The 288,358-nt window shown below is 37.7% G+C and overlaps 1 protein-coding gene and 2 non-coding genes across 15 annotated transcripts; all 3 read left to right on the top strand.

Moving 5' to 3' along the window:
* The first annotated feature begins 26,428 nt into the window (after positions 1 to 26,428).
* LOC111762593 (U6 spliceosomal RNA) lies at positions 26,429 to 26,532 on the top strand. The gene has a single exon (XR_002795676.1). It is a non-coding gene; the product is annotated as a U6 spliceosomal RNA (small nuclear RNA).
* Positions 26,533 to 73,780: 47,248 nt separating this feature from the next.
* On the top strand, positions 73,781 to 235,389 carry TBL1XR1 (TBL1X/Y related 1). Of its 13 annotated transcripts, XM_071214627.1 has the most exons (18): positions 74,123 to 74,213; positions 95,326 to 95,403; positions 147,996 to 148,070; positions 185,359 to 185,461; positions 189,262 to 189,298; positions 199,039 to 199,184; positions 201,441 to 201,663; positions 202,538 to 202,670; positions 203,026 to 203,167; positions 205,943 to 206,006; positions 206,105 to 206,202; positions 207,477 to 207,537; positions 216,293 to 216,414; positions 216,555 to 216,629; positions 222,231 to 222,358; positions 222,902 to 223,067; positions 228,231 to 228,332; positions 229,135 to 235,389. In XM_071214627.1, the coding sequence occupies exons 7-18, from the start codon at positions 201,498 to 201,500 to the stop codon at positions 229,159 to 229,161; spliced, it is 1,284 nt and encodes a 427-aa protein (XP_071070728.1). In that variant the 5' UTR covers positions 74,123 to 74,213; positions 95,326 to 95,403; positions 147,996 to 148,070; positions 185,359 to 185,461; positions 189,262 to 189,298; positions 199,039 to 199,184; positions 201,441 to 201,497; the 3' UTR covers positions 229,162 to 235,389. The 13 variants fall into 13 exon arrangements, with proteins under 13 accessions (XP_058151343.1, XP_071070722.1, XP_071070727.1 ...); XM_071214626.1 differs by lacking the exon at positions 95,326 to 95,403 and having other exon boundaries at positions 73,967 to 74,213; XM_058295359.2 differs by lacking the exon at positions 189,262 to 189,298 and having other exon boundaries at positions 73,967 to 74,213.
* LOC131278398 (U6 spliceosomal RNA) lies at positions 87,349 to 87,455 on the top strand. Its single transcript, XR_009185717.1, has one exon. It is a non-coding gene; the product is annotated as a U6 spliceosomal RNA (small nuclear RNA).
* Positions 235,390 to 288,358: the final 52,969 nt, after the last annotated feature.

Here is a 288,358-nt window from a genome sequence, read left to right as displayed (position 1 = left end):
AATTAGAGGGGTGGCCTCTGCTCGTTATTTCACGGTATCAGCTTGGTAGTGTGTGGAATCCTTTTCACCAGCCCTTGGAGTATATCATTTACCAAGTCATAAAATGCTATCAGATCGCCTGACCTCCCAGAATCCAGGTTCCTGAGATAGTGCCGCGCCTTTCCGGGTGAATGAAAGCCCCTCCTACCCTTTAGGGAGCCGCGGCCCTCGCTGCCACGCGGCTGCCGCTGGGCAGAACCGCCTCACAGGCCGGCCCTCAGCTGCCCGCCGCTCGGGGCCTCCCGAGGAGGCGTTCACAGGGCGCAGCTGTCCAAAGAGGAACAGCCCTCAATAAATAGGCAGTGCACATTAGATTGCTTTTGTGAGAGAAGAATAAACACAAGCTTTGTGGAGATAAAAGATTAAAAAAATACTGTGTTCTGGCGGCAGTTCCAAGTCCAATCTCTTTTGCTCAGAGCCCATCCTGGGAGCCGGCAACCCTGAGGGCGTGAGGGCATTCTCTCTGGTTCTGGTCCTAAGCCCGAGTTAGTGCAGAGAACAAACTCTCCCTCCTGGGACCCTGACTGGCTATATATATAGAGAGGGAGAGAGAGAGAGAGATTATTTTTCCCCTTTCATTTTGGATCTTGGTCTTCTGTTATTTTGAGAGTATATATAAGCAAGGTACAAAACCATTTTTGTACCATTCTATTAAGGATCCTGCAAAAAACTCTTTCAGTTCTGCATCAGAATCTGAAAGGGGGACAGAGTCAGGCCTTAATACTTAAAGGCTGGGAAATACTTCCACTAGCATTTGCTTCCACCAAACACATCTTCCCCCAGAATGGTGAGTTCTTTGGGGGCGCAGTTGCTCTTTTACTTTTCTTTAAGGTGAACAATGCCTGGCACTAACAAGGGCTCAACAAGTGTTCAGTAAATAAAAGAATAAAGGAATTAATACGGGGAGAATTATAACAACCTCCCAAGTGGATTCCTTACTTCCAATCTTTTATTTTCCAAAACAGTCTATGTTGCCTTGCCAGCTTCCTCTCCTTACACATATTTTGCTCCTTTATTAAAAAATCCTCATTGTCTCTTATTTGCCTGTACAATAAAAAGCCTTACTCTTTAGTTTGGCAAGCAAGGCCATGCAACCTGTTTCCAACATATTATTTTTATAATTCCCTTTATGTTTCCTGGGCACCTACCAAACTCACCCACTCCCTGCTCACTTTCCTACACACCCTCACATGCGGCCATTTATGAGTTTTCTGTTAATCTGAAGTGCTTTTTCCCTTTCATTCCTACACATTCAAATTCTACCTCACTGGGATGCAAGTCCTAGCAAAAAGAATAATAAAGAGTTGCTGATATATTGTTATACTCTCCATGATTTAAGAACTCTTGACTGAACAATCTCTGCAAGGAGAGGTCTGGTTGTAAGAATAGCTCCTGAATACCGGCCACGCACTCCTTCCATCACCACCATTACTGAATGCAAAAGGAGGAGTTTCTCCTGGCCCTTAGAATTTTTTCACTTTTATTCTAGAACCATCACCCAAACTAGCCCTATGGATTTGAAGCTCCTCCCATAAAATATGGGGGGATGGGTGGGGTGGGAATTATCCTTAGCACAGTGAATACGTGCCCTTGCTTTCAAGAATGATGCTAAAAGAAATAAAAGGGAATGATGACAGAAAATTCAAACAACCCAAGTTGCCAAATTTCTAAAGAACAGATTGCTGGTCGTACAATGGCCTACAAGTTTATAGATGTGTAGACCTGGTTACACCCCACACCTACCAGGGAACCAAACAATTCCTACACAAACAATTCTTTTAAATCCTAGAATTGCTGCTTTTCCTTCCCACACCGTTTTTCACTCTGCCTCCCTCCTGAAGGAGGGGTTGAAACATCTGCAGACACAATTTTCTGGGAAGATAACAGTTTAGGTAGTCAGAGTTTAAGGTCCAGCCAAAACCCTCAACTTTACCTCATGGCCAATTTGTCATACAAGGATATAGTCCAGCCACAGGGATACCTTCTATTCCTCCAAGTCATGAGTTATTTCCTTATAGTTCCTCATGGTTCTTTTCTAGTCAGTCCTACACTTAAAAGAGGTCCTGGAGAACAAGCCTCTACCATGTTTATCCCAGTCCTGAAGAGACCACGGCTACATTTTTTTTGGTGTGAGATGGGGAAGATTTGGCCACCTTGGAGGTTATTATCCATGGAGTTTCCATCAACATATGATCATTTTTCTGATGTGGTATAACATAAATTCAGCTACTGTGGGCATGGGGCCATCAGCATGTAATGGAGTGGCCACCTACAAAATTATCCATTCAGCACATCTCTTTACAACATTGATTCTTTTCTCCACTCCCGCTCTCACAATTCCTCACATACTTTTCTGCCACAGGAGCAACCATATACATACCTTAGGGCCCTCCTCCCTGGCTCCTGTTAGTTCATCCACAAGTTAGCATCTGATGGAAGCTGGGCCACAATCCTTTGTGGTTTGTGCACAGCCTGAGGATGAAATGTGTTTTGAGCTAGTCACCCTCCAGACGCTGCATACTTAGATATAAAACTCAGGTGTTTTGGCAAGCATGTCTTCCACTAAGTGGAGAAAGCCAGTCTGAAATGAGAGAGAGTGACGTCAATGTCCAGAGAGGAACATGAGATTGAGATGAATCCTGACCTCATTCTAGTCCCCTGCTCTAAGTAGTCATCAGTTAGCTTTTTCCCTTCATCCTGTGTCTTAATTACCCAATGCTTCCCTGAATTCTATGGAAAAACAAACAAACTAGGATCATTCCAATAAATTGCCCCTATTGCCTTAGGAATTACAGCAACACCAAGGAATGTATTATATTTTTAACATTTGAGACAAAAAGCTCCTAAAAAATATAATGTGACATTTTTTGATGCTCAAATTGTGTACTGAGAAATAACTCACCTGATTGCCAGGAGAATTAAGTGAGATATATAATGCAGAAGTCCTTATCATCTGTAAAATATGATGCATGACTGTGATTCTTCTAAAGTCCTCCTAGTCAATTAACTGAGAATAAAAATTTCTATTAAAAAACAATAGTTGGGAAACGGACTTGGCTCAGTGGTAGGGCATCTGTCTACCACATGGGAGGTCCACAGTTCAAACCCGGGGCCTCCTTGACCCGTGTGGAGCTGGCCCCTGCGCTGTGCTGATGCGCGCAAGGAGTGCCATGCCACGCAGGGGTGTCCCCCACGTAGGGGAGCCCCACGCGCAAGGAGTGCGCCCCATAAGGAGAGCCACCCAGCAAAAGAAAGTTCGCGAAAGAAAGTTCAACCTGCCCAGAATGGCGCCGCACACACGGAGAGCTGACACAACAAGATGACACAACAAAAAGAGACACAGATTCCCGTGCTGCTGACAACAACAGAACCGGACAAAGAAACAAGATGCAGCAAATAGACACAGAGAACAGACAACCGGGGTGGGGGGGAGGAGGGGAGAGAAAAAAAAAATAGTTGGTCGTATTTCATAATTTCCTTACATTTTTCATACTTGTTTTAATGTTTTCACTTTTTTGTGATCTTGAGGGTTTCCTAGTATGAAGTCATCTTTAGAGTAATAGGACCTTGAATTAAAAAACAATGTATATCATGTAAGTGCAACAATGGCACTTTTGTAATGGTCCACAGTGTTAGTTCTCAGTCCAGAGTACCTGTGCACTCAGGGATCTGTGAAATTAGCAAGGGATCTTGGGGCTGTTTTAATATTTTTAAACTTCTAGAGACAACTTTGCATGAACCATATATGTATTTAAACAAGCTAAGTTACAACATGTTTCTTTGCTTCGGGCTAGAATTATATCAGTTCAATCTGGCAACACTGACAAGGGTATGCTGGTCAAAAGTTCTGACTGACCGTTGATGACATCATAGTCATTCCCCTGATGAAACTTGTGGGTCAGACTGTTAACAGGTAGTAATATCCAAACTGAATACCCATAGAAGAATAGACCTAATAACCAAAATTAAGTAATCTGTAGCAGTATGACTTATACATTACTATGATTATATAGCCTTATTTGCCATAAACTTGAGCTTGATGAAATGGTTTTATTTACTAGAAAAAGAATGCTGAAAACATGAAATACAAGGGGGGAAACAATAAAAGTTGTGCTGGGTGATGAAGAGGATTTAAGAGCTTCTTGTCTATAATATAAACTCGTGTGGTGTTTCCTAGAACACTCTTTTTAAGGGATTATAATAGAATTGTAAAAAGAAGAACTCTGCGACCACTATACTGGGGAAACACTGGGTCAAACAAATTTTTTGCTTGCTTGTTTTGCTGCAAGATTTTCTCAGAGCCTTTATATTAAGTGAATATCCAAGAGGAAATTAGAGTATCTTCTAAATCTAGCTAATCATGGACCCCTTCTTAGAGCCATTTTATGTGACTAGTAGTCTAAGAAACATATTGTGGGAAAAACTGATCTAATAAACTCTCATTATGTGCTTCCTATTCTTATTACCTGGCCCACACACAGACTTATAAACAGAGCTAGCCCTGTCATTTGGCAGAAGGTATAAAGTTAGGGTAGCTTCACCCACCAAAAATTACCTGTTCCACATCCTATCAAACTGCCTTCATTTTCACCATTAGAAATAGTTTTTGGAAATCAACAACCCAATACAGATGCTCCTGAGAAGAGAAAGAAATGAGGGCAAATTTTCTCAAGCATTTCCAGGAAAATACCCCTAATAGTGCAGCTGGGTGAACAAAGTCCGAAGCAGCTGAAAGCCCAGCATTCATGTCAGGTCTCCTGTCGAATTTAAACATTCATGCAAATTTTACATTACATACCATAAGGTGCCCAAGTTTTCTTTAATCAAACTGGTTTACATCACTCAGGAGCAAGTCAAACTCATCCTACAAGAAGGTGCAGCAGTTATAGCCTGTGGCTGCTCCAGACGGATGAAGAAGGAAGCCTGGGGGAAGGGGCATTGAAAGACCTCAACGAAAACGGCAGGAGCCCCTGAGAAAGGAAAGGGATCTGAAAAGGGTAGGAGGTGAGTACCAAAGGGTTCGTACCAAGCCGGAAGACACGTTTGTGAGAGTGTGCAGGCTTATTCAAGGGGATGTTCCCTGCCTCCACTGAGGAACCTGGAGAAGTGGGCAGAGCCAGAAAGTGGCGCGGCACCACAGGCAGCCCCAGTTCTTCCGCAGAAGGCTTTATTTCCCTTTCCCTCTGCCGATCCGGAAGGCTGCTCTGTGCCTACAATAACCTTTCCCCCACTTCCTCTTTCCCTTTCTGTTCCTTAACCTCATTTTTGTTACTCCTCCACCCATTTTCTTTATTTCTTCTTCTACTTTCCCCTTAACCCAAATGTAAGATTACTGTCTGTGTTTTGGGGAATGGGCAGGGGTGACCAAGATCAAATTTTGGTCATCTCTTTTTGGAGAAGTAAACAATTTCAGTTCCTACAAGTTCAGGCCAAAAGATATGACTAGATGAGAACACAATGGTGAAGGGAAAAAAGGTTCTGCCCCTTTTTTTCCACTCTGCAATAACCAGCATCGATGCCAATGTTTGAAGAGACTTCCACCCTCGTCAGTTTTAGTGGTTTTCAAGCTTTTGAAATTGAGGAGCTCTGTTCTAATTAACTTATCAGGAACAAAGGAAAATAGTATTTATTTATTTTAGTATATAAATATAACCATAATTTTTATATGTAAGACCTGTGACATGTACCAGAAAATAAGTTTGTTTCTCCCTTTTGCCCCTGCATACCCATTCTTTGAGATTGGACTTTCCTTTGCTTTGGATACCTGGAAAAAAGGAAGAAAAAAAAAAGTCCCTTGCTCACTGTATTCTTCCAAACAGCTCGGTTCAGTTATTAATCTGAAGTCCATGGTAACCAAAGCTCTGAACCTCCTTCAAAGTCAATGCTTCTCCTTGTTAGAACTGCTTCAGGCTGGGCCCAAGCAGTGGGAAAAGGGGTTTGGGCTTTTGCTTCCCACCTAGTTCTTCAGCCTTTTGTACACAAACGCTGATCAATGGAGTTTCTGACACCTCCAGGATGAAAAGGTCAGAGGAAGAAGGATAGGGGTGGGGGGAAGGCAAGAAAATCTTCCTGTCAGGTGTTGTCATGGGTAGCATTGTGCTTTCAGGGTCTAGGAGGTGCAAAGTTAGCTGTTATTTCTCATGGGGTGTTTTCATGAGTTCTGGAGACTTTCACCTCTGTGGACTTTCACTTGCAGTTTTGGTAACAGAAGTAAATGAATATCTTCACATTGGTAACTTACGTGTCTTCCATTAGCCCCTACCTCCAGCCTCTTTCTACTGAGGTCTTGCTGTCCTAAGTAACCCTCTTTGATATAACTTGAGACAACCCCAATCTAGCTCTTTCTCTTTCACAGTCTGCATGTGGTCCTCAAGAAACACACACCTTTGGCTTTTCTTTCAGAGGGAGTGTGTTTACGTTGAAAACCACAGTTAAATTAAAAATAAGGAATCTGAGGTCTAAATGAGTTAAAAGAACTACTCAAAATCACACAATTATAGGTGTCAAAACAATGACTAAGTCAAGGTGTCTTAGTGCCTGCTCCTGCAGGGCTTTTACCATTCCGTCTTGGCCAACTAACATGATTTGGTTTTTGGAGTTCTGTTGCTCTCAACTCAGAAACCTGGTTACAAAAACTGCTTTTTTCGTGTACCCCTGAGTGATCTTGGGCAAATCTCTTGTCCTCCCCAAGTTGTCTCCATAAAATGGTGTGATGGTTAGACTAATGTGTCAACTCGGCCAGGTAATTGTGCCCAGTTGTTTGGTCAGGCAAGCACTATGCTAATTGTAATATAAGAAAATTTATGGACTTAAGTTATCATTTAGTTTACTGACTAGATGGCTAATTACATCTGCATCAACCAGGGAGATTGCTGTCAGCAGTGAGTGACCCTTTATCCACTCAGTTAAATGCCTTAAAAGGGGAAGTGATTTCAGCATTCAGAGAGAATTTCCTGGTTCATCATTGGACGGTCAACATCTCCCGAAACTCATCAAGACTTTCATTGGACTTTCACCAGAGCCCCTGGTTTGCAGCCTGCCTGCGGAACCTGGACTTGTACATCCCCACAGCTCATGTGAGGGACCCTTATAAAAATCTCATACTATTTACAGATATCTCCTGTTGATTCTGTTTCCCTAGAGAACCCTGACTAATACAATTGCCATTGATGGTAGTATGAGGAACAAAATGGGTAATTTATAGAAAAGGACTTTTTAAACTACTATGCAAATGTAAATTATTATAGTATGGAGGGTGATCAGGATAAACCTGTTTTAGATTACAAGAAAATTGTAATAAGACCACTAATTTGTGATGGTGTTTGTGATGGGATTTGAACTAAACCGGTCCCAAAAGTTTTCATATAACCTTTATGCAACAATAAGGTTGCCCATTAAAAAATTATTTTAAAGAGAATAATGTGCATTTCATACTAATATTAGTGTGAAAGAACAGCAAAGGAAATATACGTTTTCATCTACATCCAAGAGCTGTAAAAATCAGCTAGGAAAACAAGCAAAGTGGCGATTACAACACACCATGAAACAAGACACAAGGCATCACTGCGTGATTGGCAGAATTGTGTCCAGAGCAAGACTTCTCTACCTGCAATGCTGTGGGGGAGGAAATAGCCTTTCTCTGAGGGATCCTTCTATAAGAGACCAAAAGACACCCACTTCAGCAGTACATGGTACCTGATGCCGTTCTAAAACTCAGAGGTAAAGAGAAACCAAGTGGCTCCCTTAATGGGGGTCTCCAGATCTAATGAAGATCAAAAGCACAGCAAATGTCAGGGCAGGTTAGGGAACCTTCTGAAGGAGGCTTAGAGGGAATGCTTCTGGCATCCACCCCTTCCAGAAGCAGGAAACCACACCCTTTATCCCCACTTGATCTCTTGGGGTTGCAAAATGTGTGCTCTAGTCTGACCCAACAGCATTCCGGAAAGAGAGGGAAGGGTCAGGGAAGAGCTCTCAATGGAGTGGGGAGATTTTAATCTTCATTTTCTGGCAGAAGTGAGAGACATGAAAAGAAAGGCTTCACTTAGACTGGAAAACTCTAGACATCAACAGCCAATTCAACCATCCTATCATGGATTATATAACCAAACTTAAATGTGTTTTATTTAGTTTTATTAAGAGCAAGAAAAGCAAGTTTGAAATGAACCTCATGGGGAGCAGATAAAGCTCAGTGGTTGAGCACCTGTTTCCGACGTACAAGGTTCCAGGGTCAATTCCCAGTACCTCCAAAAAAAAAAAAAAAAAAAAAATGAAGCCCATATCAACCTAAGCACTGATCTAAGAGATCAGCATATAGAAGACAAATGCCTAGGCTCCACATGGTATAAGGTAATACAGGTGAACCAAAGGACCTGGTGGCCCAGTTTAATTATACAACGGGCAGCCCAGATCCACTTATTTCTGATACTTTAAGCAATCTCATTTTGTATATTTCCTTAACATAATCATAAATATGCACACTAAATCATTTGTGTTTTCCTCCACAATTTAAAGAAACATACTCAATGGAGGCATAATGATTTGATTTGCTTTTTTTGTATTTTAAAAAGTCGTTTTTCCTTCAGAACTGTTAAAGAAGCTCCACGGATCACCACTTAAAAGCTGAGTGATTATACTCTGAAAGTACAAATTGGGCTTAGTCCTCAGCCCTAAGGAGGTACTATGTAATTTATTCATGACATCTGAGAGACTCTTGAATATCAAGTAAAATATGACTACGTATGGCTAAATGAGGAATGGGAGGAGTAATGAACATTCTAGAAAATGGCCTTGAGATACTTGGGGGTCAACTCTGAATGCCTTCTAGATTTCACAGACATTATAAGCCACCATCTACCTTTTGTGACTATGGGCCCCCCACGGGAGAAACAGGGTCTTACCCACCTTTGTACCCCCAGAAAGTAGCCTGGTTCAATAACCATTAAGCTGTACAAGCACCAAACCCTTAATATAATTTTTATCCTAACCACTCCCCCCTCATTTCTGTTCTGTCCCCCACAGTGTATAGTACTCTATAGTAAGTGAATGAATGAATAGATGAATGCGTTAATAAATGCATACTGCCGGATTATATACAAAAGCATTTGTACAGTTTGTGACTGTAACTGTGTTTTTGTCCTAATGCTGTGTGCTTGAAGATGGCACCATTCTTCATTATGATAAATGCAAGTTTACATTTGTAAGTCTTTTTGCTATTTACAAAATGCTCTCACATGCATTATGGTTATTTGGCTATAGTTTCTCGATACCAAAACAACTAATGAAAAGGGGAAAATTCAGACAATTAACTGGTTATTATTTTGTCTGAGTAATGACAAACAATATTTGGAATTGATTTTTTTCTTTGAGCTGAATCACCATATTAATGAGAATGCCACAACGATTCCCTCCTGGGCTAAATGTCAGGCCACAACAAGGAAGCCACAGGCTGAACAACCGGAGTCAATATAAAAACACCAGCCTCAGAATGTGGCCCTCTTCCTGAGGCCCTGAGGCTCTTTTCTGTGTATCACTATTGCAGATGGTATCCTAGAGCTATAAGAATTTTAAAAATCATCTAGTGCAGTAGTTTTCTAATTTTTAACATATTACTGAATACTCTAGTCAAGTGAAATCAAACATAGATGCCCAATAAGCAAAGCAAATCCATGCAGATTTGCTTTGGTTGAAGAAGAGATTATGATAAGCCCTCAGAGTAGTCCTTGAGACACCCAGCAGGGGTATTAAATTACAGTTTTGAGTCCTTTATCTAGGTTTTTTCATGTGAGGAAACTGAGACCCCAAGTAAAGTGATTAAGGTAAAGAACTTAGAAATCCTCTAAGTTGGTTTTGCTCCTCTGAATTTCTGCATTCCTCATTGTAGCTTAATTTCAATGTTTGCCTTGATTCCAGTCTCTTCCTATGTCCTCTTCTGAGTCCATTTACCTGAATCTGCTTGCTGAATACAGAACACCCCAGCAGTCTGACTGTACTACCACTGGCTAGAGGACATGGGTTTCCCAAAAGAGCCTGATTAAAAGAGTTAACAGGAACCATTATTAAACCTCAGATGCTTGAATCCCTTTCTTTGAGATTCTGGTTCAATTGGCTTGGGATGAAACCCAGGCAATTCTTTTAATTAGAGACATTTGGGAAACACAGACTAGATGAAAAGGGCCAGGGTGATGTCCTCTTGCAGGGAAGGTAAAGAGCAAATCTGGGTGGACCATTCATCATCTCTAAAGCCAGAGAACATCTAAGTGTTGTCAGAAAAGTTTCCTCTCTTCTCCATATTTGAGGAGTATCAGTTCTCTGGCATAAAAGGAAAAATTTCAAGGTAAAAACTATTTTCATTCATTTTTATGTCCATTCTGCAATGTCACATTTGACTTCCTGCTTCAGTAGGAAGGGAGGTTAGTTTCAAGAGGTGAACTCTGTTCCCTCACTGCCCACTACCTCCTGACCTTCCACTTCTACTCAGGCCCTTTCACCCAACTTACTTTATACCCATGGGGTCCACTTCAGTCTTTGATTCCTTCCCAAATCTTAGTGTACCTTATTCATCACAAATTCCCTAGCAGAGAAGGGTTTCCAACCTGTTCTCCAGGATCAGTTACAGCCCCAGTGCACTAACTAAACTACTCTAGACCCATCCTTTTGTCTTGGTTACCTATTTGTATAACCCAGGCATCTGCGCCTAGAAGTAACCCAGCCCCCTAGACTGCTGCTTTCCTTTAATAGTCACATAAAAAATGTCCTCACCACTTAGAAATGAGATTTGCTTCTCCCCCCTCCTCTGCCTCCGCCAGTAGTAAGCTGAGTAATGGTCATCCAAAGATAACCCATCCTAATCTCTAGAACCTATAAATGTTAACTTTATTTGGAAAAAGAGGCTTTGCAAGGAGGAATGGGGAGTTAATTGCTGGGTAAAGAGTTTCTGTTTGGGGTGATAAACAAGCTTTGGTAAAGGAAGGTGGTGATGGTAGCACAACACTGTAACAGTAATTAATGCTCCTGAATTATGCACTTAAAATTATTGAAATGACAAATGTTATGTGTATGTTTCCACAATTTTAAAAAGAAGGGGAACAGATTCTTTGTTTAAGTAAAGGATCTTGCAATGAGAAGATTCCCTTTCAGTATCAGGGTAGACCCTAATGCAATCCCACTGATCCTTATATGAAGGCCACACAGTGAGATTTGACACAGATAGAAGAGGAGAAAGCAATGTGACCATGGAGGCAAAGATGGACGTGATGTGGCCAGCAGTCACCAGAAGCTAGAAGAGGCAAGGCACAGATTCTCCCCAGAGCCCCCAAAGGGAGTGGGACCCTGCAGACCCTGATTTCAGCTCAGTGACACTAATTCCAGACTCCTGGACTCCCCAACCATGACAGAATACATTTCTGTTGTTTGAAGCCACCAAGTTTGTGGTAATTGGCTATAGCAGCAGCAGGAAAACAATACAACCCACCTCCTGGCCCCAATTACAATCTTCTAACATAATTAGGGTAAAGAGAGATTTGTCTCAGTTCCTTTCCTGAGTCCATCCATCTGGCTATAACCCGTCTCTCCATTGAATTTGTCTCCAAAGCCCTCTGCCTTGGCAGCTGATTGCTTTTCTGCTGCTCCTGGCACTGTAGGGCCACTCCCTGCTTTGGAATAATGCTACTATTGGTGATGCTGGCCTCAATAGAGGCACAGAGAATATCATGCTTCTCAGTAGCGCATCATCTCTTAATTCCCCACACCGCTGTTAACACAAGGCTTCTCTGTGAATAGACTCTAATGAATATTTGGGGTTAATTAGAGGGACTATACTTACAACTGGATGCTGAATATAGCCATTTCTAGACTCCAAGGAGAGGGGATTTTAAACTCATATAGGGTTTTCCTAATGGACAAACTCCATTTCCTAACCTTGCTTCACTCTCCTGGGGTCTTCAGAGAAAGACCCCTCTATAAGCCTTCTCTGTCTGAATAAGAACCCTCTATCCCATAGATTATATTTACTCTGGAGGTGTCCCAACCATACCCACATTTCTTCCCAACACACATCAGAACAACCCAGAAGATAAAGACTCCATGCAGAACTCTGAGAATGTCACCCACACTGGGATGCAGGGGATGCAGGGGATACAGGGACAATGTGGGGTAGGCTCCATGTCCTGTCCCTTTCAGGATCACTCTGTAAGTGTAAGGTGAAGCTAGGCTTCCTTATTCTCTACCTCTCCTTCTGCTCTTCTCTGGGTTACTTAACAACATACACACTCCTAAAAAGAAGCAAAAATTCTAAAAGACTGAACAATCTAGAAAAAGAATTATTTTCCTAAAGCCAACCTAATCTGCAAAGTTTCCCCAATCCGTGAGAAAAAATACCCCTTTATACAATTGGGCAGAGAAAGTATAGCCCCTATTAGCCCAATTTCCTTGCTGCAGCCATGCCTTCTTACCTATAAAACCAGGCTAAGGGGATTGCTCATACTGCAAACTGGTTGCACCATGAATATGGAATTAAAATGAGTCCAGTGCTTTTTCTATTGGGTTATGATTTGATTGGTCCCCAAATACTGTGAGGTGGGTAAGGATGGTAAGGCATGTTGTTCATTATCTTACAATAGCCATCCTCCCCTTCCCTAGCAGAGAGCTGAGCACATGACCACCTAGCTTATCTAACTACTCCAGCCACAAGCAGTGGCCATATGACTAAGTTCTGACAAATAGAAGGTGAGAAAGTGATTGTGCCATATTTCTCAGTTTTGCTCTCAGAGAGATTGACTGTGTGTTCCTGACCTTCTCTCTCCTTGCTGGCTATGAGATGGCTAGAACTGAAGTAGGCACCTAGAACCCAGAGATGGGACACCTATCTCTGGACTAATCCAGAGAAAGAATAAGTTTAAACCACTGTGTTTTGAGCACCCTTTTTTACACCCTTCATTACAGAACCTGTCAGATATAGTATCCATACTCATTGATGCCATGTTCCTTGCAGGAGACACAACCAGTAATTGGCAGGACTGGGATTTGGACCCAATGCTCTAGCTAAGGTACTTTCCTCAACCATCCTAAAGAGGTCTCTGTCAGAACATGGACACTTGATAACAGAGTAGAAATATATTATTAAGTCCAATTTCTCCATCCAATCTTTTGTAATTTCCTAGTTTAGATTCTGCTAAGAGAATGCTGTCAATGATTTGTCATCTCCTATCTCAACAGCAACCTCAATTTAGCCTGGGAGCTAGCTTAAAACTATAGAACATATTCTAGAGGTAATACTTTCTTTTTAATAGACTTAGCAGGGAATTTACACTCTTTTGAAACTTAGAGGCAGAAACTTTATAACTAATAAGGATAAAGAGGCTTTACACGTAAGTAGAGGTTATGGAAAGTTCAGTTAATGAGACTTAATTCCTATTGTCTCAGTGAATGTAACTCCCTCCCTCAAGGCTTCTATGGCAATCCCACTAAGACCCGCAGGTCAATGGAAGTCAAATGACCTCAGAATTGTCAACCAAAACATTGGGAGGCAGAAATTGAATGTTAAACTACCATTCCTTATCTCATAAAACCACCAAGAAGAATAAATCACATTTGACAACTCTAACTAATTCCATGTGAAGAATATTATTAATCTTATTGTCTGATTTTTTCTAATACCCAGAGTAGCAAATTCTTAAAAAAACATTTGCTATGTACCAAGCATGTTCCGTGATTTTCACATACTCTTAATTTTTATCAACTCTGTGAGGTCGAGCTGTTCCAATTTTATAGGTAGACTTCATTTTACATGCTTGTTAACAGATTGAATACATATTGGTAAGTGTGTAAAAAGCCACCTTCTAGAGATGTTTTCTGGATGATATGCTGGATGATAGTGGTTGATGAAACGTGTGTATTCACGTTTTCACTCATCTATTTACTTCCTATCCAAAACTATACTCCACTGAAGCTTTGATGCTTCCTCAGCAAGCAGGGAAAAATAAATTGTTTGGTTGTGCTGTTTGTACATACAAGTCAGATTATTCTCAACTGTATCTACTGTTCCTGTTTAGGAAAATAGTACCTTCATGTTGTTAAAGATATGTTGTTCATCTGTTTTGTTTTGTTTTTATCACTTCACAGTTCCTTTTCCTCAGAATACCTGGTTTATTTTGCTATATAAATCCCATAAGAGATGAGTTACTAATATTGATCTTTGTTTTAGGAAAAATGAGCATTTGAATTTTATCTTTCACAACCTGCACTTAATGGGAATCAAGGGTTACCAAAGAACTCACAAAGGGGTCATTGGATTTTGACCATTTTAGTCAAGAGCCAGCTCTTCCAATGCAATTTATTTATAATAATTCTCCTTCATTTGAATAATTCCCAAGATTTTCATAACTTTTTAGTGTCAAGACAATAATATTGTGTTGTTCTCACACTGATTCACAGTATCTAGTCCGTTCCCCGCCCCCCGCCATTGAAATGTTGCAATTGTCTTGTTTCTTGCCAATTCAAACTTGAAAAGTCCATATAGCTTTTCTTCTTTGTCTTAGTTTGCCAGGACTACCAAAACAAATACCACGGCCTAGTGGGTCTACAGAGCAGGAATATATTGTCTCAGTTTTGGAGACTAGAAGTCCAATATCCAGGTGTCAGCAGGCCATGCTTTCTCTGAAGTCTGTAGTGTTTTGGTGGTGACTTATTGGCAACCCACAACTAATCTCTGCCTCCATCACATGGCATCTCTCTCCTTCTGTCTCTTCCTCACTCCTATGTCCCAATTTTCTCTGCTTTAAAAAACTCCAGTCATATTGGATTAAGACCCACCCTGATTCAGTTTCCTCAGCTTAATAGGATCTCTTAAAATCCTATTTACAAATAGGTTCCCATCCACAGGACTGGAGGTTAGGACTTGGACGTGTGTCTTTGTGGGGTATGTGATTCGATCCATGGTACTGTTTAATCGGTACTAATTTTTATCTATGCTATATGTGGCAAAGATTTAGAATTTTCTATCCAATATGCATTCTCACCTTCTTCAACTTAGGGACAGCAAAGGAAAAAAATTAAATTTCTAAGCAATCTCATTGGCATATAGAAGTGGCCATGTCTTCTCACCAATAGTTCTAGAGCCAACTCTTTACAGAAGGATGCCATAAGGTAGGGCTCTTATGAAACCTCTTTAAAAGGAGTGCAGACCCAGCTGCAAATACTTTCCCTTGCCCCTTCTCTTCTTCCTTCCTGTGTGGTGGGAATCATACTGGATGTGGTACAGTGATCTTGGGGTCATGAAGCAGCAAGCATACGCTATGATAGCTGAAGGGAAGCAGAGAAGTCGCCTGAATTACTGATAGGAGCATGGAGCCATCATACCAGCCCTGAATTTCCTAGCTCCAGACATCAATGTTACGTGAGGAAAATGAGAGCCTTAATTTATTTAAGCTTCTGTTTTTCTGGTTTCTGTTATTCACAGCCAAATGCAGTTTCTAACTTCTAAATGATCAGATAAACAGTAACAGAGGATATAAAGGTTTTCAACATCTTGAAGCTTAAAAATTGGGATAGGTCTACAAAGCATGATTAAACATTCTGTTATAGAACCATTAGGTATTTTCAAACAGTATTTGAAATCAAATCGTCTGTTGGTGAATCAGATCAATCATTGGAAAATATGATTCAATTATACTAAGACAGACAAAAATACTAACGCAACCATTCACTTTCCATTTATTTCAGTAAAATAAATTTGGACATAGAAAAGTAGACATGCACTATGATTTTTTTTCTCTGAAAATTGGCAAGAAATACACAAAGTTTTAATTTTTTTACATGAAGAGTTCTTATGCTTAGGAATATGCATAGGTATAGTATTGCTCACTCTAGCAATTGGACTCCTAGCTCTAACAGTAGAAGCAATAGGAACCTCTAAAGTAGTGTAGAATTGAAAAAGTTTGAAAATTATTAAGAAGAATGAGATCTTTTCTCTATATATTAGATGACAGTGATAATAGCTATTATTTAAAATAATGGGCTAAATTCTGTATTAGGTCTTGAGATTTGTATGCAGGCCTTTTAACCTGGGTTTTATTTCTCTTACTCACTGTCCTGAGGATAAGAATCCTGTATCTGAAGAAGAGAAACATTTATTATGGATTCATTTATGTCTTTGCTGAGTATATTCTTCTCTTGTTCCCATAACTCTCAGGAAGTCTTCATTCCCAATGGATATACAAAGTGAAAAGAGTGAGAAAGGCATTTTTGTGCCACTAAGAATTTACTCAATGACAGTTCCTAAACACAAACTGTATTAATTTTCTATTGCTGTATAATAAATTACAAACTCAGTAGCTTAAAACAACACTGATTTATTGCCTAACAATTTCTGTAGGTCAGCGATTTGGGCACAGTACACTGGGTTATCTGCTCAAGTTCTCACAAGGCTGAAATCAAGTTATCAGCTAGGCCATATTCCTACTGGAGCTCAAGACCCTCTTCCAAGCTCACTTGAGTTGTTGGAAAAATTAAGTTCCTTGCATTTATAGACTACTGGTGGGGGCACTCTCTATAACTAAAGGTCACCCTCAGGCTCTAGCTCTGATATGCACTTGTCCTCTCACACCATGGCAGTTTGCTTTGTCCTCAAGGCCAACTGGGAGAGCATCTCACTGATGCTCTTCTTTTAAATAGCTTCTTTTAAATAGCTCGTCTGATTAGAACAAGCCCCCCCAGAATAATCTCCCTTTTGACTAATTTAAGGTCAACAGAGTAATAACCTAATCATGGGAATAATGGTCCTTCATAGTCATTGTTCCTACCCACTCTCAAGGGAACTAGGAATTTTACTACAATATCCTGGTCAGATGAGAGTTTAGGAGTGCCAGGTGATAAGTGAGTCTTGAGGACCTAGCCAGTCTTATAGTGGATCCAGTGCTCCTACAAAACCATCTTGTTGATTTTTCCCCAATTCTCAAAGTAGAGTTTGAATAAATTGATGATTGGTGATAAAGATGGTTGAAGCAAAGTCTCTCAAAATGAAACTAGAGTTTGAAAATAATAGTGTCCCATGTGAATACTCAAAAAGACTCACACTATGAAGGAGATTTTCAATCTATGGTTGGACAAGACGACCTGTCCTGTAGATTTGTCAGACTCTTTCTGCAATTGCCCCAGTAATTATTTAACAGTCTTGGAAAAAGTGGTTATGCTTTCAGACAGAGGTTATGCATGCGCTGATGATCCGGACTTCCTCTCCTCCAGATGTCTGGATAATGCCACTGCTGAATGCCCAATTTGAAAGCAGCATGAATAAACATGAGCCCTGCCATATGATACCTTATCCCATAAGGAATAGCCAGCCTCCCGATGACAGGCTGATTATATAGAGCCCCTTTCAATATAGAGAGTGCTGAAATCTGTCCTCTGAAACTGAAACATTCTAGGCATGGATTCATCTACTTTGTCCACCAAGCTTCTGCCAGCAACACCGTCTGTGAACTTACCAAATACCTTAATTGCTGTCACTGTAACTCACATAACATTTCTTCTGACTAGATATCTTATTTTAGAGTACAATAATTGGGACATTGGATTGATCCATTTAGGATACATTAAGATTTTTCTGGTACTCCATTAACCAGAAGTGTTGGTTTTAGAAAGAAGTGAAATGGCTTATTGAAGATTTAGTTATGGTGCCTGTTGGGAGATATCTTATGAAGTTGAGCTGCTGTCCTGTAGAATACAGAATATGCTATAGAATAGTGACCCAATTCCTGGTGTTCTTTCTTCCATGGACAGAGCACATGTATTTAGGAACCAAGAAGTGAAGAGTGCTACCTCTCACTCTTTATTGATATACTGTTAAAAATTTTACTTCACATCCTTGCCCCTTTTGGCACCATTGGTTTAGGTATCTTAGAACCCAAAGGAGAAATAGTCCCATCAACAGACACAGCAGTGTCTCAGACCACTTGACAAACAAGCAGACAAGGGATTACATGTTGACTGGGGTGTTTGAACCTTATTAAAAAGGGGTAAAGAATTATTGCTATACAATATGGACATAGAAGAATAGTTCTTTAACACAATGACCCATTTAGGGTGCTTCTTAGTGTTTCATGTCCATTGGTAAATGTTAGTGGAAAACTAGAACAACCCTATATAGGCAGAAGATCCACCAGGAACTCAGTCCTGAGGAATTAAAATTTGGGTTACTCCACTAGGTAAAGAACTCCAGGGAAGCAGACGTGGCTCAACTGACAGAGCATCCATCTACCATATGGAATGTCCAGGGTTCAATACCCAGGACCTCCTGACCTGTGTGGTAAGATGGCCCATGCACAGTGCTGCCACACACAAGGAGTGCCGTGCCATACAGGGGCACCCCCGCGTGTGGGTGCCCCATGCACAAGGAGTGTGCTCCTCAAGGAGAGCCACCCCATGTGAAAAAAGCACAGCCCGCCCAGGTGTTGTGCTGCACACACAGAGAGTGACACAGCAAGATGACACAACAAAAAAGAGATGCAGTTTCCCAGTGCTGCTGGATAATGCAAGCAGATGCAGAAGAACACACAGTGAATGGACACAGAGAGCAGACAATGGAGGGAAAGGGGAGAGAAAAAAATAAAATAAATCTTTAAAAAAGAAAGAACTCCTGTTAACCCAGTCAATAATGATTGGAAGACAAAAGTAATATGGAATGGTTAGTTGATGAAGAAAGTTATAAACATCAGCTGAAGCCTTGTGACCATTTTCAGAAAATATAACTGATTTTCTTTTTTACTGCTGTTTTATTTAGTATGGATTGATGGTAGTTATTTTATAGTTTTGTCCATTTACAACAAAATGTCAAGGCAGAATTGAGGACACATAATTATCACTACATATCTTTGACCTGGAACAGATATTACCAAATTAAGAGTTTTATTTGGTAAGAGGGTGAAGGTTTATTGTTTGTATAAGAGATTGCCACCATTTGAGGTGGGATTATGGTTGGATTTTTGCTATTTTTAAATTTCAAAAAAGGATGTATGCCCAGTCAAAACGCTCAAAATATTTCAAACACTCTTCTTGCTTTAGACTAATTCCCATTTTGTAAATCTTATTTTCTCCATGAGGAATCCCCCAAACCAAATCTTCACCAGCACTTTTTAAAAAAATTGTTCATTGGCTTAATTTACCAGTACTTTTATAAATAGTTTCCCAAGTTTCTACTATGTAGGAAACAGGGGTCGGCACAAGGAATTCATTTTTCTTTTGATGTGAATGGCACATAAAATGAATGATGGAGGCTCCCTCTTAACTCAGTGCTGAAACATGGTTTTGGAATTCGTGGCATTGACTTGGCAGCTTCCTCCACAAGGCAGTTCCGTAGAGTGGTTGTGGAGCCTTAGGTGATGTCAAATGACAGCGCCCTCATTCGTGCCATTCAGTGGTGTGCTTGTTCCTGGAAGCGTAATCTCTTTCTCCAGCTCTCTCAATGATCCTGTAGAGGGGATCATATGTAGTGTTGCATTTAAACTGAGACACATTATAGAGTGAAAGTGGATGCTAGTAATAATTTCAGTGGTAAGTCAGGACTATCCTGAACAGATGGGACAAATAGCAATTCTAATACTGTGATTTAGACTTGAAAACCTCAACCAAACTAAGAACCCTAACAAAATACTATTGGATTTTTAGGCCTATAAAATTAGTTAAGAATATAAGTGGACCCTGTGTATTATATTGCTCCTCTAACACAGAGGAAAATATTCCATTCTACACATTTATAAAGCAAAATCAGATTAATTCAAATTCATGGAATGAGTTATATCAATATAACTGACTTAATTTAGCCATATGCTTGTGGCCTAAAGAACTATGACTTACACTGATATATGTTGTTAAATAAGCCTGGGGAAAGAAAACAAAGATCTATAAATATTAACTCACTGACATACAAGTACATTGAGATTGTTCAATGAATAATACTAGGAGGGAATTTATACTTTAGTAAAAAACATAAAGTATTAGTGTCCATACCAAAATTGTCATTGTCTAATTTCCCTTTTCCTATAAATGTTAGCAATTGTCCTATAGTACTACTAATGTCACACACCTAAAAAGAATCCAACATCAGTCTCATTTATCATCTCAATATATTCATTCAAACACTATTGAATACTTACTGCCACTTTACTAACTCATCCAACAATTCATATGGGCACTCTGGTAGTAGTGAGAATAAAATGGTATGCAAAAGAGGCATAATTCTAGGGATATGATTGTGAAGTTATAGTCTCAGAAAGGAAATCTGTTATTGAAAATGTAAAACAAGCAAATTCATTGTTGCAAACTCTAACTGTGGTGACTGCTGTGAAGAAAATATGCATTATGACTTGGGATCTAAGCTATGTGGCCAGTCAGGGAAGTTGTTTTTTTTTTTTTTTTTTTTTGAGGAAGTGGTATTTGAACTGAGACCTGAAAATGACTAAGCAGCAACTAAGTGTGGGAGTGTGTGAAAGAGGCTGCTCTAGACATAGGGAAAAGCATGTCAAAAGACTAGGCCCCACAACTGGGTATAGAGGCAATTCAAAGTACTGAAAGGAGACCCGTGCAGCCGAAGCTGAGAGCAAGGGAGGGTGTACCAGTTGGCTCTTCAGGCAGCTACCACCACTGCAAGACTCTAGAAATACAATAGGAGCCCTTGCCCACATCCCCTCCTCCATTCCAGAAAATTGGATATGTTAGTAACTATATTAAACAGACTATCAGCAACAGAAGTTGAGTTCTGAGAGGATAGCTGGTACAGGAAATCTATCTGAAATAATAAAAAGTAGAGAGAGATGGGGAAGAAAATCCAATCCAATTGTGGAAAGGCCAAAAATTAGGAGCCCCAACACCACAAATGCTGAAAACAAAGGCAAAGACAAAGTTCAGGCTAATATGTCAGATTGAACATAAATATCTACCTATTCTTCTGTACCAAATGCCCTTAGACTACAAAAATGACTTTTTCCCCTTACGAAGGATAATGGTACTAAAAAAAAAAAAAAGTACTGTCCTCACACCAGAAATTTGAGAAAGAAACAAAGTGGAAGGAAAATTAAAGGAAACAAGAACCAATAAGACAAAAATGAACACACAGAAAACCCACCCAGCCTAAAACAACAACAATGGAAAAACACTTCAGTCAATTTGCATTTTATAAGCAAAAAAAATTTATAGTCAAAATTACCATTGAAGGGGAATTTATTTTCACGGCACCCTTTTGTACATTGAAAATGCTATGCATTCTGCATGTATTACACTGGGAATAGTCAGAAGGCTTGCCTGATATGCTAGGGGATGAGTACACCTGGAATAACAACCCTGGGAAATTGATCTCCAATGTTCCTATTCTTACAGTAAGCACTTAGGAATGTGCTAGGTTTGTCACGAGTGAGTTTGCATCTGGTGAACATTAGAAACATAACTAAAGTCTCCAGAAGAGCTGAGAGCAAAACCTCTGAGAGAATGGAAAAAGAGCTTCTTAAATATCCTTAAGAATTCTCTCCTTTAACAGGTTATGCTGCCAGTAGCAAGATACCCCTGTGGGGAGGTGACAGTCAAGAAAGATCTCCCCTCAAACAGGGAAATTATTGCTACGTCTTTTGTGTCATATAACTGTCTGGATGTAACGACTCATATTTTTTCTACTTCCATTAAAGGAATTTGTATTATCTATCTGAACTTTGCTATCTTTCAATCAATGTAGTCATCCTTAAGAAAACTGTACAATTACCTAATTTTAAAAATTAATGAATAAATAAAACCTATTCTTGAAAAACTCTTGGCAAGGATCCATATTACAGATGACCATAACACCTCTTAAGCATCCAACACATCTGATTTTCCTCTAACAGTGGAACTGAATAATATTTCTCTGGGTAAGCACTAGATGAAATGCTTGGCTTACACTTAAAAGCCATGCTATAGGGACAAATCTATATCTTTAATCACTATTGTCATACTAAATGTGGTGAATGCTTTCACACAAGAGGCACATGGGACCTGAATATGACTGAAAGAAGAGCAGATTTACATCTCCCATCTGAGATTTGCTCATTCTGAGACAAAACTCATTGAATAGAATGACAGGCAAAACCATCTGCTGTAGTGAATGGAATGTTTTTTCTTTTTTCCCCTATAATATAAATGTACTCCAGAAAATTTAATGTGACTATAAAACAACTCCACTAAAAAAAAAAAAAAGAACAATTCCACATATACTCCATAATCTTTTAATAAAAATTGAAATTAGAGTAGCTTTGGCACAATGGTCAAAGTAATTTATTAAATTGTGGTCTTTGGATAAATTACATGAGTCAGATCTTTTCTTCTTTCCCTGCAAGTATTAAAGAGGAGCTCCTGCTGTTTTGCCCCCACCCCAAAAGTGAACAATCCTCCTGGAATTTGAGTGCTGTGCATGTTGAAGCTGGAGAAAGAAAAAGAACATCAAAGTAACTCTGAACCTCCAAAGAGATGAGAGAGAAAGTGAAAGAAGAAAGAGAGTAGGAAAATCAGGCTCTCATTTCCAGGATAAAATTTTAAAGATTTATTCTCTGAAATGGGTTTTCTGAAATAGGAAGATTTAAATGGGACCAGAGAAGTATGGAACAATCCCAGATGATTCAGGATTCTAAAGAATGAAAGGGAACCCTACCCTCACACCCAAAGTCTACTTAGTCACAGACCTTACCTAGTCACATATCTTACCCAGTCCACAAAGAGAATTGAAAACCACTAAACATTTGGGGAAAAAATACCAAAAGCCAACCTACAGAAATATAACCACTATTATCAAACAAATAAGAAATATTGTAAATCAAAAATATTTCTCTGGGAATGCTCCAGATATCCATTTTTGCATAAATAAAACTACCTCCCTTGCGACTAAACACAACCATTTTATTAAATCTCACCATTTTGTGGGCAAGTCCCAGTTGCGTGATTCTTCTATTCCTTGTGTCATTAACTGAGGTCATTTGATTATACACATGATGAATCTACCAGAGATGGACAGGTTTCACTTCTGGCCACAAAAGAATAACTAGTACCAGAAAAAACCTCCTGCAGTAAACAATTAAAAAACTGAAGAAAAAAATGAAATGACAGTTTTCAGACATTGGACAACAGGCAGTAGAAGATTATTATCTCTGAGAGAAGAGAAACAAATGAGGTGACCTCTATAGCTACCTGGCTTTCTGCCTAGAGGCACTTCCAGAAATCAATTCAAAGAGGGGAAACCCAAACAGAACACAGTAGTGTTGATAGGCTGAGGAAATAAAGATTGAATTTTGGGAAGGCTCAGGTGACTGAAAATTTCAGGATAGAGTACAAAAGAAAGGAGGAAACAATGCAGAGAAAGAGTCCCAAACTTCTGCATAAGGGACCCTTGAATTCTAAGTGCCACATGGCGGGTGGGAACCCACCATATTGGGCAAACTAAAATTATGGGAGAAGTACAACTACCAGGAACCTGTAGAATGAACAACTACTACAGCAAATACAGGGCAGAAAGACATTCGAGCTTGACCAGTCACAGACAAAAAACTTTGTTTAATACCAAAGACGTTTGGTAGAAAACCCAGGAAGACCATACCTTGTGAGTAGGACTAAACCAGCCCTGGAGCAGTGGTTCTTAAATGGGGATGATTTTGCCTGCAAGAGACAGTTAGTAATATATGGAGACATTTTTTGGTCATAGCTGGTGGAGGGCCAAGAGGAGACCAGGAATACTGCTAGAAGATCTTACAATGCACAGGAAAGTCCTATAGAATAAAGAATTATCTGTTTCCAAATGGCAAAAGTGCTAAGCTTTAGAAATCCTGCTACCTGATCTAATCTAACAAGGCTTAAAATCAAGCTTCAAGTGGATTAAGTTGCCCAGCAGAAAATATCACAGCGTTCTTCAAAGTATAACAATAAAATTCAGACAATTTTTAAAAATGTAACAAAATGTCCATTACCAAGTAAAAAATTTCTAAACATGAAAGAAGCAGGAAAATGTAACCCATAGAAAGGAGAGAAAAACCAGTCAATAGAAATGGACACAGAAATGACAGAGATAATGGACACAGAATTCAAGACTGCTATTATGAATATTTTAAAATATTTAAAGGAAAATATGAGCATAATGAAGGAGAAGTAGAGACTATAAAAAAGAATTAAACTGAACTTCCAGAGCTAAAATACACAATATTTGAAGTGGAAACATCACTGAATTAGCTTAAAAGAAGATTAGAAACTGCAGGAAAAACTATACAACGAAAACTACAAGAACAGGTCACTTGTTAAAGAAGATCCAAATAAATGGAGAGATACACTGTGTTTGTGGGTTGGAAAACTCGATATTGTTAAAATGCAAATTCTCCGCAAATTGATCTATAAAAGTCAAGGAAATTTTAGTCAAAACACCAACAGATTTTTTTTTTTTTTTTAGAAATTGACAAGTTTCTAAAATAATTGCAAAGGACCAGGAATAGCCAAAATGTTTTCAAAGCCAGGCAATTTTAGTTCTTAAAATGATAAATTCTACTCCATTATTCTATTTGCTTATCATTACAATAGTTTTGTCATGGTGTAAAGATAGGCAAATAGAATAATGGAGTAAAATAGAGAGTATAGAAATAAATCCACACTTATAGAGATAACTGATTTTTTTAATATAAATGTACAAAGACAATTCAGTGTAGAAAAGATCTTTTATTAGTAAATAAATGATGTGGGAACAACTGGATATCTGTAGGCAAACAAATAAAGAAACAAACTTTAATCCACACATAATAACATATGCAAAATTTAACTCAAAATGGGTTGTAGAGGGAAGCGATGTGGTGCAAACAATTGGGCTCCTGTCTACCATATGGGAAGCCCAGGATTCAATTCCCAGGTCCTCCTGGTGAAGGCAAGCTGGCCCACGCAGAGAGCTTGCCAGCATGGAGTGCTGGCCCATGCGGAATGCTGGCCTACACAGGAGTGCTGATCCTCCTGGTGAACACAAGCTGGCCTGAGCAGAGAGCTGGCACAGCAAGATGACACAACAAAAAGAGACACAGAGGATACACAATAAGAGATGCAGCAGACTAGGGAGCTGAGGTGGCTCAAGAGACTGAGCACTTCTCTCCCACTCTGGAAGCTCCCAGGATCAGTTCCCAGTGCCACCTAAAGAGAAGACAAGCAGAAATAGAAGAATGCACAATGAATGGGGACAGATAGCAGATAGCAGCGGTGGAAGGGGGGGGACACGACTATATAAATAAATAAATCTTTTTAAAAAAAGATTGTAGAACTAAATGTAAAATCTAAAACCACAAAATATTAAAATTAAGCCATAGGAGAATATGTGTGTGATCATGAGCTAACAAATATTTTTAGCTATGACACCAAAAATATAATCCATAACATCAAATACTGAATAATTAGACACCATCAAAATGAAGAACTTCTGCTCTTTCAAGGATAGTCAAAGGAATGAAAAATTAAGTCACAATTGGGGACAATTAATTAAAAGTCAGATACCTGAAAAAAAGACCTGAATTCAGAGAACTGAACTCTTGAGCTTCAAAAAATAAAATAAAATAAAATAAAACACCAATTAAAAATTGGGCAAAAGATTTGTATAGACTCATCACCAAAGAAGATATATGAGTGGCAAATAAGCACATGAAAAGATTCTTAACATCATTAGTCATTAGGGAAATGCACATTAAATTCACAATAAAATATTACTACACACATATTAGAATAGCTAAAATAACATGCCTAGTGTTGACAAGGATTTGAAAAAACAGGGACTCAGACATTGCTGATGGGAAGGTGCCATGGACCAAGCACTTTGTAAGCAGCCTGGCAGTTTCTTAAAAGTTAAACATACACCTATCATATGATCTAACCATTCTACTCCTTGGTAGAATGAGAAATGAAAGCATCTGTGTAGAAAGGACTTGTATATAAATGTTCATGAATGCTTTATTTCTAACGGCCCCAATTCCTGGGGCCTCCTGGCAAAGGCAAGCAGGCCCACTCTGCGAGCTGGCCCTAATGGAGAGCTGGCACAGCAAGATGATGCAACAAAAAGAGAGACAGAGGAGAGACAATAAGAGACTCAACAGACCAGGGAGCTGAGTGGTGCAAGAGATTGAGTACCTCTCTCCTACTCTGGAAGGTCCCAGAATCCATTCTCAGTGCTGCCTAATGAGAATACAAGCAGACACAGAAGAACACACAGTGAATGGACATGGAAAGCATTAAAAACAATGAGGGGTGGGGGAGAAATAAATAAAATAAATCTTAAAAAAAAAAAGAAATAAAAGAGAGGAAATAAAAATAAGAGGAGATATGAATGAAATAGAAAACAGGAAGATGTATTGTTTAAAAATCCATGAACGTGCTTGTTTCAGCAGCACATATACTAAAATTGGAACGTTACAGAGATTATCATGGCCCCTAAAACAGGATTACACAAATTTTCATGAAGCATTTCATATTTAAAAAAAAAAAATCCATGGAACCAAAAGCTGGGTACTATGAAAGAATGGACATTACAATAAATCCTACAGATATTTAAAGGATGATAACAATATTATGACCATAAATTTGAAAACCTGGATGAAATGGACACATGCTTTGAAAGAAACAAATTGCCAAAACTGATACAAGAAGATAGATACTCTATCTATTAAAGAATTTGAAGTTGTAATATAAAACATTCCCATGAAGAGAACTGTGAGCTCAGATGACTTCATTGGTGAATTATATCAAATAATTAGGGAAGAAATAATACTGATTTTATACAAAATTTCATTATGTAAGCATTATCCTTATATTAGAAGTCCCATTCACTTTATAAGCATTACCCTGATATCAAAATCAGGCCAGGCTATTACTCAAGAAGAGAATAAGAGAACAATATCCCTCATGAGCATAGATTTAAAAAAAAAACACAACAGAGGTAAAGATGTATCATAATTGCAAGGAAATCCAGGTGGAGTTTATACGATGAGTATAATGTTGATTTTTTTTTAAGATGTATTTATTTGCACCCTCCTTCTTCCCCTTCCCCTCCCCCGACCCTGCTGGGTTTGTTTTTTTTTTTTGCTGTCTGTGTCCATTCGCTGTGTGATCTTCAGTATCTATTTCTCTTTTTGTCATCTCTTCTCATTTTTTCTCCTCCAGGATTCACCAGGATTTGATCCTAGGGAACTCTGATGTGGAGAGAGTTTCCCTGTCAGCTGTGCCACCTCAGTTCCTGGTTTCTGCTGTGCTCTACCTTGATTCTCCTCTTTGTTTCTCTTTTGTTGTGTCATCATCTTGCTGTGTGACTCACTTAAGCTGGCACTGGCTTACCACGCAGGCACTCATGCAGGCACTCAGCTCACCACGAGGGCACTCAGCTCACCACACAGGCAAACAGCTCGCCACACGGGCACTCTCATGGGCACTTGGCTTAACATGCAGGCACTGAGCTCTCCATGTAGGCACTCAAGTGGGCACTGGCTTGCCATGCAGGCACACTTTCTCTTCTTTTTCACTAAGAGATCCCAGGGATCAAACCCAGGTCCTCTCAAATGGTAGGTGGAAGGAAGCCCTGTCATTTGAGCCATATCCACTTCCCACAATGTTGATTTAATAATTGAAAATCAGATGATAGAATATAGAAAATAAAACACATGATCATGTCATTAGGTGCAAAAAGACAATTTGACAAAATTTAGCATTCATTCATGATTTATAAATAATAACTGAGTAAGATAGAAAGAGAAGGTAATTTCCTCAATGAGAAAGTATCACACTTAATGACAAAATATTTAATGTTTTCTCCAAGTTTATTAATGAGGCTAGGATGACTGATTTTACCACTTCTATTAAAAACTCTACTGGGGGATTCTACCTGGTACAATAATACAAGAACTTAAAAAGCATGGAGTAGAAAAGAAGAATAAAATTGCCTTTATTTGCAAATGGCATAATTATGTATATAGGAAATCTGAAGGAATTTTTTTTAAAAAACTAATAGAACCAATAACTTAGTTTAGCATAGTCACAAGATACAAGGTCAATATACAAAAATCACTTGTATTTATATGTGCCAGCAATAAATAATTGGAAAATAAATGCAAATAATACCATTTCCAATAGCAGCAAAAAGCATAAAATATTTAAAATATACACAAGAAGTATAAACTAAAAAACCTTACTTAAAGAGATCAGAGAAGTCCTAAATAAATGAGGGATACAACTTATTTATGAATTAAGATATCAGTTCTAACCAAAGTGATCTATAGATTTAATGCAATCTCAATCAAATTCCCAGCAGACATTTCTGCATAAATTGACATACTAATTCCAAAATGTGTATGGAAATGTAAAAGACCAAAAATAGCCAAAACAGTTTTGAAAAATAACAAAACTGGAGGATGTGTATAGTCTGATTTCAAGACTTACTATGAAGCAATAATATGGTATTGGCATAAAGAAAAACTTAGAGATGAATGAAACAAAATTCAAGTCTAGACATAGACCTACACATATATGGCCAGTTGAATATTTATCAAAATGCCAAAGTACTTCAACAAGGAAAGGATAGTTTTTAAACAAATTTGTTGGGGGAGGGGGGCAAGCAAGGGGTAAATAAATAAAATAAATCTCTAAAAATAAAATAAAATAAACAAATTTGTTTTAAGAAACAATTAGACATCCATGTGGAGAGAAATTGAACCTTGAATAATTCCTCATATGATACACAAAAAAGTAACTCAAAATGGATTGCAGACCTAAATATAAAAAATAATATTATGAAAGTTCTAGAAAAAAGCACATAGAAAATCTTCACAATGTGGGGAAAACTCAAAAAGCACTAACCATAAATGAAAAAAAGATTATAAATTGTACCTCATCAAAATTAAAATGTTCTGTTCTAAAGACACTGATGTTGAGAAAATGTTATTAAGAAAATAAAAGGTAAGCCATGGACTGGGAAACACTATTTGCAAAACATTTAAAGGTCTCACATCCAGAATATATAATGAATTCTTGCTAATGAATAAGAAGACAAATGACTCAGTTTTAAAATGGCAAAAGGTCTGAAAAGCCATCCCAAGGAGAACATGGAAAGCACAGGAAAGATGCATGACATCATTATACATTAGGGAAATGCATGTTAAAACCATGAGATACCACTATATGCCCATTAGAACAGCTAACTTTAAAAAGTCTGATGAAGGAAGCAGATGTGGCTCAACTGATAGAGCATCTGCCTGCCATATGGAGGGTCCAGGTTTCGATCCCCAGGGCCTCCTGACCCGTGTGGTAAGCTGGCCCATGCACAGTGCTGCCACATGCAAGGAGTGCCATACCATGCAGGGGTGCCCTGGTGTAGGGGTGCCCCATGAGCAAGGAGTGCACTCTGTAAGGAGTGAAAAAAGCATAGCCTGTCCAGGAGTGGCACCGCAAATGGGAAACTGATGCAGCAAGGTGACGCAAAAGAGAGATGCAGTTTTCCAGTGCCACTGGATAATGCAAGTGGACACAGAGGAATACACAGCAAATGGACACAGAGAACAGGCAGAGAGAGGGAAGGGGAGAAAAATAAATAAAATAAATCTTTAAAAAAAAAAAAAAGCCTGATGATAACTGGTGTTGGTGAGGACATGAAGCAAATAGAACTCTTGTACATTGCTGGTAGGATGCAAAATAGTATATCCACTTTGGATTACAGTTTGGCAGTTTCTTACAAGTTTAAATAAACACTTACCAAAACAACCAGCAATTTCACTCCTGGGTATTCACCTAAGAGATATAAAAATATATGTCTACACAAAGACTTGTAAGTAAATGTTCATAGTAGCTTTATTTATAATAGCCCCAAAGTGGAAACAACTCAAATGTCCGTAAACTGGTGAGCTAATAAGCAAATTGTGGTATGTCCATATAATGGAATACTACTCAGAAAGGAAAAGGAACTATTGCAAATGCAAAAACATGGATGACTCACAAAGGCATTGTGGTTAGCAAAAAAGCCAGACACAATAGAGTACAGTATTTGATTCCATTTATATGATGTTCTAGAACATGCAAAATTAATCTGCAGTGATACAATTCAGATCAGTGGATGCCCGGGGCAGGGAGAACTGAGAAGGATTTACTGCTCTAAAGCACAAGAAACTTAGAGGTTGATGAAAATGTTCTATATCTTGTTTGGTCATTACATGAGAATATGCATTTGGGAAAAACCAACTACCTGTTTACTTGAAATAGAAATAGTTTATTGTGTGCACATTATACCTCAAAAATAGATTTTTAAACAAAACCTTCATCTTATAAATTAAAAAAAAAAAAAGGGTCTCTAAAATTAAAAGTTCAGTAAGTGGGATAAATATGGACTAGACTCAGTCAAAGACCAAATTAGGTTTCTTTCTGTCTTAGCACAAAAGGACACAGAAATCAATATAAAGTATTACAGAAAAGTTGGATATTTTGTATAGTTTAAGAAGTTCCATCAGCCGTGCAATAATAGTTCTAGATAGAAAACAGAGAGGGAACTGGTAGGAAATACTTTTTTTAGAAGAAAAGTACTATTTCCTACAGCTGAAAAGTCAAGGGGCTTCACAAATACCATGGCTACAGAGAAAGCAGGATGAACGAAAAAAAAAAAAGAATACCAACAGAATTGCTGGTGAAATCGTAGGAAAACAGGAACATTCTAAAACTTTTCAGACACAAACCAAACTACAAAGGGACAGGATTGATTGGAATCAGATTTTTCATTGACAAAGTTGATTATTAGAAGATGGTAAACCATTGTCTTCTGTAGTCTGAGGAAAAATTATAAGGAGTCTAAAATTTTGAATCAAGTCAAATGAGCATTTAATTATGAGGGTAGAATAAAGATATTTTCAGATGCACAAGGACTCGGAAAATTTGTTGTCCTGAGACTCTTGAAGTACCTCAGATCTTTCCACCTATTACTATCTCTACTTCCTTTACTGCGACTATCTTCCATCTGGTCTTTCTGCTTCTGGTATTGCCCTCTCCAATTCCTTTTCCGTTTTGCAGCTGGGATGATCTTTTTTTAAAAGCAAATCTCATCAGTTACTCCTCTAGCCTTCACTGACTCGTCTCCACTTTCATCTCAAGCCATTCTCCTTTCCCTCTAGACACATCTGTTCTCCTGAGAGCCCCTCATTCTCTCCCTTCCTTCCTAGGATATAGTCTCTGAATCTCTAGAAAGTGTCATGTTCCTTCCTGATTCCCTCTGTTGGGAGTGATTTCCCCCTGCTCACTCCTCGTCTTCCTTTGAGTCAGAGTCTTGATTATATTTTCTCAGAATAGTGTTCCCTGGGTTCCCACTCCCATTTATATCCTTCCATCCACCAGACTAGGTTTGACTCTTCTGTTATTAAACCAAATAGCACCAATACTTTTACTTACAATTTTACTAATTGTATTATACATTTATAATTAAATATATATTGCATAATTATTTCTTTAATGTCTTTTTCTCCCAAGAAAGTTTAAGTACTATAAATGTAGTCTTTTTAAAAAAATTATTATTATAAATGTAGTCTCTATTTTATCTACAGCTCAGTGAGTAAGATTGTTGTTGTCTGTTCCCCAGTATTTGTTCTCCCCTTCACTAGTAATAAACTAGATTTTCCAGTCTTTTCTGGCTAAGTCCTGGCTAATGGGATGTGAGCACAAGCAACATGTGCAACTTGTGGGTTTGAGCTCTTAAAGGAGGAGGTTTGATCTGCAATTCCTCATGTCCCATTCCTGTCGGCTAGTAAGCCGTCACAAAACTTATTAAGGTCAAAACCTTGGAATGGAGGAGCAACGAGACAGAAACAAGAATCCCTGATTCCATGGGACTACCTCACTCCAGTTCTGGAATGACATTTTTGGATTATTACATGAGTGAAAAATGAAAATTACTCCAGATTAGATTGCCAGACCCCAGCCTCTCTCCTGAGAAACACAACTTTTCTCCCAAAAGGAAGAATTCTACAACTATCTCTCATTTCACTCATGGTTCCTCAAGTGCTTTTTCCCTTCACTTGGGGGGACCATAAATATTTATTATACTCAATGATCTATTTATATAACCTTTCAATTTTTTATTATCCAGTTATCTGGATGCCCTCTATAAGACCTGCTGCCTGCACGTTATCAATCTTAAATTATAATAGGGAAAGAGAATGGAACTGCAAAATACCTTCTTAACAAGTTATTTTTAGAGACCTAAAATGTGTCCTCACCTCAAGGAGAGGTAGGATATCCATGCTGGAGCAAGCAAAATTATGAGTATGGTTTTATTGCACCTTGAGTTTCAAGGACAACCTCATACATAGATGTGACAGTCAGTTGTATAAGTGCATGTATATATGGATGACTGCAGTAGCATCCTAACTTATCTTCCTAGTACCACTATGGGCCAGCCTCTCAAATCTGTCTGCCAGAGATCTTTCTAAAATGAAAATCTGATCATGTCACTTCCCCTGCTTAAAATCCTTCACCGGATTTCCACTGAACTTAGAATAAACACCAAAAACTTCAAAGTGCAAGCCCCATTTGTGATCCTCTGCTTCTCTAATCTTCGCATGCGTCTCTCCCCCTTCCTCTCTGAATGCCAGCCATGTTCGCTTATTTGCCTTTCAATTCCCTCAAAAGTACTGTCGAGCGAGTTGCTACATGGCACAACGTGGGAACACAGGCTCAGGGCACAGCAGAAACTTTCAGCAAATGATCCCTTTATTACTTACACAGAATCAAGAGTCCAAAAGGGTACATAATCTCCCTGTCACTTACATAGCACAAAGAGTCCCAAAAGAGCAGGGGAAGAAGTCCCATCATGGCCAGTCTCCCAGGACGGCTGAAAACTGTTCCAGGTCAGGGTTGATAGATGGCAGCTCCACACACCCCACTTGGCTCTGGAGAAAAGAGACAAATCCTGTTCGAGTGTGGTTTTTATCCATCCAGAGGGAAGGGAGCTCTGCCACTGAGAATTCCTGTTCTTATAAGCATATGGGTTGCTAGTTCCCCATTTCCTGGTTTAAGGTCTGGCGGGTCCTTTCCATTATACTTAGCATCTCCTCCAGGTTGTGGAATGGCACACAGTAGAAAAGGAGGTGGGGGTAGTAGAAGTTGGAGCCTGGCCTCTGAGTGTGCTCGTGACCTCCCCAGAGAAGGAGGTGGGGGTGGGTGAGGGCTGGGTTGCTTAACAGGTGTCTATGATTTCCCAAAGCACCATCTCCTTCACCCCAGCGAACAACACCCCAGGGTTCTTCCTTATGCTTGGAATATCCTTCCTTCTCATGCCTTCCTCACCTTAACTCCTCTTCAAATGTCGTGTTTTTAGGGATGCAAGACTTGCCTGACTCTTCAGATTTATTCTTATACTTCATTATACATATATATTTCTATCACTATCCCTTTTCATAGGTTGTATACAGTTGTAATTACCAAGTGTTGGTAAGTATATTTGATTCAAGTATATATCCTTTATTGGACCACGTGGCCCATGAGGGCCATGTTGTTCATCATTACATCTCATGGCTTATGGAGGACAATTAATATTAGTTGAATAAAATGAGCAAATGAGTGACTATGATAAGGTTTGTAAGGTAAAGGTCAAAGGTACTCCTGTCAATCTCTTCCACCAGCTGGCTATTAGGGTTTGAAATTCTCACCATTAATTGTTTCGGCCTGATAGAGCAACATGGATTGAGAAACTTATTAAGAGTTTCTGGAATTTGTTTGGTGAGTCTGAAATATATGATTGCCAGGCTCTATTTCCAACCGGAAACAACATGAAAGAGCAGTGCTCCTTGTGGAAATCTCAGGCAAACTTCCATTTGGGTAACTAATGCTCTCAGTGCAAACTCAAGTGAGCAAAGGGGAGGGGAGGGCTTACCTGAGGAGAGACAGCCTAATGTGGTAAGTGCAAGTTCGTACTGTTGAGCCCCACTCTGATTTTGAATCCCTGCTCCATCACTTACATGGTATGACTCACAGTTAATTACTTGATTTCTCTGTGCCTCGGTTTTTTCAACTGTAAAATGGAGCTAATAGTAGTATGTGCTTCGCAGGCTTATGAGGATTCGATGAGTTAGTATCACAGGACCTAAAAGTGCCTTACAGACAGCAAGTGCTATGTAAGGGCTGTGAAATAAATAAAGCATGTGACACTGCGAATCCTGTTCTCAGAGAGATAAAAGTACTAATCACAATAGTCTAATATATAGACATGCAACTTCAAAGGATATAAATCAGGTCTATCTAATCCCTTCTCACCAGGCTCAACACTTTGCTCTGAGTTAAGGAATTATGTCAGTAGGACTTGCTTGCTATATACACAGATGACGTCCAGGGGAGCAATTTTACCTAGCCAGTCTTAGCCACGTCCAAGTGCTAGGCCTAGGCTGATTCACTTTAACAAACAAGGCTCAGAGAGAACCATTTAATTTAATCCAGCAAATAGTCACTAAAAATGACAGAGATTGGATAGTTGTTTCCCGTTACCCATGTTCTCGCTGACTTTGGCACACTGCTGGGCTGCATTACCCAGCCCCTTTCATCGAGAAGGGGAATGTGAAGAGTTTTCTGCAGTGGATTGTGAACAGTGGTGCGTGGCACCTGCAGGCCACGGCAGTTAAAAGCAATGTGCTCCACAAGCTCTCTCCCCCTTGGGCCCTATCTGAGGATCTGGTGGAGGATGTGGAGGTCCCAAATGTGGCAGAAGCACTTGATAGTTCTCTAAAAGACCACACAGAGCAGAGTTCCCACCTCCCTCATTTCAATCTAAGGTTTCGCTTTGTTATGTGAGTTTAAATTGGAGCCTTGGAGTTGTTTTAATGGACTTCATTACTGAGAAGCTTCATTACTGAATATCATTACTGAATAGTTTTATATTTAAAACTAGCTTCGCTACTGAAACTATAGCTACACATTAGACTATTACGTGAGCAAGAAATCAACTTTAAATGTGCTAAGCCACTGAGATATGTAGGTATTTGTTACCGCAGTTAGCCTCCCTGTCTACCTCTAATAACAAGCATCTACTACCCAAGGACTGGGTCAGGCAATCTAAATAACCCGTAACTCGGTTTCAACTGGGCTTTCCTTGTCCATTGTGATCCAGTTACATTGGTCGAGTGTGAAATCCTCCCCCTGAATTTCTGTGAATGGCTGTGAGGGTATATTTTTATCACCTCTGACACTGATCTCTTGGTTCTGCAGAATTAGAAGAGCACATTAATATTCACACCATTTCTTAAGTGCTCTCTCTATATTTCTTGCAGCATCAACCCAAACATGAAGTGCAACCTCTACTCAATTTTCACCTCCCTCTCACCACCAAAACTCCATTCTCACAAGTACTTTTATATATGGTTAACTATACTCAATATGGGAGTGCAGCAAGACAGTGAAGGCATTTACCTTGCAGAACTCAAGGAACTTCAAAGAGAACAGAGAACTTTTTTCTTAAAAATCCTTCAACTCTTTCCCAACCACTGGAACTACCAGAGAGAATCCCCATCCTCATTGCATCTTTTTCTTCTTAACCCTCTGCCTCAGACAGTCCCTAATTTGAGAATATCAGATTCTTCCCCCTATTGTACATAAGTGATTTTAATTTAATCCAATTTTCTTCTAAAACCAACCTCACTTGTAGGCCCATCTTTGCAATGCCAGACCTATTAAAGTTATCTTTAGTGCAGAAGGGCTCTCTGTGTTTCAGGATCCTTTCCACAAAGGTACACAAAATACACAATCCCTACTACAGGAGATTGATATCCTAGTGGGAAAGAAAGGACAAACACATAATTATAAACAGGGTAGTTTTTTTTATTTATCCCCCACTTGTGGCTTTTTTTTTTTTTTTTTTGCTTGCTGTCTGCTTTCTGTGTCCATTTACTATGCGTTCTTCTGTGCCTGTATTTATTTATTTATTTTTATTTATTTATCCCCCTTCGCCCCACTTTGTGGCTTGCTTGCCGTCTGCTCTCTGTGTCCATTCGCTGCACATTCTTCTGTGTTTTTGCTTGTCTCCCTTTTTTGTTGCATCACCTTGCTGAGTTGGCTCTCAGCAGCGCTTGCAGGCTGGCAGTTCTCCACGAGTGCAGGTGAGCCTGCCTTCACAAAGAGGCCCCAGGACACAAACCCAGGACCTCCTGTAATGTAGATGGGGGCCCAACTGATTGAACCACAGCCGCTTCCCAACAGGATAGATTTTTACACCTCATCAGCCAGACCCTCTTTCTTACCCCACAGGATTCTGGGAGAAGGGAGCAAAGAGGTGTGATTCCTCTCCACTCCATTAATTCAAAGATCTCGGCATTTTGGGGGAATTAAAAATAATTTCCCTTCACAAAATTGGAAGGATCTTTGCTCCACTGCTTTTTAAATTCATGATAGTCTTTCCTCTCCCCATGGAGTAAGAATTAAATCCTAACTCTTCAGTCCAACCCCTCATATAGTAAATTGAGGTTATAAAGACAATTTCAATTTGAGATCTCTTTTTGTTATGTGAGCTTTAATTGGAGACTTAGAATTATTTTAATGATAGCATCTTAGCTGAGCAGTATTAGAAATGGTTTTCTATTTAATATTAGCTTTGTTATTGAAGCTACAGATAAATGACTCTCAGCAATAGTAACCTTTGGCACTTCAGTCCAAATAGTGCATTTTAAGTGATGTACAGAAAACAACATAGCACCTTAAAAATCTTCTAGAATGGCTTGATTCCATCATGTTACTGATTCTGGGCCAAATGGTTGATTGCATCAGATGATATAAATTAGAGTTCGAGTGTGGGAGAGACTACTGTGCAATTATAATCATCCATTATGGGTTGATATTTGATAGAAAGTGTTCATTCATTTTCATTAAGTACCCATGAAAATGCAGATACTATCACAGTAGTATGATCTTTGAGTCAAAGGTTTAGATTTTTATTAAAATCTCATAGCTAAACATGTTTTAACTGATGAATATAAATAATAACAATCTTTTCACTTTAGATGACTACAACTTTAGGTCTCAAAATTCTTGTTTTTTCTTTGATACTTTTGGCATTAATAGATAAATCTTCATTTTACTATAGTCATATAAAAAGTTAAATTCTATTACTATTTACTTTAAAAATAAAGCATAGATGTTAAGTTTCTACTCCAGATTGTTGACTTTATCCTTTTTATATGGAAGATGTAAAGATTTAAAAAAAAACTTAAGTGAGTTAAAAATATTTTATCTGATTAAAAAAATTTTAAATGAAAATACTACATATGCTTTCTAAGCCTTTTATATTGACTCCATTGAATGGATATTCAAAAACAGCTGAAAAACAGAAGATCTTAGATAAACCCTGTGTTCCGAATTATTGGTTAACTGACTGTACCTTTGATTCAGTCATATTATGTTTCACTCATCCATCCAGAAACTGCTGCATTTCAAAAACCTTTTATTTTAGCATGTTCCCTACAGAGATAGAGTTGACCTGCCACATGTGTGTATATTTTTCTAGCATCTATAAAACGTTCTGAAATAAAACCATAGATTTTTGGAGCTGCAAAGGACTTTGAACTCTTCGATTATAATCTAGACAGCCCACTTACCATTTATCAGATGGCATCTGCTTGAACACTAGGAAACATTGTTTTCAGGCTTTGATAAGGAATAAAATGTAATTTTTAAAAAAACCATCTTCTCAATAAATTGAACGGGTCAACTAATAAAAAGTAACAGAAGTGGGAGTATTTTATTAGCTTGGTTTTAATTTGCTTTTTAAAAATGATCCAAGAGTTTTGCTTTTTAATTAACCTATTATTTTAAAACCTCACCTTTGTTTTTCCTATACAGTCATACAAACTGGCTGGCCTGAAGGGATTGTTGGAGACTGGGTGAAGTGGGGAGGGGAGCATAAAGGATAAAGGGGATCCAGCAGGAGACTTTCAGAGAGAACCTGTTCCAATGGGCCCAGCCGGTAATGCATCTGAAACACTCAGAAAGGTTTTCAAAATGCATATTCCCAAATCCTGCCCTAGAGATTCTGATTCAAGAGTTGTAAGCCCAGGGTTAGGAAAATAGATTGTATAAGTTTCTCAGGTAATTCTGATGGTCAGCCAATTTGTCACATCTCCATTTTAGTCCATTATCTGGTCTTTTACAAAGTATCTGATTTTCACAAAATTAGTTAATTAATAATCAGAATTGAGATTTGAATCCAAGTATCCATATCCCATGGGTTGCCATATCCATGTTCCTTCAGTGTTCCTTACTTAAGGATAGGAAAAATAAAGGATCCTTGGGCTAGACACAGAACAGAGGACCTGGCTTTGTGCTTTTACCTTGGATAGTCTTGGTATCTATTCCAAAAAAATTCTACAGATTTGATTCAGCAATTCCACTAGGATTAATTACAGTAGTGGAAAATGGGAACAATTGACCAACAGTAGGGTATTTGATACATAAATCTTAGTACCTATATATGGTATGAGAGAAAATATGTGGCTTCTAACAGTGATAAGGCAGATGTATACTTTTTACATGGAAATATAGTCACTATATATACATATACAGAAAAAACCCTGAAGGATATATATCAGCACTGATGGGAGTTTTCTGTGATGGTGAGAGCATAGGAATTTTAAAAAACTTACTAATCATAGTCTATATTTTTAATAACAATCACATATATGGAACCAAAGCATACACACAACATTCTCACATATAAACCTAGAGGTTTTATGGCTTTGGGGGCAAGTTCAGTGATTCTCTGTTGAATTAAGCTGCAGACCAAATAGGAGCAAAGATGATGAAAAGGCTGAAGGATTTCCCCCTTATATATCTCCAAGAGCTCTTTTGTGTGTGTGTAACCTGCAAAACTGGAATAAAAATAGGCATAATATGTACATTTGAATTAATTGTGTATTTGTTGAAGATCTGGTTTTATGTAAAGGTTCTTCCACAGTTCCTGGCATATAAAGGCTAGCATTACAATAAATGTTAGCTGCCTTTCCCATAGGAATTTGATTGGTGGTTGAAGAGGTGAGGACATGTTATAAGGGAACATAATAATGAAAATGTATAGCAGTTTTTATAGGAGGAAAGGAGTAAGATTCTGTAATTGACCCAATATTAGCTCTACAGTTCTACCAAAGACTTCTTCTACTGTGCTTATTAATAATTTATTTACAGTGACACATAAAAGAAGTAGTGGGTATTTACGGAAAAAATATTGAAACCTTCATTAACAGTAAGGTTATATAGTCTGGTAATAAAAACACATACAAGTGTAATTTATTACTATCTTTTCTGTGTTGACTGCAGCTCTACTAAGATAAAGGTAATTATTTCTTCTATGAGGCAAGGTGGTGGTAGAAAGATCATTTGTTGATTTTGTGATTCTAATCTTGTTTCTGCTACTAACAAATTCTGTGGTCTTGGGTAACAGAGGCCAATGTTAAGTTCAGGGTTCAAAACAAACTTAGCACCCTCAATAGAAAATGATCAGCTTAAATGTGTGCATATCTGCATGATTTTAGGCATACGTGCATTTATACAATATTTAACCATGAGGTAAATATGTAAAGTTCTTATAAAATATTCTTAAGTTAAGACTTTCAGAGTCCATGAACTATTAATATATTTCATCACTCTTTTTACAGGCCACCTAAAAATAGATTACTATCTTTTGTTAAGTCAGAATCCCTGGAACATTAAAAATTAAACATTAAAAATATAAGAATGACAGACAGTACAAGGCACTTTTTATAATACCTGCTTCTTATTGCCTTAGGATATTTTTTGCTAGTTTTTAATGCTGAATAGACCATAGTGAGTCATGAGGTAACTTGCTAGGTTGGGGATGTGATTTGGGGATATAGGCTCTATATTTTGAGACTATAGAATATTTTGGGAGCATCTATATACCCCTAAGGCACCTGGGTGTTTTACAGGCTGATAAGATTCTTAACAGAGATAATAACTAGAATTTGTTGAGTGCTTATTATGTGTCAAAACCTGTGCTAAATATTTAACATGTATTAACTCATTTACTTTTGACTTTACTGATGAGGAAAATGAAGCACTGAGAGGCTAATTAACGTGCTTGAGTTTACTAAAGCCAGTAAGAAGCAGAGCCAAGATTCAGCCCAGGGCATCTGACGCCAGAGCCACACCCTTAGCAACTCCTTATACTGCCTCTATGGGTATGTGCTCCATAAATATTTGCTGAAAAATGAATAAATGATATTGGTGTTTCTCAAATCCATTGCAAGGTATTTTGGGAATTATTTGTTTCCAGTGATAAAGCAGCAAAGTTTGCAAACTATTAACTTTTTTTGGTCCCTTTTTTATTTTTAAAAAAGCTTTAGATTACATAATGTTATATTGAAAATATATGGGAAAACTATTACTTTTTTAAAAATTTTTTGAGGTATCAGGAACACAGATTGAACATGGGACCTCATATGTGAGAGGTTGATGCTCAACCACTGAGCCACATTTGCTCCCTTGAGTTGTTTTTTGTTTGTTTGTTTGTTGTTTTATTTTTTTGTTTGCTTGTTTCTCTCTAGGAGGCACCAGGAACCAAATGGGACCCCCTGTGTGGGAGGCAAGTGCTCAACTGCTTGAGCCACATCTGTTCCCCAAAACTATTAACTTTATTTTTTTTTAAGATTTATTTATCCTTCCCTCCTGCCACTTGTACTCACTGTCTGCTCTCGTGTCCATTCACTGTGCATTCTTTGCATCTGCTTGTCTTCTCTTCTCATCTTCTCTTTAGGAGGCACCAGGAACTGATCCAGGACCCTCCAAAGTGGGAGGGAGGCACTCAATTGCTTGAGCCACCTCAGCTCCCTGGTTTGTTGTGTCACTCATTGTCTTTCTTCTGTGTCTCTTTTTTGTTGTGTCATCCTGTTGTGTCAGCTCTCCACACAGGCCAGCTTGCCTTCATGAGGAGAACCTGGGAACCGAACCTGGGTCTCACCATACAGTAGATGGGAGCTCAATCATTTGAGTCATATCTGCTTCCCATATATTTTTTTAAATATTTACTTTATTTATTTATTTCTCCATATCCCCTTGTTTGCATTTGCTGTATCTGTTTATTGTGTGCTATTCTTCTTTTTTTTAGGAGGCACTGGGAACTGAACCTGGAACCTTCCATGTGGGAGGGAGACACCTAATTGTTTGAGCCACCTCCGCTCCCTGCTTTGTTGTGTCTCTCAGTATGTTCTCCTCCATGTTGCCTTGTTGCATCATCTTGTGTGTCAGCTTGCCATGCTGGCCCTTTGTGTCAGCTCACTGTCTTGCTCTTGTTTTCTTTAAGAGACACCGGAACTGAACATGGACCTCCCATGAGGTAGGCAGGAGTTCAATTGCTTTAGCAATGTCTGTTTCCTGACTTTTAAGAGTAAAATAGTTCAGAGTCAGGATTGACTGTATAATGGTGCCATTATTACCGATTTGCCTTCTGATGTGTTAATAAACAACTCGAAATATCTCAATGGCTTAACACGTGGAAGTTTATTCCTCACGTACACCAAATCCACGGCATGTTTAGTGACTCAGCAGTGCACCTGTCCTCCACACAGTGCCTCAGTGCATAAGCTGCTTCTGAATGGCATAGCTCACCCAGGGCAAGGGCTGAGCAGAGAGGCTGCAAGGTCAAGCAGGGTGTCTTAGTTTGCCAGGGTGTTCTTACAAAGCCCACAGACTAGTTAGCTGAAACTACAGAGATTCAGAGATATGCTGTCTGTCATTCTGGAGACCAGAAGTCCAAAATCAACACCACCGATGTCCAAATTTCCTCTCTATGTAAGGACACGGAAGTCTTATTGGATAAGAACCCACCCTAACCCAGTTTGGTCTCATCTTAATTAACATTTTCAAAGATCCTATTTAAAAATAAATTCACATTCATGGGACCAGGGGTTAGGAGTTGAATATGTCTTTTGGAGGGACCTGATTCAATCCATCACACAAGGTTTTTACACTACCTCAGCCTGAAGTGACATGTAAATGACACATCAGTTCTACTCAGAGATTACTGACCAGAACTAATTACATGGCCCCAACTAACTATAAAGGATCTTCTGTGTGCCTAGAAGGAGAGGAGAACTAGATATCTATGAGCCCTAGTAATGTCTTCCATAGAGAAAAGAAGGGGTATTTGGTTAAGTGCTGGAACTGCTCAAGGAAAGACCCAAGGAAGTGTGTCACACACTGACCAGCGTTGCCTTAGGGGTAGGAGAGAAGAAAGGAAGAGTGGGGAAGGAAGCATATTTTAAAAGAGTGGGGAGGGGTTGTTATGGCATTTCCTTTCTGCTCATGAACTAGAGAATTTGTACACAATTGCCATACAACATACAGAGTGAAAAATATTATCCCACCATATACAAACAAAATATTTCAGATAGGTTAAAGAGCTAAATGTAAAAAGAAAATCTATAAAAGTATTTTAAAGCATACAGGAGAGTATGATTATCACCTAAGGCTAGGCAGTCCATCTTAAGTAATATACACAGCACAAAACCTATAGAAGAACAAGAATGATCTTCAACAACATAAAAGTTAAAATTTCTCTATGACAAAACAAATGACAAACAAGGTTGAAGGACAATTGACATATTGGGAGATTATATTTGCAATTTGTTCAATGGAAAAAAGAATTAATATTAAAAATATTTAGGAAAATCCTAAACATAAAAAAGGATTAGAAAATAGTAAATGTGTTGAAGAGGAAATACCAAGCATCAGTAAGCTTATGCAAAGGTACTTTGCCTCAGTAACAATTAAGAAAAAGAAAATTAAAACAGCAAGGAGCTTCTTTTACCTTGTCAGATTGGCAAAAATCAAAATGATTAATAAGAATCTTAGAAACACTGTAAGGAATTTTACCTTCCCATCAACTGTTGATGGAAATGTTGATGACAATGCTTTTGGAAGTCTATTTGGCAATAGTTATTAAAATGTATGTTACCTTCAACTCATCAATTCCACCTCTAGATTTCTATGCTACTGAAATTCTTTCTTACATACACAAAAATGCATGGACAAAACGTTCATCAAAACATTATTCATCTGAGCCTCCTCTTGACATAGAGGTGCAATGGACACAACCAATCCAATGTCCACATAGAAGAGGTGGCATTGGATTGGGAAAAGTGGACATGGTGGACGATGGGTATGGGGAAAGGCAGGAAGAGATGAGAGGTGGAGGCGTCTTTGGGACATGGAGCTGCCCTGGATGGTGCCTCAGAGGTAATCACCGGACATTGTAAATCCTCACAGGGCCCACTGGATGGAATGGAGGAGAGTATGGGCCATGATGTGGACCATTGTCTATGAGGTGCAGAGGTGCCCAAAGATGTACTTACCAAATCCAATGGATGTGTCATGATGATGGGAACGAGTGTTGTTGGGGGGGGAGAGGGCGGGTGGGGGGGTGGGGTTGAATGGGACCTCACATATATATATATTTTTAATGTAATATTATTACAAAGTCAATTAAAAAAAAAAAACATTATTCATAGTAGAAAAAACATGAAAACAACCGAAATGCCCAACAATACTGGAGTATGAACTAAATTATAGTGCATCCTTGCCAAAGATGTTTATCCACAATGGTGAAAAAGAATGAGATGCAGGTAGTTAGAAACCTCAGAAAAAACAAATATGAAATTCTATAAGGAAAGTATGGCCTAATTAGGATGCTAATATTGTAAAATGTGGCGTGATTTTTGAACAATTGGTAGACTGTAAAAGGAAGAATCCATTTGTCATATTCTTCTTTGAATATTACCAGTGTTGTGACACTGGAACAATAGAGAAAGAAATTCATCACATTGTTTATCACTTCAATGAACAATGTTTACATAGTGATGATAATGTAAGTGCTGTTTATTATTTTTTGTCTTTTCGAATCAACCTACAAAGCACTTAAGGCTTAATTAAGGTCACAAAAGATTTAAAATGTTAGCAACAAAAACTGTTACCAACCATAACAATATTACAGTAAAAGTAACACTGGCAGAATGTAGTTGGTAGAGGAGCTAAGAAGCAAGATGGCAGGAAGTGTCCATCATGCTAACCTCCATATCTTTCAGAATGGAGAGAAACACTGTCAGGAGACTCTTGCTTGATCTGTATTATTTCAGATTTTTGTAATGTGACTTTTCATGCATTCATTCACTGTGTGCTTCCTAACACATTTAAATTTGTGATTTCTATTTTTTAAGAAAAGGAAAACAAAGTTGTGAAAATAATTTTTAAAAGCCTTCAACTTCCTATTCAAATACTTCCATATATCTATGGATGTACTTTTAATCTAATTATCTGAATAATTCTTTCTAATTTTCACCTTATGTGTATAGGGTTGAATCATTCTTGAAAATCAATATATTTTTTAAATGTTTCCTAGTACATCCATATATAAACAATCCAAAAGTATCCCTCTTAGATTTACCCCATTTAAATCAATGTGAATTAAGTAACTATTTGAAATTCCTGTATTTTTTAATATAATAGCCAACAAAAAATTATTTTAAAAAGCACTTAATTGTCTACTCTAATTATCTCTTAAGCCCTAATTGTAACATTATCTTTATTGAAAAGCCAACAGTGGTAGCATTAAAAAAAGAATTCATGGTCTGATAGGTAAGTACCTATTTACTATTTTAACAAGCCTCTGTGTCCTCCAAGTATTTGTGCTTTGTTGCTTCTTACCATTAACTTCCAATCTCAAGTAATAATGAAAGGAAAAGTTGAGCATAAAAATGTATTAATGAGAGTCTTTTCTACCCTGACTTATTATTTCTTCCCTCTGAATCCTTTCTGGCACGCAGGATGATGTTGGCATATCCTTTCACGGAGCATCAAAGAACTTCTGCCTCTAAGAATCAGGAGACTGCAGGAAACCCTGCTGCTCTCACAGTGGAGCCCCAAAGACGAAATGGCAAGGGCTGCCAATTGCCACTACAGAGGATCAATCCAAGGATGACAGTGTCTCTCTTGTGCCTTTGAAATCTCTCACCAACACATCTCATTGATGGAGCCAAAAATGTACCTGAAACCTTTCTGGCAAGGGAATATGAGAAATATTGTTCCCAGGTTTCTGGCTTCTGCAAAACACTAGAGCAATGAGAATGTAAAAGTTGCCAAGGCCTACAGGCCATATCTGGCCCACTTCTGCATTAACAAAATTAATATAAGTAGCCCTGTTTGATCAGAAGAAGCTTTGGATATGCATAGAAAACACTGATTATTGGTTGGAAAGAGTTTTGGAAAGAGTTGAAGAGAGTGGGAAAGAGAAGAGGAGAAAGTTAGACCTAAAAAAAATGAAATGGACTAAATAGATAATTATTATTCATCTGTTACGATCCTTAAACAGGGAAGTTACATCATTAAAGCAGTATTTTAGGAAGGTGATATCGCTGATGTGACAGAAAGGAATTTTTTTTTTCAAGTTTTATTTTATTTATTTCACCCTCTCCCCCACCCCGGCCCCACTATCTGCTCTTTGTATCCATTCACTGTGTGTTCTTCTGTGTCCACTTGCATTCTTGTCATGCGGGACCAGGAAACTGTGTCGCTTTTTCATTGCGTCATCTTGCTGCATCAGCTCTCCGTGTGTGTGGTGCCACTCTTGGGTGGGCTGCGCTTTTTTGTGCAGGGTGGCTCTCCTTGCAGGGCGCACTCCTTGCACATGGGGCTCCCCTATGCGGGGGACACCCCTGTGTGGCAAGGCACTCCTTGCACACAGCAGCACTGTGTGTGGTCCAGCTTACCGCATGGGTCAGGAGGCCCTGGGTATAGGACCCTGAACTCTCTATATGGTAGGCGGACACTATCAGTTGAGCCACAACCACTTTCCTGACAGAAGGTAATTTGTATTCTTTGGTGTGGGAATGGGGAGAAAGGACATAAGTTGAGACTTGAAGTGAGGAAACATTTTAAGAAACAATTTTAGGAATCCACAAAGGAGAGTATGGAGGCTATGGAATAGGGTAAAAGTGGTGCAAACGGGGAGGAAAGAGTAAGTACACTTGAAAGATATTCCAGGGTGAGAACTCTGTCCCCAAGAATATTCTCATGTCCACTGTCAGGAGTGAGACTACCCAACTGGTCTGTGGTTTTGACACAGGTCAGTCCTGGAGCTGCAGAAACAGTGAGGAACCCACCCCTGTGCTCCCCCCTGCCTCACCCATGCACTCTCATTGGCATATCACCCTTTTGTAAGATTTAGCATTTTTGTCTCCTTTCACAACTTCTTTGGAGTAATTATACCAAATACGGAAAGGAGGAAGGATGAGTCCAGGCAATTCCATCCTATTCTCCCTTTCCCACTGCCTAAAGAAAAACTCAAACTGCCTCAAATCCAGCTTCTTACACCTACATTTTTGATTCCTTCCTCGCTGGAACATTGCTTCATTCAGGCCGAGCTTACCATCTCCTGCATTCATTCATTCACAAGCTCTTTAGTCAATAAATGTTTATTGAGCAGCCAGTCTGTGCTAGGCCCTGCTGAGGATTTAGCAGTTAAAAAAGGCAACAAGAAAACTCCCTGCATCATGGAGCATACATTCTAGTAGGGGGGAGGAAGCAAGAAGTAAAATATGGTGTATGTCAGAAGGTAAGTGATAGAAGAGAAAACACGCCACGTCCACCTTCACGGAATTCTCTAACAATTTCTTCCTGCCTTTCCAAATGCAACCTACCTTCCAAGATTCAGTGTATATTTTCTTTGGACTCTGAGACTTGCCTAACCCCTTCAGCCTATAACAACTGTCCTGTTCAATGCCTGTCACTGTTTGTCTCCTGTCTTTGTGTACTGTTCATGCACACAACATTCTACTCTTCTAAAAACATTGTATAGAATAGAATTGCTCACATATAAACATGGGAGCTTGAGAACTTTTCTTTTAAATGTTCAAAAGATCACATGCCTTCTGGAGCAATGTGATAATGCTTTATGAGTCTAATTGATGTATCTGAAATCATGAAATAAAACTTGAGAGGTTGGGAATGGATATGGTTCAAGAGATTGAGCACCCGCCTCCTACATGGGAGGTCCCAAGTTCGGTTCCGGTGCCTCCGGAAAAAAACAAAAACAAACAGCAAGCAAAACAAATGAAAAAATCAACTTAGGGACGTCGATGTAGCTCAGTGGTTTAGTGCTGGCTTCCCACATACGAGGTTCATTCTCCAGCCCCAGGTACTTAAAAAAACAGAAAAAAAAACCCAAAAAAACCAAAAACTTGAGAGGCAAAGATGTGATGACCTATTCTGGAATTTGGGAGTTAAGAGGTCAAAGAGTGTGTGAAGTGTGAAGTGTGAAGGATGGATGCAGGCAGGTTTACAAGAATGAAGGGTTCTTTTTAATGATACCATGTGGATGGGAGAAGAAAGTGGGTAGAAGGAAGTTACCTAGAGTGACCGTTGAGGGAAACACTGTGAGAAGACTCAAGAACAAGGATAGAGGCGGCAGACTTGGCCCAGTGGTTAGGGCGTCCGTCTACCACATGGGAGGTCCGCGGTTCAAACCCCGGGCCTCCTTGACCCATGTGGAGCTGGCTCATGCGCAGTGCTGATGTGCGCAAGGAGTGCCCTGCCACGCAGGGGTGCCCCCTGCATAAGAGAGCCTCACGTGCAAGGAGTGCACCCCATAAGGAGAGCTGCCCAGCACAAAAGAAAGTGCAGCCTGCCTAGGAATGGTGCTGCACACAGGGAGAGCTGACACAACAAGATGACACAACAAAAAGAAACAGATTCCCGAGCCGCTGACAACAGCAGAAGTGGACAAAGAAGATGCAGCAAATAGACACAGAGAACAGACAACTGGGGTGGGGGTGGGGGGAAGGGGAGAGAAATAAATAAATAAATCTTTAAAAAAAAAAAGAACAAGGATAGAAAGAACAGAATAGGAAGAGCAGTGTCGGGAAGAAAGGAATTGTTGATACTAATGAACACTTCTGTTCGTGATAATGTTCTAAGGAGCTCAATATTTATAGCCAGGAAAAGGCTAATCAGAGATATCCTTTGGACCAATAATTCTCAAATTCATTTGTCAAGAAAACTGGTGCAGTTTTTTAAAAATGTAAATTCCTGAGTCTACCTCCAGGCCAACTGAATCAGACTTCTGGGGGAAATCCAAGGAACGTGTATTTATGCTTAATATGTATTCTAAATGATTCTTTTGATTTGGCAAGTTTGGAAAACATAGCTTGACAGAGCCTACAGTCTTGGCTATCAGATTATACCACCTATCACAATTGCTGGTTGTCATTAGCTTTGAGAAGCACCACAAGTAACAAAGGTCGGAGTCTAGGCTAAAGCTGTCAGAGCTGGTGTATCAGATCTTTGCCAGTTAATATTTGAAAGCTGTGGTCAATGCTGTTGGTTGGCTGACCAAAGAGTCATTTTAAACTCCCTTGCCATTTTCCACTAAAGAATTGGGAAAAGCTAAATATTCACTTTCCCAGATACCCTTGCTGCTAGGTGCTTCTGTGCGACACATATTGTTCAGTTAGAGGTAGGTTGAGGTTTCCTAAGGGTTTCTGGGGATGCTTTTGTTTTCCTGGTATAAAAGGCAGATGTGACTGATACCACTTCACACTTTCTTCTTGGCTCAATTGCAGCTATGGGAAGGAGGAGGAGGGGGAAAGGAGGAGAAAGAAGAGGGAGAGGAGGAGGAGAGCCCCTAATTTTTAAAACCACTTTAAAAGTTGGCTTTTTTGTTACTTAAATCTGAAAGCATTCCTAACTGAATCTGAGGAAAAGTGGAATGAGCCCAGGCCTGAGACAAGAAATGACCCCTCGTCTCTGGGAGTATAAATGCCTGAAAGAATAGGTTCAGTCTCTCATTAGTGAATGGATGAGGGAAAGAGTGCAAAGATAGTGAACCCAAGAATCTGTGTCTGAGGGAGAATTCTAGAAAGCAACTAGAACAGAGAAAGTTGATATTTTAAGCCTGTGCTATCCTAATAACAGGCTATTTGCCCAGGATAAGACAAATTAATTTGTCTAAACAGGATATATCTTGTAACTTAACATTCCCGCAACAAAATATGAAATTGGCACAGAAAAAAGATATGGCAGCAATGGGGGTTTAGCTCTCAGGATATCTGTTGGAAGTCTCACCATGCTAAAAGCAAAACATCTGATAAATTATTCATGTGTTTTTCTAACAATTTTTTCTCTCATGGCATAGAGGACACAACCAGGAGAACTTTTCTTTTGAATTTATCCTAACAACAACAACAAATATATATATATATAGAGAGAGAGAGAGAAACTAGTTGTGAAATGGATGTGGAGTCAGGAGAAAATACCCAGGTCTCCTTAGATTCTGATACCCAGCTACGTCACATATGCTCCTAAGGCACAAGGAAATTAGATTTTAGGAAGTTGAAGAGAAAGATAAGTCAGATGGAAACATCTAAAATTCTAAAGGAAAGTTTATTTTGAAAGCCTTTTTAAAATGAAATTTTCAATTCAATTCAATAAATATTTATTGATCACCAGTAAGATGGAATGATCTATACCAGGGGCTATAATCCCTACTCTCAAGGAATTTATATTTTGTGGAGGGAAGAAAATAGGACAAGCACTCAAATACGTAGCTACCATTTGTTGAATATCTCCTGTGAAATACAATAGGATTAATAATTTACATGCAATGTTTAAAATATCACAAATACTCTGAAAGTTAGATATTATCCTTGATTAATGAAGAAACTAAATGTTTAGACTACTTAAGTAAATTGCTCAAAAATTCACAGCTAGGAAATGACTGGAAAGGGGATTTGAACCCAGTCTGTGGCTAATGCCTGAGTCATGGAAGCTAATGTGGAAATTAGAGCTATAGCCCCACTCCTCTTGCATTTATTGAATCAACTTAATCTCAGGGCCTTAGTAAGGCAGAAGAAAGCTTTGCTCTGTTCTGCTTTCTTCCCTGTATATTTAAGAGAGCCAAGAGTTCAATTGCATGGATTTTCCCCCCAAAACTGACAACTATTAACAGCTGACTACAAAGTTCCATCTTTGAAATTGGGAATATCTTCTAAACTTCTGGTGGGAAAATCCATTTGTTGAGTGAAAGATTTAGCCATTGATCAATCTTTGTTTAAAACCTTTTCCCTGAACTATCAGGAAATTCAGTACATTATCATTTAAAATACAGCTGTTTAATGACAGGTTGTGTAAAAGATTTATTTTACTCATCTAAGAGAAGCTTTCTGTATATATGTGTGTGTATGCATGTATGTATATGTATAGATCTCAACTCTTAAATGTTGAAAACAACTTAGTTGTACAATGTGTTTAGAAGCCTAATGTGTTACAAAGTAGGAAACAAAACCTAAACATTTTTTAACTTTTAATGACTTATATAATAGATTTAAATGATTGACTAAATAAAACTGAAGACCTGACCAATTATATATTGGTCAATATACTGATATATATACTCAATTTGAGTGAAACAAGCCAAATACCAAGTGCCTTCTCTTTAGAAAAGAGAAGACATTCTTTTAATCCTTGACTGAACTATTGGAAAATTAAATTTACACTCCAAATTTATTTATCTATGTAAATTCAACTTACAGGTTCTAGTTAAAAATAATAAAGCCAATGAGGTTATGAAAAGTGAGTGGTCCAGGAATTATATCTTCAGAGATACACTGATACCGTGCTTAAAGTAGCAGTAACAGGAGGTAATTGCTGCCAAGAAACTTCATTGAATTAAAAGAGCTACATAACTAACCACACCCTATTTCCTGTGATGTGTTCCTGAAGATTACATTATAACAACTTTCAGAATATACAACAGCTTTCCTGAAAGGGGGAAAGCTGTGCATGCTTTACTTTTGAAGTAGGAAAAAAAATTACACCTAGAAGTAAAGAATGATGAAATCTGGTACATTCCATGTCCCTCCATATGCAGAGAAATGAGAGAAAATCATAAAGCACCTTTAATGGGTTCTTTGCTTTGTACAGAGATCCACATATATAGACATTGTCAAAATTCTCCCATTGCCTCTAGGGTTGCCACGTAGGGTTGTTTGGGCCCAAGCGCCAATGACATGTTTGGGGTTGGTACCCAGCCTGCTCTCTCTGGCCAAGGCCTGTGCTCTGGCGCAGTGTTGGGTTCAAGTGGAGGAGAGTGTACTTTTTTCTAATTGATCCATGCTGAGAGGGCACGAAGGACGGATGTGCTGACTGAGACCCTCTAATGTCCCTGCTCTCCATCGTTAGAAGGATAAAGGCGTTATACCACAAAAAGACTTCCTGACAGAGCCAAGGGAAGAGACATGACCTCGACTTGGCCCTTCTGGGCTTTGTACATTTGCGGCAGCCCGGTTCTGAGACCGGAGAAGGCAGGATCACAGCATCTGTGCTTCGCCAGAAGGATGGGACCGAGTGTGGTCAGGTGTTAACAACTCCCGCACAGAACCAGGTACCTCTCAGCCAGATGGCATTTGTATGATCCTGCTGGCTCTCAAGGTTCGCTACCTTATTTGTCTACTGAAAATCTGGCCTCAAATAGACCCCTGGCCACTACAATATTACAACTCTGATAGGAGAAACGTTCAATCATTTGCTCTCTTCCTACCTCCTTATAATCCTTTTTTTTCCCTTGCCCCTAATTACTCCCTGACCGACAATCCCAGGGTGTTAGGAAGTGAAGGATCCTTGGAGATCGAACTCAGCTTCTTGTGTTCCACAGGATAGAACTTTGTGCTTTCTGCCCCACTTAATTCTTCCAATATCTGCTCATGCTTTGCATCATTCCCAAGCTCCTGAAAAATATGAGCTACAAAAATTTGCTCACTGAAAATCGTGCTTTGCCTACCCTCCAACCGAAACCATGAGAAGAAAAGGAAAAGCATACATGAAAGTGGTCTAAAAACTTACAGCGCCACTGACATTCATTATGTTACTTGTACCCAAAATAAACCTTTTCTTTCATTAATTAAAACTTCTTTGAGGGGAGGAGCTGTGTCTTTTAAATGACCTTTTAATATATACAGAACTGAAGTCCCAGGAGCTTAATAAATATTTGTAGATGATGAGCTAGTCTATCCCCTGGCCTACCAGCTGTATCCTTCATAATCATCCCAGACAGACGAGAATCTACCCTGCTTTTAAAGACCTCCAGGGACTGAGAATCTAAACATCCTTCCATAATTCATTTCAGTGTCTTATAAGCCTTAGTGTCTGCTGGAAGAATCTTCCCAAGAAGATGGCATTTGGGAATGTTGCAGACTAGGTGCCGGTTCCCCGCCCCCCTCCCCCCGCCGCCAAGGCACTGGAGACAATCATCTGAATGACTAGGACACCCTGGGCGGGGAGGGGGGGTGGTCAAAGGAAGAGGAGCCTGGTTGGTGCTGGTGGGGAAGGCAGTCACAGGAAGAAGAAACAGGGCAGAGAATAGATTTATTTCCTGTTCAAAGGAAGTGGCATCATACATACTAGTTAGTAGAACTAGCCAGTGTTAATGGAATTTGGGAAGAGTAGATGTTGTGGAGCTGGAGACAGCTATAGGATGACAGGTGGCAAGTCTGCCATTGGCTACCCAGCTATTGTTTTTTTATTCCCCTCTCCCTCCCCCGACCCTGCCCTGCTCTTGTGCTGTCTGTGTCCATTCACTGTGTGATCTTCTGTATCTGTTTTTCTTTTTGTCTTCTCTTTTTGTTTTTCTCCTCTAGGATTCACCGGGATTTGATCCTGGGAACCTCTGATGTGGAGAGAGTTTCCCTGTCAATTGAGCCACCTCTGTTCCAGTCTCCGCTGCACTTCACCTTGACTCTCCCTTCCTCTCTCTTTCGTTGTGTCATGATCTTGTGTGACTCACTTGCATGGGCACTGGCTCGCTGCATGGATACTCGGTTTGCTGCGCAGGCACTTGACTTGCCGCAGGCACTGGCTCGCCACTTGGGCACTCAGCTCACCACGCAGGCACTCATGTGGGCATTCAGCTCACAGGTGTGGGCCCTCGGCACACTGCACAGGCACCTACACAGGCATTCGGCTTGCTGCGCAGGCACTTAGCTCATTGTGTGGACACTAGGCTCACCACGTGAACACTGGCTCACCGCACAGGCATGCTTTCTCTTCCTCTTTTTTTTTTTTAAAGATTTATTTTTTATTTATTTCTCTTCCCTCCCCATTCCCCCAGTTGTCTGCTTTCTTTGTTCATTCACTGTGTGATCTTCTGTGTCCGCTTGTATTCTTGTCAGCGGCATCTGGAATCTGTGTCTCGTTTAGTTGCATCATCTTGCTGCATCAGCTCTCCGTGTGTGCGGCACCATTCCTGGGCAGGCTGCACTTTTTTCCTGCTGGGTGGCTCTCCTTATGGGGTGCACTCCTTGCGCGTGGGGCTCCCCTATGCGGGGGACACCCCTGCGTGGCAGGGTACTCCTTATGTGCATCAGTACTGCAAGTGGGCCAGCTCCACACGGGTCAAGGAGGCCCGGGGTTTGAACCACGGACCTCCCATGTGGTAGGCAGATACCGTATCCGTTGGGCCAAATCTGCTTTCCTTCTTTTCTTCTTTTTCACCAGGAGGTCCCAGAGATCAAACCCAGGTCCTCCTGTATGGTAGGTGAAGGCCCTATCACTTGAGCCATATCTGCTTTCCCTACCAGCTTTTTATAGTCCTCCTTAGAGCAATCTCTCTATGAGGATAAAATCACCATGACGGTGATAGTAACACAATATTGTTAATGTAATTAACAGCACTGAAATATACATCTGAATGTGGTTTAAAGAGGAAATGTTAGGTTGTAAATATGGTAACAGAATAAAGTAAAATAAAAATCCATGGAACTGTGTTACATAAATAGTGAGCCTTAAGTTAAAGCATAGACTATAGTTAATAGTGCAATCATCAAAATGTGCTTTCATCAATTGTAACAAATGTTCCACACCAATGCAAGGTGTTAAGAACTGGGTGGTTGTTTGGGAAACGGACTTTGGCCCAGTGGTTAGGGCGTCCGTCTACCACATGGGAGGTCCGCGGTTCAAGCCCCGGGCCTCCCTGACCCGTGTGGAGCTGGCCCATGCGCAGTGCTGATGCGCGCAAGGAGTGCCGTGCCACACAGGGGTGTCCCCCGCGTAGGGGAGCCCCACGCGCAAGGAGTGCACCCATAAGGAGAGCCGCCCAGCGCGAAGGAGGGAGCAGCCTGCCGAGGAATGGCGCCGCCCACACTTCCCGTGCCGCTGATGACAACAGAAGCGGACAAAGAAACAAGACGCAGCAAAAAGACACAGAAAACAGACAACCGGGGGAGGGGAGGGGAATTAAATAAATAAAAATAAATCTTTAAAAAAAAAAAAAAAAAGAACAGGGTGGTTGTATTAGTGAAATGGGTGGTGATGCAAAATACCAGAAATTGTTTGGTAAAGGGTATTTATTTGGGGTAGGAGCTTACAGATACCAGGCCATAAAGCATAAGTTACTTCCCTCACCAAAGTCTGTTTGGAGCAAGATGGCTGCCAACATCTGCAAGTGTTCAGGCTTCCTGGGTTCCTACTTTCCTGGGTCTTGCTTTTCTCTGGGTTCAAGGTTCCTTTCTTCCTGGGGCTGGCTTCTCTTTCCTCTGAGCTTACTTCCTGGGGCTCCAGCTTAAGCCTTCAGCATCAAATTCCAACATCAAAACTCCAACATCAGAAACCCCCAACTCTGTTCTTTGCCATGGCTTTCATCTGTGAATCCCCACCCACCAAGGGGTGGGGACTCAATGCCCTAATGATGTGGCCCAATTAAAACCCTAATCATAACTCAATCAGGCCCAGGTACAGATCAGATTACAAAAATAATCCAATGTCTATTTTCAGAATTCATAACCATATCAAACTCCTATGGTGGTATACGGGAATCCTGTATTTCATGTATACTTGTTCTGTAAACCCACAACTTCCCTAATAAAGAAAAAAAAATCACCGTTATAGGTTATCCCTTTTACTATTCCATGGACATCAGTGTTAGCTCCTGTTAACAGAATAGCAATCTGTAGATCCTGGCTGTGCTACAAGTGATATGAATACTTTGCAGTGTGCACATGCACGTGTGGAAAAGGGGCTTAAGGTGACAGTAGATGAGTAAAGGAAGGTTTATTAGGAAGCTACCGACTTCTCAGGACAAAGTAGACCCAGGCAAGAGCTCTAGAACTGAGCTAAAATCAAACCTGATGCCTAATCAGAGAAAGTACAAACTCAGTGAAAGCCTGTTGGAGGAGGTGGTGGGACAGAGTTGTAAGGAGAATAAGGACTGAAGTGAAGAAGTGAAATTCAGATAACGTTGGCCCATGGAGATACCTGCAGAGTAGCTAGAAGGAAAGAAACAGCTTTGACTCCAGGAAAATGGGTTGGTGGTTCAAAAATAGGTTTCAGTTCTACGGTTGGTATATAGGTCAGATTTTTCATCCACCCTGTGTCCGTGTCCTGGGCCGGGGGGAGGGCAAAGGGAATGCTGTGTTCAGGGGACCTCAGGCAGAATTCAGGCAGGTAGGTGGCCTGGGCTTCCTATTGTGGGTTTGGGATGAAACGAACTAGATGGAATAAGTGCCACTGGATAGATTTGCAGAAGTATTCAGATCTGAAACAACCTAGACAAGTTTCAAATCCTGTTGAGTCCTGATTAGGAGGGAAGAATACAGCCTACATAGAGATGGAAGCTTGTTTTGAGCCAGCTGGGTCCAGGCAAGGCGGGGCACACGAGGCCAGTAGAGGAGCTGGGTAACCCAATGACAGCCCAGTAACTAGTCACTTAGGAAAATCTAGGTCACTCTGGGTGAAAAATGTCCTGATCTACCATGCCTAAGGCTGTCTTTCATAGGATCCCCACAAACAGAGAAGGTAGCTGATTGGAGAACAGTCGGAAGCAATGAATTTTAAAACTGAGGATAACACAAGAAGCCCTAAGTGGTATTCCGAGGTTGAAGAGGAAGTGTGGGTGGAAGGGAATGAGTCATAAGCAGTGGTTAGTAAGCCTTCTAGGATTGTCGGCCCCTGGAAATAGAACAAAGACTCCACACACTTGTTCCATTCCCTGTTTCATATTAGCCCTCACAAGCCATTTTCTATAGCTCTGCAGGAATCTGATGTTATTTTGCTCAAATTGTAAAATAAATTGGAAATTTATTTTATGAATCTGAAATCAAGAACTATGGTTGTAGGAAATAATCTTCACATTAAAAAAAAACACAAATCCCCAACCTGCTTCCTAAACTCTTTTCCTCCCTCTTATTTTATGTGTGTGTTCATTGGGATATCTGTTTTAGATATCAGTTAAAGCATAAGTTTTTTTCTTCTTCATTTTTTGGGGTACTAGTGTCCTGGGATTAAATCCGGGACCTCTGTGTATGGGAAGCCAATGGTCAACCACTGAGCCACGTCAGCTCCCCGGAATTGTTTTATTCTTTGTTCTGTGTGTTGTTTGTTTTTGTTTTTTCAGGAGACACGGGGAACTGGGATCTCCCATGTGGAAGGCAGGAACTCAACTGCTTGAGCCACATTAGTTCCCAAACATGAATTTTGAGGAGCTTTCATGTCAACGACTTGAATTCAAACCCAAAGCTGGCCAGCGCCCTAACAGACCATTCCTGCTTTCCTTGGCATTTATAAATTTTTCTGGCTCATCTCTGTGAAAAATAATGAAAATAAGCTTTATTAAACTTTTTAGGTAGAGTGGTACTTTTGTAAACTTGTGAGTGTGTGTGTAATTGAGTATTTCTCTGTTTTAGATTAAATCAAGCTGGGGCATCTCATTTAGGGTGTTTACTCAATTCAAGCTTAGTCTGTCTATGGCAATACTGGGATTTCCTTAAAACTCTGCCAGCTCAAAGATTTCCTCTATAAATCAAGGAGATATACATCTCTTTTTTAAAGTTGAGATTAGCCACTTTAGAAAACAATGACCTAACACATGCTGATTTAGGCTTAAGAAATTGCTGGAGCACAGGGATGGGTCTTACTTATTACTAATATTCTAATCTCACACTTTAAAAAGATTAGAGTAAAAGGAATCCTTCCATAATTAGGATGTGTTTTGTGATCTCTCTTTTTCAAGCACTTCTCAAATATTTCCACAGGCTACACTAAATGGTGTAACTTATGAGCTGGAACAAGGCTGGGGTAGGGAATGGAAGCAGGGGATTCTGAGAAGCATGTCCCAAATACTCCACCCATGGCTCAAAATTTCCTTAAAATTTCTTTTATCTTAAAACTCCATGAGGGGTAACTGGATGTGGCTTAGGCGACTGGGCTCCTGCCTAACACATGAGAGGTTGCTGGTTTGGATCCCAATGCCTCTTTTTTTTTTTTAAGATTTATTTATTTATTTCTCTCCCCTTCCCCCTCTCCCCAGTTGTCTTTTCTCTGTGTCTATTTGCTGCATCTTCTTCTTTGTCTGCCTCTGTTGTTGTCAGTGGCACGGGAATCTATGTTTCTTTTTGTTGCATCATCTTGTTGTGTCAGCTCTCCGTGTGTGCGGCACCATTCCTGGGCAGGCTGCACTTTCTTTTGTGCTGGGCGGCTCTCCTAATGGGGTGCACTCCTTGCGCGTGGGGCTCCCCTACGCGGGCGACACCTGCATGGCACGGCACTCCTTGCGCACATCAGCACTGCGCATGGGCCAGCTCCACACGGGTCAAGGAGGCCTGGGGTTTGAACCGCGGACCTCCCATGTGGTAGACGGACGCCCTAACCACTGGGCCAAGTCCACCGCCCCCAGTGTCTCTTACAGAAGACACAGAGCTGATGTGATAGGCAGGTGTGGCAAGCTGATACAAGAGACACAAGAAGAAAAAACATAATGAGAGCACAACAAAAGCAGGGAGCAGAGGTTCCCGGTGCCTCCTAAAGAAGACAGTGAGATGATGCGACAGGAAGGTGCAGCAAGCTGACTCAACAAGATGACACAAGAGATGTGGGGAGTAAAAACAGAAGGAGAGACACAACAAAGCAGGGAGCAGAGGTGGCTCAAGTGATTAGACATCTCCCTCCCACATGAGAGGTCCTGGATTTGGCTCCAAGTGCCTCCTAAAGAAACAAGAAATTCCAACAGACTCAGCAAGTGAAAACAAACAAAGGGGTGGGAAGAATAAATAAATAAAATAAATCTTTAAAAGAAAACCAAAATTCCATGAGGGGAGTAGGTGTGGTTCAAGCACTTTAGTGCCTGCCTGCTTTCCACATGGGAATCTCAGGTTTGATCCCCAGTGCCCCCTAAAAACAAAAAGCAAACAAGCAAACGAAATAACCAACTCAGGAGAGCTGATGTGGCTCAGTGATTGAGCACCAGCTTCCCACACATGAGGTTCTGGGTTCATTCCTGGGCCCCTGGTACCTCAAAAACAAACAAAAACAAAACTCCATGATATCTCTTCGCTATTCTACAAAAATGACACACATGCACTCACAGACTACCTCAGAAAAAGGGTGACTGTTCAGGACAATACAATATGTTTATCCAGTAGCACTATTTCCTGTATTTCTAAGAATGTATCAGAGTGAATAGTTTGGTCTCATGCTTATGCACTTGGGATAGTTTGAGGCTTTTACCGGTCCGGGAAAATCATGTCCCTTGGGCTAATCCATTCCTGTGCATATAAAACTTAGTGCAGGTGGGACAAGAAGTTTTGATGCGATCACTTCAGTAGGGCGTGACACAGGGTGGGTCTTAATCCTTTTACTGGAATCCTTTATAAATGGGATGGATAAAGAGGGATGGGGGAAAAAAAGAGATGCAGAGAGAAACCTATAGAAGAACATAGAAAAAGCCACCGAAGCAAGGAGCTGAAATCAATGGAAGCCAGGTGAGAGGAAGCAGAGGCTGAAGTAATGAAACCTGGAAGAGAAGGGAGAGACCAGCAGGTGCCTCCATGTGCCAGTCTTTGGGAAGAAAGCACCATTTGATGATGCCTTGATTTGGACATTTTCATAGCCGCAGAACTGTAAGCTTGCAACCTAATAAATCCCCATTGTAAAAGTCAACCTATTTCCTGTATATTGCTTTCAGCAGCTTTTAGCAAACTAAAACAGCATTGCTAATAATTTTTATTTTTGTCAACTTTACAAGTAGTAAATTTGTAGGTACCATTCTAAAAGATTTCAAATGAAAAGTTGAACTATTGTTCCAGGTGTATATAACTATAATAGCTCACTTTGAGTACTATGCTATGCCTTGTACATTAATGAAGAAAACAAGCATAATTTTTGCTGTCCAGTAGCTCACAGTGGGGGAAACGGATGTGGCTCAACAGATAGAGTGTCCACCTACCATATAGGGGGTCCAAGGGTTCAATCCCCGGCCTTCTGACTCGTGTAGTGAGCTGGCCTATGCGCAGTGCTGCTGCGCACAAGGAGTGACGGCCCACGCAGGGGTGCCCCCTGTGCACAGAGTGGCCACTGTGCAAGGAGAGCCGCCCTGCACAAAACCGCAGCCTGCCCAGGAGTGGTGCCACACACACACAGAGCTGACGCAGCAAGATGATGCAACAAAAAGAGACACAGATCCCCAGTGTCAGTGTCACCTGATGAGGATACAAGTGGACACAGAAGAGCACACAGTGAATGGACACAGAGAGCAGACAACAGAAGGGGGGGAATGAACAAATAAATCTTTAAAAAAAAAAAAAAAAAAGAAGCTCATGGTGGGAAGTGGATGTGGCTCAAGCGATTGGGCTCCTGTCTACTGTATGGGAGGCCCTGGGTTTGATTCCCAGGGCCTCCTGATGTAGGCAAGCTGGCCCACGCTGCAGAGAACTGTCAGAGCAAGACGATGCAACAAAGGGAGACAAGCAAACACGGAAGAACATGCCGCAAGTGGACACAGAGGGCAGACAGTGAGTGCAAGCAGCAAGGGGGGGTTATAAATATATAAATCTTTTTTTAAAAAAGCTCATGGTATAATGAAGTAGAAAGCCTGTAAATCAAATAAGCAAACAAGTGCAAGCAAAACGACTACTGTGATGAGCACTGCGAAGGAGCAGAGTCCCCATGTAAAGAGACCATATGAATACCAGGGGAATTTGACAGGGGTCCCAAGGTCAAGACATTCTTCCTGAGGAAGTGACGATTGAACTGATATCTGGAGAAGGAGTGAAAGTGTTGGAGGCAGAGCACTGGTGGTGGCAGTGGGGAGAGTGTGTCCCAGATAGTGGCTATTCCAAGTACAAAGGCTTTATTGGCAGGGATTGTGGTACATTTATGAACTGAAAGAAACTCTCAGGGGCAGAGGGGCACACGATGAGGCCGAAGGACTGGGCAGTGGCCAGGTCATGCTGGCTTTCAGAAGAGTTTGGGCATTGGAGGTTTTTAAGCTGCCTTGTGAGATAGAAAGGAAGCAAGAAGGGAAATTGGGGGTTATTGCCAATGAGAGATTCTGCTGCTTGATCTCTATTCCAAAGATTTTCTTTTATCAATTCATAGGATTTTAAAAGACCCCCAAGGGTAAACTATATTGCAAAGCTTCCATGTATTCTTTCACCTAGACTAATCCAACTGAAAATAGTTTATTACTTAAGACATCCACAGAACATGTTCCTAAAGTTTACCGTGGGACAATTCTCTTATTACTCTTTCTTATTACTAAAAACATGGTCTATGTATTGGTCGACACAGGAATCCTATCAGGGAAATGGGCATGGGCTGCCTAGGCAAGGGGCAATGCAATGAGTCTGTAGGTGTTTCTCTGAGTTGCCACTAGGCAGGTCCTACACCAGTGAAATTGTTTCCTAGACCTTTCTGCTCCAGACAGAGGACTCTTTGAGGCCTCTAAGCCCTGGTGGTCAAAAGTGAGGTGTTTGTCTCAGCCTCTCCTCTCTTTTACTTTTTTTCCCCCGTACTCACGTTCCTGTGGAAAACCATACATCCATAGCTTTGTGTGTTCCTTTATAAGTAGCCTTTCTGACACAGTAATTCATGTTAAAAGTATTGGAAAGGTCTAGTAATCATTTGAAAGCCATAGCTTCCTATCAATTCTTAGGTGGAAAAAAAAAAGTGTTTGATAATCTCCCCACCCTCCTTGCCTTAAAACGTTGCCTTTGAGTTATTTAAGAGTAGCTTTTGGTTGGGGATGGGTGGAGGGGCAAAGAGGGTCAACCACCCAGATTTCCTTGGCCGTAGAAAAAAAGTCTTCACTTAAGAAAGAAAGAATAACTTTAGGTTTAGAAATTCAAGTTCAAGGTGGGAAGAGAGGACTGTTCTGTGTTCAGCTATGAGACAGTTTTGTTTTTTTTTTTTAGGAGGTTCAGGGACCTTGTACATGGGAAGCAGGCACTTAAGGTACTCAACCACTGAGCTACATCCGTTCCCAATGAGAGCTGATTTTTTCATTTATGTGTTTTTTAGGAGGTACCTGGGATTGAACCTGGTGCTTTGTACATGGGAAGCAGGTGCTCAACCACTTGAGCTACATCCACTCCCGGGACAGATAGTTTTGGGCAGATAGTATGGCAATGAGCTGTTCCTCTACTAACCAAGACATATAAAATTCCTTGCTTTTATGGTTGTGCTTCCTTATTACAAAGCAGAGCTGTTTAAAGGAGAAACTATAACTGAGAATCAAGTTTACAAAAAGTTTCAATTCCTTCCTGCTGCAGACAGACTCTTCCCAAGGACACTGAGACATTTCATTTTGGAGTACTCAGAGGGAAAGGGTGCTACTCCATTTTCCCAGGAACAGGGTAATGCTGAGTTTCATTGCTCTGTCATATTGTCCTGGGCATTGGTTTCCAAATGGAATGTGGCATGAAACATAATTTCTTGCAGAGTTGCTCATGTGTGCAGCTGTGCATGGCATAAAACTCCCCAGAGCAAACCTTCGGGTTGCCAAACAGAGTTAGGCCTGAAGCATCTCCGTGGAACATTCCTCAAATTTCATGAAGCATCACTCAATTGAGAACTTTATGCCCTTTTCCTCATCTGAGTGCTCCTCCAACTCCTCGGAGGGCCTTAATTAGAGTTAAATGGCTAACACTGGAGAGGAGAGCAGGGTCAGACTCAGGTAAAATGGTGAAGTTTACAGATTATTTCTCTGCTGTTAGCAACCTATATTGACCAAACTACATTGTTTCTCTAAAGGTGTAAAATGTAGCCAATGCCTGGGAACTAAGGATGCTTTTTACATTTTTAAATGGTTGGGGGAAAGGAGGAAGAAAACAAAAGAGTATGGCCCACAAAGACTTAAATTGTTATTTCTATGACCCGTTAAAGCTAAGACTTTGCCCACTTGCTCTAGAACCCTCCCCCTTTCCCCTTCTCTGCCCATATTCCTCTTAGACCCCTCATCATCCTTTCTAGGGAGAGGATGCTGCCCAGGGCGGGGATAGTCTGGGTGGGGGGCTGCTGTTCTGCCTCTACCTCTCCTCCTTCTCCCTCTCCTTCCCTTGATTCCACTTTGGGGCTATGGAATGGAGCTACCCCTCCTCAGCCTGTAGGTGTCCTAGTTATCAATGCCTGGGAGCGTTTGGGGGGGCCGAGGCATCCTCTGCTAGGATACTGAAGAGGTCTGTTCCCTGGGAACCCCTTGGACTATGACTCCTACCATCCTAGGAGTAGCTCTATAGGGCCTCTGGGCTCACCTTGGGGATTCGTAGTGCTCTGTGGCTGCCAGCCCCTTCCACAGTTCTCTCCCTCCACTGGCAGGCTTGGATCCTCCGTTTGCTGTAGAAGTAGGGGGTCAGGGCACCAGCTCTTCCACCCTAGAAGAAAAGCCAGCTCTGCCATTTACTAGCTATGGGACCTCCAGCACCTCCCTCAGTCCTGCGTGGTTCTGTCATCTGTGGCCATGGGGTAATCACGGTTCCCACTTTGCAGGGCTTGGGTGAAGGTTAAATGAGTTAATCTGCACACACTTGTTTGGAGTAAGGTCTATCCCATGCAAATACTCAATAAAGTACTGGCTCTTACTAGTATTCTGTGTCCTGAGGTTAAGCTGGGTCATGGCCTGGGTTTGGGCCAGGTCTCTACCTCCTCGGCTATCACTCAAGGTGAGGTCTGCTCCCAAATTTAGAAAGGTCAGGTCATCCCCCTAGGGTAGGTGAAATGTGTTGAAGAGTTTCCCACCTCCCTTGTTCTTTCTGCCTTTATTAAGTAGAATAGTAATGACTAAAAATGCCTCACTTTCGCATGGAGGTTATGATCAGCTGTTACTCAATTATTCAGTTTGATGCATACAACCACCCTGCAAAATAGCTGGCCAAGGTAGGAACCCATAAATGTTGACTCAATGAAGGAGGTGAGCTCTGAGGCTGCTAGTTAGGCAGAAGGGTGTGATATGAGGTATCCACCATTCTCAGTGGCCATGCAGAACTGGGTGATAAATATTTTGACTATCGTCTCTGGAACAATGTGGTTACCGTGCTCTCTATTTTACAAATAGAGGAAACAGAGGTTCTGAAAAGTTTGGTATCTGGTTTATGATCACCCAGAAAGAGAATAGAGCTGGATCTAGAACCAGCTCTAAATTAGAGCTATGGCTGGTTATAGCATCACTAAATATATATAAAATCAATTTGTTATATTTTATTTCAATAATAAACTTGATACTGGGATGCACAGTCTTCTTGGTTTGTTGCTAAAGGAAGACTCACAAAATTAGAAGACTGTGTGTAAAGGGCAGGGACTCATGGGCCCCAGGAGGAGTTCTCTACAGTCTGTGCAGGACCCCCTTTTCCCCAAGCGACAAGAGTCTTTCAAGATAGTGGGAAGGAAATGAGTGAGTACAAAGTTCTCAGTGACTTCCTCTCTCTTTGTGGAGAGGCCTTGCCTCAGAGAGACAGTTTCTCCCCCCCTCCCCCTTCCACTCAGTGAGCAGTTCCCCTGCAGGGAAGGGCTGCAGTTGTTCAGTTCTGCCAGCCTGTCCATCCAGGGGGGAGGGGAATAAATTTAGTGGAAGGGATTTGGTTTCATAGCTAAGCCTTGATCTCCAATAAGTAAAATAAGAAATAAAAGATCAAGAAATAAAAGAAAAACTTTTTACTGAATAAAAACGCACTTTACCCAACAGGGTCCCACAGATTTTGAAAATTATGCCTATATTATAAAGGGACTCCAGGTTTGTAAGAAGCAAGTTTTCTGTCTTTAATATGGTAATAAGCATTGTAAATCTCCAGAAGGTGGAAATAAAATGAAATTTCCTAAACTTCTTCAGTTTTGGAGCCCTTTACTCCCAGAAGCACAGATTATGTACCCATTATGAGTAGTACACAGTTCGGGAATTGCTGAGTTAAGGAATGATAGAGGTTGTAAAAAAAAAAAAAAAAGGCAGTTGGTTACCTGATCAAAGGGCATTTGGGGACATTCTTCTCATAAAGTGCAGCCTGCTCATTTTCCAGTGGCTATAAGAAGAAGGTGGTAGAGATGGCTTTGTGTGTGTGAGTACATGTGCGCTTGTGTGGGTGTGGGTGTGGTTGGGACTGCACAGCCAGTCACAGACACGAGAGTAAGCCCAGTTCATTTCTATAAGAATTGTGGCGGTGTTAAAAAAGAAAAAGTGAAAAGATGTCAGAATTTGAAGCAGTACATAAAATAGTTAAATTCAGTCATGTGTGTCAGGAATCTGGTTACAAGGCTGCAAATTCAAACTGTTTGGAAGAAGTAGGTGCAACCAGAATCCTGTGGACATAAACTATGGCAAGACCACCCAAAGTGATGTTAGGACTTTGAGTCCCTATGGGTTGCCATTAATGATCACCATTAAGGATGGCTCAGTGTGCCCCAGCGGCAGTGAGAAAAAAAACCCTGAGGTCTGTGTCTAGAGCTGGCACACAAGCCAGAATCTCTGGACAATAAAAGGCACTCAGCCCACTGGAAAGGCCATCCCATTCACATGGGATAGTAGAAGTGGTTTTCTGTTGTTTTTTTTAAAGCATAAATTTCTTTACCCTCAGGAAAACATGAAGTTCAATGAAGACATAAAATATATATATTTATTTATTTTACACTTTTTAAATTAAAGTTAATAGATCACAAAGAAGGTTACATTAAAACACATAAGAGGTTTCCATATAACCCACTCCCCATTCCCCCACCCCCATCATTTTTATAAATTGTATTTTTTTGAAGATATATACATCACAAAAAGTGTTACCTTAAAAAACATACGAGGTTCCTGATACCCCCCACCTCCCCACCCCACTCCTCCCACAGCATCAACCTCCCCCATCATTGTGACACACTCATCGCACTTGGTGAACACATTTTGGAGCACTGCTGTACCACATGGATAACAACTTACCCTGTAGTTCACTCTCTCCCCCAGTACATTCAGTGGGTTATGGCAGGATATATAAAGTCCAGCCTCTGACCTTGCATTATCATTTAGGACAACTCAAAGTCCCAAAAATGCCCCCACATCACATCTCTTCTTCCCTCTCCCTGTCCTCAACAACTACTGTGGTCACTTTCTCCAACTCAATGCTACAATTTCTTCTGTTACTAGTCGCAATAGTTTTATAGTAGAATATCAGCAAGTCCACTCTAATTCATATTTTATTCCTCCATCCTGTGGACCCTATATCAAGAGGGGGCTTAGATTCCACATGGATGATGGATACAATTCTTCTGTTTGCATAAATGAAGACATAAAATATATTAAGCCCATAGTATTATTATTTTCATTTTATGTTAAGAAATAAGTTGTACATATTTATATTTGGTATTTTAACCATTTCCAATGTTTAAGATAATTTGATATTTCAGAACACCTAACAAGTCAATCTTGTGATACCAATTTAAAACATCTAAATGAGAACTGTAATTTAGATTTGTAATTTTAAGTGAAAAGATATGAGAATTTTATTAGATCTGTAAACATTTTTTTCTCAATTTTAAGAGAACTTGAGATTTGGTGTATTTTTATAATTAGTTTTTCATTTTAATGAATATTACTTATCTACTCGTGATTCTTTTTTTGCCAAGCAACTGAAGTATTTTAAAGGAAGATTGAATACATTACATGTATAAGTGCAGTTTAATAATTCAAGGGAGTTTAATTGACCAAATTGTAAACATTACCTTAAAAGGGAGCATTAGATGTTAACTTTAATTTCAAGGCTTAAAGGAAAGCTAGGTTTTGAATTTCTAATATATGAAATTATTGTCCTCTGCCCACAAAACCGGGATTCAAGACATTCCACAACCAAATTGCCATTCGGTGGCAGAGGAAGTGGTAATGAGAGGCAGGGAGTGTGAGAGACAAAGGTCTTTCTTTTATAAGGACTAGATGCACTAATTGTATATAAAAGGGGGCCTTGATGATTATCACATCTGCATTTCATAAACATTTTTTGAGATTCTGATCTAGGAAATGTGGATCATATAAACGTGATTAAGACATGGTTCCTCGGGACCAGGCAGTTTCTTCTTTTTTCCACTTTGCATTTCTCTGCTCTCCTCAGTCAGTGAAGCACTTTTCAGCAAACACACGCCCTTTCCTCCTGTGACCTGTTTACTTTCACTTAGTGGAAACGCAGACGCTGCACTCGGCTAGCCTTGAGTTCAAATCCTTATTTGCCATTCCTGGCAGCTTGATCTTACACGAGCTATTTGTACTCATTGCTTGGTTCCTCATATGCCAAACTGACATAATAATATTATTTACCTCTTCAGGTTGAGAAAATTAGAGACAGCATACATAAAATACTTAAAAATGCGTTGGCAACATGCTCAATAAATAGTAGCAATTAATACTATCTGTGGTTTTCATAAGTGTCCTTGGCGAGTTAAAACAACACCTTATTTTGATATATGATGAAATATGATCTCTAGACTTCTGACTACATCAAGATTAGAGAAGCATTGTTAATAAAAGAAAATATTTTGAAAGAAATTGTAACATTGATGTGGAGACAGTGGCCACGGTAGTTGCTAAGGGCAGGGAGAGGGGAGAAGAGATGTGATGTGGGGGCAGTTTTGGGCCTTGGAGTTGTCCTAAATGATCTTGCAGGGTCAGATGCTGGATACTACATATCTTGCCATAACCCACTGAATGGACTGGGAGAGAGTGTAAACTATAATGTAAACTATAATCCATGTGGTGCAGCAGTGCTCCAATATGTATTCATTTAAATGCAATGAATGTGCCACTATGATGAAAGAGGTTGTTGATGTGGGAGGAGTGGGGTGGGGTGGGGTGTGGGGTGTGGGGTGTATGGGAACCTCTTGTATTTTTTAATGTAACATTTTTTGTGATCTATGTATCTTTAAAAAAAAAGACAAAAATAAATTTTAAAAATATTTGAGGGCAGGAGACAAATGGTGATAATAGAGAATACTTTTCCTTCTTACATTGTCATTTGCATCCAGAGCCATGATTTTCAATATTATTATTATATTTACAAGTACCAAAATCATATGTTCAGCCCCAATACCTCCTCTGAACACCTGATTTGTCTCTCTGGAATTGAGATGTCTTTAGGCAAATTAAAATCTAAAACTCTTGATTTTTCCCTCATTAATCTGCTTTTCTCCTACTATATGGCAATTAACGGCAACTCTATTCTTCCCACTGCTTGGTCTAAAATCTTAGAATCACCTTTGTCTCTTCTCTTTCTCTAACATGCCACAAAATATATCTTGATTCTTCTTTAAAATGTAAACAGAGTACAACTGCTTCTCACCAGCTCCTGTCACCATCACTCATGCCACCATCTGCCCATTAGGATTTCCGCAATAGTCCTCTAACTTGTTACCCTCCTTCCACTCTTGTACTAATACAGTGTGTCTTCCACATAGTAGTCAGAGTAGTCCTTTTTTTTTTTAAGATTTATTTACTTAATTATTTTTAAATATTTATCCCCACCCCAGATGGTTTTCCCATCTTTCTGCTCGTTGTTTGCGTGCCTTTTCCGGAAGGCACCTGGAACCAAACCTGGGACTTCCCACATGGGAGACGAGTGCCCAAGAGCCTGAGCTACATCTGCTCCTCTCAGGCTGTAGCATCTGCCGGCTTGTGGTATGGTGCCTGCTCACCTTCTTTAGGAGGCACTGGGACCCAAACCTGGGAACTCCCTGTGGTAGGCAGGTACCCAACTGATTGAGCCACGTCTGCTTCCCTCAGAATAATCCTTTTAATACACGTCAGATCAAGTCACTTCTCTGCTCAAAACCTTCCAATGGTGGGAAGCAGATGTAGGTGGGTGCCCACCTACCACATGGGAGGTCCCGGGTTTGGTTTCCCGTGCCTCCTAAAGAAGACAAGCAATACAGCTAGCTGATGGGATGGACTGGCAAGGTGAGCTGACATGGATGTGACAAGATGACACACCAAGGAAACACAATGAGAGATACATAACAAGTAGGAGCAGAGGTGGCTCAAGCCATTGGGTGTCTCCCTCCCACATGGGAGGCCCCAGGTTTGGTTCCCAGACAGAGAGAGCAGACAGTGAGTGCAAAACAATGGTGGTGGTGGGGAATAAATAAATAAAATAAGTATTTGAAAAAACGACAACAACAAAAAACACCTTCCAATGGCTTCCCACCTCAAGTGAAGAAAAAGGCCCTCTACATCTGGCCTCTAGTCCCTTTTCTGCCACTCTTCCCTTTGCTTACTTCATGCCAGTGAGCTGGTGTTATTTTTATTCCTAGGACATAGCACACTTGCTTTTTCCTCTAGTCCTTTGTATTTGTAGTTCTCTCTGCCTGGAATGTTCTTTCTCCTGGTGTCTGCAATGGCTTACTCCCACACTTCATTAATTTGTTTATTTATTTTCGTTTTTTTACATTTTTATTTTATATACAGAGAACTAGCATTGTTTTACTCAGGTTGATGTCCTGGACAGTCCATTCAAGGAAGATCAATCAGTCCAACTTGACGAAGCCTATATCCTGCACGTACTCATAAAAAACCCTGGTGGCACATATTGAGAGAGTATTTCCGGATCACACCATGTCTGCTTGAGCAGATGGGGCCTGGATGAATTTTCGCAGATGGCTCCAGTAGAGCTGCTGGTGTCCTATCTTACTCTCAGGGCACAACGAGATTAAAGACCATTTGGTTTTCTGTTCACAAGTCACCTTAATTGAGCAGGCTTCTTTAAATTGCCTCTTTATAATAACATACCCTCCAAACTCCCTCCTTTCCTTGTTCTACTTAAGCTTGGTTGCCATTTCTCTGATTTACTAGCAACCCGGTCATGTGAATAATTTCTGGCCAATGGAGTACAAGTGGAAGTGATAAGTACAACTTCCAGGACATGTACTGAAAGGGACGGTGTAAGCTCTCTAATTTTCCTGTCTTCCTGGCCTAACAGCTGGAATTTGAATGGGATGGTTGGAGCTGGAGAATCATCCCTTGGGAAGCATGGAGAAGCCATCTTAGATCATCAAATGGAAACTGTTATATTGAGAGGGCAAGTCATCTGAGCCTTTGAAAACTTACCACCCCTGGACTCTTTACATAGGTTATAGTCACATAAAAGAATAAGCTTCATCTTGTTTAAGCCATTTTTATATTGCCTTGGTATAGTAGTCAAGACAGCTTAATGCAGTTATTTATTTTTTTGAAAATCTCTCCTCCCCTCCCTGACCCAACACAGGACTGGAATGTAAGTTCCATGAAAGTAGAGACTTAGTTTTGTTCACTGTAAACAGCCTCTTGAAGAGTGCCTGACACACTAAGCATTTGGTAAATATTTGTTGAATGAGTGAATAGCAAAGCCATCGGCAGAATGCAGTGCCTTGGGTGCTGCCTTGAGGAAGTACATGGCTGGTCAGTATAAGTATGTGATTGGTACAGCAATATGATCCATGTGTGGTTGGTTTTCTGTTCTGACTGAATCATAAACCCAGGATACAGCCTGCATTTCCATTATTTGAGAGGCATAAATACTTAGAAGATGGTGATGTGTTTCTTTTGTAATTTAAATTAAGACTCCCAAGTAAAGTTCATTGTTGTAATGAATTCGGGTCACAGAGGCATGGAAAACTGTGACAAGGTTCACGCTGATGAGAAAAGGTCACAAGTGGCATGCTAAGCACAGATGGAGAAAAGGAGCTTGTGTGCTGAGATCTCAAGATGTGTGGCCGAGATGTGCATCAGTCCGGATGGCAGAGAACCCCGGACAAAGAATTGTACAAGTTAAGTCGAAATGAAACAGAAACATCACAGGGTATCAGCAGGATGCCTGGGTGGTAAAATGCTACATACATAAAGCCACTGAGTTTCTGGGTGAGTAAACAATATAAAATATAAGTTATAGTACCAGGGTAATATTTCGGGTATCAAATATCCTTTTCATGCTGTTAAGCTTTGTTTTGAACACTTTAATTACATAGACCAGCTAATGTAAACAATTTAAAACATCATGGTGGCTTAAAAAAAAAAAAAAATATATATATATATATATGTATACATATATATAAATGAGGTCCTGTAGGCCTGAGACTAGGCCACTTTAAAATGGTCTATTTCCTGAGTGATGAAAGTTGCAAAGGTGTAGGCTATCTTGTAGTACCATACCCCCTGGGAGTAAAATGACTGAAATAAAACAAGTCAGGATTTGTTCAGTCATTTTATAACATATATGTAACTTCTGGTAACAGTTACTGGTATGAGGTATCTATTTTATTGAGTAATTAGCTAGAAAGTTCAAGAGAACTTTCTTAATAATGTGTCCCTTTGCTTTAGAGTTTCTTAGTAACAGAGTAATTTCTCCTGTCTAGAAACATATTAGCATTTATATTCAAAGCGTAAGGACAGTTTTTAGATTAGGACAAAGCCCTGAAAATTAGTAACATTATTTACTTCCTTGTCCTTACCTCATCCCACCGTGTCTAATTATGGCTTGATCTACTGGATATATTGGAATAACAAGAGGGTGGGGGGATAAAACCAATGCCTTTGCATGGTGGCTTATTTACCTGAGCTTTTCATTTTTAAGGTATTCTGTCATCTCGGATAGGTCCTCAAAAATTAGTAGTCAAAGGATCAGAATATTGTCTCATTAAAAACCCCTTTCATGGAGAATCAAGACCTTTCCACATCTAGGTGCTTCTTTTGCTCGAAGGATCTCTTTCCAGATCTGTCTGCAGTGAGCACGCTTTAAGGATGGCGGCCTAGGTGCACTTTACTGGAACTAGTTCATGGCATAAGTCCTCACTTGGGGGATTTTTATTGTGGTGTTTAAATGTAGTAATTTACATGCATAAGTATCTTGAAAATGAAGTAAACAAAAGCCTGAGTTATTATTATAATTGTGTTGGGGCTCACCTAACATCAAACAACTTGCTAGGGGAGGAGGCAGCTTGGTGTAGTATACAAAACTCCTGAATCATATGACCCTGAAGGAAGGGGGTGGGTTCTCCCCCTTCTGGTGTGGAAGAAGGGACCCTGTGGGAGAGGATAAGGCTGGAGCTCCAGGTTTGGAGAAGGCCCTCTTTTTTTTTTTTTTTTTTAAGATTTATTTATTTTATTTCTCTCCCCTTTCCCCTCCCCCCCCCCCCCCCCCAAGTTGCTGTTCTCTGTGTCTATTTGCTGTGTGTTCTTCTTTGTCCGCTTCTGTTGTTGTCAGCTGCAAGGGAAGTGTGCACGGCGCCATTCTAGGGCAGGCTGCACTTTCTTTCGTGCTGGGCGGCTCTCCTTACAGGGCGCACTCCTTGCGCGTGGGGCTCCCCTACACAGGGACACCCCTACGTGGCAGGGCACTCCTATGGGCCAGCTGCACACGGGTCAAGGACGCCCTAACCACTGGGCCAAGTCCGCCCCCCAAGAGAAGGTTCTCTTAATCAGCTTCTTTGGGAAGTCCTCATTCACTGGAAGGGTGGTTTCATTATCTAGTATGCTATCTGGAGAATACTCTTGGTGTGGCACAATGTCAAATTTGAAAAACAAACTAGGTCAATAGATTTGTTTCACTGGGTGGCTCAGATAATGAACCTTAATTGTAAGACACTTTACTTATTGAAGAAACATGTTTAGTGACATACATATTTCACCAATCAACTCTTAAAAATAGATTTAAAAAACAAGATACTGTACTTTCATCTTATCGCTTCTGAGTCTTTGAAACAGCACTAGTTTTGTGAAAGATATGCCTTACCTTTTGAATCCTACTGAAATGTGAAACAGTTTCTTTGTGCTGTTTCCCTGGACCCTCAGCACAGTGTTTTGGAAAGCTGCAGTTATCTAAATTCCCATCGGGTGACATTGTTTAATCTAACATTCCCACTCTCATTTATGAAAATAGCTCTAAGGACACACCACGACAGGCTCTGAACTCTCTCCCTTTGGGAGGGAGTTTCCAGTCCCACTCCCTTTCCTCTGTTTTTCCTGCCCCTCCTCCCCACTTGGGGGCCAGGAGATGACTCGGGCTACTTTTCCTAAGCAGGGGTTCACCAGGCAAAACGGCCAAAAACAGCACGTGCTCTCATCTTTGAGCTTATTAGGCCACCCGGGGCTCAGACCTGTAAAAACGACTTAAAGTGATAATTTTTTTGTGTTTTTTTGGTGTAAAAACTTGGTCTCTGATATTAATTGAAAGGAAAAAACCCCGTAGCTTTACAATAACTACACCTATTTGCACCTATTTGATGAAAGTACAAAAACAAAACTCCTCACCTAAGAAGGCTGCCAAAAAGATTATACTTTGAAGACAGTAAATAACAACGAAAAGATTGCTTTCAAGTCATATTTTAAAATCAAAAGGGTAGCTGCTTTTTATGTTCTAGGCTTACACAAAGGCCTAAGCTGCACTCCCATCCCTGCCTTCTGAGAGCATTAGAAAGATTACCACCACATTTGCTTTAAAAACCGTGAGGTGCCTTCCTTCTTCAAAACAACCGTCTCTATGCTCTTCCTCAATCATATTATCACTCATCTAAGTTATACTTTATAAGCGGTCTCGAGGTGCTACACACATGCAGAAAGTACACAAAGTGGATAAACTTCTACTGTCGATGCTGCCGTTGAGGTATATATTTGGTAAACATTTAGTTACATTATTTTATTTTTGTGAAACGAGAACTGATCGACCAAACCTTTCAAACAGACCCACCAGACGATAAATACCACCATATGTTTGATTCGCAGTACGTTTGGGCATAAACACTTCAATTACAGCTCTGTGTTTGGTATCAAGAAACCTTTTCTTGTGTGCGTTGTGTGCTTTCCTCCACAGATCTCAGGCTCTGGCTTAAATTTTTAAAAATCGCTGATTACAGATAAAGCACCTTTCCAGGTACGCTTCTGAGCAACATATGTATTTATGCACACAAAGGTGCGCACAGCTCTTTTCACAAACACACGTCCCAACGCTGCCCGCGCCGCGCTCTCGGCCCACGTCCGCCGAGTCGGCGCGGAGCCCGCGGCGCCGCCGGGGGCCCGCGCGCACAGGCCGCCCCCCGGCAGCCGCGCCCCCGCGGCCTCCCCGGGAAAGTCAGGCCGCGTTCCCAGCCCGGCGGCCGCGCGGCCCACACCCAAGGCCGCCCCGCACCCCGGCCGCGCGCGACGGTGGGGGGTAGGGTGGGGCACCCAGGGCCCGCGAGGCGCCTCGGAGCGCCCGCGGGGCTTTCTTTTTAAAAGAATGCGCCGCGAACGCCCAGCCCCCGCCGCCGCCGCAGCGGGCGGGGAGGGGCAGAGCCGCGCGGCCGGCGGAGGCCCCCCCCCCCCCCCCGCCGCGCTGCCGCCGGCGCCCCTCCCCCGCCGGCCCCTCCCCCGCGCGCCGCCCGCCCGGCGCAGGCCGCTCGGGTTTGTTTTGCTGCGCGGCCGCCGCCGCCGCCGCCGCGGGCCTCGCGAGCTCATTTGTGCCTGGCTGGTCCCCACTTCTCTCTCCCCAGTGTTGAGTGTCTGAGCCGTTGGCTGCTCCGAACCGTTTGGCTCTTTCCCTTAGTAACAGCTTTTACCTTCTGCCTCAATTCCTCTCCCCGCTCGCGCCCTTCCCCCGCGCGCCGCCTCCCCCCGCCGCCGGCCGCGTGCGCCCCCGCCCCTCCCCCCGCGGCGGGAGCACCTCCGCTCGCCACCTGGGGACCCGCGCCGCGCTCCCCGCCCCCGCCCGCCCGGCGCCCATCCCCCGCGCCCTCCGCTCGCCGGGGTTATAATTGCCTCTCACCCCCCGGAGGGGTTATTTTGGGGGTGGCTGGAGGCGGCGGCGGCGGCGGCGAGGAGGGGAATTTCCTTGTGCCTCCATTCCCGGGAGGGGGGAGCGGCGTTGGAGGCCACCGTTTTCCAGGTAAGATCTGGGGGCCGGACCCCAGGGTGGGGGCAGCCGCGGGCCGGCCCGGGGGGCGCGGGTGGAGGCGGCCGGTGGGCGCCGGGCCGCGGGGGGATGGGCGCGAGTGGAACCTGAATTTTTTAACTTGGCCCTTTGGGGAGCTGGGGTTTTGGTGGGGGAGGGGAGGAGAGGGAGGGCATTTAGGGTGCCCCCACCCCCTCCTTTTTTCTCTCTGGCTTTGCAGTGCTCACGTGCCTGCCCAGCCCCTACCCTCCCCTGATCTCGGGGGATCCTCACCCTTATGTTGTTGTCCCCGAAAATGTGCACCTCGGCCTTCTCCCCCAGCTTCCACCTTTAATGCATTTACACCCCTTTTTGTGTGTGTGTGCGTGCGTGTGTCTGTAGGCTTTCAGGAAAAAATTTGCAGCAAATTGAATCAAGGAGCCATCATGAGGCCGACTCCTTTATAACCTATTTTTAGAAGAGGAGAAAGCTCTTCGTGCATGTTATTTTGTAAAACCTCAAGCAGCGATGGAACTCTGCCCCCATTCCCGGGCGCGGCCGCGGCCCCGACCCGGGCCCCAGCCCCGGCCCCGGCCCCGGCCCGCGTGTTGGGGGCTGCGGGTGGCTGATGGGGCCGCGCGTCCGGGGCGGGGGCGCCGACCGGGGGAGGGGCGCGCCGGCTGCTGGGCCTGACTCCGGCTTGTGTTTATTTGTAACTTAGTGCTTTTTATCGTCTCAAGGAGGTATTTGATAGAATCTCTTTCAAGTTGGGTTCAGAAGTGTAGAATTGGCAAAGTTATTGCCATCTTCCTGGTAAGTTTTGGGTGGCACAGAGTCACATCATATTCTAAGGGTGTAAAGGCCACGTTGAGAGGGTGGTTTCTCGGTAACTTCCTCTTTGCAACAGATATCGTGTTTTTTTTTTTTTTCTTTTTTTTTTTTAACAGAAGCAGACTTTTATTGCAAGTGAAGAATTAATTTTAAATGGCAGCTCGAGGGAGCTCATGCTTGTGTTAACATGTTGTGTATTTTTGGAAGTTCCTAATTTGCTGAAATAGGCATCTCTTTGCAGTGGCAATCGAGATTAAATTTGTTGTGAGAATGGTGTGTTATATGTAAAATTTGGGTTGTAATGGCTTTTTAAGAAAGTGCTTCCTTTGTTAGGTTATCTAATGACAGTCCCTTAAAAATAATTTGGCGATTACAAAGGAGAGAAGTATGCCAGCATAGTTGAAAATTAGATTTTCTGAGTGTCTTGAGGTGGCTTCAGACCTTGGACTGTGCAGGCATCAAGAGTGAAGTGTTAGAACCTATGTAATTTACAGTTGACTTAGGGAAGTTTTCTATTGGTTTTCTTGTTTTCTAAACAAGAACACTGTGCTGATCTAAACAAGCTTGTTAATAAAATATGGTGGGTGAAATGATGGGTTATTTTTAGTCTGAATGGTTTCTCTCACTCCTCCCCCAAGCTATATAATTAAGTAATCATCTCCCCCCCCTTTTTTTTTCCTAAAGACTCCTTCACCAGATTGGATTAATGTAAGGCCCTTGTGTTTTTATCTACTTACCTAAAACAACTGGTAATAAATATCTTGATTACACACTGAAGATACAGTGAGTGACTTTTTCGGTTTTGCAGTAGGATCCATTTTCATTTTTGTTAAATAAGACCCAGGCTACGTTAGTGTGTTTTAGTAATCCTGAATTCCTGGTACTGTATGTTCTCACCATCTTAATAAGTATATAGTCTAGAGAAGTAGGGCAGCTTTGTTTCCATAAAAACGGCGTTTATGTTGGATTGTATCATGGGAGTTTATGGCAGGCCTCCCAAATTATTGCTGAGAGTTCTAGAAATAGTTAGCATTTACCTGTGGGGGAGGGGCAGCAGAAAGAAAACATGCCTGAGAGCTGTGAGGCCTGTGATGCTTGTTTATACTTTTTGCTCTTAAAAGGAGCTTTTCCTCCTTGTTTGAAATATGATTCCCAACTCCCCCCTCCCCACCCCCCACCCCCCACTTCGCCATCCTGCTTTGTGTGGTGTAATGCAGTCAGAACCATTAAATCTGTGAATATTATTTTTGCCATTTGAGGAGGTAGAATCAGGCCTACAGAGGTAAATACTAATATGGGGGCTGAAAACGCTATGTGCAGTCAACAGTTTTACTTACTGTTAAGGAACTTACGTGATTTGTTAATGGTTTAACAATTGTTGCAAAGCTGACCAATAGGTTTTAAGTTTCTTCTAACATAGACCAGCTTTGGTTATGCATGGGAGACACTGGTGGTAAATGGACTAACTCATTGAGGAGGTTGTAGTTTTGTATTGGTTGCTCCAAAGAAGTGTTAAACATTTTAATAACTTTTTACATGTGGACAAAAATACCAAAAATATTCTTGGGCATAACACCTAATTAAGGTTTTTGCATGATTACCGTGACATATGCCTACTAGGAGAAGAAGGAATAACTGCTTCCTGTGTACTGGGAGCTGTTCATGCTAATATGCAGAAAGGGCAGTAGCTTAATATAAACATAGGAGTTACTGATAAAAGGAGATGTGATTAATGGGCCTTTGAATGACAACCTGTTGAATAAACACATCTGTTCATATATTGCAATGAAATATAAGTACAGCCTTGTCAGATGAGTAGCTGACAAAGGAATCCCCTTCTGTAATTACAGTAGTATTACTGCAGATAATTTCTGACTTGACACATTTTTATTAAGTTGGTAGAGTTAAATTGTTAGTTTTGTTCATTTTTAGTGTTCTTTATGTAAAAATAATAGAAGAACGTGAGTGGTAGTAAGTCAAGGGAGAAAGATGGCAGAAACAGTGACACTGGGACTTTGTATTTTTTAATATATGTGAATTTGACTCCTCACAAATAACATTTACAGTGTAAGTCACAGAAATGCAAAAAAGGAAAGCTTAACATGAGCAATTTATATTTTATACTAGACATCCCCTTAGTACAGAAGGGCTGACCCCAGGGCTGTGTAGTAAAGAATTGTGATTAATATGGTCCAGTTTGGAGACCACTATGGTGCCATCGCCATTCCACCACAGTAGCAACTTGAAGATAAAAAAAAAAAAGCTCGGAAATGGGGACTGTATTTCTGCATGATTTTTCTGTAAACCTACAACTTCTCTCAAAGAGTAAATTACAAAACAAAACGAAACGCAGAGATCTGATGCTGGAGAGGTTTGGCTACTTCCTCCTCTTGGAATTGGAGTCTTCCATTAATTGCCCTGTAACCATAGAACCAGAGGTAAGGGACTCCAGCTTGGTCTGTGCTCTCTGCACTGTGTGAAGTGCTTTTTAAGTTATCTATGCCTCAGGCCAATTCTGTGAGGTGGGTAGTGTTAGAATTTTTTTTTTTTTTTTTTTTTTTGGTAAATGATGAAACTGAGAGGTCCAGAGAAGTTAACTTGTCCAGGGCCACAAAATTATTAAATTTTATGCTGGGTTTCAAACCTAGGTCTGTATGACCCTTAGATTCCATGTTCTTTCTAGATGTTACTGTGTCTGTGCCATACTTTTCTAGCTCTTTTGTTGGTCTTAGTCTGTAGATATGCTTGCAAAAACTTGTGTTTCTAGTGAATCTTAGTTCTGTAGCTGGGCATCGCTCCTAAACTGGGTCAGGTGATTACATGGATAAGTGAAATTTATAGTACCCAAACATCATTGCGCTGAACTCCCTAGAACTATTTAATAACATGTTCTCTTTTTGTCAAATGTATTTTGTATTTTAAGGTTGACAGTGGTGAAGTAGCTTCTCAAAATATTATCAGTAGAAATAAGAATATTTGGGAACCATATCAGGTTATAAGGTTGGTGCAGGTACAGTGGTGTGTGGTAGATTTCTTGCATGCTATCGTTGCTGTTTCTGTGTCGCTTGGGTTTGAACTTCTTACATATTGCACCATTTGAAATATTTCCAACCCTTTCCAAATAAAAAGGGATCTCTGCTTTTTGTTTTTTTGAGGCAGGATCCAGCAGTACCTAGATCCACATTATAGATTGGAATGATTTTTACTTCAGTGGGTAGTTTTGTCTAGCATTGACCTTTCACCTGTGTTTGTTCCATATTTTCTATTTCTGTCAAAGTTCCACCTGGAAGTTGTTCTGTTCCGCTGAAATATCTGAGCCTTGCCTTTTATTTTCACTTCTCAATTTACCACTCTTAAGTCAGCAGAACTTTAAACTACTGATAGTTAGAATTCTGTGTGTTGTACTTTTGACAATCTGAGCAGCTGATATCCTGATTTACCAGCAAGGAGGCTCAGGTAGTGATGGGGCAGTGTAGGGATTTAGGCCCAGGGTACTTTACTCATACTGGCCACCATTCTTAACTGAAGTCTGCTATCTTAGTGAATGAGTGAATGAATTGCTTTAGGTCTGGGTTACTGCATTAGTTTTCTAGTGGATTGCCCTGAGCCGCCTTTCTTCTCCATCCTATCTTCTGTAACTATTGAGAATGTAATTTATTTAAAATACTGGTTTCATCATGTTCATACCCCTGCTGGAGAAGCCATAAGGGCTTCCCTTTGCCAACTGGATCAAGTTCATATACCTCACTTTTAAGACTCATTCTCCCTATTCAGCTTTCTCTCTCACTCTTCCCCAATTGGGCTTCTTGGCACACTTACTACTCTGTTTTTCTGCATGCTCTTCCTTTTCCTTGTCCTTTTTAAAATATAACCTCATTTTAGTCCCACTTCTTCTGTGAAGTCTTTTCTGACCATCCTGACTCAGGATATTTCTCATCAGAGATTCCTTTGCATTTAATGAATATCTCAAACATATAACTATTCATTGTTTTGTGAGTATGTGTCATGTCACCCCCAACTACAAGTTATATTTTTTGAAGGAAAGGGATCTTTCTCCTTATTTAGCAGCATTTTTGGTTTTTGTATCAAGAGCTCAAACAATACTATATACAAGTTAAAATGCATTGTTTTATTTTTGCATCAAGGTACTATATCAATTCTAAGGGTCAACAGTAGTGGGGTATAAAGGTGTATGGGATATTTCTTTGTGGAGTAATGAAAATGTTCTGAAATTGACTGAGGTGATGACAGCACAACTTTGATGAAACTGAGACCCACTGAATGTACACTTTGGATGGATTGTACAGGGCATGGGACTGTATAACATAGTGAACCCTGTAGTGGATGATGGATTGTGGTTAATAGTACAAATACTAGGCCATTTTTACATGAAGTATAGCTCATATACAATACTAATACACGGTGTTAATAGGGTGGTTTGTGGGGAAAATATACCTAATGAATGGTGGGTAACATTTTACCACGGATCCAGTAAGTAATGTAATGTAAGTAAGTAATGTAATGTAAGTATTACAGTAGTAATATTTGGATGTTCTTTTATCAGTTGTAACAAGTGTTCACAAACTATGTAAGGTGCTGGTGGTGGAGTGGTATATGGGAATCCATTATGTTATGCATGATAGTTTTGCAAACTCACAACCTCTTTAACAATTAAAAATGCAGGTTTTTTTTTATTTTTTTATTTTTTACAAGGGCCCTTGTTAAAATAAGAACAATGACAGTCCTGCTGCACAGTTGTTGTGATTGAATTATACCTTAAGGTTTAGGTGTAGAGTCACATTTAACTAGTATGAATTTTAATTCTTCTAGTACTGACAAGAAAGAAATTCTAGTACTGACAAGAAAGAAATACCTGGTGAAAACTTAAGCATTAAATAAAGATGGGTAGTTTTGTCCTCCTTATCCTGGAATAACAGCAACAGTGTTGGGGAGAAACCTAATTGAGTGTGGGTCGTGTCACACTAAGTTGTCTTTATCTGGTTATATATGTGCCAAGTGTGATGAAACTTAAAATTTTGGACTCTGTTAATATTTTAGGCCTTTTTTTTGCACAGTATTTCCTCAATAGAGTGCCAGAATAGATTGGGTTTTAGTTCTTTCTCTGTGTGACAGCATTTTGACTGCATTGGAGTCTTATTTGATCCACCACTATAAATATATTAACATTCATTATAGGATATATCTGTTACACAGTATAAATGTGTTTAATTTACCAGAAGACCAAATAGGTTTTTATAGTAAGGCTGTGCTGTATTAGTTCTAACTAGGGTAATTGACTCTAAAGGCAACTCATTTAGGTTTATATACTTTGAAAATTTTTAATATTTAGAGTTTTAAAATAAAAGCTTCTCGGTATGCTTTTATTTTACTTAATCGAAATAAGTTGGTTATTATCCTGCCTTCTGAGACCTTAGACCTTAATTCAGAATTAAAGTTCAATAAAAGTAAAAGAATTTTTTTGGTAAAATAAATAGGTTTCAAGGATGATTGAAGAAGAAAAGGTTTTGAATGTTTAACTTGGGGAGGTTATCATCTGTTTCCCCCACTGAAGATTTCTTTCAGGAGGAAGAATTTAAAAAACAAAAGAGAACTTGGGGAGCAAGGGTTAGTGATAGATCATTCCAGTATCTTAATAGAATCATTCTTTATATGAAATTGTAGCCTGGGATCTTAAACTTTTAAAAAAAATTGAAATACAGGAGAAGTTTAAAATTTTTGAATACTTTAAAACTGAAGATTTAAACTTTTTAGAACTAGTTATCAATTTACTTTTTTCAGTTTACTTTGGTACCTTCTCTATTTTGTCTGAGATCAAAGTTTACATCAGTGCCTTTCTTGCTTGCCTACTTTTTTTTTTTGTATTGTCTTTTTTTGCACTATGGCAGGATAAAGAGGTAATCAGTGACTCATAGATTTTTGATGGCTGTCCATGATTTTTTTCTTAATAGGTATCTGCTTGAATGGTGGGTAACATTTTACCATGGATCCAGTATTAAGCTAATGAATTTATCATTTTTTGAAAACCATGGTTGCATGGGTACATCATTTAGCTTCTATAAATGTGTATTAAAAGGACTGGATGAAATGTTAAAGTTTTGTTGATTCATTCAGCAAGTGCTTATGTCGTTAATTCCTGTATTAGCATTATGTAAGTCTATTTAAAATTTTTATGTGATATTTTGGGGGAAGGGGACATATAGAAATTTTGCTTAATTTAGAGTATTTAAACAATAAGTATTATCTTACATGGAATAGTAGTACAGCCTGAAAAGCACTTGATATTAGCATAAACAAACACCTTGCCAGACAAGTTATAATACTAGCATATTTTGGTGGTTGCTTTGAATTGCTAACAGAATACTGGTTATGGGTTAGGAAGAGGGGTTTTATGGCCTTCCCTTAATTTGTACAGGCTAATTGGGTAGAGTGTATGCTAGTCTTGCTCCATTTCTCTTTTGTGGCTATCAGATGCCCTTAACTCACAGTATAAGGCAACTGGGTCATCTGCTTTGGGTTTCTGAAATAAAGTAGTGGGAATAGGTAATGAATGAATTTCCTTAATATATTTTTTCTTTTTCTCTAAAGCCCTTTCATGGGATAAAATTTGTCACAGTTATACAATTTGTAGCTGGTAGCACTGTTCTTTGACACCTTTTATATAAAAATGTAATAGTTTTCTTTAAATTACTTTTCTTAATTGTTCTTAGTAAGTGATGTACATTTATGGGATCATAGACTGGAGCTAGGAGTGCAGTCTGTTATTTTATCCTGGAATAGAGTTTTCCTATTCTTGTACAAAACTAATAGGTCCTTATGGGGATTAGTCTTTGACTTTAGAAATCCTGCCAGCAGAAGTCATGTCATCAGTTTTGACATTGGATGAAGTGTTTTGTGTAAATTATTATTTTTAGATTAGTTTAGATTTGTTGCTTATGACTTTTTATTTAAAGGATCTTCTCAAAGATATATGTAAATGATAAAACAAGGGGGGCAGAAAATACTGTATAGTTTGCTGCCACTTCTGGTGCCAGTGGGGATTGGGAAGGGGAGGTTGTGAGTGGATAGGAGGGTATACAAATGAAGTGTGTATGTATGAGTATGTGTGTGTATGCTGCTTCTGTGTGCTGAGAGTGACTCCAGAAAGATATACAAGAGATGATGGGGTTGGGATGGGGGCATGATACGGTCATATGGGGAGTCTTATTTTCACGTATAACCTTTTTTTTTTCTTTAGATTTTTTTTTTTAGAAGGTGCTGGGGATTGAACCCAGGACCCCCTTGTACATGGGAAGCCGGTGCTCAACTGCTGAGCTACATCTGCTCCCCCATGTGTAACCTTTTATGTTTGAATCTTACTTTATATTATCATTTCAAACAAGTAATGATTGTGAAATACTAAGGCAGCCAGTTAATTGATTTTAGACTATCAAAAGTAGTGGAGAAAATATGATAATTTCTCCCTCATTTTTCAGTCAGTTTAAGAGCTGGAACTGTATGTATTTCTGTAAACACCTGTTCCTTCTCAGGTTTGTTGGCAGAAGTAGAGCCCTTGAATAGTAAAAAAGTGTTCTGTTTCATGGCTGGATCGTCAGCCAGTGGAAGTATTTACTGATCATGAGCTGCTGATTTTTGAGTCCTGTCCAAGGTTGATGTATTTGGAAGTTAATTCATTGCCATCTTCAAAAAGAGGTTTTGGTTGTCCAGAAGCAGATAGGTGTTGTCTGAGTTCAAAGGTATTGTTTTGCCAAGAGTTTGGAAATTGGGTGAAAATTGGGATTTTCATAGTTGAGTGGTTTTAATAATTATGATAGTCTTTAGTATAATGGGATTTGTGAAATTATGGGTTCTCATAGTTGTGTGGATCCTACTGTGACTTGTGACTTTAGATGTGTGTACTATTGTTTTTAATTTTTTTTATCCCCCTCCCCGCCATGACTCCCTGCTTGTTGTCTGCTCTGCTTCCTTAGGCGTCACCAGGAACTGAACCGAAGCCTCATATGTGAGGCAAGTGCCGAGCTGCTTGAGTCACACTCGCGACTCCTCACCTTTAGGAGGCAGTGGGAACCTAATCGGAACTGGCTATGTGGGAGGCAGGTGCCCAGTTGCTTGAACCATATTTGCTTCCCCAGATTTGTGTATTATTGACTCCAAAGAGGATTCCAATTAGATTCCCTTCCATCTTTAGATTCCATTCCATCCCCTTTAGATTTCATCTTTGGTTATTGCAAATGGTGTCACTTGTAATTGTTAGCTGCTTGTTTTATTTACCAGTAAAAGGCTCCTGCCTTATAGTTGTGCTCAGCATTTCTACCCTTAGTTCTTAAAGTAGAGGTAACTGCAGAGAGAGGTAGAATCTGTTTTTGCACACTTAATTTTGCTGCACTGTGGCCTGATTCTAGCTCTCTTCCCGTAGGCACTGTCTCTCCCTTTGGCAATAAGAGCACCGAGACAGGTCTGTGTCTCATCTTTGGCATTAAACTCTGACTCTAAAATGATGATGTGATGAATAGTGCAGCCTCTAGAGCCAGGCACCTGATTTGAATTCTTTCACCCCTGCTTGTTGTTGTATAGCTTTGGAAAGTTTTATAACCCTTCCAGCTTTGTTTCTGCATCTGAAAAATGGGAATAAAGGGTAATAAGTAATTTTCTCGTAGAGCTGTTGTGAGGATAGAATGAGAATACGTGCAAAGATGTTAGCATACAGCCTGGCTTGCAGAGTACTCAGTAAATGCTAATTATTACTTGGTGGTCTTTGTTAGCTACAGTGGCAGCAGCTGTAGAGAGAGGCTGAAAAGTAATACCCATCCTGACACTATTCTGTAAACCTATCATGGCTTCCTGTGGCAACTGCGGGGAACCAGGATGGTTAGAATTTTCCATGCTGGGACTGCATTGGTAAAGACCTTCATTGCTTATCCTAAAATGAGAATATGTATTGTGGGGCTTTATACATATATTCTTTTTTTTTTTTGTCTTTTTAAAAAAATATTACATATATTATAGTAATATTTTATATTTGGCCACATAATGTTTCAAGAAAAAAAAAGGTTGCTAATTTTCTTAAAGAATAATTTTTTTTGCTCTCTGGAATGGAATCTCCTTTTCTCCAGTACAAAGAGATCAAACACTTTTCAGGTTATCAGATAATGTTTGGATCAGTCATTTCAAATATTTATGTTACATTTTGTGCATATGTTGAGGACTCATATTTAGGGATACCTGTATATATGGACATGAATATTTGCAAACATAATTGAAATCAAATTTCCAGGGAATGATACCTGACATACAGATATTCTGCACTCTTCTACTATTTTTGATTTAAAAACATGTTTTATAAATCTCTGAATTAATTCTATTATTTAATAAATAGTAATGGTTTATTATTTAATGAATTTAAAAAACACTTGTTCAAAGGATTGTAAAATTGTAATTTCTGGTTTTATGGGTTTGGAATCTCTATTCGGAAACAAATTGTCATTCTGAGTGATAGAGCATAGAAAAGTCACATTTATTAGTGCCAATGTCTTTAGGTAGTATTCTGAGACTCTAACAGGATTCTTCTGAAGTTCTAATGACCCCGTTTTGGAAGGTGTGCATTAGAGATAAGGTATAAAGGATGAGGAGTTTTGATTGCTGAAAATATAAGACTTTGGGGGAGGGGGAATCTGCAAACAGCTGTAGATTGAAGAACCCTGAATGCTTCTAATAGAGGGCAGTAATCATGAGCAGAATGACCATCATACTGTTTTTTATATACCAATAGAGAATAAGTTTGGATAATTGCTTTATCCTGTGAATGTTTAAACAAATTAGCATGATATAATATTTGGTTGCATGAAGTTAAGACTTTTTGATTGAAGATTGAACCTTGTTCTCTGACACCCTGACCTGTGACTCCTAATTATCTGTTTCAGAATCTGTCTGTATTATCCTTGATTAAGAATTACTTTATTGACCTTGTATCACTAGGCAGGACCTTCCTTGAAGTCAATTCCTGTATTTCACCCATTGTTGTATCCTCAGCACCTGTTACAGTGCCTGCACATTGTAGATTTTCCACAAATGTTGAGTTGAATCCATGAGGCTCTCTGACCAAGGTATAGGCTTCCTAGTGCTATAGAACCATGCTTCTTTGTGGATGATTCACACTTACAAAACTGGAAAAGGAGGGATCAATCCACTTGCAATAATTAATTTCCGCCTGGACTTTCATTCCTATGGTAAGAATGGTTGGGCCTGATTGTGATAACCTTAGCTTTCTGCTTTGCAGTTTTGGTGTCTGTACAATGTTTTTTTTTTGGCTTGGGAACAACACAGACTTACTAGACAACAAGGATGTGCAAAAACTGGGTAAAAGAAACAAAAAACTTTGACCTGACATTTGACCCACTTTAATTGGGATATTGTGTAGATTTGTGCACTTGTTCGTTATACTCATGTGCTGTTTCTAGTTTATTGGCATTTGGTCTCTTTTTTCTAATTCGAACCCTGACCTTTAACACCAGTATGCCATTTCTGCTTCCTGGTTCTTCGTCTTAGCATTGTGTTCATTCCATATACCAACTGATGCCCTCCCCTTAACCGTGACCTTCCTTCAGGGCTCAAAGGATTTGTTTTTGGTTCTTTTGGTTCTCCATTCCTTTGTTTCCTTAAATCAGTCATTGTTGCACAACCATTGTGGTTTAGTTAGGCTTTTAATTCTGACCACCTCTTCTCCTGGTTTACTACCACCATGATCTAGCCTGGGTTTGTACACCCTGTGCTTTCTTCCTGTGTTTTTCTTATTCAGTGTGAGCTGGTAGTGGAATTAGACTTTTTTTTTTTTTTTAATAGGGAATCCTTTTCTTAATGGCCTTAGGTTTTTATTTAATTATGAATGGTGATGAGACAGTTGTAAGAGAGAGGAGGGTCAGAGTTGGAAGAAAGAGGAGAAAGTGATGGTAACCGTGGGTTGCCAGGAACTTCTAGCTACTGATAAAAATATTCAGTAGCTAGAAAATAAACTGAAATCTTGGGTGTTTGCAGTGAAGGTGGGGAATAGGGGACTTGATAGATGTTCTTTTATTTGAAGCTTACCAAGACGTAGGAGACTCTTTTAAGAAGGGAGATGGTAGAGCTGCTTTCTAAAAACCAGAATTTCCTGTAAATAAGGTCTGATTTTCATTTTTAACTTTTGGAACTGAAATCCTTGCCGTTAGATTAAAAAATATATACTTGAGGAGCATACATGAGGTCCTGAGTTCAATCTCTGGTACCTCCTAAATTTAAACTTCTGGAATTTATCAGCAGATTTAAGTCACCAAACCTATTTCATTTAAAAGATTAATATTTTCACTTTCCTCTGTTAATAAATGGAATGTAAAGAGTTTATCTTACAAGATTTTCCCTTTTTTTATCCTTTGTTTACTTGTCTGAAGTATGTTTGTTAGGTAACTTCATCTTTTATCTCTCTAGGTTCTCTGCTGTTTGTGGGTGTGTTTTCTAATTTGCTGCTTCTCTACTTGGATTTGTTCCCTTATTTAGGTCAGATATGCTGGTGAATCTGGCTGCCTTATTTCATCTAGCATCATTTGCCTTCCAGATTGTATTTTCTTCCAGATGACTCATATATGTATTGCTAATAGATATATTGGTTAGTTGGTTGGTTTGGTCTGACAAATCAACATAAAAGGGACTTACTACAAATGAGAACTGATAGAGACTAGAGACAGGGAAAGTGTTTTTTTTTTTTTTTTTAGATTGTTCATCACAACATGCTAGTGGTTTTTGATAAATATTATGATAAATGCACGTGGCATAATTCAAAGGTTGTGGCTTGAAGCCCTGTTAGAGTAGTTGCCTGTGTGGATGGTTAAAACATGCAGGTTTTAAGTTAGGTCTGGAAACTTTTTCTTTACTGCTTCTGAAACTTTGATACGTTTTATTTGCCTCTTTGATCCTCAGTTCTCTTATTTGTAAAACACTAAAAACATATAAGGATTTCATTAGGATAAAAGACATTGTTAAAAAGAATAGTTTATTCTGCTCCACTGTGTGCGTCTGTATCCTGATTTGGCTGTTATGTGATTTGTAAATAGGGAATATATGTCATTATAGCAAGAAAGTTGCTCTGGTTCATATGTGATTTTTCTGCAGCTTGTTCACATTTTGCATTACCAGATAACAATCACAGCACCTGAACTCAAAGTGCACCAACAGTTTAAAGCAGCAAGTCACAGGGGTTACTCAGGGTTCTTCCTTTTGGCCCAGTTTGGCCATATTTTCAGTCTTGGATGGTCTTAGAAATGCTTATTCTGTGCTCGCTTCGGCAGCACATATACTAAAATTGGAACGATACAGAGAAGATTAGCATGGCCCCTGCGCAAGGATGACACGCAAATTCGTGAAGCGTTCCATATTTTTACGAGTGTTATTGGGGGGGGGGAGAGGGGGGGTGGGGGGGTGGGGTTGAATGGGACCTCACATATATATTTTTAATGTAATATTATTACAAAGTCAATAAAAAAAAAAATTAAAAAAAAAAAAAAAAAAAAGAAATGCTTATTCTATGATTCTCCCTGACCTCTGTGCATTTTGCCTTTGTCGCTCAAAGCTGCCTCAGGCATTCTTACATCCTCTTACCAAGCTGCTTTCACCCTAATTAATGAAAGTTGTATATTTGTTGTATTTTTTATTAGAAGTTTTAAGAGCACCTTTATTTGGATTGCTAATTGTTTTTGTTAATGTTCTGATTACAAAGTGAATAGATTTTGAACGTGTCCCATAACCTTGTTTTTTCCTCATAAAGCTTTGTTACTTTCAGCATGTGGCTTTGCAAGAAGTGAAGTTTTCCACAAATTCATATATTGCTCTATAGAATGCTTAGGAAAAATGGTTATACCACTGTTTTGTCTGGCACCATAGAAGATGCTCAGTAAATGTTAGTTTTCTTCCCTTTTTCTCTTTCCGCTAATGACTTTATTGTACTTAGTATAAAATCCAAGCATCTTTCCTCGTTAGCCGCACATGGCCTGGCACCCAACCACCTCACCTTAATCTCATTTCACAGCCCCCTTCCTCTTGCTCACTATGCCCCAGTCATGCCAGCTGCACTGTACAAGTTTGTTCCTCAGAGAGGCTGCACTGGAACACTGAAGTAACTGCCCACCCTCAGCCATTTTCAGTCACGTGACCATCTTATTTTCCTCCTAGCACTTAACCTGTTACTTAAATAGCCATGATCACTGATTTTTTTTTTTTAACTGTTCTGTAGAATTTAAACTCCATGAGAATAGATATGGGCTCCATCTTATTTGTCACTCTAACTTCAGTATGTACAATAGGACCTGGTAGGTGTTCAATAAATATTTGAGTGAATTGTGATCTCAGGAATGTTTTCATGACCAGCTGATAGCATTGAACTGATCCATATTTGCAATCGAGCACTAGAAATAATTCATTAAAAGGCCAGCATATAGGGTATGGCAAGAAGAGGCTTACTAAGTTGATATTTACATTCGGAAGCCCATGGATACATGTGAGTGTTACCTGCTTTTGAAGGGAATGTATTTACAGGTGGTGTTTGACTCAATCTGAAAAAAAGAAGTAAATGGATTACTGGACCAATCTGAAAATGTCTTCTGTGCTAATCATAAACATTAGATTTTAAGACAGGTTGTTAGTATTTTTTGTTCCATGGATCCCTTACTAAGCCCATACTACACTGTGTATTATTTAATAAATTATCGCACTTGCACCAACATGTCCCCACAAGAATAATGTTTTTTTGAATTTCTGTTCAAAGCTCATGGACCCCTTATTTAGAACCTGTGCTTTAAGAGTTAATACTTCATTCAAGTGGGACGGGAGGCCTAGAAACCCCCATTTATGGTTAAATATGGGTTCAAGAGATATTATCGTTTGCCTTTAATTACATTTACCTGTGGTAGTATGTCTTGATTAAATAGTCAACTTCCTAATGTTGGATTGAGAGACAGAACTCTTATTTGTGTGATAGAAACTCAGCTCCAATTTAAGCCAAAAAAGTGTAATTCATCGACAAACGGAGTCCAAAGACGAATTGTGAATGGGAAGAGCATTGAGACAGCTGGGCTTTAGGAACAACCAGAACGAGACTCATTCGAATGCCACCAGAAATTTGTCAGCAACCCTGCTATTTTTTGTAGGTTGGTTTCATTCATGGTAAATTGAATTTTTTTTCACATGATAGAAAATTTAACAATGTTTGAGTGTTATCTTGTTTTTCCCTGTTGAGTAGGAACTACCTTTTTCTATATTTTTTATGAAATATTCTTAAAGGACCCCGATCAGTTTGGTTTAGGAAGGTGCCCACCTTCGCCAGAGCCGTATAAAACTATGGCTGCCCCCAAGTATCTGCACTGCAAGCGCACGTGTGTTTTGGGAGGGGTGGGTAGGGAGGAAGGGTGGTTGAGAAAACAGTAAACAGGGACTTCTGAGACCCTCATTCAAGGGGAGTGAAATTAAACTACCATTAGAGGGAGGGGTAACAAAGAATTATGTTAAAGTTACCATAATAATTAAAAAACATTTTGGGGGGCTACTTTGAGGTTGTACAGCCTGTTTTTTATTTTATTTTATTTTTTTTAAGTTTTGTCCATTATAAGCATTAATCAGTGGGTCTTGTCTGTAGCAGCGATTATTGTAATGTTCTAATGGTTATTTTTCTAGTTCCTTCATTCCTTTAACATGAATTAATTGGAATTTTCCTGTGCAGGAAATAATTTGTCCCTTCGCCCTCATTTATTTATTTATTCAATCATTTATGTCAGTGTGGACTTGTATATATTTATTTTGTTCTTTGGATTATAATTTATTATTATCATTACTTATTTTCTGCTCATATTCCAACTTTGGCCAAGTAGGAGCTCTTTGAGGTTGACTCCAGTACCCTTTCAACATGTACCATCCTTTGTTTTTTTAAAGCACTTTCTTACCTTCTGACACAGATTTTCCAGACCTGGCCCTAGATCAGCCAAAAGACCCTGGGTTCTTTTTATTGAAATCATAACATTTTATCCTAATTTGGGATGTAATGTCTGTGTATGGACCATACAAGGTATCAGTATTGGCTTTTAAGTGATTCTACAATGGCTTTGTCTTAAGGCATTTGAACCGTACTTATTTACTCAGCAAACTTTTTTAAAAGGTGTTTGTGATATGCCAGTATTGTTATACACTGAGGTCCAGAGGCAAATAAGACATGGCCATTGATAATATGAGAAACTCACATCTCTTTTTATCTCAACATAGTAGGAGAGAGAAGGTCATGGCAGGGTCTGGATCATGAGGGCCTTTGTGGATAAACCAAAGCTTTGTAAGGTTGAGGAACCCGTTGAAGGAGTTTGACCTGGAGGGTAATGTAATCCGGTTATCCTGGCAGCAACAGCTTGGAGGATATTGGGGCTCGGGGGCAATTGCTATGACAGAGGTGAGAAATGAAAGTCTTAAAACTAAGAGGTGTGACAGTGGTTCTCACACATAAGTGTATGCCACAAACGCTTGGAGAACTTGTTAAAACATTGCTCAGCCCCACGTCCAGCGTTTCTAATTCAATAGTAGGTCTGGGATGGTGCTTGAGAATTTGTTTTCTAGCAAGTTCCTAGGTGGTGCTAATGCTGCTGATTTGGAGACCACAGTTTGAGAGCCCTGGATTGTGATAAAGAGAATGAAGAGGAGTGAATAGATGGAGGGATATAAAGAGGTGTTAATTAATGGCTACCAGTGGTCATTTCTGTCTCTTTGTCCCCTAATATTTCTCTTGACTGCTCCTATGCAATCTACATATTATTTTTTTTAACACTCTTAAATTAAATTTAATAGGTCACAAAGAACGTTACATTAAAAAACAAAAAAACCCATAAACATAAGAGGTTCCATATACCCACTCCCCACCCCCCCACTCCATCATTTTTGTAAATTGTATTGTTTTGAAGAGCTGTACATCACAAAAAGTTACATTAAAAAATAAAAGAAGTTCCCATATACCCCACTCTCCCACCCCACTGCTCCCACACCAGCAACCTTCCTCATCATTGTGACACACTCATTGTACCTGGTGAACACATTTTGGAGCACTGCTGCACCACATGGATAATAATTTACCCTGTAGTTCACACTCTCCCCCAATACATTCAGTGGGTTATGGCAGGATATATAGAGTCCAGCATCTGACCCTACAGTATCATTTAGGACAACTCAAAGTCCCCAAAATGCCCCCACATCACATCTCTTCTTTCCTCTCCTGCCCTCAGCAACTACTGTGGTCACTTTCTCCACCTCAGTGCTACAATTTCTTCTGTTACTAGTCACAGTAGTTTTATAGTAGAATATCAGTAAGTCCACTCTAATTCATATTTTATTCCTCCATTCTGTGGACCCTGGGATGGGGATGTCCGCTCTACTTCTAGATCAAGAGGGGGCTTAGATTCCACATGGATGATGGATGTAATCACATATTCTTGATGGAAAAAGAATTTGCTGGAAGGTATCTCATGAAACTTGGCACAGTTATATATCCTGGAATTAGGAACAAAATGGGAAGTAGGGACACAGTTGTAGACACTTGTGGTCATTGATTCTTCTTTCTGAAATTAGATTCCTCTGCTTATGTGGTCCAACAATGTACCAAAACAAGGCTTCCAGCAGCTCTTTAATTTATGTCTTATTTGCTCACATTTCTAGAGAGAAACCTCTCACTTATCTTTCCTTCCTTCCCATTTTTTTTCTCCCTCAGATTAAGTAATATATTCAGGGTCACACATACATACATCTGGCTCTCTAGCTATACTCTGACCCACTACTTTATACCTAGTACTTAATATTTTTAAGTTAAATTAAACATAAACTGTGAGGTTTGATTCATTAACATGGTAATATCAGTGACCAGGACTCATTTAGTAAAGGTTTTTTTTTTTTTAATAGAGAAGTATGTTAAATTTTACTGCAACAAAATGTTGAGTCTGTAAGATATGTAGCTAGTGTATTTGAAACTCAGGGACCAGTATAGCTTGTCTCAAAAACATGAATGGTCATCATCAGTCTTTGCCTCAGCCTTTTGCTTCCTTCAGATCGCAGCTGTAATGTTACTTGCTTAGGGAGGATTTGGTCTCAGAGGAGCCGATACTTTGCCTTCCTAACACTGACAGCTGATTATAATTATACATTTACTTGGGTGATTTCGTTTTTTTCTTTTCCCACTGAATTGTAAGTACATGAGGTCAAGGACTGACTTATCTTTAGTGCTTGAAAGGGGTGCTATAAATCCTTATTTTAAGAAAGAAGAGAGAATGGATATAACAACTCGTTGCTGAAAATGTGATGAGAATTTTATTTCTTCATGTTTTCAAGTATTTTGATCAGACTTCTCATTCATATGTATGTGTGTAAATTATATATATTGCCTTTTATAAAAATAGAGGGTCCTTATATTCATAAAGTGTATACTTCACATCTTGATGTAAGTGGTAATTTACTTACCAGTTTCAAGGGAATCTTTTTAGCATTAGAGAATTGATATAATTTCAAGAAGCTTGTTCATTCAGTTTCGGAAGTGAGCTATTTACTTTTCTCAGCAGCAGGAATCAGGCCCAGCATTTTAAAACCATGATGGGAACTCATTTCTCCTTTTTGCCCATTGTGAAAATTCAACTGAGTGCCTCATAAGTAAAAAAAAAACAACTTTGTTGCTAGAGGAATTAAAAATAAAAAGTCTTCCTCTTCTTTTCACATTTTAGAACAGATGGATTCAAATTGCTAATGTGATATATCTACTTTGAAGCTTTTTGAATGCTCATAATTTTAGGGATCATATTGTATTTTCTTAGCTTTATTTCAGAGTTGGGGAAAGAATATGTCCTTTCATTGACCTCAGCAGGTTAAACATGACAGGTAAAATGGATGCTCCTATTCTTTATATTGAGTCATGTAGAAAAGAGTGATTTATTTAGTATTACTTCAGGGAAGTTAGGTTAATTTTCCGGGCTTATATAACCTTAAGATTTTAGTGATTGCCCAGTTTTCTTTAAGCTAGTGATTCTCAATCAGGGTACTTAAAGAGCCACAGATATTTTCTTTCATATGCAACAGGTCAGTAAGTTTCTTAGTAGCTCTTAGTAAAGGCCTCTGAACTGCAAAGAGCTACACCATAGCAACACAGTATTTTCAGTCCCTGATATAGAGTGTGGAATTTAAGAATCTACCAAAAGGGGGAAACGGACTTTGGCCCAGTGGTTAGGGCTTCCGTCTACCACATGGGAGGCCCGCATGGAGCTGGCCCATGCGCAGTGCTGATGCGCGCAAGGAGTGCCATGCCCCACAGGGGTGTCCCCCGCGTAGGGGAGCCCCACGCGCAAGGAGTGCACCCATAAGGAGAGCCGCCCAGCGCGAAGGAGGGAGCAGCCTGCCGAGGAATGGCGCCGCCCACACTTCCCTTGCCGCTGACGACAATAGAAGCGGACAAAGAAACAAGACACAGAAAACAGACAACCGGGGGAGGGGAGGGGAATTAAATAAATAAAAATAAATCTTTAAAAAAAAAAAAAAAAGAATCTACCAAAAGGATGAGTAGCTCTCCTACTAGGGTTATGGCCTTGTTCAGAATTCTCTGGGAGCAGATGTAGCTCAGTGGTTGAGTGCATGCCTTCCATGTATGAGGCCCTAGGTTCAATCTATCTCTAGTACTGCCTTTAAAAAAAAATCTATTTAAACTGGAACTTTCAACAAGGTTTTCCTTTAGAAATAATATTATAAAAAGTGTTCTTTGGGAAACGGACTTGCCCAGTGGTTAGGGTGTCCGTCTACCACATGGGAGGTCCGCGGTTCAAATCCCGGGCCTCCTTGACCCGTGTGGAGCTGGCCTATGCGCAGTGCTGAGGCGCGCAAGGAGTGCCCTGCCACGCAGGGGTGTCCCCCGCGTAGGGGAGCCCCACGCGCAAGGAGTGCGCCTGGTAAGGAGAGCCGCCCAGCGAAAGAAAGTGCAGCCTGCCCAGGAATGGCGCCGCCCACACTTCCCGTGCCTCTGACAACAACAGAAGCGGACAAAGAAACAAGACGCAGCAAATAGACACAGAGAACAGACAACCGGGGGAGGGGGGGGGGGAATTAAATAAATAAATAAATCTTCAAAAAAAAAAAAGTGTTCTTTAATGCTACATTCTTTTTCCTTTCTATTCATACAAATTGTTTTACTGAAAATTGCCATGGTGAGAACTTAAGATACATGAGAAAAATAGGTTGGAGAACTAAGGTTGTGAGTAAACCTATTAAAATCTTTGTGGGAACACTTAAAACAAAATACATATTCAAGGTATTATTTGACTTTTATAATAAACTATGTTGAGGTATACTTTATATACAATAAAACACCCTTATTTTAAGTATCCATTTCGCTGAATTATTGTGTATTACCTGTATAACCACTACAGTTCAAGGTAAATATCATGTCAATCACTGGAAAAAATTTCCTTTGTTCCCAATTGTACTCAGTCTGCACCCTCCATCCCTAGTCCCTGTCAACCACTGACCTATTTTCTAACACTTCAGATTAGTTTTGCTTCTTAACAAAATTTCGTATGAATGGAATTTTATATATATATTCCATTTCATGGTAGTCAGGATAATGGTTCCCAAAGATGTCCATGCTCTACTCCTTGGAACCTGTAAATATATTACCCAGTATGGTGAAAATTTTCAGATGTGATTAAAGGAGTCAAGATGAGGGAGATTACTTGGGTTATCTGGTTCCATTCTAATCATACCAGTCTTTAAAAAAAGAACCTTTTTCAGCTGGAGTCAGAGGGAGACATGAGTACTAAATGAATTAGGTCAGAAGATACAACTCTGCTGGCTTTGAAGTTGGAGAAAGGGGGCCACAAGCCAAATAATGTTGGTGTCCCCTAGAAGTCAGATAAAGCAAGGATATGGATCTCCCTTAGAGCCTCCAGAGAAGATTGCAGTCCTGGCTATGCCTTGATTTTTAGCTTAGTAAGACCTTTAACCCAGTATAGACTTCTAACCCACAGAATTGTAAGATAATAAATGTGTTGTTTTAACCTATTTATTAAATTTGTGGTAATTTGTTAGAGCAGCAGTAGAAAGTAATATTGTCTTTACTTTGTGGCTTGCTTTTTTTTTTTGATCATGCTGTTGGCTGTGTCAGTAGTTCCTTGTTATTGCTGAGTACCATTGCATCATATGGAGGGGCCACATTTTAAAAATCCATTCACCTGCTGATGGACATCTGGGTTATTTCCAGGTTGAGGAATTAGAACAAACCTTCTCTGAACATTGGTGTACTTCTTTTTACCAAGGAGTAGAAAAGCTGGGTCATGTGGTAAGTGTATGTTGAATTTTATAATAAATTGCCAAAGTGTTTTCCAAAGTAGTTGTACCAATTAACTTTCCCACCAGGAATATATAAGGGCTCTTAATTTCTTTACCCTAGGATTTTCAGACTTTTTAAATTAAACCATTTTAGTAGGTGTGTAGTAGTATTTCCTTGTGTTTTATTTTATTTTTTAAAGATTTATTTATTTCTCTCCCCTTCTCCCCGTTGTTTGCTATGTCCATTTGCTGTGTGTTCTTCTGCGTCCGCTTGCATTATCTGGTGGCACTGGGAAACTGTGTCTCTTTGTTGTTGTGTCACCTTGCTGTGTCAGCTCTCTGTGTATGGCGCCACTCCTGGGCAGGCTGCACTTTTTTCATACGGGGTGGCTTTCCTTGTGGGGAGCACTCCTTGCGCATGGGGGACCCCTACATGGGGACGCCCCTGCATGGCATGGCACTCCTTGTGCACGGCAGCACCGTGTGTGGGCTAGCTCCACACGGGTCAAGGAGACGCTGGGGATTGAACCCTGGACCCTCCATATGGTAGACGGAGACGCTCTTTCAGTTGAGCAGATGTCTGCTTCCCTCCTTGTGTTTTAATTTTCATTTTCTTGATGGCATTCATATCTTCTTTCATGAAGTGCTCAGATATTTTGCTTATTTAAAACCTTAGTTGCTTGTCTTTGTATAATTGTTATAGCTTTTTTTTTTGAGGTACAGGGTCAGGAATTGAACCCAGGGCCTCATGTGGGAAGCCACCAACTCAGCTACTGAGCCACTTTGGCTCCCCTGAGTTGATTTTTTCATTTGTTTTCTTTTTTTTTTTTTTTGTATTTGTTTTGTTTTTGTTTTTAGGAGGCATCAGGAACTGAACCTTTGGGAAACAGGAGCTCAATTGCTTGAGCCACATCCACTCCCAGCTTTCTTTATATATTCTGGCTACTATACATCCTCTGTCAGATTTATGTAAAATATTTGTCCCCAGTATGTGGCTTTTTTGTTCTGTTAATTGTATTTTTTTGTTCAGCAGAAGTTTAAAGTTTTGATGGTCGAGTTTATAAATTTTCTTTTGTAATTTGTGCTTTTCGAGTCATAAGAAAACTTATGTTTTCTTTTAGAAGTTTCAGTGATTTACTTTTTACATTTAGGTCGTTGGTCCATTTTAATTTAATCTTATGGTGTGAGATAAGGGGTGAAGTTCAATTTTTTCCCCCCAAATGAATATTCAGTTGTTTCGGGACCATTTGTTGAAAAACAACAACAACAAAAAACTACCTTCCCCTCTTCCTTAGCATCTTTGTGGAAAAAAAAATCAGCTAAAAACTTAAAACCCTAAAATCATCTCTTATGTGCATGATCATATTGTCTGACTAAAGACAGTTTTGCTTTTCTTTCAAGTTTGTATGCTTTCTGTTACTTTTTCTTGCCTTATTTCAACTGCCTCGAACCTCTAGTACAATGTTGCATATGTGTGGTGATGCAGGACATTGTTGACTTACTCCCTATTTTAGGACAAAGCATTTGGGTTTTCACTATCAGGTGTGTTGTTAGTTGCTGAGATTTTATTTTATAGATGTCCTTTATCAGATTGAGGAAGTTTCCTTCAATTCCTAGTTTGCCGGAAATTTTTACTGGGAATGGGTTTTGAATTTTGTCAGAATGCTTTTGCTGCATCTGCCAAGGTAATCATATATGTATTTTCTCCTTTATTTTGTTAATATGATGAATTTCATTGACTCATTTTCATTTAAACCATTCTTGTTTGTATTACAAGGATGACCCAGCTTGGTCATGATGTACTATCCTTTTTATACATTGTTCGTTTGATTTGCTTATATTTCATGCTTTCCCCATTTGTGTTCATGAGGGACATGCAGGTATAGGTTTTTATTTGTTGTATTTTTTTGGTCTGGTTTTAGTATTGGGTAATGCTAGCTTCAGAAAATGAGTTGAGAAACGGTCCCACCTCTTTTTTTTTTTTTTTAGAGTTTGTGTAGGTTTGGTATTCTTTCTTATTTAAATGTTTGATAGAATTCACCAGAAAAGCCATTTGAACCTGAAGTTTTGTGGGAGGGTTTTGATAAATGAGATTTCCTCTTTCATAGATATGGAACTATTGTGACTGCTTTGAAACGTCTTCTGAATTTGGTGCTCTACACATTTTGACATGACAATTTTGTTTATTTGGTACTTGACACACAAGCTGGAACTTGGTGGTGGTGTTGGTTGCCTCTTGACTTGCTACCCTTTCCAGCCGAAACAAAAGGTCCTGCGTTAGTCACATGGTAGCTCTTGACCTGTGCACATGTAATTGCAATCTTATTTTAGCTTCTTAGTCATTTTATGTATTTTGTTTTTTTTTCTCATCATGGTTCCTAAGAAACAGAGCAGTGATAGTGCTAAGCAAGAAAAGAAAATTACTTAGCACCGCCATTGAGCAAAAAAAAAAAAAAAAAATAGGAGAGCGGTATTTGCATTACTGATCTTGCTAGTGAATATGGTATGCCTAGATCAATGGTCTCCGCCATCATTAAGAATAAAGAAGTGATTAAAAAAAAAAAGGCTGATGTTGTGAAGGGAGTTAAAGCAGTAAAAAGCAGCGTTCCCAAGCTCTCGAAGTTGAAAAGCTATTATTAAGTTGGGTACAGGAGAAGCAATTAGTAGGCAACAGTGTATTGGAAGGCATGATAAGTGAAAAAGTAGAAGTGTTGCATGCCGATCTTTTGAAAAACAAACCAGGACTGAGTAATGAGAGTGTTGAAGTTTTTAAGATCCAGGGCTGGTTTGATTATTTTAAAAAGAGCACTGGCATCTGTAGTGTCATGAGGCATGGCGAAACAGTGAGTGCTAATAAAAAGGCTGCTGATGAAATAATAAGTTTGGCATGGAAGAATTTGTGGCCAGAAGCTGTGATTCAGACTTCAAAGGGTTTGAGACTGACCCCCAAGCTTGCAGGTAGAGAGGGTACAGTTGAGCAGGATATTGTATCTTTGGGCCAATCCATGGGTCTGGAGGTCAATGCTGCTGATGCTGAGGAGTTAGTGGAGGAACATCGCGAAGAGCTCAGCACTGTGGAGCTGCAGGAACTACAGCAGGAGCAGCAACAAGAGGTGGCTGAAGAGATTTCTTCAGGTGAGCAGGAGATATGGAGAATGTCTCCAGTTCCTTGATAAGAGAAATGTGTGCAAAATGGGTAGAAAGTTCAAAACTTTGTGGAGAATTACCATTCGGACAAAGCTCTGACAAGTAGACATGTGAATTTATTGAATGACCAAAGAATTTCACACTTTCGAAGAATTCTGAAAAGAAGACAGAAGCAGTCCTCATTGGTTATGTTTTTAGTGAAGGTGGCAAAGAGTGTGTCAGAGCCTGTGGTGCAAGTTGAAAAAAGGCAAAAAAGAGAAAAAACATCCAAAGTGCAAGTGCTTGATATTCTCCTGGAGGGGGACTCTCCAAGCAGCACTCCATGTAACTCCACCTCCTCACCACTCTCCTCTCACCTTCCCATTAGGCCATGGACTCTTCTCAGTGCAGGTAAAGTGAAGTGTGTATTTTATTTAACCTAAGTATTTATTAATTTTAGGTTTATTTCTCATGTAGAGATACAACCCTGTCTTTTTACATATTGCCTTAAAAATATGCATTGTCTTTGGTTTGGGGGCGTGTTAAATTTATTTATGTTATTCCTTATGGGAAAAATTTGTTTGGGATATGGTGTTTTGGTACTTGTGCGTCCCAGAACCAATTAGCAATGAGTACTGAGGTATTACTATTATATGTGGATTTTGTGTTTCTTGAATTATTTTTGGTAATTTATGTCTTTAAAGGAGTTTTTCTATTGTAATTGTAATTTATTAGCTTAAAAGTTTATTAATATAGCCTTATTTTAAAAATGTCTAGTGGATCTGTATTGCTGCCTTTTTCATTCCTTATAACCAGTAATATATGTCTTTTTCTTGTTTACTTTACCTAAGGTGTATCACTCATTGATATATTCCAAAACACAGACTTCTGTTCCACTACTTTTTCTCTCTCGGGTGTCTCTCTTCTATCGTAATGATTTTATAATATATTTTTTATTAGAGACGTTTTAGCTTACAAAACAATCATGCATAATGTGCAGAATTTCCATACATCACCCCTCCGCCAACACCTTAAATAGTTGTGGAACATTTGTTATGGTTCATAAAAGAACATCATCAGACTATTTAGACTATTATTGCTAACTGTGGTTCATAGCATATATTTGGTATATTTTTTCCATATACCCCCTATTATTAACACAGTGTATTAGTATTGTACATTTGTTATAGTTCATGAAAGAACACTCTCATATTTGTGCTGTTAACCACAGTCCATCTTCCACCACATGGTTCACTGTGTTATACAGTCCCATGCCTTGTACAATCTATCCAAAGTGTATACTCATTGATATCATTTTTGTCACAGAGATGTACAGTCATCACCCTAGTAAACCTTTGAACATTTTCCTTAGTCTAAAAGAAAACATTCTATACTATTCTGTTATTGACCCTAGCATTCATATAGTACTTTCTTTTGCATTGATTCTATTGCATTGATTTTAGCTTTTTATTTCCTTCTTTTTACTGAGTTTAATTTGTTCTTTTTTTAATTTCTTAAATTTGGGTGGATACCAGACCCCAGTTCTTTTGTAATATAAAACATTTAGAATGTTGCTGTAGCTACATCTTGTAAATCTTTTTACTTTTTACTTTTTAAAAAAATTTAATTTTTTCATCAACTTAAGTGCTCTGGTATCACCTACCTTCATGAATCCTTTCCCCAGGTGTAATATTAATCCCTTTGGGCTTCTACGGTCATCCTTTTGCTGATTTTCCCTGGATTGTAAGGCTTTGGTTCTTGTTGGTCCCATTACAGAGTTAGTAGAGTATAGTGATTGAGATCGTGACTACCCAGATTCAAGTCTTGGTACTACTACGAACAAGTGGCTTGGTCTCTTTTTAGATCTTAGTTTCTTGGATAAATAATAGCACTGGCTCCATTTGATGTTGTGAGGATGAGACACTATCTGTAAAGGGCTTAGCACAGTTCCTAGCACACAGTGAGCCCTTAACCACTGTTAGCTCTTTATCTTAAAAACAAGACTGTGTGGAAAACAAGGGTACAGAATTGACAATTTAATTTTTAGTTTGTCCCTCTTTAAAGTATTCTTTTTTTAAAAAATAGGTTTATTTATTTTCTCCCCTTCCCTTACTCCTGCCGTGGTGTTTTTCTGCTGTCTGTGTTGTCTTCTCTTAACATTTTCTTTCCTCTAGGATTTACTGGCGTTTGATCCTAGAGACCTCTGATGGGGAGAGAGGTTCTCTGTCAATTGTGCCCCCTCAGTTCCTGGTTTCTGCTGCGCTTCACCTTGATTCTTTTGTCTCTCTTTTGATGCATCATAATCTTGCTGCATGACTCACTTGCGCGGGGCACTGGCTCACCACACAGGCACTTGTGTGGGCACTGGCTTGCTGCGTGGGCATGCTTTCTCCTCTTTTTCACCAGGAAGCCCCAGGGATCGAACCTAGGTCCTCCCATATGTAGGCAGAAGCTCTATCACTTGAGCCACATCCGCTTCCCTCTTTTAAGTATTCTTAAAGTCAGCATAAGTATTTATTTCGTATGAATCATTTACCTTATCAGTAAATTCCTAAAGAATAAGTTCACGGCGTGTAGTTTCTATATTATTCAGGCTGGATCCTGTTGGATATATGTATTAAAAATGTGGGTACCTCCCACAAATTTTTTTTTAAGATTTATTTTTTAATTTATCCCCCCCCCCCCCACCCCACCTCAGTCAGCTCTCTGTGTTCTTCTGTGTCTACTTGTATTCTTGTCAGTTGCACTGGGAATCTGTGTCTCTTTTTGTTGCATCATCTTTCTGCGTCAGCTGTGTGTGTGTGTGTGGCGCCACTCCTGGGCAGGCTGCTCAGCTGCTCTTTTTTCACGTGGGCCAGCTCTCCTTACAGGGCACACTCCTTGTGTGTAGGACTCCCCTATGCAGGGACACCCCTGTGTGGCATGGCACTCCTTGTGCGCATCAGCACTGCTTGTGAAGCCAGCTCACCACATGGATCGGGAGGGTTTGAACCCTGAACCTCCTATGTGGTAGGCAGTTGAGCCAAATCTGCTTTCTTCCTCCCACAATTTTTGATAAACTCTTTTCATTGTCACTTAATTGAAAATAATTCCAAATTTTCCTTGAGTTCTTCTTTAAACCTTTGGTTATTTAAAAATTCATTTAATTTCTAAATAGTTGGGGATTTTTTATGTGTCTTTTTCAGAGAAAATACTCTGAATTTAAATCTTTTTAGACTTATTTAAGTCTATTTTGATGAATGTTTTATTAGCATTTAGAGATTTTTTTCCTAGTAGGGCTGTGTTTTCTATAAATGTCAATTAATTTAACTTAGTAGTATTCAGATTCTGTATCCTTCTTGATATTTGTTTAGTTTTATTAATTAAAGAAGAGAATGTTCATCTCATTATAAATGTGATTTGTATATTTCTTACAGTTGTGTCAGTTTTCATTTTCTTACAGTTGTGTCGGTTTTCATAACTTTTTTTAATAAGGATTTATTTTTAAAAATTTATTTCTCTTCCCTTTCCCCCGGTTGTCTGCTCTCTGTCCATTCTCTGTGTGTTCTTCTGCGTCCATGTGCATTATCTGGCGGCATTGGAAAACTGCGTCTCTTTTTGGTCGTGTCATCTTGCTTTGTCAGCTCTCATGTGTGCGGCACCACTCCTGGGCAGGCTGTGCTTTTTTCACACAGTGCGGCTCTCCTTATGGTGCATACTCCTTACGCATGGGGCACCCTTATATGGGGACCCCCCTATGTGGGGCAGCCCTCATTGCATGTGGCAGCACTGTGTGTGGGCCAGCTTACCACACAGGTCTGGAGGCCCTGGGAAATGAACCCTGGACCCTCCATATAGTAGACAGACGCTCTGTCGGTTGAGCCACTTCTGCTTCTCAGTTTTCATGCTTTATACATAATTTTTTTCCCCTCTCCTAATTTGGGCTGACAATCTCTGTCTTTTAATTGGATTTAGATCATTTACATTTAGTATAATTGTCAGTGTGATTGAACTTAAGTATACTGTTTTTCTGTTTTTCTGTTTGTTTCAGCTGTTGTTCTTTTTCTTCTTGTGGAGTTAGTAATTTTTAGCATTCCATTTTATATACACTACTAGATTATAGCCATACTTCTTTGTTTCCCTTTTTAAGTGGTTACCCTGTGGTTTGCTCTCTGCATACTTTTCATAAAATTGTAGCATTTAGGTGCTGTATAATGTGATACTCTTGTTATATGTCTGTGTCTCTCCTCCCTTTTAATGTTACTGTTTGTACTACTTCTATATATATTATAAACTTTGGGATATATTATTTTTGCTTGAATGGTTACCATTTAAAGTAGTTATAAAAATAAGGAAATAGGTTTTTTTATATTTGCATGCATATCTACCAGTTATGGTGTAGATACAACGTTCTATTCTTTGTGTAGATCCAAGTTTCTTTTTCTTTTTTTTTCTTTAGAAAAAGCTCCGTTAACATTTCCTCTAGTACAGTTAATTAGCTTTAGTTTGTCTGAAAAAGTCTCCATTTCCCTTTCAGTTTTGAAGGATATTTTCATTGGGAATTAGAATATGTTGAGCACTTTAAAGTCCTGTTCTATGTCTTCTGCCTTGCATTGTTTTTTTATGGGACATCTACAGTTCTTATCTTTGTTCCTCTATTCTTTTTCCTTGCTGGGTTTATCATCTTTTTCTTTTTTCTTTTACAGATCCTACCCAGCTGAACATTTCAATTTTTCTTCTTAGGAGTTGTGTACAGAGGGTTTAAATACTTTATAAACAAGAAAAACTGTGCTAGAACCAACTTATTAATCATCACCGTCATTGTCCTCTTCTTCCTCCTCCTCCTCCTCATCTTCCTCTTCCTTTCTTTTTGTTGCCTTTTTCAGCCTTGATGGACTTCCATTTTTGCCACATCAGGCTTTTCGTTAGCCTGGTATGCAGCAATATCCTTTTTGTATTTCTCTTTCAGAAGCTTAGCACCTTCTTTTCATAAGGCGGCTTGTCATCTGCAGTGGTGTTATTCCACATCTCTTGCAGCTTATTTGCAACATCGCCAATGGAAAGGGCCAGTATGCTTGTCTTTGATTTTTGGGCAAAACTCAAAACACAAGAAAAAAGCCAATGGAGACCTCTTGGGTGCATCAGGATTCTTGAATTTCTATTTTGTTTCCCTTTTAGGAGATATATAGTTTTCATTTCTTTTTCATAATGGGCCTTTTCTGCCTGGGCCCATGTTTTCAAATTGTCCTTTTTTTTTTTTTTTTTTTTTTTTTCAGTATATGTGATCTTCCACCTCTCAGTGTTTCTTAGAAAACTGAAAAGTTGATTGAACCATCTGAGTACTGCTGCTTGTGCTCTTCCACAAGTTTGCACGAGGCATGCATATGATGATGTTTTGCCTCAGGACTCTTTTGCCCATGTTGTCCGTGAGGCACAGAGTTGCCCAGCACCCTCCTGGCTTGCACTTGCCCCAGCGCTGCCTCTATGGAGCTCATTGTACTGCAGTGGCTGTCATCATTTTTCTTTTTAAAACTGATTTTTAACAATTTGATTATAATGTGCCATGTGTATATTTCTATTTATCTTGCTAGGGTTTTGTTGAATTGCTTAGTACTGTAGGTTTATACTTTTATAAGATTTCAAAAATATGTATAATGGTGATATATTTTTCTGCCCCATTCTACTTCTGCAGCACCAGTTAAATGTGTGTTTAACAGCTACTTATGCAACGCAGATCACTGTGCCTTTTCTTTTTTTTCATTAAAAAAATCTGACATAAAAATTAATTTCAATCTTACAGAATACTTGTGGGTTCTAATAGAAACTGAGTTATTACTGGTTTTCCCTGAAATTTAAAATATTCTGTATTGATTCTTTGAGTTTACTTTGACATCCAGGAATGCCTCGGTGCACAGTTGAGAACTGAACAAAACCTGTAGCTATATTCAGAAATTTTTGGAAAGTCTTCTAATATACTTCTTAAGTGTATTGAGGACCTGTTGTACTAGAATTTTATACTATTGAAGATGGTGTTTATTTTCATGAGAACTTATGACAGAAGAGTCTTTGTGGTTTCAGGAACAAGAACTGTGCAATTTTTTTTTCTGTGGCTGTGACTTTTTTTTTTTTTTTTACCACATTTGGTTGTTGTTGTTGTTTTTTTTTAAATTTCCAGTTGCTGCTAGAAAGTTTAATATTTTAACAAGTATTTTTGTGCACTAGCTTTGTTTCTGCCTTCATTTACTTTTCTGCCCCTTTTTTGTATTATGTATTAGTTTAAGTTTTTTAAACTTAGGTAATCTATTTATTCTAATATGCTTCACAATTATTTTGAAACAAGGGTTGCTGTAATTTTAGTTAAAGAATTCTTGATAGCGAAGAATTTCTCTATACTGTATTACCTCTCGGCTTTGCCATTAATCAGATATGGGGCACTGGGCATGTCAATTTACTTCTCTTGGAGCCCATAAAAGGTAATAATGATATGCCTTGACTACAGACCAGTCTTCAAGCAGTGTAGTTCTGGTGGGTATCATCAGCCGGAGAGGACTTGTGAAGAGATAAACAGGCTTTTAGGACAGTGCCTGGAAGATAGAAAAAGCAAATGGAAATGGAAGCAATTATAAATCAATTTGAGCTCATTAAGAGCAAAGTAAATGATGGTTAGAGAGATAAGAGAAATATATAGAACTGGGGGCCAGCACTTGCCTGAATAAGTGAGAGAAGTAATTATGGATTATTGGATAGTTTGTATAGATTTTTACAGATTTTTTTCCCTGCAAAAGCTGAGAGAAGATGTGGGACTCATAGTAGTATAGTATTTGACTCTGGAGAAATTCAAGAGAGAGATATTGGTCTGGGAGTGAGAAGTAAGATGCATGCATAATCTAGAGTAAGTGCAAAAAGAAGGGGCCTGGAGACTGTAAAAGATGGAATCATGTTTTGAAGATGTTTGCCACGTAATCAGGCCTTTTGACTAATTTAACTCAAGTTTTAATTTGCTTTAACTTTATTTAATTTATTCCTTGAAATTCCCTCCCTCATTCAATTGAATCAACTTGGAATAAGGTGTATTTAGCAGTATGTAGTCAAGAGCACCGTCTCTAATGTGAAAATTCCTTTTACCTTTGGGTGGTAAAAATTCTGAGATTTCAAAATAGCTGAAATGGACTAACTGCCAGTGTTCTGACCTGTAGCTGTGTACATGCTGAGCCTGTTACTATTTTCATTAGGTTATCCTCTACCAACTAACAGAATGAAACTTTTAAATACTGCTTCTGGGTATACAATGACAAAATGAACCTATGCTAGACATCTATACTTAAACAATACTGCCCAAGTCACAGTGGTGTAATCTGAAAATTCAAGGTGGCCTCAGTGTATAGTTTTGAGAGTCATAGACCTGGCTCTCTTCCTAGCTTGGATTTTGTGTACCACAGTGATCCTGGGCAAGTGAAATAACTTTTGCTACAACAGATATTTTATCTGTGAAACAAAGTAGTTGAACTGCATCTTTAAGGTATCTTCAGATCTTTGATCCTGTAGTTTTATTGTTAATTATTCTTGTTAGCTTTTCTGAGCTACCTTAGGAAAAAGTTCAATGTATGTTAGCATTAGGTTAGATTTGAATGCTTATTTTGCTAATTACATATCATATTAATTCTACACTTACTAAATAGTAGAAGAAAGCAACCAAAATTAAATTTGTCTTCACTGCTCTAAAATAGGAGTTGGCACACTATAGTCCATGGGCCAAATCCAGCCTGTTTTTGTACAGCTTGCAAGCTAAAAATAGTTTTAACATTTTTAAATGGTTGGAGGGAAACAGATGAAAATTATATGAACTTCAGATTCTAGCATCTATCATAAATAACACTGTATTCCAGTGAAGATAAGTTTACTTTTGGTTGCTTTCTTCTACTATTTAGTAATTGTAGGATTATTATGATATGGAATTAATGAAAAAAAACATTCATATCTAACCTGATGCCAGATTACCTAATAACCTTTCTAAATCTGTTTTGTTATGTAAAGTGGAAATAATAACAAGTGTTGTAAATCATAGTTCCTAATTGTAAACAACAGAACTCACTAGTATTAAGTAGAGTATGGAGCTGTAATGAATAGTAGGTACTTCTCAGAGTCATTGGGGAAGTGCTAGGGAAACAGACTTGTACCTGAGCTTTTTGGGAGCATTGCCCCAAACCATACCTTAGCACAAGCTGGCTTTGGGAAAGCTACTGATGCTGAACACTGAATGCCAGGTACTTTACTGTAGATGTTATTGCTGTTGGCTCTAGTGTAGTTTCAGTAACAGGAACGCTTCCTTGCAACCACTGGAAAATGGCTAACACTGCTTTTGCCACCACAAAAAGCCAAGTGTATCTGCTGCCATGGGCATGAGGAAAAATGGAACTCTACTTATTGCTTATTTCCAAATCAACATCTCTTGGAGGTTTATTTGTTAGAAATTTCAATAATACATTTCATCCCTAAGTATGTCAGAGCAGCTGGGAATTTTAAGTTCTAACTTGTGCATTGTGGCAGTAGATCTAATAATGTAGAAATACCCACAAATTTAAATAATCTGTTCAAACTCCAATGGGTGTGATGAATATGATGGATGTCCACAACAGTAGACACGTAATTGTGACGTCAGCACCTATATCTCCTTTTGTATTTAACTTGAAAACAACTATAAGTCTACAATTTATAAAAGGTTTATTCTAAGTAGATATGTGAGTTGGTACATTCTCCTTCAAAATGGTCTTGTTTCCAGGGTAGCCAGAATAAGGTAACAAAAACTGTCTGTTTCAAGGAAGACAGTTGCTGCCTCTGTGATCAGCTTGCTACCAGGTAGCTGCTTGTCGCTTGTGAACTATGGCATGATTTGGTGTGGGGTGAAAGGACTCAGAGTTAATTGATGCTTAAGGTAGATTGAATCATTCAAAATACTTGCTTCCCCTGTTTCCTGGACTTCTCTCTGCAGGCGCCCTCCCTGTGAGAGCAGTACTTCCTTGATCCCTTTTCTCATCATCAGACTTGACCATATGGCTTGCTTTGGCCAATGGAAGAAGAGTAGACATACTGTGTCATGTCTAAGCAGAAGCTTTAAGAGCTGTTGTATGAAATGATTATTCTTCGTTTTCCTCTGCCACAGGAAAAACTGGTGGTTCCTCCTTTTGCCAGGACCCAGAGGAAAGATAAATGTAGCTAACCCAAAGCCAACATAATGAAAATGAGAAACATATTTTTGTTCTAGTAAGCCAGTGATTCTCAGAGTGCTGTTTGTGGAACTCAAGATCATCTCAGGGTTGAAACTATTTTCATAATGCTGCCTTTTCACTCTGTTATATTTACATATGGTTCAAAAGTGATGATGATGGGGGGAGTGGATGTAGTTCAAGTGTTGAGCACCTGTTTCCCATGTACAAGGTCCCGTGTCCGAACTCCCATACCTCCTCAAAACAAATGAAAAAACCATCTCAGGGAGCCAGTGTAGCTCAGTGGTTGAGCCCTGGCTTTCCACGTACGAGGTACTGGGTTCAATCTCCAACCCCCAGTACCTCAAAAAAAAAAAAAAGTGATAGGGAAAACTGCTGCCCTAGGGCAAATCAATACAGTGACTTAAAACTGTACTCTTTACCACCACATATTTGCAGTTAAAAAAAAAAAAGGTTTTGCTTAAGAATGTCTTTGAAGTAGTGAAAGATAATTTTTTAAAATCTCAATCCTGAGCATGCATCTTTTAAACAATGTGACAAAATGGGAGGTGTTCATAAAGCACTTCTGTAGGCTAAATAAAATGTAGATATAAAGCTAATAAAAAAATGAAGTATAAAGGTTGTCACAAAGAAAAGCCCTTGTGTGATTGAGTTTTGAACTGAACTTTCCTTTTTTTGTGTAAAATTATTTTTACTTGAAAGAATGATTCACCTTGTTATCATCATAGGCATTTGACAGACATTTTCTCAAATGAATGAATGAGACTTTACTTCAAGGAAAACAACTGACAACTGACAGTGTTTATTGTCAGTGAGAAATTTGAGACTTCACATGAAAATTAGAATTTTGGAACATTATCAGCTACTGTATGTTTGAGAGCTTCCCATATTTAGAATTTTTCTGATGAGTTTGGTAGCGATAGTAGTGAATGTAATTTTTTTTAATGTTGTGTAATAAAATGCCAAGATTTGGGAGATCTGCCAAACTCAGTGAACCAGTGTTTCCTAATTGACTGATGGATGATGTTACCAAATCGTGCATGGGTAAAAAATCCATTCATATGGCCAGATCAGTGGATTTTAATCTTAGAGTAAAACAAGTTCATTGATATGGTTTAAGATTCCACAAGATAATGAACCTTTAAGAAACCACCATTTGCTGAGTTTTGGTGCAGTACTAAAGAAGAATATTCATAACTCTCTGAAAAGGCTATGAAAAAGTAGTCCTCCCCTTTTCAACTATTTCTATAAAGTTCGGTTTTCTTTATGTGCTTCAGCTCACACAAGATATTACAGTAATTGCATGCAGAAACAGATAGGAAAATCCATTTGTCTTCTGAGGCAGACCTAAAAAGATTCATAAAAATGTGTAAATTTTCTCTGAAAAAACTTAACCTAATTGCTGTTGTAGTGTCATTGGCATTCATAGATGAGTGACTATGGTTGTGTTCCAATAAAATAAAAACAGCTGGGCTGTATTTAGACCGAGGGTTGTAGTTTGTCTACTTCTGGTACATACAGATCATTTATGGTCATAATGGGCTGTCCTTATATTTTGATTTTAGGACTTTCAGGACTTTTGATTCCTGCAGACAAACCAGGTTGATAATCATTAGGTTCCTTCCTCTTCAGTCTTGTCTGGCACCACTTAATGTTAGAGTTATGCAGTCAACGAAACCAGACCGTGCATTTGATTTTTGGCCTCAAAGAATCTAGAGCAAAGGGGTGGCAAACTAAAACCCATGGTCAAAATCTGGTTCCACTGCCTTTTGTATGATCTTTTAACTAAAAGTGATTTTTATATTTTTAAATTATTGAAAAAAAGTCAAGGGGGATAATTTTATATGGTAAGTGAATTATTTTACACAAACTTAACATATATAAAATTTTATTGAACATAGACATTACTTTTTTATATATATAGTTTATGACTGCTTTTGCTTCACAACTACAGTTGAGTAGTTTTGACAAAGACCATGTGGCCTAAAATATTTAACTATATGGACCTTTACAGAAAAAGTTTGCTGACTCCTGCTCTAGAGAATGGAGAAAGATTCCTTTATGTCAGTACTAGAAACTACCTTGTTTTTATCAGTGCCATGAGTCAAGAATTTACAACTCTGTCATTTTCTTTTTTTGACTTCTCTCCTGTGCTCTTGGAACAGAGATTCTTTTTTTTTTTTTTTTTTAAATTTATTTATTTTAAAAAGATACTCAGATTACATAAATGTCACATAAAAATTATAGGGGATTCCCATATACCCTGCTCCCCACACTGCCCACATTAACAACGTTCCTCATTAGTCTGGTATATTCATTGCAATTGGTGAACATATTTTGGAACATTGCCACTGAAAATGGATTATATTTTATATTGTAGTTATACTCTCTCCCACACAAATGTGTAGGTTATGGCCTACATAAGATATGTAATGGCCTGTATCTGTCATTGCAGTGTCATTCAGGACAATTCCCAAGTCCCAGAAATCCCCCATATTACACCTGCTTTCCCTTTCCCTGACTTCAGAACCTCCAGTGGTCACTGCCTCCACATCAACGATGTAAGTTCTTCCATTGCTAGAATCACAATAAGCCTATAATAGAATACCAATAAGGCTACTTTAGTCCATAGTTCATTCCCCAATCCTGAGGATTCTGGGAGGGTGATGTCCGCTCCTCCTCTAATTGAGAGGTGACTGCGATCCCATGGGCCCAGTGAATGGACTGTCTTGCTTGCAGACTCCCTTGGTTCCTTGGTATGGTAGTTGTCCATCATCACCTCCTTGTTAGTTGTCCTGGTTGACAGCAATGACCTGGAGAGTAGGTGTTGCAACTCCTTTGAGATTCAGGGCCTAGCTGGCACATGGACAGTCCAAAGACTTAAGTCTCTTGGACATACACATACCAACTCTAGTACTAGTTATAGGTTCACATAGAAGGACAGAAGAGCCATGTGTAAGGAAACCACAACTGAGCCCAACTCTGTCCCACTACTGAGCATAAATTCTAAATAGGGCCCCCTGGCCAGGCACCAAACTCCTGAGCTATCTGCCCTGACTATAGTGTCTGCATGTTTCCAGAGATCTCAGGAGAGGTCTCTTTGGGGTAGTATCTGCTTTGGAAGTCAATGAGATCCTGCTGAGACAAGCATAAGCATAACCTCTTGAATGAGCTTCTGACTCACTTTGAAGTCTCTTAGCCATATAAATCATTTGTCTTTACCTTTTCCCCCTTTTGGTCAAAGTCTTATTCCAGTTACATTGCTAGTTGGTGCTTGGAGAGCTGGAATTCTTAAATCTTTTCTGTTCCACCGACCCCTTTACCAGTCAGGTGAAACCCCCGGCCCCCTTACTAAGTCCACCCTATACTGCGTATTATTTAATAAGTATATCACACCCACACCAACTAGTCCCCACAAGAATGTTTTCTTGAATTTCAATTCAAGCTCACAGACCCCTTGTTAAAAACCCCTGCCTTAGAAGCAATTGTCCACTTGGTCCCTAAAGTCTTGTTTTCAGTAGACACTTCATTATAGATGACCACAGTTGATATCCGGCATGAACTGTCAGAGGCCCATCTTACATAATTAAGTATATTCTCACTGCATTCAAATCTGTTATTTTCAGATTCCTGTTACCTTGAGGGTTTGGTTATATACCTGCCTCACAAGGTCAGAATTTAAAGAGATACTTATTAGCCAACATTTTATTAAATTTTTACCATGTGTAGGCACTGAGCTAAATGCTTTCACACGTAATAAATAAAGTGCTTAGTATAGTGCCTATTACATAATATATATTCAGTATAAAGGTTAGCTGATATTCATTTTTCTTTTCTTTTTTTTGGGAGAGAGGTACAGGGGCCAGGGATTGAACCTGGGGACCTTTTATTTTGGAAATAAGTGCTCAACCATTGAGCCACATCAGCTCCCCTGAGTTGGTTTTTTCATTTGTTTTGCTTGTTGATTGATTGTTTTTTTCTAGGAGGCATTAGAAACCAAACCTGGTACCTCTGATGTGAAAAACCAGCGCTCAACTGCTTGACCCATATCCACTCCCCCATTTTTAAATTTAGGAATAAATCTCTCTCTCTCCCTCCAATACTTCACGTACTGTGAAAAACTTGATTAGCTGTAGAATTTAAAAAAAAAATCACGTTCAGGTTAAAGTGGTTAACATTTTTTTTTTTTTGGTCTATAATATTCTTTTTTCGTTTGTAGAGGAATATTCTTCTGGATGCCACTGATTTACAATTGTTATTTTGTCTTTTATATATCATATATACATACTGTAAAAACACATGAGCCAACCAATTAGAGCAAATATATTCTTTAAAGTGGTAGGTACAAGTTCTCAGACCTCATTTTATTCACCAGAGACAGCTGTTGTTAAGCATTTGGTTTGCATCTTTTCAAAAAAGTTTCTGGCAAATAGGTCAGCATATATGTATATATGTGAACAATATTTAATAATTTTTATGTATAGTTTAATAACAGTTGGGATTGTATACTCTTCTGACTTGATAACTTAATACATTGTGGAATTTATTTCATGTAAATACGGATTTATTCTTAGCTGTGTTAACTAATATTCTAATTTCTGTATGAACAATAGCTTTAGAAATCAAAATCAGTTTTTTAAGTTAAAAATAATTCATGCATGTGGTGGGAAAATATCCAGACAGTATGGAAGGTTATAATGTAACTTTTCCTCCTTTTAGCCAAGGATGTCACTTCCTATAGGCAGCTAGTATTAATAATTTTGTGTTTATTCTAGTGCTTGCTTTAGTTACTATAAATAATACATTATAATGAATACTCATATCTTGTTTTATTAACGATGGGCACATCTGTTTGAGAAAATGAGTGCATTGCTCTTCTTTACACTTTCTTTGTCTTTCCAATTTTTAAAAATCTTTTTATAGGGTAAAGATTAGATTTCATAACTACTTAGTTGTGTAACTCCTTTATGAATAAGATGACTCTAAAAATTGAAGGAATTACTAATTTACTGTGTAATATTTGTGAGGATTAAAGTATAATACTGTGTTATTATGCCTTTGCTACTTAAAGCGGAATCACCTACTACCAGTGGTGCATATATCCTCTTTTCTTTTTTGCCGTACTTCTGGTTCATACTCAGCTGCCACTCCTTCTATTTCATGTTGTGTTTTCAGTTTGCTGGAATACATTGCACTTTTCTCATAAAAGTGAAATTTGTGTTCTTGAATGTCTTAAAATGTCTTTGACTCTTGGCAAGTATGACTTGGGAGAGCAGTGCTTATTCCCTTTTTCATGTTGTATCATATACATATATAGAAAATGGTAGTAGTATTTGCATGGTGGAGTGGACCAAACAGATTAGGCTGCCTGCAGCAGAGACCCCTGGCCTGCACACCCTTTGCAACATGCATGTTTGGGAAACTCGGGGTTATAAGAATCTAGTTTCAGAATGTTTTTCTCTTTAGAATTGGATATTGCTCTATTGTCTTCTAGCATCTGGTATTGCTGATGAGAAGATGGATGTTAGGATGATCCTTACTTGTTTCAGGACACTTTGTTGGCATTCCAGAATTTTTGCCAGAATAAGTCTAGTTGAAGTTCTTCATTCCATTTGTTTTTCTTGTTAAACAGTTCTTTTAGTTTGAAGATTGAATTTTCAGCTTTCAGAAGGCTTAGTGTGCTTAATTAACATAAAGTAACTGAAAAAAGGTTAAATTAACTGAAAAAATTAATTTTACTCCTTTGTTCTCTACTTTTGGAACTCCTATTTAGATGCATGTAAGACCCCATAGATCTTCAAAGTTTAGTTTTTTCTTACAGTTTTCATTTTTATCTTTGCTTTACCTTCTAGGAAATTGCCTCAACTTTATATTACAGATAAATCATTTGGTATTTAGTCATGCCCATTTTATTACTTAACTACATTTAATTTTTTTATGTTGTAAATTTTGTTTGTTTTTTGTTACTGGGAGCCAGGAATTAAACCTGAGACCTCTGTATATGAGAAGCCAGCACTCAACCACTGAACCACATAAGCTCCTAAATTGGTTTTTTCATTTGATTTGCTTGTTATTTGTTTGTTTTCAATTAAAAAAATTAAAAAAAAAAATTTTTAGGAGGCACCAGGAACCGAAACTGGGACCTCTCCTGGGGAGCAGGCACTCAACTGCTTGAGCCATATCTGCTCCCTGTTTTAATAATTGTTTACCAATTTATTGAAACGTATTCATAAACCATACAATCCATCTTAAGTGTACAGTCAGTGGCATTTGATATAATCATAGAGTTGTACATTGTTCACTGTAGTTGATAATAGAGAATTTTCATTACCGCCAAAGAGATTACCATTAGTAGTCCTAATCCCTCCATCTTTCCCCTGTTAATAATTAATAACTGCCATATATGGTGAGAGGGACATGTATAACAGATACAGTAATTTAGGATTAAGTTATGGTGGGGAAATAATGTGTGCTTTTTTTCCTTTTAATGTTTCAAGGAAAAGAGTCACATTCAAATTATCTCCAGCTAAAAAGGTTATACTTCAAGGATATATAGGGAAAGTAAGGAAAGTCAGGAATTGTTTCAAAGCTGCAAATCCAGGCATTTCAGAGAAATTCAGTACTGTTTTGACTGTAACTGATTGTTTTCACTTTCTGGCTTTGTAGAGAATTGGTTCTTTTTTCCAGAACATAACGTGCCTTAGGGACTGGATTATCTGTGTTTCCTCAGTAGCAGAAGTTCTAGGCTTCCAAGTCTAGTATTCTGCCATTATAAAGCAGTTCTTTCTCTTTCTGTATTTAATAGATCAGGCTCTGTTCTCTACTCTGTGGTTTCTGCTGCATGGTGATTTCGGTTTCTTGACTCCTGTTTTTTTTGATGGCAAGCAAAAGAGATAGATTCTAGATAACTGATGCAAAAAAGAGGGGTGGTCATATGGTAGTTCTCCATGTCAAAGGAAAACTGAGGAACAGGGGATGGATATAGGTTGTAGGAACCAAACACTGGACCAATTCGTCAGTGTTTAATATTATTAATCAATTCCAGTTATTTCCTTTATTGTTTTTCAACATGTCCAGGAGGGAGTCTGATTTACCCAGACTGAGTTATATTTCTATCCTTTGGCTAGGGGAGGAAAGGACACTCTGGATCCCATGAAGACTGCAGTGGAAGCTGTGTAGTTCCTCAAAAGCAAAATCAGGAGGGAGATTCTGATGCTGGCAGACAAAAACAATTGTCCGAAAGTGTTACATTGTGTGTCTGTGTGTGAGAGAGAGAGAGGATTGAGCAGGGAGGGGAGAATATAAATGTATATGCATGCATGCATATACATATATATATATTTTTTCAGACTTGACAAAATCTCTGGTTCTTAGTTATTATCCAGTATAGAGTGTGTTGTTTATTAGGTATGCATCTGATGTAAAAAGTAACAACTTTGAAGCAGTATGTTACTAGAGCTTAGGACATGTATCTTAAAACTGCCCTATGGGAAGTGGACTTGGCCCAGTGGTTAGGGCGTCCATCTACCACATGGGAGGTCCTCGGTTCAAACCCCGGGCCTCCTTGACCCGTGTGGAGCTGGCCCATGCGCAGTGCTGATGCACGCAAGGAGTGCCATGCCACGCTCCCGTGTAGGGAAGCCCCATGTGCGAGGAGTGCACCCCTTAAGGAGAGCCACCCAGCGGGAAGGAAAGTGCAGCCTGCCCAGGAATGGCGCCGCACACACGGAGAGTTGACGCAGCAAGATGATGCAACAAAAAGAAACACAGATTCCCATGCCGCTGACAACAAAAGTGGACAAAAAGAACACGCAGTAAATGGACACAGAGAACAGACAACTGGGGCCGGCGGGAAGGGGAGTGAAATAAATAAAAATAAATCTTTAAAAAGAAACAAAAAAAACCCTGTCCTATGGTAGGAATACAGGTGAGGAAAAAAAATGTAGAGTTTTTTGCTGATTTCAGAATCATAATAACTTTTGCGAGCACTGTCTTGTCAGTTTTTGACCATATTCTTTTTTGTTGGATTAAGTCAAATAGTCTAAAATATCTTGAAATGAATGCCTCCAATTTGCTGAAGAAGTTCTCCTTTATTATAGTCTCTGAAACCTAATTTCCTAATGCCTTTTGTCCCTTACCTCACAATAAACTTCAGTAATTTATCTGATTTCCCAGCACATCAAGTCCAAATTGGAATCTGAGTCCCTAGGGCTCTCTCTAGATCTCATTTCTTCCTTATTTGCCACATGCAGATACTAGTAGTTTCATGAGCTGTATGAGGCAGAATATGCAAGAGACAAAAATAGTTGTATGTACTTCTTGTGTACCTACTGTGTATTTACCGGTCACTGTGCTAGGTGTTGGGGGCTATGAAGATAAACAATGTTAGGTTCCTTTTTTCTTGAAGGTACTCACAGTCTACAGAGGGCAGTGAGACACATGATAGTTAATATAATGGAGTTATATAGAAATTATCTATATGTTATTATAATTATAGCTGACACTAAATTTCAGAAAATTTAAAACATTTTTTTAAGGTAGTGCTGAATTTCTTGCTATATTCTATGATGTGGAAGATGCCACAAGAGTGATTCTTGTTCTTAAGGAAATTGGTGGGAGCTATATATACAAGTTGGGCTTTTTTAATGGGTCAGGGAGCAGTATTCCAGATACATGCTGTAACATAGATATTTTAAATGTAAATAACAGGCTATGGAAAAAATTAAACTTTGACAGCAGGTCTTGTTATGATTTTAATGTCTGTGGCCAAATAATCTTAAGAACATCCTAACTTTTGTGCTATGAATGTATTTTATGAGCTGAGAACTGACAGTTAATTGAACAGTTCCGGGGTTATGTTTTAAGTTATTGTTGATGCTAGGTTTTGACCCTTCAAATCCACTTTCCTTATTCTTAAACCAAATTATTATGATTTAAAACTTAAGTATGCATTTTTAAAGGATTAGGAAATCCATTCTATGTTGAATTTGATTTTTACTTCATTTCTTTAAAAGCTTAAATACTTTGCCTTCTTTTACTCTGCGATGCAAATATATTCTAATTATTTTGTGAACACATTTTTATTCAGTTTGGAGAACCAATGCTAAGAACTGAGTGATAATGAAAATTTCTAATTTTAGGCTACCATGGAACTTAGTCTAATAGGTGAGATAAAGTCTTGAACCACAAATAGCTAAACAAATAATACAAGTTGGCAGTTGGTATAGTAAGGGTGGTACAGGTGAGGAATTAGTGGGGTTCAAAGGAATAAGCAGTTATTTCCAGTTATGTGAATCAGAGGAAGCTTCAGTACAGCTTACCAAGGGCTTGAAAGATGGTCATGTTCAAAGAAGCATATACCAATGAAGCAGACAACACTGGTAAAGTCAGAAGACAAGAAAGCTCTGATCAATCTAATTTTTATTCCATGACTTATGTTTGGTAAGTGATGTTGGACAAGGGATTATTGGGTCATTAATATTGCCTTTTTTGTTCTCAAAATAATATTGTATGATTCAGAATAGTATATAGCATAGTAGTTCTCAAAGTGTCCCTGGCAACATTAGCATCTCCTGGGAACTTGATAGAAATGCATGTCTTTGACCTACTGAATCAGAAAATCTGGGGATGGGCCAGCAATTTCTGCATTAAATAAGTGTTTTCCTGTTTTGAGAGGAGCAGACAATTATAGTCCATTATTATCTTTTAAATTGCAATATCAATGTCAACTTTATTTGAAAGAACTTATTTTTTCCATAACTTTGATTGAAAGTCATTGGTCTGTACCTTAGAATTTGTTTATATAATCTTCATCACCTTGAAGGGTAATTTATTTACCTGAAAAATTGAAAACCTAAATCAAAGAATTAAGGGAGCTATTTAAATCATGTTAGTGGTAATTATTAATATAACACTATACCTATCACATCAAGTATACTGGGCTGTTTTATTCCCATCTTTTTTTTTTTTTTTTAAAGATTTATTTTTATTTTATTTTAATTCCCCTCCCCTCCCCCGGTTGTCTGTTTTCTGTGTCTTTTTGCTGCGTCTTGTTTCTTGTTTCTTTGTCCGCTGAGCGGCACGGGAAGTGTGGGTGGCGCCATTCCTCGGCAGGCTGCTCCCTCCTTCGCGCTGGGCGGCTCTCCTTATGGGTGCACTCCTTGCGCATGGGGCTCCCCTGCGCGGGGGACACCCCTGCGTGGCGCGGCACTCCTTGCGCGCATCAGCACTGCGCATGGGCCAGCTCCACATGGGTGGAGGAGGCCCGGGGCTTGAACCGCGGGCCTCCCATGTGGTAGACGGACGCCCTAACCACTGGGCCAAAGTCCGTTTCCCTTATTCCCATCTTGAACTTAAAAGTGAGTTATTATAGTCATTGGTAATCTATACATAAAGGAAATTGATGTCCCGATGGTGTCTTTCATTCTTATGAAAATTTTAAATGACGTCTGTCAATTTTACACTAATCTTTTTTGAAATTCTAATAATTGAGGAATCCCTAGACTGTTTTTGCAAAGTGGCTGCACCATTTTACATTCTCACCAGCAGTGCATGAGGATTCCCATTTTTCCGTAGCCTCATCAACCCTTCTCTCTCTTTTTTATTATAGCCTTTCTAGTGGTATAAAGTGGTATTTTATTTTGGTTTTGATTTTATTTCCCTGATGGCAAAGATGAACATCTTTTCAGTGTGCTTTTTGACTATTTGTTGACTTTGGAAAAATATCTATTCAGATCCTTTGCCCATTTAAAAAATTGGGTTGTCTTTTTATAATTGAGATGTAAAAGTTCTTTATATATTATAGATATAAGTCCTTCATCAAATATGTGATTTGCAAAAATTTTTTCTACTCTGGATTGTCTTTCACATTCTTGATGGTGTCCTTTGCACAAAAGTTTTTAATTTTGGTGTCTTGTTTACTTTTTTTCCTGTTGTGCTTTCGATGACACATCTAAGAAACCAGTGCTGAATCCAAGATCACAAAGATTTGCTCTTATGTTTTCTTCTAAGAAATTTATAGTTTTGTTCTTAAATTTAGGTCTTTATTCATTGTAAGTTAATTTTGTCATAGATGTGATGTAGGGATTCCAACCTCATTCTTTTTCAAGTGGTTGTTTATTAATAGTTGGTCTCAGCACATTTGTTGAAAAAGCTATTCTTTTCCCCATTTACTTGTCTTGGTGCCCTTTTCCAAAATCAGTTGTCCATAAATGTGAGGGAGGGCTTATTTCTGTATTGTCTATTCTATTCCACTGATCTGTGTCTCTCCTTAATGCCAATAACACACTCTCTTAATTATTCTAGCTTTGTACTAAGCTTCAAAATGAGAAACTGTGGTCCTTCAACTGCTCTTCTTTTTAAAGATTGCTTTGGCTATTTCCGGTCCCTTAACTTTCCACATTAACTTTAGAATCGGTTTCTTAATTTGCAAAAAAAAACCCCAAAAAACAAAACCTGAGATTTTCATAAGGATTGTGACTACTCTAGATCAGTTTGAGTATTGCCGTCTTAACAGTATTCACACTTACAATCTGTAAACGTAGGAGACCTTTCCATTTATTTAGATTGTGTTTAGTTTCTTTCAACAATATTTTATAGTTTTCAGAATGTCTTTGCATTGCTTTTGTTAAACTTATTCCTATGAATTTTATTCTTTTTGATCCTAAGATTTTAAAGGGAACTGTTTTCTTAATTTCATTTTTCAGTTTGCTCATTGATATGTAGAAATAGAAATGATTTTTAAAATATTGATCTTGTGATCCTGCAACCTTGCGGAGTCGGTTTTTAAGTTCTAATAGTTTTTTAGTCACTACCTCAGGATTTTCTATGTATAAGCTCATGTCATCTACGAACAGGTAGTTTACTTCTTCCACTCCAATCTGGATGCATTTTATTTCCCTTCCTCATTGCCTGGATAGTACATTGACTAGAAGATGTAAAAGTAGACATCCTCGTTTTTGTTCCTGATCTTAGGGAGAAAGCATTCAGTCTTCCACCATTAAATACGGTGTTAGCTCTGGGTTTTTTGTAGATGTCCTTAAATCAGATTGAGGAGGTTCCCTTCTACTGCCAGTTTGAGTGTATTTATCGTGAAGAAACATTGTATTTTATCAAATGCTTTTTCTGCATATATTGATGATATTGTGATTTTTATTATTTATTGTCGTGGTATATAACATTAATGATTTTCTGAGAGTAGGCCAACCTTCTATTTTTGGAATAAATCCCTCCTAGTCATGGTGTCCTTTTTCTGTATTGTTGGATTTGATTTCCTAGTATTTTACTGAGGATTTTTGTGTCTATATTCAAGAGATATTAGTTTGCTCTTTTTTTTTTTTTTTTTTGGTGATGTCTTTGCCTGATTTTGGTATTAGGTAATAGTGGCCTCATAGAATTAGTTTTGACAGTACATTGTTTTTAAGGTGGAAAAATACTGTTATGGTTTCCTTCTTAGAGACTCTTTAGTTCTCATTCCATATGGTAAAGGATATATGATTTTTTTAAAAATTGGGGAAATGAAGTAGTGTTGCCAGCTTTTCATTTTTCCAAATAAATGCATAAACAACAGCAAAACAAAAATGAGCATCATTTCAAAATGAATGGCTATTTTACGTTTAAAAAGTAGAAAAGACAATTTCAGATTTAAAAAGGAAAAAATATATAAAGAACGTTCTTTTTAAAAACTTTACATCATTTCCCTTAAAGATGATGCTTTTTAAGTTCTTTTAATGCCATCTTGAAGCCATTGCAATTTAACTAGCTTTCTTTCATAAGAAAGATTTAAAACCAGCTGTTTGAAATTTCTATTTAAACTCCCTTTACCATCACCTTTTGGTGGTTATTATCAGTGCTTTAAAAGGTGAATAGGATCTAGCTATAATCCCCATTCTGTAACTATGTAATAATGCCTTTAGCAGTCCAGGATTTAAAAGGGTCAATTTTTTAGAAGGTTTGGATTCACAGAAAATTGGCCTCAGTTACAATGACAGGTTTTTATGAATTTTTGTCTGTGCTTTCCAGATCTTAATAGTAAGTAGTTGAAGGGATTTTCAGTGTTACCCTCTGTTCCCATTCTTGTGCTCAAAATATGAGAATAACTTTATCAAGTTTTGAAAAAAAACTGTGAATAAATTACTGTTCCATTTTAGACATCATATTTTAAGAAGGACAAACTGGAGCAGATTTTTGTAGTCAAGTTACACATTTTTAACATGGTAAACAGAACACTTGGGAATGAGCGACTGAGAGAAGGGTCAAAAGAATTTAAAACAGTTTTAAAGAGTTTAAAGCTAAGGAATTTCATTTGGAGCAGAGTTAATCTTCTTTTATGTAACTCCAGATACCATAAATAGAAGTTAAAGGTAGGTACAGTTTAGAAGTTCAAGCTAGTATAGCTGTCTAATAATTTAGTAGAATAGGCACCCTCACAAGGGAGCATTCATCATTGGAGGAGTTCAAGAAGGGGTTGAATGATGATTTCAGCACTAAACAAAGGTTATTTAAGAGTCTTAAGATTTCTAGTAATTCTATCAGTTGATAAGTGTTAAGGGATTTCCATTTTCATTTTTTAGTTTACTTGCATGTATGTGAGCAGTTTTTTCCCTCAGGGCTTGTCCTTTTCCAGACTTGTGTTAAGTTAACAGAATAGCAGTGAGTGAAAACCGGAGGTTATTGAAGTCTTAATCTAACATCACATTTACACGTGAACGTGATTTGTAGATGGTGGATTGCAAGGTATTTGCATGGATTGCAGGGAAATGTAAACTATGACAATATGACTGGAATTTCATTGTCCTCTTTTCAGGAAAATTACCTGTAGTAATTCAGGGTATTATGCTCTTAGTAAAATGGTCCATTAAAATAGTAGATTGTGAAAAAAGCAAACATAAGAATAGATTGTCAGAAATGTACTCAGGAGAAATTGTCTTAATGTATGTACTTTTGTGATAGGTATATCTAAATCACATTTTAAAATTGGGTAAAATATGATTGTTTTATTGATCATGGCAAATGAGTTGCCAATAATGTTATATAATAATGAGGCAAATGAATGAATTTAAACACTTGGTCTTTTTTTTTTTTAATGTTTTTGAGGTATCAGACTGGGGATTGAACTTGGGACCTCTAATGTGGGAAGCCAGTGCTCAACCACTTATTTAGCCACATTGGCTTCCCTGAGTTGATTTTTCATTTGTTTTGCTTATTTTTTTTCCCTTTTCTTTTCCAAGAGGTACCAGGAACTGAACCTGGGACCTGTCATGTGGATGGTGGGCGCTCAACTGCTTGAACCACATCCACTCCCCCTAAAGAAATAGTCTTTAGGCAGAAAAATTTAAAGGCCTGTTAGCTTTTAGGCTTTCAAATGTCAAAGATGGCTTTATTTCACTGAAGTGAGTTTTGGAATCATCTTTAAAACAGAGAAAAGCTTTTGAGCTTAGCCTATTTCCTGTTCTAAAATATATTTTATTTGCTTGACTTTAGTTTCTCCTTTTATTTTAAAGATTATTCCAAAATCTCACTTTTGAGCATAGCCTGAATCTTCTGGGGTGGGGTCAATTGGCTTGAAACAAAGCCTTAAAAAAAAAAAATTTGGAGTAGCTACAGCTTAATGAGAAATAAGTACAACACAAAGTGGAAAAGTCTTTATGTTATTACGACTTTTAAGGGACACTTTTAAATTTTATTAATGTATATCCTGTATATGTAAGAGAGTTCTCTCCTACATACAATTTTGTTTTCCCTCAGCTTTTGTTTATCTGGGAATGTCTTAATCTCCCTCATTTTTGAAAGACAGTTTTGCCTGGTATAGAATTCTTCGTTGGCAGATATTTGCTTTCAGCCCTTTAAATATGTTAACTACTGCCTTCTTTCCTCCATGCTTTCCAAGGAAAAATGAGCACTTAATCTTATTTCAGCTTCATCATATATGATATGTTGCTTCTCTCTTGTGGCTTTGAGAATTCAGTTTCTCTTTGGCATTTGACAGTTTAATCATAATATGCTATGGTGTGGGTCTATTGCAGGTTTATCCTGTTTGTCATTTGTTGAACATCTTGGATGAGTTTATTTATGTCTTGTTAAATTGCAATAGTTTTCAGACATTATTTCTTTGACTATTCTCTCTATCCCTTTCTTCTTCTGGAACTCCCACAGCGCATATATGGGTACACTTGGCGGTGTCCCATGGGTTCTTCAGGCTCTGTTCACCTTTCTTCATTCTTCTTTCTCCTTCTTAGATTGAATAATTTTCAGTTGTCTTTAATTTCACTGATTGTTTTTTTATGCCAGTCCTTTGTGTTGTTGGACCTTGTAGAGAATTTTAAATTGTTACTGTCATCTGTAGCTCTGTTTGGTTCCTTTTCATAATGTCCACCTCTTTATTGATACTCTGTTTGTGTTCATCTATCATTTTCCTGATTTCCTTTAGTCCTTTGTGCATATTTAGGGCCATTTTTAAAAAAAGTTTTTGACTGTTAAGTCCCAGATCTAGTAGTCGTCCTCATTGATAGTTTCTACTACTTTAATCTTCTCTGCCTGGGCTCTCACTTCTTGTTTCTTTATATGTTTTGTAATCTTTTGTTGAAACTTGGGCAGTTTGTTATTTTAATATATTATCACTGGAACTTAAACTCTCAGGCTTCTGTTTCTTAAGGTTTTATTCAGCTAGTGTTCTGCCAGGAGCAAACAAACAAAAGAAGAAAAAAGAGAAGGAAAAAACCAAAAACACCTTTCCCAATTGTATTAGTCAGCCAAAGGGGTGCTGATGCAAAATACCAGAAGTCTTTTGGCCTTTATAAAGGGTATTTATTTGGGGTAGGAGCTTACTGATACTAGATCATAAAGCATAAGTTAGTTCCCTCTCCAAAGTCTTACTTCCATGTGTTGGAGCAAGATGGCTGCCGACATATGCCAGGGTTCAGGCTTCCTGGGTTCCTCTCTTTCCAGGTTTTGCTTTTTTCCAGGCTCACGTGTCCTTTCTTCCCAGGGCTTGCTTCTCTCTGTGCTCGAGGTTCTTCTCTTCCCTGGGCTTGCTTCTCTTTCCTCTGTGAGCTTACTTCCTGGGGCTCCAGCTCAAGACTCCAGCATCAAACCAACATCAAAATCTCTAACTCTGTCCTTTGCCACTGAAGGGTGGGGACTCACTGTACTGATGTGGCCCAATCAAAGCCCTAATCATAATTTAATCATGTCCTTGTACAGACCAGTTTACAGACATAATCCAGTACCTATATTTGGAATTAATAACTATATCAAACTGCTATACCAGTCTTTGCAGATTGACTTGTGTGAGTGCTCTTCTTTGGGGTTTATCCATACCATGAGAATAGTGTCAGACCAACCTGCGCATACAGTTTGTCTTGGACCTGTACATGTGGCCCTAGGAATATCCCCATTTACACAGAAACTGGTATCCACACATCTGTACAAAACAGGTTTCCTCATAGTCCCAGGCCCTGCTGCACCTGTGGCTGTCTTTTTTATCATAATGATAATGTAGGGCAGCTCTATTACTTGAATTTAGAGGTGGGTTCATTGTGTTAAAGAATATTCAATATTCAACTAGAATTAATGTGTTATAATTTAAAAAGTTCTCTTTGTGTTGGAAGAAAAGACTTTGTTGATGCTAATTGTTTGCCATTTGTGGATGAGACTGAAAAGACTGATTTTTGACCAGTAATCTTTTCTGCACATTTGTGGTGATCTGTGCTTTGAATTGCAGCTATAACCACTATTTAAAGAAGTCCTTGCTCTTTGCAATGACCTTATTTAGTTCTGTCTGGTATAAGCCATTGATCCAAGAGCTCTGCTTTTCTTCACTCTTGACTGTAAAAGCTATATGAAAGCTAGTCCAGCAAAATTGAATTTCCAAAGATTCGGCTTCAGTATTGGTGTATTTGCAGTAGTTTAGGTTTTAAGACTTTAGGCTAGAGATCTTATCTACTTAAAGTGCACAAGGATTCAAATTAGTATGTGTAGGGCCAAATTTGACTTCTGTGTTAAAGTTAGATCTCGTGTCCAGGTTAAGAGCTTTGAGTTAGCATTTTGTCATTTTCTGGAACATGCTGAACAGGAGTGATGTTCTGAATTCCTAGATCCTTTGCTATACAACCTTATAGTGTGTACTGCATCAGTCTTGTATTGCACTTATTATGTCTTACTTACCTTGAAAGGAGAGGAAATATTGTTTTTGTTGTATACCCTAAAGCACCAATAAGAATGTATTTTCCTTAGAAGACAATATTATAAAATAAGTAAATTTGGCAGTAATGCTCAGAAATAGAATTTTGGTGAATTTAATTTTGAACAGATATGCCTTTAATTTGAGTAATCACCTACTAACATAATAAAACTTTGCTTATTAATACTACTTTATACTTCCAAAACGCTACAGAGTTTAGTTTTCAAATAGATTAATTAGTGTTTTTTAGTTTGGGGCCAACCTATCCTTTCTCAACTGTGAAGTTGGGGATGGGGTTATTTTGTATTTTAATTGTTCAAAAGTTTATATATTGTTTTAGGCCTCCAGTTATTTATTCTTTCACAGATAAGATTAAATAAGAACATTTTAAAACACCAGTAAAATCTAATGGTGTGTCTGATGTGTAGGTAGCCTTACCAAAAGCAGACTTGATTTCCTAACACCTCAGCGAACTGGGTCAGTGGTGTTCTGAAAGTTTCATTTCAGTTGTTCTAAAGAGAGACTTGAGGGAGGCAGACTTGGCCCAGTGGTTAGGGCGTCTGTCTACCACATGGGAGGTCCGCGGTTCAAACCCGGGGCCTCCTTGACCCGTGTGGAGCTGGCCCATGCGCAGTGCTGATGCTCACAAGGAGTGCGCTGCCACGCAGGGGTGTCTCCCGCGTAGGGCTCCCACGCGCAAGGAGTGCGCCCTGTAAGGAGAGCCGCCCGTTGCAAAGGTAAGTGCAACCTGCCCAGGAATGGTGCTGCACACATGGAGAGCTGACACAACGAGATGATGCAACAAAAAGTAACACAGATTCCTGTGCCGCTGACAGCAACAGAAGTGGACAAAGAAGAACACAGCAGATAGACACAGAGAAAAGACAATTGGGGCCGGGGGGGAGGGAAGGGGAGAGAAATAAAATAAATCTTCAAAAAAAAAAAAAAAAAAAAAGACTTGAGTTTAGAGCCAGTGATGAAATTGCTGCTTACTCATGTTAGGTCAAGGAAGATGTGTCAGTCATCAGATAAGTCCTTGAGGGAGGTTAGTATTTAAAGAGAAAATTAATGTATGCAGTCTTTATTTTAAAAAAAAAAGAACAAAAGAAATCATGTTGTTTGAAAGAGAGGTATGAAATCCAATTAAGACTTTTTTCCTGGAGGAGGCAGGCTATGGAAGGTAGGAAAATATATCATAGACTGAAGGAGATGGCCTTATAGGAACATTTCTAAAATGAAGGCTTTTATTTTAAACTTTTGTTATGAAAAATTTGAAAATATATACAGGAAATTGTACAATGAATTCTCCGGTTCCAGTTGCTTGGCTACAACAGTTATCAGCACATGGCCAGTCTTTCTCATCTATATATATATCTGGGGTTGCCAAACCCAGGCTGCTTTTTGTAAATAAAATTTTGCTGCAACACAGTCAATCCCATTCATTTATGTTACTGTCTATGGCTCTCTTCTTGATATAGTGGCAAAGTTGAGTAGCTGTTGCAGAGACCATAGGGCCCCCAGAGGCTAAAATATTTACTATTGACAAAATGTTTCCAGTCTCTGGATCTATATGCCTACCAACTACTCTCCTAACAATGGGTTTTTTCAACTCTTAGTAATTTGAATTCTCCCATACCTTTCATATAGATTTAGGGTGTGGTTTTTTTTTTTTTTTAACATTTTTATGTGTGCTATTTCTCTGTATTGTTATTAATGATCTCATTTTTTAAAGATTCCCCTCCCCCCCCATTGTCTGTTCTCTATGTCCACTTGCTGTGCATTCTTCTGTGTCTGCTTGTCTTCTCTTTAGGCAGCACTGGGAACCGATCCTGGGACCTTTTGGAGTGGGAGAGGGGTGCTCAGTCTCTTCGGCCACCTCAGCTCCCTGGTCTGCATATCTCTCCTTTGCGCCTCTTTTTGTTACATCATCTTACTGCGTCAGCTCTCCTGTGTGGTCCAGCTTACCTTCACCAGGAGGCCTCAGAAATCGAACCCTGGACCTCCCATATGGTAGACGGGAGCCCAGTTGCTTGAGCCACAACTACTTCCCTCTTACTATTTTTTCATCTCTCCAGTATTACTTTAGTTGAGTGTTTTCAGAATAAGTTGAAGACCTCATGACTCTTTTCCTCTAAATACTTGTGTGTGTCTCCTAATAGGCCATTCTCTTATATAACTTCATGCAACATTTGATATAATAATATTCTTTAGCATATTCCAAGTTCAAAAAATTTACCAATTGTCCTAATGTTATTGAGAGCTAGTCTTCCCCCAACCCCTCAACTCCCCATCCTTGCTCCATCCTGGATCCAGTCCAAGATCACACATTGTATTTAGTTATCATGTTTTAGTTTTTTATCTGGCATAATTTCTTACTTTTCTTTATCTTTTATGACTTTTGACAGTTTTGAAAGAATCTTCTACAGTTTGGTTTTGTTGGATTGTTTTCTTGTATTAGATTTGGATTATGTCACCCGTAGTTTGAAATGAATGAAGAGGATGTAATCCTGTGACTAAGAAACCATAGTTATAATAGAAAGAATTTCGGACCAAGAACCAGTTGTCCTGAATTCTAGTTATAGAAGAATTGCAGTATGCTATATGTAAAGAGCGTAGACTTTGGAGGTAGTGACATAGAGTTTTAAATCTCAGATCTTTGAGTACACATTGTGAGTAACTCCTTAAGTGTAAGCAAATAACTAAATCTCTTAAGGCCCTTTGGAAATATTGCTAATTTTTTTTGGAGGTGTTTTTAAGAATAAGTAAAAACAACACGTGCAAAGTACTAAGATGCTGTACTATGCGATAATAAGTGAAATAAAGTACATTTGAAAGAAAAGGAAAATCACTTGAATCAGAACTGTTAAAAAAGATTGAGTGGAGAAGATTGCAGTTGACCTGAGATATGAAAGGGATTGAATTTGCATAAAATATCGGGGTGTGGAGAATCCATTGGAAAATGTTACTAGTGATAGGGGTCAGATTATTCTGGAAAATGATTGAGGAAGCGGATTTGGCTCAACTGACAGTGTGTCTGCCTACCATATGGGAGGTCCAGGGTTCAAACCCAGGGCCTCCTGACCCATGTGGTGAGCTGATCCACATGCAGAGCTGATGTGCACAAGGAGTGCCGTGCCACGCAGAGGTGTCCCTCATGTAGGGGAGCCCCATGCACAAGGAGTACACCCTGCAAGGAGAGCTGCCCCACGCGAAAAAAGCACAACCTGCCCAAGAGTGGCGCCGCTTTGACGGAGAGCTGACACAACAAAATGACGCAACAAAAAGAGACATAGATTCCCGGTGCTGCTGACAAGAATGCAAGTGGACATAGAAGATCACACAGCGAATAGACACAGAAAGCCTTAAAAGAGGGGGGGGAGGGGGGGTGGAATTGGAAAGAGAAATAAATAATCTTTAAAAAAAAAAAAGAAATCATAATAATGATTTAGTGAAGAGGTTGGAAGAACAAATAAACCCTGGAGTTTGAGTTGGAAGATCTGAATTATCCAATTAGTTTTATTAAAATTATAAATAATTTTGTTCATTTTATTTTATTTATCTGTTCTTTTTCTGAACACAAAAGTGTAGGTTGTATATACCATGCTTGTTGAACACAATATTACCTTGTACAGTTTCTAAGAACAAGAATATTTACTTATGTATCCACATATAATACATAAATGTAGTTATTTACTGTAGCAGTTTGATATAGTTATGAATTCCACAAATAGATAGTGGATTATGTTTGTAATGTGGTCTGTACCATTGGCAAGCATATGGAAATGGTGGGTTCCTATAAGGCACCAAGGAGAAGGAACCATCATTTTAAGATTGACTCTCAGACTAAAATAGAATGGTGGATGCCCTGCAGGTTTACTGAACTGTAGACGACCTGTGACTCATGTTTCCCTCCCAATTTCTCCTTATTGTAATGAAAATGTTTAGCTTTTGTCCATTTGTGTTTTGAAAACAGAAATTGTTTTGTAAGTTTCAGAGGTCTATAGCTTGCTCCAAGACAAACTCTATTTCTTTAACTTGATTGTGATATGATATGATTTAGTGCTTGTATTGTTACTGACTTAAGATTTTTTCAAGTATTGTAATGTCTTTTTGGAATTCAGAGGGTGAAGTGTAGCAGTTTGATATAGTTATGAATTCCAAAAGTAGATATTGGATTATGTTTGTAATCTGGTCTGTAGCTGGGCGTGATTGAGTTATGATTCGGGCTTTGATTGGGCCACACACCTTGGTGGGTGAAAACTTTGATAATGTCTTAGTGAAATAGGTGCTGTTTGAATAGTGATGGAAGAAGAAAAACTGTTTTAACTTGACACAAGACACGGGAATGCAGTAAGACTTAGGTTTGGGGAAGTGGACATGGCTCAACTGATAGAGCGTCCGCCTACCACATAGGAGGTCCAGCGTTCAAATCCAGGGCCTCCTGGCCCATGTGGTGAGCTGGCCCACATGCGACACTACCACGTGCGAGGAGTGCCATGCCGAGCAAGGGTGTCGTCCGTGTAGGGGAGCCCCACGCTCAAGGAGTGCATCCTGCATTGAGCTGCCCCACATGAAAAAAGTACAGCCCACCCATTAGTGGCACCGCACACATGGAGAGCTGATGAAGCAAGATGACGCAACAAAAAGAGGCACAGGTTCCCAGTGCTGCCGAGAATGTGAGTGGACACGAAAGAACACACAGCAAATGGAAACGGAGAGCGGGGTGGGGGGTGGGGGGGTAAGGGGAGAGAAATAAATAATAAATCTTAAAAAAAAAAAAAAAGGACTTAGGTTTGTTGAACTGGAGAAATTAGGAACAAATAATCAGCAGTAGGGGAATCCTAAATATATACTTTGGGCAAATGCCTAGTATTTTTTGTGATCTCCTTGCAGACTTTCACCTCAGTCTCTGTTCAGAGAATTCCTTGGAGACTTGGGGTTTGAAGCAAATCCAGAAGTACAGATTATTTTTGCATATTTAGTATGGCAATAGCTAAAAATGTAAAACCTGTGGTGACAATGCCTCGGTCATAAGTAAGTTATAGAGAGATATAGATATATATTCAAGGTATGTATATTCAAGAATACTTTAGAGACTTTGAAGAGATCACATGACTTTGAAAGATCAAACATTTGGATCTGGGCCTTCTGTGTTGGCCTGGTGTGGAACCTAGAGTGTGGCTTAGGATAGTTATTGCTTGAGTGGTCTAGAAATAGGTCCTGAGTTTCTGCTTAAGAAGGAGCATTGGATAAAATGTTAAGTGAGACAAAGAAAGGCACAATTTATATACTATTAAGGGATCTCATAAAAAGCACTTGTCTCCAGATTCTTGGTTTCTAACTGCTGACTATCTTGTGAAGTATGAAAAATAGCAATAAGGGTGAGAATAGAGTGTTCAGTGGTTCTTGGTTGACATTCACCTTACTCCTTCCCACTGAAACCATTATGCTCTTGAATACAGTTTCTCTGCCTCAACTTTGAATGAAATACCCAGTTTTACTTTATACTTCTCAGTCTGTGTATGGGACTAAAGTAGAATTTATTAAAGTTTGAAGTTGGATTTACTGACTTCTTTGAAATTAGAAAATTAGCCACTGTATTAGTAGGATGAGAAAAGTGAAATTGAGTCAAACTGCTAATATCTTTACTACTGAACTAGAGAAGATGCCTATTAATAGAATTTATATAGTATATTAAATTGCCCAAGGAAATAAATATTAGTGAGCTCTTAAACCCACCTATAAGGAACTGCCTTGAGTGGGAAACTGCAGATTATATCGCATTAATGTTTTAGAATTATTTTTATGTTAAACTGTAGATGGGAAAATAATTTCAGACTATACAGATATTCAGTAGTCTATATTATTTTCACAACCCAAATAAAGACACTCTTTTAAATACTGTATCATTATGGAAAAGGCTTAATGAAAACCTTATTAAATTAACCCATTTTTTTTGCTATCTGTGAAGTTATCCTTCCCACCAATTCAGTGTTGCTGTTTTAGGCAGTAGTTACTTTGCCTCTCAACTACTATTTGGAAGCCAGAGAACAAAAATAGTAATATTAGACTGAGCCCATTTAAAAAATGGATATTTGATCAATCCAGAGTCCATTATAGATGCCTGTTTTTGATATTTATTAAGAAGGAACATTATTTTTTATAGGCAAAAGCTTGATTCATTTATTTTCAAATAATTTTCCTTTCTTCTCTGTTTTGTTTTATGTTCAAAATTTAATCCAAGTAAAGGAGAAATGAGTTTATATGGCTACAAGTCTCTAAAAAAGAGTCGGGAGGCTGTCAGAAGGATTGCCCTTATGCACAACTGAGCAGAGTCTGAGAGACAGATAAAGCAGATACAACCCCCAGATATCGGTTCCTTCGAGGGCTAAAGAGACCCATGGGAGTTATGGTGATGGCCAATGGGGTTAACTACCAGGTCAGATGGCCCCTCTTTGGAACTGGTGTTTATGTGTGATGAATCTGGACTCAGATGGGATCTCTCTACGTAAGACTTTCATGCTAATGTGCTGGAGGTGCAGTTAGTGTCGGGGTTTAAGATATATTTAGGGGATTTGAATCTCTGGACTGACAATGTGATAGCCAGGTCCTGAGCCTCAACAGACTCCAGCACCTACAATCTGACTTATTGGGCTCACCACACTCAGCTAAGATGGAGTTGAAGAAGGACAACCACCACACCATGGAGCCTAGAGTGACTACAACTGAAAGTGGGAGGATTGCATCCAGCATCCATGTGGAATCTGAGCCTCCTCTTGGCATAGAGGTGCAATGGACACAACCAATCCAATGTCCACATAGAAAAGGTGGCATTGGATTGAGTAAAGTGGACATGATGGCTGATGGGTATGGGGAAAGGCAGGAAGAGATGAGAGGTGGAGGCGTCTTTGGGACATGGAGCTGCCCTGGATGGTGCTTCAGGGGCAATCACCGGACATTGTAAATCCTCACAGGGCTCACTGGATGGAATGGGGGAGAGTATGGGCCATGATGTGGACCATTGACCATGAGGTGCAGAGGTGCCCAAAGATGTACTTGCCAAATGCAATGGATGTGTCATGATGATGGGAAGGAGTGTTGCTGGGGGGGCGGAGAGGTGGGGTGGGGGTGGTGGGGTTGAATGGGACCTCATATATATATATTTTTAATGTAATATTATTACAAAGTCAATAAAAAAAATTAAAAAAAAAAAAGAATATACTAAAAAAAAAAAAATTTAATCCAAGAATGATACCCCATTTTCTGTATGCCAGTAGCAGCCTGTTTTAAAAACAAAATCATAATTTTGTTTTTTATAAAATAAACTGCATGATGTTCATAAGCATGCGAAGTATAGCATTCAGTGCATTCAGATTGTGTATACTTAGTGATAGTCTATTTCAGCAAACCTGTGGTTCTGTAAATGATGGCCAAGTATTTTACTCCACACGCAAAGTACAGTAAAATGATAATGGCTATCATTTATTTTTGTTTTTTTTTTTAATATCCCAGGAACAGTAGGATGCTTGATATGCATTATCTTACTTACTTCTCATAGTGGTAACCCTCTGTAGGTAGGTAAAGTTATAATCCCCATTTTACAGATGAAGCAACTGAGGCTGAGAGAAGTTAAATAACTGGGCCTATGTCTCATTTTCAATAAGCGGTAGAGAGAGTTAAAATACTCTTGTGGTTGTTCTAGTTTTCTGAGTAATCTGTCTTATTTCCTGGAATTTGGTAAAGAATGGATGTAGTTGTGAATGCATCAAAAATGGAAGGCACATGTAAATATGTGTTGATATGTGAATTCATTAATGTAATGGAATAATTATAAAGGACTAGACATTTGTGTTTGGTTGTATTTTGTAATGGTCTGGCATAGGATCGCTAAATGAATGTGGGAAGAAGTAGGGAATTTGATGTTATTAGAGGAGAACAGATTAGATTATCAGGATAGGGAAAGGCAGGAAATAAAAATGTGTGATGGGAGAGATGAGATAGGGATATAATTACATTCTACTGGATTTTATTTCATAGGTAGCCATCATTAAACTTAGGAGATTTCAAAGTGCTTAGACAGATTGAAGGGGCATCTATATTCTTTCAAATTTTAGTCCCTCCAGCGTTGGAATGTCAGTAGTGCAAATCAGATAGGTACCCTGGAAGAGCAAGACTTGGAAATTCCTCTTAAGAATGAGGATTATGTTTTCTAATTTGCATCTGCATTTGTAACACAGTAGTACTGCATTAAAATGCCATCTAAGTGTTTTACTGAGATGTGGTAGTTTGTGGTTGGGTAAACTATTTCAGAGCTAATAGTTAAATATTTGGCTATGTGTTTTTATTCTTTACCTTTGGAACAAAAACTATATTTAAAATATTCTGAATTTCAAATATATTTTGCATTAGGCAAAAGTTTATTTTCATTCTTCCTAAATTGATTTTGTGAGGGATTTGAAAAACAATACAATTTTATTTTCATTGATTTTTTTTAAATATACCTGTGCAGATAAGATCATCACTTTAAACCACACCACCCCTTTTTTGGGAGGGGTTCATTTTTATATGTTTGCCAGGTATTGTTTTAGGCATTCAAGTTAGAGGGCTGAATAAGGCATCTTACAGTTACATACCTTCTAGTGAAGGAGAGTAGGCATTTAAAATGAATATCCACAGTAGTAGAGTTTGGGTAGGATGTGAGTGATCCAGAATTTAGCCATATGCAAAGTCATTTAAGGTATGAGGACTTTGGGGAACTAAAAACATACTCATGAAATAAAACTCTAGAGATAGAAAGTAACGGCATTTGGTAATCAAGTAGCTATAGTAGATGAGGGAGGAGAGTGAGCCATATTTCTGGCGTGGGTGCCTGGGAGGATGGGGCCATACTCAGACGTGAGGAGTGTGGGAGGAAACTTAAGTTTGGGGTGGGTGATGCATTAGGTTTTATACATAGTAAGTTGAAATGCCTTTGGGGACACCTGGGTGGTGGTGGTAGGGGGAGGTGGGGACAGCTGATGACCAATTGGCTTCAAGTACATGAAAGCATTATTTTAGACTAATTGAGAAGTAGGAATTTGCTTCTTTTTTAATCCATTGTCCTTAGTGTAATGAATTCTACTCTTATTGGTGCTGATGAAAAATAGTTGCTGTGTCATGAGGCATCATATTTGAGCAGGAAGTGCTTCATCTCCTTCATCTTCCATCTGGAAAGCATCCCCACTCCACCCTCCACCCACAGACTCCAAAAACTGTTTCATATGGCTACCTTTAGGTGCAGTGGAGGCTGGGAAAGTATTTATCTAGGCGCATTGCTGCCTTTAACAAAATTAGGATTCTGTGATCAAGGATGCTGAAGGAATGAATATTTAAACTATAGTTTAAAAGTTACTTAAATGAATAGCTAACTAAGTTGTGACCCCCCCCCACCACAAACCCATGATAGAAATCAAGTGCTGCTTGATGGTAAATTTTGGGATAGTCTTATGAAAATTAATTTAGGCTTAAGACTTGAAAGGTGCAGGAGAAAAGGAATAAGGGGGGAATGTGAAAGGTGGGATTGATTGAAGGGGTCAGTAGGCAGTGTAGAGAACTTGGGATGAAGAATCAAGAAAATTTAGTGATTGATATGGTGGACATATGAGACAGACGAGTCAGGAATGACTTCCAGGCATTAGACTTGGGTAATGAATATTAAGCACTTAGCAGCACAATCTTTGCTGTAGAAATGGCTGTAGTGCTTTTGTGCCTGCCAAGACTTTTTGGTCAACTTCCAAAAGATGGGGAGTATCATGTTTTAATTCTCATCTCTCTTATGAATATTGATTATGTAAATAAATTTAGTCTGACCCTCATTAGAGGAAGTCTCTGATTTGTATCAGTTTTTAAACAAATCCACTCAGTATTTCAAGAACAAGCCAAGGTAAAGGTGGGTGGTAAAAGTAGTGTTTCCTAGTGGGTTGACTTACACTGTCCTCAGGTGGGTCCAAGGTCCTTAAATGTGTTGATGCCATCTTAACGTTCAGTTAGGGAATTTGAGGATAGCTCTCCTTCCCCTAAGTGAGTGATACTTTCATTAAAAATTCTTTCGTTTGTCATGTTGGAATAAGAAAATTTTTGTTGGGACCAAAGATTTTTGAAAGAGACTTAGGAGACCTACAGGAGGCTAGAGGTTAAGAAATTAAGATTTATCAGCTGACATCCACTTAAAATTTCCTCTTATCAGTTGTATGATCTTGGTACAGGAAAACTTTGAACTTTAGTTATTTTTGTAACAGGGACGAAAATACCTACCTTAGAATCTTGTTATGAGATTTAAATGAATGTAGTACTTAGTAAATGTATGCCCATGGTGCTCAGTGCACAGCAGTGCAGAGTTTAACAGTCATTTTGTCACCTAGTAAGAACACTTAACCTCTTTGGCCTTAATTTCCTTATGCCTAAAACAAAGAGGACTGAACTAAACTGCTCTTCTTTAATTTTTTTTCCTTTTTTTTTTTTTTAGTTTGTTGGCATGGTTTTATGCACGTCTTATTTCTCAGAAGGCTAATTTTTTCTTTTCTTCGTGTACCTAATTTTCTGTGACCTTAGTTCTTAATGTTTTAAAAGACTTCAAGGGATCCCAGAGGCCAACCCAGTCAAACTTCTCCTTGTCTAATAGGAGATGAGTCAGTCCCACAGACACTTAATTTATAGGCTCAAGACCATCCAGCAGTAGTGGCAGGGTAGGGATGAGGACCCAGGTGCCTTGTGAGTAAAGGTTCACCAAATCCTTTTTCCTTCTGTGGCCAAATGACCTTGGGTAAGTTTGGCTGTGTTTCATTAGAAACATAAAGTTGCAATGTCAGCAATGTTACGAGCCAGCATAGGGCATGGCACCGAGATCCCTGACATGTAAATGCCATCTGGAGTGGGAGTGCATACCTGGTGGGAAGCCACAGCATTGGGCTTCCCTAAGTATGGTACTTTTCTTATAACTGGGCATGTCCCTTGATGGGTCAGGTCTCTTGGAAGATAGATCCATGAGCTCTTAGAAGAAGGTATAGTTTCTCTGTGGAGTTTGGGGTTTCTAAGTCAGGTAGCCTCTGCACCCCCTCTGTAAGGTTGTCCTCTTCCACCTGAACTGTCTCTTGATGTGATAAAGAGAGGTGCAAAGAGAATAGCCCTGGGATTACGGTGGGGACTTCTGCTGACGTGCCTGACCTGGTGCTAGCCTTTGCTGTCCTATTGACTTCTGAGTAATAGGTGCTAACTGTGGCCTGCTTAGGTCTTGTGAGTTTGTCTAATTGAGTCTGAGACTAGTCATGGTGACTGTAGCAGTTTGATATTATTTATGAATTCCAAAAAGAAATAACAGATTATGTTTGTAAGTGGATCCGTTCTTCTGGTGTGATAATTCTTTGTATTAGATTGAGCTGAGATGTCTGATTAAATTATGTTAAAATTAAGGCTTTGATCCAGCCACTCAACAGTGTCAAGTCCAAGCCCCCTTGAGTTGGTAAGACAGACTTGCACATGGAAGAAAATACACACCGAAACAGATACACAAGAAGAGAGAGTGCTCTATGGACACGGCCTAGGAAGAGAGGTGAGCCTGATAGTCTACCACTGACCTTGTGGTGAGGACAGAGCAGCTGAACCCTGAAAGAAATGTGCCCTGGGGAGGATGATGAGCCATATGCCAGCCTACAGCTGAGATCAGAAGCAGCTGGGACTATGGAGCCTTAGGAGGAGGAAGGAGGAAGGCTGAACCCACCCAGACATTGCCCGCTATCTTGCATCAACACATGGCAACAGACTTTGGATGGGAAAGTACCTCTTAATGGTACCTTGAGTTGGATTCTTTAAGGACCTGGTAACTGTAAGCTTCTACCCTTTATAAAAGCCAGCAGAGTTCTGGTACTTTGCATCAGCACACCTTTTGGCTGACTAGTGCAGTGACAGAGTAGTTATTTTCAACTGATTGATAGTAGTAGAGATGGACATATTAGCTTTGACATGAGGTCAGTAGAGATTTTCCTTCTCTTTATGGGAATGATGGCTTCCTCTTCTGGACCCCTACTTTCCTTCTTACAAGAAAGAGGTAAAATTTCGCTGCCACTTCCCCACTTCCACAGATAAACTCTCCCTGCCTCCCCCCATACTTCATTTAGGCTCAAGCTCAGCCACACTCATTTTTCCTTGGAGTTTACAATTGAAGGTCAAAATTGAAAAAAGGTAAACCAGTCTTTACAATTCTAGCTATATGCATTTTCACAAACTAGTCTCACTTGCCTCCTCTTTATTTCCCTTTTACTACAGAGCAACACTGAACACAATGATTAAAAAAATTTATTGAGACGAGGGTTCTTAAATGTTTGAAGAAGTCTTGCTTTTTGTTGGAATTTTTAATTTTTACTTCATAAGCTATTTTAAGGTAGTGATGATAATATGTAGTACAAGGCACACTGTAAACATTTGCTTGTTTTGTAAATTGTAGCAGGGCTTGGGTAGCCAGGCATTCTATTTCAATGGAATTTTTCTGTTTTTCCAGTATCTCGTATGTCTGAAAAAGGTTGAAGCTCTTTGTTAAATAACTTTGTAAGACTGTGTCTCTGAAAAATAATTTGAACAGACTGGGAAACAATTACGAACGTTTCTCTGATTTAGCTTATCTTCTCTAGCATTTATATGATGGGATTTATAATATAGTACAAAATACTTTAATTAACAGGATTTATAATATCTGATATCTCTCTTAGGAATTGTAACTTTACAATACACAAGAGACAGAAGGCAGGAACAGATATTTCTCTGAACATATATTAGCTTCCCGAGTATGGTGCCATCTCTCTGTTGAAATACAAACCAGTTCTGATAATCCTACTTAATACTGCAACTTCTAGTTCCTCCCCTGTCCTTCCTGGCCCCCAACTTCTGAGTCCCCTTACTCTGATTGAAATTACTCTCTTTTTCATAGCACTTAGCACCTACTAAGATAATGCTTAATTAGAAATTCTGCTGAAATTTAAACTCTACGTGAGCAGGGATCTCGTTTCATTTACTGATAATATTTCAGTAAGTTTTATTCCAGTGTTGGTGAATTAATAGTATATTAATGTGTAAAGTGCTATCATCTTAATGTTGACATTAAGAAAGGTTGGTAAAACTTTTTCCCCCTCTTTCCTTCACCCTACTTGTTCACTTGTTTGCTGCAGGATAAATATTAGTCTTTTAAAAACAAAAACAAAAAACCTACCATTTAATTTGGTGTAGAGATGAACCTAGGCTTTAACTTACATTGCCTCCTGGTTACCTTTTTCCTCAGATTGCATTTTTTTGTGTAAATAATGAAGCATTAATGGGGAACATTCACTTGCAGTATTCAGATCCATTGTTGTTGATGGAAATCTTTGGTTGCTTTGATAGTCATATGTTCAATTAGAGAATTGGGAAAAGATAAAGTTAACATTTAGTTTTAAGTATATTTCTGTCTCCTCAGAGACGACTTTGTGAACCTGCTTTAAAAATAATTGCAGGTATGCAATTTTCCTTTCCAGATTTATCTGTGAATTAGATAGTGGTTTAGGATTGTTAGAAAATGTTATTTGGCAGTGACTCTTTTGTTTACGGTATAGAAATGATTTTTGGTGTTTATTTGTCCTTACTTGTCATTTCTTCTCACTATTTAGTGGGTATAGCAGTTTGATATGGCTATGAATTCCAGCAATAGATATTGGATTATGTTTGTAATCTGATCTGTACCTGGACGTAATTGAGTTATGATTAGGGCTTTGACTGGACCACATCATTAGGGTGTTGAGTCCCCGCCCCTTGGTGGGTGGGGATTCACAGATAAAAGGCATGGCAAAGGACAGAGTTAAGGGTTCTTAATGTTGGAGTTTTGATGTTGGAGTTGGATGCTAAAGTCTTAAGCTGGAGCCCCGGGAAATAAGCACACAGAGGAAAGAGAAGCAAGCCCCAGGAAGAAAGGGACCTTGAACCCAGAGAGAAGCAAGACCCTGGAAGGAAGGAACCCCGGAAACCCTCATAGACGTCAGCAGCCATCTTGCTCCAACACGTTAAAATAGACTTTGGTGATGGAAATAACTTATACTTTATGGCCTGGTATCTGTAAACTCCTACCCCAAATAAATATCCTTTATAAAAACCAACCAATTTCTGGTATTTTGCATCAGCACCCCTTTGGCTGACTTATACAGTGGACATTAGCTAATATTGGCAAAATTTATGGCCACCTTTCTTTTTATGCCCCCCATTTGTTCTGTGTAAAAGGATTAATTTCCAGGGCTACTCCTTTACCTTGTTCAGTTTTTTTTTTTTAATTAAGATTTATTTTATTTATTTCTCTCCCCTTCCTCCCCCGTAGTCTGCTCTCTCTGTCCATTTGCTGTGTGTTCTTCTGCGTCCACTTGCATTATCCAGCAGCACTGGGAATCTGTGTCTCTTTTTGTTGCATCATCTTGCTGCATCAGCTCTCCGTGAGTATGGCGCCACTCCTGGGCGGGCTGTGCTTTTTTCATGCTGGGCAGCTCTCCTTGCGGGGCGCACACTTTGCCTGTGGGACACCCCTATGCAGGGGCACCCATGTGTGGCACGGCACTCCGTGTGCGCAGCAGCACTGTGCGTGGGCCACCTTACCACATGATTCAGGAGGCCTTGGGGATTGAACCCTGGACCCTCCATTGGGTAGACAGATGCTTTTTCAGTTGAGCCACATCCCCTTCCCTTGTTCAGTTTTTGGTTGCTTGTAATTTTTTTTATCCTTCTCATTGGTAGTTTTCTAATCTTATGGTAAGTCATAAACAATTTTTTGCTTAGGTCCAAGTTTTGTCTTTTAATAGTTTACTATTCTTAACAATTTTATGCCCTTTTAAGCAATGTAAGCAATTGTAATTAGCTGATATTTATTAATATTCTGTGTAGAAAGTGATTTATTAGGATTAGTACTATCTTGTTTTTAAATCATAGGGTGTTTTTTTTTGTTTTTGTTTTTTTTAACATTGTCACACTTCGTGTTCATGTTTTTCACAGACTTATCTAATACTCATACCATTGCAAAGTGTTTGCTATAATATCCTCCTTTCATAGATGAGAACACTGAAAAAGGGTGGTTAAGTAACTTGTCAGGGTTATATGGATATAATGTGAAAGAACTGAGCTTTTATACAGAAAACCCTCTTCTTTCCATTCTACCCTTCTCCCTGCTCCTCCACTGTTCTGTAAGTTTGGCAGAGGATTCTTGAAGTTTTAACACTCTTACTTTTGTGGTCCAACTTTTATTGATTTAAAATGTATAGTGCTGCATAGGATACTGTGTTTGAATGCCTTAGAAAATTTCCTCCCTATAGATAGTTATGTGGTTTTAGTGGGGAATGTTTGAATAATAATTTTCTTTATTTGGTCTGTTTATTTTTATTGAATTTAATTATATATATTGTGTATGCACACACATGCACACACACACATACCTACCTCATTTAGCATAAAAACTTTATGTTCCACTCTGGATCATAATTTTGGTTGTGCCTGGGAATTGCTTCAGGGTCAACAGACTTATTTTCTGTGTGCCACTTCCAGATTGCTACCTGTTTTTGTAAACAGTTAAATACAGTCGTTTATATATTGTGTGTGGCTGCTTTGCAGTAAGTGGCAGATTTGAGTAATTGTGATAGAGACCATTTGACCTGCAAAGCCCAAAATACTTTCTGGCCATAGTTTGCCAGTCCCTAGACCAATGCATGGCAATGGCTGAGAAGAAGGGATGGAGTTGTTTTATTGATCATATAGTCCTTGTCAGTGCTTTATAGTCATAATTTGGGAGGAGAGGGTTGGGAGACAAGTAGTGTTTTGAAGTCTCAAGTAGAAGAGTGGTCTTTTCTTTCATGACCCCTGGATGTGTGCATAAGCATGCATGTATTTTGTGTGTCCTGGGTGGACCAGGCAGACATCACAGTTTGTATTTGCTGGTTTAAATATTTCATACTCAAATTGAATGCAGTATGGCAAACCAACATTAGATTAGGATTTGATATTCCTTAGGATCATGAATATGCCATTTATTTGATCATATATTTGGTTGGAATGAATTATATTTAAAAGCCAGGATAGGTCTGATTTCTTTTCGTGGTGTGTATTTCTGAGAGCCATTTTGATTGAGACGTGGCAGTTAAATGCATAATTTGTTTTAACTGAATGAGGGTAGAACATTTGTCTTACATCACTTAGCTAGTGAGTATAAAAACCAGACAAACTCAAACTATCTGGGTTCAAACTTTAAGGTCTTAATCCCTAGGCTCTGTGGCCTCTTTTTTTTTTCTTTCAAATTTGTCTTCCTGGTTTCTGATTTGCTCAACAGTTATCACAGAGGCATCTGGTGGCACCCTTGAATGCTGAGCTGGAAGGAATTGGACAGGTGTCCCCAAGTTTCTTCTCTAATGAATGACATATCCAAGTTTAGTTTAAACATTTCCATTGATTTAATTGCGTGGCACTTTTCTATTATATTGAGTAGAAAAAATGCCTTTCTATATCTTCTGTGTATTGTTTCTAATTTTGTCATGTGCAGTCAAATTTCAGTTACTTTCTCTGTGTCTCTCTAAATGTAAGAATCGGCAATGCTCCTTTTGTGTTTCTTCTTATGCTTTTCTTAGTCTTGTTTTGTAGTCTTACTTGGTCTCTTTCTGTTTATGGTGTTATTGTCATTCCTTTTCTCATTCATTTAGGAGGTGAAGGGTTGAGGTTATCTGTCCTTATCTTAAAATCAAATTAGTTTACTCTTACTAGTAAGCATGTTTCCCACTCTAGTTTTAGCATCCCTCACTTTGAATGCTCTTATTTGAGAGAAGCAATCTCTCTCTCCCCTCCCGAGTATGTGAGTAATTAGCATGTGACTAGTAAAATTTCTCAACCTGGCTTTTCCTTACAAAACCGGTGGTTCTTAACCTCCCCTGGGATCACCTAGGGAGCTTTTCAGTGTAACTGATGTGCACGTCCTACCCTAGACCAATGAAATCTGAGTGAGGGACTCAGTTATGTCACAGTTAAGTTAGAATTTGGAAAGGTATTTCAGTAGGACAGAATTAATCCAAGAAACAACATCCCTGGCAAAACGGTACTTATTTCTACCGGGAACTTTTTCTTCAGCTGAGTAATTTTTGTGTTGTCTTCGGCTAATTATCTGTTCAACTTTTTGGTATATTGACTCAAATATCCAGCCCTTGGGAAGAGTTAGAAACCTCATAAGTTCTAAATTCATGAGAGTCAGTTTTCTAACCTAACTGCTAGTGTGTTTTTTTGCAAATTCTGTTTTTGTTTTCTTTTGTTTTCCATCCTGTTGTTATTCCTGTATTTTCATGCTATTCTTAACTCCTTTCCCTCCCCCATCCACTTCTGTTCCTCACCTTTACTCCCAAACTACCTTAACAACAACCAAAAAAGATATAGCAGCTATCTGCTTTATGCTAGGAAGAAAATGTTTAAGATGTCATTTTTCTTAAGGCCTTGTAAATTATAAGTTGCACTATTAATTTAGTAACAAACCAATTAGTTAAAATCCGTTAGTAAAAAAATTAGTCACAGTACACTTTGATGTACTTATACAGTTTTTAAAGGTAACTGACAGTATATTTATTCATTCATTTTGTATCCCCTTTTTAGTAGTAGCACAGCCAAAGTTTTGGGTAAGCTTTTTTCATGTTCAAATTCTGTACTACTGAGAAATGGTAAACTGGAAGCTTTTGGTGGGTGGTAGGTGTTGCCTAAATAATAAATTTGACTCTTAACACTTGGAACTATTGAAACCAAAGTTTTAATTTTAAAAACTCTATGGTCTATTCTAATAAAGTTGATAATTTTTATTGCCCTCAATTGCATTGTTTACTCTTTGACAGGCAAATTTCAGAGTACTGGATAGATTTTTGTGTTCTGCCTGCACGATAGTGTAATTTTGTATAAATTTAATGTAAAATTCAACTACTTGTGATACTACCAGTGAAATTAATTTAACTGAAGTAATTGGATTATTAGAATCACTGTATGTTTAAATTGTTTTTTTATGATGTGGATATGTGTTCTTGACCATGTCTTACTTTTCAAAAATTGGGATCATCTCATAATATATAACTTTTGATTCCATTTTCCATAAGTCACTTAAATAACGAAAGGAAGTTAAAAAGAACTGTGATGGCAAGGCTGTGTTTGATCTGACTGCTCTGCCTGATCTGAGTGTGTGACTCCCTGGGAAATGGGGCGGGAAGTGCAGAATATAATGCTTGAAAGGTGTTGATGCTTTTAGAGATTGTGTGTGTAATGTTGTTATTGGGGATCGCCATGTTGAAGAAAGCAACTAATAAAGTCTTTTTCTTGAAATGAAGCAGTGGAATTGAGAAAGTTCAGTTGAAATTCTTTGATTTACAAGTACATTCCTGTTTGTCTTGTAATATTTGGAGGTAATTATTATGGTTTTTTTTTTTTAAGATTTATTTTTTATTTTTTTTCTCTCCCCCACCTCCTTTTGTCTGTTCTCTGTGTCCATTTGCTGTTTGTTGTTCTTTGTCCACTTTCCTTCTTGTCAGCAGCACCGGGAATCTGTGTCTCCTTTTGTTGTGTCATCTTGCTGCATCAGCTCTCTGTGTGTGTGACGCCACTCCTGGGCAGGTTGCACATTTTTCGCAGGGGTGGCTCTCCTTGCAGGGGGCACTCCTTATGTTTGGGGCTCCCCTATATAGGGGATACTCCTGCATGGCACAGCACTCCTTGTGCGCATCAGCACTGCTCCTGGGCCAGCTCACCACATAGGTCAGGGGGCCCTGGGTTTGAACCCTGGACCTCCTATGTGGTAGGTGGAAGGTCTATCAGTTGAGCCAGTCTGCTTCCTTATTATTTGTTTACTGCACTTCAGTCATGTGCTGAAAAGCAATTTAATTTGGACTTTGTGATTTTGTTTTTGCCTGGGAATTCATTTAATAAAATTTTTTTTTCTAAGCAGATTAATTCTGATAGGAGTCCTGTGTTTTTCTTTTAATTCTTGGGAAGATTTTCTCCATTTCTCAACTTTTAAAGAATTTGTATACAACGTCTATTTTTAAAGGATGCCAGACACACTTATCTTGAATTTGTTATTGGTCACTAGATTCTAGATTAGACTATGTTGCTACCTTTAATTATAAGCAACCTTTTGTCGTGTTCGTAACTTTTCCTGGGGGAAGGGACCATAATGCTCATTCGTCTTTAAATCAAATAAACTTACTTCTGGAGACTGCAAGCAGTATTTTTGAAAATCATTCAAAATATACTGTTTGGCTCTTTTCCAGGATTTTCCATCTTTGGAAAAACAGTCTTGTCTCCTAATTATATTTTTGTGGCAGGTCATAGAAGAACAGAAGATGTCTGTGCAGCAGTGTCTGTCTCTATGCTGAAAGCCTATTCTAAAATTAATATTTATTGGGCACCTCGATCTTCTTAAATACAGATTCTAAAAACAAAGCTGTTTGGAGACTAAGACGAACCTTACAAACAAATATTTATTTATAAGAAATAGAGCAAAATGGCTTTTGTTTATGTAGTGTACAAAATAGTTGATAGTTTTTATGCCAATTTTATGAGGTAATCATGTGCTTTTGAAAAAAAAGTAACAGTGAAAGGATCAGTCTTTAATGGCCACTTCCTAGAAATGGTACTGAAAGTATTGGTAATAGGTAGACTCTCTTAAGAAGTTTCAAAATATAGTAAAATCTCCTCTTGTTCTTCTTTACCCATGTGACCTGTTTGTCCTGTAGTTCTATGTATGTGTGTAGAATTCTTTTAAGTAGAAATTATAACGCATTATCAATGTGTATATGTTAAGAGCTGTATATGTTCAGGGCACTTACTATAGTTCCGTGAAGGGTAGAGCAAGATGAAAAAATCAGTCTCTGGTCTCAAGAAGACTGATAGTAGAACCGTAAGAGAATAACGCACTATACCTTTGTGGTCAGGGAGGTACAGGCACTCTCATAATTTCTCTCTTTGGATATAGTGAGGTAGGTTATCAAGGGAGGAAGCTGGTTTGGGCTGAACTTTGCTGGGAAGGATGGGCCAGGTTTGTGAGCAGAATCAGAGTGGAAGAACATTTCTGGCAGAGGAATGTACGATGTTATGGCAGTTGACTGCAGAGAACATGAAGCAGGGTGATATGCTTGAGTGAGATCAGAAAGGCAGATGTGTACAGATACATAGGATTGTACTTTTTGCACAACCTGAATTATTTTAGTACTATGGTTTTGAGATACATTCTGCATGTCATCTTAAATGAACCTTAAGTTTTTGTAGTTTTTTTCCAAGATTTTTATTTATTATACAGCCCCCCGCCCCCCGTTGTTTGTGCTTGCTGTCTGCTCTGCGTCCATTTGTTGTGTGCTCTCTGTATCTACTTGTCTTCTCTTTAGGAGGTACCGGGGACTGGCCCTGGGACCTCTTACGTGGGAGAAAGGCCCTCAGTTGCTTGAGCCACCTCAGCTCCCTGCTTTGTTGTATGTTTCATTGTATTTCCTCTTTGTGTCTCTTCGTTGCACCAGCTCGCCATGCCTGCCGTACCAGATTGCTGTCTTGCTTGTCTTTTCCAGGAGGCACTGGGAACTGAACCCGGAACCTCCTGTATTGTAGGCAATTGTTTGAGCCACATGTGCTTCCCCTGCAATTCTTTTTTAAAGTATATAATTATATTTTAAAGATTTCAGATATTCATTTTATAAGCTGAAAGTTTGTGTGGTGTGCTTTAGAAATTTAGTACACAATGACCAGGAGATAGGTAGATGAGTTTGCAAGGAAAATATCTAAGATAGAAGCTGATATAGATAGATGGCCTCATGTATGTTTCTAGAAATTCCTCAGTTCTTTGTATTGTATATACAATTGGCCTACCTGTTGACATCATTTTCCCCAGATTTATTTACCTTCAAATCCTAGGATGACGTATTTATACAGCCATTCAATAAATATTTACTAAATCACTTTTGTGGTCCTTTGCCTTAAGTAGCTTGTAATCTAATCAGAAAAGCTAATAAATGAAGAAAACAAGGGTAGAGAAAACATGAGATTAGATATATCTATGAAGGTGATGAGAGGAAGACTCCCTGACCACAAAAAGTAACAGAAGAGAACCAGGGAGAGGAGGAAAAAATAAAGACTAGCAACTGGAATAATCTAATTCAGTGTTCTCCAAAGGTAGATGAGAGAGTGTGTGTACACACCCCAAGGGTAAAAATAAGAATCCATTGGGGAATAGTGCTATAAGAAAACAGCCTATTTATGTTCAATTTAGGTTAAAAAATGAAGTTTTACTGATATTTAGTACATGGGTTCAAATTTGCACCCTTATTTGATCCTGATGTCAGAAAGAGTTATGTGTAATGTGATACATAGGGTATTTGGAGGAAAGAGTGGAAGTTTCACAAAGCATCAGCTGTTCTCCCATTCCTTCATTCCATTTTGGGAAATTAACTTGAATTTCAATTTACTACAGTAGTTTACTTATATTTGATTATGCAGATTTATGGATTATAGTATCTAGCTTTAATCAAACTTCAGAAAAAATACAAATGATTTTAAAGATTTCTCAAAGAAATTTTTTGGAGAAACAAGAATAGGAATAGGAAACAAGAAGATGGTATACTTGATACTTAAAGTACTGAAATGAGCAGGCACGATCTAATCATTTTGGGAAATGACTGAAAAGTATCAAGGAAAATATTTAAAAGATAGACATATTTTCACTATTGATATTAAGAATCTTGCTCTTAGAGTATAATTGTGTCTTGAGGTATTAGTTAATTATGGTATAAACCTTATCAATAAGAAGATATTTAAGAGTTAAGTATCCAAGATGGTTATAAAGAAGACTGTAGTGTAGTAACTAAATTATTCTACAAATTATTTGTCTTTTACTTCTTTGTGTATTTTAAAATGTAAATAATTCAGTAGTACGTGTTAATGATTTATTAATTTAAAAAAAAATGTGTGCCAAAACTTTTTATCTGATAAAGGCTGTCAGAACTCTGTTGATGTTTGGATAAGCAGCCCTATGTAGCTTAGAGCCAAAAATTCATGAACACTTTACAGTAAAATAGTAGGTGTTCAGAACATTATCTTTCTACCAAGTAGCTCACACGTGTACTGTGCCAGAAAGTCTTGGGGCTCACCCCTGTGTCTTGAAGCACCAGGAGTTGGTATGATACTGTATTTTGACGTAACTGTCAAAAATTTCAGTACATGTGGGCACGTTTAATGTTACTTCCATTCCTAGATTTCTTTATAGCTTAACATCAAAGTTACTTAATATGGCCATGAGGACAAATGAATGGTCCAGTCGATTAAAGATAAAACCAGAATGGAGCAAACTCTGTAGTGTATTTGCTTAGGTTTGTTTTTAGTGTTTATAAGCTCCCCCATGTATTATAGTAAACACTCTTTTCTCTGGCATCAGCTTGATGTTACCTTATCACTCTCATAGAAAAGTTGCACTCCAGTCTAGCACATGGTGCACTGTTCAGTGTTCTGCCTGATAGTGACCACTCTGATAGTGTGTAAAAACTAAATTTTACATTTACAGGAAATGTACATGCAAATCAGTGTGCCGTGGCTTTCCAGTTGAGCAGACTGGGTAAACTCTAAAATGTAAAATCTGAACAGATTAAAGTTTAAGAAGTATATTTTAAAGAAAAAACCACAAATCATGTATTTCTTTATTGTTAAGTAGAATATACAGCATGTAAGTTCACATTGTTCTTTCTGGCTGATGTTCATAATTATGAACATACTATACTGTACCCAAATGCAGCAATATTTGCCTGCGTTGAGTTGAAATTCATCTCTCTGTTCAAATTCATCTCTTTAAGTCTCATTATTTTCACTGTGCCAACCTCTTTAGGGATGTTGTAAAGATTCAGTGCTCAAAAATTGCTGTTTATGGTAATACTTAGGGAGAAGAAGATATTCACTGGTGGGAAACTAAAGACCTAAAAAGTATTGCAAGCATGTAAAGTTTTTCTATCTGAAATACTTTAAAGAGAATTTTAGGGCACACTGAATATTTTACTTTCTTTTCCTTTTTCTCAGCACCAGCAACAACGGCCTGTGATTGGCAGTATCGGACATTCAATTGCACATCCCCACATCAATGCACTGCCAATGGTAAGAATTCTTCCAACTCCCAATATCAAGGTGTTTTAATTGCTCTTTTTTTAATTGTCTTGTTCTTAAGACTTTTCTAAGTATTTTGAAGGTTTCTTACAATTTGACAAAATGTATATATATTCCCAAACTAAATAATTGTGTTTTTTTCGCGATAAGAAGTCAAAGGTGCTTAAAATATATTTTAAATATTAAGGTAAAAAGATTCCTTACTTCGAAGATTTCCTTTTTCTGTAGTTTTTATAACCTCTTAGCTGTGGTTATCAAGAGGAAAAGCATTGTTATTTCATGATGGTCTTGTGTTTTAAGGAAAGGACTGTATTTCGTGAATAGAATTTTCTTGTTAGACTTACGTTTTAGTGGCAGTGATAGTGCTTGTATATTTGTTATCTTATTAGAATTTATTGTTTGTTTTTGTGTATTGTGCTTATCCTTATTTATAGTTAGTGGGCAATTAAACGTCTAGAACTCCACTTGCTTTTAGTTAGTGATTTTAAGGAGAACCACTTTTCATCTATTAAAAGGTCTTTTAGAAGGCTTTCACTGGAATATAAATCAACTGTGTGATAGAGCAGAAAGAATAGTGTACTCTGTAGGATTTGCTGTCTTACCTGACCCTGCTTGGACTCTTATATGATTATTGGTAAGTTCTCCTGTAAAATTAGATGACAGAATTGAACTATAAACATTTAACTTGCATACTATCTGTAGTCTAAGAAATTGGATCATTATAAGCTAGAATTAAGAATGATTCTTCACAAAAAAGTAATTCCTTATCTAAATAGTATTGTTGTGTATTTTGACCACTAAATAGCAGGAGAAATGGATTTTTACATTTTTCAGAATAAGTTACTTAATGTCTTCTGTTTAAAAATATTTTGTTTTCCTTTATCAAAATTTGTAATTATTAATCACATTCTTTTTTAAAATATTAAATCAGGAAGCTATAGGAACTGATTAAAATTTATAGAATTTTGTGAGAAATGGTAGGTAGGTGTATCGGTCTGGGTGAGGTAAATTATCCCTGAAAATATTCCTAAAAATTGATTTATTATAATGATCCATTTGTGTGAGTATGTTGATAAGATAAGGATTTCTTTCATACACAATATCATCTGATTTCTTACTGGAAAATATTGACCTAATATGATGATAACCCTGACTAACGTGAACATTTATAATCACAGGTGTGCCCTCTCCTTCTTTCCCTCCTCTCCTCATTCTTCTGCTTCAGCAGTTCATAGAGAATGTTGAGGGAAATAAGAATTATTATTTTATGTTTGGCTTTATCTAACAGAAAGGATGGGGTGGATATTCTGCTTATCATTTACTTTTTCATTCATTCATGAAACACTCTGGGTTTTCCAGGTTGCTTGGGAGACTAATTAACCATCATTAAATATGCCACATCTCCTTGAGCACTGCAGTGTTTCTCATGTAAGAAGCAACTCCCTGACAAGTCAACTTGGACAATTGGCATATCTGCCCTTGGCTTTTTGTTTCACCATGTATCTATGGAAGATATGGCCTCTTTAACCCATAATACCATACTATACTGTAAAATTTGACAGTGATTTCTTAATATCATCATATATCCATTTATTTAGTTGGAATTTCCTGATATGATAATAAATAATATTTATACATAATTGTAGCAAATTCCATACATTATATTGAGTTGCTATGTATAGGTTACACTTCTGCCTCTCTATTTAATTTTCTCCCCCTGGAAGTTTATTTGCCCTGTTTTCCACGTTCTCATTTTGCTGATTGCTCCCTTTGGAAACATGTTTCTTTTTCCTTCGCATTTTCCATAAATTGGTAGTTTGATCTAGAGGCTTAGTTTTCCTTTTCCTTCATTATTTTGGAGTAGTTGGGGTGGCAGAATATTTCATAGGTGGTGCTTTGTAATTTCATGAAGAGGCACATAATGTTTGGTTGTCTATTTGCGATATTAGTTACCACGAGGGTCATTGAGGATCATTGTGGGTCATTGCATAGATCCATTATTTCCACAAGGGTGTACAAGAATGTTGGCATTCTAATTCTACCAAGCCTTTATTTATTATGAGTCTTCCCTTTCATCTATTTGTTGTTTCTGTGGCAAAGATAGCACAGAAAGGCATACTAAATATTTCATTCTTTCCTTTTATTTACTGTTTTCAAAGTACTGAGTCTTTCCCTAGAATCCTGGAAAGGCAACCAGCCAGGTGCCCTCCCCTTGCTTTTAGTTTAAAGTATCACTGTGAACTTGTGGATTTAAATATATATAATATTTTATTCTATAGATAGTCAAAATTATCTTGGCCATAGGAGCCTTATCAAGTTGGCTTCTGAATTTTTTTGGCATGAACCCAGTAGTCTTTGATAGCTTCCTTGCTTTCTGACATACCAAGATGTGTTCCTGAACTTATCTTGTACATGTCCTTCCTCAGTCCGTAAATCAGCTATGTCTCCAAGAAGTCCTGATTCTTTGGAAAGCAGTATTTAGAGTGACTCTAGTGCTAAGGGTATTCATTGCTTCTAGTTGGGTGAAGCAGTGTATGTATATAATATTTCTGATTTAAATTTTGAATTTATTTAAATTATTTCAACAGTTCCATCTTTCTTTCATGCTGAAAATCTTGTTTTCTAATGATATTTACCTAAACCTGTGTGATGTGATATTAAATCCAATACCAATATGGTTATGCTTTTTTGGCCTATGTCCCACTGGCAGTGTACAATCAAATTATTGTATTTTAAAGTACCTGAAGTAAGTCTTCTTGTGCAATTATGCTACTAACTTGATAGGCAGTTAAGTTTGTTTCCTTTTTATTTTTAGTTTTCAGGATTTTTAATGGAGTAATGTTTAAGACAAAAGGTGTCGTATCAGTGAATATTTCCTGGGTTTCTTTTAAGTTTTTCCAACTTCTCAAACTGTCTATACTGAATTAAATTCAGTCTTACTAGATTCTGAAACATTTTTTCCTTTGAATGGGAGGGAGTTGGGCAGGTTGAGATTGGGCCACATGGTCTACTATAGCAATATGGGCATAATGTAGCAAAAAAGACTGCTAGTACCATTGTATGTGTCATAGTTGTATTGAATCACTTGGAGCCTCTTTTTCTTTTCCTTCAGATAATATTACATGTTATCCTGTTTTATTCCGGGCCTGTTTGTTTATAGCTTTAAGTTCTGGCCTTACTCTTAAGCCAGTTAATTTTGGTCATAGCTTTTCCTTTGGTTTTCCCCTAATCTTTGGAACTTTTTACTATGCCTGTTTTTTTCTCCTCCGTTATGATTATTATCTCCTGTAAGGAGGGTCTGTAAAACAAAAGAAAACAAAACACACTTGCAATGCTAAAGTTCTTCTCATTTCACTGCATTTGCTCTCTGTGTATTTGGCATTCATTTCTAGTCAAATGCTTAATGGAATCAGAGTTCATTAAAACTTCAAGCAATTTAGAGCATAGGGGGTTCTGAGAACCTAGAACAGATTACTACACATATTTTGAATGGATAGGAGAGAGACTCCAAAGACATTTGATTAAGTTTTTTTTTAATAAGTAAAAAAAGTAAATAAAAATCAGAAAAATGGAAGAACAAGTGATCTGTGATAGTGAATAGATAATTTCATTTAAGTCTCTGTGCGACTCTGAGGTTGTTAATACCTGTTTCATAGATGAAGGAAGCATTATTCCCATTTACAGTCACCTAGATATAAGTTGTAGAACCTAGGGTCTGAACCAAACCTTATTTCCACGGTTCTGTTCTTTCTCCTGTGAATGGGTCTATACTGATGTCTAATATGGAGAAGATGGAACTGTGGCATGTTGGGACCGTAGATTGCTCATAAAGATCAATTGTTGCTCTGTTTTGCCTGAGAAACAATATAAGAATAAAATTGTTGATGGAGTCCAATAAAAAAGCAGTTATATCCATTGAAACAATCTAGAGGGTTTACTTATTGCAAATGTATGTAAGTCTTTTGTATTTATTCAAGGGGACGTGTTTCATATTTTGGCTAAAATTTCAGAAATGCAATTTTAATTGCAACAAAGCATATGATTGCACTTTTGAACAGCTTTTCTTGTTGAGTGCTGTAATTTTGAATCATGTTTTATCTTTCCTTCACCCATCTTTTAAATCATGTAATTGAGAAATTGATTTTGTTTCACACTGCTTTTTTAATATATTCCTTACATGAAACTCTCTTCAGTTGTAGATAAGAAAAAATAGTCACTTTTGTACAAATACATGTTAGTTTATATATTGCTTCAAATAAATGGATTATTTGTCAATTAAAAAAATTTGTCTTCTCTAATCATACTAGGAATGGAAATTTATTTCAAAAACAGATTTTCTCTGATCCGTCCCCCTGTAATAGATCAGATATGTACCCTTATTACCACTACTGACATGATTGTTTTTGTATGTGTGTGTATATATATATATATGAGGCAGACTACTCATATTCAGACATCTTCACTCGTTTGTTTGTCATTTGCTTCCCCTCTCCCGCCCCACCCCCCCAGTCCCTTCTGGTCATGTCCTGTCCCCACCCCCGCTTCCTAGACATGTGCTGTTCAATATAGTTTGGCCCTTAGGTGACATGTAGCTATGACACTCTTGAAATATGGCCAGCTGGAATTGCAATGTAATGTTAGTGTAAAAATCCTGCTTGAGTTCAAAGACTTAATATAGGAAGAAAACAGTAAAATATCTCTATTTAAATATTGATTCCAAGAAATGATATTTGGGTATATTGGATTAAATAAAGTATATTAATAGAATCACTTCCACCTATTTCCACTTTTTTTTTTGTGGCTCCTAGAAAATTCAACAAGTGTGATTTGGATTATGTATCTTTTGGATGGTCACAGCTACCTATCTATCAGTTTCCCTCTGTCTGCCGAAAACCATTGGTTAAAGCACTGAAGAACTTGGCTAATGCAAAGATGTGGGGAGACTGGAATGACACTTTGAAGGGTCCTGAAATTAGATGATGGGACTACATTACAAAGCTAAGTAAGTTCTCATTACTCATTGAGACCAGTTCTCATTTTAGAAATGAGGAACTAAGGCTTAGAGAAGTGATTCCATATCACATACTTTGCAGTACTTGAATCAGATCTCCTCATTTGCAGCCCAGCATTCTTTAAAATCTTTGTAACACAAAATAAATAGAAAGAATCTTGGTATTTTTTTATAAGAAATGAGGAGGAGATAGAATAATAGAGACTAAAGCATTGCGGCTAGAGATCTCTAGGTTTGTTTCTCATTGCTGTTAAGAGGTAAAGATGCTGATGGATTTTTAGGCCAACTACATAATGAGAGGGAACACAAAAGTCTTCACTTCTGGCACCAGTTGCAAGTTTCAGGAGGTTCTTCAAACCACCTTCAGTTTTGATAATTCAACTGGGAGGACTCAGGACACTGAAAACTGTGTGGCAGTACACATGGAATAGTGCCAACTAGGACAACTCCTCTGAGTCTTTGGTATCTAGAGTGTTTATTGGGGTTAAAATATATATTGCTAGCATGGCTGACTGGAGGTTTGGCCTAAAACCTTCAGTCTCTTTCTTCTGGAGGTCAGAACTTACAGCCTTTGTCCCAAAGCTGCTAGCATAAATTTTATTGTTAGACTTGTGGCAAAAGCTACTACTAGGCAAACAAAGGCACTTCTAACAGACAGGACTTTCCAGGACCTAGAGATAACCTCTCAGAAGCCATGGGCAAAAAAGCTAGGCCACTCTTTGAGTAAGATTAGTTCCTCATTACACAGATAAAAACTACTTTTTTTTTTGAGGTACCTGCCCTGGGGATTGAACTTGGAACCTCCTATGTGGGAAGCCAGAGCTCAATCCCCTGAGCTGTTTTTCTGTTTGTTTGCTTATTGTTTGGGTTTCTTTTCTTTTTTTCCTTCCTGTGGGAAGCAGGAACTCAACTGCCTGAGCCACATCTGTTCTCTTCCTGAAATAAAAATTTAGATCAAATATATTTTATTAAAATTTAGATTTTTGCCCCCTCGTCTGCTTGTATTCTTTTATTCAGGAAGAGCAATATTTCAGTGCCCTCATTTCTCTTTACTTACTATCTTTTCTAATTTTTCTCTTTTTTTCCCCCCAGATAATTTTCAATTTTAGATTTTTCATTTGGTTCATTTTATAGATTCTGTTTTTGGGAACTTTTGTCTTTCTAGTCATTTCAAGTGTATACCTCATGGAGGATGGATAAAATAGCTCCTTAAACATTTCTAACATCTGGGTCATCTCACATTTGACATTTGTTATTGTTTTTTCCTTGGTTAATCAGATTTTCCTGTTCTTTGTATGTTGCATAATTTTGGCTTGTATCCTCAGGTGAATGTTTAGCAGCTGATTAATATGGTTAAGTTCAGACTACAAGTTATTTTTGACCTTGTGCAGACAGTGGTTACAATGTTAGTTCATTTTACAAAACTTTTGCTTTGCTGCTTTGGGAAAGCTCCTTGCATGCTCTTCCTGGGATTCATGTGGGGCTTAGGTGAAGGTTTTTATCCTCAATTCTCAATATCCTTGTTATGTTCCTTTGGGTATGTTTCATACATGTACACCTTGGCATGCACCTGGGACTTGTGTTGATTCATATACAGAATTGAAGGATCCCTTTCCCCAGCTCTCTTCTCCCTTGGATTTTTCTTCCCAGTTTCCAGCACTTAGAGGCTACTTTTGCTGATTTAATTTGAATTTTTAAATTGAAATGTACTGATTCACGCTGTTTTGAGATGAAAAATAAAAATGGGGTGTGTCAATTACAATGTTCAACAAAGTATGTTCAGAAGAATAGTAGGGAGTTATGACCAAAAATAAGAATAGCTCCTATCAGACAAATTCTTCTACAAATAATAACTACGAATTCTGGACAACAATGAAAGATAAATATGAGCGCACTATAGAGAAAACAAAAGCAAGTCAAAACTGGACTGGAATAGATGCTTAAAGAAGGAAATAACATTGGGTGAATTTCCAGTTTTATTTTTATTTTATTTTATTTTATTTTATTTTACTTTTGAATGAGGACAGGCTCTTGTTAGCATATTTGTATTCTGGTTGCCTTGAAAAATAAAGAGAACAGAGTTAAGAACAATCATGGGCTGCTGAGTAATGGGGAAGAGTGGGAAGAAGGGCAATGAAATGTCAAAAGGTGCAAGAACCACAAATTCTGCATATAAACACTGCCAAATATATGGTTGAGTCCCAAGTTATGCATGTGTGGGGCAGACTTCATGCAGCCAAGCTAAAGCTGAGACAAATGAACATACAGATTAGTTTCTGTCTACTGCTGACCAAACAGTTACAAAAAATTAACATTTTTTCACAAGAACAAAATATAGTATGCACATACCTCATTTTATTACATCGTGCAGATGTTGCATTTTATACAAATCGAAGGAAGGTTTGTGGCAACCCCGCATGGAGTTAAGTTGGTGCCATTTTCCCCACAGCACATGCTTGCTTCATATCCGTGTCACATTTTAATTAAAGGTATGTTCATTGTTGATTTAGACATAATGTTCTTGAACACTTTAAAGACCACAGTATAGTGTAAACATAAGTTTTATATGCACCGGGAAACCAAAACTTTGTGTGAATCCCTTTATTCACTTTATCGCAGTGGCCTGAAACCATGCTCGCAGTATTTCTGAGGTATGCCTGTACTTATCTCCACACAGTATCCAGGATATAATCCAAAATTACTACATATGAATGAGCATATGGAAAATTCTGACCCCTACTTAAGAAAAAAGACAATACATGAGGAAAGGTGGAACAGAAAGGAAAAAAGCATAAATGGTTAAACTAAAACCAGCTAAATCAATGATTGTTTTAAATGTAAAAAGAATAAATCCAATTAAAGGGCAGATAGTGTCAGAATGTATTACAGAGAAAAGAATGATTAAAAGGGAAAAGTCCAACTAAATGTTTTGTATAAGAGGTGTATTTTAATTATAGAAAAGACAGGTTGAAAAGGATGGAAAATTATGCCATTCAAACAGTAAGCATAAAAAGGCAGATTAACATTATTAACATTATTGACATTATTAATACTTGAATTAGAGACTATTATCAGAGCTAAAGAAAGACATTTCATAATAATTGTGTCAGTTCTTCAGGTAGTTACAACAATCATAAATGTGTGTATATCTAAAATTAGAGCTTCACTGAAACACTCTAAGCAAAACTTGACAGATTTCAAGGGAGACAGATGAATCTTACTATCATATTTGGAGATTTCAAAACTTCTTTCTCAGTAATTGATAGAACTAGACAAAAAAAAAAAAAAATCAGTGAAGGCATTGGGAGGTGACCAGCACTTTCAATCACCTTGATCTAATTGACATTACAGAAAACTGCAAATGTATAGTACCAGATTTTTTTTAAAGCACCATATGATTATTTCAACCAATGCAAAAAAAAAAAAGGCAAAATTCAATACCCAGTCATAAAACTCTTGGCAAATGAATAATAAAACTTTCTCAATCTGATCAAAGGTGTCTCTGTAAAACATACAGCTAATATTGTATTTAATGGTGAAAGACTGAATGCCTTTTTGCTAAAATTGGGAACAAGATAAGGATGTATACTCTTCTATTTAACTATTGTACTGGAAATCCTGGCCATTGCAATAAGGCATGAAAAAGAAATAATAGGGATAAATATAAGAAAGGAAGAAGTTAAACTGTCTCTATTTGTAGGTGACATGGTGTCAAAAATCATAAGGAATCTATAAAACAACCAATAGAACCAAGATGTGAATCTTGCAAGACTGCAGTGTTCCAAAGCCAATCTATTTTTATGTATTAAGTAACAATTACACAACAAAATTTAAAAATTCCATTTATGATTGTGTCAAACATAAAATGTTAGGGAATGCACTCAACAGAAGACACAGCAGCTGTCTACACTGGAAATTGCAAAGTTTTTATGAGTGAAATTAATAAAGACTTACCTAAATGAAGAAATAAACCAGTGGGTTGGAAGACTTAATATTGTTAAGATAGCACTTAACTCCCAAACTTAGTATAGGTTTCATTACAGTCCTGATCATAACCCCACCACTCCTTTTTGTAGAAATTAACAAAATATCTTTATAATTTGTGTAGAAGTACACCATACTAAAAATATCCAAAGCAGTAGTGTAAAAGAAGAAGATAGTTGGAACAATTTACACTTCTTGACTTCACAACTTATTATGAAGCAGTGATTCTCACCTGCTGGTGATTTTGCCCTTGAGAGAGAGAGAGAGAGAGAGAGAGAGAGAGAGAGAGAGAGTCCTGGGGTCCAGGAATTGAACCTGGGACCTTGTATGTGGGAAGCCAGCTCTCAACCACTGAGCCACTTTGACTCCCCTGAGTTGGTTTGCTCATTTGTTTTGTTCTCGTTTGTATTTTTGTTTTTTCTAGGAGGCACTGGGAACTGAACCCAGGGCCTCTCATGTGGGAAGCAGGCACTCAACTGCTTGAGCCACATCCACTCCTGCTAAATATACTCCAGTGCTCAGAACAGCCTCTATAACAAAGAATTATCCAGTCCATATGCCAGTAGGACTACTGTTGGAAAACCCTGTTATAAAGCTACAGAAATCAAGACTGTGGTATTAGCATAATGGTAGACAAATAGAGGAATAGAATAGGGAGGGCAGAAATAGATCTGTACAACTGCAGGTTTTGATTTTTGACAGAGAGGGCAGAGTAATTCAATGACAAGCCTTTTTTTTTTTTTTTTTAAGCAACTGATACTGTAACAATTGAATATTCATGTTGAGAAAAAATTGACAACACATATATCTAACCTAACTCATATCGCATCTCTAACAAAAGACTATGTAAAGAAAGAATTGAACTCAACCAAAAAGACAACCTAATTTAAATAAATAAATACACACCCTCACATCCACACTCTTAAGGAAATATAGGAGTGGTCATAAACATATCAAATTGTGTTGAACAGTGTTGTTCCTCAGGGATACAAATTAAAACCACAATTATATACTACTTCATTTCTACCAGAATGGCTAAAATTTAGAAGACTTTTCAACACCAAAAATTAGCAAAGTTGTGGAGCAGCTGAACCTTACATACATTGGTGGTATGTTATTAAATGCCACAAACACTTTAGAAAAATGTCTGGCAGTTTCTTATATAATTGAACATAAACTACCCTGTCACCCGGCAATTCTACTCATAGACTTTTGTCCAAGAGAAATGAAAGTATGATCCCCCAAAACTTGAACAAAGTTCATACCAGGTTTTTAAAAAATAGCCAGTAATTGGAAACAGTCTAGGTGTCTATCAATAGAAAACTAAATTACACAAACTTTGAAACTTTGCTGAATTTATACAATGGAATACTGCTCAGCAATAGAACGGGATACATGCAGCAACTTGGATTAACCCCTAAAATATTATGCTGAGTAAAAGGATGTCATATATGTTTCCATATATATGATGTCCTAAAACAAGTAAGCCTAATCTATAGGGGGAAAAGAAAAGGTAAAACTAATTTATATTGGGGTAAAAGTGGTTAGCAGGGGTTGAAAGTGTATGGATAGCTATTGGGGCAGGAGTTAAATGGGAAAGGTTATATGGAAACTTTCTAGAGTTCTAGTTTTGGGTTACTCCAGTACCTGCATTTGTCAAAACCCACTGAATGGAAAATTATGAATGGTCCATTGTACTTAGTGTAAAATTTTTCCTTTGGGAAAAAAACTCAACTATTAGCTCAAATATAGTTAATAAGCATGCTGAAGTGTTCATGGGGGAACTGTCCTGATGTCTGCAGTTTCTTTTGAAATGCTTAAAAAATTAAGATCAATTGACAGATAGATGTGGTAAAAACAAAAGTAGTGACTGTGTGGATATTCCTTGTACGAGTGCTTACAGTTTTTCTGTGTATTTGAAAATTGTCATAATAAAATATGAAAAATGAAGACTAGGAAATAGTATTTCTCAAAACCAGGTTCCTGTTGTGAATATGAAATGTATAGTAGTATTCATCAAAATCGATGCTTTCTTTAAATTTGAAAGTTATTGACATATTTTAACAGTAACATTTTACTGTCTGTACATTGATCACTAAATGGTTTAGGATGTAGAAAGATAAAACGGAATAAACAATAAAAGTACAAAGACAAAACATACCCACATAATGGTTTGATTACTACAAAGTGATGTAGCAAAGACTAATTAAGACAATTTATAAAACATAAATTCTGAGGGAATAGATACCTAATTATAGTATGCTCAGAGATGAGTGTGATTAATGGAAGATGGAATCCCTGGGGTTGCTTATTTTGAACAAGTTTTTGAAAACGTTATTAGAGGAAATGATTAGATTCTCTTCCTACTCTTTTCATTGACCAATTGTAATTTATGAAGTATAGTATTTTTTAGTGGCTTGTATTCATTTTTTAAGAGATATGCACAATTTTTATGCTAAAATTAACCGATTCAAATCATTTTATTTTGAAGGGCAACTGTACATTAATGAGGTGGGTTAAAAAGCAAATGATCATTTTTTTCTAGCATTTTGTGGCTCTTTTTATAGTTTCGAGAGTTAACTTACAGTGCTATTAAAACATTTATGTAGTATCAGATGTTATGTCCTTTATAAATATCAACCCATGTTTATCCTCTCTTAATTATAGGAAATCTGTTCTGATAGGATGGATTTTAAAAAATGTATCATCATAAATTGTGTGTGAGGGATGAGAGGAAAATATATTAAGATACTGTTTATAATTATGAGGTCTTGAGATTTTTAACCATTAATTTGATCATCTCAGTTTATTTTTCTTGGGAATCCTTTCTTCCCTAATCCTGAAGTAAGTACTTGGAACAAAACTAAGCAGTTCCTAAATAGGTTTATTTATTTATTTATATTTAGAAAGGTATATGAAATTACTTGATTTATAAAGGCTTCGTGTTTTTCTGCTTAACCAAAATAGGATTTGGATTTCCTTTTGGTTTTTTGTCTTTATTAAACTTTTTTATTTTTATTTATTTCTCTCCCCTTCCCCACACTCCATAGTCTGCTCTCTGCATCCATTTGCTGTGTGTTCTTCTGCATTATCTGGCAGCACCGGGACTCTCTCTCTCTTTTTGTTGCGTCACCTTGCTTCTTCAGCTCTCCATGTGTGCAGCGCCACTCCTGGGCGGGCTGCGTTTTTTTTCACGTCGGGTGGCTCTCCTTACGGGGCGCACTCCTTGCATGTGGGGCACCCCTACACGGGGACACCCCTGCATGGCACGGCACTCCTTGCAAGCATCAGCAGTTTGCGTGGGCCAGCTCCACATGGGTCACGAGGCCCTAGGGATCAAACCCGGGACCCTCCATATGGTAGTAGATGGCTGCTCTATCAGTTGAGCCACGTCCGCTTCCCCTTTTGTCTTTTTATCTCTCCAAATATATTGTCATAATAAAAACAAAATCGCCATTTCTAGGTCTTAGGGCTTTACCAGAGTAAATTTACTGCTATGTTGTTCCCAGATGTAGTCATTTATGTTGTTCTAAAAATTCTATATTATTGATATCTAGATGACGTATTGTCTTGATCTTTAAAAAAATTGTGCTGTTTTCTGACTTACATAGTGGTAAAAAGAAGGACAAATGTGTGCTTATGCCCTATTGATAGAAATTTTATAGGAAACTATCCAGTGGACTTGGTGCTGTATACCAACTAGTTATTTAGACAGCAAATTTTAACAATTGATCCTAGAACCAGTGCCTTCCTAGAGGAGAATATTTTACACAAGACAACAGTACAGTCAGTCCTCAGGAATTATCACTGGAGCTGGTTTGCATTTGTGTAATATTTGCTAAAGACTATGCTGCTCATAGCACCATATCATTATTAGCATTTTAAAAAATGATTTCATTTATTCATTCCCCCCCTGCTCTGTTGTTTGTGTTTGCTGTCTACTCTCTGTGTCCATTTGCTGTGTGCTTTCTTTGTCTGCTCGTCTTCTCTTTAGGAGGCACCAGGAACCGAACCTGGAACCTCCTATGTGGGAGAGAGGTACTCAGTCGTGTGAGCCACCTCAGTTCCCTGCTTTGTTGTGTCTCATTGTCTTTCCTCTTTGTGTCTCCTTGTTGCGTCATCTTGTCACATCAGCTCTCTTGTCTTATGCATCTTCTCCGGGAGGCTCTGGGAATTGAGCCCACAACATCCCATGTGGGTAGGTGGGAGCTCAGGTGCTTGAGCCATGTCCATTTCCCTATTACTAGTATTTTTATTATTAAATATTTTAATGTGTAAGTCTGTTTAGGTGTAAGGTCTGAAAAAGTGATTGGAGGTAAAGTAGATGGAGAAAATTGTTGAAAAGAGTTCATGAGTACTTAAGTAGGCTGTGCATATCCAAACTGATGCCTGATATTTGCCATTAACTGTGTAAGGTTATTTTAGTCAGCTTATTAATATTGTAAATCAGAATCCAAAATTAAAGTGGAAAGTGTAATTTATTGTAAAAGAAAATTTTGTTTCACAAATTTCTATGTCAGGAACACATGGATATCACAGCCATTTTAAGACTGTCAAGAACAAATTTATTTCCTATCAAGACTGCTTTTTTTTTTCTGTTTCTACCAAGCAGAGAGAAATTTCAGTGATTCTGAATAACATATTAGGTTCTACGTATTACTGAGATGAAATGTTCAAACATTAAAGAGTGGAATTGTCTATATGTTGTTATTTTATAAATTACTTTTGATTAAAACAAGCTTTAATGTTTTTTCATTGAATATTCGTTTATGTTTGTATCCTTTAAAAGATATTCTGAGTAAATTTTTGATAAAGTCTTGGTTGTAGAGATGTTTACTGAGTTTTGTATCTCTGGAGTTTTAAATAGGCCAGATAAGAACCTTAAAATCAACATAAACAAAAGTAAATATAATGTAGAACATCAGCTGATCTCTGAGCTCAAAACTAGTAGTTTTTTAGACCTGGAGGATTACCTAAGAAGTTCCAGTTAGAAAACCCCCATTTTTTTGGAGGCCTTTTGGTTATTTGTTACTAGTAGAAGCTTGATTTCCTTCAGTATAGAAAACTTAAACACAAAGATTCTCTTCTTTTTTTTTTATTTCTTTGTGTCACTGAGAAAACAAAACTATAATAAATTTTTTTCAGTTAGCCACTTGTCAGAAGGAGAAGCTGGGTTTGATTTTGAGAGCTATCCAGGAAAAAAATTTTATGCATAGGGAAAATACTCTCATAATGAAGGATATCACAAGCATAATTATTGTTTTATTGTATATTAAAATTAAATTGTTTTTTTAGTTTACTCTCATTCTTCTTGTCATTTTCCTTTTGAGTGGTTACTTAATCAGGAAAGGTTATGAGGTACTTTATCACCTGAACTAATTACTAGCCCAAAGGTGTTTTTGTACTATTTTCTAGATTTCCGTAGGCAGCCTGGCTGGCTAAAAGGTGAATAGGTCTTTTCAGGACATGATTTGGTCACTCTAATCTAGTTTAGACTATAATGCTGGTATAGTGTAAAAACCTTTCCAGCGGCTAAAATTATAAAGTAATTGCTTCATGCAATTCAGGCTTTGTTTGAGTCCTTTTTATAACTTGAAACGTGTTTTCTTGCCTCTTCCTGCTTGCTCATTCCAATGTTAACAGTTAAACTTCACTGTTAACAAAAAATCTGCGTTTTATTTGTTCTTGAATTCATCTGTAAAACTATTCAGTGATAAAGCAAGCATAATCCTTTCAGATGACCTAATTTATCACCCTTACTTTAGATGAAGAAACTGAGGCCCTGGACTAGAAACAGTCTTTCTATTAGCTAAATCTTGCTACCCGATTGTCTTTAGGGGCTTAGCAACATCTCAACTTGGTTGAGTTTTTTTGTTTGTTTGTTTTAAATGAACACACAAAATGATTTGCTACTTTCATCAATCCTTGTTTATGACAGCCATTTAACTCTCATTTTCCTTTTTTATTCATACCTATTTTAATGCATTGTATAGCTTAATTAGGGCACTTTAATTTTTTTCCATTTGCCCATTATGTTTTAAGAGTTAAACTCATAGTAAGAAGGTTTCTTATCAGTAACCACTACAGAGACATACCAGGCAATATATCAATAACAGATTAACTTTTATAACAGGAATAATTTGTAGAATCTTAAGTTTAGGTTTAAAAAATGAATTACCATTAAGTCAAGAGTGCAGGTATGAGATAGAGCAGATATGATACCAGATATGAGAGCAGTTTTTGGTGAAATACCAAATGTCAAGAAATATTATACACCCTCATGATTTATTGCAATCAAAGGGGCTTATAATACAAACTCAGGGATTTAAGCACATTTGTGTTTTTTAGTTATTGAGTTATTTTCTGAAGTGATGTTTAAATTATCCTGTTTTTTCACACCTTCAAGTTAGCTCCTGAGTCCTTTTGACAAGACCTTAGTAGTTTTTGTAGCTTTCATGCTTTCTTATACAAGATATTGTAGGCTTATCTAGCCATCTTTCTCCTCAAACCTGGAATCTGCTATTTCTTGTAGGAGCCCTGGTTCCCAGGTGGGTTGCCTGAAGTGTAAAATGATATTTACTGATCCCAGTTGGGTTGCCTGAAGTGTTCATTACTCTTGGATTGCTCATATTTAAAGGTCCATCATATGCAAAGAGTGGATTTTTTTCTTCATGGTCCTAAAGTTTAACTCATTGACTTTCATTTTTCAGGTTTCATGTAAGTTCATGATTTACAAGTGTCTGTGGAACCAAAGTAGCGTTATTTCCAGCTCTCTTCCATTTTTGTTTTTTGAATTAATTTTGCTTTTGTATAATTTGAATTAATTTTGCTTTTGTATAAGAATAGGAGAAAAAAAACGAAAACCTTTGAGTGTAATGGAAATTAACCTGTTTCTTTTGTTTTTTCACTTTTTAAAATCTCGTCTTATGTTTTTGTATTAGCCATAATGTCCAACTTTAGAATTGGTGGATAAAATAAGCTTGAATTATATTTCTTATGCTAGAGCTTTAGGGGACATATTTAATGGTTTACAAAAGTTTCTTTAATATGTTTGGAATAGATACTATGTATTGGTCTCTACAGAAGGTAGCCTGCTTTTTAAGTGCTTACAATTCTGTAATAGTAAAAGGTAAAATAATAACAATGTTAACCTTTAATAAATTATAAATTGATTTTCCATGCATTCCTACTTACCTATGATATATGTAGGCTAGGTTTTACTTCTATTATATAGGTGAACAAACTGGGGCTCAGGGAAGTTAAAATGACTTGCTTTAATGGTAATCAGCATTTGAAAGAAAACTTCAATGTTCTGATTTCTAGTCTAATAATCTTTTTACTACTATCTAGTTTTAAGAATATTTAAAATACGTTTGAGAGGTCAGGAAGAAGGTACTTAGACATTTCCTATGCTGATTTTTGAATAGGCTTCATAGAGAGATAGCATTTGAAAAATAGAAGAATTCTAAGAGTTGTAGTTGGAACAAAGAGCTAATAAAACCAAACAAACAGTAAGATGGGGACTTGTGATATGTTAGAGAGAATGATAAAAATATATTTATCTGAAAGATAAGACTACATTCAGAGAACAAAGTACTTCTCTAGCCATACTAGTAATTCCCAGACCATAGAATGGAAAACGTAAATGCTTGACTGAAAGGTTCAGAGTAAGTTTGGAAACTAATGGGTAGTTAAAAACATATATGACAAGATCAGAGTTGTATTTTATGCCTATGCATGAGAAGATAATAGGAGGAGAATGAGGCTAACAACACAGTGGTAGGTGCTATGGAAAGGAAAACATGGTTGCAAGAAGAGGTATGTTACAGATGGAAGGTAGACTCTGAAAGGTACAGTTCTGTGCTGGCATAGAAGGCTAATGCCAACATAGTAATGTTAGAAGACTGATGAATGGTATGATTTCAGTATGATAATAAGGAAGACAAGAAGAAAAATTCAGGGTATGGGTTATAAATTGCCTCAGTTGATGTTGAGGATGGGTTTTGAAAGGATATTTAAATAGAACTTTTTGCCCATTAGCGGGAAATAGAATGCTAGAGTGGGAAAGATTAGAGTGTGTGTCATAGAGTGGCAAATAATGAGGAGACAGTAGTTTTCTAATTCTTCAAGAGTGGATGGAATTCTTAAGTGGCAGGGAATGAAGAGAAGAGCAGAGGACTGCAAAGAACCCAGTTATGCATGTTATGGCAGGAAGAAAAACCAGTGAAGAGATGGGAGAGAAGGCAGAGTCAGAAAGCCAGTTTTTTTTTTTTTTTTTTTTTAAGATTTTTAAATTTATTTCCCCCCGCCCAGTTGTCTGCTGTCCGTGTGCATTAGCTGTGTGTTCTTCTATGTCCATTCGCATTCTTGTCAGCAGCACTGGGAAACTGCATCTCTTTTTTTTTGTTGTTGTGTCATCTTGATGCGCCAGCACTCCATGTGTGCGGTGCCACTCCTGGGCAGGCTGCACTTTTTTGCATGGGGCAGCTCTCCTTACAGGGCTGTGCTCCTTGCGTGTGGGGCTCCTCTATGCGGGAGACACCCCTGTGTGGCATTGCACTCTTTGCACACATTAGCACTGTGCATGGGCCAGCTCCACACGGGTCAAGGAGGCCCGGGGTTTGAACCCTGAACCTCCCATGTGGTAGGCAGATGCCCTATCCATTGGGCCATGTCTGCTTCCCCCTAACCTTAAAGTTATTGAGAGCCGATAAGATGAAAACCAAGACTTTAGGGAAGCGGATGTGACTCAAGGAGTTGGGTGCCTGCCTACCACATGGGAGGTCCCAGGTTTGGTTCCTGGTGCCTCCTAAAGAAGACAAGCAAGACAGTGAGCTGACATGACAGACTGGCACAGCAAGCTGATGCAAAGAGATGATGCAGCAAAGAGACACAAAGGAAACAATGAGGGACACAGCAAGTGGGGTGCAGAGGTGGCTAAATCTATTAGGTGCCTCCCTCCCACATGGGAAGTCCTGCTTTTGGGTCCTGGTGCCTCCTAAAAAAAAAAAGACACTCACACAGCAAATGGACACAGAGAAACAGGGAACAGACGGTACAAACAATGGGGGGGGGGTTAAATAAATGAATACTTTTTTTTTTAAAGACAAAAGTTTTTTTTTGATATGTGTATACACATTCTTTTACTTAAATGCATGAATGTGATTATTTGTTTTGTAGTGCATTTCTTTTTTTCTTCGCTTCCACCTTCCCACATCAATTGGTTGTTTTTAAAGCTTGCATAATATTCCATGGTGTGAATATACCACAGTCTGTTTTTTTAAAGGTTTATTTATTTGTCCAGTACCCTGTTGTTTGCATTCACTGTTGGCTTTCTGTGTGCTCATCTTCTTTTTAGGAGGCATTGGAAACTGAACCTGGGAACTCCCTTATAGGAGTAAGGTGCCCAATGGCTTGTGCCACCGCCACTCATGGTGTCTCTTCATTGCATCATCTTGTCATGCCAACCCGCTCTCTTGCTTGTCGTCTTTAGGAGGCACTGGGAACTGAACCGAGACCTCCCATTGGTAGGCAGGTGCCCAACTGCCTGAGCCACATCCACTTCCCCACAAACTATTTTGTTGTTCCATTTTACCAAAGTAAGAAGTAAAGTCACCTGAGATCCAGGGGGCTTTTGGTGAAATGGGATGCTTGAGGAAGATTAAAATATTTGTAAAAATAGGATGGAAAGTTTGATATAAAAGTTTAAAATATAGTAAAATACAATATGACTCTGAGGTGCCAAGTGAATTTCAACACCATCAAGGTTTGGGGCTCATATAAGTAACAGGGCACTGGAGCAGAATGTCAGGGTCATAGCATTAAAAAAAAATATATATATATATATATATATATATATATATTTATCTTTTGAAGATACATTGATTACATAAATGTTATCCCCAAAAATATGGGGGATTCCATATGCCCTGCTCTCTACCCCTCACACATTTTCCCACATTAACAACATCCTTCATTAGTGTAGTACGTGGGTTACAAGTGATGATCACATTTTGGAGCATTGTCAGTAAGTGTGGATTGTAGTTTACATTGTAGTTTACACTCTCTCCCTCAGAATTTTGTAGGTTATGACAAGCTATATAATGGCCTGTATCTGTCATTGCAGTGTCATTCAAGACAATTCCCAAGTCTTGAAAATGTTCCCCATATTACATCTATTTTTCCTTTCCCTCCCGCCAGGACCTCCAGTGGCCACTAGCTTCACAATAATGATAACAGTTCTTCCATTGCTATACTCACACTAAGTCTATAGTAGAATAATAGTAATTCTACTTTAGTTCATCATTCATTCCCCAATCTGAGGATTCTGGGATGGTGATGTCCACTCTGCCTCTAATTGAGAGGGGGCTTAGATCCTGACTATCTTGCTCCGTTTCTTAGAATGGTCATTGTCCACCATCATTTCCTTGTTAGTTGTCTGGTTGAGTCCAATGAACTAGAGAGTAAGTGTTGCAATGCTCTTGCAATTCAGGGCCCAGCTGGTATATGGGGAACTCAAAGATTTAATTCCCTTGGACATACACCTATCAACACTAGTATTAAAGGTTCAAAAGAAGGGACAGAAGAGCCATGTGTAGGGAAACCACCACTGAGTCCAACTCTATCACACTGTGGGCCATAAATTTCAAAGTAGGGCCCACTAACAGGACGCCATACTCCTGAATTGTCAGTCCTGCCTGTAGTGTCTGCATGTCTCCAGAGCCTTCAGAAGCCCTGCTATTTGAGGCAATATTTACTTTGGCAATCAGTGAGAGCCTACTGAGATGGACCTCCTGACTCATTTTGCAGTCTCTTAGCTATATAAGCTAATTTTCCTTTACTTTTTCCCCCTTTTGGTTAAGGTTTTTTTCCTGTTGCATTGCTAGTTGGTGTTTAGTACCAGGGAGGCTCATCCTCTTGAGTCATGTTCCACGCTGGCAGTAAGGTGATGCATTTATATGCTGAGTGTAGCATAGCATTTGTTGATATGTCTGCCATATCAACATTGAAAATAGTGAGAGAACTGTCCAGGAGGGTGACGCTGAATTGGAGGATATTGAGAATGAGTAACTTGAGGTGACTGCAAAAACCTGCTCAATTAGGAACTGAGTAGATCATGGATTTAAGAAGCTTACAATAGGGAGAGGATTTTTGAAGAGAGTTAGAAGAATTAAAAATGAGTTTTGAAGGATGTAGGCATAATGCAAGCCATGGTTACAATGACCTGAGGAATTTGTGAATATATGCATGCCTGGACTATATTTCTGACTTGCTGAAATTAATGTTTTTAAGGTTGTTTGAAAGTCAGTGTATGGCATTGCTTTGATAACCTGTCCTCGATGATTTTAATACACTGCATTAAATAAGAACCAAAGTGGGATGGAAAGTAAAGTATGGATGACTTCTTTGTATTTCAGTGTTTCGCAAAAGAGAAATGGAGATTCAAGTTCTTGAAATTAAGGAGATGATGATTAATGTGGGAATAGTGAGAAGGAACATTGAGTTTCCATTATTGAAGGTTAATTTTTTTTTTAAACATTGCTGACTAGTAAAAGTACTTTATTCATTTTTCTACATAGAATGATTGCTTGCCTTCTGTGAAAAAATGTTGTAGGCACAGTACCATAATAAGAAGGTTCAATTGTCTGCTTCTCATGTAGCTAGTGTTTTAGTGAACATGAACAAGTTGTCATTCTTAGAATATTAATTGCATCACTGCAGTGTTTGAAAAATTTTACCTGTTCCACAGGTTGTGTGGTCCAGTTTTCTTTGGCATAGTTTATATATTTTCTGTATTACTTGTTCCGTAATTTAACAGTTATTTAGTATTAGCAGGCACAAAGAAAATAATACTTTCTGCCTGAATTGTAGCATACTTATTATAATTATAATGTACATTTCGGGCTCTTAGGTAAAACATCCATAAAATGCTGAAGCATCTTATAAATAAATAATAGGCATTACCCATGGGAACAATAAAAGATTCAGTTCAAATGCTTATTGTTCAATTGTGTAAATGCGATTGTGGCTGAAAGGTGTAGTCTAGGGAGGTTAATGTTAATTGAAAGACAAAATAATCTAGGGACTGTATAATAGAGTGATTTTGGTGGTAGTTGATGATTGGTTAATAATACAAATACAAGAATACTCCTCTATAACAAGGTGTTAGGATAGTAGTTATACATGGGAAAATACAACTAATGTAACTTACAGACTGTAGTTAACAATAATGTAGTATTTTTGTAACAAAGGTAAAAAAAGGTGCTATATCAATGCTAAAGGTAAAAAAATATGGGATTTATTTTTATGAGATGTAAATAAGATAAAGCATTTATTTTCTCTATTAACAAGGAGACCTTGGTCATGTCATTTAACCAATCTATGCTCATTTATTTCATCCTTCAGAAAACTGGAGGAACAATTGAGCTTGTTTTTAGGATTGAATAAGATAAACATGAAGGTATATAAGCTGTAACAGTATGTTCCTAAATTGGGAAGGACTTTATTGACAGGAAAATAATTTCATACATTGCTAGATAAGTGCCTTGAAATTTGACAACCCAGGCAAGGATGAGAAACCATAGCTTGAAAATAGCTTAATTTGTTGTCCTTTTCAGCTCTGAAAAGTTGCAAAGTATTCTGGAATTTTACATTAAACTTCATAAGAATAAGTTACAGTAGATTAGTAGGAAAATTTTGTAAGTTAGGACATAGGTATTTTGAATCTTTGGTGGTTTGAAGTGTTTTTCTTAAATCATCATCTTTTGCACAGATCATCAGAATGGTTTTAATTTACATAACCAGGGATTCCACAGTTTACTGTGTAGTATGTTCAGCTGTCAGTCTTTAAAAAAATAGAATCCTGAACCTGACTTTGGTTTAATTGGTATAGGGAGCAACAAGAGTGGCAGGAATTTTAAGAGCTCCCCAGGTGATTTTTTTTTTTAAAGATTTATTTATTTCCACCCAACCCCTCATTGTTTGCATTCGTTCTATCTTTTATGTGTTGGTCTTCTCTTTTTAGGAGGGCACCGGGAACTGAATTTAGGGCCTCCTATGTGGCAGGGAGATGCTTAATCTCCTAGCCACCTCTGTTCCCTGTTTTGTTGCGTCTCTCATTGTGTTTCCTTGCTTTGTCTCTTGGTTGCGTCATCTCACTGTGCACCTCTTTTCTAGGAGGCACCAGAAATTGAACCTGGACCTCCAATGTGGTAGGCAGGAGCTCAGTCCCCTGAGTCACAGTCGTTTCTTCCCACCCACCCCCAGGTGCTTCTGATGTGTAGCAAATTTTCAGGCTGGGCTAAAACCTTCCAACTTTGTCAAATAATCTCCCACCTCCCACTATACATGCAATTCTTTGTTCATTTAGCTCTTTTCAGCCTCTAGGTAACTCTTCCACCTCAGTTCATTTGTGCCTTGACCTATCTTTTTTTCTTTTTTTTTTTTTTTTAAATTGTTTCATTTTTCTGTTCTTCGCAGCTTGGCTAGATGTGTAATTATTTTCATCTTTATATGTAATGAATTATATGTAGAATTGCTCTAAGATGTCTATTAAAACAGCAAACAAATTTTTAAAATTTCTAAGTCATCTGTACATATCTACTTTTGAGGGATGAATTAATATTAGTGTTGCTGCATATAAATGAAAAACTAACATATTTTAATGGAAATAGGCCTTTGTTTCATAAATTATCCAAGTAGTATAATTATCCAAATTGTTATTGATCTACAATATTAGAATAGAAATGATAAACTAAAGGAAATGAAAATGTCTACCTTTTTGGACATCTATCTATCTATCTATCTATCTAATCTATCTTGATAGATCACAAAGAACGTCACATTAAAAAACATGAGGTTCCCATATAACCACTCCCCGGCACCCACCCCCATCATTTTTGTAAATTGTATTTTTTTTTTAAAAGATATATACATCTCAAAAAATGTTACATTAAAAAACTTAGGAGGTTCCCATATACCCCCACCTCCCCACCTCACTCCTCCCACACCAACAACCTCCCCCATCATTGTGGCACACTTGTCGTACTTGGTGAACACATTTTTGAGCACTGCTGTACCACAAGAGTATAATAGTTTACCCTGTAGTTCACACTTTCCCCCAGTACATTCAGTGGGTTCTGGCAGGATATAAAAAGTCCAGCATCTGACCCTGCAGTATCATTTAGAACAACTCAAAGTCCCATAAATGCCCCCACACCACATCTCTTCTTCCCGCTCCCTGCCCTCCGCAACTTCTGTGGCCAATTTCTCCACCTCAATGCTACAATTTCTTCTCTTACTCCTCACAATAGTTTTATAGTAGAATATCAGTAAGTCCACTCTAATCCATATTTCATTGCTCTCTTCTGTGGACCCTGGAATGGCGATGTCCACTCCACCTGTAGATCAAGAGGGTAGGTCCCCCTCTTTATATCACTTTTTCTGCATTGTTAGCTTACAAACTAAGTGATACCTGACATCTATGAATATATTTTTTTCTATGAGAAATTTTAAATGATGATTCATTCCTTTTTGCCATGTGATAGTTTAAAAATAAAAATAAAATTAGATTATCTGGGTGACTTATTGTAACAGAGTATAACAATTGTGCTTATTTTAATCCTGTTGTTGGCAGTAGATACCAAATTCTTTGGTATTTGATATGTAAATTTGTTTTGATTTTATTGTTTAATGTAATGTAAAGATTATGCCTAGTTTTATATTTATGTAAATTTTGGTAAGGTTGTGATGAAATAGGTTAATACCAAGTACGAGCATGTTTGTTTCTTTTAGAGGCACTTAATATTCAAGTTTGAGCAACACCGAATTAAGGAAATATATTTATTCCTTTCTTATGGTATAAGTTCTGGGAAAGCAGAAAATTAAGCCATTATTAGTTGTCATCTATTTGGCCTTAAGGGATGAAATGTATTTGGTGATGAGGGTTGGGAAGTTTAGTATAGAAAACTTGGAGTACAAGTACTGCTTCAAGAGGGCGCTAGGCTGAGTTGGCATTAGAGTCAGGATGAGGGAAACGGACTTTGGCCCAGTGGTTAGGGAGTCCGTCTACCACATGGGAGGTCCGCGGTTCAAACCCCGGGCCTCCTTGACCCGTGTGGAGCTGGCCATGCGCAGTGCTGATGCGCGCAAGGAGTGCCTGCCACGCAGGGGTGTCCCCCGCGTGGGGGAGCCCCACGTGCAAGGAGTGTGCCCGTGAGGAAAGCCGCCCAGCGTGAAAAGAAAGAGCAGCCTGCCCAGGAATGGTGCCGCCCACACTTCCCGTGCCGTGGACGAAGAAACAAGACGCAGCAAATAGACACCAAGAACAGACAACCAGGGGAGGGGGGGAAATTAAATAAATAAATCTTTAAAAAAAAAAAAAAAAGAGTCAGGATGGGAGCAGAGGTGGGGTTCAGAAATGTAGGGGAAGTCAGCAAGGCAGAATTTTAATCAGTGGATTAGTGCTAAATATTAGCAATATTAGGGTGATTAAGTACAGGAGGATGGACCAGTCTGGGTAAAGGAATGATAAGAAATCCCAGGGAGACCTGGGTGTTTACGTTGCGATTTTGCCTAGGCTTCCTTAACTGGCAACAGGGTTTTAATGGCTTATATACAAGAACTTTGAAGTGAAGGAAAGCCCTATCATCTTCTGCTGAGTATTTTCTAATCTATACACAGTGTAGCAATGTGAATGTGGTCTAGCTCTTTGCCATCATTAAACACAGGTTGTCTCTACACCCTAGCTCTTTTCTTTTTAAAATGTTCTCATAGTGCATTGAGGCAGGTATGGAGAGTGTACCAGGTAGAACCTGGAAATCTGATTATAAAGAATATCATATTTGCTTTTCAGCCCTCCCCTTTACTTCTCATGTAGCTAACAGATTAAGTACATGGTTGAATCAATTCCACAGTGTTAAAGTCCTGTGTTATTTGTTCCCATATGTATGGTGAAGAAGGTACTAAGGATTCACTGAGGTTGCTGCTTGTCTTGAATGCTTTCCCCTTGGGAGATAAAGGCTGCAAGAGAGGACCAGCTTCCTGCTTCAGTTAGTGGGAAAGAGATTGCAGCCCACTGGAACCCTGTCACTTATCACAAGTGATGAGGCTGGGCCAGAAACTGTCCATGCAGAGCAGAGGAAATCCAGAGCAGAGGAGAAATGAGCTCTTTTATTGTCTTCCTTAGGAAATGTGCTAGGTGGTAGTCCTTCTTTATCATAACTTTCACTTTTTTTCCAGTAGTTCTTAGTGAATTGGCTGGGAAATGAGATTCAATCTGCAATTCATTTGTGAAGATGACTCTTCAGGATATCGTTCTCCATGTTAATGGGTTTTATATTATTACATTTTCAGTGTCTAGAACAGTACCTGGCATATAATAGTATTCTGTAAATATTTGTTGAATGAATGATAGAGAAACTAATTTCAGGACAGTTATTGAATCAAGTGGGTATATCTGGAAAGAAGTCCATAAGATTTATAATTTTTATCCTTCTGATAGATTTAGAGTTCATAGATTACAAGTGTTTTATCAAAACTGAAATTTTGGTATGCTGATGTTTACAGCTTTTAAGTACCTTTATGTATTTATTTATTTGAAGTATTTATTTGTATGATATCTAATGTTTATTCTAGCATCAACAACAAACCAAAGTGAAGGTTTAGGATGTGTTAAGATCTGAACATTATTGTGACCCAAGGTCCCTGTTTTTGTCTTTCCCCAGGAAAATGCTTTAACTTTGCTAGAAAGTTTAGCACCAATACAAAAACTGAGCCCAGAACTGAACTCTTGCCTTTCAGAGTATGGAGGAAAAATGAAAATGTCAGTTTATTTTGGGGGAAAGCTGGTAGTATATTGTGAAGAGAGAATCAGTTTCTGCACTAGCAGGTCTCAAACATCATGGTCACAGTAACCCATTACACTCCTAATTTATTAGTGATCTCAAAGAGTTTTTGTTTATGTGGCTTATAGCCAGCAATATGTATATAAAACAGGAGACCCTGAAAAGCTTCATGTGCCGTAGGTACTCAAATGCTTTTTAATGAGCTGTGCTGCTTTCTCTGTACATTCTAGTCACTAGAGATATCCACCTGAGATTATCTTTCTGTTTCTAAATCCTAATATTACATTTGCTTTACAATTTATAAAAATATGATTTTGTGTCATCTGTTTTATAAATCTTATAAGCTTTAGCATTGCAGAAGTTGAATGTATTTAATTTATTCATATTTAAGTTGTATTGCTGTAAATATTAAAGCTAAATTTTAATTCCTTTACCAATTTTATACACCAAAAGCAGTATTACTAATATTGATAGAACTTTATTATTATTAATGAGGTTGAAAATTAAGGAAAATACTTTCTTTTGTGCAGCTTCTGAGGGTGTTTTATGGAGATGAGGGGTTATTGGTGGCAGATTATAAAATGTTAATGTGTCATCAGGTTAATCTTATCATTTTTTATAATTCCAGAAGAACAGGATAGGTTTCCAAAGATGTAACAAAATTTAAAAAATGGCAGATTCCAGCCATTAAATGATAACTTAACATCAATATCTTTAAATTTTTCAGTTCAATAATTAAACAGAATTTGTGAGAACTTGTGATTGCAGTACTAACATAACTGCTTTAATGCATTAGCTGAATTAGTTTCTCTCCCCATTCTGTCGTACTCCCACTTCACATGCGCAGTTTTTTTTGTTGTTGTTGTAAGTTTTGATATTTTGTATTTAAAGGATAAACAGTAGTTCCTCAATATTACAGAAATGGTATTGCCATTCTATGTCTTTGTTTCAACAAGACAGAGTTTCCTATGAGTTTCCCAGTGGGTAGTATGGTAGCAGATGAACTGTTACTTTGTCTCATAGTGGGTTGAGAATTCACACCCAGCAAATAAAGTAATTTTGATAAGATGATTCTGTGTTGAATTTAGTCCCTGTTATTTTGTGGGCAATTGTAGCAGTCTGTGTGTGAGTAGAGGCTGGGTGACCATTCAGACTGCCATTCATATCCTAGCCCATATAAGCTGTATAGTGATGGCCGGTACCACACATGGTGGCCCTGGAAACAGATGCTAGGGCTTGGAATTAGTAACATCTAAGGACCTTCTTCTAGTGCTAAGAATCTTGATTCTAAAAAAAAAAAGAAAAACAATTTAAAAATTTATTGCTTCCCCCATTGATAAAAGTTTTCAGTTTAGTATTCAAATACAATTTATGAATACTGCATGTATATATGCATGCTCAGGTCAGTGCTCTCACGTTAAAATGAAGATAATACTGAAGAGGAAATTAAATAATATGTATAAGGCCTAACCCCCTACGTAGCATGAATCAAGTACTTAATAAATGTGAATGTACTTTGCTTTATTTTCCATAACAAGCATTCAGATTAATGAGCAGTAGTATACAAACAGATTAGGAGCAAAGGTAACTTGATTCACTTGAGAAATTTTGAAGCAGGAAAAAAGAAAATTAACTCCTCCAGAAGTGTGCCTAAGGCAGAAGCCTGCAAGCCACCTACATTTTGTATCTTTTGTCTACCTACACTACACCCTTACCCCACCCCCAGCCTCAGGATATATGCTTTCACAATTTTCTGTATTTTTTCTTATCTCAGTTGTAATTAAATAATTGTCTTTCTTCAGAGTTTAGTCCTGTTTCTAGCACCTGTCATAGTGCCTGGCACATTGGAAGTGCTCATCCAGTGTTTTGACAATGAATGCAATAAATTGATCAGGAAAATAGTGCTTGCATATATTTTTTTCCCCATAGGCTTTATTAATTCTGTGACCATTGTAGTGTTTCCTTTTCGCTTATCACTACTCTGTTTTCACCCCAAGAAATGCCTCTAATAAACAACAACAACAACAACAACAAAAAACAAATACCAAAAAACATTTCTTTGGATTGGTTTATCACTCCAAAGTAATATTAAGTATCCAGAAATTTGACTTCCATTTATGAGAGAATAGAACCAGGGATGTCACTTACCATAAGCCATAAATCGTAATATTATAAATACTCTGGAGTATCTCTGCTTGGATATTCCTAATCATATCTAACGTATGACTCCCCAAAAGCCTCTTTTCTCTAAGCACCCCATTTTTATGGACGATTCTTGCTATTTCCTAGTCCAGAAACACTGGAAAAATCTGTGTCGCTCTCTCTCTCTGTGTCTCTGTGTGTTTCTGTCTTTGTTTCTCCAAAAGTAATCTATTACTAAATTTAGTCATTTTTTTCCTTAAAACATCAGTTGGATTGTTCCTTTTATTTGTGTACTCTCTTCTGATTGCAACTGATGAATCTCTGTTCAAAATGTGTTAGGGAATACAATGTGTTTTGGTGAATTTTTTTTTTTTTTTTTGTCTTATTTACCTGAACTACAGATGGAAAGTAGCCTCAGACAATAATTGATCCAGTTGCTCAGTTGACATTTGATGTCATTAAGGACACAGTTTCTTTAGTTTCTCTGCTTTGCCCTGTCTCTCTGCTTCTCCTGTATCTCTGCTCCAGCTCCACTTCCCTGCCCACTCTCCTTGGAAAGGAGGAGATTTTCTTTCATAGAAACAAAATTATTCACATACCATGTAATCTATCCAAGTGTACAGTCAATGGCTTTAATCGTGGTGTTGTACATTCATCACCACAAAAAAAAATCTTTAGAACAATCTTGTTACTCCAAAAAGAAAAACTCCAAACCTGTTAGCAGCCACCTCTGACTCCTAGCATTTCACTTACTGAGATAGAGTTGGAGAGGATAGGTACTCGGCCCTGAACCTAATTACTTGGCCAAGAAGATATAATATGCTGACTGGCTTAGGTAAATAAGTACTTTTCTTTGGAGCAGAAGGGCAATCCCATCTACACCACAGGGCTAAGAATGGGCAGCTCTGTAAATGGAAGGCAGGGGTGTGTAGTCTTTTGTCAGAGGAGGGGCAAGGATTGCTGTTGGAGGGGAGTCAAAGCCCAACAGTCTTTTCTTCAGCCTGGTAGTTGGTTATTCTGTGTCCCAGCTGATGATTTCCAGAGATACCTGAGTCATCCTTTCAATGAGATTGGTTTCAAACACTGCTTAATTCCCAATAGTCACCTTCATATTCTCCTTTGTGCCTTCTCTTAATCTCCATCTTTAACCATTCTTACTACTTACAGTTTTATTGGATGAGGTGCCCTTCTTTAGATAAGACCAGTCTCTTAAACTTGTTTCTAGCTCTCCAAATTCCCCAGGAATCCCCTTGCTCCATTTATTGCTTGCCTTTTTTCAGTGTCTCTATCTTTATTGGCTTTGCCTTCAGAATTAAGTATCTTTCCATCATCAAAAAATGAAAGCATAAATCTTTACTTATGTATATTCATTCTCATAGTTACTCATAATTCTCTTTCCCTGTCCTGACTACCTTGTTGAAATTGTTCTGCTAAGATTGCTATGACCTCATTAGTTGCTGAACCAGAGAACTTTTAAGACATTATGTATTTTGATCTTATCCAGTAACCTTTGATGTTGTTGACTCTTAGGTGTCCTCTTTTCCACTGGTTTTTGGGATGAATGTTGATTTTGCTTCCTAGTACTCTGGCTAAGTGCTTTCCCCCTCTTTGCTTTGAGATTCCTCTTCTTACTTAGCATATCTCTTACTTGTAGGTTATGCTCAGATCCCTGGCTTTCATCGATTTTTGGTACCCAGGTGACATTATATATAACACCTCGAATTCAGTAGTAGCAGCCTCAAGCAACAGCAGACCCTATTTTATTGACTATGTTCTAGGCTTTTTTCTAGGAAGACTTATGTTGGGTAATTTAATCTTCACAACAATCTAAAAAAACAGGGACTGTTACCTGCTTTAATATGTGTGTGTGTGTGTGTGTGTGTGTGAATATATGAAAATTAAGACGTACAAGTTTAGTAACTTAAGTGTGTCAGGTTAAGGAGTGGAGGCTAGATTCAAATCTAGGCCATCTATCCCCAGAACAATTGTCTGTTTTAGTAGACTGTCAACTTCTTGAAAGGAGGGAGCTTGTACATTTTAATCTTCATAATCTTATTAAAGATTCAGGAAATGTTTTGTTTAAATGACTGAATGGACATATAAATGCAGAAATTCATTATCACACTGTACTGGTTTGTGAAGAAGTAGATATTGGCGTACAATGGATTTGAACATAGAAGATCGTTCACAAACTTGCATTATGCTCTTTTCTGCCTGATCTTCTCTTATTCTTTATGTTGAAGCATCAACTTGTTTATTTCCTTTATAAAGCTTTTCTAGCTTTCACATTGATGCTGAGATTGGACTGCCTATAACCTTTATAAAACTTTTGCATACCAGTCACCTCTTTAGATTCTGAGTTTGTTGAGGACAAGGTTTTCCATAAGAGCAAGTTGTATGTGTATGTGTGTGTTATGTTTTATATCAGCAGTGATAAAGACAGTAGCCTATAAAATATCTTATAGTCGTGGAAACATTTTTATTTGTAAACCATGGTGTATTTAATATGATCAGTATGATTTTGTTAGTTAATAGATCCTTTTTAAAAAAGATTTTTAAAAAATTTTTCTTCCCCTCTCCCACCCCCGCCCCACTGTTTTTGCTGTCTGTGTCCATTCACTGTGTGATCTTCTGTATCTATTTCTCTTTTACATCTTCTTGTCTTTCTCCTCTAGGATTTCCCGGGATTCAATCCTGGGAACCTCAGATGTGGAGAGAGGTTCCCTGTCAATTGCACCATCTCATTTTCTGTTCTCTGCTGCACTTCACCTTGACTCTCCCCTTCACCTCTCTTTTGTTGCGTCTTCATCTTGCTGCGTGACTCACTTGCACAGGCACTCACACGGGCACTCAGCTTACCATGCGGGCACTGGCTCACCACGCAGGCATTCACATGGGCACTTGGCTTGCCACATGGGCACTTGGCTTGCTGTGTGGGCACCCACATGGGCACTTGGCTCGCTGTGCATGCATGCTTTTTCTTCTTTTTCACCAGGAGGCCCCAGGGATCGAACCTGTGTATTCCCATATGGTAGGGAGAGTCCTTATCATTTGAGCCATGTCTACTCTCCTAATAGGTCCTTTTGATATTTGGTTCTCCTGGTTCATTAGTCCTTCCAGACCAGCAAATAGCCATTGAGAAAGTGTCTTTTCCCCCATTATGTTTTTTGGAAAGGTAATCCAAAAGGTTTAAGGTTGCGTTATTGGACAATTGTTTGCTAAATAAAAACAAGTTTTATTTTAACATCAGAGTCCTTTTAGCAACTTCCGTTCTTTTTTTCTAACTTCTAAGGAAACATCTGAAATAGATACTTGTAGATACAGATACTTAAGATAAATTTTCCTTTTTCCCCTACAGTCTTGATAATATTATTACTATTTTTAAATCTTTGCTACTCTTATGGGTAAGATGTGTTTTTGTTATTATTAGTGAACCTCAAAATTTTTTGTAATGTTTCAGCTGGAGGGATTATAAATTGGCACAACCTTTTGAGGGAAACCAGTTTGGTGATGTTCATTAGAATCAAATTAGCTATTTATCTCCTCCCTTTGATATTTGGTAACTTGCAGAGACTACTCCTGATCCTGAGGAATAATTATATATGCTCCCAAAAAAAATGGAAGAAAAAAACTTAAGCATAAATATTCTTACAACAGTCTTAGAATATTGAAAGCTTCTAATCATCTATATCTTGAATAAAAAGAGAATTTAGTGTGTCTGTTGGGGATAATATACCACCACTATACATTTTGGATTAAATTATTTTTGTAATTATATTTGATCACCCATTTGACTTTAGTTCATTCAAAGGGTTTCCAGACTCTAAACTTTGTTTCTTTCTCTCTATCCATAACTTTTTCAAGTTTTTTTCCCAGCTATTTATATTTAAAATAACATGATCTAGAGTCATAACTGGACTCTTTGGTTTGCTTTAGGAATGGACTCAGAAAAGAATATAATAGCTGTACTGATTGAGTCTGAAGTCAGTAATAGTACTGGATAGGTATAAAAAGAAGCTAACTAGGAGATGATAGCTGTTACTGTCTAGTGTGTGTGCTGCACTCACTTTCATGATGCTTAAAATGCTATATATTTTGCACAGGAGACTTGATTCTCTGGACTGTCCATGTGCCAGCTGGGCCCTGAGCCTCAGCAGGCTTGCAGCACTTCCTCTCCTTGGACTTACCCAGGTTAGCTAAGAGGGAGGTGAGGATGGTCAACCACCACATCAGGAACCAAGACAGTCTATACCTGCAAGCAGGAGAATCACATCCATCAGCCATGTTGGATCTAAGCTCCCTCTTGTTAGAGGTGGAGTGGACATCACCATCCCAGGGTCCTCAGGATGGAGGAATAAAATATGGATTAGAGTGGACTTACTGGTATTCTGCTATAGAATTATTGTGACTCTAGCAATGGAAGAAACTGTATCATTGATGTAGAGACAGTGGCCACGGGAGTTGCTGAAGGCAGGGAGAGAGGGAAGAAGAGATGTGATATGGCACTTGGAGTTGTCCTGAATAATATTGTAGGGACAGATGTAGGACATTATATATCCTGCCATAACGCACTGAATGTACTGGGAGAGAGTATAAACTATAATCCATGCTGTGTAGCAGTGCCCCAAAATGTATTCATCCAATGCAGTGAATGTGCCACAATGATGAAAGAGGTTGTTGATATGGGAGGTGGGGGGAGGGTATATATATCTTTTTTAAAGATTTATTTTTTATTTATTTCTCTCCCTTCCCCCCCACCCCCCAGATGTCTGCTCTCTGTGTCCATTCGCTGTGTGTTCTTCTGTTCCGGCTTGTATTCTTGTCAGTGGCACCTGGAATCTGTGTCTCGTTTTGTGGCACCCATCATCTTGCTGTGTCAGCTCTCCGTGTGTGCGGCGCCATTCCTGGGCAGGCTGCACGTTTTTCGCGCTGGGCAGCTCTCCTTACAGGGGGGCGCACTCCTTGCATATGGGGCTCCCCTTTGCAGGGACACCCCTGCGTGGCACGGCACTCCTTGCGTGTATCAGCACTGCCCATGGGCCAGCTCCACACGGTCAAGGAGGCCCCGGGTTTGAACCCTGGACTCCCATGTGGTAGGCGGACGCCCTATCCATTGGGCCAAATCTGCTTCCCTCTTATCTTTTTTAATGTAACATTTTGTGTGGTCTATGTATCATTTAAAAAAAGATAATTTTAAAATACTATACATATTCCCTTTACTGGATCATAATTGAATTGTCTTAGTTGTTCTAAGATTTTATAGTATTTGCTGAATTGTTTAGAAGTAAAGTATTTCATACTTAACATTTAAATTATAAAGTGCATTTTTGAATATCGCTTAGTTAAATTATAGTTAAAACTGTATTTGTACGTATGTTTGTGTGTGGCTGTTTCAGTATAGTTCTGGATTCTTGAATTTAAGTAATTGAATAACAATAACTGATTGGAATTTTGAGTAAAAGCTTTTGAGTTCCTAAACTGCTTCTGAGAGCTAGGATAGAGAAGTAACAGTTATACCAATATGTATTGAAGTTCTTTAGCAAGGCAAGCATCTCCTTATGCTCTGTACTATTCTAAGAAAAATAAATTCTCCAAAATAGCATTTTTAGTGTGATATTTTATGTATACATTGATAGAATGATATTTAATTGGGGGAACTTATCATTTACTAATTAAGCATCAGGCAGAATGTACAAATAAATGCTTTGCAATTTTAGGAAGTGTTAGTTTATTTTGAATATCCTTTCTTTAATAGTCTAGAAGCTGCTTGAGGGACGGCTTATTTTGCACCTATTACACCCCAGTGGGCCTGCCACCTGGTGGTACAGAGCAAAGATAGGACGAGTGTCTCATTGTTGTTTTGTAACTGGTTTGAAAAGAGTTGTGAAAGATAGTATAATGGAAGAGATACGACGGTGGGGCTTCTTGCACTATCCCTGAGTATCTGTGATATCTAGTATTTGAGTATATAGTCGTCACAAAGGGCAGATGAAAACTATCAAAATGTAGAGGAACCCACATTGACAGTAGAAACAAACCAAAATGAACCACTTCTTTCAAGCCATAGCGAGTCCATTAATAAAGTAGTCGTTTTTTTCTCTGATTTTGCTCTTTGGCATGCAGACTTTTAAGGAGTTTTGAAAGTGAGTCACACTGAGGTACTAAGCAGGGAGAATGTTAACGTTTTCTTTCTGTTGTCCAATCTCCCGTTCTTTTTAGGTATCTTTTTGATGCTCAGATTTAAAAGGATTAATTCATACCAAACCATATTCTAGAATTTAGTATTTTTGAAAGTGGATAAACTCAAACCTTAGAGTGTACATAGTTTTACGCAACTGTGATTGAAACCTTTAGTTGAGCATTACGTCACAATTATTAGTAGCTCTTTTTAGTAGTCCGGCCCCCAGGATGGCTCCCTTGTCTGTTTGCTCACTTTTTTTTTCTTATTGTTTGTGCTTGTTGTCTGCTCATTGTCTGCTTGTTGTGATTTTTGTTTGTTTGTTTTGCTCATCTGGTTTTTTTTTTCCCTTTAGGAGGTACGGGAACTGAACCTGGGACCTCCCTTGTGGGAGGTGGGCACTCAGTGCCTGAGCCACATCCATTCCCTGCTTGTTTTTGCCTGCCCCTTATCTTTAGGAGGCATCAGAACTGAACCTGGGACCTCCCATGTGGGAGGCAGGTGCCCAGCTGCTCGAGCAACATCCGTTCCCTATTAGTATTTTTTAAAGGACACATTTGTTCTTGTGTTTCTCTTCACTGCAGAAGTGTGAATTCTGTAAGGCTTGGGTTAAAATTATTTCTTCTTTCTATTCTTAGTCCTCAGCACCTTGCTTTACCCATTCTGCGGAATATGTTCTTCCATGTCAGTGTTCATTGTCTGAGTGTTGGACTGAATGATATATTAGAGGAAGAGAAAGTCTGTTTTCTTTGTCAGTCTCCCTCAGTTGAATTCTCTCTAAACTGTCTCAGCTTCTTTAATTTTGGGAAATTCCAAAAATCAGATTGTCATTGCTTCTTCTGATAAACAGATATATAAAAGCAGCAAATGAATTTCATTATTTTGGGATGACTTGAACTCTAGCATAGGCTTCCATGATTGCTCAAATTAAGATTTGATTTCTTATAATTAGAATAGAGGGAAGTTGGTTTTTTTTTTTTTTTAAAGTCTTCTTTCAGTTCAACAGGATTTCAGGAACAATTGAATACATATTGTAACATTGCTACAGTGCTAGTGACTGGGGAATAGCATAATCTTCACAGCACTTAACATCTAATGTACAACAGTAACATCTTGACAAGAAGTCTTGGACCAATACCATCCAAAGACTATGTACTTTCCTTACATTGAGTATATATTGAACAAATCTATGATGATACAAGATCAGTTCTTTTCCAGATTAGTTTTTAGGGCTTTTTATTTTTACAAAGAAATTGGTTACTCTTCCTCCATGATTTCCATGATAAATGGCAGTACCAGGCAACCAGCTGTCCAGAAGAAAACCTTTGATTCTCTCTTTCCCTCAACTTCTGTGTCCAGTCAGTCGCCAGTGAGTTTACTTCATAAATATCCACTTTCCCAGTACTTTGCTCCAGCACCATTGCCATACTCGAGGCTGTTGTCTTCTGGATTACTGCAATGTCCTCCTGACTTAACTCTCTCTTATCCTAACCCAGTTTCCTTCCAGTCTGTTTTTCATATCACAGCTAGGATGATGGTTGTTCACCCACCCCCCATTCCTACCTTGCTTACAACCTTTCACTGTATTTTTTTCCTCTTAGTGCTGCTCTCAGAACCTTTCAGAATATGATTCTGGTATGTTTTTCAAACCTTACTTAATGTCTCACTTCTCCTTGCACTTTTAAACTCTACATGCATGTTCTTTGCACAGACTTACTGCTCACTGGAATGCTTCTTTTTCCTGCCTTATCCCGCCCCAAGCATTCGTGTTCTTAACCACTCTGCCCCATTTTTTTCAGGTCTGAACACCAGTAAGCCACTTATTCTAAGATGTGTTCCTAGCCTACTAAATGAAGTTAAGGCTTCCTCTTTGTGTGTCCAGTGGAGAATTGACTCAATTACCACTTTTCCCACAGCTTAGGGCAGGAGCAGTTCCTGTCATATAATAGCCCTCTCAAATGCTTGTTAAATTTGTGATTTTCAATTATACTGTTAACCCTGCATCGTATTCTGTATGGCATGGCAGGGTTATCAGCATAGGGCCACAATATTAGGATGCCTCTTTGTACTGAATAGATTTAAGATTTCCTTTAAACAGTGGATCAGTGAACTACCTTCCATAGCCCAAATCTGTCCCACCTCCTTTTCCATAAGGACCACAAACCAGAAAGGTTTGCCCATTTTCAAGTGCTTGGGGAAACAATGCAAAAGAAGAAAATTATTTTGTGATACATGAAAGTCATTTTGCATCCTTAAAGTTCTATTGAATACTGCCACACTCTTTTGTTGACATATTGTTGGTGGCTGCTTTTGCTCTACAATGGCAGAGTTAAGCAGTTTCAAGAGACCCTATGTCTGACAAAGCCTAAAATACTTATTACTATATGACCCTTTACAGAAACAGTTTGATGACTTCTTTAAATCATTTTTGTGATATAAGAATGGACTAGTATAATTAAACATCTTTAAGTCATGTCTAAGCCCTCCACTCCTCTCTTCCACCCCCCACCTCTGTGCGTTCTTTCTTTAAGGTTTAAATAAGTCTAATAGAATATCATTTGCATTTGGGAGTTGTATTCTAACCTCTACCTTATACATACATAAAGCTTTTTGAAACTTGAACATTGTTCATTAAATGTTGAGAAAATAGAGACTTCAAATACTACCAGATTTGTAGATAAAACCAGAGTAGAAGGTATGTTCTATTATCCCCACTGCCCCCATTTTGGTCTGAAATCAGTCTTTTCCTAAGTAACTAATGTTCTGATTTTTCAAATTTGCATTTTTTTTTACAGTTAATGAGAAAAAAGAATTAACTATTTATGCTATTTGATAAATTCATTAAAAATAATGCTGAGGCCCTCTTATAAATTTTGAATAATTTTGTCACTGTGTTATCTTGCCAAAAAAAAAAAAAAAGGCCCAACCATGCTTTAGTTGTGTGATCATTTTACTAACTATTGGAAGTAATTTTATTTGTTAGAATTTATTGATAGGTAATACAGAACCTTCATTTTACAACATCAACTAAAATCAAATGGTTTTTTACAACACTGTTTACGTTTTGCTTTAAAAATATTTTATTGAGAAAATACTTAATTAACTTTGTTTTATTTTTAGGGTTATATCCTGTGTTGTGACCTCATGGTTTAAGTGGGAATAAAGATGAGTATAAGCAGTGATGAGGTCAACTTCTTGGTATATAGATACTTGCAAGAGTCAGGTGAGTACTTTTATAAAGTAAATAGGCCTCAAATTATTTTAATATTCTCAAAATAACTTCTTATGCATTTAAAATTTGTATCAGTCCAAACTGTTGAACTTTGTATGTTTCCCTAATGTCTGGACTGTCATTTTAAAGCTATGTGTTACTGCATGGTTTAACTCTCTGACTCTTTCAAATATGTTGGAATCATCTCAGGCAAATACATGTAACAGAAGGTTTGGCTTTCACTGTTCAGAGACCATTCTTATAGTTTGTTATGAAGTGAGCTTATTGACATGGTTATTAGGAACATATAAACCCTGATACCATCAGTTTGGTAATAAATATTCAGAATTCTCAGTTAAATATTATTGGTCCTGATGGAAGTTAGCAGTTCAAAAATTAAATTATCAGTATTTCTTTTTTCTTCAAAGCTTTCATAAGTATTAATTACCCCAGTTGATTATTAAGTGCATCCTTAACCTAAATTCTTATTTTAATATATTTATGGGTAATTGATAAATAAAAACCATTGAAAGTCATTTGTAATAAATATTAAGTAAATTAGTGATCACCTAAGCTTTCTAGACAGGTAAAGAGGTATAATAAAAAACAGAAGGAATACTGTAAGGGCAAATGTGGGATGGATTAAGCAAAAAATGGAAAAGAGGGAGAGACCTTTTGGGTATGAGACAGGAATAGGGTGCTGAAAAGATTCTTGTCTCCAGTGAAAGTGCTAATTGTTAACATGAGATGGAATCATTTGGTGGTTGAAAGTATGGTCAAGAGATTGAATTTTAGAATGTATGTAGTTTGAAATGTTTCAGTAATAATATGAGGCATGGTATGAGAATTTTAGCAGTAGTCTGTGAGGAAGGGCAGAAGGCATAGAATAGAGGTCTAAACTGTGGGACAGTGAGAGTTAGGTTGTTACCTCATTGAACCTCATGATTTTGAGACTACAGTCATTTTTTTCTTATAGGATTTAGCTAGTTGTCCTGTCTCATACAGGAGTACTAATTTGGTCTTAAATCAGATCAGAGTGCTTGCTGAGATGTTCCCAGCTGCATTGCAGTTCTGAACCTTTCTCCTGGGTGGGATTTCTATTCCCAGGCACTATGGTTGCTCCTTTGGGCTGACACTGCTGAGAGGATGAAGTCCAACAAGTGCAGGGAAGGAAAGAGAAAGAAGAAATTAAAAGTAACGAATCAAGAGAGAGTAGCTTGTTATAAGCTTTGAGGTTAATGGGTTTTGTTTGGTTTTCTTTCTTTTGTTTTTAAACTGGTAAAACTGATATTGAAGACAGTTCTAAAAGAAGAGTTTGAAAGAATGTTTTGAACAAGATAAAATAAGTGAGAAAGTAGTGACCTAGTGATTGTTTTTTTAAACATATGTTTGAAAGTAGTTGTACAGTGCTTTTGACCAAACTGGAAAGAATTTGTTGGATCAAAACCAACCTTTTTGCTTTTAGTCTTTGAATCTGGCCACCTTTTAAGTCAGAGATTTAAGACTTTGAGACAGTGAAGCAGAAAACATTGTGAATGATAAAGGATGGGAAATATATTGTAAAAGCTGGTTGATGTATTGTAAAGGTAACTATTTAAATTAAGCCATATAAAATTGCTGTTTTTGGAGGTCAGGAAAAGTTGAGTAGCTCAGCACCATTCTTTGGTTTTCTGGACTGAGGTAAAGTATATCAGGGTGTAGTTAGAGGTGCAAATGAGCACTCAAGTCTTCCTGTTTCAGTGAAATCTGCAAATTGATGTTTGATGTTGCAAACAATAATAAAGTAAATAAATAGAGCAGTAAAAATAATACTTGAATTTATTTCTGAGAGAGTGTCCAGTTATTGAATATTCTCAGAAGTCTCTTTAAATTTGCTTGTGTTCTGAGAGAAAACCTTTCTAAATCCCATGTTTTTAAGTGGCAGTAAAAATAGAGGATAAATGATAATAAAATAACTTTGTCGGGTAGACTGATACGATGTGTTAAGTCCTTTATTATTCCTTACTGTGCTCTTAGATTTCCTTTGTGTATCAAAAAACTTTATACTTTACAGTGTACTGGTGATGAAGTATGATGTTAAGTCACATCTCTAAAAATGTGAACACCAGTCCCTTGGTAAAATTTGTAACTTCATATTTACATTATGACTTGTAGACAAAAATCAAACTGAATTGATGACATTTTGACTTACGGCAGTTTTTCTAGGAATGTAACTTGCTGTAAGTATAAGAATCACCTATACCAGAGTTCTAAAAGTTTGATCCTCTGAACACCTGCTTCAGAATCACTTAGAGAACATCGAGTGGGGCCCAGGAATCTGCATTTTATAAATGCCCCAGGTGATTTTTAGGCACAATAAAATTTGAAAACCACTGAGCTATATTAGTTATAGGACAATTAGAACTTGCCAAGAAAGTTGACCACAGGTATGTAGCATGTTCACAATACCTTGAAAGAAAAAAAATATATCTAGTAACTATTAAGGATAAAGTAGAAAGCATGAAATGTACACATATTGAGATTTGGGGTGTGAGACTTTCCTGAAGGGGAGCTGCCTTTAAAAGCAGCGCATTTGGATTCCCAGGCAAGGTTTAACAGGAATGATGAGGAATGTTTATGTCATAAAGGATGCCATAAGACATTTATTTGAAATTACTTCCAGAAAGAGAAGATGGGAAAGAGGTTGGGAACTTTTTACAGTCTGTGAATCCAGGACAGGGTTCTTAATGACTGTAAGTCTGGGTACTTGCCACTTACTCCAGGGGGTCTTTCTTGGTTCTGCTCTTCAGTTATGCATACAGATGACCCCCTCCTCCTCCCCGCCCCCCATTCTATTATGGAATCATCTAGTCTAGTTATTCCTTGTCTTGAGGTTTCAGCGTATTTATCACCTTAACTTTCAAAGGATACTTACTGAGAATTTATCATTAAATATCTAAGAAATATGTTACTTTTGGGTCATGAATTTTTTCTATAGACGATTGAAAGCACTGCTGAGGAAAGTAGTATCTTAATAATATTGCCTCTTCTCCTATAAAGGGAGCACTGGGTTGGATTAGGAGATAAGTGAAAAAGGAGCAATCATGGCAAAGAAAAGATCTGTGCAAAGACCATCAGAGAGCTGGTTTGAAGACTGGCAAAAAGGAACCTTGCCTATCTCATTATCTAAAGGCTTTTAGTCAGAAAGTCCAAAAAACACCTTATGAAGCTTTGTTTTATTTTGATAAATGTGTGGTTTAGACCTGATGTTTTATACAGTTAGGATTTTTAGTACTTTTTCTCTGCAAATAGCATTTAATGTTGACTGAACCATGATGTTCATCATATCCATCTCCAAAGATAATAAAATCACTTGAATTGTTTTTGCCTTAGAGACTTTTTATGCTGTGTGGTGATCATCCTATTTTGACTATGCTCAATACTAGACTATGTTGTCTGTTAGAAAGTCCAGTCCTCCCTCCTCTCCCAGTCAGATTACATAAATCCTTGGAGCACCAATTTTTCCTCACTGTAAAACTTGTTGCTGGTTGAAAAGGAATTACATCATGGTATTCATTTTCTGGTCTTTAATAGATTTCTCTGTTTGAAATAAACAGTTCCCCAACCCACCAAAACTAATAAAGAAAAAAATGTATATTTATTGCAGGATGTTTTTATTAAGTGTTGTAACTTTTCCTCAATTTTATCACTAGGAAGTTCACCCTAAGCAATATTACTTTACTCTTCACCATTCTGCATGCTTATGAACTAGATTTTTGTATTTAACAATTATTTCCTAGGGAATAAAATTAGTTATTTTTTTCTCTTTTGAGATGACTTGAAAATTGAGTGTATTCGACATGCTGTACTGTAAGTAACTATTGACTTTATTCAGTATGATGCCTTTAATTAGTGTTTGCCCAAGGGCATTAAGTAATTTGATTGCCCTAATAACTCATATATACCAACCATATGCAGATAAGTACTTAGTGGTACATATTAAATTGAGTTTACTAGAACCTGATGCAGTGTTAATTTGAGAAGCGCTGAGCTGGTTTTGGACCTTTTCTTTTTTTCCTCTTTTCCTTCACTTTTGCATCACCTACGACTGTAGTTATTCACAGTTTTGAAGAAATTGTTGCTGAAAATTATTTGTAAACATTCTTGCATCTATTTTCCTTGTTGCTCTGTATATGAAATTTAATATTATGTGGCTTACAGTGTGTATTCCGGGAAATAATTCTTGATTCTAGATTTAGCTGTCATTTATTACATATTTAAGAGCTCCGTAACATCACTATTTATGACTTGACTTTTTTGGGGGAACTATGAAGTAATTGTGTCTCAGAAATTGCAAACTGGAAATTGCAAAATCAATATGTTCTTATTACTAAGAGAAGTTATTTTCTATATTGTGATTCCGAATACTGTTAGTTTGGAAAATCATCTTGTTTTTAAAATAGTTTATCTTGCATACAGGATCCCATGTATAAGAAAGTGATGATATGTGTGGGCTGACAGTGTTCGCATGATGAAAGATCGTCTTGTCTTCCCTGTGCACACACTCTGCCACCTCCACTCCGCACTGTTTTCTAGCCATTTCAGTGTATCTGGACATGGCCCTGGCACCACACTCCTTTTTGTGAGATTATGCTTACTTCAAAGTTCTGTTTGTTTATAAGATTACATGTAAAAACCACACTTCTTTTTTTTTAAGAAAACCTAATCAGAGTAGGCAAAAATCAACCTGAATGTTCATGTATAACATAATATTTTGACCTATAACCAGACTTAGCTAGTTCTTTTTTTTCCATTTTAGCAGTTTTGTATCAGCCCCTGTAATGGCTAATACATACCTATAATAAAATGGTAGTGACTAAATGACAAAACAGTTTTTCTTGACTCTGAAAGTTAACTGGACTAGATAAATATTCCTTCCTAGCTTGCTTTCTCCCAAAACCAATTTTAACAGACTGGACAGAGGCAAGTTAAACTGGCTTTTTGTAATATGCTTCTAGCCATGAAGTCCTGCAGTAAGGATGAGGTTAGGATCATCTGGAATGTCTGCTGCGTTCAATCTTTTAATGAGTAGATGAGCAGCTGCAGAAGTGCAAATAGGTATAGATAGGTTTATAATGAAATAAAATATGTAATGAAATTCACATTAACAGCAGTTTTCATAAAATGCTGGTAATACTTTTATACTTCCAAATTAGTTTTTCTCCTTTTTGTTCTTCAGTAAGCTGAATGACCGTTTTTTTTTTTTTCTGATAAAGGAAATTACCACCATACATTCTTATTGACCCATTTATTTAAAGGACAATGACCCGTTAATGGTTCCCAAACGTAGAACTTTGTTCAATTTTAATAGTAATCTTTTTTAAATTTAAAGAATAGCGTAGCAACAGTATAAGGAAACATGTAAATTGCTGGTAGAAATGTAAATTTGCACCACTTGTTTGAAAACAGTTTGGAAATTGTGTTAGTTGCCAAAGGGGCACCAATGCAAAGTACAAGAAATCTGTTGGCTTTTACAAAGGTATTTATTTGGGGTAAAAACTTAGAGTTACAAGACCCTAAAGAGTCAAACTCAAGGTTGCTTTTTCACCCAAGATAGTTGCTATGTGTTGAAGCGAGCTCTCTGAGGGTTTAGCCTTCCTCTCTGGGCTTTCTCTCTCTCATCTGCAAACCCGCATGTGGCTTGCTCTCAGGGCTTTCTCTGTTTTCTGCCTTAGGGCTTGTTTTTTTCTGGGCTTTCTATATCAGTCTTGGCTGTCTTCTCAAGATCAACTGTAAGCTATCAGGTAAAAGGCTCATCTCTCCCCTGAGCTGTAGCTGTTTGAGTCTTCTTTCTGTCATATGGCAGGATCAAAATGACAAAGTTCTCTCCTCTTCCTGTGTGCCTTCTTGAATGAGTGTCTGTTTATGTCATCCCACCAAGGGGGCAGGGGGATTCAACCTGAGTTATGCCTGTGGTAGAATCAAAGTCCAAACCTTAACAGGTAATTTAATCAAGGGCCCCTCAACTGAATCCAATGTAATCAAAGGGTATCATATCCAGAATAGATTAATCTACAAACATAATCTTTCTCTTTTTGGGATTCATAAAATAATTTCAAACTATCAGAGCAATCATGAAAACTTCCTTTAAAATGCTCATGTCCCCTTCATCTTTTGAGGAAATTTATGCCAGGGAGGAAAAAAAAATTATATATTGTAAAATCCTATACAGATAGGTATTCGATGTAAATTTCTTAAAGTGAACACTGGAAAAGTCCAAGTGTCCAACTGTGGGATGAATGGATGAACTATTTACTGGCTGAATAATATACTATTCAAATTATTTCAGAAGATAAAATTCATATATTGTTCATATTGTGTGTGTGTGTTTTGGAGGTACTAAGGATTGAAACTGGAACCTCATACATGGGAAACAGACTCTCAACTGCTGAGCTACACCTGCTACCCATGTAGTTATATTTTTTAATGACAAAAATAGAGCACAAAATTATATAGCCAAAGTATTATATTGCACTGGAAAAAAAGAAACTATGCAAAGGAAGAAAGGAAATAGACAAAAATGTCAACAGTTGCATTTGGATTTTGTAATTTCCTCCCCCTTTTACACGTAGTTCTGGGCCTAATTCTTTAACAGCCAGGATACCTGAAAGCACTTTTCCCCTCCTCCTTTTTACCTTTTCTAAAATCTGGTCTTAGTATCTGGGGTTGGACATAGATTTGGGGGCACAAGTGTGTGTGTCAGTGGGAACAGGGATATAATTTTCTAAGCTTTTCTGACCTAATAATGAATAGAACCTTAGATAAATCATATTTTTCTTCCAGTACTGTGCTGCAGTAAAAGCTTTGCCTTTTTTCATCATATTTTCGTAATTGGATTCCCTGTACATTAATCCTGGAGTTCAAGGCCTTTTTTAAGGGCCTGCTTTTATTGTTTTTTTAAAAAATAAACTTTTATTGAACTATATCATTCATAGATGAACATTACTGTACATAAACAAATACAGTAAAATTTCTGAATTTACAAAATAAACATGCATATCATCGTACAGGGCTCACATACATCACTGCATCATTAACACCTTGCATTGTTGTGAAACATTTGTTACAGACTGTGTAAGAGCATTGTCAAAATACTACTCCTAACTGTAAGCCATATCTTATATTTGGTGTATTTCCCCCCAACTCACCCCCCAACTCACCCTATGTTAGTATTATATATTTGTTATCATTTAGGAGAAAATATTCTCATAGTTGTTCTGTTAATTATAGTCCATCTTCCACCCTGGATTCCTTGTGTTATACTGTTCCATTCTTTGTACAGCCCAGAGTGTACATTCAGTGGCTCCCATTTTCATTGCAGAGTTGTGCTGTCATTACCTCAGTGAATTTTAGAACATTTTCATTACTCCAAAAGGAAAAATTCTATACCTCCTTATGCTGCCTATTGAAGTATTAGAATATTATCTTTTTGCCATTGCTGCAAAATATTACAGTAGCACTATTGTCTGTAAGTTACATTAGTTGGAATTTTCCTGTGTATCATTGTAAAAGAACATCCTTAGATTTATACTATTAACCACAATTTCATCCACCACCGAAATCACTGTTATACATTCCCTAGATTATGCTCTTCATTCCTTTCAATTGACATTTATGTCTAGACTACCCCTTTCAGCCACAATCACATTTATAAATAGCAATGTTATACTCACTATAACGTGTTACTCTCTATTCATTTCCACACTTTTTATAGTTGACCTTATTAATACTACATACATTAAACTTCAGCTCCCTTGGGCTGGGGGAGAATGTAAACTACAGTGTAAATTATAATCCATGCAGTGTAGCAACGCTCCAAAATGTATTCATCAAATGCAATAAATGTGCCACAATGATGAAAGACGTTGTTGATGTGGGAGGAGTGGGGGGGGGGGTGGGAAGTGGGGTATACGGGAGCCTCTTATATTTTTCTTTCTTTTTTTTTTTTAAAAGATTTATTTATTTATTTAATTCCCCCCCCCCCCCCCCCCCCCCCCGTTTGTCTGTTCTTGGTGTCCATTTGCTGCGTCTTGTTTCTTTGTCAGATTCTGTTGTCGTCAGTGGCACGGGAAGTGTGGGTGGCGCCATTCCTGGGCAGGCTGCTCTTTCTTTTCGCGCTGGGCGGCTCTCCTCACGGGCGCACTCCTTGCGCGTGGGGCTCCCCCACACGGGGGACACCCCTGCATGGCACGGCACTCCTTGCGCGCATCAGCGCTGCGCATGGCCAGCTCCACACGGGTCAAGGAGGCCCGGGGTTTGAACCGCGGACCTCCCATATGGTAGACGGACGCCCTAACCACTGGGCCAAAGTCCGTTTCCCTTATATTTTTCAATGTAACATTTTGTGTGATCTATGTATCTTTGAAAAAAAGAAAATAAAAAAATAAATAAAACAAACAAAACCTATATCAGTTCCATTCTCAACTCACATTCTATTTCCTAGCAACCTATGCTCTCAAGCAGGGGTTCTTAACCTTTTTTGTTCCATGGACCCCTATGCCAGTCAAGTGAAAACTACAGACCTCTTCTTAGAATGTAGTGGCAGATAGTTTTATGAAACTCAACATTGCCATGTCTTTAAATTAAATTTTAGGATTATTCAAAATTACATCTTAGAACTTTCCCATAATTTCAATACCTGATAACCTAAGAGGTAATCTATTCAAACTGTCATTTTCGACAAACATTTAGAAACTTGAGTTTTCCCATGGCATCATAAAACCATCTCTGCCTTCCTTACGAACGTTTTTCCAGGCAGTTAGCCTTTGCACTGAGAACACACTACATCAAAATAAAAATCATACTAAGCCCACACTGTACTGTATATTATTTAATAAATAAAATTATAAGCGTACCAATTCTTTTCCATAAGAATGCTTTTAAATGCATAAAATTACAAAGGAAATCAGTTGTATATATTGAAATATAGTTACTAAAATAAAAAATATGACATAATACCATACATATGTGCTTCTTAACACATGAATAGTAATCCATACATCAAAAATATAGGAAAATTAAATTTTTATTTTTAAGGACATGTCAATATGTAGACTGTTTATCTTGAATATGAACATTAAACTGTGATGTAGTATTTGACAAGGCAAGGTGTATTTGAGTTGATTTTTTTCACTTCCAGCTCATGGACCCCCTGAAATCTTTCCATGGACCCCTTGGGGGGTCTGTGGATTCTTGGTTAAGAACCCCTATTCTAGAACAAGTTTACCTCTGTGAGTTTATTTATCTTATCGTTTTTAGTTCATATTAATGAGACCATACATTTGTCCTTTTGTGGCTGCCCTATTTCCCTCAACAAAGTATCCTCTAGGTGCATCTATGTTATTGCATGCATCCCGATTTCATTTCTTCTTAAAAGCTGTTTAGTATTCCATTGGATGAATATATATCACATTTTGTTTATCCATTTATCGGTTGATGGACATGCTGATTCCATATTTTAGTAATTGTGAATAATGCTGCTATGAACATGAGTATGCAAATGTCAATTCATGTTCTTGCTAGTTCATGTTCTTCCTAGTAAAAGAATTGCTGAATCATAAGGCAGTTCTATATTCAGTTTTTTGAGGTATTGTTGGGCTTGCTTTTTTATTCCTGTGCTCTGCAAAGTATAGTTGACAGGCCCTAGAGGGCAAACTCGCCTTTGAGAATACCATTCTCATCATCCCAAGGGAAGGCAACTCCCTAAAAGAAGCAGTATGTAGAAAATGGTTGTTTTGTGATTTCACTTCTTACAGTTGGAGTGGTCTTTGATCCAATGTGTAATCACCCCCACCACTGTTCATCTCTGTCAGTGAATTTCTGTATACCGAACTTTGTGGTTTCTAGCCTCATTCCTTGTTGTAGTCTCTTTTTTATCTCCCAAATCTTAATTACAGTGGTACTATTCGTATCAGATTTGTTTTACTCTGGAAAGAAATGATGCTATTTTAGGTAATCATGCCAAATTGAAACATTTCCACAGATTTAGGTGATCCCTATTGCCTTCTATTTTGTAAATCAGAAGCTGTTCTTGGAAAGTATTTCCTGCATATCCCTGTACAGATAATGAAAAACATTTACTGCCACAAAACTGGTCGAAATTTTAGATCACTTTTCAAGAAGACTTAGGTCATATACTTTTCTTAGAGTCATATTTTCTGCCGTGTCAACATACATTATAGTAGAGTTGTATTCTAATTTAATAAACATGTTTTGAGCTTCTTTTAAGTCAGGTGACTTGCTAGTTCCCCAGAATTAAAAGATTGTTAAGACATAAATCCTTTCCTCACGCAGCCCATACTAATAGTCGTACACACACACAAACACACACACACACACACACACACGGTGATAACCAGTGTGATAAGTGCCATAATAGATGAATATACAGATTGCAGGATTAGCAAAGGAGAGACTGATTAAATCTGGGAACAGTGAAAGGAAGGATTTCACTACCATTCAGATAGGGGGAAAGAGCAAAGAAGAAAGGAGTTGAACATATGCATACAAAGTCCCAGAGGCATGGTAGAGTACAGCATATTCAAGGAGTTACATGTAATTTGCTATTACTTCAACTTAATGTGCAATAGAAAGCAGAGTGGGGAATGTGGAATTGGGGAAAAGAGAGAATCCGATCACAGGCATCACTGTGTGCTATTCATAGGAGTTAGGCCTTTATTATGAAGGCCAAAGGAGCCATTGAAAGTGCCAAGTAAGAAATGATATGATTAGTTTTTGTTTTAGAAATACTATTCTTGCGGCAATGTAGCAAAGATACTGAACGAGAAAGAAAGGACAGAAACTTAATGACAATAATAGACTAGGGAAAGGATAATGGAGACTGAATTCATGTCCTGGCAGGAAGGTGATTGTGACAGAGTCCAGAGGGTTTACATGGTAGGCTCTGATGAATGGTGGAATGCTAGTGGCTGAGGGAAGGGTGGACAGAGGGATGTCTTTCAGGTGTAAAAAAAGTGAAATGAGAAAATTTTCATAAAGTTTTAGGGAGGATAAGAAAAGTGTAGTTTTGAATGCAATGATTTTAAGCTACCATGTAATGCTGTGACTAGATATAAAATATTGTAGATAAATTCAACATTTTTCCTTTTAATACAGAGCATTTAAGTGTGAAACAAAATTTATCTAGGGTAAACATTAGTGAAAAGTACCAGAAAAAGGCTAACCACTACTTCAGGGTAGTTTTGTTGCTGTTTGAGATCATTCTAAATGTATCTGCAGTAACTTGAAATGCATGAGAGTGCTAGACCCTTAATAGCTTCTCTGCTGACCGACAGAACAAATTCAGGATAGATGGCAGTATTCCATCCTAAAATTGACATGATTCCACCTGCAATGCTTCATCTCTATCAAGAAATTAAAAAGGGTCTAAATCAGGGATTCTTACTCGTTTTTGTTCCATCGACCCCTTTGCCAGTCAGGTGAAGTGAATGCTGCTGTAATTTATTAATTGCATACACTCATAAGTGAAGGAAATGCTAGATATCAGTTAGAGGTTAGAGAAAATAAAGATAGTAAGTTGATTTTTTTTTTCCAATTCAAGCTCACAGACCTCCTGGTTAAAAATGTAGTGTTTTTGACTATTTAAAATTACTGATGGACTTTGCCACAATGTGCGAGCTTTCTGTACATCAAAATGCTTCTAAAACCTTGGCACTAAATAAGGCTAATAAGATATTTAATGTTTCATACACTACCCAAACCACGTTCCAAGACCCTGAATTGAAAAGAGGAGGAGAATGACAGTCTTTTACGTTGTATTAGTAAATAGGAACTCACTCTGTTGACTTTATCTTACTGTGTTTTAATTCTTCAGTAGGTAGAGTGGAGTGAAGTGGTTAAAGTCATATGATCTGAGTGAATCTGAGATCATATGACCTTACTTATTGACTGGTTTAATTCAAGCTATAAAATAATTATATGTGTATGTATAGTGTGTACAATATGGTAGTCCCTCCATAAATGATATCTTCTATCTTCAAGGCTTCTTAAATTTCTAAGTTACTTCGCTGTTTGGCCTTTTTCCCTATTTATGGTTGAGCACCAGGGGGAGGGTTGTAATTGAAAACAGAATTCTCCCTTCTCATCGCTTATAGCTTTCACTGCCATATTTCTTATCCTTTCTCCCCATCCTCCCCAATCCTCACTCTGAGTGTGCCATCCTCATGATCTAGAATTTATTGATACCGGATATGTACCTGCACAAAGGTATCCTTTTGCCTGAATTTTTCATTGGTGTCTTTCTTGGCTATCTCTTTGAGTTCAGATTAAACTGAAAATGGTTTATAATGTATTCAGTTACGATCTTGCTTGTGAGCAAAATCATGAGTTGTTAAAAGAAAGGTTTTAAAGATAACTTAATCTCTTGCCAATCTTTATATGGGCAGTTGTAAGCATGGCATGATCGTGATCATGTATCCTAAGATCGGGGGTGGAAAGGGCTGTGGGAAAATCAACTTGAATATTATTGATGTTGGTTGACCAGTTAAAAATATTTCCTAGTCACATGCTATTTGTGAGCCTACAATATTTTATTATACAGTATTCACAAGTGCCACAAGGAGCATAAGGGCGGAAGCACAAAAATGCAAAACTGCAAAAAATGACATGTTCTCAGCACTAAAACTAGGCCACATGGGCTAGACAGCAGAGTTATTGTGTAGATTAAATCACTTTAACCAGCCCCAAAATGTTCATTTGCTTTGAAAGTTTAATACTCTGCATTACATGTATAATTTAATGAGTTGTTTAAAAATATTTTAATAGTAATTACTATTTAATGATAAACTGAGATGGATTATTTTGGTAAAGAGAATAATGACCTTTGGGTCTGTCAGTTAACAAGAATTTAACTTTTGAATTTGACTTTCAAAAAACAAGGCCAACATAAACTCTCAAGCCCTCTTCTTATTTTAATTGGGAGATGTCATTTGTTAAAAGTCTCATACAGATTATATTTAAATGAAAAAGTTTTTGTTATGTGAGTATCCTGGTTTTTATGTGTTTCAGATTAAAATGCAATAATTGCTGATTCCTTAGTTTTAGTTTACCTTGTATTTCCTAGGTAGTTTGAAGATGAACTGTAAAATATTGAAACATAAGTTGTTGACAATTTTTATTTAGAAACTTAAATATACTACAAAATATTAATATTTCTTGATTTATCTTGACCTCAGTTACCTTGAGTGAAGCAGTTGAGTCTGATTTCTAAAGGATTTTCCAACCTTAAAGTTTGATGTTTTTCAGTGAGGAAAGTTATAATTCTAATTTTATAAAATTTGAAGTTTTATAATCAAGTATGGACTAAAAGTTTTAAAGAATACTTTAAATAATAAAAGAAAAGGAAAATATCTAAAGGTAAACATGTTGGGATTTTGATATTTCTTTTTTAAAGAACATACTTGGTCTGTGTATCTCTGGGATATCAAGGGTGTTGAATGTGATTTTTGAAAACTATAGAGGTCTTTTATTTGTGCGATGTAGCATGGTGTCACTAGAAGAATTAATTCTCCTACCTTTTCTTTCGCTTTTAGGATTTTCTCATTCAGCATTTACCTTTGGTATAGAAAGCCATATCAGTCAGTCTAATATAAATGGTGCCCTTGTCCCACCTGCTGCATTGATTTCTATCATCCAGAAAGGTCTACAGTATGTAGAAGCAGAAGTTAGTATTAATGAGGTAAGAAAAACATTTCAAATACTAATTCTTTCTCTTAAATATGTCCTTAACTCACATCTTTTTTTTTTAAGATTTATTTTTTTTCTCTCCCCTGCCCACACTGCCGCTGCCTCCTCCCCCCCCCCCCCCCATTGTCTACTCTTTATGTCCATTTGCTGTGTGTGCTTCTTTGTCAACTTGCTTTCTTGTCAACAGCACCAGGAATCTGCATCTCTTTTTGTTGCGTCATCTTGCTGCGTCAGCTCTCCAAGTGTGGTGCCACCCTGGGCAGGCTGCATTTTTTTTGTGCTGGGAGGCTCTCCTTATGGGGTGCACACCTTGCACGTGGGACTCCCCTATGTGGGGGACACCCTTGCATGGCACAGCCCTCCTTGCGCGCATCAGCGCTGTGCATGGGCCAGCTCATCACACAGGTCAGGAGGCCCTGGGTTTGAACTCTGGACCTCTCATGTGGTAGGCAGACCCTCTATCCATTGAGCTAAATTCGCTTCCCACATATCTTGGTTGTTTTCCCCTTACTTCAGTTTCCCTGGATTAATAACTAAATGAGGGTATTACTCCTAGTGCAACAGTCAGGTCACACAGGCAAGGCATGTTGACTGTTGGCTCCCAATTTTAAGGACCATTATCTGTAGCTTATTTCCCTTTATATGTTTTCATAAGTAAACAATGAGACAATTTACATTAAAACACAACAGCATTCTGGTGTAGAATGCTGAGACTGTATTTGATGAGCAATTTGAAAAATCTCTGGTTATTTGTATATACTGCAGTTTTGGAAGCCAGTTTATAATTGAAGCCAACTCTTGATGCTTTTGCCTAAAGTCCATGAATAGATAGATAATAGCATTTTACCTTATTTTGATTTCAGGTGTTACTGTGTTTCCCCTTTCCTCAGCATTTTTAAATTGAAGCATTCGCAATTTCTATGTCAATTTGATTATTATATAGCATACTAAGATGGATCTCATTTTTGTGTTTCATTATCTCAATGAGTGAAAAATCCTCCAATACTAAATTAATGTGTCCTTATTGTTTTTAGCACTTGCCCTCCCAAAGTATGCTTTATTACAGAGGGAGATAAACAAATTCTGCCAGTGGCCAGAGATGAAGTCTCATTTTATCTGAAATTTTTTTGGTAAATTTTACATACTACTCCACAATTTATCTGTTTTGTTTTTAATAATATTTTCAGCTTCTTATGGTTTAAAATACCTTCTCCTGCTCTACAAACATTCCATTACAATTGATAATTCAGAAAGACATGCTGTGTTTTTGTAACTTAATGCGCCGCATCACACCACTGTAGATTGGCAGTCGTGTATGTTCCCCAGTTTAAGTGTCACATTACCAGGCTTCACAGATGCATGCTCCTAGCTAATTTGTGCCATTTCTATTTCTGACTTGCTCTATGTCTGTCTCTTCTTGTATTCACTGGAGAACTTTTTATTAATCATGAACTTCCTAATACCAGTGGGCAGAGCTTTTGAAAATTAAAGCAACTCTGTAAAATTAAGGAGTACTGCCTGTGAATTATAGTGGTGCTTTTCAAAAGTTAGCAGTTTATGCATGGGAATTACCCAGAGAGCAGGCAGATTCCTGAACCCACATGAGACATTCTGCTTCTATAGGTTCAAATCTGCATTTCTAACAAGTTGTTCTGGATCATACTTTGAATAGCACTGGATTAAGAGATCCCAGTTGCCACTGACTAGCTGTGACCTTAAACAAGGTTTTAATCCTTGATTTGCTTGCATTTCAGCATTAGTAAATTGAGATGATTGGCTGGCATCATATCAGAAGTCTATTTCTTCTTTAATATTTTAGACAGATCACAAACTTTTGTGTACAACAAAGCTGTTCTAAAAGTCTTTAGGCCTAAAAAAGTTTTTACTATAATGTAGCACTAAACCTCATAAGGACTGTTCTGTTTTGGTCATTGCAATTTTAGAATCTTACCATTAGAACCTTTTTATCATCTGAGCCTACATTTTATTATCCCTTTCAATTTCAGCCATGACTTTTTCAGCTATATCTCTGCAGTATTTGACAAAAATATGAACTAGGAGAAAAGGAACATTTAAACAGCTATTTGTAGTCATCTTTTGCAGTTTCCTTTTTTCCCTCTTATTACTGAGTTCAGAAAATTATTTAAATGTGTTTTTTTAGTGAAATTTCTGCTATTGATTTGTATGAATGCAAATAACCCCAGGTGTTATCTTTGATTTTTCTTTTTTCAAAATTTTTAAAATCCAGGATGGTACCTTGTTTGATGGTCGACCAATAGAATCCTTGTCACTAATAGATGCCGTAATGCCTGATGTAGTACAAACAAGACAACAAGCTTATAGAGATAAACTTGCGCAGCAACAGGCAGCAGCTGCTGCAGCTGCCGCAGCTGCAACAAACCAACAAGGATCTGCAAAAAATGGAGAAAACACAGCAAATGGGGAGGAAAATGGAGCACATACCATAGCAAGTAAGCTGAGAATTTTTCAGAATTCCTTTTCAGAGAAAATATTTTGATACTATGCCACCTTCTAAGCTGCAATTGTATCAGATAAATTCATTCCCTAATGATTTCCTCTAATTTGAATTATGCATTTCAGATTTTTTTTTCCTGAAGCGCCAAAGCCAAGTTTACTTTCATTGACTTTCTTTCTTTTTAAAATCCTTGGAAACCATTTTTCCACTCTAAATGAATTTTTGCATCTGCATTTTGATTTCCAAATAAAGTTTGTAGTAGTTGTTATTAACAGATAAGTGCTGATATTGAAATATACAAGCAACTCTAATGTTATGAATGATATCAGCAACCCCTACTGGTAGAAATTCAGAATAGTATTGGCACGGGTTATATTTAATTCATACCATTTTATCATTTTAGCCATGTTTGGATCTGACCATTTATAGTCCTTTCTACCACTACCCCTGTTCCCCCATCTCCCCATCCCCCCATCCCCCCATCCCCTTGAGTCCTACCTCTAAATACACACTCATGTACATATTTCTTTTAGAACGCATATGATCAATCATATATTTTTTTAGAGTTATTGCCCCCCTACCCCGTTGTTTGCTCTCACTGTCCACTTGTCCTCTGTAGGAGGCACCAGGAACTGAATCTGGGGCTTCCCTTGTGGGAGGGAGGTGCGCCATCAACCTGAGCCACCTCCACTCCCTGGTCATTCATATTTAACTATAGATAGGCTTTTATTTTTAAAAATGTTACATTATATATTAGCAAGTAAAATATTTGGCTTAAAATCTGACCCCCGCCCCCGCCCCCCCACTCCTGCCCCAAGACGTTGTAATGCCATCTAAATGGAATGTTCTACATCTTTCTTGTGATGCAGATAATCACACTGATATGATGGAAGTGGACGGTGATGTTGAAATCCCTCCTAATAAAGCAGTGGTGTTACGGGGCCATGAATCTGAAGTTTTTATCTGTGCCTGGAACCCTGTTAGTGATCTCCTGGCATCGGGGTATGTTTCTCAAAGTGAAACTAAAATGGTGGTTTTTCATGTCTTTGTAGATTATATACACTTAAAATATCTATTATTTACATTTATTTATATTTTCACGGTTTTGTTTGTGGTTAAATTGCCTCTGAAAATCTTTATTTCTTCATGAAATAATTTTGATAAGTTTTAATTAAACCTACTGGAGGAGTGCTTGGGGGTCCCAAAGTGAAGAATGGGAAAAATACTGGAAATGGAAATTCCTGATAGTCCATAGTTTGTAGTTTCCTTATTAATAATAGATTATAAGTATGTTGGTTTGACTCTTGTGATTCTCAAGAATATCATAAAGATTTAAAATATATTGCATACTTTATAGGTCTGGAGATTCAACAGCAAGAATATGGAATCTTAGTGAAAATAGCACTAGTGGCTCCACACAGTTAGTACTTAGACATTGCATACGAGAAGGAGGGCAAGATGTTCCAAGCAACAAGGATGTAACATCTCTAGATTGGAATGTGAGTATCACTACATTAGTAGATGGGGTCACTAACATTATTTCTCTTAGCTTCAGACTAATGGCAGGTTTTTCCATTTGTTCATTTATTTTGGATTTCACTAACTAGTAAGAGCAACAGTAGTCCCTATCCCCAAATGTCACATTAAGGCTGCCCTGCAGTAGTCAGACCAAAAGATTCAGTTTCCAGCATTTCCGTTTATCCAGCAGCATAACTTGGGTAAAAATGTTACTTAACCACTCTCCTTCATTTTCCTTACATATATAGTAGAAGTGTAATAATGCTACCTATATAAGTGAGGTAATAGATGGAAATCCTTAGCACAATAATAGGCATATCCTAAATCCTGAACAATGAAGCCCTCTGTTAGGGATAGAAGAAATATATGGAGTGGGGCGGGGGGGCAGTGTCTTGATTTTCTCATTTTGCTGTGAAATGATGAAAATTTCATTGCCAGATGCCTTTTAGGAACCATTAGCCTAGATTACTTTTATGTTTATTCCATTTGTTTGTAGGGATTTTATAATTCTTTGATTCTATTTATGGATTCAGGTAGGTAGGCACAGAACATCTTTCTGGGATAACTCAAATACTTTCACTTATCAAACACTTTGATTTCAGTGTTAATAAAACTTTCCCCTTTCATTTTCTGTGGATGATTCCCAGCTAAGTTTGTTTTCATCATTCTCAAGATTATAGAAAGTTAGCATTATTAAAGTTCCTATATTTTTTTCCTTTATCCCATGTTGCCTTTTCTCCTTCATTACCATTTGCATCTATCTCTTTCCTTCCCACCTCTCTGAGAATCCTCTTAGACTGTTCCAGTGATGCCAAGAATTAAAGGAGCTGGCTGTCCTTTTCTCAGCAAGTGAACAGTAGCATCCTTTCTGCTTCTGGCCTCTATTCAGAATTTTTTTGTGGGATTTTCCAAAGGATCTTCCAGATATTCCAAGGAAGAGATAGATCTTTTAAAACAATCACTCTAGCTAACGTTCTGAGTTAATATGTACTTCTTCCAGAACTCATAGCTAGTTTTTTTCCCTGGTTTTTTGTTTTTTGATTTTCATTTTCAGCATTCTTCTCCACAATTTTCAGCAACATATCTGCCCTTCCCTTTCTATAAACTCTTCACAATTGTAAAAATTCAAAGGGGTTTAGCACATTGCAGTATTTGGTTATAGGATCAGGATTAAAATTTATCTTCTTAAAATGGACCTTTATATCTTAAGTCAGGGGACTTAAAACTTATGCTCCCTAGCTCAGAAATCATGTTAATTTAAAGAAACATATAGTTTATGCTGAAAAGGATGGTTATTCTATATTGGTTTGCGCTTGGTAATTCTGCCTGCAAGCTATAGTTTTAAGTCTGGACTTTTCAAAAATGTTTTATATTCACCTTCCCACTAAAACCATTGATTAATGGTTCTTTTCCATGGCTAAAAGCAAGAGCCTGTGAGATAGCTCATGTATAAAATATTCTTTTCCTGTGCTAGTAGTCCCTGAACTTAAAACATCTGGGGACCATTAGTTCAAAGGCAATTTCATATTGTGCACAGCCTGGACGTAGATGTTTGCTGTTGGCCTCAATGTGGCTCCTTCTTCCTTAGATAGAGCCATTGGGGATTTTCTTTTTCTTTTTTTTCTTTTTCTTTTTCTTTTTTTTGAGAAGAAACGCAGGAGCTTTATTGTCAATATTCTTATCATTGAAGCGAAGAATTGATAATAAAGGAAGCATATTTCATTCAGTGATTGAGAGCCCACAGAGGTGGGCTAGGAAGAGCCCAAAGTTCCTGAACAAGGTATCTTTGCAGAGGACACGGCACTTCTGGTTGCAGAATGCAGAAGGTGCAGTGACCACTCAGACATAGGGAGTATTTGACTCCTGACAGGACTGAGTCTTTGGCCTCTAGAACTATCATTTGTTGTTTGGTTTTTTGTTTGTTTGGGTCAGTTTCCTGTAGAGCTAAGTAACTTGAGAGGTCTTCAATGAGGAGTTCTTCTTTTGAGTGCCCTTACCAGGAAGTATGAAGAAGGTTCTGTCTCTTTAGTAATGTTTACTCCTCTCAGCAGTAGACTGTTTAATGCAATCTGTAACTTTTGCATTTGCACACAGTAAGTCAGATCTGTCCTTCCATTGCACCATTCAACAAGGCAGGACATACAGCAAGGGGATTTTTTGTTCAGTCAAATGTATCTGAGTTCCTCCACATAGTAAAATAATTCTAGGCATTTGTGCTCATTTCATTAATTGCACCTTTTATAGGTAAGGATTTCATAATGAGAAAGAATTAAGAAAGGAAACAAACATTAAATGATTATTAAGAATCCGATAATCTGAAATGTCAGTATTGTTTGGAGAAAACACATATACATGCTTCCTTTAGACAGTAAAGGAGCTGGAGGGCCATAGAAAAACTTGTAGCCATAGTTAAATAGTGTGGAAGGTTTTGCATTTTCTTTCTGTTAAATCTGTTGAATCTATGAGAGTACAGTAGACCTTTAGCATTTATGATGGTCATTTTGTTAATCTTGCTTCAGAACAATTACTTATATTGTTGCGATTTAGATAAAAGACACACTAACTAAATGATTACAGCCACCACACTAGCTTCACAGCCGTGAAGGGGATTTCAAGGGGCTTTGGCGATGCACACAAATAGACAAAACTGAAAACTTTTGAGGCAGATAATGTGCTTTAGGTGGGATTTAAACATGAAATAATAACAAATATTCTTTCGGGATTATATAATTGAGAGAAATGTGTTTCTCTGACAGAGTGAAGGTACACTTCTAGCAACTGGTTCATATGATGGATTTGCCAGAATATGGACTAAAGATGGTAATTGAAGCATTTTCCTTTTCATATCATTGTTGTTGATCTAAGTTACGAAGTTTACAGTTTTTAGTAATTTGAATGTTTTTCTTTTTATATTTTAGGTAATCTTGCTAGCACCTTGGGGCAGCATAAAGGCCCTATATTTGCATTAAAATGGAATAAGAAAGGAAATTTCATCCTAAGTGCTGGAGTAGACAAGGTAAAAGATCATTAAACTAAGTTCTGTAAAGGTTAATATGTTGCAGAGTATAATTTAAAGTCATATTTGTTCCTTTCTGCTAATCACATAAACAATTAAAGCATTCACATTTGGGAAATTCAAGTGTGATTTATGAGAGTAATAGAGTTCCCACGTTTTCTATCAGCTCATTCCTCAATCTTTTCATCAAATGCCTTTCATCTCTTAATCTCCGTGACCACTCATATTTGTTGGAATTTGAGCCATAATGAATGTCATACTTCTCCCACTCTTTTCTTCCTTTCTACAGTTTTCATTTATCTCCTCAGTGAATGTGGCTCTGAGGTGATTTAATGGGAAATCCTAGGGCCAGTCTGCTAGCTGAACTCCTGGTGCTTAATTGAAAATGTATCAAAGGCAAGATTTTTCTAATTTTATTCACCTAGCTAGGCTGGTGAATATGGATAGGTCCAAAATATGGCCTCTATCATCCTTCCTTTCCTAAGGTTATACCTTCCACCAGCTACCAAAATCAATGAGAGAAGAATAAGTTTATTTTAATTCAGGAAAGGTCGTATTAACAGAGGAGAGTTAACTTAGTGTGGTGTCAGAAAGGGAAGTGACAAGAAACTGGCTCAGGCTACTTATTTATTGAGGAATTTAGAAAGTGATGACAAAATGGGAAGGAAAGTGAAAGGAGGCCCAGAAGGGATGAGGAAAACCTGTTAAGAGTCATCACAGCCACTATATAGTACTTTAGGTCCCTGAAATCATAAATTGATGGATGGGAGGGTGTTAAAGGAAATGAGAATATGTCCATATATTCAAGCTGCCTTTTTATGTAAATGCAAGCTTTAAAGACATATCAATATTGAGAACTAGCTGATTTGCTCTATTAACCAAGAATTTGCTACCTTATAGGTAAACAGCTATAAAAATCTTACATTAAATACACTGTGTTAAATGGAGTTTCTTAAGCAAGGACTAGCTTTTATTTCTCTTTGGGTCTGTAGAATCTAATATAATGCTTGGCACTTGGCAGACAATAAAAACTGCTATTTGAAGTAAGTCGACTGATGAAAAATCACCAGGGAAAAATTAAACTGCTTAATAGTCATTTTTCCCCAAATTGGAGTATAACTTTGTACTATGTGGCATGAAGTAAATGTTAAAAATTAAATCCTATCTGACATTTCATGTTGCTTTAATTCAGTTAGGCATCTAACTTACGCACCTGTGATAAACTCTGTTTATCATAGCAATTTAAATTTTTTTGTTTTTCCTCTTTAACTCAGACTACAATTATTTGGGACGCACATACTGGTGAAGCCAAGCAACAGTTTCCTTTTCATTCAGGTAAGTCTTTAGCGTTTACATGAGAACCATAGCTTTCTTTTTTCTGGTTAAACTTTTAGTGCATTTAAATTCTTGAGATATCAAATGTCAATCTTATTACTAGTTCTATCAGGAGCTGATGTTCCATGATTGTTAAATTATCAGAGGATCATCACACTTTTCTGTGAAATGTACCGTAAAGCATTCATAGCCTGATGCAACTAGGGATGGTATTATTTAACATAGACTTTGAATGTCATTTTCACCCTGCTTAGTAAGTTAAGACTTGAGCAAGTCTCTTAACCTTTCCGAACCTCCTTTTCTCTATCTGTAAATGAGCAATAATAATAATACCTATTTGTTATGAGGATAAGACTAAATGATGGGAAATACTGTATAAACTCTTACAGATTAAGTGTTGTCCTTTCTCATTTGGATTGATTTATATAAATCAGTCCTGTGTACATGAATTAAAAAAACAAACAAAAAACCAACTTTTTGGGAGGCAGAGGGAATGAGGACTTGGTATCTTACGTGGGTTCCTCTCTTTTTAGGAAATGTTTAAATTTGATATTTTTCCAGTATGAAGTATTTGGAATCTAATATGTAATAATGATTCTCTAAGAATATTGACATTTCAGGAGCAATTTTGGCCCATTGTTTTGATCAAAATGGCCAATCCCCTCTGAAACAATTGTAAAATAAAGCCAGAGTATGTAGAGCTTTTATATATATCTGTTGAGCCCTACCTTGTCATTACATCTCATTTCATTTGGCACTCTTGTTAGTGTTTCTTCTCCTTTGAATATTTATAGGTACTGGTTTTACCAGAATTTTTACCCAAACAGAGAAATGTTCCCTTAATATGTCAACCCTTGATAAGACCACTGCTAGTTTACACAATGCCTTTGTTCAAGAAGACACCCCTCCTGTTTTGTAAGGAGAGATGCCTGGATGGGGAGATGTTGTTGGGCAGAGTTTTGATTTGGAGGCTAACTAAAATAACCCTGATCATTTTCAAATCTTTGGTAATGTCCTTTTTACAAATAGCATCATCACCTTCAAAATTGAAATGGAGTTTCTGGCATTTTACTTTTTTCTCTGTTTAGTATGACTCACCAAGCCAAATAAAGTGCAGAATGATTTTTTGTAGTGTCTGGATAATTGCAGTACTTACATACATTTGCAAATGTTGCAGCTCAAGTAATGCTTACCACACTTAACAAGCCTTTACACATCAGTATTTGTTTACCTGTTTTACTTCCTTTTCACCTTTGCCTCTAACCCTCTCCCAGATAAAATTCTCTTGGGCCTCTGACTAATCTTCCTGAAAGTTTCTCCTACTTCCTAAGAGTGTTGTAAAGTTGAAATTAGTGTATGAGTGACAATAATCCTAGCTGTCTTCTAGTGAGTAGCAATTTTGTATTAGAGATGGTACTGTTAGTATACATTAACCAATTTAGTACCAACTACAACCTTATGAGGTAGACATGTATCAAAATCATTTTACAAATGAGCCAAACGTTCCATTTACCCATAGTATTCTTTCTTATTACCATATGCCCCCCCCCCTTTAAAAACAGCTTTATTGGGCTATAATTGACATAAAATGATCTGTACATATTTAAATTGTACAGTTTGATACATTTTGACAAATGTAGACATCTTTAAACCTGCCATCTTCAAAAGTTTTCTCCTGCCCCTTTGTGATACCTCCTCGACCCCATCCCCAGGTAACCACAGATTTGCTTTCTGTCACTTAGGTTATTTACATTTTGTATAATTTAACATAAATGGAATCATACAATATGTACTCTTTTTTTTTTTTTGGCCTGTCTTTAACTCTGCATGATTATTTTGAATTTCTCTATGTTAATAGGTGTCAATGGCACATTTCTTTTTATTGCTGAGTAATAGTCTGTTATGTGAATACACCACAGTTGGTCTATACATTTACCTGTGAAAGGAAATTTGTGTTCTTTGAGCTTTTGTAAATAAAGCTGCTTTGAACTTTCACATAAAAGTCTTTTTATGGAAGTTTCCTTTTATTTCTCCTGGAGTAAATATTTAGGAGTAGAATGACTGGATTATATTTAGGTTTATGTTTAATTTTTTAAGAAATTGCCAAATGGTTTACATTCTTACTAGCGGTGGATGAATGTTCCAGTCTGTCCATGCCCTTGCCAGTACTTGGTATGTGGTCAGTCTTTTTAATTCTACTGTCTTTAATAGGTGTGTAGTGATGATCCCACTGTGTTTTTATTTGTATTTTTAATGATGTTGAACATCATGTCATGTGCTAATTTGCCATCTGTGTTTTATCTTTGGTGAAATGTCTGTTCAAATCTTCAGACCTGTTATTTAATTGAATTGTTTTCTTATTAATGAGTTTTGAGCATTCTCTATGTTCTGGTTAAGTCCTTTTTATATCCAGCACTTTGGACGGACAGTATATGCTTTATGTATATTTTCTCCCAATCTTTGGTTTCTCTTTGCATTCTTTAATAATATCTCTTTAAAACAAGACATTCTTAATTTTGTTAATTCCCATAACATTAATTTGTTCTTTTATGCATCAGGCTTTTGGTATCTATCTGATTTGCTATTTTCTTGAGATGGATGCTGAGGGCATTGATTTGAGACTTCTTCTCTTTTCTAGTAATGTACATTTAATGCTATAAATTTACCTCTACTATTTAATGCCATCCTATAATATTTTTATATCTTGTGTTTTTATTCAGTTCAAAATACCTTCTTAATTCTATTTTGATTTCTCGTTTGACCCATGGATTATTTAGAAGTGTGTTATTTAGTTTCTGAGTATATGGGGATTTTGCAGAGATCTTCCTGATATTTATAATTTAGTTCCTTTCTTCCAATAAAAGTGAAATAGGTAACGTTATTTGGTAATGTTCAAATCTGATAGCTTTACCTGTTTACTCTCTACTCCTTCCATCTGTTATTGGGGAGAAAGTTATTGAAATCTCCAATAGTAGTAATTAGTGGAAAAAATTGGGAAAAAAATTCACTTGCTTTCTTTGAAGCTCTAGAGCTTTTTACTTCGTGTTTTTCAAACAATGTTATTAGGTGTATAAACATTTAAGAATATTTTGTCCTTGTTTTGAATTGACTCTTAATCACTGTGAAATGACCCTCTTTTTCTTGTTATTGCGCTAATGCTTGGAAATATTTTATATTCATACATACAACCACTCTAGGTTTCTTTTGGTTAGTGTTAGCATGGTGTATATATATGTGTGTGTGTGTGTGTATACACACACACACATATATATATTTCCATACTTTCAATCTAGGGGTGTCTTTATATTTGAAGTATGTTTTGTGTAGGTAGCATATACTTCGGTCTTAGTTTTTAAATTCAGAATCATACTCTTTACCATTTCATTATAATATTTAGACCATTTATACTTAATGTGATTATTGGTATGGATACATTTAAATTCTTGTATTCTGTTTTTCCATTTCCTCACTTTTTCTGCATTTGATTAGATCAATTATAATTAACTGTTATTCTTTGTTTTGTTATTGAATATAATTCTTTATTTTGTTATTTTACTGGTTACTTTAAGATTTGTAGTGCTCAACTTTAACTTAGCAACTTTCATCGTTTCAAGTATATTTAAAAGAAGTTATTTAAATAAAGTAAAACTTTTTTTTTACTCAGCTCCCATTTCTGGCATTCCTTGCATAGATACATATTTCCATCTGATCATTTTTCTCTACCTGAAATACTTCCTTTAACATTTCTCAGAGATTGAGTCTTCTGGTGATGATTCTTTTTCACCTTCATTTTTGAATGGTATTTTTAATCTTTTCTCTCTGGGTACTTTTAAGATTTTTCTCTTTATCATTGGTTTTAAACAATTTGAATATGGTATACTTTGGTACAGTTGTCTTCATGTTGGTAGCTTTTTGTTTTTTCAGTCTTCTGTGTGCTTTTTGTTTGGGAAAGTTTCTATGCTATGTCTTCAATTCACAAGTCTTTCCTTCTGTAGCATCTAATCTGCGGTTTACCCCATTTAGTGCATTTTATCTCATACACTATAGTTTTCATCTTTGGAAGTTTGGTTTAGGTCTTTTATATATCCTCCATATCTTGCTTAACTTTAAAAATGTCACAAATCCTTTAGAGTCTTTTGTTAGCTAATTGTAACATCTGTGTTCAAGGTCAGTGTCAATGACTTGACTTCATTTTTGGTCATATTATCCTGCTTCTTTGCATGCCTGACCTGGTAGCTTTGATTGGAAGCGAGACATGGTGGATTTTTACCTTGTTGGTTGCCGGCTATTGTTCTGTTCTTAGAAATATTTGCAAACTTTTTGTTCTAGGACATCGTTTAGTTACTTGGAAACAGTTTGATCAGTCTTGTTGTTGGGCTGCACTAAAGCAGTGCTCAATGTAGGGCTAATATTTTCTATTACTGAGGCAAGAACTTTTATGTGTACTGTACTCAGTGTTCCATGAATCATGAGGTTTTGTAGTCTGACTGGTGGATATAGGTTCTGTTCCCTGCCTTGAAGATCAGGCATTGTTTCTTCTAATCCTTTTGCTTGGTTCTTTTCCTGGCCTCAGCTAGTTTTTTTAAAACACAGATGTGCTGGTTAATACCCAGTTGAGGGAAGTGGATTTGGCTCAATGGACAGAGTATCCGCCTACCACATGGGAGGTCCAAGTTTCAAACCCAGGGCCTCCTGACCTGTGTGATGAGCTGGCCCATGCACAAGGCTGATGCACGCAAGGAGTGCCCTGCCACGCAGGCGTATCCCCTGCATAGGGGAGCCCCATGTGCAAGGAGTGCACCCCTTAAGGAGAGCTGCTTAGTACGAAAAAAGTGCATCCTGCCCAGCAGTGGGGCTGCACACACGGAGAGCTGACGTAGCAAGATGACACAACAAAGAGACACAGATTCCTGGTGCCGCTGACAAGAATCCAAGTGGACACAGAAGAACACACAGCGAATGGACACAGAGAGCAGACAACTGGGGCGGGGGGGGGGGGGCGGTCAGGGAAGGGGAGAGAAATAAATAAAAAATACAGCTTTAAAAAAAAATACCCAGTTGAATAATACCCATCAGGACTTACTGTCGATCTTCAGAAATCTGTGTCCGCATAGCTCTCTTCTCCACAGTTCTCTGTCCCCTGAACTCTAGCTTCCTTGATCTCTCTAGTCTCCTCAACTCAGGAATTCCATCCAGGTAGAGCCGTGTTTCCTGTGCCATGTCCCAGAAGTTCTTTGCAGATTCTGAGCGTGGTCAAATTTTAGGGCATTTCGTTGGTTTCCCATTTCTCTGGGACCACTGTACTTTGTTGCCTGATGTCCTGTGTCTTGAACTATTATTTCATATATTTTATAAGTTTTTTTTGTTTTGTTTTAGATGGGTGGTCCTCATTACCCCGTCTTGGCTGGGAGTGGAAGTCTACCATGTTTTTTGTTTTTGTTTTTATTTTTATTGTTTTTTCTTACCATGTTTTTAAAAAATTTCATTTATAATAACTTCTTTCTTTTTTCCAATTATACTCTAGCATGAAGTGTACAAAGTAGATGAGTAATAAATGTGCCTTTCTCCCCTTTCCTCATAAATTTTTTTTTCTCCCTTTTTAAATTACAGAGGCTCCATGAGTTAATGAAAATAAATTTGGGAGAGACAGAAATTTGAGTCTTAGCTTCAGTATTTTAAAAGATTGTGTATTCTTAGAAAATTAATTAACTTTTCTTAGCTTCTTTTATCATGTGTGAAATGAGACCAGTAATAGCAAACACACTTCTTATATATTGTTTGCATAAAAATACATTTTATATTAGGAATGTGTTCTTAACTTGTATTATGTAGACTCATTTTATCTTAAGAATAAATATAATATAATAAGGAATTATGCATTCCTAGACTACAACAGTCTCCATTGTAGTTTATGTACCAGATATATCACAGAAGCATTAATCATGTAACTCATTTGTATCTTTCTCCCTCTCCCCTCAGTTATCCTCTTTAACTGCTTATATAGTTTTGTGCACTCTGAATCTTAAATGTATATTTGTTTTAATGCTACTTTTAATTTTGTATCCTCTTCTCTAGCATTTTGCAAACTACTCTGTCCCAAATTAATACCCTAATGTACCATGTATATTGGCCTTTTTTAAACCTTTCATTATATCTTTAATCTCTCTTCTAAAGTAATTCAGTTTTTCAGATCTTTATCTCCCACCACTCAACACTACAGTAATTGTTTGCCAAAGAAACATTTTAAGATGGTTTTAAAAATACTTTTCCTCCCCCTCCCCCCCATTGTTTTTGCTGTCTATGTCCATTTGCTGTGTGATCTTCTGTATTTATTTCTCTTTTGGTCTTCTCGTCTTTCTAAAAATGTTTTAAGTAATGATATTTAATAGTTACTGAATCAGGTTCTGGGAAGAAAAACAATTCAAACCACACAGTTCAAGAAAGGGAATTTAATGCAAGGAAATAGTTACAGAGATGTTGGAAGAGCAAAGTAACAGAAGAAAGTCAGGCAACCCAGAGATTAACAACTGCAGGAAACCTAAGACTGTAGAGAAAAAGGCAGGAGCCAACTGCCTAGTGGTAATTGGAACCTTAGAGGAGAGGCTGCCTGGCAAAAGCTGGAGCCAAGGAGTAATAGCATCCATTGCCAGAGATTTAGAGAGGAAGAGGGAGGGAGAGATGAGAGTGAAATTGCTTGTCTGTTTCTTTTCTGGGCTAATGACAGGGTCTTCCATCCTATAAACTCACCTGTAAGTCAGTAGGCACAGGATCCTGGGAAATGTAATTTGCAGGGGCCAGCTGTCTGGGTTGCAGGGCAGAGTGTGGTAAGGAGTGTGTCTGAGAGCAAACTGACAAATGAACAGGACAGTCTTGCCCTCAGAAGTTGTGATACATTAAACAGCAGTTCTCACAGTACCAATAAAAGTTGGCCCGTATTTTTATTTAGGGGCTGATTTGGGTTGGGTTCCCCCAGAGGCAGTCTCTGAGTATAGTAAGAGTGATTTATTAAGGAAATCCTCCCAGGAGAAACAAATCAGAAAAGGCGGGAAGTGGGTGAGGAAGGGGGTAGAAGTCAAGCAGGGAGCACTTTGTGGTGAAGAAATCCCAGTTTCAGCCTGTTCCAGAGGGAAGCTCTGGGGTGTTTATTATACCTCAGAGTTTTTCTCATCTTGGGCCAGAGGTGCTAGGTTTTTAAAAACCCATAGTCTCCCCTCACCACACATACATACATCCTACTCAGCAGCAGAGCAAAGCAATTCTCTGAATCATAAGACTTTGTTTTTCCCTTTCTTTTTACTACTCCTGTCTGTATTTGCAAGCTCTTAAGCATGACATATTCCTTGGCTTATCAGTATAACAGTGCTCAAAACACGTTTATAATATGCTTAATCTTAACATAGCCAATTACTACTATTCTTAGATACACACAATTAGGGAGTGTCCTTTTTTCCTTCCCATAGACATCAGCTTTGCTTTATTAATTTCATTGAGTTTCTAATGATACATACATGCAGTTTTATTTTAACCCTCCTGTTTTTCTTGACCTCAATTGTTCTAAATCAGAACAATTAGAAGAATAAACTCTTTCTGTAAAGGCCAGAAAATATTTCAGACATTGCAGGCCATAAGGTCTTTTTTGCAACCAGACAAGTCTGCCACTGAGTGCAAAAACAGCCATGGATAAATAAGTAGCCAAATGAGCTTGACTATGTTGCAATAAAACTTTATTTGTGGACACTAATACTTGAATTTTGCATAATTTCCAAGTGTCACATGTCTTCTGTTGATTTTTCTTTTCCAAGTGATTGAAAATGTAAAATCTTTGCTTAGCTTGTAGGCCATGTAAAAACAGGCAGTAGATTGGATTTGGCTCACGGGCTGTAGTTTACTGACCCCTGCTCTAGATTCAGTGTTCTTAGCATGCTCCTATGGCTTAACCCAATTACTTGCTGTCATTATCTTAATCTGTGTTGCTAATTATAGAGAGCCTTTGCACCTTGCAGTAGGGGAGAAGGAAAGGAAAGCATCTTTAATCATATTAGAGCTAAAATCTGAATTAGTATTAAATGCCAGCTAACTTTTGGATCTCTGGGGTTTAAAATTCAGTGATGTAGATTTTATGAGGTTATGACAACAATCATTTAGAAAAAAAGTAATGTGTAAATTATATGCAACAATATTCCATCAGTTGAGTAGATAATGGAATGTAACTTGGTGTAACATTTCTCTTACCCTTGTAATTTTCCATACCCATCATCGCACTTTATCTTCACAATATCCTTGCGTGTTAAGCATAAAGGTGGTATATTATCCCCATTTTTTAGATGAGGAAACAGTGTAAGTGACTTGCCTTAGAAGCTTCTAATTAGGGAGCAGCAGAACCTAGACTTCTTGTCCATTGAACACTCAGTATTTTAGAAGTAAAGGGAAATATATCATCAAGTTTAATTTCTTTCATTTTACACATGAGAAACCAAAACTCAGTGGGAGTAATTTACAAAACAAGCTCTCAAGACCCTTAATCTCCCAATTATTGAGCTGATTTTCTTTCTGTTAGGCTGTCTCAAATAGTGAAAACTAAAGGGAAATTTATTAGTATTTGTGATATTTAGATACCTTAACTTAAAATTTTTTCTTAGTTTCTTAAAAAGTATAATAAAGTAAAATATGAATGTCCAATCATGGTTTGAAACTAGAGCTCTTAGATTTCAGTACATATAGAATAAATGCAAACCTTGCCCTTTTTCCTTTCCAGCACCAGCACTGGATGTTGATTGGCAAAGCAACAACACCTTTGCTTCTTGTAGTACAGATATGTGCATTCATGTCTGTAAGTTAGGACAAGACAGACCTATTAAAACATTCCAGGGACATACGGTAAGAAACCTTTTTTCCCCCTTTAAAGTGATCATGATGAAAAATTGTTTCGGAGTGGTTTTGAAGATGTATTTTTAAAAACTGCCTATAGAAATCCAAGTCTATAACATGAAAATATGAATATTTACTGTTATTTTCAGAATGAAGTAAATGCTATCAAATGGGACCCAACTGGCAATCTTCTGGCCTCCTGTTCTGATGACATGACTTTAAAGGTAATTTAGTTAATGGGAGAAATGAGGTATATCATGGTTTTTCATTGAATTTTTAAAATTAGGTTTAACACTTATTCTACCCTTTTAGTGTTTAATCATGTGCTTTTTTTGTGTGTTTTGTTTTTGTCTTTCATTGTACGGGTGTACTATAGTTATTTAACCCATCCCTTTTGATGTTCACTGGGATTCTTGCCAGTGTTTTTTTGTTTTTTTTTTTAAACAAATCCATTTTATTGATACATATTAATAAAGCATGCAGATTTTTCAAAGTGTATAATCAGTGGTATCTGGTATAATCACATAAATGTGCATCTATCACTTCAATCGTTATTAGAGTATTCTCATTATTTCATTAATAATAATAAATAAGAAAATTCTTCATCTCTCAGTCTTTGTCCCTGTTGTACATAGCTGCTATTTCTGGCTATTCTTGAGCATATTTATTTACTTTTTAAGCAGTTTTACTGAGATATATTCACATACCATATTATATCGTATTATCTATCCAAAGAATATAATCAGTGGCTTTTAGTATAATCACTGTTGTGCATTCATCACCACAAAAAATTTTAGAACAATTTCATTACTCCAAAAAGAAAAACTCCACACCCCTTAGCTTTCCTTTCCCAGCCCCACATAACCACTAATCTAATTTCATCTTTATACATTGATTTATATTTGCATTTTATTTAAATGGAATCATATAGTTTGTAGTACTTTGGTTTCTTTCACTTAGCATAATGTGTTTTTTGGTCTGATATTGACAATATTGTAGTATTAATACTTGTTCAGCTTCATAGGAAAATGCTCTTATATATGCAGGTTTTCACATGTACTTTTATTATGTTATCCAGTTCTCTGTTCCCTTTTTAAGCTTTCCTTACATGACCTTAGACTTTCCCTTAAAAACTACGTAATAGTACTGCTAGTTGCAAACATTCATCAAGGGCTTTTTCAATATTCTTATTTTCTTTTTTGAAATATAGTATACAAAAATATTTCATTGCAGCATTATAGCCATACAGTCGGAACTAGTGATATTTTAAAATGTGATAAGTTGTCTTCACTATTAGAAAGTTGTATATTACAATTAAATCTAAATTTATTTGTACGTGTAGATATTTGATTAAGTACAGAAGACCATTGGTAGCATTCATGAATTTGACTGAAATTCCATGAATTTTATTTTGCTATTGTACAAATACACGCCACCATTCCTGGGAAACTGAGATATAGCAGTAAATCTCTTAGTAAGTGAGCCTAGATGGCACGGACTTACATTTTTCTTGTTGCATGAATAAAAGCAAAACTGACACCTTGTCCCTAAGCACATCATATACGGCAATTAGGGAAAAGGCATTTTGCACTAATTTCAAAAAAAAAAAAGAGAAGGAGGTAGAAGCCTCAACGCTTTTCTGCAACAAGCTAACTCTGCAATGAAAACATTTTCCTCCCCTTAACTTTATAGTACCAAAGACTGCAGAAATGATGACCCTTACAGATAGGATAATCATATCAGAAAACTACTTTTCTTCCTAACCATGAACAGACTAAATGTACCTTTGGTGACCTGGGTTTTTTCCTTAAATATATCAGCTGTGGTTTTTCTTAAAGAAACACCTCTTCTCCAGTCTGGACTAACTTGCAAACATTGCTAGTAAAAGTGCTTTTCTTAATGTTTTTGTGTCTCTCAGTTTCCTTCCATGCATGTTTAAGTCTTAGAAAATGAAAAACAAACAAAATTATGTAATAAACTACAGTACAGCCCATGGAACAAACTACATGCAGAGAAATGAAAGAAGGCCAGTGGTGGCTGGAGAGCCATAAATCATGGATTGAGTTGTAGCTGGAAAAATAGATTGGGAATAGAAATTGATAGAGTTCTTTTCTTCATCCTAGGATAGTAATAAAAGATCACGTAAGATTTTAAAACAGAAACTAGATGAATGGATAAAGTGTTCATAGGTATTTTCTGAGAACAAGGAATACCAGATTGAGTGCAAAGATCATGTGTTCTGGTTTAGATATGCCAAACTTGAGTCAGCAAGTGAAGATGCTAGGTGGGTTTGATGCTCAGAGGAGAACTCTAAGCTTGAAATGAAAGTTGGATATCCCAACACAACTGGGTAGTCATTGAAAGCCATGAGCATAAATGAAACTGTGTAGGTAGAAAAGTACACAGTGAGAAAAGAGGGAAGTTTATTTTAAAAGATCTTAAGAAAATCCAGCCATTAACAGATCAACAGGGACGGGCTTCCAAAGAGAAACTGAGAAGAAATGCCCAGAGTAGAAAGAGAATAGAATGTAGAGAAGAATATTTAAGAGGAGGTTAGGGATGGGAATGGTCAACACTGTAAGATGCTGTTGAAAGGCCAAAGGAAATATGCTCTGGAAATATGTCTTTTGGATTTATCTAGGTTATAAATACTTAAGAGTACAAAAGTACTTTGAGCTTGCTTCATCTTTTATCAGTTGTTACATAAGTGGGAAATTCAGCTGTTTTTTGGTCATCAGCTGGATTTGGTGTGTGCTTTTGTTAAGCAATATCTTGTAAGATTTCTGTGCCGTCCCCCTCCTCCATGTTTTCATTGAGTGATTTTTGCCAGAAATATTCTCAGTGTAGGGTTTCTTTTAATGTTTCCTTGAAAATAATTTGCATTTTTAATTTATATTTTGATGTTTCAGCTCAGGAAGGGTTACTCTGCTCACTGTTTTAGTTTTAATTGTTCCGTTACTTTCCATGGTTTCTTCTGTTACTTGTAAATTGTATATTTATTTTCTCCATTGAAAAATATTTCCTGATTCTAAATTCTAAAAGGAATTTATAAAGGAATTTATAATGATAGAGCATAAAAAACAGTCCTTCAACATTTTAGGATCATACCCAAGGAACTTCTTGAATGTTGAACTTTGCACCATTTGAAGTTATCAAAAGTCACCTTAGAACAACTACAGTTAATTTAGTCCTCAAGCCTCACAGTACAGAATATTTTAAAGGGGCTTAAAGCTCTATCATTTTTAGAGTTAAATGTAATATATGCATCTTCATTTTTTGCAAATATTTCCTTATTTTTAATTTTTTCAAATATCTTCTTGATTACTATAGTCATCATTCAGGTTATGCCATTCAATCTTTGGATTGGTGAGATAATTTTTTAAAAACTTTATTTTGATATAACTTCAGCCTTACAGGACAGTTGCAAAAATTATTCAACCCCCGTAAAGAGAACCCCAGCATACCCCCATCTGCCCCATATACCCAAATCTACCAGCTTTAACATTTTTCTACCTTTGCCATAACTTTCAATTTATCTGTCTGTCTGTCTATCTATCTATCTATCCATCCTCCATCTTCTGAACATTGAAAACAAGTTGCATGCATTATGCTTCTTGAGCATACAACACTCCCATGTACATTTCCCACAATCAAGAATATTCACTTGGGTATAGTTACCAAGTTCAAGAAATTTAACATTGATGTAAAGCTTATGTTCTGTACTTCAATTTTTCTTATGTCTCAGTAATGTCCTTTTGAGACTTTTCTTCTCTATTCTTAGATCCCATCTAGTGGCAGGTATTGCATTTAATTATCAGTATCTCTTTAGTTTCACTCCTTTTTTTTAAAAATTGTAGACGCATATACAGCATAAATCTTCCCATCTCAACCCCTCCCAGGTATACTAGTGACAATATTGTGTACCTCACCACATCATTACTGGAACTTTCCCTCACAAAATCACTACATTCATTTTGCATTAACTCCCCATTGCCCCTGCTCCCCACCCTTAGCAACCTGCACTTCACTGTCTGCCTCTCTGCGTTTTTGCATATTCTCTATTGTTTTCTTGGTGGTTACCATGGGGTTTAAATTTAACATCCTGAAGTCTGTAACAATCTTGTCTGCCTTGATATACCACCTTAACTTTATTAGTATGCATGAACTCTGTTCCCGGTATCCCTCTGTCCCTCCACCTTTATGTAGTTCTTTTTTTTTTTTTTAAAGGAGGCACTGGGCATTGAACCCGAGACCTACATGGGAAGCAAGTGCTCAATCACTGAGCTACATCCGCTCCCCAATGAAAGTTTTTTTTTTCTTCATTTGTTTTTTAGGAGGTACCAGAGATTGAATCCAGAACCTTGTACATGGGAAGCAGGCATTCAACCAGCTATATCTGCTCCCTATGTAGTTCTTGTAACATAAAACGTATTTACACGCTGAGTCCAAAGCCATTGATTTTTATCTCATATATATATGTATATTTAATTTATGTCTCCCCTTTCCCTCGTTGTTGCATTTGCTGTGTCTGTTGGTCTTCCTTGTTTCTTTACAAAGTGCTGGGAACCAAACCTGGAACTTACGGTGTGGGAGGAAGGCTCTTAATCACTTGAGCCACTTCCAGTCCCTGCTTCATTGTATCTCTCATTACGTTTTTCTTCTTGTGTCATCTTGTTGAGTCAGCTTGCCATACCTGCCTGGCTTCTTTAGGAGGCACTGGGAACCTTCACTCCCTGCTTTGTTTATGTCTCTCGTTATGTTTTTTTTCTTCTTGTGTCTCTTGTTAGGTCATCTTGTTGTATTCGCTTGCCACGTCTGCCTGTTGCATCAGCTTGCTGTCTTCTTTAGGAGGCATTGGGAACCCGGGACTTCCCGTGTGGTAGGCAGGATCCCAATCGCTTGAGTCACATCTGCTTCTCCTATCATTATATTTTATGCACTTGCCTTTTAGATACTGTAGGAAGTAAATTATGGAGATGCAAATAAAAAATACTGTAGTTCTGGTCATTTACCTAGGTCATTATCTTCATTGGAGATCTTCATTTCTTCGTGTGGCTTGAGTCCATTGTTTAGTGTCCTTTACTTTAAATTTACAGAACCCTTTTAGTATTTTTTGTAGGGCTAGTCTAGTAGTGATGAACTCTCTCAGCTTTTGTTTATTTAGAATGTCTTAATCCTCCCTCAATTTTGAAAGAAAGTTTTGCCAGACAAACAATTTTTGTTTGGCATGTATTTGCTTTAGCACTACAAATATGTGCTGCCACTGTCTTCCTGCCTCCATAGTTTCCACTGAGAAATTGGCACTTATCCTATCGGGCCTCCCTTAAATGTAACCCATTGCTCCTCTTCTGGCTTTCAGAATTCTCTATCTTTGGCATTCGACAGTTTGACTATAGCATGACTTGGGATGAGTCCATTTGGGTTTATTTTGTTTAGAGTTCATTGAGCATATTGGATGTGTGTATTCATATCTTCATTAAATTTGGGGGGAGTTTTCAGCCATTATTTCTTTGGATATTTCCTCAGTTCCTTTCTCTCTCTTTTCTCCTTCTGGTTGTGGGGGTGGGGGGTGGGGAGTGGCCCACCAGGCTGCCAGGAGATCCTACCACTTCCTTCCTATTCAGCACACATCCTGTTTCAGCATCCCTTTAACTGTTTTCTGGAGCTTTAAGAAATTTGTTTCTACCAGTTCTTACTGGCTTGGGGCAACAGAGCCTTGAAGCTTCTCTGCCTCCACCACCATGATCAGGGCAGGGCTGGCTAGATAATATTTTAAATGTATCAATTGTATAGAATAATGATACATATTTTTCTTTTTTGTTTAGATATGGAGTATGAAACAAGATAATTGTGTCCATGATTTGCAAGCACACAATAAAGAAATTTATACCATCAAATGGAGTCCAACAGGACCAGGAACAAATAATCCAAATGCCAACCTTATGTTAGCAAGGTAATAGTCCTCTTTTCATAATTGGATAAATAGGGGAGAAAATTTTTGAGAGATTCCATGAAATAAAAATGTATTCTACAAAGAATGTGTTTTTAATGGGAACTTTTAAAACATAGGATTTTATTAGTAGTCTTTCTGGGCATAATGTTTTTCCTTTTAAATGTCTGATGGTATAAAATATTGATTTAAACCCAAGTGATTGAAGCATATTACAATTAAGTTTCTTCAGTTTTATTTAAAAAAAAGATTAAATTAAAAATATGACCAATTCAGTGTTCTAAACCATGGATCAGTAAAAAGAGCTTTAAGATGAAAAGAATACAGTAAATTAGGTCATTTGTGTTTTCCTGTTCAGGGACTTGGCGATGGCTTTAAGCTGTGTCCACCTGATTAGCTTCCAGTTTCTTTTCTTCCAGACAACCCAGTCTGCCTCCCATAATGAATTTATTATTAGCTATTAAGAATGACTAGATAAAGGGGAGATTGGGGCTAGTGTGGAGAGAGAGTTCGTTACCTTTTTTTTTTTCCTTCTTCCCTTGTCAGTGCATCCTTCGATTCTACTGTTCGGTTGTGGGATGTAGACCGAGGGATTTGCATCCACACTCTGACAAAACACCAAGAGCCTGTGTACAGTGTAGCTTTCAGTCCTGATGGGAGGTATCTAGCAAGTGGTTCTTTTGACAAATGTGTGCACATCTGGAACACACAGGTAGGTCTACATTATTAAAATGGAAAGTACTCTTGTATTTAGTAGGAAACATTTGACTATACCAAATATTCTTTTCCTTCTGTGGTGTTAATTTAACTCTTAGCTTTAAAATAAAAACACCATTTTTGGAATTTATAGGTAAGTAAAGATTGGAACTGACTGAAGTTAATTGTCTTATACAGAACAGAATTTAGAAATGGATTTGGATTCCTTGTTTTTTTTCCCAGCAATTTTGCAGAGATAGAATGTGGTAAAAGACATAATTTCTTTATTTTCTAAAGTAATTGTCTTTGAAAGCGCTGTATATTAGCAATAAAATATTGTGGATAAACAAAATAATTTATTATATTTACACAGACATACCATATGTAAACAGACTTTTAAACTATACTACCTTTGCCAAGTCAAAGATAAAGAGGTCCTTTCTAAGAAGCAAAGAAAGCAGTCTAGTCTGCTGCTTCCATTTTTATGCACTGTGTTCTAGGTTTCTTTAAAAGCACTCACTTGACTAGCAGCACCTTCCCCCTCATTTAGTCATCAGATCTTTGCTGATTATAGTACACACACCAGGAGATATTGTGGGCTATTTCTTTTTCTGTAGCAAGTCATAGTGGATTGCACATCTAATTTGCATAAACCATCATTTTCAAGTATTATCTTTTTATTGTTATGCATTCATATTATTTTAAAAAAACATTTTTAAAAGTAAATACCAAAAGCTCCCACTTCTGTCTTTATCTCCTCTTCAATTGACATTTATATTAGTTTCATTTATTCTTCCTGAGTTCTTTTTGTAAATACAAATATAGTGATTGTTCTGTTTTGCATCAGGAGAAAAAATGGTATTTTAGTGTAGTTTTAAATTTACATTTCTCTTATACTTGAAGTTGAATATCTTTTTATATGTTTAAGAATTTGTTAATTTTTCTGTAAACTGTGTCGCTTGTTTCTATTGAATTTTTTTTTTCTTGATTTCTTGGAGCTTTTACATGTTAAAAAAAAACTTTGTGATCTGAGTTGCAAATGTTTTTATCTTATTTGAACGAATAATTATAAAGCCAAAACTTTAAATTATATTTTAAATTAAATTTTAAAGTAAAGGTATTCTGTTTTTTATCATTTCTTATCTCCTAAAATTTCTGTCTATGAATATATGCCTATATTGGATATATTCTATAATTATGTTATGTATGTTTAAAATTTCATTTCTTTTTTTAAAAAAAGATTTATTTATTTATTTATTTCATCCCCCCACCCCAGTTGTCTGTTCTTTGTGTCTGTTTCCTGCGTCGTCTTCTTTGTTCACTTCTGTTGTCAGTGGCACGGGAATCTGTGTCTCTTTCTGTTGTGTCATCTTGTTGTGTCAGCTCTCGGTGTGTGCAGCGCCATTCCTGGGCAGGCTGCACTTTCTTTTGCGCTGGGCGGCTCTCCTTACGGGGCTCACTCCTTGCGCGTGGGGCTCCCCTACGCAGGGGACACCCCCATGAGGCACGGCACTCCTTGCGCACATCAGCACTGCGCATGGGCCAGCTCCACATGGGTCAGGAGGCCCGGGGTTTGAACCGCGGACCTCCCATATGGTACATGGATGCCCTAACCACTGGGCCAAGTCCGCTTCCCAAAAAAATTTCAATTCTTGGTTTTAGTTTTAAATTTTTGTTTGTGGGAAGAAACTAATTGTGAACCCACCTCAACTTTTAAAAACTGAACAACAATCAAATAGTTTGTGAAAGTTAACTATAAGTATATGCACATCAGTGTAATTCAGTGTAGTCTCTTTGTTTTTGTTTATTTTAATTTTTATTTATAAAATATTTCAAACACAGAAAATAACATAACAAACATTTGTATACTTACCATCCAGATTTAACAGACAGGAACAGTTTGCCTCACTGTTGTAGATTTTTGTTCTTTTATACAGGATAAAATATTATTGCTAAAGTGTTTGCCTCCTATCTTTTCCCTCTTCGTTCTTAAAGGCGATATCAAATCTGAGGTGTCTCATTCTTACAAGTGATATGTATTAGTATTTTTTATGTTAAAATTGTACCTAAGTGGGATTATCGTATATCTTTTACAGCATGTATTTTTTCACTCCTATTTTTTAAATATCACATTAGCTCTAAAATGATTCATTTTGACTGTTCTAGAGCATTCTATGAGTATATACCACATTTATTCATTTTCCTATTGATGGACATTTTTAATGTCATAAACAACATTGCAGTGAATATCCTTGTACATGTTTCTTGGTGCACATGAATGAATGTTTCTCTAATGCTTTGATATAGATAGATGAGTGGAAATCCTGGAGCCTATAGAATATGCATGCCAAGCTACAAAGTGGTGATATGAATTTATTCATTTAGAATTTCCTGTTTTCCCCTTTTATGAGGTTATTTAATGTTTTTCCAATTTGATGGATTTGAAATAGTATTTTGTTTTAATTTATATTTCTCTGATTATTCGTGGGTTTAAACATCTATCATATAGTTATTATTCTGTTGGTCTTTTTCTTTTATGAATAAACTTTTTAAACCAAATTTTCTATTTTTTGTGTGTCTATGTTTATATTTTTACATTGTTTTTTCAGAGTTCTTTATGCATTATAGATACTAATCCTCTGGTTATATGGATTGATTGTACTCATCTCCTAGTTTATTCCATGTCCTTAGGGGATATTTATCATAAAGAAATGTTTAATATTAGTTTGTTCAGATTCATCATTCTCTTTTTGACTGGTGCTTTTTGTAACCTAATAAATTCTTCTAGATGGCTCTGATATATTTTTTATAAGGTTCTCTAATTTTTTACCCATTTGGAATAATTTAATGGATGTTATGAGGTAGAGATTTCATTATATTTTTCTGTATGGATGGACTCTTGTTTCAGCACTGTCGATTGTTCCCTTAATGTTTTATAATGCCACTTCTTCCCTGTACCAAATTTGTGTGGCAGTGTATATGTATAGTTTGTTTCTAGATTCTCTTATTCCCTTGGTATATTTGTACATACCCAAATCAGTAACACAGCTTAAGTACCCTATTCTGGCATTAAATTCTTCAAAATTGCTTTCCCTATTCTTGGCCATTTAGTCTGACATATTAATTTCAAAAAAAGATTATGAAGTTCTATATTTTGCTTATAAATACCTCGAATTTATAGGTGAAATTGGGGAGAGTTATTAAAATGTGTTATCACCCACGATGAATACATATGTGTACATTTATGTCTTTTCTCCCTTTGTTAAAGTTTTATAATTCCTCTATAAGATTTAAAAATTTTTTTTCTTGATATATTCTGAGTTGTCTCATGGTGCTTATTGTTATTCTGAGTGATATCTCTTACAAAATATATTTCTTGTTTATTGGAACATTATTGATTTCGTTATATTGCTGTATTGATTTTGAATACCATCTATCTTGCTGAGCTTCTCAGACTTTCCTTGCAAGTTAATCTTTCTTTTGTGATTGAGTGGAAAGAGGTTTTATATATATATGCTAGAGATAATCTGTTATGTACATCTCTAGTCACTCCTTTACTCCATTATGACAAAATCAGTTTTAATGAAATTCAAGTATAGAACTGTAGACTTCTAATAGAATACACTTCCAAGTTTTTAAGGGCATTTGAGCAAACTATACATAATTTTGTTATATCAGTATTGTGTAGGGGAAAAATAATCTCATTCTACTTTGAAGATAGTAAAATGCTTCTTGATGAGTTTTCAGTGCAGGAGTGTCATAGTTTTGTCATACCCAAATATAGTTGTTTTTTCTTGCATTGCTTGGATGATCTATTAACTAAGAATATATCAGTTAATTGATGAAGTTTGGTCCCAACAAATGTACAGATTTGGGGTAGATGCTGATGATACATTGACCCTTTTTTATGTCATAGCTCTGCCTTGTTGACCATGCATGCTATTTGCTATTTTGGTTCAGTTACAGCCCATTTTATGCTTAGAAATTGATGATTGTCTTTTAAACAAGTTTTGGGTTTGTTTGTTTACCCCAAAGCCTTAGAGATTTTACTCTGTGTGCTAGCAGATTTTAGATTTTCTTTCTACCTGTCCTGTCCTTTCTGTCCTACTTGCCTGGATACTAGAGGCCAACTGCACTCAGTTTTCCATTAATCTCATAAATTTTGAGGAGTTTTAGGTAAAAAAGAAAAACAAGTGCGGTTTATGGTTTATGTGAACGGGACTGGAGTGAATTTGAAGAGGCAAGGTGAAAACAAAGAAAAGGTGTCTTCCAACTTTAATGCTTATTTTAGGGTCTGTGGTTGGTTAGCTGTTTACTACGTACCTGGTTTGCCACTGCCTTGCTAGATGTGCTATTTTTCGCTTGATCTTTTAGTTTACCATAAAGCTGCAGGGATCCTTTACTCATTGTCACAACAAAACACCAGAAGCACATTGTGCATTGTTCTCCTGTTTTCACAGCATGGCCTCTGACCTTTGCCCTGTTTAATGGCCGGTTTCATAAGAGAATACATTTTTGGGCTGAGTTTTAATTCTTCAGAGTCAGCTATATATATATGTGTTTGTTTCCAGTGATGAAAGAATAAAATGATTTAGTTACACTTAAGATTCTGCTAAGCTAGTGATGAAATTAAGCATTCCTGGTTGTCTTTTTTTTCTTTTCCTTACAACAACATCTTTCAATAATGATGTACTTCTTTTAGCTTATTTTTAAAACTCTTTTAGCTGAGGGACTATTCAGTAAATATGGACTATCAGACTTATACTAGAATGTCATTATTAGTTTTGTATACTTCCTCTTTAGGATGTTTTGTGAAAATTTCAATATCAATTTTGTTTCTTTACATGTTTGTCAAAGTCATGCATCTTTTAACAACAGTAATTTATTTCATATTATATCTTGATTGTTTACTTCTATTTGTATCAAAAAGGCCAAATATGTATTAGCCAAAAATGGAAAAACTGAGCACATATATATGTGATCAGTTAAGCAGACTAGTATTATCTTTATAAAAACATCACACCACATTTCTGACATTTCAGAACTTGTACTTATTTTTGAGATGAAACTATATCCCACGTCTGCTAGAAATAAAGTCATATACTATTTTCCCCTCAATATCCTTAAAATGATATACACATGTGTTATAACTCTTATAATTCTGTTTTCCATTTTTTAGACAGGTGCTTTAGTTCACAGCTATAGGGGAACAGGTGGAATTTTTGAAGTTTGCTGGAATGCAGCAGGAGATAAAGTTGGAGCCAGTGCATCAGATGGTTCAGTAAGTATAGTAAAAATGCTTCCACAGGGCGGTGGATATGAATGTATTGGGGAAATGTCACTTATGGTCATAAAGACTGCAAAAACGTTCTTTTCAAATACATTTTAAAATGTGTTATTGTTCTTTTTTTCCTGAAGACTATATACTTTTCATATAATTGCTTTCAAAGAATGTTTAGGCTATCTTTGCCAGAATAGAATCTATATAATCAAGAAGCAGACTGATTTTTACCTAAACTTCATTATTTTAAGTATAGTAGAGTAACACTCAGAGAGATCAGATAGATTATGCTTATTTCTCACTTCTCTCCCCCCCCCAGCAGAGTGTTGCTGACCCAAGGAAGGGGTAATAGAGGCAGATAATCCCTGCATTGAGAAATGCGTGATACAGAAATACTATTTATGGCTTCCAAAGCCCTAAAAGCAAAGGACATGGCCATTAGCTGTTCAGTAAAGCTGTAGCTTAATTTAATCTGTGGTACTTTTATTAGGGTCCAGGAGATAGGCAGTGGTCTATTTTGAGCATATTTTTTCAGTTTCTTAATTAATAGAATTGTTCCTAAAAATCTTAACCATGGTTCTTTTGTATTACTCATGGTTGTTTTCTCCCATCTACATAGACGATATGTCTGATTTCCATTGTTTAAGTGCCCATTTCTGTGTTACTTTTGCTTTACTGGTTTCATGAACTTGGAACTAAGCAAGAGATTCTGTACTGTACTATAGGGAAAAGCTGAAATAAAAGATATAAAATGTACAATAAAATCCTGACCACACTCATTGATTATTTTAATTTTTTACAGGTTTGTGTATTAGACCTTCGGAAATAGCGCTACTAGTTGGAAGCCATGGACCGACTATGAATGTGTACATAGCCAAATGACTGTCCCTGACCCATGTACTGCTATAGTCCCACTTGAACCATGGCCAGTCCACTACAGCCAAATCTAAAAGAAATATATACATACAGTGTATATAAACAAAATTGCACCCTGAAGATGACAGAGTTTTGTCACAGCTTGTGAATTCTGTTCACCAAGTGCTGGAATCTAATCTGCTGTGCCCCCAAAATAGCATTTAGAAGTTTTGGATATGAAAAACAGAAGAAAAAAAGAAATATACCTTATAAAAGCAGACCATACATGTACCAGTTTTTGGATACTAATGACAGCCTTGTTTCTCCCCTTTGAATCAGCAGACACCATGGATTATATTCTTTTTTCCCTTCAGTAGTCAAGCAGTTTGTACAGAGAAAATGGACTTAAAAAAAACTTGCAGCAGTAGTTTGTTCTTGCTTTTAAACTTTGTTTTTGGTTTAGTTTATGGATGCATGAAGCAAGGGAGTGAATCAGTTTCTTGTTTATATTTTTTTCACCTTTTAAACAAAAAAAATTCTTAAAAATATTTTAATGCATTCTTTTGAAGAGGTAGCTGTTTGGTACATTTTATGGCTCCCAGAGCATATATACAATTGGTGCATGTTAAGGGAAGGGGGAATTGGAAATGAAATAAAAATATATGACTAGCGTCATGTCAACTTTTAAGACACATCAGTAAAAGGATTATGCTCCGGGTTTTGGTGATGTGGCTGAAATGCAATAGTTTCTGTTTTTGGGACATATTTCTGCCAATGAAAGACTAGAAGGGCACAAAATGTTTTGTTCATTTTTTAAAAAATACCATAGAGAAGATGCATACAAAACAAATCTTCTGATGTTTTGTAGCCATAACTAAATTATGGTTAAAATGTGCACTATTGTGAAAAGGAGCAAAGTAGGTTTTTTTTGTTTGTTTTTTGGTTTTTGTGCGTGTGCGCGTGTGTGTGTTTTTTTTTTTTTTTTTTTTGGTCATTTTTTGTTTTGCTTTGTTTTTAAGAGATTAAAATGTTTCTGGATAAGGATTAGCTTCTCAAAGTGTCCATCATTATGTGTAGAAGCTTAACTATATAATGTAACCAAACTCCAGTATTAAAAATCTCTCATGTTATTTTTCTTTATACAAAGCAAGATAACGGCATATAACACTGCCATTATGTGGCAAAATGTTTGCTACCTTAGTTTAAAAAACAATCTTTAAAACAAAAGACTTGCTTCAACATGTTTTTAAATAGCAGTGATTCAGAATTAAGGAAAAAAAAAAAGTATAATTGCACTAACCTCCCTGCTGCTCTGATTCTGCGTTTGTGGTACTTGTGACTACATTTTCCCCCCCAAATATATAGATAGATTTAAGCTGCTATTTTTTCCCATTAATCACTACTATATCATGTCTTTTACTGTTTATAATATCAGATATTTTCTTAAAGATATTGGTATCAAATCAAACCTCTTGTGCTCATGCAACTAAAAGCTAACATATACAGAATTTACAAATGACAGCATGAGGCCATGTTTATATGTGTGATTAACAGGGTTTGTCATGATTAAAATAACAATCCAGGAGTGTCAGTTTTGAAGAGAATAGTTGTCAAATTTCTGTTACAAAGATTTTAATTAAGGAATTCCTTGTTATTGAGCTTAGCAAATTTATAACACTATTTCCATCACTAATTATCTTGAGGCCTTTACTACTAAAAATTTAACCCATATTCTAAGTTTAAGTAGGAACTGATTTAACCCAAGTAATGCAGTTTTGATTTTCAACATTCGTTGTTTTGCTATTTTTACACAACAGCATTGATTGAAGCAAGTCTTGGTTTTACTAAGCTAGGGTAGCATTTGCTATTGGTAAAGAGAATAAATACACTTACTTTCACAATACTTTGTTAAATGTACCCCAGTTATTAGTGGGGTCTATGATACTGTAATAATATTTTTTTTCAAATTTACATCCAGAGAGGCAGTCATTCATGATGGTTTTGTGCCAGCTGTATTTAGGGTTTTGGAACACATTATAAATATTTAGAACTATTACCCTGTGACTTATGTAGGAAACCTAATATGCTGAGTATCTGGCACTTGAAATCCTGCTTTTCTTGCTGGAGGTCCTCACCTATGGTTGACCTCTCTTGTTGTTTAAAAATAAATAAATAAAAATAAAAAAATCTGTGCAATAATTTTTAAATGTGCTCCCAGGAATAGACACAAATGTTTTGAGTATGCTTAAGCTGCATTTTCCTTTAGCGATGCATATGTCAATTGCACTGAATTTAAATCTGAAAGTCAGAGGTGATTATTGATAGTACTTTTGTATTTTGAAATGGACAGTTTATTCATTTCATTCAGTTATTGATTTTCCCCCAGCTGATTAAAAGGTAGTCAAGAAATTCTGCGATATAGCTGCCAAAATCGACAGCTACGTTATTTTTTATGGTATTGTCATCTTTTTCTTTCTTTTCTTATTCTTTAGCTATTTTACTTAAGCATAATAGCCACAATACAACATATAAAAGATTATAAATACAGAGCTTTATTATTCTGAAGTCTTGGGTCTTTTAAACATAAACTTATCTGAAGGGTATCCATTTTGTAGGCTTGGGTTCTTTATGAGCATACGATTATTTATTTATTTTTGCTGCTGTTCTCAACATCATTATTGCCTGCTGATGTGCCACGATGCTGCTCCTATACGCAAAAATAAGATTGTCTCTAATTTGAGCAGTAACATGATTGCAAGATACCAAGTTTCACAGCCAGTAAAGTTCTATTATTGAGGTTCTTGCTTATTTTCTCTTCTTTTTTTTGCAGGGGGAACGTCTTACTCCTGAATATACAGTAGTTTTTCTTTGGTATCGTTGTGTTGTATAAGCTTACTGTAAGAAACTTATCATAAGGAAGAATAGAAAAGAAAACTTGAGAATACTAATTGAATAAACAGAATAAAGAAAGTACAGCTGTCATTCTTAAACATTATAAAGGAATATATTTGTTCTTATCCATGGTAGAAAATCTCAAAGTTCTTATATTTGTTCCAGTCCCCACTTGCTATTGTTCATCAGGTACCATCATTGACTTTCAAATGATTTTTGAAAGTGGTAACTTTCAGTTTCCTAATAGGGTTTAGAATATATCTAATTCTGCTTTAATTATTCTTTAGGAAAAGTATGTTTTAGGATTATACACCTTTTACAGATACTGAAAGTGCCTCCTTTTGTGGTGTAAAAATCAATTATGGTGCAAAAAGTAATCACTAGATGGAATTACATGAAAGTTTTTTGCTTTTTGATGTGTAAAAATGTCAAAAGAAAGGCCAAAGATTTGTACTTTTTCACTTAAAAAGCACTCCTTTTTCCTTAAACTTCTTTCTGTCTAATTAGATTTAATGAGATAGTACTATTTTTTAAGGAACTATCTGTTTATGTAGAATGGTTTTGATGAGAGTAATGTAAACTATTACTGCGTAGAAGCCTAAAGAGGAGGATGCATTTTTGCTATTTAAAGGAATCACAAATGACTGTCCTTCCATGAGCAAAAATGACAAGCTTTACTAGATAAACAGAAAAATAAATATCAAATGCAGTGCTATTATTAATACTCTTTTCAGAACAGTTTTCAGTTTCTTAAGCACATTGTTTCTACAGAATCTGTGTCTTTTCTTGCATGGTAAGGATGGTACTTGCATGTAGTGAGTAACTGTAGACAGTTTCCACAGATACCCTGTTGTCAGTGGACCAACATTGTGGCATGGCAGCAAATGCCAACTTTTTGGGGAACAGCAGCAAATATACAAGAGAACCTGTGGTTTGTTTTGTTTTGTTTTGTTTTCCTCTTCTGAATCAGCAGGGATGGAAGGAGGGTAGAGAAGTATGAATTAACCTTCCTGTAGTAGCTCTGAAGTATCTTATTCAGAATCAGATGTTTTTTGTTTTTGTTTTAAACATCACTCTAGTTAAATGTAGACAAGAGCGGAAGGGTAGAAAAGAGGATGTGTTCACTTTTTAATACACTGATTTAGAAATTTGATGTCTTATCCGTAGTTCTGAGGTGTTTATAGCATTCTTTATTTCTGCTTTTATGTTGACAGTGTTGAAGCAGGGTGAATAACTAGGACTTCTTTGTTCTAGGAAACTGTTTCATGATTTTTGTTTTTAAATTTCTGGATAAGTTCAGGAAAACATTCTGCATGTTGTATTTAATCTGATTTATCTTTTCCATCTCATTAAAAACAAAAACATAGACTGCATTTTGTAGCTCTGTAATCCCTGAATACAGAAGTAATTTTCTTCTTTCCTGACTTTGTAGCTCTAATGTTTTCTTTTTGATTTTTACAAATCCTTTGGGTCTAATTCTGTGAGCCTACCTATAGCACTGGATTAAAATGTCTGCATCATTTCTTTAGTTATCCAGTTAACTTTAAAACTGTTGTAAAAGTGTAAACCAGCCCATGACAGTTTTTTGTACATGTTAAAGAACCTTTATTGTTCAGTTTTCATGGTTATTATGTAAGGAAGACTGATATAGATGCTGTCCTGGACCATGTTAATTACACTTATGATGTATTTTGGTTCCACATCACAATGATTTATACCCAATGACCCTTTTATCCTTTTTAGGCACATTTTTTGTTGTTGTTGTTGTTGCAGATCCCTTTTCATTGTATTGCTTTGACAACTGTAATTTGAATCAGATCTGAAAGAGGTCCAGAATAAAATATATTTTGATATTATGTTGGCTGTGTACATATATAAAACTTTTGATATCTGTGCAGTTTGTATAGACTATTTACTGGTCAAGTAAAGAGAGAGGGATGCTATTCCTTGTTTACAGTTTCTTGTTAAATTTTAGTTGCTTTTATGCCTCCAGTGTTTTATTGTAGAATAAACTTTTTTTTAATCTGAGTAACCATTCAAAACATATGACATGCCTATTCTCTCCCATACGGGTGTTAGCAATTATAAAAATTGTCATCAAAATCCCAAACCACTGTTTTTCATAAACATAGTTTTCCCAGATATATACTTTAAAGTAAGCCCATAGATAAAATTATAAATTTTACTATTTTATTACTTCTTGCAGGAGATAAGATTTTTAAAATAAAAGGATTGTTTACTATTTTTATTAAAGAATAATAGAGCATCTAGTCATCTAGAGAATAGCAATTACTTTTAAATTGTTTTGAAAAAAATCAATATTGTATTTAAAGCATATTATTTCAAAATATGTATAACCAAACTAAAAGAGACCTCAGAGTCATTTGCTTAGTATACAGTTGAGAACTAAACAGTGCATCCAAGTTGAAGAGTTTTAGGGCAGCAGACTCAACTTCCTTAATGACTTTTTCCCCATTCACGTAAGCCAATTATAATTTAATAATTTTCTCTCCTTAGCTAGTAGCTTATGTTTTACTAACAATACTTGTAATCTAATGACAAAAGATATTAGGTAGCTTCCATCTTTAATTAATGCCATCTCCTTTAACTGTTACTTAGAGACTTTATTTTCAGAATCACTAGGCATATTTTTGGTTTTCTTTTGTTTTTTTAAAAAGGTGTATTTTTCAGGTGTTCTACCTTTCCCTTTCATTTTCTTAAACTAATACAGTCATAGACTTGTCATGTATTATTAGAAGATAAATCACTGCACTTGCTAGAACTTTGACAGCCTGTCATTTTCAAAGGGTTAACTTTTATTGCATGACATAGGTTGTTAATAATTTGCTAATTTTATACTTTTTCAAAAAATGTTTAAAGATTACTAAAGTAGAATCCATATAAACTTGAGGTAAAGTTGAAATTAAGCAAGTACAGAAAGGATTATTTTTAATTCTTAGCTGTTACACTTTACAGTACATCAGGTTTCTTACCTATTACCATACGTATACAGTCAGATTAAAATTTATTGTTTTCCCAGTATACTCGTTAGCAAAATACAGTTGGAGGAAAGACACTATGGACAGTAGTTTCACGGTGCTTTTCTCTGCTGTACTGAAGCTCTGTCAACAATGAAATGTTAACCCTATGCTACTTTTTCTGCATGTTTCCTTTCAAATGTCGTATCTCAATGCTATTTGTCCTAACTTGTAATATTTTTGTATTAAATTTTTTAGGAGTTCCTTGTAATTTCTTTATAATTTAAAATATATTAAACACAAAGTGTTTAGTAAAGTACAGAAGACAATTACTAATGTTTCTTGATTGTTGGATTTGTATGATCAGTTGGGCAGAAAATTCATACTTTGAAGAACTAGGACCATTGGGGTGGTGGAAGCTACACAGAAGATGACCACGTTTCTATTTAAAACACATAATACTTTCTAACATAGTAACCCAGTATCAGATGGGCTGCTTTAGGAGAAAAAGCATTATCAGAAACATTAAAACATAGATTGGGTAGTCATCAGACAGGCAGACAGGGTTACTGTGACGAATTCAGTCATTGAATGGGGTATGATATTTTGGGTAGTCTTTTCAAACATCTTGTATTTAAAATCCAGTCACCCTGAACTTATCTGAAATCAGACATATGAAAACACCAGCTTCCAGAAGATCACACATTCAAAATAGAGGATTTTGAAAATCTACGTGGATTGCCTTCAGAAAAGCACTTGCAAGTCTTGATAATTCATCCAGGCCCATATAACGCTAACTTGTTGGTTTAATTTACATTCACTACTTGACCACATTAGTTAACTGATACACTCCAGTATGAGTACTTAAAGAGCAGTACAACTTAGTAGAGTGTAAGAAATAGCTAATAAAATTCACAGAAATGGAGAACTGCTTTTGGCAGGGATTTCAAATGGCCTAAGTTAAGTTTAATGTAATATAAAAATGCAGGCAAGTAGATTGTTTTTAAATACATCTAAAGTGGTTGGAATATTTAGCATGTGGGATGAACTTTAGTTTTAAGTTAGAAAAACGGTGTTGAAGTAAATGAAGTCACAATAAAAGAAATCAAGACTGAGGTAAGTTAATCTTTTTAAACATAGTGTTGGTCAACCTAGAGAGTACATTAGAATAATTGTCTTTTCAATAAAATGCATGGCCCTATGCTTGACCTGCTGGCTAATATGCAAGCACTAGATATACATGCTTAATTCAATATGCTTGCTTGTTTTTGTGCCATGGGTGAGTGGGGATGGGATTTGGGTGGGGGTAGTGCTGTTGGCATATAGTATGAAGCACATACTTGTAAGGATGTAAATAATAGGTTCCCGTATGCAATCTCCCAGTCCAGTCTTCAGCGGGAGCCACTGTTGACTTTTAATATGTGTTCTTCCAAACATTTTAAATGTATACTTTTTAAAAAAGGAAAGAAGGAAAACCCAAAACACACATTAGATTGTAATGTTCATTGGTTTCAGAAACTGGCTTTTTCACCAAAATCCTTTGGACATTTCCCATCAGTATCAGTACTTCCCTGTGTCTGTGTAGATAAACAGAAGTTAAGAGTGTCAACTCTGCCTGCCTGCCTGGGTTGAATGCCGTCTCCACCACTTAGTACTTGACTGACCTAAGGATTTACTGTATTGGTTTCCCCATCTGTAAGACAGGGATAACAATAGTACCTATCCCACAGAAGGGTTTTGATGACTTAAGTTTTATTAATCTGAAGCCCTGAGGAAATGGTGCGTGGTTGTATAAAGCACTATTTGTTATTTTTTTAAATTAATTTTTATTAGAGAAATTTTAGTTATAGAAAAATCATGCAGAAAACGAGCTCCCACATCCTACCTCATGCAAAGTTTTCCTTAATGCTTTGCATTAGTGTAGTACCTTTCATATAATTGATGAAACAATATTATAATTATACTATTTACTATTACATTAGGCTTCACATAATGTACAGGCCTATGTGGTTTTTCTTTTTACATTTTTATGTTAGTAACAGACAACTTAAAGTTTCCTCTATTAACCACATACAAATGCGTGATTTAGTGAAGTTAATTATATTCACAATGCTGTGCTACCACCAGTAACATTACCAAAATTTTCCATCACCTCAAACACGAACTCTGTACCAGTTAAGCATTAATTCCCATTCTCTACTGACACCTTGGTCCCTGCTAACCTAAATTTTAGTTTCCGCCTCTATAAACTTATTCCAATTATTTTGTATCAGTCAGATCATACATTATTTGACCTTTTGTGTCTAGTTTATTTCACTCAAATATGATGCACCATTTCCTACTTCGCCACATCCTCTTTCCATTTAATAGTAGCAATTGTAGTGGGTGTGAAATGGCATCTCATGGTTTTGATTTGCATTTCTCTGATGGCTGTTGATGTTGAGCATCCTTTCATATTCTTTGTCCATTTGTATATCTTCTTTGGAGGAATTTCTGTTCAAGTCTTTCACCCATTTTTTAATTGGGTTGTCTTTTGTTGAATTACAGAATTTCTTCATATATTCTGCACAGTAAAACTTGAGCAGATAATGCGATTTCCAGATTTCTCACATTTTGTAGGTTGTCTTTTTATTGTTTTTATTTTTATTAGAGAAGTGAGTTTACAATCAATCATCATACCATACAGGATTCACATACATTGCCCCACCACCAATGCACTACATATTTTTGTGACTCATATGTTAAAAATGAAGGAACATCATCATTTATTACTTCTAACTATAGTCCGTAGCTTATATTTGGTGTATTTTTCCCACAGCTCATCCTACTATTAACACCATGTATTAGTATCATATATTTGTTATAGTTCATGAGAACATTATCATGTTTGTATTGTTAACCATAGTCTATCATCTACCACCTTGTTATATGGTCCCCTGTCTTGTACAGTCCATCCAAAGTGTCCTTAGTGGCTCTGTTTCAAAGAGTTGTGCTCTATTACTTCCGTCCATTTTAGAAAGTTTTCGGTACTCCAAAAGGAAAGATCCCATTCTCCCTTAAGCCCCCTCATTGTTGGCCCTTAGCACTGATACAGTACCTTCTTTGCCATTCCTACAATATTATTATTACATTACCATTAACTATAGTTCGTAAGTTACACTAATTGTATTTTTCCCATGTATCACCATATTTCTAACAACTTGTAATAGAGGAACATTCTTGTACTATTAACCACAATCCTAATCAACTCACTGAAATCACTGTTATATAGTCCTTAGGTCATCCTCTAGCTTTCTTTTAATTGACATTAACCTCCCTAGACTACCACATTATGCTCTTTACATTGTGTTAGCATCAGTGCTATCCATTTGCCCACACTTATAATCCATCATATTAAACATTCTATGTACATTCAGCATCAGATCCATCTTAACCCACATTATATCCCCTGGTAACCTATAGAGTTTAACTCCATGAGTTTACTCATTGTATTTAGCTCATATTACTGAGACAATATAATATTTATCCTTTTGTGTCTGGCTTATTTCATTCAACATAATGTCCTCAAGGTTATTCCATGTTGTCATATGCATCCCAACTTCATTTCTTCTTAAAACTGAATGTTTTCCATTGTGTGTGTATACCACATTTTGTTTATCCATTCATCGATTGATGGACACTTGAACTGGTCCCATATTTTAGCAATTGTGAATAATGCTGCTATGAACATTAGTGTGCAAATATTAGTTTGTGTCCTTGCTTTCAGTTCTTCTGAATAAATTCCTAGTAGCAGGATTGCCAGATATTTGGCAGTTATATAATTAGCTTCCTGAGGAACCACTAAACTCTTCCACAGAGACTGCTCCAATTTATATTCCCACCAATAGTGACTTGAGTGCTCTGATTCACTGCATCCTCTCCAACACTTGTAGTTTCCTTTTTTTTTTTTTTTTCCAGTGGCTGTTCTGTAAGGCATGAAATGATAACTCATTGTAGTTTTGATCTGCATTTCCCTAATTAGTGATGTTGAGCATCTTGGGCCTTTTGGACATTTGTATTTCCTTTTTGAAAATACGACTATTAAGTCTTTTGTCCATTTTAAAATTGGGTTCCTTGTCTTTTTATCAGTGACTTGTATGATTTCTGTATAAAATGGAAATCAAATGCTTACCTGGTATGTAGTTTCCAAATATTTTTTCCCTTAAATAGGCTTCCTTTGCACCTTCTTAAAGTCATAAAACTTTAATTTTGAGGAGGTCCCATTTATTTTTCTTTTGTTGCTCATGCTTTGGGTGTAAGGTTTAAAAAACTGCCACTTAACCTTAAGATCATGAAGGTGTTTACCTACATTTTTTTCTAGGAGTTTTATGGTAATAGCTTTTTATATTTAGGTCTTCGATCCATTTTGAGATAATTTTTGTATAATGTGTGACAGTGGTCCTCTTTCTTTGGATGTGGCTATCCAGTTTTCCCAGCACCATTTGTTGAATAGACTCTTCTGGCTTACTGGATGGGCTTGATAATTGGCTTTTGCATTTCTGGAAGAAAAAAAAAAAGAGTGTTGGAATTTTTATTGGGATTGCATTGAATATGTAAATCAGATTTGGTAGAACTGACAGCAATATAAGTCTTCCAATCCATGAATACAGAATGTCCTTGCATTTATTTAAGTCGTCTCTGGTTTCTTTTAGCAATGTTTTGTAATTTTCTGAATACAGGTCCTTTATTTCCTTGGCGATGCTTATTCCTAAATATTTTATTTTTTAGTCCCTATTGTAAGTGGAATTTTTTTCTGACTTTCTCCTCAAATTGCTCCTTACTAATGTATAAAATGCTATTGATTTTTTTAGCTGTTAAAAAGCCCTTTATTGGCGGCGGACTTGGCCCAGTGGTTAGGGCGTCCGTCTACCACATGGGAGGTCCGCGGTTCAAACCCCGGGCCTCCTTGACCCGTGTGGAGCTGGCCCATGCGCGGTGCTGCCATGCAGGGGTGTCCCCCACGTAAGGGAGCCCCACGTGCAAGGAGTGTGCCCCGTAAGGAGAGCCGCCCAGCGCGAAAGAAAGTGCAGCCTGACCAAGAATGGTGCTGCCCACACGGAGAGCTGACGCAGCAAGATGACGCAACCGAAAGAAACACAGATTGCCATGCAGTTGACAACAGAAGCGGACAAAGAAAGAAGACACAGCAAATGACACAAAGAACAGACAACTGGGGTGGAGGGGGGGGGAGGGAAGAGAAATAAATCTTAAAAAAAAAAGAAGCCCTTTATTGTAAAATAATAAATAGAAAATAGATTGAAAGAAATACAAATTTTAAAAGAGAGTACAAGGCCAGGTTAGATTTAATATAATCAATTGTAAAAGCATAGCAACAAACCTTTATAAATGTAAATATTCAAATAGAAATTATAATTCTAATTTTTATCTAACAGCTCTAACTTGGACATGATAATCTCTAAAAATGAAATGAAATGAAATAATGGTTTAGTTAATTTCCATTAGGCCATAATTCTTTCTAGTAACAAATTCCTATTTGGGAATTCTTCACATCTTATTGGAATGAATTACAGCTGACAACAGTTTGCCAATGCATAATTTTATGAGGCAGAAAAACTCAAAATCTTGTTCAACAGTTATCATGCTAAATCATTATTGATCCAGATAAAGTGTTTTAATTAAAGAATATGAATAAGAAAGAGTTAAAAGAAAAATGAAGTATCTAAAAAATACCTCTTTTCTCCAGCCCTCCTCAATTAAAAGCAAGTGTTTATTTTGTATGAAAAAATTAGAGAATACTGACCACAGGAACTGAATTATTATTCATATAATGTTTTACATTTATCTGGTCTACAGCTTTTTTTTTTGGTTACTGTTTCCATGGAATACTTTTTTCCATCCTTTCAGTTTTAACCTGGTTGTGTTCTTACATCTGAGGTGGGTCTTTTGTAGACAGCATAGGGATGGCTCATATTTTTTTATCCATTCTATCAGCTTTGTCTTTTGATTGGGGAGTTCAGTCCATTAACATTCAGTGTTATTACACTAAAGTCAGTACTTTCTTCATTTTGTCCTTCAGCTCTCTGTTGTCATATCATTCTATTGTCTGTCTTCTTATTCTTTAATTTACCCTTTCTAATCATCATTTCTAAACTCTTCTCCAAATCTCTCACCCTTGTTTTTTCCTTTTAAGCTGAAGCACCCCCTTTAGTATCTCTTGCAAATGTGGTCTTTTGGTAGCATATTCTATCCGTTTTTGTTTGTCTGTGAAGACTTTGAACTCACCCTCATATTTGAAAAACAGGTTTCCTGGATACAGAATTCATGGCTGACAGTTTTTCTCTTTCTCTTTAAATACATCATACCACTTTCTCCTGTCCTCCATAGTTGCTGTTGAAGAGTTCAGCACTTAGTATTATTGAGTTTCCCTTGTATGTGATGCTTTGCTTTTCTCTTGTGGCTTTTAGAATCCTCTCTGAGAGTTATCATTCTGAATAGTAGTTGTCACAGAGTAGGTCCATTCCAATTTATTCTGTTTGGAATGTGTTGTCCTTGGATATTGGTTTTTATGTTCTTCATTAGGGTTGGGGAATTTTGGGTCATTATTTCCTGAAATGTTCTTTCTGACTGTTTTCCATTCTCTTCTTCAGGGACACCAATAATGCAAATGTTTGGTGTTTTGTGTTGTCATTCAATTCCCTGAGACTCTTCCATTTTTTCCATTCTCTTCTCATTCTCTTCTCCTCTCTTTTCCAGTTAAGATGTTCTGTCTTCAGAATAACTAATTCTGTCTTCAAGCAATTAAATCTGCTCTTATGTGCCTCTAATTATTTTTAATCTTGTCCATCTTGACTTTCATTCCCAACAGGTCTGTTAATTTTCTTTTCAGGCTTTCAAATTGTTCTTTATGCTTTCCTGGTGTCTTCTTCCTATCCTTTATTTCTTTAGTCAGATTTTCTTTAAATTCTTTGAAGTGATTTAGGAGAGTTGTGTAATTATCACTGATTAGTTGCATTAAATCCTGTATCTCTTCAGTATATTTGGTTTGTTCTTTTGGTTGGGCCATCTCTTTCTGGCTTGTAATTTTTTGCCACTATTTAGACATCTGAATATATTCGTGAATTTACTCTTCTGGCCAATTTCTTTCTCTTGCCTATTTTTTTTCCCCACAGCTTTTCTTTGATATTTGGCTTTAACTTATTCTCAGTCTTTAAAATTGTCCAGCTTAAGGATTCAAAATTGGGCCAAGGACTCACTAGTGGGATGCAGATACTCTTCCAGGGGTTGGATCCAGAGAACTTGAGCAGGTTTTTGTCCATACAATTTCCATACTGGCCAGTGGTTGGCACTAGTCAGCACACCTTTCCACAGAGATGTTTTAGTCTGACTATTCTGTGTTCCTGTATTTAAGCTCCAGATCAGAGATTTAAAATTGGCTCTGCTAGCAAATTCACTGAAGAAAAGCACCCCAATCTTCCCTCCCTTTTCTGTTGAAACTGCAGACAGGGTGGAAGATGTCTGTTTCCTTCTCAGTTGACTGCAGTAAGCCAGGGATTTTACCCATGATTAATATCTTGGGGTGGAGGAAAGGAGCCCTTCCTGGCCACCATAGGTGCTTGGTAACTCATATTTTTCATTTTGGCTTCTTCATTTCTCTGTGGCTCATACTCCTGGGAGTTGTGTAGCACTGTCTGGTCTGCTGACCCCCAAAGCAGATCCCTTGGACAACTTATGACTCTATCTCTGTTACTTTTGTGAGAGCATTCATCTCTGCCTGTTAGTCCAACACCATCTTCCCACAATCCTTTAAATGCTATTGACTTTAGCATATTAATCTTGTATCCCTTAACTTTGCTGAACTCATGTATTCTAATAGCTTTGTGGTGAATTTTTCAGGGTTTTCTAGGTTTAGGATTATATCATCAGCAAATAGTAATAGTTTTACCCTTTTTTTCCCTCTATTTGGCTTCCTATTTTTACTTTTTCTTGCCTATGCTTTGCCTAGAATCTTGGACAATATTAAATAACAATGGTGACAATGGGCATCCTTGTCTTCTTCCCAGTCTCAGCAGGAAAACTTTCAATCTTCCCTCATATTTAATTTTTTAGAAGAGTTTGAGAAAGATCACTATTAGATTTTCTCTGAGTGATTGGTAGAACTTCCTTGTGAAGTCATCTGGACTTTTCATTTTTGGGAGGCTTATGATGACTGTTTAAATCTCTTGTGATTGGTTTGTGGAAGTCTTCAATTTCTTCTAGGGTCAGTGTGGGTTGTTTGTGTGTTTCTAGGAATTTATTCATTTCTTCTACATTGTCTAGTTTGTTTGCATACAGCTGTTCATTGTATCTGCTTATGCTTTGTTTTATTTCTGCAGTGTCATTGGTAATCTCTCCTTTTCTGACTTTATTTGCATCTTCTTTCATTTTTTCTTTATCAGTCTCTAGGTAGTGTTTGCCAGTTTTCTCGATCTTCTTGTACCCTGCCACATTGTTGAATTCTTTTATTAGATCTAAGAGTTTGTTGTGGATTTTCTCAGATTTTCTGTATATAGAAGGATCATGTTATATACAATAGGGAAAGTACTTCCAATCTGGAAGCCTTTTATTTCTTTTTCTTGCCTAACTGCTCTAGATAGAACTTCCAGTACAATATTGAACAACAATGGTGATTGTCGATATCTTTGTCGTCTTCAGATCTTAGAGGGAAAATTTTTGGTCTTTTACCTTTGATTATGATGTTCATGGTAGGTTTTTCACATGTGCCCTTTATCAGTTGGAGGAAGTTTCCTTCTAAGTTTTCTAAATATTATCAAGACAGGATGCTGGACTTTGTTAAATGCCTTTCTGCATCAATTCAGATGATCATGTGGTTGTTTTTTCCCTTCATTCTATTAATATGGTATATTATATTAATTTTCCTATGTTGAACCACTTTTGCATAGCTGGGATAAATCCCACTTGATCATGGTGTATAATTCTTTTTATGTGCTGTTGGATTCTGTTTGCTTGTGTTAAAGATTTTGACAAAAATACTTTAACAAATATATGTTATAGGCCCATAATTCTCTTTTTGTGTAATGTGTCTTTGTCTGGCTTTGGTGTTAGGGTGATTTTGGCCTTATAAGATATGCTGGGAAGTGTTCCCTCCAATTTTTAAAAGAAGAGTTTGTGCATGATTTGTATTAAGTCTTCATGTAATGTTTGCTAAAATTCACTGGTGCAACCTTCTGGTCTTTTTTTAATTGGGAGATTTTTGATGACTGACTCAATATCTTTACCTGTTAATAGTTTGTTGAAATATTCTCTTTTTTTGAGTCGTTTTAGGTAGTATGTGTGTTTTCAGGAGATTGTCAATTTCACATAGCTTATCTAATTTGTTGGCATATAGTTTTTCTTAATATGTTTTAAAATCTCCCCCCAACACTTCCCCCCATGAGTCAGTACTACTTTCTCCCCACCCCCACTCCCTACCCCTTTCATTCTGGTTATTTGCATCCTCTTTCTTTATCTAGGTAAAGGTTTGTTGATATTATTAGTCTTTTCAAACAACCAACTTTTTGGTTTCATTGTTTCTTTTTTAATTTTCTATTTCATTCATCTTTGCTCTAATCTTTGTTATTTCCTTCCTTTTGTGCACTTAGAGTTTAATTTGCTCTACTTATTCTGTATCCTCCAGTTGAGAGAGTAGGTTTCTGAATTTCAAATCTTCTTTAGTTTAAGTGTTTAGGGTGCTATAAACTTCCCACTAAGCACTGCTTTTGTTGTATCATATAGGTTTGGTATGTTGTGTTTTCTTTTCATTCACTTCAAGATATTTGCCTTGTGATGTGTGAGCGTATTGTTTAATTTCCACATATTTGTGAATTTTCCATTTATTCCTCTGTTACTTAATTCTAGCTTCATTCCATTGTGGTCAAGGAGATACATTGTGTGACTCAAATATTTTCAAATTTCACACTTATTTTGTGATCTAACATGTGTTCTATAATGGAGAACGATCTGTGTGCACTACGGAAGACTATATTCTATTTGCTGTTTGGCAAAGTGTTCCATTTATGTTGATTAGGTCTAGTTGGTTTATAGCATTTTTCTAATCATCTTCCTTATTGATATTCTATCTAGATGTTCTATCCATTATTGAATATTGAAGTCTACTCCTACTATCTATAACTCAATTTCTTCCTTCAAATCTATTGATATTTGCTTCATTTGTTTTGGAGGCCTCACATTAGTTGTATATATTTATAATTGTTATGTTTTCTTATTGAGTTGACCCTTTTATCAATATATATTTTCTTTGTCCATTGCAGCAGTTTTTTACTTAAAGTATATTTTAACTGACATTTATAGAGCATCCCCAGCTCTCTTTTGGCTACTATTTGTATGTTATATATATTTTTCTATCTTTTCACTTTCAGTCTGTCTTTGAAAATAAGGTGATTCTCTTGTAGACAGCTTATAAATGGAGTCATCCTTTTTTTTCCTTAATATTTATTATTTATTTATGCCCCCCACCGTTGTTTGCACTTGCTGTCTGCTCTCTCTGTCCATTTGCTGTGTGCTCTCTGTGTCTGCTCATCTTTTTCTTTAGGAGACACCAGGAACCAAACCTGGGGCCTCCAATGTGGGAGAGGTGCTCAGTAACTTGGGCCACCACAGCTCCCTGCTTTTTTTTGTCTCTCATTGTCTTTCCTGTTTGTGTCTCCTTGTTGTGTCATCTTGTTGCATTAGTGCTCTGCACCTGACTGTAATGCCAGCTTGCTGTCTTGCTCATCTTCTCTAGGAGGTGCTGGGATCTGAACCCAGAACCTCCCATGTGGTAGGTCTCAACTCAATTGCTTGAGCCACATCCGCTTCCTGAGTCATGCTTTTTTATCCTTTCAATCTCTGCCTTTTGACTGGAGAGTTTAATCCATTTACATTAAAGTAACATAATGCAGGACTTTATTCTACCATTTTGCCATTTGGTCTTTTTAAGTCTTATGTTTTTATTGTCCCTCTATTCTGTGAATGCCTACTTTAATATTTATTGGATTGTTTTTCATTTTGCCATTTTTGTTTATACTGTAACATTTTTCATACATTTTCTTTGTGTTTACCATGGGCCTTAAATTTAACATTCTAAATCTTTAAGAATCACATTTGATTTTATATCAGCCTGACTTGACTATCATACATCTATACTTTTCCTGTATCCATCTTACTACCACTGGTTTGTTTTATTTGTTTAAAATTATATCTCAGCATTTTATGTCCAATACCATAAAATGGTTACTTTTTATGCATTTGCATTTTAGAACCTGTAAGAAATAAAAAGCAGAATTTCATATCAAAATATTCAATACAGTATTACTTTTGCTCATAATTACCCATATAATTACCTTTCCTGGAGATCTTTCTTTATGCAACTTTGATCCATTCCCTAGTGTCTTTTCCTGTCAGCCTGAAGCTTTCCCTTTAGCATTGTTAGGTCTAGTGATGAGGCACTCCCTCCTCTTTTTATCTGGAAATATCTTAATGTCTCCCTCATTTTTGAAGGACGGTCATTGGATATAAAATTTTTGGTTGACCATTGTTTTCTTTCAGCACTTTGAATACTGTCCTATTGTCTTTTCACCTTCGTGGTTTCTGATGAGAAATTTGCACTTAATCTTATTGGGACTTCCTTTGATCTAACATGCTACTTTCCTCTCACAGCTTTCAGAACTCCCTTCTTGTCCATGGAATTCAACAGTTTGACTACTCTGTGTCTTGGTGTGGTTCTATTTTAATCCTGCTGGAGGTTTATTTGGCTTCTTGAATGTGTATGTATTAGATTTTGAGTAGTTCTTTGCCTTTATTTCTTTGAATATTCTTTATGCCCCTTTTTCTCTTCCCTTTCAGTACTCTCATAATGCATATAATGGTGCAAGTGATGGTATCCCATTTGTCTCTTAGGTTCTGTTACCTTTTTTTTCTCTCTCTCTTTCTTTCTGCTTCTCAGCCTGGATCATTTCAGTTGTCTTTGTGAGTTTGACTGATTCTTTTTTCTGCCAGCTCCAATCTGCTATTGAAACTCTAGGGAATTTTCCATTTCAGTTCTCATGGTCTTGAACTGCAGTAGTTCTGTTCAGTTCCTTATTTAAAATTTTTAGCTCTTTGGGGGATTCTCATATTGTTCATTTATCATTTTCATGATAATCTTTTCTTTCTTTCTCTGTGTTTTCCTTTATCTCCTTGATCATATCGATCATTTTCTTAATGTATTTTTCTGGTATATTCAAAGTCTGATCATCCTCATTGATGGTTTCTGGATTTTTATCTTGTTCCTTTGGATGAACATCATTTCCTGTTACTTTGCCTTCTCATCTTTTGTTGCATACTATACATTTTAATATTTTATTGTGTTATCTTTATCTCTGGGTTTCAGTCCCTTAGCTTTCTGTTCTTTAAGTTTGTATCCAGGTAGTGACATGACAGATTTTCTTGAGTGCCAGGAGCTAACAAAAACAGAGAAACTAACGCAAAAAACAATTTTCACAGTTTTTGCATATTGGCTCTGTGTAGGCTGGTGCTGTCCTTCAGAGTTAATCCTCCTTGAGAAGATCATCCTAAGGCAAAAGTGAAGTGCAGGGTCCTTTCTTTTCTGAGCTTGTGTCTTGTCCTGGGCTTGTAATTTATTCTGGCCATAGGAATTCCCCCATTTATAAGAATTGGATTTTCCCCTCTATTCTCTCTGAAGTAGATTTTCTTCTCTTCCTGAGTGCTCTAATGAATGGCTTAATACAGGTAATTCTTTACCCCAGGCTATTTTTTTACTTCATTTTTTCTTATTCTGGTTTAACTATCAGCAAGCTTCTTTTGCCTGCAGGGCAAGTTCTGGGAGGGTGAGCCAGAAAAGTTTCCTGATACCGGCCTTCAGGTGCCACTGGAACAACTGGCATTGACATTCAGGCACCAGAGTATGTGCATCAGGGTTACTCTTCCCTTTGGAACAGTGTAGGGATTCCACTGGTAGCACAGGCCTGTTGTATGCTGGGGAAGTGTTGGAGGAGGAGTCAGCAAGGGCACCTGGAGCTTCTCCCCTACCGTTTTCAAGCATGCTCTTGATTCACTACTCATTCAGTACCTTAACCCTTAGTCCTTTTTTCCCAGAGTTTTGAGGAAGATGGCCTTGCTAATTTTTGTGAAAATTCTGTGGGAGAACATCACTTTTGCACAAATTATGCCACCATCTTGGTTCACTGGAAGACTTTCACCATTAATATTTAATGACCAAGTTGTATTATACACCATATTTTAAATACTCTCTTATAATCTATATTTATTTTTTCAATGTTGCCTATTTCAACCAATGGTGAGGTCAAGAAATACTTGTGTTCTCATAGGGACACATGAATTTGAATGATTTTGATGCATATCCCTGGTTAATAGCCACATTCAATGACATAAAACTTGTCACCCTGTCATTTTCCTGCCCCAAGTGAATCTGTTATTTCAAAAAGTCATTAAGGAAATTTGTAAAAGGGAGATTTCTTAGAAAAAGTGCTTCTATATTTAGTGTAAATGTAGGAATAAGACAGAATAACTTAGACCAATAGTTGGCAATAATGGTCAGGGATTATAAAACCACTCATTTTTTTTCTTATTTTTTGCTTTATTTTCAAAGAAGCTTTATATTATAGAAACATCACATAGAAAATATAGGGAATTCCCATATACCCAACCCCCTTCCCCCTCACACTCTCCCTTACTAATAATATTTTATATGAGTATGGTACATTTGTTATAATCGATATACAAATATTGAAACATTGCTAATAACTGTGGTCAATTGTTTGCATTATGGTTTACATTTTGCACTGTACACTTTTATAGGTTTTGACAAAATTTAAAATGGCCTATACCCATCATTGTAAGATCATGCAGAACAGTTCCAATATCCTAAAAATGCCCAATGTTCCTTCTATTCCATTCTCTGCTTGGAAACTATGGTAGCCACTAAGTTTCAATTTGTGTGTGTGTGATTAAATCTTATTTTTTTAAAAAAGATACTTAGATTGCATAAATGTTACATAAAATGTAGGGGTTTTCCATATGTTTCACTCTCTACCCCTCCCACACTTTCCCACATCAACAACATCCCTCATTAGTGTGGTACATTTGTTACAATTGTTGAACACATTGGAGCATTGCCACTAAGTGTGGATAATAGTTTACGTTATAGTTTAAACTCTCTACTGCACAATTTTGTAAGACAAAATACGTTAATGGCCTGTATCTGCCATTGCAATGTCTTTAAGGATAATTACAATGCCCTGAAAATGCTCCCATAGTACACCTATTTTTCCCTCTCCACTCAGAACCTCCAGAGGCCATTGCCTCTACATCAATGATAAAAGTTCTTTCATTGCTAGAATAACAATAAGTTCATTGTAGAATAACAGTAAGTCTACTCTAGTCTGTCATTCATTCCCCAATCCTGAGGATTCTGGGCTGAAAACCACTAACTTGAAAAAACTATTTTACTAGTCATTGAATGCTAAAGTTAGTTTTCTACAACAGAGCACAATTTATAGGTTAAATTCAATTATAAAGTTCATGAAACTCTCAGAATATTTAATCACATTCATATGTTAATATTGTTGAAAGCCAAATCCTTTGTTCATGTGCTAGAGCAGAGATATTAATTTTTTTTAGGAGTTTTAAAAAATGCCAATTTCAGCCATTTTATCTTCCTGAGTGCTGGACCTTTCTTCCTTATTTTCTTCAGGAAGTAATTCTTTGTTGAGTAATATGTCCCAGAAGTACGTTATGTTTGACACTGGATATGCAATAGTGAGCAAGAAAGATAGGCTTTACTCTTGTGAAGTATAACTACAAAGGGAGATCATTCACTAAGTGCTCCACAGGGAAAGAAATAGGCAAAACCATTTGAAATAGCTGTTTCTCTGGGTCAAAAACTGCCAAATACAGGCAGTTTCTAATGGTAAACCTAATTTGAGGAGAAGGTAGTTCATTTGCAGAGTTTGGCTTAGAGGCCACATCTGAGCAACAAGGAGGCTTTCATGGGGTGACTTTTAGGCAAATAGGAGGCAAATAGGGAGGGCTTGTTTAAAGCCATGATTTAATTGCAGGCTTATAAAAGTCACAGTTTTCCATTCTTTTTAAAAAAAATTTCCTCCATTGGAGATTAAAAATCTCTTTCTTTTCATAATATCCTAAAATTATGAGCAACCTCAAAAAGGAGTCTAACAAGCTCTAGAAAATATTCTACAATTGTTTAATTTTTCCCAAGCTAATCCAGGAAAACATAGCTCTCAAGGACATTTTCCTATACCTACTGGTCCTTTTGAAATTAGCAAATTGAATTTTCTTCAATGTTTGTTGTTGTTTTTACCTTTTAAATTAAAGTGTATCATTCATACTTGAACATACATAAAAAATAAGAATATAGTTAAATACGTGAATTTACAAAACAAACATACATATCATCTCACAGGCCTTCCATACACATCCCCACTACCAACACCTTGCATTGTTGTAAAACATTTGTTACAAACTATAAAAGAGCCCTGCCAATATATTACTACTAACCATACCCCATATCTTACATTTAGTGTATTTTTCCCCAATTTACCCTATTATTAACACTCTATATTTAGTATTATATATTTGTTATTCTTCAGGAGAAAATGTTCTGTAACCATAGTCCATCATCCACCACTGGATTTCCTGTGTTACACAGTGTCATATATTGTTCAATCCATTCAGAGCGCACACTCAATGGCTCTCATTTTCATCACAGAGTTGTACTTCATCACCTCAGTTAATTTTAGAACATTTTCATTACTCCAAAAGGAAAAACCCCATACTCCTTTATATCCTCTATTTTGACCCTTAGGATTGAAATAATATCTTCTTGCCAGTGCTGCAAAATATTACGATATTATTGTTAGCTAGTGTCCATAAGTTAGTTAGTTGAAATTTTCCCATGTATCACCATATTCTTAATACTTTGTAAAATAATACATTCTTATATTTATATTTTTAACCACAATCTTCATCCACCGCTGAAACCACTATGTTGTACATTCCCTAGATTCTTCTCTACTTTCCTTTCTATTGACATTTATTTTCACAGACTTCCCCTTTCAACCACAATCACATTTATAAATCAGCAGTGTTAGTTATACTTACTATGTGTTACTTTCAACTCTATTCATTTCCACACTTTCACAATAAACCTTATTAATAATACTACACACATTAAGCGTCAGCTCCCATTCTCAACCCACATTCTATTTCCTAGTAACCTAGGAAACAAAGTAACATAGGTAAACAGAGTTTACCTCTGTGAGTATACTCATCGTATTTAGTTCATATTAGTGAGACCATACAATATTTGTCCTTTTGTGTCTGGCTTATTTTACTCAACATAATTTCTTCTAGGTTCATCGATGTTGTCATATGCATCCCAATTTCATTTCTTATTACAGCTGAATTTTGTTCCATTGTACGTATATACCACATTTTGTATATCCATTCTTCAGTTGATGAACAAACAATGTATTGGTTCCATATTTTAGCAATTGTGGTTAATGCTGCTGTGAACATTGGTGTGTAAAAATCGGTTTGCATCCTAGTTTTCACTTCTTAATATATTTCTAGTAAAGGGATTGCCAGATCATATGACAGTTTTATATTCAGCTTCTTGAATTACTGCCAAACTGTCTTCCACAGAGGCCACATACACCATTCTACATTCCCTCCAACAGTAAAGAAGTGTTCCTGTTTCTCCACATCTTTTGTAGCACTTGTAGTTTCCCGTTTTTTTGATGATGGCCATTCTGTAAAGTGTGAAATGGTATTTCATTGTAATTTCGATCTGCATTTCCCTAATGGCTAGTGATGTTGAACATTTTTTCATTTGCTTTTTGGCCACCAGTTTCTCCTCTCTGGAGAAATGTCTATTTAAGTCTTGAGTTGACTTGTGTGACCTCTTTATGTAAGATGGGTATCAAACCCTTAACAGAGATGTGGTTTCCAAATATTTTCTCCTATTGAATAGGCTGCCTTTTTAGTTTCTTGACAAAGTCTTTTGAAGAACAAAAATGTTTAATTTTGAGGAGCTCCCATTTATCTATTTTTTATTTTTATCACTTACCAGAAACTCTTGAAGATGTTTTCCTACATTTTCTTCTGGAAGTTTTATGATTGTACCTTTATATCTAGGACCTTGATCCATTTTGAGGTAATTTTTGTGTGAGGTATGAGATAGGGGTCCTCTTTCTTTCTTCGGATATGGCAATCCAGATCTCCCAGCACCTTTGTTAAATAGACTGTTTTGGCCTAACAGGGTGTGCTTGATAGCCTTCTCAAAAATCATTGTGACTGTAAATGTGAGAGTTTATTTCTTAGTTCTTGGTTCAGTTCCATTTGTCAATCTGTCTATTTATGCCACTATCAGTCTGTTTTTGCCAGTGTAGCTAAGTAATATGTTTTAAAGTCAGGAAGTGAGAGTTCTCCAAATTTGTTCTTCTTTTTTAAGATGTTTCTGGCTACTTGGGGCCCTTTACCCTTTCAAGTAAAGTTGATAATTTAATAAAGGCTTTTGGGATTTTTATTGGGATGTATTGAATCTGTAAATCAGTTTGGATAGAATTGACATCTTAATGATATTTAGGCTTTCAGTTCATGAATATGGATTGACTTTCCATTTATTTAAGTCTTCTTTGGTTTCTTTTAGCAATGTTTTGTAGTTTTTGGAATACAGGTCCTTTATGTCCTTGGTTAAGCTTATTGCTAAATATTTTATTCTTTTAGTCACTGTTAAAATGGAATGCTTTTTCTGATTTTTTTCCCTCAGACTGCTCATCAGTTGTGTATAGAAACACTATTGACTTTTACACATTAATCTTGTATCCCACTGCTTTGCTGAACTCATCCATTAGGTCTAGTAGCTCTGCTGTGGATTTTTCAGGATTTTCTAGTTACAGGATCATATCAGTGGATAGTGAAAGTTTTACTTCTTCCTTTCCTATTTGGGTGCCTTTTATTTAATTTTTAAAATGTAGCCTAATTGCTCTAGCTAGAACTTCTAGCACAATATTGAATAATAATGGTGACAGTGAGCATCCTTGTCTTGTTTCTGATCTCATCAGGAAAGCTTCAGCTGTTCACTGATGAGTACAATGCTAGCTGTGGGTTTTTCATATATGCAATTTACCATGGTGAGAAGGCTTCCTTCTATTCCTACTTTTTGGAGTGTTTCTATCAAGAAAGGATGCTCTATTTTACAAATGCCTTTTTTCCATCAGTCAAAAGGATCGTTTGACTTTTCTTCAATTTATTAATGTGGTTTATTACACTAATTGATCTTCTTGTGTTGAAAAACCCTTACATATCAGGGAAAATACCCACGTGATTGCGGTGTATAATTCTCATAATGTGCTTTTGGATTCAATTTACGGGTATGGTTTTTTTGTTCGTTTGTTTAGGATTTTTGCCTGTATATTCCTTAGAGAAATTGATCTGTAATTTACTTTTTTCATAATATCTTTTTCTGATTTTAGTATTAGGGTGATGATGGCTTCCTAGAATGAGTTTGGTAGTGATCCTTCCTGTTTAATTTTTTGGAAGCATTTGAGTAAAATTGATATTAGATTTTCTTTGAGTGATTTGTAGAATTCCTCTGTGAACTCATCTGGTCCTGGGCTTTTCCTTTTAGGGAAGTGTTTGATGACTGTTTCAATCTCTTTACTTGGGATTGGTTTGTGGAGGTCTTCTGTTTGTAGTGTCAGTGTAGGTTTTTCATGTGTTTCTAGGAATATGTCCATTTTACTAACATTGTCTAGTTTTTTGGTGTACAGTTGTTCATAGTATCCTCTTATAGTCTCTCCTATTTCTGTGGGGACAGTGTTATTATCCCCCGTCTCATTTCTGATTTTATTTATTTGTGTCTTTTCTCTTTTTTTTCTAATTGTCAGTCTAGCTAAGTATCAATTTTGTTTATCTTCTCAAAGAATCAACTTTAGTTTTTCTTGATCTCTTTATTGTTTTTTCTTTTCAATTTCATTTATTTCTGCTCTGATCTTTACTATTTCTTTCCTTTGGCTTGCTTTGGGATTAGTTGCTGTTCTTTTTTCAGTTCCTCCAGGTGTGGCGTTAGGTCTTCAATTTTAGCTCATTATATTTTTTTAAAAAATATTTTATTTATTTAATTAATTTATTAATTTCTCCCCCCTCCCCCCTCCCATTGTCTGCTTTCTGTGTCCATTTGCTATGAGTTCTTCTGTGTTTGCTTTTATTCTCATTAGGTGGCTCCAGGAACCAATCCTGGAACCTTCCGGAATGGGAGAGAGGTGATCATTCTTTTGTGCCACCTCAGCTCCTTGTTCAGCTATGTCTTTTATTGTCTCTCCTCTGTGTTTCTTTTTGTTGCATCATCTTGCTGTGCCAGCTCTCCATGCTGGCTGGCATCCCTGCACAGGGTGGCACTCCTGCATGGCCAGCACTCTGTGTGTGCCAGCTCACCATGCAGGCCAGCTTGCCTTCACCAAGAGGCCCTGGGCATCCAACCCTAGACCTCCTATATGGTAGACAGAAGACCAACTTCTTGAGCCACATCTGCTTCTCTCATTCTTTTTTTTTAATGTAAGCATTGAGGACTATTAATTTCCCTCTCAGCACTGCATTTGCTCTGTGCCATAAGTTTTGATATGTTGTGATCTCATTTTCATTCATCTCAAGATATTTGCTGAATTCTCTTGCAATTTCTTTTTTGACCCACTGATTATTTAAGAGTGAGTCGTTGGGGAGTGGATGTGGCTAAAGCAGTTGAGCACCCACCTCCCACATGGGAGGTCCTGGGTTCAGTTCCCAGTGTCTGGGACAAAGAACATTGAGCAAAAACAATGAGCAAACAATGAGAAAAAACAAGAAGTAGACAACAAGGAAAAAACCCCCACAAGCAAGACAATGAACAAGCAACGAATAGACAACAAGCAAAAAGAAAAAAAAAAAGAGAGAAAGGAATGAATGTGGTTCAAGTAGCTGAGCACCCACCTCAGGTTCGGTTTCTGGTGACTCCTAAAGAAAAAAACAAAACAAAACAAAACAGACAATGAGCAGACAATGAGTGCAAAGAATGAGCAAAAACAACAAAGAGTAAACAGACAAGGGAGCTATCAGGGTGGGGGGAATTAATGAAAAAAAAGAAAGGGTTGTTTAATCTCCATATATTTGTGAACTTTCCTTCCATTATTTTTTTACAGCCTCATTCAATTATGATCAGAGAAAGTGTTTTGTATAATTTCAATCTTTTTATATTTCTTGAGACCTATCTTGTGATCTAACACAGGGTCTATTCTGGAGAAGGATCCATGAGTGCTTGAAAAGAATATATCTGTTTTGACAGTTTTGGGGCGTAATGCTCTATAAATGTCTGTTAGCTCTAGTTCATTTATCTTATTATTCAACTCTCTTTTTCCTTATTTGTCATCTGTCTAGATATTCTATTCAATGCCAAGAGTGGTGTATTTAGTGAATTCCCCCTTTTATTAGTATATAATGATCCCTTATAATAGTTTTTCATTTAAAATCCATTTTGTCTGATAGTTTATCACTATTCCAGATCTTTTTTTTTTTTTCCCATGGAATATCTTTTCACTTTCAACCCAGTTGTGTTCTTATGTTGAGATGAGTCTCTTGTAGACAGCATATAGATGGCTCATATATTTTTTTAATCCATTCTATCATTCTGTGTCTTTTGATTGGGGAATTCGATCCATTAATATTCAGTGTTATTACTCTAAAGACATTACTTCATCCATTTTATCCTTTGGATTTCTGTTGTCATTTCTTACTATTGTCTATTTTTTTACCCTTTAATTTACACTTCCTAATAATCTTCATTTCTACAGTCTTCTCCAAGCCCCTTCCCCTTGTTTTTTTCATTTCATGCTGCAGCACTCCCTTTAGTATATCCTGTGGATTTGACCTTCTGATAACATACTCAGCTTTTGTTTTTCTGTGAAAACTTTAAACTCACTCTCATTTTTGAGGGACACATTTGCTGCATATGGAATTCTTGGCTGGCAGTTTTTCTCTTTCAGTGCCTTAAATACATCATACCACTGTCTTCTTACCTCCATGATTTCTGATGAGAGATTGGAACTTAATCTAAATGTGGTTCTCTTGTATATGATGCTTTGCTTTTCTCTTGCTGCTTTCAGAATCCTCTCTTTACCTTTGATATTTGTCATTCGGAATAGTAGGTGTCTTGGAGTAGGTCTATTTCAATTTATTCTGTTTATTATGACTTTCATAAAGGTTGGGAAGTTTTTGGCCATTATTTCCTCTAATATCCTTTCTGCCCCTTTTCCATTCTCTTCTCTTTATGGGACACCCACAGCACATGTGTTTGTGCATTTTGCATTGTCATTCAATTTCCTGAGACCCTTTTCCATTTTTTCCCCATTCTTTTCTCTTTCTGTTCCCCTTTCTTTTCATGTTCAGATGTTCCGTCATCAATATCATTAATTCAGTCTTTGATCAATTCAAACTGCTTCTATATGCCTCTAATATATTTTTTCCCTAGTGATTGGTTTTACTGGAGATTTTAAAATTAATTTTTACATTTTAGAATAGTTTTATAAGTTCTAATGTATTTCTAATCTCATTTATTGTCTTTCATTCCCTTAAGTCTGTTATTTTTCTTTGAAGACTTTCAAATTGTTCTTTATGCCCATCTAGTGTCTTCTTAACACCTGTTATCTCTTTAGTCATTTTCCTTCAACTCTTTGAGTTGATTTAGGAGATTTGTGTGATTATCATTAATTAGTTTTCTTAAATCCCGTATCTTGTCATGATATTTCATTTGTTCCTTTGACTGGGGCTTCTTAGTATGTCTTGTAATGTCTAGGTAGCTGAATATGTTGGTGAATTTACTCTGATGGTCAATTTCTCTCTCTTGCCTAGTGGTTTTGTTTCATTGCCCATTTTTGATTTTTGGTTCAAATTATGCTAAGTCTTTAAAATTGCGCTGCTTAAGTTATCAGAATAGGGTCAGGGATTCACTAATGGGGCAAAGATATTCTCCCAGAGATTCAGAATGAGAACTAAAAGCAGTTTTTCTCCTGGCTGTCCATCAGATGGCACTTATCAGCAAACCCTTCCATAGAGGTGTCTCTTTCAACCTCCACTTGCCCATGTTTCTGGTCTGACCAGAGCCATGATTCAAAACAGGCTTTGCTGGCCAAATTCACTGAAGAGGAACCATTCTGCTCTCCACCACAGCATCCCTCTTCCTAGGGAATAAGACATTTGTTCCCATCTCAGTTGGCTTCAGTAAGCCATGGGTTTTATCCAGGTTGCATGCCTTGAGGGTGGGAGATGGGTTCAGCTCCTGGCCACTATGAGAGATTATAACTCACAGTTGTCATTTCAGCTTCATTGTCTCTCTGTCCCTCACCCCCCCCCCCCCCCCCCCCGCCCCAGGGATTGTGCAGCTCTGTCTTGGTCTGCTGATCCCCAAAACTGATAGTTTTTTGCCCTTTTTCTGTTGTTTTGTGAGATTGTCAAACTCTGCACACCTACTCCAACACCATCTTCCCAGAAGTCTAAATATGTTTTAATATAGTTTATCTTCTGTGGGTGCCATTGCAAAGGTATTATTAGAAAAAAGTAATTGTCAATATGGTAAATAAAGGACAAACCACACAAAACATGGCCTATTCTACAGCATTCCTCTTGTCCCTATCACTCTTAATCTCCAGCCCCAGGAGAAAAGAAAGAATTCTAAGCCAAACCCACACCTCCCCCATCTTCTCACACCTAGCCTTTCCCCCATAGCTGCCCTGACTGGCTTGTTGTTACAGCCTTAGCTACTTTACTCTTCGCTATAGCTGATGGTTTTTCCTTTTATAAATATTATCTTTAGGGTGGAACCTAACCTTATACCCAATAACATCTGTTTAAAAAAATGGTAATTTGTAATCAGGCTGTCCCATAGTGGGACTGTTGAACAAACTATTCTTCCTTTCCTTAAAGGAACCTTGACCAGTGTCATTCCAAATAAGGGACTCAATCCACTCAGCTCTAAAGAAAACATATAAAGGTTGAATCATCAAAGAAAAACTAGGAATCCAATGTTTGTAATATCCTGCAAGGCTAAAAACTTTTAATGGATGGTTTTGGTCTTAGGAGGAGGGAAAGTTATAATGCCTGGGATTTGTCTAAGGTCTAGGAGGAGGTCTTGGTGGCAGGGATAGGTGAGACAGAAAGAATGTGGCTAAATGGGTTGAAATACTTTTTAAAGGAGGGTAGAGTTTAAATTTCATTTCTTTGGCTGAAAGGACAGGAATATGTATGGCTCTTACTTCCTTATCCTGGACTGTTGAATTTGATTTTAAGAGTTTCAAATGAGAGTGGTGGAATTAAGACTGATAAGGTGGCCCTAGTACTGATTAGAGTTTATATGCCTCCGTTTTTTACATGCTAATTACAAGGTACTCTACTTATTTTTTATTTTTTAAGTTTTTTTAGTGTGGTACATTTGCTGCAACTGATGAACACATTTTGGAACATTGCCACTAAGCATGGATTATAGTTTACATTGTAATTTACACTCTCTCCCACTCAATTATGTAGGTTATGGCAAGATATGTAATGGCCTGTATCTGTCATTGCAATGTCATTCGGGACAATTCCAAGTCCTGAAAATGCCCCCATATTATACCTCTTTTTCCCTTTCCCTGACTTCAGCACCTTTAGTGGCCACTGCCTCCACATCAATGATATATTTTCTTCCATTACTAGAGTCACAATAAATCTATAGTAGAATACCAGTAAGTCCACTCTAGACCATATTTTATTCCCCAATCCTAAGGATTCTGGGATGGTGATGCCCACTCTACCTCTGATTGAGAGGGGGCTTCGATCCCATATGACTGATGGATAGGACACTCTTGCTTGCAGTAGCAGACTCTCTCAGTTCCTTGGTGTGGTGATTGTCCATCCTTGCCTCCTTGTTAGTTGCCCTGGGTAAGTCCAATGACCTGGAGAGTAGGCGTTGCATCTCTACTGAGGCTCAGGGCTCAGCTGGCACATGACAGCCCAGAGATTCAAGTCTCTTAGACATATACCCACCAAATCCAGCGCCAACTATAGGTTCAAATAAAAGGGACAGAAGAGGCGTATATAGAGAAGTCACATCTGAATCCAACTCTGTCACACTCAGGAGCAAACACTCTAAAGTAGGGCCACTGGCAAACTCTGGAGCTAATTATCAGATTTATTTCCCCTAAAGATGTGACCCAGACAATTGGAAAGTCTCTGTCATATTCTAAGGCAGCCCTAACAGTTACATTGAAAGGCATTTTGCTTTCTTAGAGGGCAGAGAACATATGGGAAGTAGGGGGAAGGCAGGAAGTAGTACTGCCTTCTGCAAGTTTCAGGCAGTTTATTGCCAATGTCTGGATTGTTCACAGTAATTACAAGTAGTAATGCCCTGAACCTGGGTGCTAGAGGGATTCTTAGGGGCTTATTAGCTGCTGTTTCAGTTCCGGAGGATTTCTTTTTTTCAGTTTTTTCTTCCAAATAATTTTGTCAATCTAGATTTTTGCATGCCCTTCAACAGCAGTCCTATAAATTAAGTGATAAAAGTCTGAGTACCTCTGTTCATAAGTCTGAAATGATAAGAATGAATTTTTGCAAAGCTCACTGAGTCTTTAGTAGGATTTAGAAAATTCTATCATTATAGAAGGGGAGCTAGGCTAAGCCAGGACAGAGAGAAGACAGAAGGAGTTCAATGTGTACTAGACACTTGGTTTCCCCAGTTTTTGGAACTCCAGGAGTACCAATTTATGTTTAAGTGCTTCTGTATCTTTAAGCAATTTTATGTATTTCTTTATTTCTCTCCCCTTCCCCTGCCCCCTTCCCCACTCCCCCCATTTTCTGCTCTCTCTATCCGTTCGTTGTGTGTTCTTCTGCATCTGCTTGCATTATCCAGTAGCACTGGGAAAATGTGTCTCTTTTTTGTTGCATCATCTTGCTGGGTCAGCTCTCCGTGTGTGTGGCACCACTCCTAGGTGGGCTGTGCTTTCTTCACATGGGGCGGCTCTCCTGTTGGGGTGCACATCTTGCATGTGGGGTGCCTGTGTTTGGGCCAACTTACCACACGGGTCAGGAGGTCCTGGGGATTGAACCCTGGATCCTCCATATGGTAGACGGATGCTTTATCAATTGAACCACGTCCACAATTTTAATAGAGCTCTCCTACAAATTTTTATTTGTTAATTTGGCATTACCATCCAGAGGCAGGAAAATATGCATCAAACAGAGAGACACAAATAGAAACAAAAGCACAGAAACACAGACACATAAATCTTACTAGTTTGATCTATAATTTTGCACCCTTTTCTGCAAATTCTTATTCTGATACGAAGACTTTAAAGAGTATGTATATGGGATTTCATCCCATTTTTCTTCCCTTTCATAATACAAGTCTAATTGTAAATCCATTTTTAGGCCATTTTTCTCCTGATTCTAAATCATATTAAGGCCAAACAGTGTTACAGAAAAAAAAAGTTCTATGTTTCTTCTTGAGTTCATGATCAAACCTCTCCCTGTTTCATTGAGTACAACCACCTGGCTGCACTCAAGAACACTGCCAGGAATGCATACTATTATTCTAGTAAGCAAGTTAGGAACAGGCAAACAATACAATATATACAATATGTGTCAAAACTCTTAATGAAGTAATATGCAGAATCAGTTAATCAATTGTTAGACTACTTACTCTACAATATATTGCAAGAGTATATTCAACAGATAGACTAGGGGACATGAACCCCATGCAGGAAGTTACCAGTAACTTCCCAGTCGGGAAGGTGTAGTGGTCAGAGCAAGGAAGATCACCTGGAAACATAGGAGTGCTTTGAGGGGTTGTATGGGAAATATAGGTTTGAGTTTACGAGAAATGGTCAAATTGTTTTCCAAAGCAGCTGCATGGTTTTTATATTTCCACCACAGTTGAATGAGAGTTCCTATGTCTCCACATCCTAGTTAGCATTTGTAATTGTCAGGTTTTACAATTTTTATTTTTTTGAGTCATTCTAGTAGGTGTATAGTGGTATTTCTATACGGTTTTAATTAGCATGCCTCTAATGATTAATGGTGATGTGTGCCTTTTCATGTGCTTATTTGCTAGCCACATATCTTCTATGGTAACATATCTGTACAGTTTTTAATTGGATGTTTGTTTTTCTTTTTACTGAGGCTGGATAGTTCTTTATGTATTTGGGATATAAATCCTTTATCGGATACGTGATTTACAAATATTTTCTCTCAATCCATGGCTTGTCTTTCTTCTCTTAACGGTATCTTTCAAAAAGTAGAAGTTTTTATTTTCAATGAAGCTCAATTTATCATTTGAAAAAGGCAATCATCTAAGAATTTTTTGCTTAATGCCTCAAGTTTTCTTCTAAAAGTTTTATAGAGTGCAATATTACATTTAGGTCTATGGTCCATTTTGAGTTAATTTTTACAAATGGTACAAGATATGGATCAACATTTGTTTCTTTGCACATGGCAATGCAATTCTTCCCACATTTGTTGAAAAGACTATCCTTTCTCCACATAATTGGCTTTGAACCTACTTTATCATATTTATATTTAAATATTTCTTATTTATAGTGTTGTACTTTTTTGGGGAAAAAAGGTTACTTTTTTCTTTTTCTTTCTTTCTATTTTTTTTCCCTTATAGTACTGTGTTTTAAAATTCCCGGTTATATTTTGACTTATATTTTGCACTTTTGCTAAATGCATTTATTTTTACAGCTCTTCTAGAGATTCTCTGTAAATTTCTATCTAGATAATAAGGTCAGTTGCTAATATATGTGGTTTCATTTCTTCCTATCAAATCTGTATGCCTTTTAAATTGTGTATTTTGCCTTATTGCACTGGCTAGAACCTTTAGTTTGATGTTAACTAGGAATGGTGGAACTGGACATCATTGATTTTTTCCCCCCAATATAATATGGTATATTATAACACCATATAATATGATGTTAAATATAAATTTTTTTCTAGATGACCTTTAACAGGTAGAGGAAGCTCTGTTTCTAGTTTGTTGAAGGTTTTATGATTAAATGTTGAATTGTAAATGTTTTTCTACACTAATTGTAATAATCATATGGTTTTTCTTCTTTAGTCTATTGATATGATGAAGTGCAGTGATTTATTTTTGAAAACTGAATCAATATTTCTGGGATAATCATTTTATGTATATAATGATGTATATTATAAACATTATATTTATCTGTAGTTTCATTTTTTAAAAATATTTTTGGTATCAGGTTAAGGCTGACTTCATAAAATGACTTGGAAAGTTATATCACTCCTTTTCTATTTTCTGGAGATGTTTCTGTAGAATTATTACCATTTCTTCCTTAAATATTTGGTAGAATTCACCAGTGAAGCCATCTCAGTCTGGACTATTCTGTTGGAAAGTTTTAATTTCTTTAGAAGTTATAAGATATTCATGTTTTCTCATCTTCTCAGTGGGCCTTGGTAGTTTGTGCCTTTGAAGGAAATTGTCAGTTTTGTCTGCTTTTAAATTTACATGCAAGGTTGCTTGTAATATTGTCTTTTTATCCTTTTAATATCTTTTGGGTCTGAGGTCCCCTTTTTCATTCCTAATGTTGGTAATTTGTGTCATATCTTTTTTATTCTCAGTCAGTCTGACTATAGCTTTGTCCAATTTATTGATCTTTTCAAAGAACCAGCTTTTGGGTTGATTTTCTCTATTGTTTTTCACCTTCAATTTTATTGATTTCTGCTCTTTATTATTCATTCCTTTTACTTGCTTTAGATTAAATTTGCATTTCTTTTTCTAGTTTCTTAACATAGAAGCTTAGATCCTTGATTAGAGATTCTTCTTTTCTTTTAACTCTATACATTTCCTGCTTAGGATTGCTTTAGCTGTAGCCCACAAATTTTGATATGCTGTGTTTTCATTTTCATTCAAATCAGGTGTATTTTATAATATTCCTTGTGACTTTCTTTTTGATCAATTTTTTTAGTAATGTTGTTTTAATTTCTAAATATTTGAGTGTTTTCTAGATATCCTTCAGCTATTGATTTCTACTTTAATTCATACTTAATATGAATTCAGTACTTTTAACTTTGTTGAGGTTTGTTTTATGGCCCAGAATAGAGTGTGTCTTGATGAATGCTCCGCATGTACTTGTCAAAGAATGTAGTCTCCTGATATTGGATGGAGTGTTTTATAAATGCTAGTTAGGTCAAAGTGGTCCAGTGTTGATCCGATTCTCTGTATCCTTAATGATTTTCTATCTACTTATTCTATTGATTAATCTGAGAGAAGTGTTGACATCTCCAAGCATAAGTTTAGATTTGTCTATTTCTCTTTTCAGTCTATCAATTTTGCTTCATGCATTTTGAAGCCCTCTTTTTAGGTGGAGACATATTTGGGATTCATAGATCCAATGCAATAATTAAGTCCTTCTTGTCCTTGAATCCTTTACACCATCTCAAACCTTCTAGCCCATGCATACACACTACTGGTGTATTAGAAAGAATATTTAACTTAGATTGGTCCCCAAACCTTGGGCACCTGTCACTACTCTGCCACTACTCTGTGTCATTTTTTGTCATCTGGATAAATTATGACTATAATGCTTAAAAGATTCTTATAAGAAAAAATGTGAGGCTAGAGCAATACTTGTTACGGAGAAAGTAAAATTGAATGTCTGTTAAATAGTTTTATCTTCATTAATTAGCAAGATTTTTCTTTGAAGTGCATGCATACAAGCACACCCCCATCAGGGCAAACCCACCACATGCTCAGTGGCTTTAGGACTTGCCACACAGTGTCTATTGTCCTTCAGTCTTCCACTTGCCCTTCTGTATCCTCTTATCTATTCTGGGGCCGAATGCCTGCAATTTATATTTCTGACTCCTTTGTCATCTATATTTGGGTAAGTTCTCCTGATGGAAGGTACTGGTGGGAGATTAGAATGTGGGAAGAAAGCAGATGCACTCCTTTTTCTTTATTCTGTGGTTCCTCGGGCAGGGATGCAGCAGCGGGGATGGTAGCAGTGACTGGTGAGTGGTTTCTGGAGTTCCTCTCCGTGGCCTAGAGAGTCTGGGTTCTCAGGAGTACCATTTCCCTTTTACTTCTCCAGTCCTAGTGAGGGTACTGGTTTCCTGCAGTTAGTAGTCTCTGGGTAAATTTACCTTACCCTTTTTGTTTTTCTAGGTCTTTATTAACATATTTGTTTTCGGTTCCCTATATTAAGTTCCATCTTGTTGAAATATAGAATGGTTTCTGTTTTTCTGACTGGAAACTGATTAATACAAGGACTAAAAGAAAAGTGTTCACCTGATAGCAATGAATGTTTAAAAATTAGATTAGTGATGATAAGGGGAGGGAACATATATTGAAAATAAAAAGTAAATTATATGACAATTAGATTAAATGGTGGCAGCATTTTTTAATTTTTTAAAAGCCAATTGCTATGCTTCAATCCTAGCTTTACTATATTAAAATACTGCAGAACTGTTCACACTAAAATTATAACCAAGATTAGGTTTGATTCAGATGTTCGATGATTAAAGGTACTTGATTTTACAGATGAGAGATTGCAGAATCTTTCTGTTTTCCAATCTCAAATCAAACATATCTTTGAAGCCTAAATATGCTCTGAATGAAGTCTTTTTTAAAATTTTCATTAAAAAAAATTTTTTTTCTCTCCTCTTCTCTGCTCTGCCCCCCTCCCCCAGTTGTCTGCTCTCTGTGTCCATTCGCTGTGTGTTCTTCTATGTCTGCTTGGATTCTTGTCAGTGGCACAAGGAATCTGTGTCTCTTTTTGCTGCATCATCTTGTTGCGTTAGCTTTCCGTGCATGTGGTGCCACCCTGGGCAGGCTGTGCTTTTCTCGTACTGGGTCGCTCCTTGCACGTGGGCTCCCCTACACGGGGACACCCCTCCATGGCATGGCACTCCTTGCGCGCATCAGCATTGCGCATGGGCCAGCTCCACACGGGTCAAGGAGGCCCGGGGTTTGAACCGCGGACCTCCCATGTGATAGGCGGACGCTCTATCCGTTGAGCCAAATCCGCTTCCTGAATGAAGTCTCTAAAAATGAAATTTAATTTGTGAAAATGCTATGTTAAATCTCATTTAATGTTTACGAATTATTTTGAGCCAGAACTTCTTATTTATTTTTTCCAGATGAGGAACTGAAAACTCAGAGTGGGTCACACAGTCAGCAGGAGGCAAAACTGAGATTTTAAACCAAGTGTTCTATATCCTGTGTGTTAATTTCCCCTGCAGTCATTCTCTATACTGTGCTTTAATTTTCTATGGCCACTATAGCAAATTTGCACAGGCTTAGTGGCTTAACACCACATGAATTTTTTCTCTTACTGTTGTTTAATTCAGAGTTCCAAAATAGGTCACATTGGGCTAAAATTAAGGTCTTGTCAGGGCTGTTTTCCTATCTGCAGCCTTTAGGGGAGAATCTGCTTCCTTATCCTCTCTACTTTCTAGAGGCTGCCCATATTCCTTACTTATGGTGCTCGTCCTCCATCTTCAAAGCCAGCAACATCAGGCCAACCCCTTCTTAGGCTTCCATCTCTCTGGCTCTCCCTCTGGCTCCCTCTCTGACTCTCTCTTTTTTTTTTTATTGTATTTTTTTGAAGATACATAGATCAGAAAAATGTTACATTCAAAAAATATAAGAGGTTCCCATATACCCCTGACATCCCTTCACCCCACTCCTCCCACATCAACAACCTCTTTCGTCATTGTGGCACATTCATTGTATTTGGTGAATACATTTTGGAGCACTGCTGCACCCCATGGATAATAGTTTACATTGTAGTTTACACTCTCCCCAACTCCATTCAGTGGGTTATGGCAGGATATATAATGTCCAGCATCTGTCCCTGCAATATCAGTTAGGACAACTCCAAGTCCCGAAAATGCCCCCTCATCACATCTCTTCTTCCCTCTCCCTGCCCTCAGCAACTACCGTGACCACTTTCTCCACATCAGTGATACAGTTTCTTCCATTACTAGTCACAATAGTTACATAGTAGAATATCAGTAAGTCCACTCTAATCCGTATTTTATTCCTCTATCCTGTGGACCCTGGGATGGTGAGGTCCACTCCACCTCTATATTGAGAGGGGGTTTAGATCCCACATGGCTGATGGATGCAATTCTCCTGCTTGCAGTTGTAGGCACTCTCAGTTCCCTGGTATGGTGGTTGACCATCTTCACCTCCCTGTTAGCTGACCTGGGTACGTCCAATGAACCAGAGGGTAGGGGTTTCAACTCTGCTGTCTTCTACGTGTTTAGGACCCTTATATTTATATTGGGCTGACCTGGATAATTCAAGATAATCTCTCTCTTTTAAGGTCAGTTGATAATCAACCTTAATTCTCTCTGCAACCTTAATTCCTTTTGTCCTATAAGGTAACAGTTTCTGGGGGTGAGGACATGGATATCTTGGCAGTCATTATTCTGCCTACCACACCCCATTACTTCTCTTTTTTAAAAAGCTACTTTAAAGCGGATGAAATATTGAGGGATATAGGGTTATAACATCACCTCTACATTACTACTAAGCAACTATTGTTATTGTTGGACGATATTTGGGTATGCTAAGCTATGTTCCACTCTTTCCTCCCATTCTAACAGATAGTTGGTTCTGTGCTCATTATGTCAGGGAAGGCATATGGCAGGGCAGAAATCTGAAAGATTCTTCAAGTCTTTCTGTGTTGTGGAATCCACAAGCTCAAGTCCTTAGGAAAATGTAGTGAGTTGGTGGATATAGTAAGAGTGTCACAAAGAAACAGGGAGCGAGAAGGGTTTTCTCCAGACTTCGTGGCTGGGGTCAGAGAGCTAGAGAACACTTGGGAAGAGAGAAAAAAGTGAAGGATCTATGCAATCCAAGAGCAGAGCAACTTTTTCACACCATCACCACTAACGCCACTGTGTAGTCCACAAAACCCAGAAAGGAACAGCAGCAGGTTTATCTAGGCAGAAGGGACCTCTGCAGGCAAGCAAAAGATTTCTTTGTTCTAAGAGTGACCTAGAAGTACCAGAGAATCTGTGGCCATAGGGTGAGGAAGGATGTGCTAATCAATTGCACTTATAAAGGATTCTTTGTAAAACACATCCCTTCCCATGCCAGGGCATATCACCAGCCCCTAGAGCTGTGGGTTTCCTGCAGGGGAGGAGGGTGGTAGAAATATTATGAAGTACTAAGTTTTTTTTTCTCTGACCTAATGGAATGGGGTAGGGTGGGGTAGGGTGGAGGGTGGCTCAGAGTCAGAAATTAAGGTTTATAAAACACAAAGAAAATGATATTTCTCGACCACTTAAGTTTGTTGAGTATCATGTCTGATACTTTAATTTGCAGTTAATTTACCTGCAAATCATTTTTCTGCTGAGTTTACAAAGTAAACTGCTTCTGTGTTCAAGAGTGCTGACAAAGAGGAAGGAAAGAGTTGTATATCTATATCTATCTATATCTATATCTATATCTATATCTATATCTATATCTATATATCATCTATATCTATATTTATATCTATATATCTATTTGTATATCTATATCTTTCTTACCAATCCTATGCTAAATGAAACTTAAAAATTTTCAACTGCAAACATGGGACGGTATAACATAGTGAAATCATGTAAAATATGAATATGGGTGTTATTCATATATAAGACTGTTTTTAAAAAATATAAATACAAATATACAAGAGAGAAGAAAACAGAACAGCACCTTTGTACAGCAGGGCCGCACAGAGAGATTGAGAGTTGATGAGTTTTGTTTCTCTGTTTGTTTGTTTTAGTATTATCATTACTAGAATAATGAAAATGCCCTAAAAATGGTTGAAGCAATGAAAGAATAACTATGTGATTTTACTGAATACCATTGATTGTACACTTTGGATGGATTTATGCTTTATTAATATGTATCAATAAAATTGATTTGCTCAAAAAAATTTAACTGCAGAATATAATAAAAATCCAAGCACAAATTTTACTTTGGAAATCAACTGGTTTTTGACACATTTAAACTGGAATATACAGGAAGATCCAGGAAAGATTTAAGTTCAATCAGCTGAAAAATTTCCTCTTTAAAGTCTAATGTGGGGAGTGGACTTGGCCCAATGGATGGGGCATCCACCTACCACATGGGAGGTCCGCGGTTCAAACACCAGGCCTCCTTGACCCGTGTGGAGCTAGACCATGCACAGTGCTGATGCGCGCAAGGAGTGCCCTGCCATGCAGGGGTGTCCCCCGCATAGGGGAACCCATGCGCAAGGAGTGCGCCCCGTAAGGAGAGCCGCCCAGTGCGAAAGAAAGTGCAGCCTGCCCAAGAATGGCGCAGCACACATGGAGAGCTGACACAGCAAGATAGTGCAACAAAAAGAAACACAGATTCCTGGTGCCACTGATAAGGATAGAAGTGGTCACAGAAGAACACACAGCGAATGGACACAGAGAGCAGACAACTGGGTGGGGGGGAATGGGAGAGAAATAAATAAAAATAAATCTTAAAAAAAAAAAGTCTAATGTAACTTGATCACATTTCTACAAACTACTTATTTTCCCTTAAAAGATATTCTATAAATTTGCTTCTTGACAGGTAATGACAGCATTTTAGACAAATAGCTTGTAATAATATTGCTTCATTTTCAATATTGTGTTAAAAAATGAAATTAGGATTCTCCATAGTGAAGATTATTTCTCAAATGCTCTAATTAACTGAGGGAAAATAGAAAACATCTCAGTAGAATTGAACTGAATGATGTGAGAATCCTTGTGTCATCACTCTATTCTGACATTCATAAATTGTGAAAAGAGGTGCTGTATGGAGGTAAGATATTTAAATAAAATAAATATTTGATTGCCATGTTCATTATAAATAATAAACTGACTATTATAGAGCAACCATGTAAAACCATACACTCCTCCCAAGAAATTTTATATTCAAGACCCTTCCATAATGCTTCACACATTGTACACATTCAGTAAGTGTTTTGAATGAATGATTTGCTTGAATAACTGAATGAATTGGACTAATTTATTTTTTATTACTTATATATAGCAGAGCACATAGCAAATGCTTGGTACTTTAAAAATCTTCTTACATTGAATAAAGGAAAGAACAGATAAATAAATCAATGAGTTAACTTGATCTATTAGGGTTTGCCAAAGAAACAGAACTGAAGTGCCAACTAGCAATGCATCTTGAAAAAGACCTTGACCGAAAGGGGGAAATATTGGGGAGCAGATGTAGCTCAATGGTTGAGTGCCTGCTTCCCACACACAAGGTCTGGGGTTCAATCCCTGACCCCAGTACCTCAAAAAAAAAGTGTGTGTGGGGAATATTAAATACAAATGAGTTTTTATGGCTAAGAGATTTCAAAATGAGTCAGGAGGTCATTCCAGAGGTTATGCTTATGCATGACTCAGATGGATCTCAATGACTACCCATAGTAAACATTGCCTCAAAAAGCAGGTCCCCTGAGGGTTCTGGAGACATCTAGGCATATAAGCAGGGCAGACTAGCTCAGGAATTCAGCACCCTGTCAGTGGGCCTTACTTTGAAATTTATGCTTACCAGTGTAACAGAGTTAGACTTATTTATAGTTTCCCTATACATGGCTCTTTTGCTCCTTTGATTTGAAACTATAATTAGCACCATACTTGTTAAATGTATGTCCCAGAGACTTAAATATTTGGTCCATTCATGTGCTGGTTGAGCCTTGAATCTCAGCAGAGCTGCAACACCTACTCTCCAATTCATTGCACTCACCCAGGACAACTAATAAGGAGATGGTGATGGAAAAGGTCCAGCCCAAGGAACACAGAGTGTTTGCAACTGCAAGCAAGACAGTTCCATCCATCTGCCCCATGGGATCTCAGCCATGAGAAAGAGAGTGGGCATCACCATCCCCAAATCCTCAAGATTGGGGAATGACCAATGGGTTAAAGTAGACTTATTATTCTATTATAGACTTATTATTATTCTAGTAATGGAAGAACTTTATCATTGATATAAAGGCAGTGACCACAGAGGATCTGAGGGGAGGGTGGGAGAAGAAGAGGTGTAATATGAGGACATTTTTGGAACATTGGAATTGTCCTGCATGACATTGGAATGATGGGTATACAGGCCACTATACGTTTTGTCATAACCTACAAAATGGTGCAGGGCAGAGTGTAAACTATAGTTAGTAACAGTGCTTCAATATGTGCTCATCAATTGTAACAAATGTACCACATTAATGAAAGATGTTGTTAATGTGGGGAAGTGTGTGTGTGGGGGGTAGGCTATATGGAAATCCCCTATATTTTTTATATAACATTTATATAATTTAAAGCATCTTTAAAAAAAAAGATATATATGTATATAAATATTACGAGATTTATTATAGGAATTGGCTCACATGACCATGGGGATTAGCAAGTCTGAATTCCATAGGGCAGGCTATAAATTGGGAACTCTGATGAAAGTTTCAATGAATTCCCCAGAAGAAGATGACTGGCTGAAGTAGAGATGGAAATTCTCCCTTCTGACTGCTGAAATCATCACTTCTCCTTTAAAGGCCTTCAAGTGATTGGATGAGACTTCTCTCATTGCTGAAGGCAATGACCTTTGTTGATTTTAGATGTAATCAGCCATAGATGCAATCCACTGACTAACGATTTAAACCCATGAAATGCCCTCACAGTAATAATCAGGCCAGTATTGGCTTGGCCTAACAACTGGGCACCATACCTAGAAAGTTGACACATGCACTTAGTCATCACCCATGGCAACTCATAATCAGTCACCAAGGTTCAATATTTGCTTTCTGCACAAGGATTAAGATTGTTAGATGAGCACACCTTCACCAACTGAATGCCTAGGTTAGGGCCAACTCTTGGCCAGTTTACTGTGCTGTGGTCTTTGAAAGAATGTAGTAGAAAGGAAGAAACATCAGAGTTTGAGTTGGTGTGGCTTTGGACTCCGTGCATTTCATTTTTCTCAGAAACCCTTTCCTCATTTGTAACATGAGAACCACAATGCCTCCTTCATGGGGCTGCTATGGGAATTTATCAAACTCATACATGGGATGTGATATACTTTACAATTATTAAATCTTGTTATTTGTGGGGAAAAGACATAGGTTCTGGGAATATGGCAGTGCTTACCTTTTCAGAAAAAAAAATGTATGGAAGTATCTAATGGTTTTGTTCTTGAAACTGACGTTTAATTAATTTAGATCAGTTGATTGATTTACTAGGTTGTACTTTCTAAGGGTTACTGATGTACAATGTCAATAGAAGTATGTGTTCCTGTAAATCCAAACTATGTTATTATCAGTCTTCCTTTAGCATACTTCTTTCTCAAAATCATTTAGCCAACTTTTAGAAAACTTTGATAATGGAAAAAAATGAATTATCTTTTCATCAAGTTAGGTTAATCTAATTGCTTATGGGACTTGAAACCATTCTCCATTAGTAGATTTTCTGTGCATTTATTAAAACAATGAAAAAAGTAAATTATAAAATAATGATACCACCTTAAGCACAAACTTAGAAATACATTTTGCATAAATATTTGAGATTATAAACCTAAATGAAACTTTAATATTGTAAGCTTAAAGACATAAGAAGAATTAATGTTAAGAAATATGAAATGTTTTGTGAGAAAGCTGACAGGTTATATTCAGTGATCTTTAGTCATGTCAGCACAAGAATATTAGAATTATAAGGGAATGTAGAAAAAACGTTTAAATTCAACTGCTGGATTTTTAAAAACAGATGGAAAGACTGAGGCCAAAAGAGGTTAAATGAACTATCAAAAGTTTAAGAACTGTAAGTTAATAATTATTTAATAGCTGATAATAAATATTGAGGCAGTGGTATAGAACAAAATATGAAGTCTGGAGAGTAGGGCCTAGAGCTGTGGTATATGTACTACTGTCTTATTACTTCATAATTTGAATTATGTATCAATGAAAAGAAGATACAGATACTAATATTTTGGCTTTGTTAATATTTTCCCCAATTAATTAGTCATTGAAAGCATGGTGGTGTATTGAAAATCTGGCTCTGAAGTAATGGCTTGTATAATCTTGGGGAAGTCTCAGGGTCTTTAAAATTCTATTTGTTTTTAAAATCTGTATAGTGGGAATTAAGAATGTATATCATTCATTTGTTAATCACAAGGTACATGTAAAATCAGTCAGCAAAGAATAACTAATTGTGATTGTTTGAAGCTATATGGAGCTTAGAAAAATCATGTTCTTAATGCTAATCCATTCCTGTGGGAGCACTGTAAGTAGGGCCTTTTGATTAGGTTACTTCATTTAAGGGCCTTTTGATCAGGTTACTCCTATTAAGGTATAGCCCTGGGTGGGACTTAATCCTCTAACTGGTGTCCTTTATAAAAGAAAGTAATTCAGAGAAAGAATAGAGAGAAAGCCATGGCAGCAAGAAGCTAAAGCAATGAAACCCAAAAGAGGAGGGAAAAATTAGTAGGTGACACCATGTGCCTTGCCATGTGACAGAGGAGTCCAGGATCGCTGGCAGCCAGTCTTCTAGAAGACAGCATTGTCTGATGATACTTGGTTTGGACATTTTTCTCAGCCTCAGAACTGTGATCTTATAAGCTAATCAAATCCCATTTTAAAAGCCAACCCATTTCATGGCATCTGCATTTTGACAGCTTTAGCAAATTGTACAAAGTGTTGTTTTTCAGCATCACCACCTTTACTAGTAAGAATGCTCAAGTGTAACTGGCACAGTTGCATAGCATCTTAATGTTTGCCCCTGTGATGAGTTAATGTGGTGGTGGTAGTGGAGTGACATGGTAACAGCTGTCTGAGATCCTGCTACATAAACTATCACTCTCCATTTTGGAGACACTGCTGGCATTCCATGTCTCCCTGGGCTCACACCCCCCAAAAATCTGCACAGTGACGGTTGATTCACAGAGATAGTCCAAAGACCACAAAGGTGGAGAAAATCAGTCTCAGTCAAATGAGTTTAAGGAAGATCAACTTTTAAAACAGAATCTTCCCCTCTCTCTCTCCTGTTTGCTTTTGCTAGCACGGTTCTCAGGAGGGAGTATTCTTGTACTACTCCCCGGAGGCATTAGGGAAAATGTGGGATGTATTCGGTTGAAACTATGAACTGAAGTTACCTACTTGTGTTTAGTTAGTATTAGCTTCTTGTAATGTGCCAGAAAGTCTTATACAAGGAAGAATTGTCCCTCCACATTGTGGAGTAGATGTACTATAGGACACATTTTTCTCTTAAGAAGAATGTAGGGTGAGCCAAGTGCCCATGCAAGTGAGTCATGCAGCAAGATGATGACGCAACAAAAGAGAGACAAAGGGGAGAGTCTCAAGGTGAAGTGCAGCAGAGATCAGGAACTGAGGTGGTGCAATGGACAGGGAACCTCTCTCCACATCAGAGGTTCCCAGGACTGAATCCTAATGAATCCTAGAGGAGAACGATGAGAAGACAAAAAAAGAGAAATAAATACAGAATATTATGCAGCGAATGGACACAGACAACAAAAAACAGCAAGGCGGGGGGGGGGGGGGGGGGGGGGAAGGGGGCAGAGGGCGAGGGGAAGGAAAAAATGTAACCATCCAAGATCAAAATCTCAGGACTTGTGGGAGTTCAGCTCTATGTAGGCAGTGTGCTTCCGTGCACAGGATATCTTGACGATTACACAGATCTGGTTTTGAAGCTTGGATCAGTCTCTATCTAGGTGTACAAACTTTTAGCAAATTATTAAATTCCTTTAAGATTCTATTTTCTCCTCTTTATTAAGTTGGGATAATAATACCCACCTTCCAGGGTAGTTGTAAGGATTGAATGGCATGTCATTTATATGAAGCGTTTAATGCACATAGTAACAGCTTGATAAATGTTAGTTTCCTTCCTTCCACGGAGAGAGATGTGCAAAGTTATTCCACACAGATGCCTGCTCTAGGAAGAGATGTAGGAGTGGATCCAGCTATTTCTGCAAAACTGTAGAGATAACAATTGCCATTCCTGCTGGACCTCCTTGGTTCTTCCACAGCACATTGGTTGGACTCCCTTTGGCTGTTTTTAGAGATTAGGCCTATGGAATCTGATGCTGTTTCTCTGGGTGTCTAAGATAGCAATTTGAAAGGGTCACTCTTCCCAACTTGCGGGCAATATTGCAGCATATACAGAGCTCCTAGGCTTTTCCTTTTTGAGGTGCCAGTGTTGACCCAAGAGTAGTGAAATTAGAGATCAGACCACCTAAAGGAAGGTACCCTCACCGGAGGCAGAGGGTGTTGTGTATCAAAATGATATTAATAAACCTGAATTCCAAAAACTTGTAAGCCTGTGGCCACAAAATTGAAGAGAATTGAGAAAAACCTGTTTTATAATAAGCGATAACCAGGCATTTATGCAAAGAAATGATATGGACTGGCTTAGTGCAAGCCAGATTGGCACTTCTGATAAAAACCTAGTGAAGATGCTGCTTCACAAGCACCAGTATGAGGCAGCTGGAACTTGCTGTGGTTCTCACTGACACCCTGCGGTCAGACCAGCGCCTTCCAGTGACAGTTTTAGAGCCTCCACTGAGATAACAACAGACCTGCCTCCCCAGTTACCTCGTTAAAAGTATGCACCTTTTAACGGTGCAGCAGGTCCAGCAGCTCTCTGGCCGTTGGGTCTTAAAGACTTAGATATCCTCCGCCTTTAACTGTATTGTGTGCCCTGGCCTGGTTATTGTGCATTGGTCCTTTTGGAAGCTGCGATTAAGCCAGCAAGTGAATTGCACTGAGCATTCAGACTGTAGTTTGGAAACTGCCTTCAAATGCTAAGCTTACTTTCAATTTGAATTGCTTTCCCTTTGTTATAACAACCTTTATGGGACACAGGAGGGGTGGGGCAGGGTAGAGCTAGGGGGTGAATGAGGCACAGGACCTTAGCTAAAATGAGGGTGACACCCATGTGCTGAGACGCAGAGGTTAATGCAGAAGCAAAGCTCTCTGCTGGCAGCAGAATACCATCTAAATTCCTGAAAATGGCTTTGAACTGTCTTGGGGAGATCTGGCCAGAGTCCATGTCTTCAGTATCATCCCCTCCCCATATAGATTATGCTTCTGCCACAGTGAAAGAATTTCTGTTCTGCTCTTTGATGTCTTATTCTTTGGTCTTTCGGTTTCTGGACCTTTGCCAGAAGGTCTGTTTTTTCTTCCTGGAATGCTATCTCCAGCCCTGCTTTTGCCTGGCAACTGTCTTTCAGTCATTTCATGATACCGTTTTCTCAGGAAAGTCACACCCCTCTCTGCTTTTATTGTATTAACTAATTAAACAAATAATTGTACACCTCTCACCACGTGGTGGGAATGAATCTTAGTGCCCCAACTAAAGTACAAATAAGACTTTATTTCCAGGAAGTGGATGTGGCTCAATGGATAGGGCATCTGCCTACAATATAGGAGGTCCAGGGTTCAAACACAGGGCCTCCTGGCCCGTGTGGTGAGCTGGCAGGCATGCAATGCTGTCATGCACAAGGAGCACGGGTGTTCACTGTGTAGGGGTGTCCCATGCGCAAGGAGGGCACCCCGCAAGGAGAGCAGCCCTGCGTGAAAAGCACAGCCCACCCAGGAGTGGCGCCACACACAGAGAGCTGACGGAAGACGACGCAACAAAAAAAGAGACACAGAACTCCCTGCACCGCCTGAGGAGAATGCAAGTGGACACAGAAGAACACACAAGGAAAGACACAAGAGAGCAGCAACGGGGGAGGGGGGAAAAATAAATAAAAAACAAATCTTAAAAAAAAAAAGACTTTATTTCCCAGTACTCAACTTCTTATCTGGTTTAGAGCTCCAGTTCTACCAAGCTAAAGGAAAAATTTAAACCCTTCCTCCCCACTCTGGGCTAAGCTAGTTTAGGGTCTAAAACCTGGGTGGTGTGGGGATGGAGCGCCTGCGGTCCTTGGTAATGTGTGCTCAGGGGTTGTTCTTGAGAAGTGGCTCTCTTCAGGTCCAGCCTCTCTTGCTGCTCACTTGCGCTCTCGGGACACTTAGTGCTACAGACCTGGACAGTGCCGCGCTGCGGCCTCCCGCCAGCACTGCTGGGACACAGGGCAGGGGTGGCGCAAGGCCTCAGAGGCAGGCCCAGGATCGGGTGAAACTGGGAAGGCCTCGAGGGACCTACCCACCACGTGCTCCCACAGATCAGGCCCCCGAGCGAACAGCCCCCCTTATCGAGGGCAACAGGCCCACTTCCCGCGTACACCTGAGCAAACGGTTTCCGTTCCCTGCCAGCCCGCACAGCTATTCAAACAGGCCGATTGCATCCTCGCAGGGAGGGACCCGGGACGCACCGCTCTCTTCCTGAGGGCGATTCCCTGGTGGCCCTGCAGGGCGCCCCGTGTCCTCCGGGGCTGTGAGCGGATGTGACGGATAAGCTGCGGTCGACCTCGTCTGTCCAGTGCCGGTGTCATGAGTCCATCGCCCCATTACCGTAAGGTGGGCGCGCTCCTGCACCAACACGGTGAACAGCGGAGCTGAGAACAGAGCGGCCCCTCCGCTCCCGGGCCGAGGAACTGGCTCCTTTCCTCTTTTCCCTCCCGAGCCCAGGGGAGTCCCTTGCTGATCTGGAGGGAGAAGTCTTCCTCCTTCACTATTCTTGCCTATTTGTCCAACATATGCTATTTAGGCCTGAGCTTTCTTTTCTCTCTTTGCTTCTTTTGCAAACTCTAAATTCTCTAAGGAGTTTAAGCCTTTTGGAAGAAAAAAAATCCTCCCCTGAGGCGATGTGTACAGAGCTGACTACTTACTTTAAGGGTGAATGGAGAGCAAAAAATATGAGGAGAGGATAGAGGGGAACTTTATATCCTAAAATATTATCCAGCCATAGATATATCCCATTCCCTGCTGAGTGTAGGAACATAAAGCCAAGTAAACGAGGAATTAAAAATACACCTGATGCTTATCCAAATTGTAGATTCATCAAATGGTATTAAAATTGTTTTATTACTTTTACTCCAGCATTTGTTTGTGCTGCTTGTGTCCCTTGTTACCTCCTCCAAAATCCTTTACGTGTCCCCACACCACACTTAATGATGTGAACAAAGCATATATCCAAATTGCAGTATTAAAAATAATGGAGTTGAGAGAAGCAAGCCAAAACTCTGCTTGTTCTTTCTATCTCCTAAAGAATATGCATGGATTAATTTACCTTTTCTGTGAAAGAACGCACCCATTCAAATGATGAATTGGAATAATATCGAATTATTAGAGGAAAAGGGCAGTTTTTTCACACTTTTTTTTTGTATTATTATTTTACTGGTTTCCAAAAAGGAGAAAATAAACACAGCAATAAATACTCAACATGCATTAAAAGTAGATCTTATTTCTTCTTAAATTACAAGTTTTGTTGTTTCTAATTATCAAGTTCAATACTGCAGCATATAAAGTTCTTTTGTTTTTTCTAGAAAATATAATAACTACCTAATGTACTTCATTTGTCTATTCCTTCATGCAGTCTTGCTCTGGCAGCTGTCTGAGGCAGAGCACTTCCTGGGGAGGCACTTGTATCATGTTTATGTGCATATTAATGAAACTCTACAACTTTCCTATTCTAACTTAAACACTTCACTGCCACTTCAGCTGATTATGGCCCTGGATAATTGCCAGAGTGAATCCCATATTTAGTGGAAACAAAACACATTGATGACAAACATGTTTCCTATCAAAAGCCAGAAGGATGGATCTGAATTCAGATTGTGCAGTGGAAACAAGTATGTAAGCTCATTAGAGAGACAAGATGCAAATTTACAGAGCATAGGAAAAAATTGAGGACAGCTTCAGCCCTTGTTATTGTAAAAGATTTGTTAGAGAATAGATTTTTCAGGACTGCTCAATGGAGGTGAATAGTAAATCACCTAGTCCCTTGGGAGGTGGCAGAGAGAGTGCTCAGTACATGTGGTGAAGCAACTAATGGGCTGGATTACTGCAGTTGTGATTGTCATTCCTTGTTGTGCTTCTGTTTCAGTTCTGCCTAATCAGAAGGTTAAACCAGCAATTTAAGGCGATAGATTCACTCTTTATATGGGCCGGATGGCTTCATGGTTTAAAAAAATGAATCGGTGTTCACATAACAGGCGTCTAACCTCAGTTATATGTTCTGTAACGAGAGATGTCTTAACCAAACCAAGCCTCCAGAATTGGGGGCTGGTGGGAGGAAGAGAATGAGAGAACATCACAGCCTAACTCCTAATTATCTTTGAAATCCCACCTGAAAAGTGAATTCCATGATAGACTGAATAATGCCTCCTGCTTCCTCTGCCTGGTACATCGGTGTTCTAATCCCTGGAACCCATGCATGCTACTGTATATGACATAAAAAATGACTTTGCAGATGTGATTAAGTTAAGGATCTTGAGATGGAGAGATTATCTTTCATTATCTAGAGGGGTCCTAAATGTCATCACGTGAGTCTTTATAAAAGGGAGGCATAGGGAGACCAACAGATGGAAGAGAACTCAATGTGACCATGGAAGCACAAGCCAAGGAATGCTGCCAGCCACTAGAAACTGGAAAAGCCAAGGAACAGATTTTCCTCTACAGCCTCTGATAGCATAAAGCCCTCCCAGTACTTGATCGTGGCCCAGTGAAACTGATTTCAGACTTCACCTTCAGAACCGTGAGAGAATAAATTTCTGTTGTTTTAAGCCATCAAGTGCGTGGTAATTTGTTTTAACAGTACTTGGAGCCAGTACAGCTCTACCTTCAAGTAGTCTCTGCTGACCTCTCCATTGGGGTGCCCTTCCTACCTGCTTGGATAGCACCAAGTATTCAGTGTACTATAGTGCTAAGGGAACTGTTTAGTAATGTCTTGTTTCAGTGTCTATTTTCCCTGCTGGAGGAAAGCTCTTGAATGCAGGGACTTTATTAGTCTTATTTATTTTTGTAGCCCCAGAGCAAAGCACTGGGCTTGGCATATAGTAGGTACTTATGAAATAATTGAGAACTTAAATTTGTTAACATTATATTACTTAAAATTCCAATATATAAAAATTTGTATCTTAGTTTTCTAGTAAGCGTGTATGTGGGTGTCTGATATTTATTTTCAAGGACCAAGTTCTAGAGTTCCCCAAATTAATTGCAGCTGAAAAAGAAAAAGGCTTCTGTTGGGAATTAACCTATGTTTATGGAGGAACTGACATTTGGGAAATAATTTCATATTATGAAATTCTATAGGAGTAAAGAAGTAAACTCTAAATCAAGTAGTATACTAAATAATATACCAATATTATTTAAAGTCTCATGTTTGGTTGTCTAACTTTCTTTACCTTGTTCTGTCTTCCGTGGCTCATCATCAAGGCGACTAATTTCAAACTTGATAGAGGTATGATCACTCCAAAGTACAAACACTCAAAGTTAGCCATCTGATTTCCTAGTCACATCTCCCACTACTCACCAAAACCTAACCTTCTCTATTGCTAACTGCAAGTAGTGATTATTCTAAGGTCACACTGTGGTGTTTTGTTTTGTTGCTCCTTTTCTTATGTTCTTTTCTACTGTTGAGGCTTTCTCTCATCTCTGCTTATCCAAACCCATTACTGTTCAAGGGTCTGATCACATGTCACCTTTTCTTTGAAACCTCATCATTTCAGTGTCAAAAGATTTCTCAGAACTCCAAGAGCACATAGACTTACCTTTGCTTTTATTTCATTAAATTGTGAGAGTCTTTTCTTGTGTGAATTCCTTGTCTTGTCATCTAGCTTGGAAATGGAAGGAGAAAATCTATTCAGTTGGGTTGCTTATGGTAGATAAGCAACTAATCCATGATTTCTATTGCATGCTCAATAGCTAAATAAAGCATGCTATATAATATTATTTTTTGACTAAAGCGTTGAATAGTTGGTTTCACAGCATGCAACATCCACATTCTGTCTAAGTGAGATTTATTTTGCTTTCTGAATCAGACATTGAGTTACTTTAATAAAATGCCTTTCTAACAAAATGATCATAGAGATTGTAAAATAACTCAGACTTCGGGAAGTATGCCAATATCAGGCTATGCTTTATCTTTGTCCAGACCATACCCTGGGGTGAGAACTGGAATCCACCAAAGGGAATGTGTGTTATCACTGTCATTCATCACAGAAAGAGGTAAATCCTGGGGTAGTAAAAGGTGGGAACTGACATGCAAAGGACTTCCTTATTTCCTCGTGCTTAGAGTGAGTTGAACCCAAATTCCCAGGCTTGAGGAATCCTGAAATGGTTTTTGGGAGAGACTAAGCTGCTCCTGGCCGTTTGGAAGCATCCTGAGAGCAATGACCAGGGGAGATTTCTAATTTCCAGTTGCAATAACACTATCAGCAGGGTAGGTGGTGGCAAGTTTCTAACATAGCCAGTGTCTGGGAAACCAATTGTCAGGTCTCTGGTCACAGGAGGATGCATTAGATTTTTCACTTTATTAGTAAGGGTAAGAGTAACTTAGAATGTGAATAAAATGATCATGGAGCTTGCTCATAGAGGAAGGAGCTTTGGGACTGACCAAACTTTCTGCTAATCTAGGCATGCAAGTACTTCAAGGTCCAATTTGTTTGCCCTAACCTAGTAAAGACCCAATTAGGAGGCCTTTACTTTCCTCAGCTTTCCTAACTCCTTCCCAAAGTACCAGCAGTGAGATGAGGCCTGCTGACATTTCCTCTTGCTTTCCCGGTAGTCATATGGGACACATTTAGTAGTCATGTGATTAAATCTGAGCCACTGGGATGTGAGTAACAGTGATATGTGCAACTTGTAAAACTTCTCCAGATAAAAGAGAAACTGCCCTCTCTGGACTCTGTTTCCCCCTTCTTGTATATTAATGGGGTGTTGATCCAGCTTCAGCCATGATAGGCAATGCCCTAGAGTAATACCACAAGAACTTGTGACCATTCTTGGACCTGACCTTGAAAGCCCATTTTTGGGCGTGTTGGGGTAATACAGAATGATGAACAGGTAAAGCATTCTGTCGTTCTCCTTGCTGTGGTTCTCATCCCTGGATCACTAGATTTCAGGCTGAATTGTCATTCCCGCAGCATTCACAATCTTGATGTTCTTCTTCCATGGAGATCTGAATTTTCCTATTGAGTCCTCCTACTCATCTAAGTAATTTGCAAGCATAATGAAAGAAATCCACTCCCAAACTCTCCAAACTATACTAAATATTAGTGAAAAGACATCACTGAGAATTCTGCTCATGCTGGCTCCGCCTTTGGTTAAAACCCTCTTACAGGGTAACTACACACATATGGTAGGGTGATATCCCTAAACCCGATCACTAATAGAGAAACCAGAAGGTTGCAGCCTAGAAATATTTCCTTATTAACAATTCTGTACCTACTATACCACCCTTCTTTGCAGCTTGGTTCCCTAACAGCTGAAATCATAGGGAAGTAGTGTTTTGGGATATATCAAAACACTTCCCAGTTTTATTTCTCCTTTTCCTTAGAGTGTCTCTAGCACTTTACCCTTATCTCTACTCTTAGCTATGAGACTGTGATATTATAATCTACTTGTGAGTGTAATGACAGTGACTAGGAATAAATACATAAATTCACCTCAAATCACCTTTGGGTAGATGACTACTCCTTAATAATCCTGGCCCTCCTTGTGAAAGAAAATCATTAAGTATCTAAAAATTTCTGCTCTGTTCTAATCATTTTAATTTTCTAGTAACCCTGGGTGACCTTTAAGGCCTTTGCAAGAAGACTCCAATTATCAAGTTCCAAAAGATGGCTTAAATTTATGGTCCGCCTGTCAGCTTGGATTTTTCTCTCACTTAGATTTTTAGGATGAGGTTGCCTATTTTCACATTGGATCAGACTCCCTTTCCATCCCGAGGACTGGATTTAGTATTTTACCCATGTTCTCCTGTTATTCTATTCCTTGTCTGTCCCTGGTTTGGTTTTTATCATTCCCATTTTGATGACAAGCATCCTCATATGTTGAAAAGAATATTCCCCTCCCATTTTTCCTTTTTTCCTTTCCAGATAAATACATAAATACAATATCCCCATAACCTGTATGATAGTTTGATTATGCCACATATCTTTGGATGGCATAATTTAATTTTTAATGCTCATGCAAATAAGCATTATCCAATAATAAAAATTGGTAGATGTACTTGAATCAAAAGCTCTGATAATTATACAATCTTTAAGTTAATTAATGAGCCAAAGGCAGCTAAACATTAGCATTTAGAAAGATCTCCACAGCATTAGCTACTAATGAGTTCATTTAGATCCATCATGCAACCCGTTTCGGAAGGCGCAGGCCATATTTAATCATATTCAATCAGATCTAATACTGAAATTATGAACACAAGGCATTGTAGAGTGTGAAATTACCATAGAATTTTAATTGTTAAACATGAACACAGTTCTTGTTTGTACTCCTAGATGAAAGATAATTTGAAGAGGAAATAGGTAATCGGTATACAGTGGGCCTATTTACTGAATAATAAGGAATTCTAAGGTGTTCTGATTTGAGCTGATCATTTGTACATAAATTCATTTGTCTCAGCTGACTTAAAAGTTTTACTGCCCTCAGGCAAGAAGGGTGACTTGACTTTTCCCCTCCAGGATGTAATATTTTTGAAAGGACATGAAAAATTTTAGAAATGCAGTACTCCAATGATAAATTTACATTATAAAACATTTTAAAACTGAAATATATTAATAATACAGAAATACCTTCTTCCCCAACTTCCTTTCAGTCATTACCCATACCCCAAAGGTAACCACTATCCTAACTTCTATCTCATAGAGTAGTTGTCCCGTTTTTGTATTTTATATAGGTAGAATCATACAGTATATATTCATTTAGATGGCTTCTTTTGCTTAAAATTATGTGTTTGTGAGATTTATTCATATTGGTGTGTGTCATAGATCATTCATTTCTCAATCCTGTGTGGATATGTGTTTGGGCAAATGGCCCACAATGTATTTATCCATTTTACTGTTGAAGGGCATTTGGTTAGTTTCCAATATCTGGCTATTATGAATTGTCATACTCTAAACATTCTAGTACATGTTTTTAATGTACACATTTCTGATAGGATTATATAGTTGGGTAATAGAATATGTCAAAGTTTGACTTTCATGAGTTCTGCCAGTTTTCCACAGTGTTTATACCAAATAACACTCTCAATAGATACGTGTGAACTGCATTTTAATGCAGTAAAATTATTTTTTCTTTTATCTATATATACTACAATGGTCAAATGATCAGATGCCAGTAATGGGATTGCATTGAGTATATTTTCATTTTAACACTCAGGCTGTTGGTTAAGGAAACACCAGTTTCTATAGATACACAGTTCTTTTCTCATACACTTAACAGTTCAGGGAGGATGCTGCTGTAAAGCAATCTCAGAGATGTGATTCAGGGATTCAGAATTCTTCCCTTTTGTGGCTCTGCCATCTTCAGCATGTAGCTTCCACTGTCACCTTGAACAATGGCATCCAGCGTACAGTGTGTAGAAGGAGCTGTCTTCTTAGCCATCTGAGCCAGGAAGAGGCCCATAGCCTTCCTGTTCATATTCCCTTAGTGGGAACACATCACTCAGCTCCACATACAGTTGATCTACATTATTTGTAGATTTTGTATTTGCAAACCTACCTACTCACTAAAATTTATCTGTAGCCCACAAATCAATATTCCTGGCACATTCATGATCATTCACAGACGCGTGCAGAGCAGTGAAAAGATTGAGTTGTTCACCATGCACATTCCAAGCTGAGGTTGAACAAGGCAATGTTCTACTTTTTTGTTTCAGCTCTCCTACTGTAAACAGGTGTCCTTTTTGCAGTATAGTTTGTCCCATAGTTTTCTCAATTTTGTGCTTTGCACTGGTGATTTCCCTTTAAAATGATCACTAAGCATAATGCTGGAGTTCGGTCTAGTGTTCCTAAGTGCAAGAAGCCTGTGGTGTGCCTTGTAGAGAAAATATGTGTTTAGATAAGCTTCATTCAGGCATGAGTGACAGTGCTGTTGGGCCATGAGTTTAATGTTAATGAAACAATCATATGTACTATGTATGACATCTTTAAATAGAAACACCCATAAAATGGCGTTATGTATTCATCGGTTGACCAAAATGTTTTGACCAGAGGCTTGCAGGAACCTAACTTTGTATTTCCCCTAGGAACAATGGTTCAGTATTGGCTAATTCAGTTTTTGCAACTTTATAAAACGTTACTACCATGAATAAGGAGGAATGACTGTAAATGCAAGGGGCATGGTGGTCGTGGGAAAGGTAGTCCCCGACTGGGCAGCTTTTCCAGTAACCACACAGGAAGAGAGTACAAGTACTTGTTGGACAGCTAATGTGCTTACCACACATGCCTTTGCATTTTTGCATATTACTGGTAACCACGCTCTCAGAAATTATATTCTTCTTGGGATTGTTGGACTCATGCAATGATGACAGAGGTCACTTGAAGGATCTTAGAAAATGCTGGAATCATAGACAAACATGATGTGTTTGAGTAAGCCCTCTCTTCATGGTCACATTTTTTATAATGTCCTCACAGTAGAAATCTTTCCCATAACCATAAACAATAGTCAAAACAAGGAAGATGAGAGAGAGAGTTGCAGGGACACTGAGAAGTTAGGCTACACGAGGATCCATTGTAGGATATTTGTCCTCCATGAATCTGATTCAGGAATCTCGGTGGATCCTTGATAAGCACGAGGTATTCATCATTTTAAAGTCCAAATCTGGATTAAGGTCTTGGATATGGATCACGTGGAAAGCTTCAGGTGATTCCGGTCTCAGTCGTTAATATGGCCAACAAGTACATATTAAACAGAAGACAGAAGACAAACATGCAAAACACATGAACTCAAGGTCACAAATAGGAGAAAGTTGGGGGGCCCAGCATTAGGTATCTATGATGTCCTCACAATTATTTTGCTTTATAAGGTAAAAAGGAATACAGTTTATTAGTCAGAGCATGAGCATAAGTACAGAAAACAGCAAAATCTCTGCCCAAGGTAATGAAGGGAGGGTAAATCTGGCTAAGACATATTTGAAGCATCTACTAATCTCCCAACTCCTTGTTCTAACTGGAGTGACCTGTGTACATGACCTGCGGGACTAACATCCTTTTCACCTGCTTCATAAAATATGTCTATGTTTCCAGGTTATGTTAAGCGGCTGATTGCAATTGAATGAGTTCTGAGGCTTTAAAAATGCAATGGAGTCAGTGTTGTCACTTGGAACATAAAATTGTACATATAGGGGGTGGTGTTGGGAGGAGGAGAATAGAGGACTCTTAAAAATGGTAACAGCTACACGTATTTAACCCAAACTCTGTGCGATTACTATGTGCTATGGATGTTTTCTGCACTAGTTCCTTTAATCCTTATGTGGAAGAGGGAATGGAGGTTCAGAGGGGTGATATGCTCATGTCACTCAGCTACTGAAAGGAGGGGCTGCAACATGAACTGGCTCTGACTCCAGATCTTTCACATTCTAATCACTGGTTCCACCATCAAGAGCAAAGAGGTCCTCCTAGAGGGAGGCACAAAGAGCAACCTGAGAGTGGATAATGGAGCAGAGATTACCCTCTGAGTCATGAACTTGCCTTTAATTAAACTGGCAGCCCCTGCCCAATGAGGACTCACTGCCATGTACATTCATTGTGGTGACCTTTCCCCATGGTAGTTAGAGCTTCTTGAAAAATAAACAAATGCTCAAAAGCAATCACAGTTTTTCTGGTGTTTAATGTCTTACTGTTCTTTTCATTTTCATCTTATTTCTACATGTAATAGTGTGCAAGAGAGCAATGGGCCAAACTTTTTTCCAGCCTTCACAATTAAAATGTTAATAGCCAATTAACAGTGGATGTTCCACGGTTTCTTTCACCGCTCCACTGGAAGAATAAAGCTTATTTTCCAGAACTTTAGCATAAATGCATCTGCGAAGCAGGGTGCTGGTCACAGTGAATGTCTTCCAGAGATGGATGGCAGTGGTATCTGGGGAGCTACTCCGGTGATGCTATTTGTTTTGAAAGTGTGAAGAGCAGTTGGATTTTACAACTCATTAGCAGTATTAGGTTTTTACAATAAACATGGATAAAAGATACAACTGCTATAGAGAACCAGTGAATTTTATAAAAAGGTGCCTTTTTGCTTGTGTACTGTGTATCAGTTTGCCTCAATGTGATCATTTACCAGTGCAAGAGCAAATTAGTTCTATAGTGAAAGGAAGTTTAATTTGTAACCTAGCCAGAAGGAAACTATGGAAATATCAAACTGTAACTATATTAAGATCTCCTGTTTCTTTAATATGCCTTGTTTTGCTCCCCAAAGGACTACTTGGCCTCTGCCAAACCAATTTAGTGGACATTTATCTTTTCCATTTCCTTCCCATCTATTTTCAATCTCAACTACCAAGTTCTTCCTTATTTTACCCTATTTGGTGAGTTCCATAACATATTTAAATTAATTAGGACTGCTTCTCTAGAGATATTAGTTAGAACAGGTTATGAAAAACCAAATAGACCCTATCACCCATTCCTCTTCCCTCAAATTATAAGAGTTTTTCTCTCCCTCCTGTAACAGTACAGAGACAAAATTCCTTCACCTTCACATGATGAATCAGGGGGCTAGGCTTCTTCTGTTTTGTCTCCCCATCATCTCTTATCTGCAATTTTCAATGTAGTGATCACCAGCCACACGTGGCTATTGTAAGGGTGCCTAAGAGTTACCTTCTGAGAGCCTTCATGTTGCTCAATTGTCGCCACTCTCTAAGTCAAACTTAGCATATAAATGCATTACCTTCCCCCCAGCATGGCACATGACTCCTGGGGATGAACCTCCCTGGTGCCAAGGGATTACTACCAAGCACCTGCTGGTGATGCAACTAGAAAAAGAATGAAAGTGGGAAATGGTAAAGACAAATGAGTTTATATGGCTAAAAGACTTCAAAATGAGTTGGGAGTTCATCAGAAGGGTTATGATTATGCACACCTCAGCAGGACCTCAGAGACAGCCAAAGTAGATATAACCCCAGGTAGTGATGTTCCTGAGGGCTAAAGAGACCCCCTGGTCCTGTGGTCATGGCAGATGGCTCTGGAGTTTGGTGCCTTGCCAGCGGGCCTTACTTTGGAATTTGTGCTCCTGAGTGTGATGGAGTTGGACTCATGTGACTTCCCTACACATGCCTCTTCTGTCCCTTTTATTGAACCTGTGATAGGTGCTGGGGCTGGTATATGCCCAGGAGACTGAATCTCTGGACTGTCCATGTGCCAGCTGGGCCCTGAGCCTCAGCAAAGGTGCAACACCTACTCTCTAGTCCGTTAGAATTACCCACGTCAGCTAACAAGGAGGTGAGGATGGTCAACCACCACACCAAGGAACTGAGAGAGTCTGCAACTGCAAGCAGGAGAATTCCATCCATCAGCCATGTGGGCTCTAAGGCCCCTCTCAATTTAGCAGTGGCCATTGCCATCCCAGGGTCCTCAGGATAGAGGAATAAAATATGGACTAGAATGGACCTACTGGTATTCTACTATAGAATTATTGTGACTCTAGCAATGGACAAAATTATATTATTGATGTGGCTACAGTGGCCATGGTAGTTGCTTAAGGCAGGGAGAGGGAAAAGGAGGTGTGATAGGGGGGCATTTTCAGGACTTGGAGTTGTCCTGAATGAAATTGCAGGGACAGATGCATGACATTATATATCCTGCCATAACCCACTGAATGGACTGAGAGAGAGCGTAATCTACAACATAAACTATAATCCATGCTGTGTAGCAGTGCTCCAAAATGTGTTAATTAAATGCAGTGAATGTACCACACCGATAAAAGAAGTTGTGGATGTGCAAGTGGTGTGGGGTGTGGGAAGTGGGGTATATGGGAACCTCTTATATTTTTTAATGTAATATTTTGTGTGATATATCTTTTAAAAAGAAATAAAAATATATTAAAAAATTAATTATATTAAATTAATAAACCAATTCCTCAGTTGTATTAGCCATATTTTAAGTGCTCCCATGTGGCTAGTGGGTGCCCTCCAGGAGAGCAGACAGCACCAAAATTGAAGATTTCCATTATCTCAGAACATTCTGTTTGACAGTTTTATTGTCTTCCATATCCACCTGGCAAAAGGGGAAAGGGTGTGGAAGAGACAGGCCCTCTTCTAAAAAGCCTTAACCTGAATGTGGCACACATCACTCCTCACATTCTGGTGGTGGAAGTAAGTCATTTG

The sequence above is a fragment of the Dasypus novemcinctus genome, chromosome 4 (assembly GCF_030445035.2).
Source record: "Dasypus novemcinctus isolate mDasNov1 chromosome 4, mDasNov1.1.hap2, whole genome shotgun sequence".
NCBI lineage: Eukaryota > Metazoa > Chordata > Mammalia > Cingulata > Dasypodidae > Dasypus > Dasypus novemcinctus.
Note: the sequence above shows the minus strand (reverse complement) of the source record. Positions and strands in the feature narration are given on the sequence as shown.

Bases quoted from the DNA above. Each gene is read 5' to 3' on its own strand.
- TBL1XR1 (XM_071214621.1), top strand. From the start codon at position 185,404: ATGAGTATAAGCAGTGATGAGGTCAACTTCTTGGTATATAGATACTTG. The intron at 203,168-205,942 runs GTGAGTATCACT...TTTCTCTGACAG, and splicing joins TAACATCTCTAGATTGGAAT to AGTGAAGGTACACTTCTAGC. The intron at 216,415-216,554 runs GTAAGAAACCTT...TGTTATTTTCAG, and splicing joins AAACATTCCAGGGACATACG to AATGAAGTAAATGCTATCAA.